Source organism: Zootoca vivipara, chromosome 14, assembly GCF_963506605.1.
Source record: "Zootoca vivipara chromosome 14, rZooViv1.1, whole genome shotgun sequence".
NCBI lineage: Eukaryota > Metazoa > Chordata > Lepidosauria > Squamata > Lacertidae > Zootoca > Zootoca vivipara.
The window spans coordinates 44,406,357-44,668,495 of record NC_083289.1 but is presented as its reverse complement, the minus strand read 5'-3'; the positions used below and the strand labels follow the sequence as shown (position 1 = coordinate 44,668,495).

Below are 262,139 nucleotides of genomic sequence, written 5' to 3'. Positions count from 1 at the left end.
CATTCGATTTAGCTTTAAAGATCTTGGCTCAGTACCCTGAAACAATCTTTGTAGTATCATCCCTCAACAAATATTGGATGACAGACTCTTTGTAAATTGATACTTTGAGCTGTAAGGGAGTCCCTAGGAGATCTCTGCGATGAGTGTCTAGAAGAGGGCAATCCCAAATTATGTGATATGTTGTATCTGGTGTTTTCCTATTACAGGAACAGAATCTGTTCTGGGAGGTTTTTTTGTTTTGTTTTGTTTTGTTTTTTTGAAACCTCAGGAAGCTACCTGTCTTGTTGCACCGAGTCAGAGTGTGCCTCTGGCTAGCCCAGCACTGTCTAAAAAAACCAGTGCCAGATGACCAAATAGGCAAGTAGGCCCTGGTTTAGGGTCCCGCGACAATAGACCAAAATAATATTGATTTTATCTCGAAGTTGGTTTATTAAAACTGCTGGTAAAATAAAAACATGTATTGGGGGATAATTTGCAATGTCCCCCCCCCCCAAGATTTTGAGTGTTTATGGGTTATGGACATAACCAAAGGGGAGCAGGGGGGCAGCTGCAACCCCCCAAAAAAACAAGTAAAACAATAGAAATACTAAACTCACCAATCACATCGGTTCTGCCCCCCCCCCACCAGAAGTCCCACCCCCCTAACAAAGTCCTGCTCGCCCATGGTAGGAGTCTCCACAGAATTGAATCCAACATAGCCCAAACCAGTGATTCTCAAACTTTTTTCTCTAGACCACACTACTTTCAGAATAACCCATGCTAAACTGGGGAAACACTGCTTTGAAATTTGGGTGTTAAGGCAGGCGTTCCCAAATTCTGGATGAGCTGAATTCAGTTGGTCCCCATCATGTCTGCAAAAATACAATCATAAACCATGCAGCATCTAGCACGGCACGTTATAATTGCTAAAGCTAGGGCTGGACTCAGACTTTTTAAGAGGCCCTAAGCACTGAGAAGATTATGGCGCCACCCCATATGTAACTCAAAATAAAAACGAAGCAAAACTGTAAAATTTCATTTTTTCAAAATGTCACAGAACTTAATATTTATGCTGAAATGTACATGCATGTATGTCTGAGACTCTTAATCTCAGGGTTGTGGGTTCGAGCCCCACGTTGGGCAAAAGATTCCTGCATTGCAGGGGTTGGACTAGATGGCCCCCGGGGTACCTTCCAACTCTACAACTCTATGTTTCTATGTCATGTGCAACACATGACAGGATCTGATTTCCTTGCAGTATTTCTATCTACATTAGTAGAACGCCTGCCCCCAGTTTAGGTGGTAAGTAATTTTAAAAAGTCTAATAAAGGTCTGGTTTTTCCCTTGGTTATGACTTTTTTTCCAAATTCTTTTAGAATTTCTTTTTAAAAATTTGATGCCCTAAACACGTTCTTAGTCTATGCATTTGGTAATCTAGCACTGGCTACAACCAGCAGGAAAAATCCATAATTTTCACGTGGTCCGTTGAGAGGGTGGGGTGGGGAAGTTTGGGAATCACTGTATTTATTTAGGGGAAATGTGTTACCTCCAGATGTAATATATTGGGGCACCATAAAGCAGACTGCTGCAGAACTCAGCCACATTACAACCATGTGTATATCCCATCCCATCCAGCTACAGCCGAATGATCCCACAGTGCATTAAAACAGCCCATTAAGAATTTCACCCAAATGTTCATACGGCGCATCGTGCAACATAGAAATGCTACATCGCCGTCCTCAGGAAGCTGCCCCATGTGGTGAACCAGGGAACTACAAGGGGCAGCATTACCAGCGGAGAACCATCCAAGCTTGGAATCTAGAACTTCCAGAGCAGGTTGAGCTATCAAAAGGGATACTTGTTCCAGCTTAACATTGTGTGGCGGGCAAGGATCACATCCACACCACACGTTCCTTAGCACTTTTATGCCTGTTTAGCAGTCACAGGGAATCCTGGGAACTGTAGTTTGTTCAGGGTGCTGGGAATTGTAGGTCTGTATTTTATTATATATTAAAATGGTGTCCTTGGGTCTCTGGGCAGTCCACAGAAAGGGGCACAATCAGGAGCCCTCGCGCAGGTGCTGGCTTCCATGGGGATCCCCGCTCCATTCTGGAAACGGCAGCCGAGCAACTCAGGTTGTGGGCCCCAGAATGAAGCAGGCGAGGGGCCCCAGCACGGCTCAGCCCAGTGCTCCTCTCCAAGGATGTTAGGGGGATTCCCCGCTTTGGCTGGTTGGGCTCTCCCCTTTGCAGGCTTCAGTGGAGGTGAGCTCAGCTGACGGTTGCAACTTGCCCGTCCTGGGTCCCAGCAACCCACGCTATGCTGCTGCGTCACCAGGGGCCACCCCTAGCTCCCATGTTTAGGCCCTGAAATCTCAAGGTTTGGCCTGCTCCTGAGCTGGCAACACCCTACACCAGGCATGGCCAAACTTGGCCCTCCAGCTGTTTTGGGACTACAACTCCCATCATACCTAGCTAACAGGACCAGTGGTCAGGAATGGTGGGAATTGTAGCCCCAAAACAGCTGGAGGGCCAAGTTTGGCCATGCCTGCCCTACACACACTGGGGGGGAAATAGGGATCTGAAATATACTTGGAGTCCTGCAGTGATTTCATGCTCTTTATTGCAGCTTGTAAAACTGAATGAAACTTTCCCCCAAACGTCTGCTATATATACATTATTTACACAATGGGCCCCGCATGATTGGCTAATTCCGGGCCGCTCCTGTAGGCCAATCAGGTTGTGGATTCACTTCATCCAGGAGCCTGATTGGCTGCTCCTGCAGGCCAATCAGGTTGCTGATTCACTTCCACCTGGACTGGACTGGGTGGCTCCTGCAGACCAATCAGACTGCTGCATTCTGGATCCTATTGTTCTAGGATTCAGCTCAGTACATAACAGGATCCAAATGCAATCTGGCCTCTCTGTTAGGGTTGCCAGACTCAATAGAGGACAGGAAATTAAACAAAGGGTCTGTTGGTGTCTCTGTAAGGTTTCCAGACTCAAAAGAGAGCAGGGCAATTAAAGGCACAGAAGTCCTGTCCTCTATTGAGTCTGGCAACCCTACCATAGCTGCCAAGTTTTCCCTTTTCTCGCGAGGAAGCCTATTCAGCATAAGGGAAAATCCCTTTAAAAAAGGGATAACTTGGCAGCTATGAACCCTACTCTCTCTGTGTGTGTCTTAACTCCCTCTTATCTCGAAGGGTGGAATTGGGTAAGAAGGTGGACAGGAAAAGAGAAGCCTTATGAGAAGAATGAAAGGGCGGGGAGACATTAGGACTGCATGCGTGGGTGGAGAAGTTATTCATTTCAGTAGGAAAGGAAGGTGTGGAAAGGAAGCTGTTACCGGTAGGCTGCTAATCTCTGCCATGGATTAAAGGAGTACCCCACCACCTAGGAGGAAACAATGAGAGACTGCAGGAGGCCACTCCCACCAATGTTAAATGCGTCTTTTGCACCTAACAGGCAAATACACTAATAATAATTATAATAAGCCTCTGCTGCAGGGAAGGTCTGACAGGTACGGTATCTAAACTGCAGCAGGTAAGTAGGTAGCAGGGGAGTTTAACCCTTTTGCACCCTGCTGTGGTCCCGAGGAAGGTCCCTTCTCTGAAACGGAGGTATCTGTACTGGGAGGAATCCAGCCCTTTGGTTCACTCCCGAGAGTCCCACCACAACTTCCTGCAGCGAAAGGGTAAGCATATAATCCAGGGTATAGATAACATGGTAATAGAGATGCCTCTTTTATTTACTTCATTGTTCATTTGTTGCATTCCCATCCATGGGTGTACCCAGCATGGGGCAGGAGGGGGCAGCTGCCCCTCCCTAGAGAAGCAAAAAGGGGGGGGAAGCTCCTGCGCAGCAAAAAAAAAAACCAGCCGGCAGCGGAGAGCGGAGTTGCAGTGTTCATCCTCAGTGTGGACCATTCCCTGGGACAGGGAAGGATTGCTGGGTCACCTCTGTTGGTTTTTGCATCGTAAAGGTTCCCTCTAAGTCCCTTTCTAGCCAGCAGCTAAATCACTCTAATCCTAGTTAAATTGTTTTGCATTTGTTATTGTTGCTTGATTATTTTACTCTCATAGCTGCTAGTTTATGCTCGCCTTGCATAAAGACTAAATAATGCTCTATAATAATCAGTAGTAGTAATAGTAGTAGTAAGAATGATGATGATGATGATGATAATAATAATAGTAATAAATATTTAATATAGAAAATAAATAAATAAAATTCTATCAATAATAAATTATATTCTTCTAATCTCCAGTAAATTGTCAAGATTACTAAATGACCTTTGGCCTAATTACTTAACCTAATCTTAGAGCTGTACCACAGTGAAGATAGCCTGCTTTGCATGCAGAAGGTCCCTGGCATCTCTAGGTAGGATTGGGAATCTTCTTTATGAAACTTGTAGGTTCAATCCCCATATGGGAGAGCCGCATATTATTGCATTACAGGGGGTTGGACTAGATGACCACTAGGACCCCCTCAATCTCTGAGGTACTTTTCTGGGCAGAATAGTAGTGCTATTAACGCCAGGGTTGCAGCTTCTATCCCCATATGAGAAAGCTGCATATTATTGCGTTACAGGGGGTTGGACTAGATGACCCCCAGGTTCCCATCAAAACTTTGAGGTACTATTCCTGGGTTGACAGGATAATAGTGCTGATAACCCCTATGATGCAGGTTCAATCCCCATTTGGGCAAGCTGCATATTATTGGTTGGCAGGATAGTAGTGCTGATAAAGCCAAATTTTTGCAGGCCCAATCCCCATATGGGATAGGTGCATGTTCTTGCATTACAGGGGGTGGGACTAGATGACCACCAGGAGCAGATGTAGCTTGGGGGTCGCTTAACACCATAATCTTCAACATTTTCTGAGGGAAAGAGGGACACCCTACCATACTCTCCTCCAGTGAGAGTACTCCTTAATTTTCCTACATCTTTAAAAGATGTAGTTATTGAATTCAGTTTTGTGAAGAGTTTGTGTAGCACAGTAGTCTGCTTTAACCAGTGTACATGGTGGCAGGACTGTATATGCATTACTATACCACACAACTGCCAGTTTGTTTAGTCCAGGTACGTAAAAAGGCCGCACCAAACAAACATCAACATTTTATTCAAACCCAAGAAAAATGATATTAGTATAAGACATGTAATTAGAATAGAAATTTTTAAAAATTCAAGCAAATAATTGTAATAACTACAGTACAACTACCGTAATAAAACACTGCTATAATTATATATAATAAAATTTTGGTTTCATTCGCCTTTTCCGTGCTGAAATGTCACAACCTGGATGACCATGGCTTGCCCCCCCCCCAGATTTGTTCCTGGGTACGCCCATATTCCCATCCCACCCTTTTCCTCCAAGAACCACTGTACATTTAAAGCAGGCTTCCTCAAACTACAGTTCCCAGGACTCGGGGTAGGGGGGGAAGCCATTACCATTTCAAGTGATCTAATATTCCTTTAAATCAGGCTTCCTCAAACTCGGTCCTCCAGATGTTTTTTTGGCCTACAACTCCCATCATCCCTGGCTAGCAGGACCAGTGGTCAGGGATGATGGGAATTGTAGTCCCAAAACATCTGAAGGGCCGAGTTTGAGGAAGCCTGATTTAAAGGCATATTAGATCACTTAAAATGGTAATGGCTCCCCCCCCCAAAGTCCAGGGAACTGTAGTTTTTTAAGGGTGGCTGAGCGTTGTTAGGTCATAGGGTTGCCATATCTTGAAGATATGTTGCGCCCGTGCATCTCTTTGGCTGGCAATGGCCGTGAACTGCAGAGCAGCCTGAGCCCTCCAAAACCTGGACATTTCCTTTAAAATGTAAAAATCCACCTGGATGGGCAGGTTGGCCCCCCAAAACAGGGTATGTCTAGGTTTTCCCAGACGTATGGCAACCCTAGGAGACCCCTATTCCCCTCCCAGAGCTCCAGTTCCCTGAGTTCCCTGGCAAGAGGGATTTATCATTAAACCATTCTGGGAAGGGGAGTTAGGGGGTCTCCTAATGGCTCTCAGCACCCCTTAACAAAACAGGGGCAGCCCACCAATTAGGCAAGGTGAGGGCGGCAGGATCCACAGGGGCAGAAAATCCAAGGAACACATCGCCTGCCGCCGCCGCCACTGCTATAGTAGCAGCTTTGCAACTGCCCCTCACTCCTTGGGGGCTGTTTAGCAGCCCGCCCGCCCGCCATTCTGCCTCTACAGCAGCGTCTTGGCTAATAGGTGCTGCTGCTGTACTCCCGCTATGGGGAGTAAATGGCAGGGGCTGCCCTCTGGGGGCTGCTGGCATGATTCCAAGCAGGCCCCTTCCTCACCACCCACAATGCTTTTGATTCCCACTTCAACCATCAGGTAAGACTGGTTTCATTCTCGCCCTTGTTCCCGGCGTAGATCTTCATTCATCCCCTTGTTCCCTGGTGGGGTGCTAAGAGGCAACTCTGTTTTGGGGCCAAAAAACGGTGCACATGTTGGCAATTGCGTACATGTCAAGTGTGCGCAAAGGGGGAGTTGCCTGTATTGTGGTTCACTTCAGGCGCCTAAATGCCCTGGGCCAGCCCTGTTAACAAACTACATCGCCCAGGATTATTTGAGGGAAGTCATGACTGTTTAAAGTGGAATGTTACTGTTTTGAAAGTATAGTTTGATGGAGTCTTCATTATGCTTTGGGCATGAGCCTGAGGGAAAGAATGTTCACCACCAATTCAAAGTGTTGGTGCTGACCTTTAAAGACCTAAACAGCCTCGGTCCAGTATACTGTACCTGAAGGAGCGTCTCCACCCCCATCGTTCTGCCCGGACACTGAGGTCCAGCCCCGAGGGCCATCTGGCAATTCCCTCGCTGCGAGAAGCCACGTTACAGGGAACCAGGCAGAGGGCCTTCTCAGTAGTGGCACCCACCCTGTAGAACGCCCTCCCACCAGATGTCAAAGAGAAAAACAACTACCAGACTTTTAGGGGACATCTGAAGGCAGCCCTGTTTAGGGAAGCTTTTACTGTTTAATAGATTATTGTATTTTAATGTTTGTTAGAAGCCGCCCAGAGTGGCTGGGGAAACCCAGCCAGATGGACAGGTATAAATAAATTGTTGTTTTTGTTTTTGTTGTTGTTGTTATCCTAAGCTTAACTCACCAGCGGCATAGAAGTCCTGGGTGTTGTACAGATAGTGTCGTTTGATGGTTTAATCACAAGGTGGCATGGGACTTGTTTGAGCTGTGAGTTTCAAGACAGCCAAGGTGCTTCCAGGTAAGGCAATAGGTCAGCCTTTCTCAAACTTGGGTTCCCAGGTGTTGTTGGACTACAACTCCCATCATTCCTACCCAGCATGTCCAGCGGTCAGGGATGATGGGAGTTGTGGTCCAAGAACATCTGCAAACCCAGACTCAGAGGCAGAAGAGGAGGGCTGGAGAGGGGACAAGAGGCAGTGATGGGGCAGGATTCTCCCTGAAGAATCCAGGGAGTTCCCCCCACCCCATGCTGCGACCAGCTCCCCCCCTCCCTGGCCTCCTAGAAGACAAAGAGAAATGAAATGAGCAGGCCCGTCCTAGCCATAGAGGCTAGTGGTGTAGAGAACCACGGCGCCGGGCACTGGAGGGCGCTGGAAGGGCGCCAAGTGAGTGCAGGGTTCCGGTGATCTGGCCAGGACTGCGCTCCTTCTCCGAGGGCTCCACGCTGCGCCTACCTCTCGTTTCCCCAGCACTGGGTTCCGCTCAGTCAAGCTTCACCACCAGCGCGTGCACAGCGCCCAAGCAGCTCTTGCTGGTCCCGTGGTGCGCGCGCTGGTGGCGAAGCTTGACTGAGCGGAACCCAGCGCTGGGGAAACGAGAAGGAGGCGCAGCACGGAGTCCTCGGAGGTGGCCTCCCGCTGCTGCCGCGGTCCGCTTAACACCTCTGGGCCCTTGGAGAGGCTCTGGAGGGGGGCGCTGGAGGGACCTAGCGCCAGGGCGCTGGATGGGCTTAAGACGGCCCTGGAAATGAGCAAAGCAGAGATTGGTTGTGTGCAGGCACAGTTTGAGACTGCTTGGGAAAGACCCTGGAGGGGAGGGGAGGAGTCTTGCAAAATGGGGGGAAAGGCAGAGACTTTCAGCCCTTGCAACTGATTCATTGAAGCAAGACCTACTGGGAAGAGTTGCTAGGATCACTAGGCCTGCTCTGTGAAGAGTGAAGAGCGCTGACACCATGTTTTTTCTTGCTGATCATGTGACTCTGGCTCCTGACACCCGGTCAGCTGCTCAAGGAGGGCAGGCGTTGGCACCAGCCCAGCTTGCATTTGGACTTCAACTTAGGAAGCTGCCTTATACCAACTGGTTCCTCTAAGCTCAGTGTTTTCTGCAATGGCTCTCCAGGGTTTCAAACTGGGAGTATTTCCCAGTCCTACGTGGAGATGCCAGGGACTAAACCATGGACCTTCTGCATGCAAAGCAGGTGTTCCATACTATGACCACCCCCAGAAATGCTTTGATATGAGGCTCAGGTTATAAATAAGCTCTACGTTCCTACACTGCCAGCCTTTGAGTGTTTGTGTGTGTGAAGACTCGGGAGAAGACGAAACTGCTCCTCCGTCTTCCCCCTTCCACCCTGAGCTTGAAAAACATGCCCACACGTCATTCATGCTTCCTTGAGATTCAGCCAACAGAACCTTCTCTTGTTTGCGATTTAACAGGAGCAGGAAGGTCAGGTGGCCTTGTAGGAAAATGAGCTGCATGAGTAAATAGCACGGCACATACTGGGTGGTTTTCAAATTCCCCACCCACTTCCATTCCAGAAATTCTTTGCTGTCAAGGGCCCTCTCCAAAGAATGCACAAAACAGATACACAATGAGAGGCAATAGGCTGGCCAAGTGCCTCTTTAGGAAAAGGAGACAGCAAGTGACTTGGCATGTGTACACATTAGCAGCTTAAAACACAGTGATGTCGTCTGTCCGCTGTCCCCACCACTGCATTTCAAGTTACATTTGCACTTGCTGTACCTAGGGTTGCCAGCCCTCCAGGTCTGACCTGAAGTCTTCAGGTTCACCTGGCCCCCTCCAGGTGGCAGGTGAAGGGCTTGAATCTCCAAGAGTGACTTTATTAAGAAAGCGGTGCATGCAGCTTGCAAACTTCAGCTGTACACGCTGGGGGATACGCCTTCCTCTGCTCCCCTCTCCCAATTAACCTCCGTCTCCAGGGCCCATCCCCATGACATCACCTTGAGCTGCCCTTAGGACTCAGGTTTGGGCCCTGAAATCTCAGAGTTCGGGATGCTCCTGACCTGGGTACATTACCTGATTTGTTTCCCTGTGCCCGAAACCCCTCTGAATCCTATTCTAGGAAGCTGTCATCCGCACATGTGCAACGGCGATCCAAACTGTACATGCTTCAGCTTATCTGTGGCTTGCATTTTCAACTTGTGTTTAAGCTGGTTTGTGGGAAATATCATCAAACCTGATCGTTTCTCGGGAAATACAGGGTGCATATGGATTGTGTGGCTCACAACATGCGTACTCAGCTTCAAACACCAGTTGTGGGAGCATGCTGGAGGTCAGAGTAAACAGTAATCTGCACATATCCTTGTATTACCATCCTAGAATAATGACGGTCCAACTTGTAACCAGTGGGCCAGATCCAGGCCCCAAAGCAATTAACACACCAACAATCATAGTTTGACACCAGTCAGTTAATTATGGAGATCAAATTCACACCCTACAGTTCAAACACTCCTACCACTTTAACCATAGCCGCCAAGTCTCCCGTTTTTCGCGGGAAATCCCCGGATTTTAATCTGTTTCCCGCTGTTATCCCGAATAGAAAAAAATAATCATGGAAACCCCCCGGATTTCCTACCTGCCAGGGAGGCTCCATTTCGGGTGCCGCTCTGCCCATGCCTGGGCACCGGAAATTGGGCGGCGCCAGCACCGGAAGTTGCTTCTACGCATGTCCAGACATGCGTAGAAGCGACTTCCGGTGCTGCGCCGCTGCTGATCCCGCATTTTTCAGCAGGAGACTTGGCAGCTATGACTTTAGCATGACCATGGCTTCCCCCAGAGAATCCTGGGAATCCTGGTTAATTAAGGGTGCTGAGAATGGTAGCTCTGAGGTCACTAATAAACTCTCGGCTTATTTGGGGAAAGCCATGACTGTGTTAAAGTGGTATTAGAGCATGGGTAGGCAAACTAAGGCCCAGGGGCCGGATCCAGCCCAATCGCCTTCTCAATCCGGCCTGCGGACGGTCCAGGAATCAGCATGTTTTTACATGAGTAGAATGTGTCCTTTTATTTAAAATGCATCTCTGGGTTATTTGTGGGGCATAGGAATTCATTCACTTTTAAAATTTATTTATTTATTTTTCAAAATATAGTCCGCCCCCCCCCACAAGGTCTGAGGGACAGTGGACCGGCCCCCTGCTGAAAAAGTTTGCTGACCCCTGTATTAGAGTGTTGTAAATGCATGACATGGATATGAGTGGACATCCTACCTTTCTGTCGAAAACAAATCAAAGCTGATTAAAAGAGCAGAGAACCAAAATGGAACCAGATTAGATCTTACGGCCATTTTCACTGTAAAGTCAGCAACACCTAAAGCTTCATGAAAGATCATACAAAGATTTTAAAAAATTCACTAGCAACACAATTTAAATAATATGAAATAGCTGTTTGTAAACTGTAAGTCAACGGGATGTTTGTTTTTAAAAAGTCCCCTACTATCTAAAAACAAAGAGAGGGGGAGACAAACTAAGGTGGCCGCTCGAGCATCACCCAAGAAGTAGACAAGAGACAACACCAATTTGCATTAAAAATACCTTTGTTAATTTGTGTACCACTTAATGGGAATCACAAGCAGGGAAAGTATTGTCACACTCAGATCCTGTTTGTGGACTTCCTAGTGTATCTGCATTCCCATCTTGTAGGCCCTTGAGAACTATGTTGGCCTGGGGTGGGGAATATTTTTTGGGCTCTACAGGCTGAACCTGGCCTACCTGCTCTCTCCAGTTAACCTAAGAGGCTGTTTTCTGAAAACACACCTGGCTGTCCCACATGCAACATCAGATGTGAGGTGGGTCGTCCTGCAGCTGCAGGAAACTGGAATGAATTCGAAGCAGATGCACGGGGAATTCCTGTGTTGTGTACACACTATACAGTTTTTTTTAAGCACATTCAAGGCATGTTTCTTTCCCTCAAAGGATTCTGGGAACCCTGGTTTGTTAAGTTAGGTTGCTGGGAGTTGTAAGTCTATGATGGGTAAACTACAGAGCCCAGAATTCTTTGAAGGAAAGAATGTGCTTTGCATTGTGATTTAAAGGTACTATAGTGTGTCCACAGCCGAGTTCAGGCGCACCAGCCAGTTCCCAGACTTTAAACTCAAATATAACTGTGGGAAGGATTTTAACCCATTCTCTAAAAAGAAAAATACATTTATATTTAACTTCAAAGGGGGACATTGCAAATAAGAGGCTTAATTAAAAAGTGAGAAGTAAATAAACTCAGTCAGGATTATTTCCTCCATTTCCCAGTTAGCTCTTATGACTCATGTCATTCAGCTTAATTCTAGGCAGAATCCACACAATGGGGCAAATTCAGAGGAAGTTTTCTGCCAGTTCCCTAAGCACTGAAATTTAATCTCTCTAATGGTAGCCTTCCCTGAATTGCTGCCAGCCATGTTTCCTGGGGGTTTTCTGTGGACCAATTCTTATCTGAACCCAACAAAAATGGAATTTTGCCCCCACACCACCCAACAGAAACACAATCCAACTGAGATCTGAATATCAAAATTCCACAAAGTAGAGCAGTATAAGCAGGTTGGTTATAGAAGACAACTTTATAGTATGAATATGAACAGCTTAAAACTGACATGACTTTTAAATGCTTGCTTAGAAAGAGAAAACCCAGATCAACCTAAATATAATTAAGCCGAATGCTTTCTTTGGTGGTCTTCTATAAAAACATAAAATAGGATTAGGCCAGGGATCAGCAACCTTTTCCAGCTGTGGGCTGGTCCACCATCTCTCAGACCATGTGGAGAAGGGGCTGACTATTTTTTTGGGGGGGGGGTTGAACAAATTTCTATGCCCCACAAATAACCCAGAGATGCATTTTAAATAAAAGGACACATTCTACTCATGTAACTAGCACTCATGTAAAAACACACTGATTCCTGGACCGTCCGCCGGCCAGATTGAGAAGGCGATTGGGCCGCATCCTTCCTTAGAAGTTTTCAGACAGAGGCTGGGCCACTTCCAGGGCCGGATTTAGGTTTGATGAGGCCCTAAGCTACTGAAGGTAATGGGGCCCTTTATATGTCCAGCTGTCCTTTGTCAACAACGAATTGTCGCTGCTTTTTTTGTGTTGAATATATGCTATATGGTGATTTAGGGACCTAATGGGTATCTAAAGCCATTTGCACATGCTGCCATGCAACCAGTCTATGCAGAATGTAGGTACCCTGTATGTAGAAATGAGCAAACCAGTGATATTTTAGGGAGCAGGCGGGCCCCATTCCTTATATCATAGGAGCCTACACAACACTGTTGCTGTACGTAGGTTTTATTTTATTAGTTTTTTATCTTATATTTTCAAAATGTGCATCCAGGTTTTTTTGCTTTTAAATTTTCTGGGGGACCCCCCCCCCAAGAGAGTGGAGCCCCAAGCTATAGCTTGTTGAGCTTATAAGCAAATCTGGCCCTGCTCCCTGCCAGGGGTTCTTTAGCAGCGGTTCCTGCCTTGCAGGAAGATAGCCCTTGGGGGATTTCTTTTCAACTGCACAATTATTTGACTTACACGACCGACACAACCCCCTATGGAAGCACAAAGAAGACATTAGGCAGCCCAAGTTGGAATTGGGTGAGTCAGGGGCCCTTCTCCCTCTTTTAAGATAACCTATAGTTGCACCCTACTTTGGCCACCTCATGAGAAGAGAAGACTCCCTGGAAAAGACCCTGATGTTGGGTAAGATTGAGGGCACAAGGAGAAGGAGACGACAGAGGACGAGATGGTTGGACAGTGTTCTGGAAGCTACCAACATGAGTTTGACCAAACTGTGGGACGCAGTGGAAGACAGGAGTGCCTGGCGTGCTCTGGTCCATGGGGTCACGACTAAACGGCTAAACAACAACAAATAGTTGCAACCAGGAAGAACTCATCCCCTTTCAACGTAAACACACACACACACAAACCCGGAGAAGATCTGGGGGCCGCGGTCCCTTTAAGAGCCGAATGGAATGTATCAAAACAAAAAAGGCCGAGCAGCCATTGGACGGCCAGCTGGCACGTGAGTCCACAGCTGATTTCCTGGCTTTTTTGTGTGGTTTTTATTTTATTTTTTTGTTGCTGCTGCTGCTGTGTGTCAGTTTCAGCAGGAGATTATGATGTCTCTCCCTGGTCACTGCCCTGCACTCTTTCTCCGCTGAAGTTGGCTTGGGGGAGGCGGTGAAGGGGGAGGAAGACGCAGAACAAGAAGTGGAGGGGGCGGCAGCAGCGCCTGCTAACTATTAATTGCTCCCCGCCGAACATTGCTCCCCTTTTCCTTTCTTTCTTTTGGACACATCTGGCTGGTTTGGCAGGAGCGCGCGGGGAGGAGGGGGGGCAGAGAAGGCAAGCGAGCAGCAGGAGCGGCCCTTTCGGAAGGCGCCCCCCGCGCGCTCACAAAAGAACCGAGCCCACGAAGAGCACGCCAAAGCGGGGCGCCGGAGGGAGGAGGCAGCCAGCCAGCCAGCCAACCAACCAGCCCGCGCCCGGGTCGGCCTGCTGCTGTGCCCGCGCCACCATGGCCCAGGCAGGGCAGCTCAACATCCTGGAGCCCGGCTGCCCGATCCAGGTGGAACACGACCGCAAGAGGAGGCAGTTCACCGTCAGGCTGAACGGTAAAGGCGAGACCAGGTGGAGGTGGCGGAAGAAGGGGCAGGCAAGGGGAGCTTGGGGGTTGGAGGTTGGCTCGTGCGTGTCTCCCCTCCCTCCTTTTATTTGGCCCTATCGGATTTGCTGTGTGTCCGTGTGTGTCCCCAAAAATACCCCCACCCCGCGCAATCTTTTGTTTGGAATGTAGGGAGGCGATGGATGCGCTTGCAAAAATAAAAAGCCTTCGCCGGAACGCTGGTGCTGTTCCCTTGGAGAATTCAAAGCAAATATCTGGTTTTTGTTCTTGGGAGGCTTAATTTTATATATAGCTATCGCCCCCCCCCCGCATTAGTTTCTCTCTCTTTCCTTTACCCCCTCTTTATTTTATTTTTTAATTAAAAAAACTCTTGCTGCAGTGGGAGGCTAGTTATGCAACAGATTAGTTATGGTGTCAACCTCTTAGCAACTGGATACAGGGAGATTGTGGGAAGGAGAAGGAGGTGGGGGAGAAGGGGCGACCAAGAAATTTTATTCCTGCTTTCTCTTTTCTTCTACCCCCCCCCCAACCGCCTGCCTTCTTCCCCTGTGTGAGCTGCGCTCTTATTTCCTCTGTGCCCGTCTCTGTTACTCTTCTCCCCCCCCCCCCCCCGCGCAAACTGCTGCTACTGCTGTCTTGGTTACTCTCTGGTTGGTAGGGGAACACCTGTCCTTGCAGGATCTATTTTTAAATAAGCTGTGGAGGTTGATACCAGAAGCCCCCACGTCCCTCCCCCTTCCGCCCCGCTCTGTGGTACAAACTTGCTTAATTTTTAGTTTGATTGCTGCCGCCTTCTCCCCCTCCCTTTTCTCCCAATCTGCTAATTTTGAGTAAATCATGTGATGATCAAGATTACTTTTATAAATCCGGTTCCCTACTTATTTTTTGCTGCAGGGAACAGTACTTAGATTTTAAGCCGCATCTGACCAGCATGTGGGGCCTGATCCTATGCATAACTTATATACCCTGCAGACTTTCCAAAGGGAGTTGCTTTCGAATGATTTCTTGTGGTTGTCAGAGATTGGCTACGGCTGCAGTCGTGTTTTCTGTGGTGTGGCTTGAGAGTCCTAAAGCACATGTAGTAAAAAAGCACCACTCATGACTACCGTATATGCAGAGGGCCTCCCCTTGTTTCCTAGCATCACGGCTGAGGCCCAGGGCTAGTTCAAGGCATGTTGCCGTCTGAAGCAAAGCAGAAAATAGTAACCCTAAACCTAACCCTTCCCAAATCTGGGGCTGCTCACACACTATTCATTTACAGCACATGACTTCCCTCAAAGAGTCCTGGAAACTAGTTTGTTAGTGGTGCCAGCCCGTAATGGCACCCACCTGAGAGGTGCTGGAACTGTGCTCCAGCTGAAAAAAAAAGCTCTGCCCTGGTCCATGACTGCAATATTACTAAGGGCAGGCCATGTGAAAAGAATGAAGCTTGTGTGTGTGTGTGAGAGAGAGACTTATAACATTATTATTTTTTGCAAGGTCCATGCTGGGATTCTCAAATGGCTTAAGCATGCTTCATAGCTTTCCTGCTTGACCACTGAAGGGATGGATTACAGGGTTCCTCAAATTTAGGTCTCCAGCTGTTTTTGGACTACAACTCACATCATCCCTACCGGTAGCTAGCAGGACCAGCAGTGAGGGATGATGGGAATTGTAGTCCAAAACCATCTGGAGACCCTGGATTGAGGGGTAGGCAAGGAGCAAGGCGAGGGTACCAGACTTGGGCTGGAAGAGACCCCTGCCACAAACCTTGGAAAGAAGCTTCCAGACAGAACAGAAAACACTGAGCTTAAATGAGCCAATATTCTGACTCTGCAGAAAGCAGTTTCCCATGTTTTCATGAGAATTGCTGTTGCATCCAGGGCGTCTTCATGAACAGGACACTGGACTAGAAATGCCTTTTGGTCTGATCCTGCAGGGCTGTTATGTAGGCTCCTGTCTACCCATTTAACGGATCAGCAACGTAAAGGAATGCATATTTGCTCCCAAAGCCAGTAGCACTGACCTGCATCTCCAACAATATGCTGGTGTTAGATATTATCAATGCTATTTTTAAATATTGTGTGGAAAGGTACAACACCATTGCCCATTCAGCAGACGGGTTGTGTGAGCAATGCAAAAAACGAGTTCATCAAATATTAAGGGGTGGGAGTCGAAAATGATGAAGTAACTCCTCAGAGTACCATTTGGTTTCAAGATGGTTCTGTGTCAGATTATAAGAGTGGATAAAAGTCCCTTGCAGATGAATACATAAAACGTAACACCCTGCCCAGTGAGAGATGTACTTCTAAACAAAATAAAAAAAATTCCTTCCAGTAGCACCTTAGAGACCAACTAAGTTTGTCATTGGTATGAGCTTTCGTGTGCATGCACACTTCTTCAGATGTACCTCTGTTAGTCATTTATGACCCACAATTGACCTGAAAGGAACGCGGAAAATCTCTTCTCCTGTTTGTATAGGAGAATCTCCTGCAACAGATTCTTGCTCGCTGCAGGCGACCGGGCAGGTGGCTATTTCTGTTAACCTCAGCTCGAATATATACTGTATTGCATGGATAACTTTCTCTCAATGAAAATGCTTGCCTTTTCTAAATATATCAAGATATGTTCCATTTTTCCTCTTCTGCTTTTATTTTTAAGCTAAGAACCACCATTTTTGGGTTAAGGAAAAAAGAATCTTAAGTGCTTGCTCCTTGTCAAATTGCAGGTTATATTAAAATGGGTAAACAATTTCAAAAATGATATACCCAGTAGGAGACATTGTTCATAAGCTACTAAGAATAGTAACACAGATATTTTGTTTTTCCCTAAGTACCACCACATGCAATTTTTTCAGGCCTAACAATGGGTGAAAGTAAACCATCAAATGAATATTGCTGGGACAACTGAAGGGCTACAAAGAAAACAGTGAAGCCAAACAGTTTCTTTAAATAGCACATGGTGAAAATAGTTTCATACTGATGGATTCCCGTAGGAAATCTGCCGAGCTGTAAATCAGTTCAGTTGCTCTTGTTGTTTTTAAAAAGTTATGTGAGTGAAAAGGTATTGTTGCAGTCGGCTTTAATTTTCTTTAGCTACGAAAAGAGATCTCGAAAGGGTGTGCGGAACATGATAGGGAAATATTTATACAAGGGTGGAGAGTTTGAGGGGAAAATGAACAGGGAACAGATGTTAGTGCTCACTCTTTACAATGAAGGCAGGGAGTATAGGGAAAACTGTTGAATAAGCTTGCAGCTGGTTTCAATAACATTTTCCATCAAGCACCTGAATGAAATGTGGAACTCTCTGCCACATGATGGCCAAAGGAACAGCTGCATCCCCAGAAGGGCTGTACAGGAGGCCATGGTGCATTTTAAATATTCAGGGTTTCATCGAACAAGTGGTTCCTTTTAGGGAATAGTATGTTCTATTGTTGGACTCTGTCACCTTTTAAAATAATTATATTTCCTTTCCTCCCAAGAGCTCAAAATAGTGGTGCAACCCTGTGAAGTGGGCTAGCCAGTAAGTGTGACTGGAAGAGGGTGCTACCTAGCTATAGAACCAGTTTACTGGCATTGCAGTGAGGGCAGATCTGCACCCTAGACTTGCTCTAATGATGAGATGTAACACTAAACCTTGGCTTGCCCACTTCTCCTCTGGCACAGCTACAAGAAAATCATCAGAAACTTTTCATTTCCACTTTAGATGAACTGCAGTTTAGCATGTCATTGATCCCTAAACTTGATTAATCTTGACTGTAGTTAGTTGAAACAAGCCACTTTCACAAACTATGGCTTAAACCGCCTCCTTTCAACAATCTACCGTTCAGGGTTTGTACGACACACTAAACCAGGGGTCGGCAACGTTTACTGGCCATGAGCCAGATCACTCCCACGGAGATTGTCCATGGGCCGGACTGGCGCAGCACGGCGCTGGAAATTGCGTCTGTGCATGTCCGCGGCACTGGAAATTGCTTCTGCGCATGCCCAGACGCCAAAAATCACGGCTGTGCAGAAGTGATTTTCGGCATCTGGGCATGTGCAGAAGTGATTTCCGGTATCTGCGCATGCGCAAATACAATTCCCGATGCCGCTTGGCGAGTCCCCGTGCCGCGCTGGTTTAGCACAGTGTGCGGGGGACTTGCTGAGTGGGCAGCTTGGTTCAGGGGCGGCTCGTGGGCCGGCAAAACTGTCTTCGTGGGTTGCATCTGGCCCGTGGGCCGCACGTTGCCGTCCCCTGCACTAAACTGGACTTAATCTGAATTGGAAGTGGAAGCTTAAGATCGCCTCCTTGCAGTTACATCAGAAGAGGAGAGGGAGGAAAGATAAACCCAGAGCTCACTGCAGATCGTCCATGGTTTAGCACTGCATCCAAACAAAGCCACTATTTGTCTCCATTGAAACCTGGGAACTGCTGGGATCAGCATGACGGCAATAACATATGCATAAGAGTAAAGTCCACTGGTCAGTGGCGACTGCACAGGTTTAGCTTGTAAGCACACTAAGCTTCATCAAATGATCTTCGCCGGCCAAAATGCAACCTTTAGTGTTTACTTGGAATTGCAAATGATCTTGGAAAGAAGTGCTACACTTTAAACCACTAGTATGAAGTAGGACTTTCATTCTCTGACTTCCTCCATTGCCAGCCTTCCCCAGCTTGGTGCCTTCCAAGTGTTTTGAGCTGCACCAGCCCCCAGCCAAAAATAGCTGGGAAGGCTGCTCTGTGCTAACCCATCACAAACTTGAAAGCCTCATTATCACTGCCTTCCCTTGCCAGAGCGCTGCAAGTGGTCATAATTGTTCCTGCCCTGAAAAAAAAAAGTCTTGGAGCTGCTCTCCCAGTGGGGAGAAGGTAGAAGAAGAAGAGTTTGGATTTGATATCCCGCTTTATCACTACCCAAAGGAGTCTCAAAGCGGCTAACAATCTCCTTTCCCCTCCTCCCCCACAACAGACACTCTGTGAGGTGGGTGGGGCTGAGAGACTTCAGAGAAGTGTGACTAGCCCAAGGTCACCCAGCAGCTGCATGTGGAGGAGTGGAGACACGAACCCGGTTCCCCAGATTACGAGTCTACCGCTCTTAACCACTACACCACACTGGCTCTCAAGGAATCTCTCAAGCTTAGCCTTGGTCCAGTATACCCGAAGGAGCATCTCCACCCCCATCGTTCTGCCCGGACACTGAGGTCCAGTACCAAGGGAAGCCAAGTTGCAGGGAACCAGGCAGAGGGCCTTCTCGGTGGTGGCACCCGCCCTGTGGAACGCCCTCCCATCAGATGTCAAAGAGGAAAACAGCTACCAAAGTTTTAGAGGACATCTGAAGGCAGCCCTGTTTAGGGAGGCTTTTAATGTTTAATAGATTTATTATTATTATTATTATTATTATTATTATTATTTATTCCTGATATGCAAGCTTTGTAGTTTTAGGAAAAAAAAATTCTGGGGATATATTCCATTGTGAGAGTTTCCTCCTTCCATCCAGATTCAGATCTACTGCCTTATCTATGTGAGACTTTGCCTGCACCAGCAGCAGAATCAGTTGGTGGGTGTTCTGAGAAGATAGAATGGGCTGTACTATGTCAAGTGAGCTTGTGTGTGTATGTACACTTCCCATCAGCCCCAGCAAGCATGTCAGTGGCGGGAGATAATAGAATCATAGAGTTGGAAAGGACCCCAAAGGTCTTCTCGTCCAACCCCTTGCAGGAATATGCAGGTGGCCCGGATGGGGATTGAACGCGCGACCTGACCTTGGCGTTATCAGCACTGTGTTCTAACCAACTGAGTGCTCCAGATGATGGGAGGAGTATCTGAGAGACCTCATTCCCTTCCGGAGCTACAATTCCTAGAGTGGTTTAACTCTCAATCCCTCTTCACAGGAAGCTCTGGGAGTTGTAGCTCCATGAAGGGAACAGGGGTCCGCTGACAACTTTCAGCACCCTTAACAAATTACAACTCCCAGAATTCTTCAGTGGGAAGCAATGGCCCTTTAAAGTGCTATTGCAGACCCTCCAAGTGTCTCTATTTTGCAGGCACAGTCCCAGATTTACAGAAGTTGTCCCGGTTTCTGTTGTGATCCCAGAATGTCCCGCTTTTCCTAAGGATGTCCCTATTTTCATTGGACAAATGTTGTGGGGTGTGGAGCTATGTGACCCCCGAGCCAAGGAGAAAAGTAACTATACAGTACAACCTTTAGAAGACATCTGAAGGCAGCCCTGTATAGGGAAGGTTTTTTTAAAAAATATTTAATGCTTTATAATGTTTTTATATATGTTGGAAGCTGCCCAGAGTGGCTGGGGAAACCCAGTCACATGGGTGCAGGGTATAAATAATAAATTATTATTATTTTTTTATTATTATGGAATAGGATGTCCCTATTTTCATCAGAGAAATGTTGAAGGGTATGGATAACATGCTGCTTGTATTTCAGGGGAGCTAGAGAGGACGTGCCCCATTTACCTTTTTTGCTGGTTTCCTTTGTGAGTGTGTTTTAGAAGGCTATTGGGTGTGTGTGAAATAAAACTAAGGAAAGTGATAGATAGGGGCTTGCAGATTTTAATAGGAATCCTGCAACGTTTCTCCCCCATGATCCTTTGTGTTTGCTTTGTCCTTGTGGCCTCTTCCAAACTTCCCCAGAAGATCGTTTAATTCTTGGCACCGAAAACCAAAGTAACGATTCTCACTTATGTGCAATAATTGTTGTTGTTGCTGCTGCTGTTTTAAATTGCCCTGCCCAGTTTGCCTTCTCCGATTTGAATTGAAGGTGAATCCCAAAGAGGAAGAAGCTTTGCAGTGTCAAACATGAGCTGGCCTGTTTGCCAAGAGAGTTCTCTGGCACTCCTGTGGCTTAAGTCCTCTCTCTGTGGTCTGTTTGTCGCTCTCTTTCTCTCCAGTAACATGCCAGTTGCTCAGGGTTGAGGGAAAACAACCGCCTTGTAAACAGAGTTTTGTCCTGAATCGCAAGAAAGCAACGGCGCTCTCGGAACAAACTGTTCCTTTTAATTCTGCAACCTGCCTGGCTCTCTCTCTCTCTCTTTCTCTCTTTCTTTCTTTCTTTCTTTCTTTCTTTCTTTCTTTCTTTCTTTCTTTCTTTCTTTCTGTGGGCGCTTGCTCAAACAGCATTCATAGCCGTTTCCTATTGCCTAGTCAGAAGGCTAAGAAGGAGTGTCCTTATCTGCATTACCTCATTTGCCTGTTTAAAAAGTGTGAGAGACAGGAAGGGGTATTAGTGCTCACATGGGTTGCACAGACCCAACTTTCCCCATGTGCATTTTTGTGCGTGTTCCTTTGCGCACGATCACATGCAATTGAACTCTTTCCTCCATGTTTCCCGTCCACACTAGGTTCTTTCAGAACCTGGCTATGGGGTGAGGGGACGGGCTGGATCAGGCCAGAGGAGAGGCTCCTCCACTTTGCTTATCATGTGCAGGCATTTGTACAAGGGCCCTTCTGCCTGAGATTCTAAGAACGAAGGAGGTGGGGGAGCATTTGCCCTGCACCAGAACTAGGGGCGACCCCCCCCCAAGCCAGCTTGCTGTAGTTTTTAGCACTTCCACAGGTGGCAAATGCTGCTGTTGCCAAACCAGCGTCTGTTCAGGGCTGCCCCGAGTCACCCGGCAGCTTACCGTTAACAACTTCATGGTGAGTTCTGAAACCTATTTTTCTTGGGAAAAAGCACTGGTCAGACCATTGGTCTGCACTGCCTGGCAGTGACTGCGGGATTTCAAACATGGAGACTTCTCCAGCTTCTCTACCTACCTAGAGATGCTGGGGATTGAAACTGGGACCTTGTGCGCTCTTTCATACAGATTCGCTGTGAGCGCAGATTCCTAAAGCACAGCAAAGCTTAGCTAACCCACGTAAGCGATATTTGGAAATGCCGTTTCCACAAAGAAACTCCCCTGTGTGGCAGCTCCTTCGCCATTGCAGTGGTTTCAGTCTGGCGACACTGAGCTGAATTGTGTGTCTGACACACTTGGCCTGTTGAGGTTGGAAAAGACCTAGCTGACTTCCGTCATCCCTTGTCTGGGGTCGTACCAGCCTCTTCCACCTCCCAGGGACCCCCCCCCCTCCTGCCCAGCATCTTCCCAAAACTCAAAGCTGTGCCTGGGTGCTATTCAGCGCATGTATGAATTGGGGGCTTTTTATTTTGCCTGGGGTGATTGACAGCTCTATGCGGGAGCACATGCAGTCTGCGCACAGAGCTCTGCAGTCCCTCCGCTCTGGCCTGACATGCTCCCATGCCTACAAGATTATGAGTCAATGCAAACCTTTCTTTCCTTTTTTAATTGGTGTTTAATCAGTCCTTGCCCTGCCTCATGCGTCCTGTGTGTGAAATTTAAACCGCACAATCTCTGCGGTCTTTTGCGCCAGCTGAAAGAAAGCTCGGCCCCATCCGCGCTATAAATTAGAAACTGTGTCCTACCACTTTGAACAGTCATAGCTCCCCCCCCCAAGCACCCTGGGAGCTGCAGCTTGCAAGGGGTGCTGAGAGTTGAAAGGAAACTCCTATTCCTCTCACAGAGCTACAGTTCCCAGAGGGGGTTGCAATCAATTCCTCTTCCCAAGAAGCTCTGAGAATTGTAGCTCTTGCAGACCCACAGCTGCTCAATTTAGACTGGGTGTGTGGAACCTTTTGGCCCTCCAGATGTTTGGCCCTCCAGATGCCTGGCCTCCAGATGGCCAGGGATGATGGGACTTGTGGTTTAGCAATACCCAGAGGGACAGGTGTTCCCTGCACCTGGTCTGGACATTAAAGGTAAAGGGACCCCCAACCATTAGGTCCAGTCGTGACCGACTCTGGGGTTGCGGCACTCATCTCGCGTCATTGGCCGAGGGAGCCGGCGTACAGCTTCCAGGTCATGTGGCCAGCATGACAAAGCTGCTTCTGGCGAACCAGAGCAGCGCACGGAAACACCATTTACCTTCCTGCTGGAGCGGTACCTATTTATCTACTTGCACATTGACGTGCTTTCCAACTGCTAGGTTGGCAGGAGCTGGGACCGAGCAACGGGAGCTCACCCCGTCGCAGGGATTCGAACCGCCAACCTTCTGATCGGCAAGCCCTAGGCTCTGTGGTTTAACCCACAGCGCTACCCGCGTCCCAGGTCTGGACATTACTGAGCTGGATAAGTGAATGGCCCGACTCAGTGGCTTCCTATCTGCAGATAGCAGGCTTAGGATGTAGAATCATAGCAGAGCTGGAAGGGACCCCCAGAGTCATCTAGCCCAACTTCCTGCAATGCAGGAATCTCTGGAGTCTGTTGTCTTTTTCTACAATAGTGTTAGAAGAGCACTCCGTTTTCACAGTGGCCAACCAGTTGCCTATGTGAAGTGTACAGTAAGACCTGAGTGCAAAAGCAGACCTACTTGTGGGAGCCTGCCCCAGTTAAGACAGAAAGCAGCTTTGTTCAGACATGCTTATAAGTTGCCTTCATGTTGGCCTTCTTATTTTTTTTAATATATATTTTTAAAGGAAATTTGCCTTGCCTTTCCTGCTCAATAGCTTAAGCTACACATGGTGGCTAATGCAGGAAGTGAAAAATGCCACCGTAACAAGTGTACCTAACAACTAAGCAGATGGATTGCAGATAAAGTTTTTAGCAGAAGACGAGAGACAGCAAAATGAATCCAGTGAGACTGAGAGGGGGTGGGGTCTCATTGTCTGAGCAGCCCAGGACTTCCATGTACACTACCCAGTCTTGCGCCCCAGAGAAGTGCTGCTAACCTCAGGGGCATAGCAGTGTTTGCTGGCACCCAGGGTGTGCGCAGCCCTGGAGGGTGAATGGAGCCCACTGCGCTGGCCCAGCCCTCGTCCCTGGAGCCAAGCAGGCCTGTGCTATGCCGCCTGTCCATCTGCATAGGGGGGAGCTGGGCTGACCGACATGGCCTTTGGTGGGTGAATCTTCCCAGTGCCCATGGAGAGAAATGCCAGACCGTGCTATGCTGGGGTGACCCCTTGCCCACCTCCGTCTGCACCCACTCACCGTCTGAGCGAGGAGTGCGTGAACGCTGGCTGGGCAGCCATTTAGCAAGGGGGCCAGGAATGCTGCAGCGGGGCCAGGCGGGGCTCCGGGCCCAGAGACCCCCGGCGGAAGGCAGGGCAAGACAGGGATCCCTGTGTAGGGATGCCTGGTTTGCACCCCTCCAAATTGTGTGCCTGGGGTCATGGCCCCCCCTGGCTCCTCACACTATGCCGCTGCACTCCATTGTCCCTCAAAACAGACAGATGCGAACAACAACAGTCCAACACTCGGACCAGAACACTACACTCCTCTCTCTCTCTCCAGATGTTCAGCTTCAACCGTCATCACCCTTTGCCAGCATGGCCAATAGTTAGTGCTGATGGGAGTTGTAGTTGAACAACATCTGGAGGGGTATAGGTTCCCCACCCTTGTTTTCCATAAATACTAATCCCCCCCCCCGGGACTGTTAAAATACTCAAGCTCCCCCCACCTGTAGTCTATTCTCTGTCCATTATGAAGACTGATTCTTTGCTAATGGGTAATACAATTCTCCTGCCTTGGAGAATTATTGAGAAGATATAGTGGTAGTAATGTAATATGAATGTACTGAAGTGCTGTATAAATAGCTTTTAGTACTCTATAAAACTGACCCTAAGATAATGGAAGAAGACAGGTGAGGGCCACCTGAAGATGCAATCATAGAACTGGAAAGGACCCTGAGGATCATCTTAGTCCAGAGCTTTCCCAACTTTTCATGTTGGCGACACACTTTTTAGACATGCATCATTTCACGACACAGTAATAAAATTTCACTAGCAAACCAGAGGTGAAACAAACTCCTTTCCAGCCCCAGGAGGAGCGCTTGCGTGACACACCTACACACTGCAGCCGAATACACTAACATGTCGTGACACACAGTTTGGAAAGCTCTGACCTCATCCAGCCCCCTGCAATGCAGGAAATACACGGCTGTTCCATACGGGGATCAAACCTGCAACCTTGGCATTATCAGCACCACGCTCTAACCAACTGAGCTATATAGGCATCCTATGGAAGTCCATCCTGTACAATGTAGCAATTCCGGGCCTTTAGTGTGGTGGCACTTGCCCTTTGGAATATTAGACAGGTGCTACCTCTGTTGTCCTATTGGGGCCTTCCGAAGACCTTCCTCTTGCAACAAGGCGTTGAAGTTGAGATATTTCCCAGCCTGCACCTGTGTTGGAATTGTTGTAAAGTTCTTTAAAATAGATTTCTACTGTTGTTCTATCCATTGCTCTTTACCACCCTGGGGTCCTTTGGGAGGGAGGGCGGGGTATAAATTTAAAATAATAATAAGAACCACAGAAAGTCTAGGAGGTTTTGGTTCTTGGTTTAGTTCCATATTTCTTGTAAGTGTGTGGATGCCATCTTTTCTCGCGCAGGTTGTCATGACAAAGCGGTCCTGTTGTACGAGTACGTGGGGAAAAGAATAGTGGACCTGCAACACACGGAAGTACCTGATGCCTACAGAGGAAGAGGAATAGCCAAACATCTGGCAAAGGTACGGGTCGCAAATGGTGCTTCTACTTGTAGATCCTCCCCAAAAGAGTACACATATTTGCATAAAACTTGCATCCCATTAAGTTATACTTAGAGAAGACCCATAGAAACAAGTGAACCTGTTATTATTATAATTATGATTATCATAAATAATAATAATAATAATAATAATAATAATAATATAATAAATTTATTATTTATACCCCACCCATCTGGCTGGGTTTCCCCAGCCACTCTGGGCGGCTCCCAATAGAATATTAAAAACACAATAAAACATCAAACATTAAAAACGTCCCTAAACAGGGCTGTCTTCAGATGTCTTCTAAAAGTCAGATAGTTGTATACAGTGGTGCCTCGCTTAACGAATGCCCTGCTTAACGAAATTTATGCTCAACGAAAGGATTTTTCGAGTGGAGGTTGCCTCGCTAGACGAATTCGTTTTATGAAAAATTTGTCTAGCGAATCGCGTTTTCCCATAGGAATGCATTGAAATTCAATTAATGCGTTCCTATGGGCAAAAAATAAAAATAAAAATTCAATGCATTCCTATGGGATTCGCTAGACAAATTTTTCGTTATAAGAAAAGACCCGTGGAACGAATTAAATTCGTCTAGCGAGGCACCACTGTATTTCCTTGACATCTGATGGGAGGGCGTTCCACCACTCACCTCACAGTGTTTGTTGTGGGGGAGGAAGGGAAAGGAGATTGTTAGCCGCTTTGAGACTCCTTCGGGTAGTGATAAAGCGGGATATCAAATCCAAACTACTCCTCCTCCTCCTCCTCCTCCTCCTCCTCCTCCTCCTCCTCCTCCTCCTCCTCCTCCTCTTCTTCTTCTTCTTCTTCTTCTTCTTCCTGGGGGTTGCCCACCCAAACCTGCATACTCACCTGATAGCACAGTCTTCCCCTAAAGCTTTCCCTAAATTATGACAATTTATTTCCAAACTTGCCTCTCTTACAGGGATGGCAAGCCTGTAGCCCTCCAGATGCTGTTGAACTACAGTTCCCATCATCCCCGACCACTGGTTATGCTAGCTGAGGCTGATGGGAGTTGGAGTCTAGCAATGTCTGGATGGCTGTAGGTCGACACAAACTCTGGATTGTACCCAATGCTAGTCCTACTCAGAGTTAGACCTATCAAAATTAATCAAATTCCTTCAGTAGCACCTTAAAGACCAACTAAGTTTATATTTTGGTATGAGCTTTCGTGTGCATGCACACTTCTTCAGATACACACGAAATTAATCAGTGAGCCCAGTATACCTGAAGGAACGTCTCCACCTGCATCGTTCAGCCCAGATGCTGAGGTCCAGCTCTGAGGGCCTTCTGGCAGTTCCCTCGTTGCGAGAAGCCAAGTTACAGGGAACCAGGCAGAGGGCCTTCTCGGTAGTGGCGCCCGCCCTGTGGAACGCCCTCCCACCAGATGTCAAAGAGAAAAACAACTACCAGACTTTTAGAGGACATCTGAAGGCAGCCCTGTTTAGGGAAGCTTTTAATGTTTAATAAATTATTGTATTTTAATACTTCTGTTGGAAGCCGCCCAGAGTGGCTGGGTAAACCCAGCCAGAAGGACGGGGTATAAATAATAAATTATTATTATTACGGTATTATTATTATTATTATTATTATTATTATTATTATTATTATTATTCTTAAGCTGAAGGACACATTCCAGCTAGGTAGAAATGCTCAATGAGGGTGTGGGGTGTGGTTGTGTGAAGGGGTGTGGCTTGAGGAGAGTCCTGAGGGCCAGGCAGAGAGGCTTAGAGGGGCCACGTTTGCCCCCCCCCAGGGGCCTGGGGTTCCCCTCACTCCTGCGCAACCAGGCAGCTTTGTGTGCTCAAGCCAGGTGGAAAATGTGCAAGGGCTTCGCTGTTATCTGGGGAGCTGGTTGGAGGGGAACCAAAGAAACAGCACAGGAAGGCTCAATTGAATGCAGAGCTTGGAGGGTTGCGGGGGGCGGGGGGGCAGGAGATAGACATATGCCCAATTACTGCCTGCTCTAATAAACCCTGACGAATGTCCGCATTATCCTTCTGCACTACTGCCTCCTCCTCTGTCCCCTCTTTAAGCCCTGCTTCTCTGGAAGCTTGCCTGCTATTTTTAGCCCTCCTGTTTTCCAGAAGCGGACCTGGTCTCTTTGGGAGTAGCACCAGGGTGGGCAAGGCGTGGAGATGGAGAAGGCTCGGTTGTTGTTGTTTTGCATATTTGATTGCCTGTGATTTGCCTCATTTCCATAAAGAAGGGTTGGCAGGAGGCAGATGTGACTGTGCTCTCTTTCCCTCGTGCCCTCTCTTGATCTTCAGCGTGAGAACAAGAGATGCCCTCCCATCGAGGGATGGATGGAAAAGAGGCTGCCCGCTTCTGTTGACTGGCTCCTCTCTGTTCAGTGGTAGCCTGATGTTGACAAATGTGCGGAGGTGAAAAAGCTGGTCGGAGAAGCTTTACCTGCCACATTTCTGCCTGTCAGATTGCTGTTTAAATGGTTTGTTGGTTTGTTTATTTTATTGCTTGCCCTTCTTGTCTGCAGCGCACTGGTAGGGAAAGGCATTTGCATGAATGCACCCTGCTGGCAGTGCATAGCCTACCACCTTTCTAGGGATAGGGGCGAAATTTTATTTAGTTTGCATTTAAAGGCGAACCTACCTAATTCACACTTTGCAAAACAATACAGGCACAAAACCCCAACCCTCAAAACCTCTGTTTCTTCCCATTTTGCAGTGCAATATTCCAGCCAATAAAGATGTGCAATTTTTTCATTTCATTTTATTTATTGTTTTGGATATTATAACTTAAACTTTCTCTGCCACACACACATGTGCACACACACACACGGTTAAAATGTCAATGAAAATGCCTATATCAATGAAACTAACATCCAGAAATGCATTGTATTGGGAAACTATTGGGAAACTTTCTTTTTGCAAAAATGTGTATATTTGGCAAAATTGCGCACAAAACTCTGCACGTTAGGGAAAAAAATTACCAAAAGGTTGGTGAATTTTCATAAGGAACTTTTGTTAGAAAGAGGGGAGGGGAATCGCAAAGTGATATGGAAATACAGTCATACTTTGGTTTTTGAACGGCTTAGTTCCTGAATGTTTTGGCTCCCGAATGTCACAAATCTTGAAGTGACTGTTCGGTTTGCAAACTCTTTTTGGAAGCCGAACATCTGATGGGGCTTCCGCGGCTTCTGATTGGCTGCAGGAGCTTCCTGCAGCCAATCAGAAGCCACGATTTGGTTTTCAAACATTTTGGAAGTCAAACGGACTTCCGGAACTAATTCCGTTCAACTTCCAAGGTACGACTGTATTGAGAGAAAATTGTTTCAATTCACATTTCAAGGTGAATCTAACTAATCCACCCTTTGGAATTCTTAATTTTGCAGTGCGGTTCTCCAGCCCAAGTAATGTGTACAAAAATACACATGGTAGAGTAGAACATGCACATATTGCTGAAAATAACATACCAAAATGCATTATGTAAGGAAAGGTGTTTTGCAAAAGAGAAATGTCTGCATTCGGTTGCGTTAGAACTAAAAGGCTGATGACGCTTTTTCTTCTTTAAAAAGAACCACAAACCATAACACTACCGGTCTTGAAAGACCTACATTGGCTCCCAGTACGTTTCCAAGCACAATTCAAAGTGTTGTTGCTGACCTTTAAAGCCCTAAATCAGGCACCCCCAAACTGCGGCCCTCCAGATGTTTTGGCCTAAAACTCCCATGATCCCTAGCTAACAGGATCAGTGGTCAGGGATGATGGGAATTGTAGTCCAAAACATCTGGAGGGCCGAAGTTTGGGGATGCCTGCCCTAAATGGCCTCGGCCCAATCGACCTGAAGGATCATCTCCACTCCCATCATTCAGCCTGGACACTGAGGTCCAGCTCCGAGGGCCTTCTGACGGTTCCCTCCCTGCGAGAAGTGAGGTTACAGGAACCAGGCAGAGGGTGTTCTCGGTAGTGGGGCCCGCCCTGTGGAACGCCCTCCCAGCAGATGTCAAGGAAATAATGTAAACAATTATTTGTCTTTTAGAAGACATCTGAAGGCAGCCCTGTTTAGGGAAGCTTTTAATGTTTGATGTTTTATCATGTTTTTAATATTTTACTGGGCGCCTACAAGGTGTCTGGGGCAAACCAGTCAGATTAGCGGCATATAAATAATAAATGTTGTTGTTGTTGTTGTTGTATAGTATGTAAGCCTTATGAGGAACGGCTTAGGGAGCTGGGCATGTTTAGCCTGGAGAAGAGAAGGTTAAGGGGTGATATGATAGCCATGTTCAAATATATAAAAGGATGTCATATAGAGGAGGGAGAAAGGTTGTTTTCTGCTGCTCCAGAGAGGCGGACACGGAGCAATGGATTCAAACTACAAGAAAGAAGATTCCACCTAAACATTAGGAAGAACTTCCTGACAGTAAGAGCTGTTCAGCAGTGGAACTTGCTGCCAAGGAGTGTGGTGGAGTCTCCTTCTTTGGAAGTCTTTAAGCAGAGGCTTGACAGCCATCTGTCAGGAATGCTTTGATGGTGTTTCCTGCTTGGCAGGGGGATGGACTGGATGGCCCTTGTGGTCTCTTCCAATTCTATTTATTGATTGATTGATTGATTGATTGATTGATTTGCCACATCCTAATAATGCCCCTGTCTTGTCTGGATCAAGCTTCATGCTTGCCAAACTACTGCAGCCAGGCATGGAGATCTAACCAGGCCACTAGTTGTTTCTCTGCGATCTGAAGCATCTATATACCGTATATATATGCAGCGGAATCCCAGAGCTCTGGATTCTCTCTTAGCTGCTCATTCCAGAGCTCTCCCTTCTCTTGGATCCGTTGCATTTGAGCCTCCTTCACTTCTCTCTCCCCCTGCTCCAGCATCTGGTTGTTAAATTAGCTAATGATCCAGGAGAACTGTGCAGCGATTATTACATCTGAGCGTTGAAATAAAAAGGGAAAGGAAAGCGACCTCTCCAACCTGCAATTTCTGGTAGAAGTGGCATCGTTTGCAATTTTGATCCATGAAGCTCCCAGTAGGGATTTTCTTATTTCTGCCCAGCCCTGACCGATTTGTGGGGGTTGGAGAGGGGAGTCCTGCTGTTCCTGCTTTTCTTCCTCTCCAGTGGTAATCCTGCTCCCTCCCTCCCCTCTGCAACAGACATAGGGGAGATGAGGACAATTTACAGCTTCCTTTGTCTGCATGAGGCTGTGATAAAGGGGGCCCAGTCTGCGCCAGGAGGAATTCCTGCCACATCTTAAAGAGATAGCGATTTCACTAACATCAAATCAGAGGTGGCACTCGGAGGCTTCCTTAAGCATCCAAACAATGGCTTGGTGTATCCCAGAGCAACTTTCTTAGCCAAGCTGCTTTTGTCTTTTTGTTTGTTTGTTCTTAAATTCCTATACACAAGCTTGATAATATCGTCACAGCATTTATTATCATTATTACTCGTTTTTTCTGCCCTTCACACCAAGGTCCCAGGGCAAGTTACAGCGCTAAAGCATAGCTACATAAAAAGGCTCTAAGCATCTTACAACGCTGAAAAAACACACAAAGCATAACATCAATGAAAAGGGGAGGAGGAGAACAATATCTTACAATAAAAACTCTTCTAAAATCCGCAGAGAAACCCAGTAAAACAGCAGCTGCTCTCTTTGTTGGGGCAATCCTAATTCCTTGAGGTCTAGTTGTTGTTGTTGTTGTTGTTTAGTCGTGTCCGACACTTCGTGACCCCATGGACCATAGCACGCCATACACTCCTGTCCTCCACCGCCTCCCGCAGTTTGGTCAGACTCATGTTCGTAGCTTTGAGAACACTGTCCAACCATCTCGTCCTCTGTCGTCCCCTTCTCCTTCTGCCCTCCATCTTTCCCAACATCAGGGTCTTTTCCAGGGCGTCTTCTCTTCTCATGAGGTGGCCAAAGTATTGGAGCCTCAGCTTCAGGATCTGTCCTTCCAGTGAGCACTCAGGGCTGATTTCCTTCAGAATGGATAGGTTTGATCTTCTTGCAGTCCATGAGACTCTCAAGAGTCTCCTCCAGCACCATAATTCAAAAGCATCAATTCTTCGGCGATTCTTGAGGTCTAGTAGCATTGTCTTTTCAAATATGTTTTTGAAAGTTCAGTGGTTTTTATGATTTTAATATACATTATGCATATGCCCTTGGCCAATAATGTGAGATGAGCGCCGCAACCCCAGAGTCAGTCACAACTGGACCTAATGGTCAGGGGTCCCTTTACCTTTTATGCATATTTGTTATATCTTTAAACCATCCTGGGACCATTTGCTTAAAGGTGGGCTGTCCATACAAAGGATTTTTGTATGCCTGCCCTATAGGAATAGAAGGATCTCTCTATTTTGGTTCTCTATTTCTCATTTTCCAATACTTAATTCAATTCTCCACATTCAATCTGCACTATATATCTATATCTATCTATCTAATCCTCATGAAAATTCACTAGCATTTTAGTGCAAATTTATCATAACACATTTTTGTATGCAGTTCTGACTAATGTACGCGTTTTTGCAGGCAATTTCCCCTAATATAATGCATTTTTTAAAAAAATTATGCATGAAAATGTTCTTATGAACACTTTCCCCTAATATATGCATTTTTAGAAATACTGTTTGGTTGGGGAACCACATCGCAAAATTCAAAGAAGTGCAGATTTCTAACGATGACTGTATTTCAGATTGCTTCAGAAAGTGTGAATAGGTTAGATATGGCTTTAAATGTAACCCGAATAACGCCCCCCCCATCCCTATATGCCCTCTTTGGCTGACCAGAATTTACATGTGTGTTGTTACAGGCATTGCTTTAGAAGACACCAGTGGTACAATTATATGATCTTAGTCCACATCATATGCTATGATACTAAGCAGTCATGTCTTCCCTCCAAGAATTTTGGGAGTTTTAGTTTCTTATGGCTGCTGTTAGACGACACTGGGAGGGAAATTGGAGTAGTGTAACAAACTACAGCTCCCAAAATTATTTGAGGGAAGACACGACTGTGCGTTTTTGAGTGTCGCGTGAGTTTGTGCCCCCCCCCAAATGCTTTATTCAGGGGGAAATTGTAGCGTGAAATCGTGTGAGATCAAACCCCAAATTTACCACTATTCTCTCGCAAGAGAAAATGAGATGCCCTGGATTTTCTGGGACACTTTCAGGGTATGAAATGGTGGTTTTTTTCGGCTGGGGGGGTGGGGAGATACCACTTTCAAGATGATGTTTTCCACCTGCAGTTTTAGGGTTGGTTTGGTGTTTTTTTTTTGGGGGGGTGTTATTTGTTTGTATGTTTTTGTTTTTATCATGTATTTTGTGTTTTTACATTGTATTTTTTTTAATGTTGCGAATCACCCTGAGATCTGCAGTATACAAATTCAATAAATAATACAGTGGTGCCCCGCAAGACGAATTTAATTCGTTCTGTGAGTCAATTCGTTTTGCGAAAATTTCGTCTTGCGAATCCCATAGGAATGCATTGAAATTCCCCCCCATAGGAACGCATTCATTGAATTTCAATGCATTCCTATGGGAAACCGCGATTCGCTAGATGAAATTTTCACAAAACGAATTCGTCTTGCGAGGCAACCTCCAATCGCAAAACACATTCGTCTAGCGAAAAATTCGTCTAGCAGGGCATTCGTCTAGCAAGATGCCACTGTAATCATAATCTGCTTTGCACGCAGAGGGTCCTAAGTTCAGCCCCTGGCATCTTTGGGGCTGAGTGGCAACCCTGCCGGAAATCTTGGAGAGCCTCTGCCAGTCAGTGAAGACAACAATGAGCTAGATGGATTAATGGCCCGACTCTGTATAAAGCATTTCCCTAGGTTCCTGACATTAACATGTTAAAATCTGCTGTCTGAATGAATCAACTAAAATGTGCTCCTGATTAACGGTTTTTAATAATAATAATAATAATAATAATAATAATAATAATAATAATAATAAATTTATTATTTATACCCCGCCCATCTGGCCGGGTTCCCCCAGCCACTCTGGGCGGCTTCCAACAAAATATTAAAATACAGAAACCCATCAAACATTCAAAGCTTCCCTAAACAGGGCTGCCTTGAGATGCCTTCCAAAGGTCTGGTAGTTGTTGTTCTCTTTGACCTCTGGTGGGAGGGCATTCCACAGGGTGGGTGCCACTACCGAGAAGGCCCTCTGCCTGGTTCCCTGTAACTTGGCTTCTCGCAGCGAGGGAACCGCCAGAAGGCCCTCAGTTATAAATCCATTTAACATTGCAGCCCTGATCGAGACAATCGAGGCCATGAATATCAACAAAAAAAAATTAAAAATAAGGATGGGACAAACCCGCTTGTAATTTATAATACTGAAAATCAGTATTCATGGTAGGTTGCCACCTGTACGGACCACATATTCAACATGCACCAGCAACCTCTATGTAGCTTACTTGTTGCACTTTTAAGGTCACATCCTTACCATACGTTGAAAGCGCAGGGCTTCTCCCAAAGAATCCTGGGAACTGTGGTTTAAGGGTGGTGGGAGATGCTGCTCGGTGTGTGTGTGTGTGTGTTAAACTATAGTACGTACCCAGGATTCTTTGGGATGGGAGCCATGTGTTTTAAATGTGTAGGGCAGGCGTAGGCAAACTCAGCCCTCCAGATGTTTTGGGACTACAACTCCCATCATCCCTAGCTAACAGGACCAGTGGTCAGGGATGATGGGAATTGTAGTCCCAAAACATCTGGAGGGCCGAGATTGCCTATGCCTGGTGTAGGGTATAGATGTGACCTCACTCTTTCTCCAAAAAGATGCTTGCTCGCGTGCTTGCTAAGCATTTGTAGTGGCACATCCGGACAGCCAAATCCTATTTAGCCAGAAATTAGTCAGAAATTTGGAACCTTACCCAGCAAACAGCCAGTGTCTTATTCAAAGCAGAAAACTCAGCTGCTACATTTGGGTCTTGATAGGGCTTATGAGAACTTGATGTTGCAAGATGTTGATGGTGGTTCTTTTGCTTTCCTCTGTTTCCAGGCAGCCTTGGATTTTGTGGTCGAAGAGGACTTGAAAGCCCACCTGACATGTTGGTACATTCAGAAATACGTCAAGGAGAACCCACTGCCTCAGTATCTGGAACGTTTACAGTCTTAACGCAGGAAGGCTGAAGGGCCTACACTACTTAAGACATGGGCATGAGCAAGCCTGGCTTCTCTAGGCGGCCCAGTGCAGCTTTTGTTTGTGGGCTGACTTGGGACCCCTACACTGCCCCCTGCACATGCTCAAGAGTTCTTATTTTTGTAAAGACAAACGTGCAACTCCTCAACAATGCTTCCACCTGGCTCTTGCGATAGCTGGTATCACCTGGATGTTTGTTGTTTACTTCGGCCTCCTATCTTAAGGAAACCACCAGGTGTAAAACTAGGCCTTTGTTAGCGTTGTGGCAATAGAGGGGTGGGCAAGCAGGCCAGGGGTCACCTCCTAATTTTGGTTCTTCCTCCCGAAATAATAAGCATCGAGCAGAATGATCGGAGACCAGGCACTGCTTTCCTTGCCAATGCAGGGTTGGGGAAAGCTTGAAATCTACAGCCCTGCAGAGGCGACAGTCTTTTTGAACATCCAGTTAGGCCCTTAAGCACTTTTTGCTACGTTGGGATGCCAACTAACAATGCAAAATAAACCATGGCTGTCTCAGGGGTTGGACTTGGAAAGGAAGCAGGTTTTCGGTGCTAACTGCAATAGACACGATGCTTTAGAGACGAGAAAACTGTGTCACTCCGATGTGCTTCTGCAGACGTGAGCAATATGGACTGAGTGAGACAGTTAGCAAGTGTACATGGCGAATTTTGTTCCCCACAACGAGGGAATGGCGTACCTGGGTGGCCACCCAGAGGCGAAAGGTGTAATTAAGCGATCCAGTTCGTTTGGGATGGAAGGCTGAAAAACGTGACTGCACATTGGAGAAGGAAAGGGCCTGTTGTTTTCTTTTCCTTTGGGGTTTTGGTGGGATTCTTCTTCCTCGCCCCCTTCCAGAGCTCTCCTCCTCAAGTGGCGGGCGTTTCCTCACACACAGGAGAAGCAATAACAAGACTGAGAGTTTAACGGGTAGCAGGAGGAAGGAAGGAAACGGCAGGGCAGAGGAAGCTGTGCGAGGCAAACGAATCCTGGGCATTTTAACAATAGGAAAGCCAGTCATGATCGGCAGCCGCTTTTTAGGGTCGCAAGTGGAGACGAGCCAAGGAAAAAGCTGCGGCAAGTAAACTTCAGCTGACTTCCTGACAGAAACGGACAGTGCAAAAAAACAGGATTTGCTTGGCTGCCTTGGACATAAGCATGTGAAAGCTGTCAGAAAGAAAAGACTTGGCTTGCTCTCTGGCTTGCTCTAAGCAGCGTTTGTGTGGATGGAGAAGTAATTAACACTTGAACCTCATCTCCGCATGCCTGTGGGTTACATGATCGAAAATGGCAATACCATTTCCCTCCTCTAGTTTTTCCAACTATGAATTTTGGCCTCCCCTTTCCGTCACGTTGCCCAAGCCCTGTCCCTCTGCTCCGAAGTCCTTGTGTGGGAGACATGTACTCGACTTGAGAGCTATTGTAGCTTTCTCAGCAAGGCGGGCTAGGTCAGGCTGCCATGGTGACGGCAGGCCACAGGGGCTTCTCTGTTTGTTCCAGACATTTATCGCTTTGAAATGCCCCCCTCTCTTGCCCGGCTTGGTTCTTCAACAATATAGCTGGTGGGTTTGGCAGAAATAAGACCACGGGTCCCCGTGGTAACATTGCTCCTTTCAACAGGAAGCTAGGTTGATTGGTGCTTATATGTATTGTATTTAAAACAGCAGAGAACCAGTTCTGGCATTTGTGGAGGGAAATCCGATGTCTTTCCACCCTCCTGACAACTCACTCACTCTCCCCCGCTCTTTGACGCACACCCCTGCCTGCTGACATTTTTGGGTTGGAAAATGGGTACACCTCTGCCCATTTAAGGGCCGAAGGGAGCTAAAGCAGACGGGCAGAGGAAGCCACCAGTTTCTTACCATTCTGTAACTACTGTCTCGTCCGCACCATATTTTTAAAGCACTTTTGTACCGCTTTCACAGTCGCGGAGAGTTCGGAAGATTCTCTAGGGGAAGCCGTGGCTGTTAAAAGTGGCATAAGAATGCTTGAAATGTCCGGTGTGGGTGTTGACCGTGTCGTGATTGCCAATCCCCTTTCCTGTTGTCTTGATAAGATCAACATTTCAATGCAGCCCTCGTGCTAGGTATGCTGTCGGGTGTCACGTGGAAAGAACCAAGCAGTGAATGCAATCCTAGTCCCACTTTTTGTACACTGTGTGTGTGTGTGTGTGTGTGTGTGTGTGTAGGCAGGCATTTATGGCTGTCAGAAACACTGACTTCCATCTCCTGCTCATGTATACCACTGTTCAACGCAGGTAGAGTTTCTGCCTAGGGTGAATGCAGTGAAGGGTCCTTCATTTTGATTTCTTAAGAGAGCTTGGTGAGATCAAGGCCAGCCAACCCTGCCTTAAAAACAAGCTCGGTATTTTGCTAGTGCTGGAGCTTCATCCTGAAGGTGCTACAACGATCATTTCAGTCTCTGGTCCACCCGAGATGTCTTTTGATAGTCTTTTATTACAACACCCAAGGGTTTACTGCTGGGTCCACCCCCTTCTCTGTTCTCTGTGTTTTGATATTATGTTGAATAGCAGTGCTTGCCAGTTCCAAGCTGGAGTTTCCAGTTACTCATCCCTTGCCACCAAGAGATTTGCAGAAGCAACTGTGGTGGGGAGGAAACGACCTCTCTCCCTGTGTCTAAATCAGGGATTGAGAATCCATGACACTCGGGATGTTGTTGGACTCCCAGCTCCCATCACCTCCAGCTGACATGGCCAATGATCAGGAGTGGTGGACTTAAGAGTCCGGCCACAGGTTCCCCAGTTCAAGACTAGCTTATTTCTGTGATGGGCCATCTTCCTTGCAGCTTGCTAAGACCATTGCTACGGCTTGCTGCTGGAGAACAGAACAGAACAGAACAGAACATGGAGACATCTCCCTTGCTCAAGTGTTGAAGGCACAAGCTATAAAGCTAATTGGGGAAAACACAGACAATTGAATAACTCCCCAAACCACCAAATGGAATATCTATTTATGACTTGTCCTCCAGTGTTTTCCACCCAGTGTGGATATATTTTCATTGCCCCCCCAACCCCTTACTATTCAATTAAAAGTGGTAAATAATGTGCCTTTCCTACTCAGGACCTCTTAAAATGATCTTTCTGTTGTGTTTGTGTCTAACATTATCCTTCCCCCATTTGTCATATTATTAAGGAAACCCGACCCTATTGCATGGTATACAAATAAAAATGTGTGGCTAAACCAATTGGCGTCGACTTGTCTTGCTGGTATTTGATGGGGAAGGACACGTAACTTAAGAGAAGAGGTAACTCGCGTGGATTAAATTGTGGGCATTAAACAATGTAAAGGCAGTGTCTCTGGAATGCAGTAAATTTCAAAACTCTAAAGTAGAGAGAGCCACCATGATGCTCTCCTGGTGGTTTGACTCCAGCTTTCAGCCCCAGGCAGCATGGCCAATGTTCTTGGAGGTTTAGACATATTCTTGGAAGATAAGGCTATGCACTATGTCCGGTATCAAAGATGTATGCTTCTGAATACCAGTAGGGAGAAGGCTGTTGTCCTCGGATCCTGCTGGTAGGCTTCCTATTGGCATCTGGTTTGGCACTGTTAGAACAAGATGCTGGACTCAATGTGCCTTGGGCCTGATCCTGCAGGGCTTTAATTATGGGCGCTTCCAGATTGACTCCTATTCCTGCCATAGAGCTGCAGTTCCCAGAGTGGCTTAACAGTGAATCCCTCTTCCCGGGGCGTTCTGGAAATTGTAGCTCTATGGGGGGAATAGGTCTCCTAACAAGTCTCGGCACCCTTAACCAACTACAATTCCCAGGATTCTTTCAGGAAGTTGTGATAAAGTAGCACGATACTGCTTTAAAAGTATAACGCAGATGGAGGCTTAGTCACTTGTGGTGAGTGAAGGTTATTTCTTGGCTTCACCTTGCCCTTAGATGACATACATGTTCTCAATATTGTGGAATGACTAGATACCAATATTTACCCTGGCAGATGTCCAGTTCTTGAGGGCCATTTCATATAAGCCTTGCACAAGAACCCAAAGCAATCCTGGCTCAGCGGCCATGGAATGCTGGCTGTTGAGGTGTGGAAAATGTTGGGAGAGGGAATGTAATGGAGTGTCCTGGAAGAAGACATGCCCCTCCAAGCAAGAGCATTCTGTGCTGCAACTTTTTGTTGCAGATTCCACTCGTACATTCCAAAAAAACAAACAAGGATCAGTGAGGCCAGAGGCCAGAGAAGGAACACACCGTTTATGACATTATCTTAATTTGCAAGAGATAACTTAGGTTGCTGATGGCTCATTCGTACACACAAGAATCACAAAAGATTCATCGTGTTGTATCATTTGATTGTCACCTCAACTTTGAGGAGAGTCCATTCACACATTATGCTCTGGTTATCAAGTGGATCAGCCCAAAGCACCCCTGAAATGACATGAACTTCTGTTCAGATATGAACATGTGTTCCTGCTATGTCACTGCTTGTTTGTATGAATTTTATTGAGACTGGGCCTAGCTATGCACCCGCTTTGGTCCAATTCTCACAGTTGTTGGGAAGAAGGGATACTGCTCAGAATTGTTCCACACACCAGTCATAGCACCTCATGGTGACCATAACACACAAGATCTCAGGCAATATCTAAAAGCCATTTTGCAAATGCAGCTATGTGAAGCTCTGATAATTCAGATGATCTAAAATGCCTTACGCAGCTGAATGGAAGAAGTAATGTTCAGCCTGGTGTGACCAGACTGGCCAGGCCACTTCCTGGTACTAATTTCTCCAAGTGTTTTTATTATTATTATTTAAATTAAAAATACAGGGTCTGCTGCATTGATGTGAAGCAGCAGCAGTTAACCTGGCTGCTCAAAATAAGATATGTTCTCAGTGGGGGAGCATCCATGAGTTCATTTATATGTAGGTTTTAGAGTAGGAAAAGGGAAATGCCAGGTGCTGATAAACTACAACTCCCATCATTCCTGACCATTGACCATGCTACCTGGAGCTGATGGGAGTCTCACAACATCTAGCGAGCCAAAGGTTCCTCATTTCTGTTTTAGAGCATTTGATATGGGTCAACATTGTCACCTTTCACTGTTGTGGGTGTATGTGGGTGACTGTTTTTTTAATGTTGTATGGATGTTAATACTTTATATGATTTTTTTCTCTTGGTATCACGCATTTACGTAAATGCTTTCACAGCAAGTCACTTGGAGATCTTTTTAGGTAACGAGCAACTAGCAAGTTTAATAAATAAAATAATGGTGCCTAATAATTACACAGCATAGACCCACTGAAATTAATGGGCATGGCTATTAGGCATAGGTCTATTCATTTCCATGGATCTATGCTGAGTAAAAGTTAGCTGGATGCAACCCAATATATAATTAAAACTAAAATACAACCTGAAACCAACAATAACAGCAGCATGAAAACACATAAAAGCAAATAAAACAGAAATTCAAAGGATCCAAACATATAAAACAGGGTCTAGTCCAATAGGTCAAAAAGATGAGCCATGTAGCAGCAAAGAACCCATTTTGCATGCAGAGGTTCCCTTCCTCTTCATTTAAGAAGCCTCACATGCCAGGTGAAGTGAAGGATCTTTGTATGAGACCCTGGACAGCTCCTGCCAGTCGAAGGTCAGAGCAGACAATACAGTACTATCTAACGATACCCAGATGGACAAATTAGAACATAAGAGCCCCACTGGATCAGGCCAAAGGCTGTCTAGTCCAGCACCCTGTTTTTGCAATGGCCAATTAGATAATGTATAATGACCACTATACGTTTATTTCTGCCTCAACTTTCCCCTGACAGGGACTCGACGCAGCTTCCAGCCAAAATAAAGAACTGCTGAAAACTGGTGTGTGTGTGTGGAATGACAATTATTTAAAAACAATTCACACACATATGAATGAGATCTATTCAAAATATACAACCACAACAAAATCAGTATTGCACCAGCACCCAATTAGATGCCCCAATGAGAAGCCCAAAAGCAGAACCTTGAGCCCAGCAGCACTATTATCCACACTGGTGATTCCCAGTAGCTGGCTTTCAGAAGCATTCTGCCCGCCAATTGTAAATCCTGTAGCTTTAAGTACATAATCTTAAGGAAGCTTCTAGCATGATGTGGGGTTGGAGTGTCAGACTAGGCCCTGAGAGACCAGGGTTCAAATCCCCCCGTCGGCCATGAAACTCACTGGGTGACCTTGGGCCAGTCTCAATCCACCTCACAGGGTTGTTGTGGATTTAAATAAGGAGGGGAGGGAACAATGCGTGCCGATTTTCTGCTGCTTGGAGGAAAAGGTGGAATATAACTGCAATAAACAAAATAAAAAAATTCCTGTATCTGAAGAAGTGTGCATGCACACGAAAGCTCATACCAAAATATAAACTTAGTTGGTCTTTAAGGTGCTACTGAAGGAATTTTTTTATTTTGCTTCGACTCAGACCAACACGGCTACCTACCTGTAACTGCAATAAACAAATAAATGTGTCCCTCTGTGTGACCCAAATGACCTTAGCTATGGGCCGCTGTAATCCCAGGATGTAAAACTCCTCTTAAAAATAATCAGAAATGGCTGCAGATTAAACGCAATTGGATCGGGGCGGCAAGGCCGTAAATTAGGCAGTTACTTGGAAGTAAATCCTATTACAATAAGTGGCAGCTGCTTTCAAATACGGTAAACTTGCAAAAAGCAGGCTTCTTGGCGCAGCTGCAGGACATGAGCATTCTGAAAGGCGCCGGCTGTGATTGGCCGTGTTCATAACAGGGGGCGGAGCACGCTCAGGGGCCTCCTTCCTCCCTGCTCTCCCGTGTTGGTAAACGTTCTCCCTCGGCCCCACGTGGCCTTGCGAGAGGCGACCGCATGGCTCTCGCGCCCCGCTGCTTCCTGGGAGCTGTAGTTCCTCTCCCCTCCCCCTTTCCTATAAGTATCCTCCCAGCTCGTTCGCATCGTGACTACATTTCCCATGCGCAGCCGCGAGGGATGGGGAGTCCGAGCGCTCCCGGTAAACGCCGCTGCGCGAAGCACTCTGGGGCTTGTGGTTCGAGCTCGGAGCGGGAACCTTTCCCGCTTTTCTTTTTTTAAATCCTCCCTTTCCCTTGCCCCGCCTCTCCTCTCCGAACGGGAGCAAACTCACCTCTCCACCCCGCCCCCACCCTAAAGATGACTACGTTTCCCGGCAGGCCTCGGGACCCTTTCCCTCCTCCCTCCCGCTCCCACCCTTTGCCTCACCGCGCGCGCCCTTCCCTCCCCCGCCCCCCCGCCCCCGCCTTCACTTTTGGCGGAGACATTTCCGAAGCGAGTCTCTCCAAGATGGCGGCATGGGGAAGGAGGCGCACTGGCCCCGGCAGCTCCAGCGGAGGCGGCGCCGCCGGAGCGAGGGAGAGGTGAGCGACTGCGGCCCGGCTGGCTGCTCGGCGACCTTCCACTCCCCCCCGGTCTCCCGGCCTTCACGCCCTGGGCCTAGGGGAGACGAGGGCTGCTTCTCCCCTCACGCCCCCCTTAGGCCCCTCAGCTTCTTTGAGGCCTCTTGGCCTTGCAGGGGACGAAGCCAGGCCTCGTAGGCCGCTTACGGGCGCCTCTGTGGAACGGGAGAGCCGGGAAGGGCGCGGGTTGGTGTTTGGGATAAGAGAGGGGAAGGACGGGGAAGCCCCGGAGCCGGCGCCAGCTGGGAATGAAGGGTGCTGCTGAAGGATTGCCCGAAGAAGCGGGGGTGCCGAGGTCATTGGGTTTAGGAGGCAGGAGGGGTCGCTCCAGGGTTGGGGGGGCGAGAGAGGTGGCAGAGGCGAGTTATGGGGAGGGAGGGAGGGAGGGAGGGAAGAGAAACGAGGCTTCGGCCTGTGCGGCACAAGGCCTTGGCATAGTAGGGGGAGGGGCCACCCCCGGGAGGGGCCCGGGGCAGGAGGAGTTGGGGGCTGCAAGAGTTCATTCTTGGGGAATGAAGGGGGAGGGGAAGGGGTGGGGCGCAGGGAGAGGGGTGGGCACGGGATGGGTTAGGGGTTGCAGAGCTCCTGGAAGAGGTGCTGCCGAAAGAGAGGTCACACGAATGTGTGTGTGTTTGTGCGCGAGAGAGAGATTGGGGGGGGGGCGCTGGAGGCATCAACGCGTGAAGCTTCTGTGAGTCCGAGGAGGAGTCCAGTTGCCTCACGAGGTCTGGGTTCGGGGTGGGGGAAAGGTCGTGGCTCCATCAGGCTCTGGGAAAAGCAGGTTATCCCCTCACCCCAGCTTGGAGAAGGAGGGGCAGCAGGCCTGTGGCAAGGGAAGGTCAGTCCACAGCGTCCCTTAACTCCGAGCGTGTTTCACCCATCCCAGATGTTGCACCCGGAGCTGACAAGAGTAGCTTCTGCTTAGACCAAGAATATTCTTGGATGCTCTTAAAATCTATTTTTGAAGGCCGCAAATGCTCCCCCAAAGTCCTCTGAGAGTGACCTCTTGGTGCACGCACAGCTGTTCCTGTTGGTTGAGTGATTTGTGTTTTTAGGTGTTGCATTGTTATGGATTTGGAAGGTTAGGGAGCTGGCGGGGTGGAATTAACCTGGTGGCTCCTGGCTGTGGCAATTTCACCCCCTTTGGCCACCAGCTCTCACTTTACTTCTATGCAGATACTGTAATGGTAGGAGGTGAAACAAATAATATCTACATACTGTAGTTTTCTTGGGGATTTCTCCCATTGCTCGAATTAACCCCAAAAGTTTTAACATACTGTATTTTTAGTTTTGAAGTTCAGTCTTTTGTTGTAAAGATTCTCAGTTTTACGGGTAAGCTTCTAAAAGATCAGTATTTTCAACTCTCATTTGAAACTATTGCTGTCTTAACTCCTAATTATAATTTTGCATCCCGGTTTCAGCAAACATTCCTAACTTCAGTTGTTGCTTGTTCCATTCTCTCCCATGAAGCCAGTATGAGGACTTTTGAGTAATGGTTGGGACATTTTAGACTAGACAGTGGAGAAAGGCATGATTCTTCTGAAGTATCAATGGAAAGATAAATACTCTCAGCTTTATGTTAAAATGGTTGAAGCCAATAAGGAATAGTTGAAATGAGATCTTCAGTTGAAAGAGAGTTTAAGACTTCCAAGTCAATGTATGGTAATAATAAAGTTATCCATATTGAGTGGAGTGTTTGTGAATATGCTAGAGCAGTTAGAACAGAGGTAGGCAACCTAAGGCCCATGGGCCAGATGCGGCCCAATCGCCTTCTCAATCTGGCACGCGGATGGTCATGTAAAAATCAGCTTGTTTTTACATGAGTAGAATGTGTCCTTTTATTTAAATGCATCTCTGGGTTATTTGTGGGGCATAGGAACACGTTTATCCCCCCCCCCAAAAAAAAATATAGTCTGGCCCACCACATGGTCTGAGGCACAGTCCACGGCTGAAAAAGGTTGCTGACCCCTGAGTTAGAACTTGGACCAATCATGTTTAAGGCAGTTAGAGGCAACTGGGATAAAGAAATGCTCTGTGTTGCATGTGAAGTCTGCAGAAGTGTTTTCTGAGAGTCTGTTGCTTAGGAAGCTGATGTAGTCTAAAACATCTGGAAGGAATCAAGTTGAGGAATGCTGACTTAAACAATGGTTATGGATTGGCTGCAACAAGTGTGTGAAACTATGGTTTGAATAGCTCTGCAAATCTTGGGATTGCGCTAACCAAGGTTAAGTTTTCATCTGCAGTGAGCAAACTGGTAAAAGCAGGTTCTTTGTGCCTTTGCTTGCAGGGTAAGAAGCTGGGCTTCTTGGCACCTATACCTGCTCTCCAGAGACTGGGTTTAGCCCAACCAGCTAAACTATAGCATCATTGTATGACTGAGTTCTCAATCAGAGTGAAGTCAACAAACCCCAGCAGAAACTAACCATAGCTAAGTGTTATGTCTGTCATAGGTAATTGGAAAAACAGTGTATGCTAGTTGGTAATGTGGCTCATAACAGGAGTTGAGTACAGTAATATTCCTGTTTTTGTAAACAAGGAGATCATACCCAGAGTAGAAGCATTTAAAAATGGTCATAACAGTATTACTTATTTTGATGCAACCCCCGGTAGGGATGATGGGTGTAGTTTTAACCACTGTTTACATGCAGCTGACTCAAGAAATGTTCCAGTTCTTTGTTTCTGGCTGAAATAATTGTTAACCCCCTTGTATTATGGCTTCTACCCTTCTCTCCATTGAGAAGTTGGAAATGTACATGTCTGTTTTCTGCCCATCTTTTTTCAGTGTCCCCTTCTGAGTAACATCTGTGTGACTTTGGCTGCCAGGAATGTGTTTTGGACGCAGAACAGATCTAGTGTTCATCAAATAACCACAGAATTCGTGCAGCTTTCATGGTAGATGTATTTCCCTTCATTTGTCAGTTGGTTATACCTGCTTCCTGCTTCTTGGATTTCCCATCAATGAGCTTTTTAAAAAATATGCTTTCAGGCTATTTTGATGCTAGGCGGTTAGCTTAAAAGGGAGTCTTATTGACATGAGAGGGTTAATGTTGGGCGAATAACTAATGAATAAAATATTGTCCGGCATGATGGAATATGGTCAAATTTAATAACATAGCAGATCCCTCAAACCAGTCAGAAGCATCTCTTTGAGTTAGAATTCCAGTAAATTGTGTGTTCAGATGCTGCTCTTTGACATGCTGCCTCTTATATTATGATGTTTGACTGTGGTTGAAATACTAAGGAAGGCATGGGGCCTATTTTTTAGCTACATCACACTGTCAGCTTATTCGGGCTTCTCCCCTTCCCAGCTTTACAGGGGTCTCTGCACAGGGTAGTAGGGCACTTACTGCGCATGCAGAAGGTCCCAGCATCTCCAGGTAAAAGTTGGGGAAGTCTCTTGTCTGTCTGTAATCCTGGAGAGATGCTGCCAGTTAGACAGTACTGAACTAGATTGATGAAGGGTCTGACTTTGTATAAAACAGATTGCTCATTAGGGGCAGGTAACCACTGACAACAACTTCAACTAGCTGCTGTTTCTCCATCTCATCCCTCACCCTCATCATTGTCTGGAGGTAATAGACTACATCAGTTAGAGTAGTAACGGTTTCTTTAGACCAGGCATTGGTCCACATTCCCTCAATGGGCACCTTTCCAGGGGTCACATGCCACAGGCAGAGGCAAAAGTCGGCTGAGGATGGATGGAACTTGAATAGCAGGCTTCATTCCAGTCAGGTTTCTACGTACACTTCCCTCTCCATTCAGGGAAGCAAGGGCATTAGCACAGTTCAAGGGCGCATTCCAATCAGGCAAGAGCATTCAAGAAAGTGCTGAGCAAGGAGGGGACGCAGCCTGGAAGAACCAATACAGGGGCCTAAGGTTCCCTACCTTTGGATTACATAGTGCCATTGGCATATCTGGTACGGTATTCAGCCAAAATACATAAGTGTATTTGGGACAGATATGTACAGTCAAGAGGAAGGAGGGAGGAATGTTGGCAAATGCAGCTGAATGTCTTAAACCTTTGTTATAGTTGGGAATGAGGATTAAGGGAGTAATCCAAATACTATGCAGAAGATACGGGTTTTGCAGAGGAGAGTGGAGGCACCACATGTGTTTGGGGTTCGAATTCCATGCCAAGGATGGAGTAAAGAAAAATGACCAGTCTTGTGAAGTACTTTGAATGTTTAAAAGTGCTTATGAACCATGTATTTTTAAGCTTGTGTACTAATAGTGAACTTAATTCTCTGAGCAATGATCCTTATGAAGCCAAAATGGCATCATTCACACACAAGATGGAGGTGTTGGCAGCCTTTTATTAGATTTATACTGTACAATGCAACTTCCTCCAAAGGAGCGCATGGCAGCAAACATATCAATACTAAATACAAATAAAACTTGTAGAAACAGTTTGGAACAACCTTCTAAAAACCAGTTTAAAATGCCTAAAAGCAACTGCCTGCTCTCAAACTAATAATTTCAAGATTGCCAGGGACATGACTTTCAGTCATCAAAGGCCTGACTAAATAATTGTATAAAATTTCTCTTAAAAGTTATTAGTGAGGGAGACAGATGTGCCTCAGTAGGAGGGCACCCCACAAACATGGGACATGCCACCGGCCAGGTACCTTCCAGTGGCTGCACCGCCAGCAGGTTCTCCCCGGGTGATTGTACAGACTGAGCACTGTTCAAAATTCACCAGGCACATTATGCGGGGTCCATTTGCGACCACGTGGATATCTTTGGCTGTTGGTGCCGAACATTTCTATCTGGCTGGTCCCTCCAGCTTTCTTAAGCAGGTAAGCAGAAGAGCTTGCTTATTGCATTTATCTCCCACTTTTTTCTGAAAGGAGAACATGGTTCACCCCCCTCTCCTCAGTTAATCCCTACAACAACCCCGTGAGGTAGGTTAGGAGGCTGTGACTGGCCCAAGGTCACTCAGGGAGCATCATGACCGAGTGGAGATTTGAACCCTGATCTCCTAGGTTCTAGGTCCGACACTCTAACAACCACTGCAGCACACTGGCTTTCTAAAGCTGCTATGAGGCAGCTCTACAAATTACGTAGGTAAATATGGGGAAAGCCAAATTCACTTAAGGATCTGGAATATTTTCATTGAAGCTTGAATTTGTTTTCTTCTGGATTGTTTTATTTGATGTTTTAATGTGTTGTAAATTGCTTTGACATTTTTTTCTTTAAAATATAAAGTGGTACAGTATAGAAATGAAATTAATAACAATAATTAATCTCATTGCAAAAAAGGGCACCTAGACACTCCATTGTGACACCATAACCTAGGTTTAAGGTGCTATTTGGTAATTAGCTTGTATATCCATGTGTTTCTAATGCTGGGCCCCAGGTGGTTGATACTGGTTTTAAAAAACCGTAAATAGTGGGGAGTCTGCAAGGTGGGTCCCATGACGAATGGACATGCGCAGTGGCCATAGAGCACTGGCTAATATTGGAGGGGTGGAGGTGAAAACTGGGTGGGAAGAATAGGATGGAGGAATACTCCACTGCAGCATTTTGTTGCAACCTCCACTTGTTCCATCTGTTTCAGATATTCAGGCAGTGAGAGTGCCGTCGCATATATAGCCAGAGCGGTACCATCCACAAGGCAGAGGGAGGTGTCAGCAGGCTCAGAGGAACCTTGAGGTTTGCAGAAGTACAATAAAGATTTTGAGAAACTAGCATTTACTGTGAATATATGATCCTGTGATTGTTTTCTTGTGTGAGCCACTAGGCGTACATTCAGCTGTGTGAGTCTTCAAGTTGACCAAACACAGTGGACAACCTACTTTTATTCAACTGTGAAGTTTTGGCTTTTCCATTCTGAGTGAAAATCTGCTAGGCCAGTTCACATGCGTTGCTGTCCTTTCGTTTCACGCGCCCCTCTTCAACACTCTCTTTTGAGCATGGCTTTGCACCTGGGGGCTGATATTAATGGTAATACCTACACTACACTACAGTGTGTGTGGTTAGGCGTTCTGGGGTGGGCATCCTCTCCATTTAGCTCTGGTCTCTAGTTACTGCCCTATTGTTTCAGCTCTGAGGTTTCCCCAGCAATCTTGTCGAACCATGTACAGCCTTGGTGATACTGAATTCTTTAACCATGGTTAGCATTGAAAGAGTTTGATACACATAACACATGCTTGTCTTCGGCTGTGCCAGACAGTGCAGACCCTAGCGATTAGACTTGAGACAAAGTGATCCAAGACCCCTATGGTGTGTGGCTCTTGGAATTTAATGGCCTTTGAAAGCTCATGCAATTACTCGGATGTACCCTTCTATACTTGATGCGCCATGCGACACAAACTTTGCCAGTCTGCTGTGCTGTCCTAGAAGCAAGAATTCCTCTTCTTCCAAGAACCACTTCTTTGTCCTAGTTTGTTCCTGATTTAAATAACATTTTATTTCATTTCTTAATAACTGACATAGAGAGAATCTATATATATATAAATGTAAACTGGGTATGTTCCTTCATCCCCAATGTTCAACAAAACCACTTGACCGATTGAGGTGAAATTTTGACACATCACATGCGAATGTCCGAAGGCTATAGGAAAGTTTGCTGAGACAGATGGCACACCTGTCCCATGTAAAACCCCGTGTTTCAAAACACACCACTCAGAAGAAAATGCATGCTGGGAAAAGAACCAGGTTGCAAACCAGCGTCCTCTAGCGACGGCTACACTGGATGTTTTTGTTGTTGTTTAGTTGTTCAGCCATGTCCGACTCTTCGTGACCCCATGGACCAGAGCACACCAGGCACTCCTGTCTTCCACTGCCTCCCGCAGTTTGGTCAAACTCATGTTGGTGGCTTCGAGAACACTATCTAACCATCTCGGCCTCTGTTGTCCCCTTCTCCTTGTGCCCTCCATCTTTCCCAACATCAGGGTCTTTTCCAGTGAGTCTTCTCTTATGAGGTGGCCAAAGTATTGGAGCCACAGCTTCAGGAGTGTCCTTCCAGTGAGCACTCAGGGCTGATTTCCTTCAGGATGGATAGGTTTGATCTTCTTGCAGTCCATGGGACTCTCAAGAGTCTCCTCCAGCACCATAATTCAAAACCATCAATTCTTCGGCGATCAGCCTTCTTTATGGTCCAGCTCTCACTTCCATACATCACTACTGGGAAAACCATAGCTTTAACTAGACGGACCTTTGTTGGCAAGGTGATGTCTCTGCTTTTTAAAACCTTCCCTCTCAACAGCATCTCTGCTCCTGTTTACATACTAGCCCAAAGTCTTTACAGACTAGGCCGAATGGAGGTACTGACTCGACTGGGTGGGGGTTGGGGGGAGGAGGGGATGGGATAGGTCAGGACACGGTGGGACCAGTCACAGGGATGAGCCGGGGTGGGGGGAAGAGGGGGCATGGTACGTCATGGGTTGGGACAGGGTGGGGGGGAATCACAGGGGTAAGCCGGGAGGTGGGGGGAGGAGAGGGTGGGATATGTCCTGGATCAGCACAGGGTGGGGGGAATCACACAGATGAGCCACAGCAACGTGTGGCAGGGCCAGCTAGTTTGATATAAAAATTTGTCCAGAAGGCATTCAGAAATGCTTGCACTCTACAATGTCTTTGGTAGTACTTTGGCATTCCCTTCCAAGGCATCTCTTGAACCTAGGCTTCTATCATTTAGGTGCTGGGTTAAGACTGTATTTTTACTTTGGCTTTTAATTAAATTATGACCTGCCTTTTTAAACAGGCTGCTAGCTTAAAATAACTTATTATTTTTATGACCTGTGTTTCAATTTTATATTGTAAGCTGCTTTGAGCACATTTGACAGAAAGGTGAGATAGACTGGATTGTCAACTGATTGTTTAGTTGGTCTACTGTGCAAATTGCCAGTTGATTGTTAAACATCATATAGGTGCCTTTTGTGACACAGAAGCTGTGAAAGTGTAAAGCTGCAAAGCAATAGTTTAAAAACTGCTGCTCATTGTTAGGACGGAAGGTCATCTTAGTATTTCCATTCATTGCCTATTACAGGAAGTCACCAAAATGACATCAGAGAACAAACAGGTGCCTTTAGCTTGCATTGTGGTGGATTAAAGTCCCCCCCCCCATTAACTAAAGGATTAGTTGAGTTATCAACCAATTATAGCTTGCAGCAGTACTGTGTGTGTGTGTGTGAATGTGAGGTTTTCAAATTCCTATACAGCTGAATGCAGGAATTTCTCCCGCTGTGGGTGTGTATACGCTAAAGCTTGCAGTCTTGAAGCATACATTTTTGCTATTGCTAGATCCTCTCTCCTGCCCCCACCCCCTGCTGGGCTATCTCAAATGTATGAAGAGGCAGTAAAAGTAACTCCCAGAGCCCGAAATCCTGTCCCAGCTGTAGGTTTATTTGTGCTGTACTTTATATGCAGGGTTCAGATTTAATCTTGGGGTTCTTGGGTGACAAGCGTACAGACTTTCATCTTCAATGTATTGAAGTCCATGGGTTGCCGCAACTGGTGAATGCAGTGTTGTTGTTTTAAAAGGAATTGCTAATGAGGCTGTCACGTGATGGATAGCCTCTATGGATTTCTCTACACTCTTCTCGAGATTCTAATCCTTGCTCTGATTTAGAGAGAGAATTGGGTGTGCTGAGCTTTTTTGCAACAGTGCTAAAATTTGCAACCCCTCCCAGTGTCATCGGTGGGAACGTTTTTCCAGGCAGACGCTAAACAAACTCCACACCACACAAAGCTTCCCTTTGTTTTGGATGAGAGGGTCTAGAAAAAGAATGTGTAGAGTACACAGCTGCTCCAAAGCTTTGTTCCATCCCATTTTGAACAAAGGTGTCCTTTGGCTATGTGGTCTGGAAAAAGCTTTCCCCTGCCGTGGTGGCTTTAAAATGGGCTAAGTTGATCTGTGTCTCAAGCACAATACTAGCAGGGTGCTTCAATCCCTGCTTGTTATAGAAAGAGGAGAGTAGGTTTTAAAGTCCCCTCTTCAAGAGATTGCTATTTTCTGGGTTTTTTTGTTCAGAATAAATCCTAAAGAGGATATTGGGGGGGGGTCGTCTCCCCCCCCCCCTCCAAGTCAAGTAAACAAGATTGCTCCTCGAGTCTTGTTTTGCATGGTGTACCTCACCGCAGCATCAAAAGTTTTAAAATTTCAAAGCAGCTTGAAATCTTTTGTCCAAATTGACTGATAGCCATTTTGCAGTGGGGTTTTCTTGGCTTCCCAGTAGGGAATGTGAAAACTACTTCAATAGCAATGTCGTACCACCACCACAAGCACTTTTTGATTTTGTGTGTGTGTTGATCTGCCCTGCTGATGTTCTCAGACATGCTTTCAGTAGCATCCAATATCTTAATCCTTGCTCATAGTCTGCTAATGAATACAGCAGTGTGTCCTGTTCTGGCCGATGACTTCTTAATGTTGCCTCTCGTGCTGCTTGTGTTTCTGGAGTTCTGCTTTTACATTTGCTTTGGACCTTGCATATTGTGATTGGGAACTGGTTTTGCAAATACACATTAGGAAGGCCATCAAGGTGTATCAATTGTGGCTCTTCCTTTGAAGCATGTGGGAGCAACAACAGGGAAATGACTGCATCTCCTTGCCATGTATCTTGAAGGGGGAGAAGCCATAGCCTTGTACATCTGGGGCAGAATAATTTAACCATAGGAGGCCAGTGTCATTTATGCAAGGGTAAATTATGCTGGTGTAACTGACCCCTATTGCAAACTGTCCAGGGGTGGGGCTGAGCCTACCGGTAGGAGAGGGAAAGGAAGAATTTAGAAATGGAGTTTGACTTAAACCACTGTTTTCATCAGTGTAATTTGTGCTGGGTTGCTAGGTAATGTGACCAAGCTGAACAGAGTCTGGACTAGAGGTAAATCTCTGCCCGAATGCTCCTTTTTTGAGACTGGTTCCAGCTGAGCTGGGTTGGAGGATGGACTGGTGCACCTCTGACTGAGCTGGAATGCGGGGCTTAACCTAGCTGAGCCCTGACTCAACTGGAGACCCACCTATTCCAAACTCCTGGCAGATCAGATATTGGGTTTGGATTGCTCCTGAATGCTCTCGATGTGGCGAAACACTTCCCTCGTGCAAAATAGGTGCATGTTCAAGTCATTACACTACAGTGGTACCTCGCAAGACGAATTTAATTCGTTCCATGAGTCAATTTGTTTTGCGAAAAATTCGTCTTGCGAATCGCGGTTTCCCATAGGGATGCATTGAAATCTCTTTTTTTGCCCATAGGAACGCATTAATTAAATTTCAATGCATTCCTATGGGAAACCGCGATTCACAAGACGAATTTTTCGCAAAATGAATTCGTCTTGCGAGTCACCATCGGATCGCAAAACGCATTCGCCTTGCAGGGCATTCGTCTTGCGAGGTACCACTGTAGTTCAATTCAACAGGACCTGCAGGAGAGCTGGCAGTACCCACCCACCCACAGTGAGACAGGTAGAATAAAACAGCAAAACATTCATAGTAGAAGACTGAAGGGAGCGGTGAATGTGGTGCAATATGCCATTTGTAGCACTGTTTGGGTGTTGGGAGTGAACCAAAGAGGATCTTCCCTTCATTTATTTATTTGTCTTCCTCTAGTCACAGACCTGTGAAGGATCCATAAGCAAAATTGCAAAGTACCGTGTTTCTCATATTATAAGACATGTCTTATATTTATTTTTTCCTCCAAAAAACACACTGTGGCTTATTTTCAAGGGATGTCTTATTTTTTCCTCCTCCTCCTGGCGCGGCCGGCATTGCTGCTGCGCCTATCACTATGTCTTATTTTCGGGGTATGGCTTATATTCCTTGAATGCTTAAAAATCCTGCTATGGCTTATTTTATGGGTATGTCTTAAAATATGAGAAACAGGGTACTGCTGGTTCAGAAAATGTTCTGAATTTCTAAACTTGAAAGAGGCAGAATCTGATTCCCCTCCCAGGCCCATTAATTGCTAGTGTGAGTGTGGATTGGTTAATTTCCAACCTCCATGTACCTAAATGGTCCCATTCTCCAGGTTGATGTTTTGGAAACATTCCTCAGGAAAGCTTTTTGCCTTCAGAAACTGGCCTCTGAAAAAGTAAGTACACCTTACTTGCAGGAACAATCCTGTGATGTTAATTCTTAATGTCAGCGGCCACCTTCAGACTTTGGCCAGGTATACTGATAACATGCACCGCTTAACGAAAGGTTTTTTCTAGTGGAGGTTGCCTCGCTAGACGAATTCGTTTTACGAAAAATTCGTCTAGCGAATCGCGGTTTCCCATAGGAATGCATTGAAATTCAATTAATGCGTTCCTATGGGCAAAAAAAGTTCAAAAAAATTCAATGCATTCCTATAGGATTCGCTAGACGAATTTTTCGTTATAAGAAAAGACCCGTGGAACGAATTAAATTCGTCTAGCGAGGCACCACTGTACTTGAGGGTCTGAAAGTGTTGCTTTGTGTAGATCACGGGTGTCAAACACAAGGCCCGGGGGCCAAATCCGGCCCGCCAGACCTCGTCATGTGGCCCGCCGAGCGCCCCAGCCAGCAGGACCCAGCAGTGGGACCTTGCTGCTGAAGCGCCGCGCCAACAAAGCGCTGACAAACAGCTGGGACCGGGGAAATGCTTTTTGCCCCTGGGTCCCTTCGCGCTCTTTTCTGGCGCTGAATCAAGGCGGCGACCCCCCCTTCCCTTTCTTCCTTCCTCTCTCTCGTTCTTATTCTTTCTTTCCCTCTCCTTCCTTCCTTCTTTATCTCTGTCTTCTCTCCCTCTTTCTTTTTCTTCCCTTCTTTATTCCTTCTTTCCTACTCTTCTTTCTCTCACCTCTTTCCTTCCTCTCTCCCTCCTGCTCCCTCTTTTCTTCCTTCCTTCCTTCCTTCCTTCCTTCCTTCCTTCCTTTCTTCCTTCCGTCCTTCCCAACTTTCTTCCTCTCCCTCATTCTTATTCTTTCTTTCCCTCTACTTCCTTCCTTCTTTCTCCCTTTCCGTCTTCTCTCCTTCTTTCTTTTTCTTTCCTTCTTTATTCCCTTCCTTATTTCCTACTCTTCTTTCTCTCCCCTCTTTCCTTCCTTCCTTCCTCTCTCCCTCCCACTCCCTCTTTTCTTTCTTTCCTTCCTTCCTTCCTTCCCCTCCCTCTCCCTCTCCCTCTCCCTCTCCTCAGAAACATAGGATGCTGCTTTATACTTCTGGCCCTTAAACCCTGGAACCAGGAGAGCAGCTCCAGTGAGTCAACCTCAGCCAGTCCCTTTGGTGAAGGGTGGTGGCTCACTGGCAGAACATCTGTCCTGCATGCAGAAGGACCCCAGCATCTCCAGGTACCAGTAGCTCTGCAAAGGTCCTGCATGAAACCCTAGCGAGCCTCCACCACCCAGTGCAGTTACCCAAAATCATTTTTCAATAAATTGTACAATAATTGTACATTTGAATATCTACTTGCCATTATTCTGACTATGTTTCTGCTTTCAGAGCTAGTTATTACTTACATTATTACAAAAAAACAGTAATAATTGAATGCAGTGACAATAATTTATGAGAATAAAGAGTGGACACATAGTCCTACAGATACAACCGGCCCTTTGAGGGTGACCAAACTGCTGATGCGGCCCCCGATGAATTTGAGTTTGACACCCCTGGTGTAGATAGTGTCCAGTAGCAATCCCTAGATTTTTATCATCACCAAAAGCAACACCAAACTTTTTTGTGTGAGAGATTTCTAAACTGCCCTTCATCAAGGGGATCCCAGGAACTCAATATGGAAAATTGTCTGGAAGGCAGCTCATATGTTGACCTGGCATCATTTTTGAAGCATTTGGTGCAGAAGTTCCTATCTAGCCCATGTGATTAAGGAAGGAAGTTTGAAAACATGTGGCTAGTGCCTGCTGTGAAGGCTTAGTTACCAAAGGGAGTTTTGGACAAGTCTTCCCATCGTAACAGGTTTCTGTACCATGTACTATGTCAAGTCTCCCAAATCAGTTGATAATTTTCATGTGCTCATGTTATCTTGCCCTCTAATGCCTAAGTTCATGTTGGAACAAGGCTAGGAATACTTTGACTCGAACAAATTTTGTATGGGTGTCCTTAAATGTGGAGCACAATCTGTTGATGTCCTTAGTGCACTATAATAGTAAAATAAGAAGTGCAGAACAATAGGTTTATGACCACGAAGTAAATAAGACCTGAACTGCTATTAGGTTAGTAAAAAAAAAGTGAGTGAGTGTGGTTTCCCCCTCTGCTGGACCACTGTGGGTCGTCGCCCCCCACCCCCCCGGTGCTGGTTGTAGAGTCTTTTCATCCTCTGCAGTTAGTACAGAAACTACGCAGAGGAGGATCAGTCACCCTTCTCTCTACTGCCAGGCTTGCTTGCCTGGAATTCTTAATTTGGCTACGGCCACAAGGCAAGTTTAGGTTGTACTGATGGTGGGGAGGCAGTGAGCAAGGCCAGTTCACAACCCTCAAGTAACTCATTTGCCTTTTCTTCCGACAGGGTCACCTTGTCTGCCACGGACTGTTACATTGTTCACGAAATCTACAACGGCGAGAATGCTCAGGACCAGTTTGAATACGAGCTGGAACAGGCCTTGGAGGCTCAGTACAAATACATTGTGATTGAGCCCACACGCATTGGGGACGAGACGGCCCGCTGGATCACTGTTGGGAACTGCCTGCACAAGACAGCCGTGCTAGCAGGCACAGCCTGCCTCTTCACACCCCTGGCTGTTCCCGTAGATTATTCCCATTACATCTCTTTGCCTGCCGGTGTCCTCAGCATAGCCTGCTGCACCCTCTATGGGATCTCTTGGCAATTCGACCCCTGCTGCAAGTACCAAGTGGAGTATAATGCCTATAAACTCTCTCGCCTGCCCCTGCATACACTCACCTCCTCCACTCCCGTGGTTCTGGTGAGGAAGGACGACCTGCACAGAAAGAGACTGCATAACACGATAGCACTCGCTGCCCTGGTGTACTGTGTAAAGAAGATTTATGAACTTTACGCCGTATGATTGCGGCAGAGGAAGGAGAAATCCGCAAAGACAAAAAAAAATGTATTAAGACTCCCACAGTAACATTCAACTTTTCTTCTTGAAGTGGTGCCTGGGAAGCAGTTTGGTTTATCCATATATATATATTTTGTTATTTTTAGAACAAAAATAACATGTCACTGGGTGCATCAAGGGAATTTTCAGTTTTCTTACACCTCAGACATGGATCTGCAGTGAAAAGGAACACTCTGGGAGCTGAAGTCAATAATGGAATGTCAATGAACGGAAAGATACCTAAGAGGGAGTGTGGGTTTTTTTGTTCCCCCCCCCCCAAGAAACCTTTAAGTATATTGTTTAATTGTATTCTACAGAACCAGCTCAAAGTTATCACTGACCATTCATTAAAGGATGAGAATTTCAAGTGGTTTGCTTTCTTTTGGTGCCAAAGTTGTTTCTAGAGGAATAACTCTTAAGGAAGGCTATAATCATACTAACTTGTAAGTTTGAAGTGCAGCTTTTGGTAATGAGTAGATGGCCTCCTTGAGGAGGGTTCACTGTTTACAGCAACAAGAGGAGGTGTGCTGGATGCTTCTTTCGTCAGAGCAAGCCCTTGATGTTAACTTGCCCAATATTTGTACTGCTGGAACATAGAAACATAAGCCATGCCCTTTTGTGTGGGGCTTACCTTCCCTTGCCCTCAAAGCTTAGTAAGCCTTGCGATGCAGGAAAGTCTCAGCAAAACTTGAACTGTTAAAATGTTAACTAAGACAAGGCTGAATTTGCTAATTCTGCTGGATTTTACCTGGTGTTAAAATTATGCTGTTAGCATGCAAAGAACAATTCTTCCCTTCGTGTAATTGTACAGAGATTAAATAACCTTTATAATGGACTCCAGCCCTGTAAAAAGTAGCACTTCAATGGCAAATTTAAATATCCTCCATAGCAGATTATAGTGTAACTGCCCTATTGTAAGCACTTCTCCAGAGTTTATTTTTTTATTCTGAATACTAAAGCCCAGTGAAGCATGTGCTGTTTGAATGTCTCCGTTCACTGTTAAAGAACAGGTCTGTTAAGTATCTCTTTCCCCCTTTTCTGTGTTTTATAACAGTAAAACTTGCTTCTGAATGCTTCACAAATTGCCAGCCCCTATCACACTCTCTCACACACTCATGCAATTTTTTTTCTTAAGTACAAGTGAAATTGCATGCACCCTCTTTAAGCTTTGCTGTTATCTGGCAGAAAAAATCCATGTTATGTTCTTCCCTCCCTAGCATCTAGTTCAACCTATCTTGGATCCTGCCACTGTATGCTGTTTTCCTGCCCCTGCTACCCAGTGATGGGGAACTCAGGGATGAATCCAGTGCCATCCACACTTAAGAGTGGACCCACTGAAATGAATGGGTCTCCTCTGAATAACCTTGGTGACATGAGTGTAATGATAGTTCGGCATGAGGTATACAGTGGTACCTCTACTTATGAATAACTCTACTTACGAATGGAGCTCCGTCCGCCATCTTGGATGCGGTTTAGATAGGATTTTTTCTACTTACAAATTTTTAGATAGGGTTGCTTCGACTTACAAATTTTTTCTCCCAATGCATTCCTATGGGATTCGACTTACAAATTTGTTCGACTTACGAATGTGCGTTCGGAACGCATTAGATTCGTAAGTAGAGGTACCACTGTATTGTACTTGACATTATGGATGGGGAAATTGAGGCAGAGCTGCCCTTGCAGTATTTAGTCAAGTCCCCTGCTCCTTTTAACTTTTCAGTGAACTGTGGATTGTGTATGTCTTCATTTCCTAGTTGGAAACAAGAAGTCTTGCCTCTGATCACATTTTAACTGATAAATCCTAAAAGGACCCCTGGGTATTTTCGCAAGGCTCTGGGAAAGAATAATACTATTGTGACTTCCAGTACAAGCTTTGAACTTGCGAATGGAAGAATGTGAGCATGCTCAGATCGCATACAGGTATATTCTCTTGCTTAGTGTGATAGCTGCAAACTGACCTTTGTGCAATGTAGAGTGACCTTGGAATGGCATCCCACAAGGGCAAAGCCAGAACTCAGTGCTATCTTTAGCCCTTGGAATCCAGTACAGCAAGCAGAGAGTTTGCTGTTGCTTCTGTTCAGTAGGTCAGTTTGGCCAAGGGTTGAAATCCTGCAGCCTTCTGGTCACAGGATCTGTTGAGTGAGCCAAGCAGATTCCTTTAGCTGTATTTGCTTGGTGGAGAGCAGGATTATAACAGGCATTCTGCAAGTAACTAATGCAGTAATTCCCTCAAATTATAAACCAGAAGGGTGAGTAAAAGCACAATTATGTAAAGTATTTTAGCTTATGTTGGTACAGTATAAGCAATCACCAATGTTCATTTATTTACTCTCAAGGTTAAGAATTCTGAGAACCATCTTGTTCTACGGAGTTGTGTGATTGCTGCAAGGATTGGATCTTTGTGTGACCTGCCTTATCAGAAGCATGGAAACTGCATCTGTCTATGAGCAATTCTGCTTTCAGGAACCAGGGTTTAGAATTTGGCATTAGAGAATCAGTAAGAATGAATGGGGATGGAGGCTGGTACTATTATCAGACAAGGATGTTGTTCTTTGCGCACTAGATACTACATTCAGATGAGCTGCAGAGCAAACAGTATATGTAGTTCCTCTTTCATGTCTGCTATTTTAATAGCAGTTAGCAACTCAAATCTGCCTAATGAAGGTAAGCTGCAGCATCCCCACCCCCACCCTATATAACTGGGGTGCGCGAGAGAGGACAACAGCTTTCTGATACTTGAATGTGCTAGTGGTTATCTGCAGTTCCTACCCAGGACCTACTCTGAGCTTAACAGGTGAATATATCAAGCTAGGCTACTAGGAATAAGGATAGTGGAGGTGGTGGCTTTTGAGTCCTGGCAAAAAGCCAGTAAGTGCAGTTTGGCAATGCATGTGCAGCACAAGCTTATTTAATTTCAGCTGTCTGCATCCCTTCTCCCCACCCTGGCAAAAAGAAGCAGCCTGCAACCACTTAGGTTTTTTAAGAGAATGATATTGGAGGCAATGGTAGTCTTTCGTCCCCCCCCCCCAAATAAGTATTTTACATTCAGCTGATGAGAGCCTAGGCCAGAGGAAAGTAAACATAGTAAGCTGCCAGTAGCCTGTTGTCTTGTGGACAAGCCCAAATAAGACGAATGGGAGCTGTGGAAGTGTGCAGTTCCTGCTCATTTCAACATGCAGGAGAATTTTCCCGTGGCCTAACTCCTTGCAGATGAAGCCCTTGTCCCAGGGAGCCGACAAAGCTGTAAGTGGTGAAAGCAGCTTTTCGGATGCCATCAGCGATGTGCAAGCAGCACAAGCCTGGATCCGACCCTTCACCACAAGCGAGAGATGCAACTTAAACAATCCTGAAGTTCATGCTTCCCACAGACCCTGGACACATCAGCTGGTACCTTCTGGTTTGAAACCAGTGGCTTAAAATGAACTCCAATTGGTTAAGAATCCTTGGCTTTCCTTTCTTTCCGGGCTCTAGATGCCATAAAGAAGAAGAAGAGCCTGGGACAGAGTGTTCGCAGGTACACAGCCAGAGAAGGCGTGAAGCCAGCAACCAGCACTTCCTTCTTCTTTTCCCCAACAGCACTCAGAACCACCTGAGCCACCTCTGCAGCTGTCTTGCCTTCAGAAGTTGCCTTGTCCATTGCTGAAAAGAACAAATAATTACTACCATCCTCTAGAGATAATTTTCTGTTGGTGGATCCAGGAGGCACAAGATTGCACATCTCTTGATCTATGGGCTTAATTTGTAGAACTGAGGCTCTGCAAACGAGTCTGTGACCACTGAACATGGGCCACTAAAGCATATTTTTTGAAGATGAGGAGTTGCTGACGAGAAAAGCCCCCCTCTAGCTGGACGGAAGGAGTGCCTGGACGCATTCGGAGGATTTATGAGTTGTGACGCACTTTGAATTGGAGCAGCGACCTGAAGCTAAGTTCAGCTATAGGGCAAGGAGATCCATTAATTTACCAAGAGTCAATGCATGGTGTGAGATCTGGCTCTTCTGCCCGGAAAAGCTGTAAATTTTATAAAGATCGTTTAATCTACATGGTTATGAGAGAAAACGAAAGTGATTTGAGTTTTTTTAAGATGGCGCTGCTTCGTGTTGAGAGTCGACGCAATGACCAAGAAGATTTATGGGGTGGCTGGACTGATTAACTCACACAGGAGAAAGAACATTTGTGAAACTTTGTTTGACATTTATCTCAGCAGCTGGGAAATAATCGGTTGAAAGAGGAAAACATCTATGTGACTGTAAAGGGAAAGATCTGGATTATTATGGATTTGGAGAGACGATTTGAACTTTAGAAAAAAGACGACAGTGGACGGTTGCGAGGAATCCCCAATTTCTTGAAGTATGGGAACCCTAAAAAATTCTTTTTAGATGATTTGGCATAATATTCGGTTTGATTGATATATATGTGTATAATTTGAAATAATGAATGTGATATAATTGGTTTTAATTGGAAAAATTAATAAAAATATATTTAAAAAAAAAAAAAAAGAACATGGGCCACTAAAGCCATTGGAGATTATCCAACTTTGTTAAATGTGCTAGTTTTTATATTGGGCCTTTTCAGTCAATGCCAAACTTTGCGAAACCAGGTTTCCCCCTCTTTCCCCTTTCCCTCCACTGGCACTCCCTGTACACCAACAGATACATATAATTTACACGAGCAAAGCTAGTCCTCACCTCCATACTGGGATCCATCTGCCGTTACAGCATTAAGTGAGAGATTTGTCTGAATGTAACCGGGGCTCACAACTGTGACGTCGACATCATACTGCTCCACTTCTGCTCGTAGGCAGTCAAAGAAGGCTTGGGTGGCATGCTTAGAGGCAGCATCTAAAAAACCCGAAGACACAATTTCAGTTGATTTCCGATCTGCAGCTTCCCAGTCAAAATGCATAGCTGCCTTTTGCACAAGGCATGTAACAGCATAAATAGCTATTAACTATCAGAACACGGGTGGCGCTGTGGATTAAACGACAAAGCCTAGGGCTTGCCGATCAGAAGGTTGGCGGTTCAAATCCCCACGATGGGGTGAGCTCCCGTTGCTCGGTCCCAGCTCCTGCCAACCTAGCAGTTCGAAAGCACGCCAAAGTGCAAGTAGATAAATAGGTACCGCTACAGCGGGAAGGTAAACAGCGTTTCTGTGTGCTGCTCTGGTTCGCCAGAAGCGGCTTTGTCATGCTGGCCACATGACCTGGAAGCTGTACGCTGGCTCCCTCGGCCAATAACGAGAGATGAGCGCCGCAACCCCAGAGTCGGTCACGACTGGACCTAATGGTCAAGGGTTCCTTTACCTTTACCTTACCAGAACTAAATGCAGCCTATTCCAAGGCAGTAGGCTTTTGCTGGGGCAAGCAACAAGGGTGATTATGTCTGATTCTGCTCACAAGCTTTCCAATGACATCTTGCCAGTGTTGGAGCACACAGGCCCTTGGCCCAGCCCAAGATTGGTAGACTTTGATTAATACTGGTACGTGTTTCCCCTTTTTTAAGACACCGTCTTATAACTTTTTTCCCTCAAAAAAACACACAGTGGCTTATTTTCAGGGGGTGTCTTTTTTTAAAAAAAAAAAGTGCTGGTACAACTGGGACCCACTGGCTCAGGATGCTCGGTGCTCTCTTCTGCACATTGCTGGGCGCGTTGTTGGCGCTGCCAGTTCCGAGCGCCTGCAGGGTGGGGTGGGGGTGGCAGTGCTTTAAACCCCCAACCCTGTAGAAAGCAATGGAAGTTATGGACCGTAACAATCCTTAAGAGGCGCAGGTCTTAAAAAACCCCTCGTATCACCCTTGAAGCACAGCCTTCCAAAGTCAGGGGGGAAGAGGTCTGTTTAGACAAAGGAAAGGATCGGGGGTGATTCTGCGCCCTGGGACCCACAGAACTACTTTAAAAATCCCAACCTGGGGGGGGGTCAAATAGTGAAGCCCCATAGCCCTGTAGCAACAGAAGGCACATTCTGAAGCACCCGAGCTGTTCGTTTCCATAAAAAATCCAGGAATTGTAAAATTAACAACAATAATGGGGGGGGGGGCACTCTATCCAAAGAGTTAAGAAGGAATGGTAAAGTGTTGAGTTATATATGGAAAAATATGGAAAGGAAAGTTAGTTAAAGATAAAAAATAAATAATTATCGCAAGGGAAAAAATAACATCATAAAGGGTAATAATATTAAATATAAAATAGACAACACAACAGAAAAAGCAAGTATATGACTAAATGAGATCGCACAGGAGTGAGGGAGGTGGGGAGAGAGGGAGGGGGGTAAGGAATGGAAGGAGGCAATGGTTGGAGGAGGGTATAGGGGGATGAATTAAAGGAAAATTAAGACTGAGAAGTGCATGGATTTTGTTTTTTAAAGATGCAAAGGCTTGCAATCAGCCAAAGTATAGAGCCCAACTTCCAGGAGACTGCGATCTACTTGCGGATTTATAAACTGGAGGTGATCTACCCCCGTTTTATTGGTGTTCAGGTCAGAGTTGTTTTTAGAGAGAGGAAATATCCCATTTTTGAGGTTAAAGTAAAAGTTCCTGACCTTTTTTTTATAATGAGGAAATGCTGCTAAAACTCCGTTCTTCATTCCACGAAGGGGAGAGGGGGCGGGGCCGGGTGCTCAAAGACAAAAGAAATGGAAAAGGAGATAGCGATCAACTCCAGCCTCGCATTCATGCAGCCGTCGGGAGAGGCAGGGGCTGCAGCCGAGTGCTGCTTCACAAACAAACGGGGGAAAGTGCTTAGAACCCAGAGAATCCAGCTGAAAATCACGAAGCAGCAACAGCAATTGCACACACACCATCCCAAGCCAGCACAGTAACCAAGTCCCAAAAGCAAGAAAGGACTCAGCAAACACTGCTGCGGCCGGCGTTGCTGCTGCTGACTCGGGGAGCTCAGTGATCTCTTCCGCACAACGCCTATCACTATGGCTTATTTTCGGGGTACGGTTTATATTTCTCAAATGCTTAGAAATGCTGCTATGGCTTATTTTATGACTACGCCTTAAAAAGGGGGAAACACGGTAGTATGCCAGCTGCTGAACAGCTTCTCATTAAAGAAAAATTTGGATCTTAAAGGGACTTTAAGAATTCAAAACCAAGTTGTAAACTGACATAGGTCTCTGCAAGGATCTTCATTATCATGTGAAATAAATTTCTCTTTTAGAGAGGGAAAACGGAGTGATTTGCCCAGCTCAGCTCCAATATGCTCTTTGCTGAATCTCACAGGTTTATGCCAGACAAATGAAGCAAGAGCTTTTGAGCATGGTGTCTTTTTACAGGCAATGAACAATGGCACTACCCTGTTCCTTTTCCAATTTCTTATTTTAGGGTTGGAGGGCTTAGATTTCAATATATGTGGAGAAGTTCCAAGTCTTTTAGGTTAGCATGAATGCTATAATCAGATTCAGCACAACTACTTAGGCAGATTTTGATGGGAAAGTTTGCATTCTTATTGTAAATGTGATGTAGGGGGAGGAATACCTGGGTAAGGGCAGTAATTATCCAGAATGAAGTTGTCCAGGGCTGCGCTGGGCATTTTGGACCACACAGTGCAAGATGTATGCTACCTTCCGGTGATGCAGAAGATACCAAAGCACCCCTCTAAAATGAGACCCTGCATTGCTGGCACCCATAGAAATTCAGTTCTTTGTGCAGTAGGACTGGCCCTGTGGAAGTCACACCCAGCTCTCTGAAGACAAGCAAAGATGAAGATAGAGCAGAAACTATTATTCCCAATGTTTGAGGTTCACCTAAGCCAGTGTTTCTCAAACTTGGGTCTCCTGCTTTTGCTGGACTACAACTCCCATCATCCCTGACCACTGGTCCTGCTAGCTAGGGATAATGGGAGTTGTAGTCCAACAAAAGCAGGAGACCCAAGTTTGAGAAACACTGGCCTGAGGCTCCCCTCCCTTGAGCTCTATATGTGCTGTATCTACCATAACGTGCTGGCTGCCCCTTTCCAGTGAGCTGCTGGTTCCAGAGCAGCCAACTTCTCCCAAGCCTTGTGAAGAAAGTACTTACAAGCCGAGCGGTAAGGAATGCCAATTTTGCCTTGAACGCTGCTGATGGCGACGATGTGGCCTTTTCTCCTCTTGATCATGGAAGGCAGAATTGCTAGAGAGAGGAGGGAGGGAGGGAGGGAGAATGAGAATGTAACTCCACAGTCTTGTCATGAGAAATCATGTGTATTTGGATCCTGGGAGATCAGGGTTTCTTCCTTATGCTGCTATCTAGAATTGTGTGTGTGTGTTTATTTCCATTCTTTGCCCCCCCTCCCCAAATCCTGAAAACTCAAGCTTGTGGAAACTGTCTTATGCAAATGTATTTCAACTGCCTAATTTATCCTATTCACAATTTCTTGGGGATTCCTTGAAGTTGCAATTTTTGTTGAAATGCTTCCTGAAGAGAGAGGCAAAATAATCACACTGGGATCCAAAAGATGACCTTGCAGTTACTCCTTATCCAAGGCAGGAATTGTTCCTACCCTGATGATGAAAAACTATTTGGAACAAAGTTCCACTGATTTCAGTGAAAGAAACAAGTCCTTTTTTCTTAAGAAATCTACTTGAACTAAAAATAGGATGCACACTGGAGGGAGGGCCAGCTGGCACAGGTGGGTCCCATTTTTACTTCCCCAGAAGCTCAGTAAGGAAGGTGCAAATAAAATTATTGTATCCCTGTGTATTATATAGACAAGCCTTTCTCAACCTTTGGTTCCCAGATGCTCTCAAACTACAACTCCCATCATTCCTGCCCACTGGCCATGGTGGCTAAGTGATGAGAGTTGTAGTCCAAAAACATCTAGGGACCCAGGCCTGAGAAAGGCAGACACATACTATAAGCAAGGAATGTAAGACTCAATGGAGCTTAGTGGGCTAATGTTTCCACCAAGCAACTGCTGAGGGGCTGCATCTACATTTTTCCCACCAAGTGATACAAAATTCCAGCATAATGTGTAATAGCCAGTTCCCCAGACCTCTTCAGTTTCCTACTGCCCTCTGGGATTTTCTCCATGTAGAGAAATGCTACAAGGGCGGGGGGAGTTGCCTTTGAATCAGCCAAAAGTTGACTGCCTAATGCCTGCCCGCTTCACTTTTCTACAAGCTCTCCTCCAGCTCAGGAAGATATTAAAATGGCAAGCAAGAACCATTTTAGCTTGAAAGTAAGCCTATGGTTTGTGTCATTTTCAAGACTGTTGCATGAAGCGCGTCCCACAGGCCATATGAAGAACTCCAGGGTGGAGGGAGAGCCAGACAAATGTAACTCCTTGTGCCCTTAGCAGCCTAGCTGTAAGCCCTCTGAACAGCACTTAAGTGGTCTGCATAGAACCATAGCATTGTAGAGTTGGAAGGGATCCCGAAGGTCAACTAGTCCAACCCCCTACAATGCAGGAAGCAAATGTAGAATACTGCAGAGGTGCAACTGCTAAAGAAGTGGGGCACAGTAACCACCGCAGGAAATGTTAGGATGTGTGCAGAAAGACACAGGAGGAGGCTGTCACAGTGTACCTTTTGTCAAAGCAATTGGGCCAAAGTAATTGGTTTCCATCACTTTCCTGTCCACTTCCACCAGGGTGTCCACAACTGTGCCGCGGTAACTGATTCCAGCATTGTTAATCAAGATGTCCACATGGCCTGCACACTTCAAAATCTCCGCAGCAGCGTTAATGACTGCTTTGATGTCAGCGAGGTCAAAGACCACAGTGTGGTGTTTATGGGGCTGTTGAAAAAGAAAAAAAGCAGTTAATCGTATCTGAACCTATTCAGCGACAAGGTTCATTGGGTAGCCTTGGTGAAACCACTCTCTTAGCCCATCCTCTCTCGCAGTGTGATACTGGGAAGATAAAATGGCATTATATACATGCCACAGGGATCTAGGGGAATGTTTATAAATCAATGCATGCTCTAGACATTTTGGGGCAGCCCCCTCGCCAAAAAATATTGGGGGGGGGGGGGCAAAAGGGCTTGGCAACCTCTGCTACCAGCACGTTTGGAAGAAGCAACTGGCTTATATGGGTTAATACAGGGCTGCTTCCAGGTTTTTGTTTTGGGTGGGGAGGGGATGGACCTAGGGCAAGGTGCTTTCTGTGGACCCCTCTCCTCGAGGCCACCTCCCTGCTGCCCATTCCCTTGCTTCTCCCTCAGGCCTAGTTAGCTTGTCTCATTAACATACAATAGAGAGATATCAAGGACCAGGCCTGCAGAGGTTGCTGCTCCTCTTGCTGCTTGCTTGCTTGCTCAAAGAACAGATCAGGCAGCAGCAGCAGCAAGGATGGGAGGCACCAGGGATTGGCAGTGGGACACAGGCTTCAGCGAGCATTCAATGATGCTGAGCCCTGACACCGACCCTGGATTTAAAAGGGGGCTAATTTGACCCAGCAGCACACAGAAACAAAACACATTGGAACCAACCATGCCCTGCACCCTCTGGACTCTTGCACTGCCAGCAAAATAAAATCCCTGTGTACGCGATGCTGACACAAAAGCTCTGCAAATGTACTATGTAGAAGAATGAAATTTTACTGTCTTCCCCTTTCCACCTCTCTCTCTCTCCACCTCTCCTCTTCCCACAACCCCATAAACCTGTGACCTGCATGGAAAGCATCACTGACCTACAGTCTCTCCTCCTCCTCCCTTACCCCCTTGCTTACGTTCTTTGGGTGGCCAGCAGCAGTGGAGAGCTCCTGCAGAAGGTCTTGAAGTCTCTCTCTGCTCCTACCACACAGCACCAGTTCTGATCCAGCAGCATGGAAAGCTTTGGCACATTCTTGGCGGAAAAAAAGAGAGAGAGGGACAGGGGGGGAAATGCCATCAGCTTCTAAAATTGCAATGCCTTTACACAGCTCTTGTATGACCACACTTGGAATGCTCTTTTGGGTGAATGCACTTCGGAAAGGATACTGGTAGATCTAGAATCAGTGGAGAAAATGGCCAAATGATCAGGATTAAGTTAGAGACTACTTTGGTTAGGAAAAGAACAACTCAAGTGGGCGGGCGGACACGATTGCGATTTACAATTGTGGGGAAATTGATTAAAGCCCCCCTTCCCAATCATTCTAAAAGCCAGGCTCAGCCAATGAAGCTGACTTTGGATCAGTAGCTCAACAACATCTGAATAGCCACAGATCCCATAATCATTTTCTTTATAGACACATGTTTTGGTACACTTTGTTTGGCCTCAGCCCAATTTTATACTTAATTTCTTCATTCAAATGTTCTGCTGGTAAATGAAAGGGGGAGGTGGTGAATTAAATAAAGCAGAACACTGAGGGAAGCATACATGGAGCTAGGATCAGAGTTTAGATTCAGCATTTCAGTGAGAGAATTGCCGTGAGAAAAAGTGGTTTGTCAAAGGGCGCCCAGTAAAATTTATGGCCGAGCAGGGATTTGAACACTGATCTCCTCGGCAGAAGACCTTTATCCAGAGTACTGCACTGCATCGCTGCTACTGCAGAACATAATTCCCCTTTATGTGCATGGGAAGGGGGGGGGGAGCCTTCTTCCTACAACTCCCATCTTCCCTGACCACTGGATAGGCTGCCTAGAGCTGACTGAGAATTGCAATCCAAAACACTGAGTGGAGGGACCAAGTTGGAGAAGGCTCTTTGAACCTGTGGGACCATTGAACGGCCTCAAAAACAGTCAGTGCTCCAACACTCTTGAAACACCTTGGGCATGAGCAACACAAGACTGGTCGGGTGTCCACGGCAGGCTCAGAGGGCTGCACCACGAGAATGGCCTTTTCTGCAGTGGCTCCCTGCTTGTGGGGGTGTTCTCCCCAGGGAGACTCACCTGGCACCCTCATCACATCTCTTTAAGCACCAGGTGAAAACACTCCTCTTCTCCCAGGCCTTTGGCTAATTAAACCATCTATGGCAGGCATCCCCAAACTGCGGCCCTCCAGATGTTTTGGCCTACAATTCCCATGATCCCTAGCTAACAGGACCAGTGGTCAGGGATGATGGGAATTGTAGTCCAAAACATCTGGAGGGCCGAAGTTTGGGGATGCCTGATCTATGGCCTTCTAAACGGGGTGTGTGTGTGTATGTGTTGAGGAGGTTTATTGTTTTCGTTTGTTATCAGGGTATGGCTTTTTGTGTTTTCATATTGCAAACTGCTCTGTGTCCTTCAGATGAAGGGCAGTGCAAAGATTTAATAAATGGCAATAATGATGATACTGTATTCACCATTTCCTAAAAAGGAAGAGAGAAATATTGCAATGAATAAATCAGCTAGAACTGTTTTGGGTAGGAACCACAGGTTCACGATTGAGAACATGTTTTACATGCAGAAGGTGCCAGGGTCAATCGCCAGTGAGCTGGGTTGGGAAAGATCCCATTCCGTGCCCTGAGACTTTACAGAGAACCGACAACACTGAAGCCAATGGTGTAAGGCAGTTTCCTAGGTTCATTCCAACTGTGAGCCCTTTTCAGTTCTCATTGGGATCCTGTACGAATCTGTCAAACATATTTTGGGGAGGGGGGGGGGCGACACAGCTCAGTGGCACGGAACTCATTTTCAACAAAGCAGGGCTCAATCCCTTTTGTTTCTAATTAAAAGTATCTCAAGCAACAGTAACCCTCCTCGATGGCTGCTCCCAGACTTTGGAACTACCCTCATAGAAAAATCAGACTGGCTCCCTCCTTGTTGTCCTTCTGCCAGCAGGTGAATACTTTTTCGTTCCAACGGGCTTTTGGGAACTGGTTTTAAGGGATGGGCTGTTTCCCTTTCCCCACCCATTTTAAGGACGTTCTCAGCTCATGGGAGAAGCGACTGGAGTGGGGTGCCTGAGTCTGAATCACCGGCTGGGACCTGCCGGCAACCTGGGGGGGGGGAAACAGGTTAGGGCAGGTGTTACCCAACTATGGGGGGCAGGTTCCCTGTTTTTGTGTGGGAGTGACTGAAAATACCATGGATTGAGAAACTCCTCCCCACCAAGGAAGGTTTGGCATTGCTAGGCACTTTTCACAGGCCACATGACTCATAGAACCAATAGCAGGCATAGGGAACTTTTGGTCCTCCGGATGCTGCTAAACTACCACTCCCATAATCCCTGCCAATTGGCCATGCTCGCTGAGATTGATGGAAGTTGAAGTATGTATAGAGTGACTTGGGGCAAATCAAGCTGGCAGGTGGCTGGGATTTCACCAGCACTGCACTTTGCAGGGCATCTAGTCTTCCAGCCACCAAATTAAAGCAGGGTTTCCGGCTGTTTTGGGACTACAACTCCCATCATCCCTGACCACTGGTCCTGCTAGCTAGGGATGATGGGAGTTGTAATCCAACAACAGACGGAGACCCAAGTTGGGGAAACCTTGAATTAAAGTTTTACCCAAAAAATGGGTTGGGGCGGAGAAGGACAGGGGATCTGAGGCCCAGCAAAGAAGACCTGGAGTTTAGGGGTCCTGATTCACCTCATGCCCTTGCCAATGCATGCTCTTGTGCTTGCAATAAATTAACAAGGCAATGGAGATGGGGAACAAAGTAGCAGGCAATGTCGGGATAGAAACATTAAGGACCAGCCAGAAGGGCTAAATGATGAGGTGTTTCTGTATCTTGTGGAAATCTCTATTGTTTTACTTAAGCCATGTGTTCTTTGTGAAGCAGCTATTGTTCTGGTGTTCTGCTTTCTCTGTGTGCGTATATGTAATTTAAATGATATTGGGGTGTTTGGTGCTGCTTTGGGATTCACACTGCCACCAAAAAGCAAAGGTTGCCATGTTGACCCAAGCGAAAAATCCCCAAACCCAGAAGAGGGCCACATCTTTATTAGGCCAATCAAAATGGCACAAGAGATTGAGGAAGCTCCTGAGTTTTTCAAGCCTTGGGCAGGTTAAGCAAAGTGGGGAAGGATAGAGAAAAAAAGCAGCGTGGTGTTACAGCCCTAAAATCTGAATTGGTACATATTTAAATTGAGTGTGAGTAAACTAGCAAATTTAACAGATTAGATGCAACGCGAGTTTTGGGTTTCATCTAGGGGCGAGGATACGCACAATGGCCGAGTCCCCATTTTTTGAACATTTGTAAAATCCAGAAGTTCTGTTTTGACTTGCCTCCCACCTGCTCAACCTGTATACTTGCTAAGTGATGCTGCTGAAAAATAAAATAAAAAACCCGACTCCTCCAGTTCCCTTCTCCTTCATAAGGAATCTGATCCTGTAAAACTAAGCTTGACCTTCGTGGTGTGAGATGAGAGTTTAATAACACCCTATTTCCCGAGGAAACATGTTGAGTAATGTACAAGCTGTCCTGTACAAGCTGTTCTCCTCCTCCTCCTCCTCCTCCTCCTCCTCCTCCTCCTCCTCCTCCTCCATCATGCCAAATGCCTCTGAAACCTACCTTTCCCTAGTCCAGAAGTTGCTCCTGTGATCACCACCACTGCATCCTTCAGGTAGACTCTCACACGCATTCTCTGAAGCAGCCGGAAGAGCCCAAAAACCCCCAGGCTCCCAAAAAGCAGTGGAAGAATGATCACAGAGGTGAGATCCATCACTTTTCTTCTAGGGTTCGCCCTAGGAAAGAGAACAAGAGCACATTACACAAACTGATCACGAACCACCTTCCTTTCTCCTGTTTTCACACACAACAGAATCAATCCAACATAGCAGCTCCCCATGTAAAAATCAGTAAACAAGGGAGCAATTGGGCTGGGCTCAGCTGGCCAACTTGCCTTCTGGCCTCTTTTGCATTGGGACATTGCCTTCCACCTCTCTCTCAAATCATAGGCATGGAAAGGAACAGAGTATGCTTTGTATCAGGGAGTCAAGGCAATTCCCCCACTTATGCTCGACAGACTTGCGCACAACCGTGCATATGCGCGACACCAGGAAATTATTAAACAATTCAACTCAAAACCCAAAATCACGGGAGAGAGCTGGACAGTTCTTGTGGTTTGCGAGGAGACCCTCCCCAGAGCCCGAAGAGGACGGCAGTGAGGGCAGAGGGAGCCCCCGAAAGGCTGGAGGCTTTGTTTATGCTGCTCGGCCTCACCTCCTAACAGCTGGTGTGTGGGGCTGCGCAGCGACAACAGCCGCTTTCCTGCACAACCTCTAGTCTCCTGTCAACCACAGAGTTTCCATTCTAGTTGTGGATATTTTTAAATACAGTATTTTTTTTGGTATGGATTGAAGAGAGAGCGGCAGAGAAGGCGTTTAATGGGTGGCTCCCCACTTTACGCGATTTCCTTTATGCGCGTGGGGGCCCAGAACATAACCCTCACGTAAGCTGGGGGACACCAGTATACGAGCTTTGTACCAAGGAGTCAATATTCAAATGCAAACATGCCAATTGAGTCAAGCTTGTAAATATACCCACTTGCCTGGTTGCCTGTGGCAAGTAAGAATTACCTCTGGGCAACCAGGCAGAAAGGAAGGAAGCTGGTTTCTGGGGGGGGGAGGGGGAGAGGGAGAGAGAGAGAGAGAGAGAGAGAGAGAGAGAGAGAGAGAGAGAGAGAGAGAGAGAGAGAAGTCTGTCATATTCATCAGAACATTGTGATCTGGAAGAACAGACACCAGACAAAGAACAACCGCACTTTAAAAAACAGGACAGCAACCCACAGACCACAGGCATTGCCAAACAGAAGTAAACAGACTTCCGGGGGGGGGGGGGGCGAGGCTAACCAGATGCCATGCCACATACAATATAGGTATGTAGTGGCGTTCCAATGCTAGGTGTAATGGTGTTTCTTAAAGCAGTTTCAGAGAAAGGTAGATTCATGACATTTACACAGGACCTGCAAGAAAACATTATAATGCACCCTCACCATCTAGCAGAAGTGTTTCTGCCTGCCGGCTTTGCCCTACTCCATGCTAGTGAAAGCTGTAAGGAGCTGGAGCAAGGCATGCATGCTGAGCCGCCGAAGTGGTGTTGGAGACCAGGATTCAAACCCCCACTCGGGGAGGAAGCTCACTGGGTGATCTTGGACCAGTGACCCAACTGACCTCACAGGGTTGATGTGAGGATAGAATGGGAAGCAGCAGAACTATGTGTGCCACCTCGGGCTCCTTGCAGGAAAGGTGGACTACAAATGTAAAGATGAATTAATGAATGAATTCCACTGCCCACCCCTTTTCTTTTTCAACATATACTCAACATTTTGTGGCTACTCAGCAAGCTCAATCTCACTGAGCTGGGTTTTTTTAAAATTAAAAAAAACAACACATTTATTTGTGTTTCTGCAAATGTTTGGGTTCTCCAAGCATGCTGATACCTTCTTCATGTTTTGGCTCTGGTCCTGTGGGTACTTGCTACCAGAGTTTGCAATTAGAGGGGTTACATTACCAATACATACTAGTCCAAAAATAAAATACCGTGAATCAGATGATTCTCAGTCTTACCATAAGATCAACGATCTACACATTTAGGGGAATGCCAAAAAAATATGAAACGAACTCCATTGAAAGCAGAAGAGCAGCAACATACACAAAACAGGCAAGAGGGAGGGAAATAGCAAACCACCTTCTAGACAGTCGTGCCCAGGAGATAAAAGCCTCCGGATCCATAGCCAGATAAATTTCCTTACCACACTCAGGGTCTCTCGTTTCTGGAGAAAGGTTTGCCCCAAATAAACATGGTGCCAGATTAAGGAGTTCCATTTCGCCGCATTAGAAACTAATTTTCTACAGGGAGTATTCAATCAACATTATTGTAAAAAAGAAGAAAAGGGAAGCATTCTGTTTAAAGTTATGTACAAGGACACCCTGGGAACTAGCTTAAAAACCCACAAAGCAGTCTGGGATTGCCACTCATAAAACAAAGCTACTTCCATTTCACACTGTGTTGCAAATCTGATCTCCCTGATGCATCGCCAAGTGAGCAGTGCTGTGTTTTCTAAATTTTAGGATGATGTGAGGAAACAAATAAGCTGGTTAATGACAGCAGAAACCAGCAAGGAAGATAGGAGTTGGTTTATTAGTACAAGATGTCAAGCAAAGTTCCCCAGCAAAGGTCAACTGTTTCAAAAGGCCACCTATTTTGAGCACGTGCTGAACTCTCCCTCCTGAAATCACTGGGTCTCAGTAGCACTTAATGCTGATGGAATAGTGCTCATATCTATTATGTAGGTATGCTGTGGTCTAAACCAATGAGCCTCTTGGGCTTGCCGATCAGAAGGTCGGCAGTTCGAATCCCCGCAATGGGGCGAGCTCCCGTTGCTCTGTCCCAGCTCCTGCCAACCTAGCAGTTCGAAAGCACGCCAGTGCAAGTAGATAAATAGGTACTGCTGCAGTGGGAAGGTAAATGGCATTTCCGTGTGCTCTGGCACTTGTCACAGTGTCCCGTTGCGCCAGAAATGGTCAAGTCATGCTGGCCATATGACCTGGAAAGCTGTGGACAAATGCCAGCTCCTTCGGCCTGAAAATGAGATGAGCACCACAACCCCATAGTCACTTTTGACTGGACTTAACTGTCTAGGGGTCCTTGACCTTTTACCTTTACCTACCTACAGAATAGGTATCAGCACCTATTCCCCCAGGGGTGGGGGAACCGGATGTTGGACTCTTTTTCCAGAAGATATCTTCAGGCTCCCGGGGGCAGGGGGTTCCTCACCAGCCAGACGTTTGTTGAAGCTGCTTTGGTGAGGCGAGGGGAGCCTTCTGAGCCTCAGCTAAACATTTTAAAAAACTCCTTACACAGGGCTGCCTTCAGTTATTTAAGGAAATTTGGCATTGGATGGGAGGGCGTTCCACAGGGCAGGGGCCGCTACTGAGAATACCCTCTGCCTGGTTCCCTGTAACTTCTCACAATGAGGGAACTGCTAGAAGGCCGTTGGAGCTGGAACTCAGTGTCCAGGCTGAGCAATGGGGGTGGAACGCTCATTCATGCATACAGGGCCGAGGCTGTTTAGGGCTTTCAAGCTCAGCAGCAGTTGTGCTCAGAAACATACTGGGAGCCAATGTAGATCCTTTAGTTCCAGTGTTACATGGTCCCAGCGGCCACTCCAGTCTCTAGCCTAGCTGCCACATTCTGGATTAGTTGTACTGTAGTTTCTGAACAAAATAAAAAAATTCATTCCATTAGCACCTTAGAGACCATCTAAGTTTGTCATTGGTATGTTTGTAGTTTCTGAGTCACCTTCAAAGGTAGTCCCACGTAGCACATGACAGCTATGGACTCATCCTGCTAGCATCAACCAACTACAGCATGCTTTAAAACGTCCTTAAAGGGAGTCTTTGCAGGTGAAATTTACAGTGGCTTGCTACAATTAGGTTTGCAAAGCAGAGCCCGCCCTTATAGGCATTAGAAACCTACATGTAGAAACACAATTGCCTCTCTGTTCTGCTTTGCAGAGAATGAGACACTTATAACAAACACCAAGAGAGGTTCAAAGAGGATTTGATTTGAGCTCATGTGTGTGAGAAGGGAGGGGAATGCCCTTAAGTAAAGGAAATGGTAGTGGACAGGTAGTTTTCAGAGAGCTAAAATGGTGCCGTTATAAAAATAAATGTAAGCAGCACAGCCTTGGGCCTTATTCTATTTGTGTAAAACACCACAAGGCCTTGTCGGGTCACCCCCCGCAGTGTGAAAAACACAGTGTGACCCCGCACACCCGCACACACCAGATCCTACCTTTCCGCACAGAGCTGCCTTCCCTGAAGTGTGCCCTATATCTGTCTCAAACGTTTCGACAAGAGGGTAGACAGATTTATAAAAGGAAATGGCTGGCTGCCAAGCTTACACTTTTAGTCCAGCATTGGCACAAGTGATCAAGGACGGCCTCCAAGAACAAGGCTCAGAAACACTCCACTGCATTTGAGATGGAAGAGGTCATTTAAGTTTAGAGGTAAGAATTGGAAAGATGAGCTCAGAGGCGCTTATTCCTCTCCTCCCCAGAAGCCTTTCTTTGATTTGCTATACAGAGCCATTCTGGGATGGAGCAGATGCTACACTAGTGGCCAAAATTGTGGAAACCTTTTGGAGAAAGTGTATTTCGGAAGTTTGATGGCTTATAACACCACATTCTTTTGGAGTAATACCATAAAATTATACATCAATGGAAATATAATTTAATGAAGAATGGAGTGCAATATCTTTTATGAAGGATTATTTATTACAACAGCAGTCATAAAGAAGAAACGTGACTGGCTTTCTAAACACTCCTGTTTCTGGTTATTTGGATAACCAAAAAGCAAGGTGGTTTTTAGGTGAAAACATTCACCAACCATTCCCCTTCTACCTGCCATCTTTCCACGCAGTTGGGAATATATGAAATTACCTCACGCCATGTAAGGAAAACCAAACCTAGAGAATATATTCCCTTCCAATCAATAGATATAAAACATATTTTAAAAGCATCATGTAGTTCTAGAACACAGATCTGGAATTTTTTTTAAAAAAAATGTACAGATTTAGTCTATGTGGCCTATCAAATATGCAATAACAACCTCCTCAAGCCAATGCCAAAATGGTTCTGCCTCCTTCCACTTCCTTGCTCCCAGAAAACTTTGATTTAAAAAAGAGACATCTTTGACATCACAGCCCCCATCGCCTTGACAACTCCCCAAAATCTCCTGTCTCTGTCCACTCCTTGGAGCGGACAGAGAGAGATTTTTACATTGCCAGTTGGCCTTCATAGCCTAGTACCTGGCTCCCCATGATTTCTCAATGGCTCTACTGTTAACTTTTTAAAAATAGGGTGGGTTTTTTTTTCCGGCTGGAGCTCACAAGAGCTCAGCTCCAGCACCTCTCAGGTGGGCACAATTGCCATCCTAAGAGAACAAGGGAGAAGTTCATGGTAAGCTCCAACACCTCTATTTCTAGAAAAATAGAACCTACTTGTTAAATAACAAAATAGACAGTATTTTAAAATTACCAATTTTTTACCAAACTAGCTCATCCTTATTTTTTGATTCTTCAGTGTCATAGTTGTCTAACCCCTATCCTGTTAAAACAATACCTACCAACACAGCACATCCTACCAGAACCACAATATACCGTACATCAGGATTTAACTGTCTACCACAGAATCAATAGATTTGTGCAGAAAATCACACTAGAATCTACAAAATTTCCAACAAACATACAGAGGATCAAGCAAGAAATAATTAAAAAGGGTTCTAGAGAAGTTAATCCTAATGAATTTAGTAGGACTTGCTTCCAATGAAACATGATTAGGATCAGGCTGCCAAAAAGTGCTACAATATAACTCTTCTTTCTAACAGCAGTTCAAGTCCTCCTGTGTTCATGATCATCTACTCAAAACCACACCACCCACACAGAAGATGGAGGTATCAGCCAACTTGAGTCAACCTCAAGATTTGTAAATGTTTAAAGAACCTTTAGGGGGAACTGTCAAAGAGGCAACCCCAAAAAGCAGCCCCCTAAGAACACAATGGCACAGAATGCTGAGTGGAAGGGAAAACCCTGAAAATCAGGGAGGAAAAATGGAGTGGCTGGAAAAAGAAGGCAAGGATAGGAGGAGTCTTTCCCACCTAACATTGATTAAAACATCCCGAGTGTTGACAACAGATATCAAGCGGGGGCGGGGAAATCGAAGAATTTTAATATATTGCAGACTGAGCACAAGTTTACACACTTAAATTCCCCAAAGAGAGAAAACACTCAATAAGGGCAATGGAAATTAAGCTTGCTGAATGGGCACATATCACAGAACGGTGTGTGTGTGTGTGTTGGGTGGGGAAAACCAAGAACAAATGGAATGGAACAACTGGAACCCTGAACAGAAGCACTCCACATGGCTGCATTTTGTCGCAGAGTCCCACTCATCAATAACTATGTTTAAAATGAGGATTGTTATAACAACTAAGCTTACACTTTCCTGGGAGTACGCCCCACTGGATTGACTTCCACAAGATGTATAGGATTGCACTGCCAAGGTTACAAAAAAAAAGCTTGAAAACATACGGGCCGCCCCAAGTAGTACCGTAGTTCAAACCACATGTGCAAGGTTGTAAAGCTGCAAAGAGTTCAGAAACACTTTGGCACACTTGCTTGTGGGTATTTCTTCCCACTTCTCCTTTATTTTTATTTATTGCATTTCTATACTGCCCTGCATCTGAGGATCAGAAGGCGGTTTATGGTATAGAAACACAGAAATACACAACACAGCAACAAACAAAAAAACTAGCACCACCCAGTTCAAGAGGCCATCGGTTATTTAATTAGCCAAAGGCCTGAGAGATTACCGGCATAGCTCAGTCGCTAGAGCATGAGACTGTTAATCTGTTAATGTCAATGAAGGTCTGAACCCCCAAGTTGGGCAAAGATTTCCTGCATTGCAGGGGGTTGGGCTAATGACCCCCATGGTCCCTTCCAACTCTACAGTTCTATATGGGTACAATGTGTGTCCCCCAACATCCCGAGTCCCCCCCCCTTTCCCATATTCTGCGCAACTCCACGGTGCCTTGTGGAAAGGGCCAGCAACCTTCCAGCACCCAAGGTGGGTGGCCACTCTCACTGCTGCTTCGACATACAAATAGGCAGTGCCAGATTTATGTATAAGCTAAACAAGCTATAGCTTAGGGCCCCAAGAGCTTGGGCCCCCCAAGATTTTTCACTATTAATATACCGGTACTTCTTAATTAGGGGACCCAGGTGGCGCTGTGGGCTAAACCACTGAGCCTAGGGCTTGCTGATCAGAAGGTTGGCGGTTCGAATCCCTGTGACAGGGTGAGCTCCCATTGCTTGGTCCCAGCTCCTGCCAACCTAGCAGTTCGAAAGCACATCAAAATGCAAGTAGATAAATAGGAACCGCTATAGCGGGAAGGTAAATGGCGGTTCCATGTGCTGTTCTGGTTTGCCAGAAGCGGCTTTGTCATGCTGGCCACATGACCTGGAAGCTATACGCCAGCTCCCTCGGCCAATAATGCGAGATGAGCGCTGCAACCCCAGAGTCGGTCACGACTGGACCTAATGGTCAGGGGTCCCTTTACCTTACTTCTTAATTATATTTCAGCTCAACAATTTCTTTGATAAAATACATATTTTGTTATGTGCAAATGGCTTTAGATACCTATTAGGTTCATAAATTACCATATAGCATATATTCAACATAAAAAAACAGTGACAATTTGTTGTTGACAAAGGGCAGCTGGACATATAAAGGGCCCCATTACCTTAGGGCCTCATCAAACCTAAATCCGGCCCTGTGACTAGGGGAGTCTCAGTGGCCCCTTATCCCTTGCTCTGTTTATCCCACCCTTCCTCCACAAAGCAGCATGCAGGGCCCTCCGCTTCTCTCCTCTCCCAACAACCCCGTGAGGTAGGCCGGGCTGAGAGGCAGTGGCGGTGAGCTGCAGGCCTCTTTGGGACTTTGAACCCGGACGCCCTCGGACCTAGACATGACACCCCACCCCAACGGGATCGACGCCTATGGGGACCCCCATCCACCCGTATTGACCGAACGGGCCGCAGGAAGCGAAGCTCCCGGCCCCCCCCCTCGCTTCCCCCCGCCTCGCTTCCCCCTTCAGCTCACTACCTGGCAACCACAGTCACCATGACTACGCACCCGGAAGCAGCTCCGCCAGCTTTGCTCCGCCCGCCCAATCCAAACGCAGCTTCCCTTCTCAGGCGGAAGGCGGGGACTGGCAAGGGAAAGAGACCAATAGGAAGCAAGCGCGCGGAGGGGCGAGGTCAAGAAATTATACCGGTAATACTGTATACAAAAAAAACACACACACACAAACGGGAGAAGCCTGGGAAGGTCCGCACGTGTTTAGCTTCCCTCCCGGAAACAGAGCCTCCGCGTATAGAGTTCTGCCTCGAAGACAGGGGAAAGCATCTACTAAAAGGGAGATTTTGGGGGGGGGGGAGAGTTTTTTTTGGGGGGGTGGGATACACAGCTGAGCTTGTTAGATGCTGATTGGCATCACTCCTTAGATGGGGCAGATCCCGACTGAGTGGTTCTTCATGGCCACCCAATAGCGCTCCGTAGGATCCAGACCTAAATTAGTACAGTACAGTATAGTAATCCTTTTGTGCGTCTGTGCAGATGCAGTTGCTTAAAAACAAACAAACATAAAACAATAATAAAGTTCAAGTAACTGTAACTGGAGGCAGCCAATATGTCCCCACCGAATTTTATCCTCACAACAACCCTGTGAGGTAGGTTAGGCAGAGAGATTGTGAGTGGACCAAGATCACCCAGCAAATTTCATGGCTGAGTGAGGATTTGAGCCCAGCATCTCCCAAGGTCCCAGTCCAGCACTCCAACCACTGCAATCCACTGGCTCTGTGTGTGGGGTGTGAAGGTTGATCAGTTTTGTCTAGGGTTGTTGTGTAGTTGAATGATGCTGATGGTAGTATTTTGTGTTTTCGTAATATTAATGACGTTTTTATGATGTAATCCGGACACATTTTGATGCCTCTTGCTATATTCTGTTTCAAAGACCTTACAGTACTTACTGCGAATGACACAAATGTTGCCATTTTCTTTGTTGTTGTTGGCATCTGTCTGTCTCAAGAGGCAATGGAGTGTGCCTTTGGAGGTGAAGTCAAACTGCTGCATTAGCAAAACAAAATAAAAAAATCCTTCCAGTAGCACCTTAGAGACCAACTAAGTTTGTCATAGGTATGAGCTTTTGTGTGCATGCACACATTCTGAAGAAGTGTGCATGCACACGAAAACTCATACCGATGACAAACTTAGTTGGTCTCTAAGGTGCTACTGGAAGGATTTTTAAAATTTTGTTTTGACTGCGTCAGACCAACACGGCTACCTACCTATAACTGCTGCATTAGCAGCACTGATATGACTTCCCCAAGGTGCAAGCCTGGGGTGGGTGTATGGAGGTCCTGGGCTGCCCAGAAGAGAAGACCCCACTCCCCAGCCTCACTGATGTCGTCCAAAGGAAAGCAGAGCAATTTGTTTGACACCAGGTTGACTGCAGAAGTTTCTGGAAGGAGGCATACAAGGCTCCATCCAACTATCTTAGGGACTACTGCGGTAATTGACTAAACAATTCATATGACCTTTTAAACTGTGGAGGTTTATTGTCTTTGTTTATTACTATGGTATTTATTTTTGTGATTTTATATTGTAAACCACCCTGTGGTCCTCAGATGAAAGGCGGCACAGAAATTAAATTAATAATTATAATAATAATAATCTAATTTTTATGTTTGTTTTTTAGAGATACTTAATCACATGGTTTAAAATGCGAAATTCCTATGAAATTATTAGTAGTAAAGTTTGGTTCCAAATGTGGAATTTGTATTGTATACCTTATATTGATTCCTTTTTGTTTGTAAATGGTAGGGATTTCTGTTGAAATATGAAGTGGGGTGTAAATGAAATGAAATAAAATAAAATAAACAAGCCATTTTCCCTGACTTTCCCCCAAATTTTATCCACATCATGACTCTTTGCAACCTTCTAAGGACAACAGCTCAGGCAGGGAGCATTATAGACTCATAGCATTTGAAGGGACCACAATGCAGCAATCTTTTGCCCAACATGGGGCTCAAACGCATGCCTGTCAGATTAAGAGTCTCATGCTCTACTGACTGAGCTATTCCAACTTCTAGGCAGGGAGCATTATAAAAGGGGCCCATGACCCAGTGAAAGCTAGCCAATCAGGACAAATGATGTTGCCCCACTAACCTCAGTCTGCACTGCCTGCCTTCCTACTTAACAGTTCAGTGGGTGGCAGTGCCTGTCAGTTTCCTTTTCCTTAATCTTGGAGAATAAAATGCAGAAGTGGAACCATAACTCCTTAAACTCCTTGGATGAAAGGTCGGATACAAATCTGTTTACACCCTTCATATCACTTCATCCACTCAATTCTCACTACAATAAAATACTCTGCACATAGGACTAATTATTTGAATCACCAATAATTGTCCACAGGAACATTAAGAGCCCCCCCACACACACACACTTGAGCACTTGCACAGGATTGAGCAGAATCTTAACTACAGGATTGTATTCTCCATCCTGCAGTTCTGTCAGATCACTGCAAGACCTGATATCCCACCTCTCGTGGTCACCAGCGTCACATCTGCTGCTCAGCCTTGCTTAGCATCAAATACCGGTAGCTGCTGTCAGCCCAGTACCGCCACCTGCCTGTCTGTAAAGTTGAAACTGCAGCTCCCCCAGGGCATTCCTCCCACCCCCAGCTGGATGCTCCATATGGCAGCTACCGGTAGCCTTGCGCTCACAGCTGCCTTGGGACTTGCACTGACTCAGGAGGAAACCTCTAGTTTCAACAATGCTCACAATTAGAACTGGAAACTCTGCTAAAGCAATGCAAAATATGCAGGGCATAAATTGTCCAGTACCCAAAATTGCTCAAGTGGGTTGACTGCTCTCAAGCAGTATGATGGTGTAGTGTTTAGAGCTGTTGGACTAAGACTGGGTAGACTCAGGATCAAATTCCTGCACAGCCATGATGCTCACTTGGTGACCTTGGACCAATCATGCTCTCTGCCTAAACCACTGAGCATCTTGGGCTTGCTGATCGGAAGGTTGGCAGTTCGAATCCGCACAACGGGGTGAGTTCCCATTGTTTTGTCTCAGCTTCTGCCAACCTAGCAGTTCAAAAGCACACTAGTGCAAGTAGATAAATAGATACTGCTGCGGCGGGAAGGTAAATGGCATTTCCGTGTGCTCTACTCGTCACGGTGTCCCGTTGAGCCAAAGCAGTTTAGTCATGCTGACCACATGACCCGGAAAGCTGTCTGTGACAAACGTAGGCTCTCTTGGCCTGAAGCAAGATGCGTGCCACAACCCCATAGTCGCCTTTGACTGGACTTAGCCGTCCAGGGGTCCTTTACCTTTACCTATCACAAAACCTAAACACTCACTTAAAAACGAAAATAACAAGGTAGCAGAAAGCATATGTTTTATGCAACAACTCAATCTCCAAGCGGTAAGAGACACCAGCACTTGCTTCACCAGGGTTCAGTCACAACTGTGGGAGATGAAAACTAAACATGGCAAGATCAGCCATGCACTGGAAAACTGCGATTGACTATGCCTTATGCGGTTTGACCTTTAAAGCCTTATGCGGCTTAGGACCTTCGTACCTACGGGACCGCCTCTCCCGGTATGACCCACAGAGGACATTAAGGTCCACAAATAATAACATATTGGAGATCCCGAGTCACAAGGTGGTTAGGCTGGCCTCGACCAGGGCCAGGGCCTTCTCAGTACTGGCTCCGACCTGGTGGAACGCTGTCCCAGGAGACTAGGGCCCTGCGGGATTTGTCATCTTTCGTGGGGCCTGCAAGACAGAGCTGTTCCGTTTGGCCTTCGGACTGACGCAGTCTGACCCCTTGGTTACCCTCCCCTAAGGTTTTATTTCATAATGGTTTTATCTTATTTGTAGATTTTTTATTTTAAAAATTGAATTTTAATGTTGTATTAATCTGCGTTTTAACTGAATTGTTTCTTTTATACTTGTGTTGATATTATTTGTTGTTAGCCGCCCTGAGCCCGGTCTTGACTGGGAAGGGCGGGGTATAAATAAAAATTATTATTATTATTATTATTATTATTATTATTATTATTATTATTATTATTATTATTATTATAATACTGCATCGTTGGTTGTGCAGACAGTGAAACAGACACATTCATAAGCATCCCATTGATTATGTCTGTATGGTCTGGCGGCAGTTGTTGTGGCCTCTCCCGTTTTCTCCACTGCATCATCATCATCACTTCAAACGGAGCTCCGTTGACCGAGCTTGGAGGTTCCCCTTCATTTCGTACAACACCGCAGCGTTCCCCTGATAATTGCCGGCGGACTTCCTGAGCCTTGCTGAGCATTTTCGCAAGGATCCCGCCCTTCCGCAACCTTCCTTTGCAGAGAGTGCAGGCATCATCCAAGCGAGGAAGCACTTTGCCCAGGAGATGGCGCTTTGGATCCGTGGTTCAACTGCAGCTATTCCTTCCCAGTAAGCCTTTAAAAATAAATAGATCTGGCTCTCTCCCCCTTCCGCCTCCCTCCACCATCCCTGTGGGGGGATACTTATTGATGCTGGAGAGAGGGCAGGTATAATTGGATGCTACGGTGAGCTAGCAACCCACCCACACTTGCCCCCACCCGCCAGCCTGCTTTTTAAAGCTCTGGTTTTCAAAGCATGTATCGATGCTGTTTTGCTGCGGTACGGGATTGAATTCTTTCCATGTTTTTTCTGTTCCCACAAGGAAACCGCTTCAAAGACGACGGTGGAGGGGGAGAAAAACCTCTCCCCCCCCCGCAACTTCTGATGGTGGCAGGCCTTTAAGGGAAGTTTAAAAATGCAGGAAGGCAACCATTGCCTCTTTCTTTGTGAAAGATTAAAGAAATTTAAACTAGCAGCTAGAGTTTTTCGTATCTGCTTTTAAATTCAAGAGAGGAGTGCCTCGTCAAGGTCAATGCGCCTTCCTGTTTTGCAGCCTCCCTCCCCTTTGCATGACTGTGCATTGATTTTCATGAATGCTTCCAGCAGGTAAAGGAGTTCGAATGGATTGCTGTCAACCATCCACGGATTTCAAGTCTTTTCCCTCCGCAAAGGAGGCCATTAAAGTGTTTTCTCCTCTCTCCAGGATCATTGTGGCAAGGAAATAAAAGTGGATTTTTTTAAAGAATATTTTTTTAACTAGCATATCAGCACCAAGAAGGAAGAAAGGTGTCACTTTAGGAGATTATCTGAGACATAATCAGGCAAACATTGTTATACAAGGATGATGTTTCACAAATGATGGAGCATGCGCCGCTTAAAGCACATGGGGGGGGGGGCCTCCCAAAGCACACCCGTTTCTTCTCAGCAAGGTTGTGAATTCACCAGACACTTAAAGCACATTACTTCCTCCAAACAATGCTAGGAAATGCCGTTTCTTAAAGGTGCTGGGAATTGTAGTTCTGTGAAGAGTAAACTACAGTTCCCCAGATTGTGTGGGTGTGTGCTTTATATATGTATGTTGCATATGCAGCCTGTCCCTTTACTCTGAAAGTGTGTTTGTTTGTTTGTTTGTTTGCATACTAAAGTGCACCTTGTACCTTCAGCACAACCATTAGGATGCTGCCCACAATCACAAGCCTCAGCTGGTCCTCACCTGCCTGCCTGCTTTCTTATTTATTTGTTTCATAAAACCTGTATGGTTGCAGGGTGTTACAGAAATTACCGGGGTGGGGGGGTGGGCACATCTTTGAAGTTGTTAAATATTACAAATATTATGCATAAATGTATCATTTTGACCTGACAGTTCAGGGAAGTTACCTAGCTTTAAAAATCTTATAAAATCAACTCATTAGGCAGCAGCTCACACATACCGGTAGGAAGGTGCCCAGCAGATAATCCTCCAACAGTTTAAGATATCAAGGGGTGAATTTCCCCCTCCAGACTCCCCAGGTGATAGACTATGCAGACTTGGACCTCATTGTCTTCCCTTTGCAAATACTCAAAAGATTTCCTCCTGGTGCTTATCACACATTCTTCTTCCTCCCAAAGTCATTTACCTTATGCTAATCCTGTCCACCCAAATGTTAATGCCATGTAGACCTTCCCCTTTTCTGATGTGTTGCCTATGGTATGTAACAATGATGTACGTAGTGATGATGCTTTCGTAATGCATTCTGGGATTTAGGTGGGAAGTTTTTAAAGTTCTTGTAACCCTGTGCCCGGTGTTCAGTCTTAGCTTGAACCTGTTGTGCAATAAACCTTGCTATTTTGCTCCGGTTGGTGGCTGGACTCCTTCCTTTATTCCGCAGTGGACCTGCCTCTTGCCTGACGAGCTGGGTGGCTGAGCAGCCTTGCACCCAGAATTTTCCGTAACAAGGGAAAAAGTCAAAGCGGTTTGCAACAAGAATAAAACAGTAAAAACATCGGCAAAACCAGTTTAAAACAACTACGGTATTTCAAACCTTTGTAAATAAAAAATAAAAACCAGCAATAATCTAAAAATGGAAAGATTCTACATATCTGGGTAGGCTTGTCTATACAAAAAATGTTTTAAGCAGTTGTTGTAAAGAGTATAGCAAAGGTGCCTGCCTGATGTCAATAGGCAGGGAGTTCCAATGTGTAGGTGCTGCTGTACTAAAAAAAGAGAGATTTATTACAAATGCAGAACAGGTATTATCTGGCACAGTGTCAGTTCAGGAGATTGAAGGGGTCAAATGGGTTTATATGGGGTAAGGCAAACTCGCAGGTAAACTGATTCAGATTTGTTAAGGGCTTTTTGTTTAGTCAATTAGTCGTGTCTGACTCTTCATGACCCCATGGACCAGAGCACGCCAGGCACTCCTTTCTTTCACTGCCTCCCGGAGTTCATGTTGGTAGCTTCTATAACACTGTCCACCCATCTCGTCCTCTGTCGTCCCCTTCTCCTTGTGCCCTCAATCTTACCCAACATTAGAGGTTTTTTTCCAGAGAGTCTTCTCTTCTCACGAGGTGGCCAAAGTATTGGAGCCTGAGCACTCGGGGCTGATTTCCTTCAGAATGGATAGGTTTGATCTTCTTGCAGTCCATGGGACTCTCAAGAGTCTCCTCCAGCACCATAATTCAAAAGCATCAATTCTCCAGTGATCTGTCTTCTTTGTGGTCCAGCTCTCACTTCCATACATCACTACTGTACTGGGAAAACCATAGCTTTAACCAGGGGGAGGCAACCTAAGGCCCAGGGGCCGGATGCGGCTCAATTGCCTTCACAATCCGGCCCGTGAATGGTCCGGGAATCAGCGTGTTTTAACATGAGTAGAATGTGTCCTTTTGTTTAAAATGCATCTCTGGGTTATTTGTGGGGCATAGGAATTTGTTCACCCCCCAAAAAAAAAATATAGTCCGGCCCACCACATGGTCTGAGGGATGGTGGACTGGCCCATGGCTGAAAAAGGTTGCTGACCCCTGGCTTTAACTATACGGATCTTTGTCGACAAGGTAATGTCTCTGCTTTTTGAGATGCTGTCTAGGTTTATCATCACTTTTCTCCCAAGATGCAGAAGAAGGGCTCTATATACTAATATATACTTTATATAGTTATGACCAATCAGCAGGTGGGCTCTGCCTGCCAGTAGCTGCAGCGCCATCTACTGTTGGCCTCCCTGGCTTCTGCCCTATCAGTCCCAATGGGCACCAGAGTGAGAAGCAGATGCTGGGGTGTGCATTCAACTTTATAGTGAGGCCCTATGCCACACCCCCGAAAGGGTCCCGATTTGGGCAGGATATCCCACACAGACCGTTATAAAATTTGTGCATTTGTGTGCATTGAATGGCAAATAAAACAGCAATGAAATCACAGCACACATGATCATAGCAAAGCTACCACAACAGCTTCAAAGAATGGTGGGGAACCTGTGGTCCTCTCGAAGGTGCTGGACTACAATTCCCACCATCCCTCACCACTGGCCATGGCTGGGATTGATGGAGTCAAATAACAACATCTGGAGGGCTCCTCATTCTTAGTGCACACACCCCACTTATTTTTAAGCGGCCATAAAGTGCGTAAGTTATACAAAATCAAATCCCTCTAATATCGTATAGAAACACACCGCACTGTAGATACATAAAAATCTACAGAATTAACTAAGTGCTTTATAAAGCTTCAGAAACAATGGACAGAAATGCTTGCAGATCTTAAAGGCGTTCAGCAACATTTGTTATCTGGTTAAAAAAAATGCAGAAAGGAAGTCAATGGAAATGGATGCATGCTAATAATGGGGTTTTTAAAAAATAAAAATAAAAAAAGACCTGATAGGGACATCAGTTCAGAGATTGGCACCACGTAATCAGGGACAGTTGGAGCGTTTAAGAGATTGAATTGAATTTACTTTCTGAATTAAAACACACACACACACACACAGAGAGAGAGAGAGAGAGAGAGAGAGAGAGAGAGAGAGAGAGAGAGAGAGACCTGGATGTCTGGAGATTCCTCTTGAGCCCGGCATGAATTGCCGTGGTCCCCAAAGGACTGTGGAACCATGTGCTCAATTGCAGGCAGTGAAATCAAACCATGCATTAGCAAGTCCTTAATGGGTTTGCTCAGTGAAACCCAGCTCCCTTCATTAATCAGGAAAATCCTGAAAGCTAATGATTTAAATGCTGGGAATTAAGACTTACTGATTACTGGAGCTGGGGGGGGGGGTTGTTTGCCTCCCTGTGGAGATGGGGAGGGGGGAATAATTTTTGTGCAGGTGTGCAACATGATAGCGTGAGATTGCTCAGTGCAGGGACCCCTGATCCTCAGGTCGCTGTTTTAACCAGATGTTTTCTATGCTCTCTTTTCTGTGTGGCTTTAAATAAAAAAAAGGAAGGGGGGGGGGAACCCTGATCTTTACTCACATACTAGCATTTCACAGGTCTTTGACACATTTCCACAGGCAGTTTGAGACCCTGAACATTTATCCGATGAAACTAGGGATGTCCCATCCCATAATGATAATTTTACTATTTATACCCCACACATCTTACTGGGTTGCCCCAGCACTCAGGGCAGCTTCCAACATATATAAAAACATAATAAAACATTAAACATTTACAAAAACTTCCCTATACAGGATTGCCTTCAGACAACTCAGGGGTTGAATAACTCCATACCCTCCAACATTCCCCCAATTAAAATAGGGACATCCTAAGGAAAAGTGTAACATTCCGGGATCAAATCAGAAACCGGAACGGCTTCTCTAAGTTAGGGATGTCCCTGGAAAATAGGGACACTTGGGGGGTCCTGTGCCTCTTTCAATAGCAATGTGAATCTTCTTTCGAACTTATTTCAAAATGTGGTAAGCCGGCGCTGCTGTGCTTGGTGGTCTTACTGCTTGCTCCAGTGAATGGGGCCTGGTTTCTTGCCCCCAAATCCTGTTCCGATTACACAACTGGGAAATTCCAGGCTGCGTTAATGCTCCATGGCCTCAGATCCACACCACACATTTAAAGCCCATTCAGTACACATTGCTTTCCCCCAAAGAACCCTGGGAATTGTAGTTTGCTAAAGGTGCTGGGAATTGTAGCTGTGTGAGAGGGAAGCTCCAGTTCCCAGGATTCTTTTGGAGGAGTCATGTGCTTGTGATTCTTATTCTTATTATGGAATAGGACATCCCTATTTTCATTGGAGAAATGTTGGAGGGTATGGATGCTGCCCCATCTTCTTTCTCAGAAGCCCTTCTCTGTGTGGCCCATTTGTGGCTACACAAAAATAGGCCTTTCCTGTGATACTCTCCTCAGGGAAACGTGGCTGGCACCATCATAATTTTTCAAGCGCCAGGCTAAGACCTTTATATTTTCTCTGGCCTTTGGTAATTAAGTGGGTCCTTATGATGGTGCTCATTTTTTTAATGGGGTTGCAAAGACTTTTCCTTATTAATATGGTGTTATCACGTGAGCAGTTTATGTGTTTTTGCATTAATTGTTTTAACTTCTCTGGTTTAAATCGTTTCACCTGTGGTATTTTATCTTGTTGAGCAGCTTTGAGACTTTTCCTTTTGTATAAAGTGATTAATTAACACAATTAAATAACCACAATATACTATTTTTAATGCGCTGTGGGACAGGGTTTGGAATGTCCTCCTCAGGTGACGAAGTGTTTTGCTTCGGATAGGCTGCCATCAGTATTGAGTTAAGAAGATCTAGCTCTGTAGCCAGAATCTGGCGTCTTGCACCGCTTGATGCTGCGTTCGACATAGCTGCCAAGTTTTCCCTTTTCTCGCGAGGAAGCCTATTCAGCATAAGGGAAAATCCCTTTAAAAAAGGGATAACTTGGCAGCTATGGCGTTCGATTCATGGGAGAAAAGGTGGAGTGTTAAGTCCTGCTCCCTGCCTCCAATGTTAGACAAATCACCAAGGCTTACGAAGAAGCCTCCAAAACTGTTTGTTCCTTTGAATAAAGAGTTCACTAAGGTCTTATGAGCTTTTACTGACCTGCTTCCTCACAAAAAGGTCTTTTTGTAGCCAAACAGCACATTGAACAAGTTGCATTTGCATGGAAGAATTAGCTGGTGGTTGATGCTGTCATTTCCATCTTACAACATCCTTGCACAGGTTGTTTCGCCCCTGTAGCACCGCCATGACAAGCTTTTCGGGAACGCGTGTCCAGGGCTCTACTCAGCAGAATGAACACAAGGTCCCCTAAATGCAGCGAGGCCATGTGACCATCTAAAGAGCTCTTCCCCCAAGTAAAAGCGCTGAGTCCAGAGTCTAAGATTAAGTGTACTGTACCTCTTCCTCTCTCCACTCCAGCCAGCCTTACACCTGATCTGGGAGCCTAGCAGGAGTGTTGGGAATGAACAGTCAACTGTAGAAGGGGTGCAAGAGGGAGGCAGAATTAATAAAAGCCGCTTCCATCTGCCTTGTTGTCTCCTAATGCACAGCTAATTTTTCAGTAGTTTCAGGATTTATTCAGTAGGTTCCCCAGGGCGTAGTGGTGTTGATTTGCTGCCTCCCCAGATTCCCTCCACCACCCCAACATTAGGCCTGCCTCAGGAAGGTAGAAACTTTTTCTGAGCCCAGGTGTAACTTCAACAAGCACAAACCTGCAGACTCCAGAATAAACAGGAAGGAGGCTGCGACTTGACAATTAACTGCGTGACAAAAACATGCCACTGTTTCCCCCTCATTTTTTGTTTTGACGGCTGTTCAGCAGTATTACGCTTGCCTTGATTGTGCAGGTTCGAATGACAAGCAGGTATTTGCCTGTGTATGGAAAGATTGTGGGTGAGGACCTGGAGCAATTCTGAAAGTAGAAGCCGCATGGAGCGCTTCTACCTCTGCAGCGCTCACAAGAAAGTGCAAGCTTATACTTGCCTGCTCAGAAATACATCCTGGTGAGACGTACTTCCCAGAGATGTGTATTGAGTTTACAACCTCAGCCACAACAAATATGGAACAGGGCAGCTACTGCCATGCAAAATAGGGAGTGGCTCTATCCTGGTAGGTACTCTTCTACGCTGTAAAAAAATATAATTGAGCACACTTGCTCTTTACTAAATGCATGGTGGCAATCTATTCAGGTCAGGGCAATCATTCTGTATTTTCCAGGAATGGTTGCTGCTGACATTTTTTTATTATCCTGCTCTCCTGCATTCAATAGCCAGCCGCTATACAGGTATTTAAGGGACGTGGGTGGCGCTGTGTTAAACCACAGAGCCTAGGGTTTGCCGATCAGAAGGTTAGCGGTTTGAATCCCTGCGACGGGGTGAGCTCCCGTTGCTTGGTCCCTGCTCCTGCCAACCTAGCAGTTCGAAAGCACCTCAAAGTGCAAATAGATAAATAGGTACCACTACAGCGGGAAGGTAAACGGCGTTTCCGTGCGCTGCTCTGGTTTGCCAGAAGCGGCTTTGTCATGCTGGCAACATGACCTGGAAGCTGTACGCCGGCTCCCTCGGCCAATAATGCGAGATGAGCGCCACAACCCCAGAGTCGGTCATGACTGGACCTAATGGTCAGGGGTCCCCTTTACCCTTTATACTGTACAGGTATTTAGCAGGTGAGGGACTTGATTGGTGATCTCAGCGTACCCAAGGACAGCTGAAATGGATTGTTTATATTTATTTAAAGAATGTGCAAACCATGCTGCATTAAAACATTGTGGTAGTGTACAAAAAGGAAATAAAAATAAAACCCAAAGCATACACTGTTGCACGCCACCCTAATCTCTGAGCAGTGCAAGATTCCAGGGGTTCCAGGCACTTATCCCGGGTTCGTGTTTCCTTTTGGCAATGAGGCACAGAGAAGACTGTGGTGTCTTTATACTATATGGTTTATTTACACGTATAGACAACCTGAGTCTGTGATGGAGGGTTTCATAGCATCAACACCCCAAAGGTTCCCGTTTCTGCCATAGCTACAGCTTTGGATTCAAACAGAAATCAAATATTGTTCTTTGACCCTCTCTCAAACTTTCTGCTTTACTTCTAGGTCACATCACTGCTACCTCTGCAATCTCTGGCTTTATCTCCACCCAATTGTTGTCTCCCACAGAGCCCCTTAATGGTTCATCACCCAGGCTATCACCTCACCAGGAAACTAGCTTGGCTTGATTAGATGTTAGCACTTGCTGGATCCAGGGATTAGAGGGGTTTAGCACTGACAAACTCATAGGAATACAGTACATTAAATCCATCTGTACAGACAACAAGAACAATGTACAACAATGCTTCTCCGAAAATGTCTGGCTGAATTAAAAAAACAAAAATCGAATTGTTGGTGCTATCCTAAATTCCAGAGTGAGCCTATCCCAAAGTAGTTTGTTAAAGTTTGCTGGGAACTGTAACTCTGTGAAGGGTCAACTACAGATCCCAGAATCATGAGTGCTTTGGAAGTGTTTTAAAAGTATTGCTTGCACTCAGTTTCTCATCCCAGCCCACAATGTTGTTATTAAAATAAAACAGACCTATTTACACCACCTGTGGCATATGCCATTATTGGAGGGTAGCTGGCACACTAATACGGTAAGTTGTACATGGAATGTGTGGAGGGGCCAAAGCACATCATTTTGTATGCTGAACGTCCAAGGATAAATATGATCTCGTTAAGGCAAGGGTGGGATCCTCAGCCCCTACCCAGGTGCCTCTTTCCAGACCTTGGGACTTTCCCCAAGCCACATCCTTCACTGGCCCTTCTCTGCACACTCCTTGAGGATTTTTGCAAGGCTGAAATATGTCCTTGAACTGTGCCAGGAAGAAGAGATACGGTGTGCTTCCATCCGAAGTTTGGAACCGCTGACTTTTGTATGGCTGTCATCTAGTCTACTACACAAATTTAAGAGACTTGTCTGTTGCTCTGCTCACTTTTGCTTCTTACCTCACCCACCACTGGAATGTGGCCCTCAATTCAGCAAAAGTGAGCTTCATATGTTTTTATCATAGGGCTCCAAACACAAGTGACATCTTATTGATCACACCCCCAAACCCTCAACCCACTGGAGGCCCCAGGCAGGTACTACTAACTTTGTGCTAGTCCATGAAGGCATGCCATCATAAAATTGTGTTAAAAGTCTTTGAGATGCCTAAAATACTCTTTGCTGTTTGCTGCAATGCACTAAACACTCCTACCCCTGCGGAACAAGAACCCTGCTGTCTTCTTTATTAACTCCGAATGCTGTCCTGTATTTTATAGGCAAACACACACATATACACACACAGTATACAGAAACTATTGTATGGGAGGCATGGTTCAGGAGGGCGGAGTAACGGCTCTTCCCGCTACTGTCTATGTTCACACCACCCGAAGGAAATCGTTTAGATTTAACAAATGCAAGGCACAGCGCCAAGGGCAGGGAGGAAAGCTTCTACTCTTCCATTGCTCGTGTGAAGGAAGAGTTGCCCAGGAGAACGCAAAAACAGCACGTGGAGGGCCACTAGGGAGGCGGCAGCAAGGTCAGCTGGGTGGAGGAAACCCAATTGCCCAGCAGGGCTTGCTCCGGTGGGGCAGTGGCTGCACTGGTGTGTCGGCAAGCAGGGCTGAGGTTTGAATCTACAGAACCGGGGCCGGGCAAGAAGAAAACGGGGCATTTGACAAGGGCTAATTAAGCATCAGCCTCATCATCCAGCTCAGCTCCTCCCTCCTTGCAAGGAATCACTGGGGTAACAGAGAAGCTGCAAAGTTAAGCGGATATGACAGCAGCGGCGCTCTGCCTCCCCCCTCCCTCCCGCACATCCTGCCTGCAGCCTGGGGTGAAGGCGGCCCCTTTGCCCTGACACCGCTTCCCCAACCAATCCGCAACCCTGTGGTGTGAGAGCGGCGGGCAGCCCCGCCAATCCACAACCCCGCACCGCAGCATGTGCTCCTTCCCCCCCTTGCCCTCACCCCTCCTTTTCGGTTTCCCAACTTCCTTTGTCAATCAACGGGGCCCGAGGGTGGGACGGGCCCAGCCGAACCCGCCTTTTCTTTCCCTCGCCTCCTCCCGCTGTAAGGGAAGGCGGCGGCGGCCAATGGGAAACGGTATAGAGGAGGGACATAAGCTGACGGCTTCCAATAAGGCCGCACCCGCCGGGCCTCCTTGCGGTTCATGGGCGAAGCGCTGTTCTCTCTCTCTCTCCCTCTCTCTCGTTTTTCTCTCTCTCTCCCTCTCCCCCCCCCCGGCACCCCTGCTCCTTTCCCAGTTGGTTTGTCCCGCTACGGGCCTGGCGGGGCTTCGATTGAGTTCGCCGCGCTGATCTTTTGAGGAGAGGACCATTACACATAGCAGAAAAGGGGTGGGGGGCGAGAAAGGGAATGAGATGAGAGAGAGAGATTTAAAGAGACACGAACCCCGGCGAGCTCGCGAGGCTGACTGACTTGAGGGGGAACCGGAGGCGAAGAACACACCCCTCCGAGCCGGCCGCCCAGCAGCGGCACCCGCGCCCCTCGCTGCCGCCGCCGCCGCCAGGGCTTCCCTCTCTCTCTCCCTCTCCCTCGTCCCCCGCTCCTCCTTCTCCCGTGAGGCCTCCATGAGGTAGCGCGCGGCGGCGGCGGCAGGCAGCGAAGATTCTCCTCAGCCCGCCTCTCTCTCTCTGCCCTCATCTTTGTGGCGCTCTGCCTCCTCAGTGGCGTCGTCGGCGTCGGCGCTTTGTTCGGAGCAGCCGGGGGCGGGGCGGGGTTGAGGCGAAAGCGGCGGCGGCGGCGAGGAGGAGGCGGCGAAGGAGAAGAAGAGGCGCAGGAGGAGAGTGAAGAGGGAGGAAGAAGAGGTGGAATCCGGGGAGGAAGAGGAGCCGCTCCCCTCCCCCCTCCGCCTCACACCGCCCGCTCCCCTCCCCCTCCGCGCACCGCCACCACTGCAGTCGGCGGGGGCGGCGGAGGCCGCGCAGCAGCCCTGAGGGGGGTGGCGGCCCGCAGTCGCCCCCCTCAGCGACGAAGGAGCCAGCGAGCGGCGGACTGAGGAGATCCTTCCTTCCCCTCCCTATCGTCCCCACCACCCCAACAATATCCCTCCCGTCCCGGCTCCCCTTCCCGGTCTTCGCTCCCACCCAGCTCCGATTTGGGATTCCCCCGCCTCAACCTCCCCCCGCCCCCCCTCGTCTGCTGCTGCTGCTTCTTCCTGCTCCTCCCGCAGCCTAGCAGAAGCCGTGCCGGCGGGGCGGGCGGATTGATGTGGGGGGGTCTGACATGAGTCCGCCGGCCGCCGGGTGCTGCCATGTGACCGGCTTCAAGGTGGAGAACTGGAAGCAGAACCTGAGGGTGATCTACCAGTGCTTCGTGTGGAGCGGGTCGGCCGAGACCAGGAAGCGAAAGGTAAGGGGGAATAAGCGGGTTTGGGGTAGGTGGGGGTGGGTGGAAAGAGCGGCGGGCGCGCAAATGGCCATGCGAACCCCCAGCAGCAAAAGCGGGGCAGGCTCGGGACGGAGCGGTCCAGGCAGATTCTCCCTTTAATTCTCGGTTGCTGCGATTCCCCACTGGGGGGCAGGATTCCTCCCTCAACCCCCCTTCCCATTTCCAAAATATGCCTTTAGCTCTTCCCCCACGGGATCAGGGAGCTAGTCCCGCATCGCTTGTCAAAAAATTCTGCTCTTGCCTCCCGTGCCCCTAAACCCGCCTTTATTCAACCGTGGGGAGAGCAGGAGAAGGAAGGCTGATGGGGCTCCCGGCCCCCATACTTTGAGGCTTTGAAATACGGGGTTAGCCGAAGCAGCCGCCGCCTCCTTTCCTGTTGTGGGTGTCGGAGGGCGTGAGGGTTTCCCGGAATCGGACAACTGCAGAGCACGCCTGGGAAGGGGAGGGATAGAGCAGGAGGGAGGGAGAACCGAGAGCTTCCCAGACAGGGCAAAACAGCATGTCCGGCCTGCTTTTGTGCACATGTGGGCTCCCCCCCCCCCCGTGTGTGTGTGTGTGTGCGGGGTCGGGGAAGGCATTGCTGAAGTATTTTCTTCAGGCTGCCTCTCTCAACCGTGGGCTGTGTTTGACACGGAAATAGCTGCCTTTTAAAAAAGTTAAGTGGAGGAACACCGAAAAAGGGGGAAGTGGCTTTCTGTAATCCTTGCCCCCAGCGGGGGGCTCTATCGAGCTGAGTTATTGTAATGACGGATGGTTTGGAGGGGGTAGGAAAGGTGGGTGGGTGTAGGCTGCAGAAGGGAAGAGGAAGGGGTGGGGTTGGGGAGTGGGATGGGCGCCCTGAGGTTTGAGCAAGTTATTGGGGTAGAAGCTGTGACTGGACTTGGAGTTTCTAGGCAGGCAGAGGAAGGATATCCTGTTTCCAAGGACAGAGTAGGTGGAAACGATTCTGCACACCATTGATACATGTGATTATTATTATTTTTAAATATATCTTAAAAATCATATGGGACAGCATCTGAGTGTGTTAGAGGACCAAAGGTATATGTGAGGGAAAATGGAATTTATACACAGAGATAGGAAGTGCTTCGGTCACATTTAATTTCACTGCATAGTTAGTCTAGTGGGAATTCTAACTAAATATACACTGCGAAGAAAAACTATCTCTGTTGCTTTCCCGATAATTCAGTTCTGTAAACATTTCTATTCTTTCTTACATATGCTCCCCCTTCCTTCTTTCCTTTTCCACTAGTCTCCAACAGCTTTCTGAGTGGGCCTTACTCTTAGTACCTCATGTAGAGGTTGATGAAATCAAGTTTTGCAAACTGAGAAACAACACAATCAGTAAATCAATGGTACAAAACATATACAACTGGAAAATACATTTTTATAAATTCTAGATGTCAAGTCAGTGCCAAACATCTATGTGTCAGGAATGAGCAAATTTCAGATTCTGATGTGCTTGGATTAAATTTATTATGTCAGCTGAATATAGTGATTTATACCAGTGTTTATACAGTATGAGAGTGACTTGTGTTAGATTTGTGTAGTGTTATGTGGAGGACTATTTGAAGGGATATATGGGAAGGTTAGGTGGTTCCTGTTGCTGATTTGGTGTCAGTGATGCAGGCATTTCTCTTGGTTTGTTGATGCAAGAAGTATCTGTGGACCTGTTTTTTCGTGAAAATAACAGCTACTACAAGTGTGTGTTTCATACCTAATGATTACTTAGCTGTTTGTAGATTTTGCATTTTGGGAGTTTGTTGTTTTTATGCACCATTAGGCCCTAAAACCTGCCTGCAAATTACTGTACATATGCAGCAGAATGGGATAATAGTGTGGACAGTACCACTTCAGACTGCAGGTTTGTGTGGCAAGGGGGTAGTTTTGCATGCTCCCCAACACTTTCCTGCTGATAGAAAACTAGCATCACAGGGGAAAATATATTAGCCCACACCTTTTTGCTAGTACTTTTAAATAGGTAAAATTCATAATTTATATAGGTAAAATATGAATACAGTATTTGCTTGCATTCCAAAGGGCTACAGTTCTTCTATCAGTTTTTCTACCACTCATTGTGGTAGATTCAAATAATTGCATTTAGGATTGGGCCAGGCAATACTTCGTACCTTTTGGGATGGTTCAAAAGAATGAGTTTCTAAATCTTACTAAGTTTCTTGACACTAATAATTTTTAAAGTACTTTGACACTGTTGGAAGTAATACAATAATGGTTCTTGTATTACTTGTATTACATTAACAATCTTAATGGCTCTTTTAGATATCTTGCACAGTATTTAATTTGAGCCTTTTTCCTTTTAAAACTGTCATAATTTAATAATTTTCTTCATTTGTAAGCCTAGACACTAAAGCCAAACTTTTGGAATTTTGAGGAAGGTTGCCTTTTGTTGATTACACCCATAATTTCATCATGTGTGGTGGAGGGATACAATATGTACGCATTTGATGAAGAGGAAGCATTTTCTGCTCAAGTAGCCTGATAGCTAACCTGTTCTCTAGAAGGATGCTGCAGTGTTGGAGTCAGTAGATGTTTATTTTGGAGACCATTCTTCTTTGGAGAGACTTCTGCTGCTTTATTCTACTTGGTATGCAAAAATGGAAAGGAAAAATAGTGTAAATGGGTGTTGAGATGGTTGAACTCAGGCACTGAAGATTCAGTAATTAAAAACAGTCCTTGTCAAAGGAACACAAGCTTGCAAAATTGCATTTTACACTATGGTCTATCCAATAAATAACTGAAAGATTGTATCATTTGATTTTTCGATATCTGCTTCCCTGTTTTATTTCTGTTTTATTTATTTCTAGGCTTTGCATCTTAAAAATCCAGATATCAATATAAACTGCAGGGGGCAGAAATTGTCAATTTTTGCTTCCCTACTTGACTGCCAACATTGCTTATTGCCTTGGATTTTGAAAGGCTGTTCCTGTACTATGTTGCTACTTTTCCTTTCCATTATTCTCCCCTGCTGCCACCAGTTAATGCAGCTTTTGTCTTAAATTCTTAACTCATTTTTTTATTACCGAGAAAGAAGGCTGTTTTCCGCATTAATTTTTGTACTGCTGCAAGCTACTATGTCATAAAAACTACAATGTGTAGAATTTTTAACAATCTTCTTTGCAACACAAGAGTTGAGTGCAGGTGACACTCAACTTACACAGGGGTTACGTTCCAAGGATATTGTGTAAAGTCAAAATCGCATTTAGTCAAAACACATTAGGTGCTATAGTGGGTGGGATTGCCATAGTATTTTGTCTCTGACATCCACCCCCTTTTTAATTTTTAAAATTATTTTTGCCAAGCGCGTAAAACTGAATATTCACAAGTTAAAAGCACGTAAAGTGTTTGTAGCCTGAGTATCTGGAAACTGCTCAGTTCTCAATCAAGACAGTACGTTTCCGAGCACAGTTCAAAGTGTTGGTGCTGACCTTTAAAGCCCAAAATGGCCTCGGTCCAGTATACCTGAAGGAGCGTCTCCACCCCCATCTTTCTGCCCTGACACTGAGATCCAGTACCAAGGGCCTTCTGGCGGTTCCCTCGTTGCGAGAAGCTAAGTTGCAGGGAACCAGGCAGAGGACCTTCTCGGTGGTGGCGCCCGCCCTGTGGAACGCCCTCCCATCAGATGTCAAAGAGAAAAACAGCTACCAGATTTTTAGAAGACACCTGAAGGCAGCCCTGTTTAGGGAGGCTTTTAATGTTTAATAGATTGTTGTGTTTCATTTTTCTGTTGGAAGCCGCCCAGAGTGGCTGGGGAAACCCAGCCAGATGGGCGGGGTATAAATAATAAATTAGTATTATTATTTTATTTCATATGTGTTTGGGGCCAGTAATATTTAATTAGAAATTAACAAGAATTGCTAAGTGGACATTTGGTGTATGTAACATAGTAAGATTGGTATGATTTTACAAGTTTTAGAAGTGAAAGGATTGCCCAACTAAAAGCACACCACAGCTACTGTAGTTCAGTGGCCTGAATGTTAGATGAGCTATCATTAGAAAACCTGCAAGGCTTGCTTAGAAGCTGGGCCTGTTTCTTTTAACAACCCCTTTCTCAGACCTGTTGTGGCACTGCATCACCTTGGCTCTATGCAGAATTTAGATTTTTATTGACATTAGTATTGCACAGTTTAACTGCATATTATGAATATTATTTTGGATTATTTATGGTTATATCCTTATGAGACAAGAGTAGTAGTTCTGCTGCAGAGGTTGACTTGCATAAGCCAGAATAAATCATGGCTGTCGCTGGTATTTACTATAGGGCAATGTGCATAGCTAAACTGCTCTATAAAATGACATGAATATCAGCAGCTTTGTATATGTAGGCTAGGATTTTGATTTTACAACAGTAAAATACAGTTTTATATTAAATTATGCCAAACCTGAAATGGTTTCAAATGAAACTAATTGGTATGTGTACTGTTGTGCACATGGTTTATTCAGTAATTACTTAAAAATGACAAAAACTGGTTGAGTGCAGACCACAATTCTGAACGATTCTAAAGCGTTCATTTAAAATGGAAATAAGCCTTGCCTACCTTCAACAGAATTTGATTCTGCAGAAGCTATTATAACAATGGCTGTGTTCTTTTACCTACCCCTGTCCAAGAACACTCCTTTGCCACCATTGCTACTTCTTTATCATGTACATAATACACATGCATATACCGTGTTTCTCCTAAAATAAGACGGGCCTTAAAAATAAGCCATGGCAGGCTTTTCACGAGTAGAATAAATATAAGACATACCCCGAAAATAAGCCATACCGGGTAGTGTTGGGAGCAGGTCTGGATGGCACTTCCGTTATGGTAGAAAGAGGGAAAGGACGATGCCTGTCGGTGCAGCGCGAAGCCCTGACCCAGCAGGACCCAGAGAGAGGTGAAGCCCTGGGACCCGGCACGAGCCTCAATGCGCACCACGCGAAGCCCCAGCAGGAGCTTTGGCGCGCGCTGTGCGAAGCCGCAGGACCCGGGAGGACCTGGCAGCAGGCTCAGCGGGTGGCGCGCAGAGCCGCAGGACCTGGCAGGAGCCGGCAGCAGCTTCAGCCCCAGGACCCGGCAGCGGGCGGCGCACGAAGCCGCAGGACCCGGCAGCAGCCTCAGCCGGCTGCGTGAAGCCCGGGACCCGGCAGCAGCTGGCAGCAGCCTCAGCCGGCTGCGTGAAGCCTGGGACCCGGCGGCGGGCGAAGCTGGCAGGAGCTTCAGCCGTGCCGCATCGCGCGAAGCCGCAGGACCCGGCAGCAGCCTCAGCCGGCTGCGTGAAGCCCGGGACCTGGCGGCAGGCGGCGCGCGAAGCCGCAGCAGCCAGCAGCAGCCTCAGCCGCGCCGCGTGAAGCCCTGGGACCCGCGCGAAGCCGGCAGCAGCCTCAGCCACGCCACGTGAAGCCCTGGGACCTGGCAGCAGGCTCAGCGGGTGGCGCAAGAAAGCCCTGTACCATACTTAATAATGCTGTACCCTACTTAGGTCATAAAAAAATAAGACATCCCCTGAAAATAAGCCGTGGTGTGTTTTTTTGGAGGAAAAATTAATATAAGACGTGTCTTATTTTAGGAGAAACACGGTACTTGCTTCTTCTCTCACAATGCTCCACCTTCTTGCCTGAGTTCCAGCTATTTCCATGTTGCCTTTCTTTGTCTTTACTTGACAAGTGATTTTCACTGTAGCTGTATAGTCATGCTTAGCTGGTTGGTGGTGTGGGTATGATGGTATTCTATGCTTTTTAGGATTTCAGTCCTTTTTCCTCACGAGTGCAAGGGGTGGACCCACTTCCTCTCATGTGATTCCATCTTGAAATGTGTGAGGCAGCTGTATTATACATGCTTTCTTGTTAGATCTCACACACATACACACACCCGGGGGGGGGGGGAGAAACATACGTATGCAGGCAACTCCACATTTGCACGCGTTTGGCATTCGTGCAACTGCTGACGTGTGTACCATTTTTCACACCAGAAGGGGGTGGGATGGGCTTATGTATGTCCCATGAACGTGCATGGTGCCTCGGAATGCAAGTCCTGCATAAAAGGGGAGTTGCCTGTATATAATTGTTTTATTGTTGAATTTGGCTAGGCTTTACAGTTCACAATAATGTTAAAAATCTGACTAGTTGTAGTCAAGAACAGGAAACTAACAGGTTCAGTTTTGTTGTAAGCGCAGTAGGAATGTAATTTTGGGGGGTGAGGGAAATATTTGGTCAAGTGGTAGGTATCTGATGGTTTGCGAGTTTACTGGAAAGGAAGTGAATTGGCATCAAAGTTTAATAAGATGGTTAATATATTCTGAATCCTCAAATCTCGCATTGGAAATTTATTTTCTACCAGTGCAGATTTTTGAGGCTCACGTTGCTGTTGGTACATCTTCATATCTTAAGGATTCTGAAGACTTGTTTCTGAATCGCTTTGTTATCAGAAGAGTGAGGTAAATAGAACTGACTGGGAATGAGCAAGTTGAGTTGTCAAATCTGCCTATAACTTGCAGGACATGTCTGTTTTAATTCTGGAATGGGTGGTGAGTTTTGGTAATCTGCTTATGACAGATGTGACACTCACCCTGATAGTGTAAAGAACTAATTCCTGGGGAGGCTTATTGTGTGCTTTATACTTTCAGCACTGCAGGATGTTTTGGTTTCTTGTATTTCTGTAGCTGATGAAAAATAAGGTTAAAATGCCAGTTGATTGTTTACCTATTATTTGATTGAGCATCTGACAACTGTCAAATACAGTGGTACCTCGGGTTACAGACTTAATTGGTTCCGGAGGTCCGTTCTTAACCTGAGATACCACTTTAGCTAATGGGGCCTCCCACTGCTGCCATGCCGCCGGTGCGCGATTTCGGTTCTCATCCTGGGGCAAAGTTTGTAACCCAAGGTTTTTGTAACCCGAGGTACCACTGTACCTGTATGGAGGTAGCAGCCTACCTTTTTTTAGTTGCATCATACTCTTGTCTGATAGTAAAGGCATAAACAAGTGCTCTTTTTTCCTTTGTGAAAGTTTTATTCAGGAACAGGTATCGTTTTTTAAAAGCTCTTAACTTCTACCTCAAATGTTCTGTCTCTCTGTGGTTAGCTTTCATTTTAAACAACATTTTTGATTGTCCACGGATTGCAATCCTTTTTAGACCCACTTGGATTTTAAGAGTGCCCTGGATACTCCTGGGTCTGGTTGTTTCTCGCGCCCTTTCCCAACAGGGAAAAAGAGAATGCACACACCCTATTTGCTTTTCCATGAGTATGGGTAAAAAACTTGTTCCAGTAGAATTTTCCTCTTTCCTCTTGAATTTGCATGGTTTTAAACAGAATCTCCAAACACTACCATCAAATTAAAGCTTACATGTTTGCACTGCATAGTAAAAAATAAAAACACAGAAGATCTGAATGGATTTTCATGAATTTTACATAGGATGACAACAGAACCTCCAACAAATTACAGATCACATCTGTGCCCACAGAGGTGACATGATTTGGTGATGGTATTAAAGAGAGCCCTTGTAAAAATTGTGAGGATTCATAAGGATCTGTTTCTCTAATCTATGTTTTTGCACCATGGCAGTGCTGGAAAGCATAATATCCATGATTTTCAATGGAGATAGACGTGACCTGTGATTGGATACAGGGGGAGGGGTGGGAACTTGTGGAAAATTATGCATTTTCAATAGGATCAGTTTTATTAGATTTGATGTGTACTCTCTCACTCACCATCTTTCTCTGTTCTTTGATACTTCACTCTCTTGACTTCTACTCCAATCCACTTTTGGCCTTCTTGCTTCATTTTTTTCCCTTCCTCCACTCCTACTTCTTTCACTTTCCCCCATTTACTCAGGTACTGATCTGAGCCTTGAAATGAACTGAAGAAGTGAGAAAGAGAATCATTGTTCTGCACCTTCATCTCCATGTGCTTTTCAGGGATGGAAATGGGGAAGTAACCACGCTTTGTACCTCAATATGGAGGTAAAAGTAATGGAGAGAGAATTAGAGGCTTAATGGGCACTAGGGGAAGTCCTCAAGGGTCCATGGTGTACAAACTTTGGCAACTCCATGTTTAGACTAACACACGACTTCTGAATGAAAGCCAAGAAGAACTATTTGATTCTTGAATATTGTTGGCATTCAACTGTACAGTGGTACCTCGGGTTACAAATGCTTTGGGTTACAAACTCCGCTAACCCAGTAGTAGTACCTCAGGTTGAGAACTTTGCCCCAGGATGAGAACGGAAATTGCACGCCGGTGGCATGGCGGCAGCGGGAGGCCCCATTAGCGAAAGTGTGCCTTCAGATTTCTCCTGGGGGAAAATGTGGCTTCATAAATCATGTAAGCCAGGGGTCAGCTAACGTTTTCAGCAGGGGGCCGGTCCACTGTCCCTCAGACCTTGTGGGGGGCCGGGCTATAATTTGGGGGGGAAATTAAAATGAAAGAATTCCTATGCCCCAGAAATAACCCAGAGATGCATTTTAAATAAAAGGACACATTCTACTCATGTAAAAAACCACTGATTCCCGTACCATCCGCTGGCTGGATTTAGAAGGCGATTGGGCCGGATCTGGCCCCCGGGCCTTAGTTTGCCTACCCATGATGTAGGCTATACTATGCTTTGTTTCTGGATCCCTAGTCTTACAATCTATATACAGTGGTACCTCGGAAGTCAAAAGGAATCTGTTCTGGAAGTCCGCTCGACTCACTTCCGGGTTTGCGGCATTCAAGAGCCGAAACGTTCGACTTGCAAGGCATTCATCAACCAAGGTACAACTGTATTGGTATTCTCACTGCACATACCTACCTTGAGGATAATAATAATTTATTATTTTTCCCCAGCCACTCTGGGCGGCTTCCAACAAAATATTAAAATACAGAAATCCATCAAACATTAAAAGCTTCCCTAAGCCTTGAGATGCCTTCTAAAGGTCTGGTAATTGTTATTCTCTTTGACCTCTGGTGGGAGGGTATTCCACAGGGTGGGTGCCACTACCGAGAAGGCCCTCTGCCTGGTTCCCTGTAACTTGGCTTCTTGTAGCGAGGGAACCGCCAGAAGGCCCTCGGTGCTGGACCTCAGTGTCCAGGCAGAACAATGGGGGAGGAGACGCTCCTTCAGGTATACCGGACCGAGGCCGTTTAAGGCTTTAAAGGTCAGCACCAACACTTTGAATTGTGCTCGGAAACATACTGGGAGCCAATGTAGGTCTTTCAGGACCGGTGTTATGTGGTCTCGGCGGCTGCTCCCAGTCACCAGTCTAGCTGCCGCATTCTGGGTTAGTTGTAGTTTCCAGGTCACCTTCAAAGGTAGCCCCACGTAGAACGCATTGCAGTAGTCCAAGCGGGAGATAACTAGAGCATGCACCACTCTGGCGAGACAGTCTGCGGGCAGGTAGGGTCTCAGCCTGCATACCAGATGGAGCTGATAAACAGCTGCCCTGGACACAGAATTGACCTGCGCCTCCATGGACAGCTGTGAGTCCAAAATGACTCCCAGGCTGCGCACCTGGTCCTTCAGGGGCACAGTTACCCCATTCAGGACCAGGAAGTCCTCCAAACCTGCCCGCCTCCTGTCCCCCACAAACAGTACTTCTGTCTTGTCGGGATTCAACCTCAATGTATCACCCACTCTTATTCTTTGCTGTCTACTTAAAAAATAATCTGTGAAATCTTAGCACATTAAATTTAGGGTGAAATCCAATGCTACTCTCACTCAGAGTAGGCTCCTTGAAATTAATGCAGGCGTCGGCAAGGTTATCCAGCCAAGGGCTGGATTGTTCCCATGGACGTCATCCATGGGCTGGACGGGCGCAGCACGAAACCGGAAATGGTGTCTGCGCATGTCCGCAGTGCCGGAAATTGCGCCTGTTCAGAAGCGATTTTCGCCATCTGGGCATGTGCAGATGCGATTTCTGGCGCCGCTCAGCAAGTCCCCATGCTGCGGCGGTTTAGCGCAGCGTGCGGGGGACCCGCTGAGCAGGCGGCTCGGTAAACGGGCGGCCCGTGGGCTGGATAAATGGCCTTCGTGGGCCGCATCCGGCCCATGGGCCGGAGGTTGCTGACCCTGAATTAATGGATATGGCTTACTTAGGTCCATTGATTTCAATGAATCTGTTCTGAGTAGAGCTAAGCTACTACCCTTAATGTTTAACTTATAAATGTTGTTTGGACATCTAGTCATAATAAATTCAGATCCATGATATATTCGGCTGTTACTTCTTCCAATAGTGAAGTTTGTAGAAGTACAACCCCCCCCCCTTTTAAAATTTAGGAGCGCTCTCTAAATTAATTTAGGATTAATTTGCCTTTCTTTTAATCTCCTTTTGCTTGTAAGAGCAGGGCCACCCAAAATGAATTAGTAGAAGGAAAAATTACATAAGTAAATATGAGTGATAGGTACATAATTTAATTCCTTTGTTTTATTTTATTAAATAGGGAAATATACTTGGATTGCATTTTTATACTCTTTTAAAAGGAAAAGAATTTTCTTGAATTTAGTCTGATAGGAATAGTTCTAGTTGAAGTTCTCCCGCAGTTACTTGAGGATTTTCTTTATATTTGATATTGTTATTTGAACAAATAAAGAGAAATTAGAATTTTGATGGCTAAAGTGGAAGGTTTAGCTCTGCATAGATGTGGCTTGAAATGTACTTTTTGTCTTGTTAGTATTTGTGTGTGACATGCTGTAGGGCTACCGGTAAACAATATATATTTCATTTGGAAAGAGAAAAAGATTAGGAACAAACAGGGACTGCTTCTTTCCTATTCCACTAATGTTTCTGTTAGATCCTTTCATTTGTGACAATGGGGTACAGTCCTGCTAGCTGCCACTTATTCCTCTTTAAGCAACAAAGGAGAACACTCCAGAGGTATGAGAAATAGTCTGTCAATTGTTATGAGAGGCCTGGAGAGGAACACTTAAAATGCTAAAATGTGTTCCATAATTAACCACATTAAAGTCTAGAATCATTGTGATGCTATTGCTGTGAACATTTCCTGGATACTGGTTTCCTTCCAGGGTGTCTCACTTTAAAATAAAATAAATAAGAGAATGAATGTCAAAAGAAACAAAATTAAGCTATGTTTGTACACTAACATAGGCAGTACAAATTACTTTGGAAGACACCCTTCTAATTTTAGCCCTGATTGTCTGCTTCATTTCCTATTTAAAAGTATGTTTTAAAATGTCGGTATATAAATGATAGCTTCCTTGTTCAATGACTTGTATATGCAAATGTACCAATTATATGACTGCCGGATATGTAAGTATTTTCATACTAAAATTTATTGATGAGATTTTGTCCAGGGTCATGAGTCAGTGACTATAATGAGAGAACTGATTGTCCAGCAGTCATGGTAGTTGTAGAGTGCAAGTGTGTCTGTACAACATGCGTTCCTTAGGTACCATTGGAAGGATGGAGACCCTAGTGGAAGGGGTCAAGAGATGAGAGAAGCAAAATCAATGGTTACTAAGAAGAATAAATGATAAGAAATATGTAGTCAGGATCCAAAGAACCATGTAGCTAGTTTTATGTGGCCAAGTGGCTCTTTGACTTGTACAGCAGCTCCTATGCTATATAGTGAATCTGAAGCAGCTTCAAAAGCAGTTTGTGTTGTCACAGGAATGACGAGATCTGGTAGCTTATAGGCCAGATATATCATACAAAGTGACTTTATTTGACACACACCCCACTGGAAGCCTTTCACATTCTTAGCAATATGTGGTAAATAATGAATTTAACTTTCAAAAGGGTTGTGTGTGTTTGGTTCCACACATTAATGTTGGCATCCCTCTTTAGCATGCATGAGGCTTTGTCACAGCTAATGTCCATGTGCTCCGTTATAGCTGCTGTTGTATCACTGTCTTCGCTGTGGCATGCATCAAGGTGGGGAAAAGAAGTCAGGTTGTATGGCAACATATATTTCTTGGTTACTGGGTTGCAATCTGGAAAGTAGAGTGGTTCTTGTTAATTGTAAATGTTGGCTGTACATTTAGCATAATGTTTCACGGTTCAAAGAAATGAGAAAATCCTGCTATGTGTGCATGAACCATTGGGCATGCCTGAAGTAGTTTTAACTTTATAACTAAGAGTTTTATCCCAGTTTCCTCCAAGGAGCTCAGGATGGTGTACACCTGATCACCACCTTTGGCAGGGGGTTGCTGGCTAGTGTGAAGTATCTCAGAAGCTGGACAAAGTAAGACAACGGATCAGAAAATGGCTAGTTGCTGAACCTGTTCAGCATTGATCCCCATCTCCAATATGAAGAAGCAAAAGGAAAGACATTCATGGCAGTGCACTTCTTTTTAAAGTTTCATGTCTGAGAGCATGTTACAGTGATCACAAGCTTATGGGGAACTGCATTCCTTGACATGGAGGTTCTGAATATGCATTCCTTGACATGGAGGTTCTGAACAACTGATTCATAGAATAAGCATGGCAATTAGTAAATGTCGGGATTAGTGATCTGTATTTCACCCCCGTTGGTCAGTGATATTACTGAGTTACAATCACTTCAATGTATACATCTGCAGCAATTGTAAAGTAGTAAAAGGGGATAAGAGAATTGGAATATGTATATCACATAACACAGGCATGTCCAACAGGTAGATTGTGATCTACTGGTAGATCACTGGACGTCTGTGGTAGATCACCGGTAGATCAGTGGCTCCCCCCCCCCAAAGAAGCTAAAAAACTTTGGCTTCCCTAAAAAAAGCTCAACATCTTTGCCCTGCACCCCTAAAATGACCTGAACCACCCAAAACAAAGCTTTCCATCCTAAAAAAAGCTCAATGTCGCTTTTCTCTTCCCCAAAGAAGTTCAACAACTTTTACGTGAACCCCCCAAAACAGGATTCCTTCCTAAAAAAACTCAACAACTTTGACCTGAACCCACAAAAAGGGGGTAGATCACTGCCAGTTTTTTAAACTCTGTGAGTAGATCACAGTCACTTGGAAGTTGGCCACCCCTGACATAACACATCTGCATTGGTCCTGAGCCAGTCAGATCTACACCTAAAAAAAATTAAAGCTGTATGATTCATTAATTCAAATAGCACATTCATGGCTCAGTCTAGGCATATTTTTATCTGTTTCCATGTACAAGTAAATGTGCTGTAATTCTGATGAATTGATTTGCTTCTGGCAATTTGAAAGGTGACTTGAGTAATGTGTAACTACTGCTCGCAGTGCAGTTCCCCTTAGCTATGTCCTGTACCAATAATTAAATATTTGCTCCCATTAAAGGACAGACATTAGTCCACAACCAAGCTTTGCTTTGAGTTCACATAGAATATTTTGTTGATAAATGTGAACTTGTGAATTTTATTAATCAACATTAATCAACATTCTATTTCAGTTTGGTTGCCTTGCCTGTGGTTTAATGGTGTTTGAAATTAACATGCCTCTGTCTAGGAATCTTGAGAATCATCAGTGATGTCAGTTCAGTTTTCAGAAACATTTCCCAGAAGTTACAGTAATATGTGAAGATTTTGAGATGTGGCATATCAAAGGTATCAGTCTCAAGAGTAGTTGGTACTCTTATTCAGGCCAGAATAAAGTAGATACTATGTACTTTCTAGTATAAAAAGTTGAGAATTAAAGACTATCCTTACGACCTTGAGGAAACTCAAGGTCTCCCTAATTCAGTCCTTGGCATTGCAACATTTCTGTTTCATCCCCATTGTTTACCTAGTTGCTACTTAAAATATATCTTCAGTGGATGAGATTGCTAGGCAACCTGTTACATTGGCCAGTTCTGAAAGCGGTTACTAATAATTTATATTAAATCTACTTTTCTGTATACTCACTGGGGCCACTGATAGTACCAGCAAACATTGATCTTCATGGCAGCCTTTTAAATAATTGAAGATCAGATTTCTCATCTCCCCCTGCCATCTCAAACTGCTTCTTTTGTGTGCCAAACCTACTTGGTTGCATCTACTTAGGTATATCATTTGTCCAGCATTCTATAGACTCTTTAATCAACCTCTTTGCTCCTCTGAATCTTCCCAATCTCTTTCTTGATGTGGTATCAAAAAAAAGCATGTACAGTATATAGCCTGTATATCAGGAATATTGTGAATTCTTTTCATTTTCAGAGTACTGCTTCCTTTGTTGCGAGCTACACTGTTTAGTCCAGTCACTGTAGCACAACCTTGCATCTAGAATACCTGATTCATTGTTTGTGGACTGTAGTACCATTATGAAAATGACTAGTAAGCTAAATTGCTGGCTTGCCATGCAGTACTCATAAATTCCTTCTTGGGCCTTTTGTAGCGTTTTCCTCAGGTGTTTATATTTTGAAGGAAAAAACCCAAAAAACAAAGACTATAACAAAGAACATGCAAAGCTACATAGATGTGCTTTATGTATATTGTATAGAAAAGGAGAATGTCAAAACTTAGGAATATTCTTTTAGTAGAAATATGCACTCTGGAAGCAGATGCTGTACAAGTAAGCAGTGTTTGAAATTAGCCAGGTACCAGTTGCGTTTTGTGACTGGCATGGTTCCAATTGTGATTTTTTTTGTGATGGTTCCAATTGTGATTTTTATTTTTGCTGTGGGGCTGCCCGGTCTGGTAGCAGGGCAGGGGGAAAAAGGTGCTTGGACATTTTGTTTTGGCACCCACAACCCAGGTCCCAGGAGCCACATGGCTCCTAGCATTCCTGTCCCACTTTCTAACATTGCTTTTTGGTTCTTTCAGTGTTATGATAGCAATATGTGAAGATGAGACATAATTAAACGACATTCACAGTAGCTACTACAGTATTGATCTTTAGAGGAATATATGTATGTGTATATGAATATATATACATGTACATATAGACACACATGAGTGTGTGCGTGTGTGGAGAGAGAGAGAGAGAGAAAGAGAAACAGAGAAAGAATGCCTCCTTTGTGTTTGTTATTTTTATGCTTCAGGGCAACTGGAAAAGGCGGGGGAAGAGACCTAGTGAAGTCTGTTGCTCTCAGATATTTATTATCTAGGGGAACCTGTAAACCTTTGCTTGATACCAATTTGTCTGTTCCAGTCTTACCCTGAAAGTGAAATTATATTAGACAAGCTAGAAAAAAATATTTCAAATCCTAGGTGCCTGCATGTTCATTCCTGCCATGGTGTTCCTTCGTTACAAATACTTACTGCTTGCATGCTTAGGACTGCATTCACCATTAGTTAGAATTTGAGTAGACCTATTGGAATTAATGGATACGACCAACTTAAGTACACTAATTTCAGTGGGTCTACTTTGAGTAGAAATTAGTTTGGCTACAACCCTTAGTGTAGATCTGCAAATTGGAAAATTACTGCATTTGTTATACAGTACTTCACAATTACTGCCAAGGGCTAAGATAATGGATGTCAAGGAAGAAAATTGCAGGAGGCAGGAGTGACTAAGGGTTGTTTGGAGGAGGCTACAGGCTACAGAAACTACACTTGGTGATTTGATGTTGAACCTTCAGTGCTCATTGCTTATGCATTTGACAACTTTTCCCTCATATTGCTGCAGAGAAACTCTTTTTGAACAAGGATAGTCCCTCTTAAGCATGGTTTAGGTTCTCTAGCTTCTAGAATACATTAGGACCTTGTTGTTGCTCTTCAGATTTAACAGGGAAAATGGTAAGTGTACTTTACTGTCTTGCTTAGTTCTCACCCCAATTCTGGATATAAATAATTACTATTCATGATACAGTGGTACCTCGCTAGACGAACGCCTCGTGCAATGAAAAAATTGCAAGACAAAAACGTTTTTGCGATTTTTTGGCAGACTCGCTAGACGAAGTTTTTTATGGCCATGCCATAGAAAACTTCGCAAGACGAACCAGGGCGTCTCGAGGAGGAGAAAGTCAGACTGAGCCTCCTCTGGGGAGCCTGCCTGCCTCGCGCTTCCGCCACCGCCATCACCCAGCTTCCGCAGGGAATGGTGTTTGGCGATTGGCGCCGCTGCACCGAAATGGCCGCTGGCAGCCGAGCAGCAGCCGGATCCCCCCTCACTCACCTTAAGTCGCTGTGCACGGGAGAGCTGCGCGCAAACAGGAGAGGCCAACCAGACAGCCTGTCTGCCTGTGCGCGAATGGGCTGTCTGTCTGGTTGGGTGTGAGGGTCCGGCTGCTGGGGAAGGAGGGAGGGAGCCTCTCCCTGGCCCTCCTCCTGCTTCCCCCCTCCCCAGAGCCTTTAAAACTTCCGGCTGTTGCAGGTGAGTTGGCGACTTTTTTGCGCTCCCCCCCCCCCATAGGAACGCATTAATTAAATTTCGCAAGACGAAATTTTCACAATACGAAATGACTCTTGGAACAAATTTATTTTGTCTTGCGAGGTACCACTGTACTAGTGGAACCTCTTTTGTCTTCTTTTTAAACTATGCTAGTATGTATTTACTTCCTAGTTTTGAAGCACCCACTTCTGATATTTGCTTTGCCAAAGCAGTGTTGCTGTTGTAGAAAGGAACAGCCGGAAGGCTGCTGGACATTCTGTAAGCTGGCAATGACTCCAAGTAGACTGTCTGCCAGGCAAGGAAAGCCTGGTGCACAGCCATGCTCTGGCAGTAACCAACACTTTAATCCCCTGCCTTGTTCAGGGCAGTGAGGTTAGACCAGCCAGCAGAGTTGGTTCTATGCCACATGGCAGAGTCATTCTGTAACTGTTCATGCTGCTGGTCTTGTCGCTTTGTGCTTCCACAGCCATACAAGCGTGCCAAATTGAACTCTTCTGTCTAGTAGTCCTTTCTACAACATGATGTTTTAAACATTATTGCCTAACATAGAAAGGTGAATCTGTATGTGTAAGCATGGATTAATAACACACACAACTGATGGCATGAATAGGACCTGTTTAAGACTTGGCAAAGATTAACTGTTTCAGCTATGCTCCCAAAAGCAAAGGGGATCTCTTTTCACTTAAAGGCGATCAATCCCTCTGTTGGTACTCCTTGATGGGATGGTTTATTTCCTGACTGTTTTAGAATTGGCTTCCTTAGATGGTCTAAATCGGGCACCCCCAAACTTTGGCCCTCCAGATGTTTTGGACTACAATTCCCATCTTCCCCCGACCACTGGTCCTGTTAGCTAGGATATCATGGGAGTTGTAGGCCAAAACATCTGGAGGGCCGCAGTTTGGGGATGCCTGGTCTAAATACTAGTTCTAGACTCCAGAATGCTTCCCTTTTCAAACCTTAAGCATGCTGGTGGTTTTATTACCTACCCTTCTCCTACAGTTACAAAAAATACAATCACAAAAATAAGATTATGCTTCGGCTGAAACCTTGTCATTTGAGGTACAGATGGGTGGAATATAAATAATTATTATTATTTATTATAAATGTATTTTGTATACCATTTCTCAAGGTGGCCTGACCATTTGAACAACTATTCCACCATACCTCTTTTCTTCTAGCATAGAAATTTCTTCTTTTGCCTTGGAACTGTTGGATTGTAGCTCCTGCACCCAAATATATTCTCCTGCACCCCAGTCATGACCAGATTAGAAATCACACACCCCTGCTCAAATACAATAGGTTTACTTCTAAAGAATATATGAGGGATAGTCGTACTACCGTGTTTTCCCCAAAATAAGACACCGTCTTATATTTATTTTTCCTAAAAAAAAACAAAAACACAGTGGCTTATTTTCAGGGGATGTCTTATTTTTTTTATTAAGTATGCTACAAGGTTAAACTGCCTATCACTATGGCTTATTTTCGGGGTATGGCTTATTTTCGGAGAAACACGGTAGATTTATAGTGAACATAGCTCATTGTAACAATGTATTCCTGCCTCTTTCTGAGCACCTTAAATGTTGACTTGCAGCCACAGCAAAATGGTTTATCTGTGGTAACAAGCTATTGAGGCAAAGTAACAATGGTATTTCCAGAATAAATATGGCACATATGTTAAATGAGTTAGTGCTCCTCTGTGAGTATCTTGACTGACCTTTTTTTTTTGGAGGGGGACATATATATAGATGAATGTCCAGTGAATAGTAGAAGGGGAGACCTGCACCACCACAATCACATACACATATTGGGGCACATGCAGTTCTTTCCCACCTTCCTTTTTTTGAGGATGGTTTGTTCAAATGAGCCACATGTTAATTTGTATGCAGGACGGGCATGCTGCTCTACTACACACATAAAGTCACTGCTCAGGCTCTGCTGTCATTCTTCCTTGCTGGCTATGGACTGCCTTCATCTTATTCGCCCAATGACTTGGCCTTGTTCTACCCTAGTTGAACAAGAACTGGCTCTGACAGCTGCTTTGTTGGGTCCCATCCCCCTGCCCCCCTTTAAAGACTAGTAGCTTCATTTTCTAGAAACATGCCACCCTTCCCAGTCCATCCCTGAAAAGCATTTTTCAAGGGAAAATGTCAGACAGCAATGCAGATTTCTCACTTTCTTTGTGGACTAAATAGCAGGTGCCTTTACAGAAGGACTGCAGGCAGCTATTTTCTGCAGAATGTTGTTTTGAAAAGGAGTGGAGGAACCTTCTATTTTAAAAGTTTATTCTATTGTATAGAATAATTTATGACAGTATACTACTATTTGTACTCTTATGTATCCCAGGATTTATTTATTGGCCAGCTGTTTTGGGTTTGGTTTTTTAAAGACTTTATTATGAAGTTTAAATAACAATCCAGTAAGGAATATAGTAAAACAAAAAACAAAAAACATTAACTGCAGAACTTGCCCATAAAAAGCATGTGGTTGTCAAGGATTTCTGTTGAGATAGTTGCAAAAGTCAACTGGCTTGGATTCCAGTTAGGAATCAACATTAAGGTTTTAATTTCAGCTGCCAAGATAAAGTGTTTTTTTTTAAGCAAACACCTTGAAAAAATTCTGCTTATTTAGTGAGTGGTGCCTTTCCTATGTCAGGTAGCCATGATGAAGGTGAGAGTTTAGGTTTTGGGACTTCAGGGTGTAGCGTTAAATCAGCTTCCCCTTTTCACTCCTAGGTGAGTGAATATTACCGTATTTTAGGGATCTATTAACAACTTATTCAGATGATAAATTGCATCCAAGAAGCAAGCGAAATAATATTGGATGCCTATATTGACACGACACACTTAGGAACAGTAACTATCCCATTTCTGATAGTAATACACTTGGCTCAGTTGCCTTGCCATGGTCCTCATCTTCGTCCCCTCCACATGTCTCATAGGCAGATTAGGGTGATTGCATTAATGTAGCCAAATCTGGCCTTCAGGTGCTGATTCCTAGGGGGAAAGTGTACTTTGTGTACAGTAGTTGGAATACAGAATCTACTAACCCATAAAGCTTACTGGGTAAGCTCAAGGCAGTTGTCATGTCTGAGTTTTAACTGCTACATAGGGTGGCTTTGAGAATAAAATGAAATAACCCATAGGTAATCTGCCCTGAGCTCCTTAGAGAACAGGTGAGATATAATACTATCTGAATCAGTGGGCCCAAGCATATATGCAAAGTATTAGAAACAGCAAAAGTGTTTCTAAATAGCCTCTTTATAAGTTAGCTTCAAGTGAGAAATCTCCAGCTGAGGCAGTCAGACCCTTTCACTTCTCGGAGAAAATAGTGCATGAATTAAAGTTTCTGGACATGGCCTCTCTTTCTTTGATCACCTTCTCAAAATTCACAATTCTTTCAGGGGAAATATCACATGTTTCTGATGCAGAAGGGTGAGGGTCTGAGGGTTAGATTGAAATAGCAGTATGTGTTTAGGGCTTCCAGGAATATCTTCTCCAAGAAGACTTATCAGGTCAACATCTGCTTAGCTTCAGCACTTCTGCAAAATCAGATGACCTTGGACCATTCACTAGGTCCTGCTGGATTTAAATATATTATGAAAAAGAAACTTGAAGAATCTTACTATTTCATTTGCATAGGGTCAAAACATGATGCATTCCATAATGAGACACACACACGACTTTCTGATGTAAAAAAAAGTGCTATTGCTTTCATCGACCACTTTGACTGAAATGCGGCTTGTTTTGACACAGAGAATTAACAGTCGTGCTCCCTGAAACTGCTTCAAAAGAGTCCTTAACTACTGTTCAAATGGTGGAAAACGTTAAGTGTGCCCTCTGCATTTTCTTGCTCTCTCTCCTTCTACCCTTTTGCATCTAATAAGCTGTATGTTCATTTCTGAAGATGACTTGGCTTTTGCTTCCATCAGTGCAGTGTAGTGTTGAACTGCATTTTCCTAGTGTGAGTAGCATTAATCCTACTGTTCACCAATGAAAAGCAGTGTTTTGTAAGTAGACTGCATAATGTTTGAAATTAGATGCTGGCTTTTGTGGTCTTGGATGCTGAACAGATTTTAGAAGATCTGTGCATTGTATTAAATGTTCATGTGGTGGTAGTGGTTGCTTTTTAAATGTACTGTCTTTGAAATAGTTCAGTATATTAGGAATGTGGGCAAGCATCTTTGTACATATGTATGTGTATAGTATTTTTTTAAAAAGTCAAATCTTAATTGCTGTAGAAACACATTTGCTGGGAATTTTTCTTAGCCATTAATCCCAGCAGGCAGTTTGTGAGTTTGTATATTTGTTTTCAGTTAACTAAGCAATGCTTTGGCATTTAATGCAAAGTGTCCATAAATGAAAACACTATAATTTACTAATTTCTGGGGGTGGCATTATGTAATTACTGTCTAGTAGATAGGAAAATGTGGAGATAATACCAGCAGGGTATGAAGTGATGCTAAACATAAAATATTTAACCTTTTGTTGTTTTGGCTAGTTTTTGCCAGAGTTTTAATTTTTCTCATGGAAACTCCATAAGAACCCCACTTAGTGCAGAACTTCTAACAATAAATGCATTAAATGAAGCTGCTGATAGTGTCTTTAGTCTCCCAAACTCATTTGTCTCATATATTTAAATATTTCACATCTTGCAGGCTTTCCTAAAAAATATTTTTAAAGGATTACGTATTCGTATTGCATTGTCCAGGGTACCAATGAGTGAGTGGCATGTATCTTATATGACTGTAGGTCCATCCTGGAAACACTCATTCTCTAATGTACTGATCAGCTGATGAATGGAGGGTTCAGTCCTGTTTTTTGGAGTCTGCTTTGCCAGGGCATTCCCCACAGGAAACATGCTGGCAAAGCAGCATGTAGCAGAATTGGATCCTTCTCATCAACTGATGTCAACTGATTGACGTGTGGGTGTGATTTGGCGGAAATAGTATTGTAGGTCCAATTAGTCCCTTGGTGAGCCAAGATTGGCTAGAGATTCCAAACCCCTGTGCTAAGCTAAACTAGGTCTTAGCTCAGTGCAGAACAGCAGCAGAATTACTAGGAGGAGCAAAGTGGCTACAGTCTCTCCTGGAGTACACAAAATGTTTTGATTTAGCATGACATAAGAACCAGACCACTGGTAAGAATTGTGCATAATTTGATAACTTTAAGGACTGGAAAATTGGGAGATGATTAACTCCTAGACCAGTCTACTAAACTATATGCTGCATAAATAAATAATGTGGAGGATCTGTATTGCAGTGATCTTTCCTGCTAGCAGAATTGCAGTGACTCTGATGTGGTCTTATACTTGAGTTTAACCTAAATCACACAGGGCATTTTTTTAGAAAAAAGAAACTGACTCTGAGGGAGTTAACATTTCCCCCTTTTTTCTGACTTTCCCTCATGTTGCATAAATAAATCATATTGTAGAGGATCTATATTGTAGCTATCTTCGCTGCTAGCAGAAATGAAGTGACTTTGATGTGGACTAATTAAGTTCACATTTTCTGTGGACAGCTTGCAGTGCTAAAAACAAAACAGAAGGGAACTGAGGTCTACAGTTGCCTACATAAGAACCATTGAGTTGCTAAAGCTTTGATCTACATTTCCATTAAGTTTCTTTTTCTGAAAAGATTGTGCTTAAGAGTATTTTCAGCTTCATTAACTACAAAGCCTGTAATTTGGGACCCCCTCCAAACCATTGGCAAAATTTTGCAATAGTTTTTCAGCCCCCCCCCCCGATACTCAGAGAGTCATAGGCAGGCACCCCCAACCTTCAGCCCTCCAGATGTTTTGGACTACAATTCCCATCATCCTTACCACTGGTCCTGTTAGCTAGGAATCATGGAAGTGGTAGGCCAAAACATCTGGAGGGCCGCAAGCTGGGGATGCCTGGTCATAGGTATCACTGAAAAACCTGAGTTACTCCAAACTGGTGCCAAAGTTTTTCAATCATTTTGCATTTTGAACCCCTTGTTTTGCAGCACCCCACAAAAAGTCCAGTAATGCATCAAACTGGGGGTTCTAGTTAATGCCACTGTAGTTAACAACACTCAGATTCTCACACTGTCTGATTCACTGAAAACGGGTACCAAAGTTTTGCAATCATTTTGCAGCACCCCGAAAACTGAACCACTCTCTGTGTGGCCTTTCTGGTCTTTTCAAATCCAATGTTGTCCAATTGTCTCCAAAACTTTTGTGTTTTTTAGGCATCCTTGCACACTCCCATCATCTCCTTTTAAAATAATGTCTTGAAATGTGTTATCATGTGTGATAAGATGTTGGATTCAACTTGGAAAGGCAAGAAAAACCCCTGTGTGAATGCAGCTGTAGCAAATTCAAATTCCTGGCCATTCAGTCAGAGATCTTAAAATAATAAAACCTCAGAAATACAAGATCTTAAATTCAGAACAATCTCAGGATGGCACAGGACTCCAGTTAGCCTAAGAAGAATATCACCAAAATGACTGTTTATAGTTGTTTGTTGTAAAATCTGTTAATATTTAAAACTCAATACATATGCGTATATATGTATACACATACAAAAAAGTAGGCTCTGGCCAACAAAACTTTTATGTCATAATAAAAACAGTTTTTACAGTCCCACAGCCTCTTTGTTGTTGTTTATTCATGGAGATTCTACAGTGGAACAGGAAGGGAGGTGCAATCTCCCCACCTCCGCCGCACATCCATGCCCCCCTCCTGGTGCCAGTTCCACTGGGTGTCCTCCTCAGCCCTTGGCCTCTGTGGCCAGCCACCATCACCGCTGCACACACTGGCTCCCAGAAGGCAGGGAGTCGAGACAGGCCATGCAGCAGTCCTGAGCAATTTCCAGGGTGAGTGTCCCTTTCATTCTTCCCCACGTTCCCTCCCTATTAAAGTGCGGTATTCCCCACTTTACACAATTTCACTTATGTGTTTGGGGGCCCAGAATGCAATCTCCACATACGGCGGCAGCGTGGGGGGGGGATGCCTGTATCTCTTCCTCTGCATATTGGGGAGCACTGCAACACATGGTGCTTTCACTGGAAACAATGCAAAACTTTGGGACTGGTTTGGAGTGAATCGGACAATGTCAGGTTTTTGGGTGATACCCAAACCACGGGGGTCATAGTTATCAATTCCTAAGTTTGCGGGACACTGGAAAATGGGGGGGGGGGTTTTCACACTGCAAAACAATTGGAAAACTTTGGCACCAGTTTGGGGGGTTCCAAATTTTGGGGTTTATAGTTAATGAAGCTAGTGTTTTTCATCAGAGTATCAGGGCAGGTTACCCCAGACATACATTCCTTTCTCTCTCCACCCCCCTCAAATCCCTGGGAAGAATTTCATTCACTGTGTGTTCCTACCGTGCAAATAACATCTTAGCTTCATGGGCAGCATTGAATAAGACAACCCCGCACAATGTCAGGTAGGCAGGGCTGCTGAGCTGGGCTGCTGAGCTTGCCTGCTGCATTACTTCTCAAGTCACGTGTCCCTGAAGATTAGATCAATGCATTACCTAATAGAATGTTTAAAAACATTTTCACGATTTGCTGACACAGGGGAATGAATGTGGTAAAGTAATAGATTTTTATACTCTATCTTAGAACACACTACTGCGGTATTGGCAATCATCTTGTTCTCATGTGAAATTGGCTACTGCAGTGGTGCATTGCAGAAAACGGGGAAATCAGCATTCTGAAATATAAGTAGGGGTGTGTGTGTATGTATGATTGTATACCGGTATATGTATTCCTGAAAAGAGAGAGATTTCCAATTTCTCATCTTCTCTTAGCTTTTAAAGAAAGAAGTTTCCTCATACAGAGATGCAGCTGTTCAGCCATTATTTAGACATATGCTCACACATTGCCAAGGGTTCTTTATCCTAGAGGAGTTGGTTTATTCTTTTTCTCATAGTTTTTATTAGTAAATAAAATAAAGCCAAAAACTCTTAAGAAACGCTCATAATTTTAAAGCTGGTTAAAAACAGCATAAGGTTGAACATTATTATAAAACATTACAGTACGAAAAATCTCCCCCCTCATAATCAGACTGGTTTATATTACGAATTGGTTTATTGAGCCATTACACTAGATAACTTTTTTGTGGAAATTTGAGCCTTTGAAGATGACTGATTGCTCTTCTAAAGTAAACTTGCTATATTTGTGTTGATGAAACCCAATGTAAGGAAATTTATTTATGAAAAATTATAATGTTTAATATAATGAAATATTTAAAAACTGTAAGCGTACAACAATAATAGGCAGCAATTTCCTAAAAACTAAAATAAAACAAAAGTATAACAAACAAAACTAAGCAATGTACAAAACATAATTAAAAATTAAATGGTAGAGTCCAAGAAAGCTTTGGTAAACATAAGTTTCCATTTCTTTATTTTACCCCATTCTGTGCCTTTGTGCTAGAAGTTTGGTTACATTTAGTGTTGAGAACCTAGATATGAAATGTATTTTCTTCATATGTCTTCTGTATTTTGGTACTTTTTTTTTAGTATAGCTTATTGCTGTAGAACTGAAATTCAACATGAAATGGGAGAGCTAATCATTGCAACTGTAGAAAACCTTCAGTCTACTTTCACTATCTTCTCCATGCAGCAAAGACTTTGTCAGCTTTGTTCCTGTCAAGGAAAGTGTCGATTTCTTCTAGTGGGATACACTGGAATCTTATATCTGGCTGTTCACTGTAGGATAATACCCTTAGGTTTATGTGAATATTTTTTATTATTATTTAAGAGCCCTGGATTTTCTAACCCTTTAATTCACATTAGTGATACTTCCTGTATTCTGCACTCTAAAAAATCAATCAAAATTTCTACACTAAATTCTAGTATAAATTATGCAATCAAATTGAACCCATATTGCTGGAAATCTGAGAACCTTTCATGATATAAAGCCGTGAAAAACAAACTTGGTTCCTTGCCCTCCCATTAGGTGGTATTCTCAGGAAGGCTGGTGAATTCTTCATTCAGATTCTGTAAATTTTCCTATACATTCACAGAATTGCAGAATCTGGGTAGACCTGAGTATGGCAAAGTGTATTGCCCAGTATTGTCTTTCTGTTATTTCTCCCCATTATTTCCCTGATATTCTTGTGTTTATATTTATGTAAGAGTCCTACATGTGGAGATTATATACTGTAGTAGCATCACATATAACCTAAATCCCAGCAGAAAAAATAAGACATAATGACAGAGCTATCAGAAGCCCTCATGACTTTCTTATTAGGTGTTTTATCTACTAACCATTTACTTTCCCATCCTCCTTTCAATTAATACGTTGTATTTGGAAAGTAGCTTTAAGTTTAGTAAGGTACGTTAAGTATTGTTGGAATTTTAAAAATTGATTTTTAATTATTGTGAATTTGCTTTGAGATGCTTCATAGGATGTATTCATAAATGAAATAAATAATAATCATTCAAAATTTCAGGCTGCTATCCTAAGTACACTTATGAGTAAGTCCCATTCAGTCACTGGGCTTATTTCCAAAAAGATATGCATAGGATTGCTTTGCATGTCATTTTGTTGTGGGTTAGATTACAGTTCAGTTGTACCCCTTCATAACATGGGCCAGAAGAATTCGGTTATATGGTGAAAGTTTATTCCTTTGCCTGAGATCATCTTCCAAGGCCTTCCTTCATGGGCACCCCTCCTCAAGAGGTTCAGACGGTGGTAACACGAGAATGGGTCTTCTCTGCAGTGGCTCCCCGTTTATGGAATGCTCTCCCCAGTGAAGTTTGCCTGGCACCTTCATTATACACCTTTAGGTGCCATGCAAAAACGTTCCTTTTTAACCAGACCTTTTATTAGGTATTTTGTGGTTTTATATATTGATTTTATTCTTTGAACCACCCTGAGACCCCCCCGGGTATAGGGAGGTATATAAATTCAAACAACAACAACAACTTTCTTCTACCCAATTTCCTTAAAGGAGCTTTGGTTAACCAAGGAAATTCACATGACACTTAAAGTGAGGTCTGACAAGCACTGGCTGCAATGTTGTACCAGGGCATCTAGTTGGCATATTTAAATTTCCCAGACAATGTTATTGATCATACGCTATCCTCTTAGATCAGGGTGGGGGAACTTCAGGCCCAGTGGCCAGATGCAGCCCTCCTAACTTCTGTTCAGCTCCTGAAACACTTCCCCAGGCTACACCCTCTTCCAAGGCTACACTACCTCCTTCTGCTCTGCACTTTCCTCCATTGCTTTTGCCAGGCTGAGATGCTGCTGCTTCCTTGCCTGGATGGAGGGTGAAGAGATGTGGGTTGGTGTGTATAGAAACCTCTCATTTCCACAAGTCTGAAATGATCTCTGTTGTACAAAGGTAAGAAACATGTTTGTTGCTATGCCCACTTTTGTATCTCACCCACTCACTTTGCATCTGACCCTGCCCATCCCTGGCATGTGGCCCTTGGAAAGTTGCCCATGTGGTAATGTGGCCCTCTTTTTGGAAAAGGTCCCCCACCCCTACTCTTGATGGTTAAACCAGTAAACAACATTGCTATTTGTCAACAGCTAGAAAAATTAATACACTGGTACCTCTACTTACGAATATTTCTACTTACGAACGGAGCTCCGTCCACCATCTTGGATGCGGTTTAGATAGGATTTTTTTCTACTTACAAATTTTTAGATAGGGTTGCTTTGACTTACGAATTTTTTTCTCCCAATGCATTTCTATGGGATTCGACTTGCAATTTTTTTTCGACTTACAAATGTGCGTTCGGAACGCATTAAATTTGTAAGTAGAGGTACCACTGTATCTCAGTTCCAAGTGCTATATTACAGGCTTGCATAATTTCTTTAAACTTTTAGTTTTGTGAGTTGCAATGCTGAATGTCATAAATAGCAGCCGTCTATATTTTTAACACTCCCGGCTAATGATTCATAAACCACCTTGATGTTGCCCTGTTCTGTCTTTTCCCAAACTTTCTTGAGCTTTTGAAAAAGTCATGATTTGAAAAAGAATTGCATCATTAGAACTACACCTAGTTGTTAAGCCTGTTTACCCAGGAACTATTATCAGTAGGACTCCTAGCTTAAACTTGTTTAGGATTACAGAATACAACTGAGTTCAGTGTCTCTCTAGTAATAAATCATTGTAAGTCTTGCAGTATTTAGTATCAGAAGAGCTTTTTCTTTGATTAGTGCCCTTTTGGGTGTTCGGTAACAAAACACACATGAAAGGGCTTCTGAGAATATGCTGCCTACTTGCCTCTTAGCTGCAGTCAGTGGTTGACTGGAGAACTACCTCCATGGGGATGCAATCTCTGCATCTGTGTCTTCTTGAAAGGATGCTGAGTAGCTGAGTCAGGGACAAAGTCAACACATATATTGACATGGGGGGGGGGCTAGCATTCAAGTGATATCCATAAGTGCCAAGTGACTGAAGAGGAGTTCTTGCTTCACTAGGTGTTATTCCTTCCCTCTCTTCCCCCCGGAATAATTTTGGCAGTTAAATATTTGTTACAATATTTTTGTGTTTTTATTTTGCATATATATTGTGATCCTTGGATGAAGGGCAGTATAGAAATTTGAATGAAAACAACAGCAACATTTGTTTAGTACTTGCTTGCAAGCTTGAGAGTTTGCTTTTTTATATATGTGAGGTCAGAATGGCTATTGTCTCTCTACCAGTATGTTGGCCTCTTACTTGCCATTGACTAGTCTGCTGTGATGTCATAGAATGTTCTCAAACATTCTAATGTGAGTGGGCATTCTAATTCTTGGGCATTCTCAATATGGAAATGGTTTATTGTCCACTGAGAAATCTCAGCTTAGTAACATTTCTTTAGAATAAGCCCAACTTCTTCCTTCTTCCTGCCTATACCTACCTAGCCCACCCTCCTTGGGAGTACCTTTTCCTGTCCTTATGCTTCTCACATGGTTTTTTTTTTTACTTTTGAAGTCTGCCAGGAACAAAATGATGTCACTTTCTGCTAGTCATTTCGAGTGCCTGTAAGAAAGTACTGTAGCTTCTTTTCTGTTACCTCATTGTGTTGTGTACAAACAAATTAGAAACCAAATTGTCAAGAGTTGTTGACATAGTGCCTTTCATCAGAGAGATTGCTCATATTTTAGCCCTTTGAACCCAAGAATTACAACTTTGTATTGATGCATTATGAAATTTGCAACTTTTTGTTGTAAGTGGATTTGTTTTCACCTTTCAGCTTGGATGTGATGCTTAAGTCAAAGTTGGACTTAAAGTGTTTTATCCAGCTAAGTTCTTCTCTGGGTAGACTCATTGGAATTAACAAGACATTACTAACTTAGGTCCGTTAGTTGAAATGAGCCTGCATTGAATAGTACTTGGTTGGCTACAACCCAGAGTGCTTAAATGGTTAGCCTCCTACCTGAATTTAATACCTAACCATTTTCTAAAGTCTGTGTGTCTAGACCAGCATGCAATTTTAAATTGGTACCTTCTGACTTCTGTACAAATCTTGGTAAATGGAATGAGGACAAAAGGGTTTTTGGTAGACTTAGAATAATAAGTACAAACAAAACAAAACCCAGTTCCCAATATTTTAAAGTATCCAGCAGGTAAAACTCAGAGGAAAGAGATGCAGATTGGAACTCTCACACTTCTCTGGGGCAAAGTAAACAGACTGACACAGCTGAGGAGATTAATCCTGAATCGAGTGCTGGGATCAGAAGAAACAGAAAGCATATCTAACCTCCACTGCAGTGATTTTTTATATATGTACAGTGGTGCCTCGCTAGACGAATTTAATTCATTCCACGGGTCTTTTCTTATAACGAAAAATTCGTCTAGCGAATCCCATAGGAATGCATTGAATTTTTTTGTAATTTTTTTGCCCATAGGAACGCATTAATTGAATTTCAATGCATTCCTACGGGAAACCGCGATTCGCTAGACGAATTTTTCATAAAACGAATTCATCTAGCGAGGCAACCTCCGCTCGAAAAATCCTTTCGTTAAGCGGAAATTTCGTTAAGCAGGGCATTCGTTAAGCGAGGCAGCACTGTACCCCTTTCTTTTCTCAGTAGGAATGAATGGTCATCATTCATGAATGGACTAAAATAAAAATGATAGTTGGGGATGGAGTTGCAGTGGGGGTTAAAACAATTCAACATCCCTGACAGCAGGTGGCCAGGCCTTCAGTGGCAAACTGTGTGTGTAATATATGTTTGTTATGCATGTGAATACATCCTTCATCCCCATCATACATATAAGAGACATTTTGCTAGTCTAAAATGTGTTGTGGTACTGCACAGTGGTGGGAACTCTCTCCTTATATTATCAAAAAAAGTCTTTCCTGTCTTTTCTTACATCTTTATAATAAGAGTTCAGTGCATCAAAGAGTATTTCTCCAGCAACTTAGCTGCATAAATAAACAAATAAGCAAGTTATTCCTCTGATGAGTTTTATCTGCTTAGCTATCCATTTTAGCAGTTTGCAAATCTTAATTGACTAAAGACATCTGACTGGCTAGCAGAAGGTTAACAGGATGTTGTACCACTTTCTAGTAATCTCTAGCTGTTCTGATATAAGGGACGCAGGTGGTGTTGTGGTCTAAACCACAAGGCCTAGGGCTTGCTGATCAGAAGGTCGGCGGTTCGAATCCCGCGATAGGGTGAGTTCCTGTTGTTTTGTTCCTGCTCCTTCCAACCTAGCAGTTCGAAAGCATGTCAAAGTGCAAGTAGATAAATAGGTACCGCTCCGGTGGGAAGGTAAACGACGTTTATGTGCGCTGCTCTGCTTTGCCAGAAGTGGCTTAGTCATGCTGACCACGTGACCAAGAAATTGTCTGTGGACAAACGCCGGCTCCCTCGGCCTATAGAGCAAGATGAGCGCGCAACCCTTTTTACCTTTACCTTTTTAGCTGTTCTGATAGGTACCGTTTTGGATTGTATCTGTGCCATAATAAATAGGGATGGACCAACAGATGTATGGGTTTGTCAATGAGTTTCATTAGTGGGAAAACATGCATAATAGCTGCCTGCATATCCCTTTTGGATGGAGAATTCAGTTCTAGCTATCAGTCTGGCTCATTTTAATACTGGAGAGTAGAAACATATGTTAGTACTTACAAACCTAATCAGAGAGTGGATGAACTTACACAATAAAGTATTTGCTATTTGTAATGAATATCATCTTTGTATTTCAGGCAAAGTCGTGCATCTGTCATATGTGTGGTGCCCATCTGAACAGACTTCATTCTTGCCTGTACTGTGTTTTCTTTGGCTGTTTTACAAAGAAACACATCCACGAGCACGCAAAGGCAAAGCGACACAACTTAGGTAAGCAATCTTTTTAGACTCCTGCAATAGCATTGCTTGTTTACTAATGTTTGTTTACTAATGATTTTTACAGTGTGGAAAATACTACATTTAGCTCAGAACCCAGACAACTTGACTCTTCTGGTTATAGAGGATATTTCATATAGAGGTTTTTCTGGCTGATATGACTAGTGCCTCTTTCGAAGCCCTGACCAACCTCTGGAACACCCGAATGGCTCGGGCTATTTACACAATCACTCCTAAGCACCCTCTCCCACTTCATGGAGCCCATTTGGCCCCCTGGTATGCTCCAGAGCTTAGGGCGAGGAAACAAGCTGGGAGACAGCTTGAATGCAAGTGGAGGAAAGATCCGAATGAATGCAACTGAACTCTGTTAAGTGCTCATTATCGAGCCTACCTAGTGGCAGTGAAGGCAGGAAAAAGGCATACTTTGCTGCCTCCATTGCATCCTCATTATGTTGTCTGGCAGAGCTTTTCTGGGTTGTATGGAGCCTTTTACAGGCTGGCCCAAAGGAGGTGGAAGAACCAGCTGTATCTCTCTGTGACTTGTTTGCAATGCATTTTGAGGATAAAATTGCTTGCATCCACCAAGAACTTTACTGTGCTGTTATAGCAGATGAATCTCATGGGGTGCCCAGAGTACAGTCTAGTCCTGTTGTGTTGGATGAGTTTCAGTTGATAAGGCTCGAGGATGTGGACAAGGTGCTTGGATCGGTCAGGGCGACCACTTGTGCTGTAGATCCTTGCCCCACTTGGCTGATAAAAACCACCAGGGAGGGAACAGCTAGCTGGACCAGGGAGGTGATCAATGCCTCTTTACAAGAGGGGGCGACCCCTGCCTGTTTAAAAGAGGCAGTGGTAAAACCACTCCTTGATAAACCTTCCCTGGATTTGGAAAACCTAACTAACTACCAGTAACTAGCCAGTTGCTAATCTCGCTTTCTTGAGCAAAGTTCTGCAGCGAGTGGTTGCAGACCAGATCCAGGTGCTTTTGGAAGAAACCGAGTTTCTGGAACCATTTCAATTGGGGTTTAGGCCCAGTTTTGGCACAGAAACTGCTTTGGTCGCCCTGTATGATGACCTCTGCCTAGAGAGAGACAAGGGAAACGTGTCCCTGTTAATTCTTCTCAACCTCTCAGCAGCTTTTATACCCTCGACCATGGTATCCTGCTGGAGCGACTGTCAGAACTAGGGGTGGGTAGCACCACTTTGCAGTGGTTCCAATCCTACTTGGATGGTCATTTCCAGAGGGTGTTGCTTAGGGAATGCTCAACAACAACAACAACAACAACCCACTCCTTTTTTCTGGTAACTTACAGTCTGAAGTTACCCTATAATTATGGCCTTGATTAATTGAGAGTAGGTAGCTAAAAATAAATAAGTCACAAACACACACACAGTGCATAACTAACTGCTTTCTAGTTAGTGGAAAGGAGAGTGGTATTTATGTTTTCCATTTTATTATGATGCAAAGCTCATTTGTAATCATGAAAGATGTTGGTGTACCTGAGTGTTACAGTTACAAAGCTGATCTCTTGATTTTAACAGAAAATGTCAAACACTTAATTCCATTGGATCTTGATATCTTTTAAATTTTATAATTTCCTGCCTAAAATCAAATGGTCTTTGGTGGTTTATCCTGGAAAACCTTCATTTTTTAAAATGCTTAAATCCCTTTTATTTATAAATAAGGAAACATGTTCTCAGTTCACCTAGCAGGACTTCTAGTTAGGCCTGCATTAATGTATGAGCTCTATAATTGTGACTTGGATAGACAACCTCCTTGAAGGTGTTTTTGAGTGTTTTTAAAAATGAATTTTGATTGTCATGTATTTACTTCGTTAGTTAAAAACTTTCCATCTACTGCCTCACCTTCCCAGACTTGTCAGATGCTCAGCCTGGTAGGATTCAGCAAACAGTATGTCATATTATCTTATCCATGTCTATGCAAATGCCCTATTATTTAAATAACTATTATATATAGTACTTCTTACTCTTACTATACATCTTGAAAAGGCTTAACTGAAACCATGAAGATTGAATTACCTGTTCACTTAATTATCAATGCATAAAGTAAGACATTTTGCCCACATTTTGTGCATGTTTGCATGCATGCCGTATCCTTTCTAAAGTACATTAGTTTTCAAACTTTTGATACTGAAGGAACTCCTAGTGATCCAGGCACCAACTGGGATATTCTCAAGGACAAATTACAGTATCCAAATTAGCTGGGACCAGTTGCTTGGTTGCAGTCCTCTGTCTTGAGACCCCCTAAAAGCTACTGCCAGGTAGAGAATACAGGAAAATATTGGGAAAGGACCATAGCTCAGCAATAGAGCATTTGCTTTGCATGCAGAAGGCCCTAGGTCAGGGGTGAGCAAACGTTTTCAGCAGGGGGCCGGTCCACTGTCCCTCAGACCTTGTGGGGGGCCGGACTATATTTTGAAAAAAATATATGAACAAATTCCTATGCCCCACAAATAACCCAGAGATGCATTTTAAATAAAAGGACACATTCTGCTCATGTAAAAACACCAGGCAGGCCCCACAAATAACCCAGAGATGCATTTTAAATAAAAGGACACATTCTACTCATGTAAAAACATGCTGATTCCTGGACTGTCCGGGGGCCGGATTTAGAAGGCAATTGGGCCGCATCCGGCCCCCGGGCCTTAAGTTTGTGGTCCCCTACCCTAGGTTCAGTCCCTGGCATCTCCAGGGAGGATTGGGAGAGGCCCTGTCAGAAACCCTGAAGAGCTGCTACCAGCCAGTACTGAACTAGATGGACTTAAGGCTTTGCCTTTGTATAAGGCAACTTCTTATGTTCTACATACTGGCCTAGAAAGAGCATGATCGGATCCAGTATACGGGAACTTCATATACTGTGTTTCAGATGCAGTCAACTTGTAGTGGCTTGGAAAATAGCATGGGAGTTGTCACAATGAAACCATAATAGGAGGGCCAGAATTCTTAAAAGTTATGTGTGTGTTTCTTTTCACCAGCTAAGGCGTTTTTTTTTTCAGTTGCAGGAATTAGGAGCAGGCAGACCAGAGTGCACCTACCTGTTTTGTGAATGCTTGGGGAAGGGGTTCCCACTGTTGCTTCATGATTATTTTATTATTATTATTTTTACAGCGCTGCTGTTACCATAAATAGGATCTTGCCAGGCCCATTGGCTAGTGGCTCACTACCTTGACCTATACTCTGAGGGTAACGTGGGTTTCAGTATGAGAAAACTGAGGCTATTGTATGATCAGAGGAATCTTACTTGATTAAGTTTAAGTTCATTTTAAATTAGCATAGTTTTACATATCATTAACAAAAGTTTTGAAGAAAGGAAGTATACTTTTTAAAAAGATACTGTCTGTCACAGCAGGCATACATCTTGGAAAAGGCTCCCTGTGTGAGAGTGAGGGGCGAGTGCCTCTTAAGATGGTCCTTGCCACCTACAGGTTTTTTTGAAGAAATACTTTAAAAAAAAATATTAATGATTATTATTTAGTTGCTTGACAAATTGGTGGTGCCAACATACAGCAGCAAAGTGTGGGGATGCTTAGATCTGCAACCAAGTGGAATAAGAGTGACATACCTGTAACATTTTTTGGTGGGGAGGGGAGAGGATTGTTAGAGGTAAATGAAGCTATCCAATGGGAACTGGCCGTTAGCTTTAAGAAAACCTTTTGAAAAATGGGAGAGAGTGAGAGTGTGTGGTCTAATTAATTGCTACAATTATTTGCCTGGGATCTATATGGTGGTAATATGGTTTAAATCTTTTATGCTTAAATTTAGAGTGCATATAAGTCTTAATACTTATTCTAAAAATTCCTGCTGGCCAAGGTTACGACTGGGGAAACTCCCTTTTGATGTGTGCTAGCCCTGAAATGTCAGATGAAAATATTCTTAACAGCAGTGTCTGAAACAGCACCGTTGGAATGCCATTTGATCACCCACCAAAAAATACGTTACATGCATACACATCTCAAAATGAACTGAAATTATTTTTGAAGCACTTAGTGACTTTGCTGAGCTTACATCAGTCTCCATGGAGACAAGCAGAACCTGAAGCTCCAGATAACAAATTGTGATGCTTTAGCAGAAGCAGCTACATATATGCTACAGAATGATGTATTTGCATGTACTAGGGGTGAAATCCACCCCCAGTGTGTAACCCCTGAGCTTGAGGACAAGTTCCCCTTCTCATTCAGTATTATGCATCTCACAACTTTTCTCCAAAACGGAGATATAGTTAGAACTCTCTAACACCTTGATTTCTATGGCCTTTAAAAGCAACCTAAATTTGTCCTGTGTGTATAAGTCAGAATGGAGGTGCATAAAGGAAGAACTGTGCCAAAGCATCTGTTACTGTTCCTCCTGGGCAGAAAGAACTTGGAGCCGTTTGCTGGTGCAGATGCTTTGTAGGAGGTGGGTTGGTGGGTCGAGCTAGTCCACCTCCAAGCCCTTGATCATTCAAAATACGACTCTTGGTTGAAAAAAGAAAGCAAGTTGCTGGCAAGGTAATTATAGGCTTATGTATTGTACAGTGAGACCCCAGCCTGTGGCAGTCATCTTCTTTGTGAGTCTCATTTTGTAGCCCTTCGCCTGCAGGACCACACTGCAATATTAATTCCTTAGCAGGAAGGAATGTATGTTTGATAGGACTGAAAATATGGTCTCCACTCCAGCCACCTGCTACTTCTTCAGTGGTGGTGGACAACTGGAGTGCTCCTTGAGCTGAATTTACTGTGTACCAAATTTACTATGCAGAAAATATCATAAATTAGGATCAAAATGGGAGTATGGAATCCTCATGCTTTGCATGCAGAAGATCTCTAATTCAGTCCCTGCTATCTCCAGAATAGCAAGTGGTGTGAAAGGTTCTCTCCTAAGACCCTGGAGAACTGCTGGGCTAGGTTGAGAAACAGTCTGACCTAGAATAGCTTTCAACTCAAGAGTTAGAAACAATAGAACTGGCTCCTGCTAGCTTCAGCTTCATAGTAATTGTCCTATGAACTGCCTATAATGGCTAAATGGGATAAGAAACAACAAAAACTAATAACAGGGTATTTTACTTTGAATGTAGTCAGGGTGAATTAGTCATTAAAAATAATCAACTGGGATGAAATTATGCAGGAGGTTCATGTTTTCTTTCTCTTCCCCTTTCTCTACATAGACTGCAAAGTGCCATATAAGAGCTGCTGCCAAGATGCATGTAGTTTTTGTAAATACAGTGATTTGTGCATCTGTGCTTAATTTCTGAACCATAGTTAGATCAATTTTATTGTATGGGAAGATGAAAGTGGATACAGTATTCCAGTGTGGTTAACACACACATTTGTAAATAAGCAAATAATGAGTTTCTGGGTGCATCTGGATCCTATGGCTGAGAAAAGCAGAAATCGTAAATTTATTCAACTTTTTTGGGGTGATGGTATTATGTTACATTTTCCAGAGGAACTGAAAGTCTGCAGCAATCAGTATTATGGACAAGGCAGTATTGTGATCTTTAAACACCTCCAGTTTCTTTTTGTGGAGATTGACACTGCAGACATCTTCTTTTTCAAATACCTTTTAATCAGGTTTGTATTGCTCACTTGGAAAGAGTTGGTTCTGATGTAGGTGACCCTCCCCCCAAAGAAGTGCACTGACTTCAAGGAATTTGAAGGACTTTAGGCATCAATTTGTTAACCTGTGGACTCTTGATCACAAAGGAATGCCTTTCTCCAGGTCCCTTGGTATACCTGTCTGACTCCAGAAGACCAGTCACATATACGTTTCTTATGTACCTCTTTGCCTCTGCGTGCCTGGTAGGACTTACTCACTTGCCATCTTTCACAGGATGGCTTTAAATCTTTCTGTTCAGACTGATGAATTGTTGCTGCTGTTTCTGATTCATTCTTAGTGGAGCGACTGCTGGGGTGATTATAAATGGTTAGGTACATTTTTCTGGGGGAGGAACCATGGCAGACGGAAGGTTTTTTGTTGGTTCCTTACCGATGGGAGATAGCAGCATGGTGTTTGATGATAGCCAGATACAAGTTTTGCTGTCAGCTTTCACTTCCAGAAAGAAGTTGAAACAAAAGGATTGCCCCTCTTGTTTCTTTGATAATTTGCTCTTTGCAGTTTAGAGAGACTGTTGGAGGGTTGTTTTTCTGCCCTGTGGGTTCAGTGCCTGGAAGCCACCATCTTACCCAAACCACCCTGCAGCCTTATTATGGGCACTGCGACTGCAAATGCCTCACTTTCTTAATCATCTTTGGTACAGGATAACTTACAACCTAAAAGAGTTTCTGCATCTGTTAGTGAAAATCGCCACCTGGTGAGTTAACTGCTTTCTGTAATGAAAGAAAAGGAAAGAAAGCTACTGCTTATGGCATTGATAAAAGCAAAAAAAAAGCTGGATTTATGGTGTGAAATGAGAAAGTTTTAAATGGACAAGGGGAATTTCTGTGAAGCTTTAAGTGGATTATTTTTCTTTTTCATTTTTTATTTGATGAAAGTGTGTTTAAGAAATTGAAAGTTAGTTTGCCAACTGACACTATATCCGTGGGAATGGAATTAAGCTTGTGATACTGCAGAAGTGATGGAAGCCGTTAAGGGACAGGAGTCCTAATAACTTCAGTGAAGCAGGAAAGTAGCTTCCCCATTCAGAATAAGAAAAAATAAATAAAAGAAAAAAAGGCAGAAGGGGGGGGAAGAGGTAGAAGATAGGAGATTTTCAGGGTCCTTGCTTACTGTGGATGTTCTTAAGCAAATGATGACAGAGCAAACAATGCCTCTAATGAAACAATATAGGCTTCAGAGGGGGAGAAATAGATTAAAAATTGATAAGACTAGAAGTAAAAGAATGAAATTAAACCAGAGTTGAATGAAATGGAAAATGGACTCAGATATGACAAAGAGGCTTTAGATGACAAGGGACTGGTAGGACTGAGAGCTGAAACTATGGCAAAACTAGAAGGGACAACTGATGGAATTGAAGAACCCACTATGCATGTGTGTGGGGAAATGCAGCAGCTAACTGATAAAGCTGAGATACTGGAAAACAAAAATAAAGTTATGGATGAAGAAAGATCTGGATAATCTGACATTGATGGAATTGAGAGAAAGAGTTCCACGTACAACTTGGAGTAATCCCAGAGGACGAAGCTATTAAAAATTCGGAAAAAGAATGGAAGGAACACAAATGGAACCACAAATGGAACAATCATTAATAGAAAGCATGGGGAAAGCATGGCAGATATAACAGGAAATGGGAATTTAAGATACAGAACTGGGTGCAAACCAATGGATACAAAAGAATTATGGAATATTATCTCAACATTTGATCACAGTGGGGAGACTCTTATATGTGCCAAGAGGGAAACATTTACCATTTAATATGGAGGCATGGTTTCTGAAATTGTTGGCGGCAAAGTTGATACTTTTAATTAGAGAAAAAACGATTGCTGACATTGAATTGGGAACCCCTTTTGGACTTTTTGTGCGAAAAGGAAAATGGACACGAATATGAACTAACCCGGACCCTGTGGTCACCTGAGGCCCTTCCTTGGTTGCCTTCCCCGCAAAAGGTCTGGAGGGTGGCAATATGGGAACGGGCCTTACGTGCAGTGACTCATAATTTGTGGAATGCTTTCCTTGAGGAGGCTTGCATGGCACCTTCATTACATATCTTTAGTCACCAGACTAAAATGTTACTCTTCAACCAGGCATGTGGCAAGATTCTAGGGCTCTTTAAATGTGTGTGTGAGAGAGGGGAGTTAATGGTTCATTTTGTTTTTGTTTTATTATGCATTTTGTGTTTTCATTTTGTGTTTTTATGTTGTGAAGGACAGTATACAGTTTTTAGATAGATAGAAGAACTCGTCTGCCAGAATGCAAGACAGTTAAGGCAGTTTTCAACAGCAGAATCCTGAATCCTGAGGAAACTTCCATTACTATTTCAGATATGTACTATCATCTTCTGTGACTGTGTTTGGCACCAAATGGTTAGATGTCCTACCACAGTAGCTCTGTTGGAAAGCCAATGTGGTTCAGTGACTGGATGTGCCAAACCCAGGTCCAAATCCCTTTCCAACTATGAAACATCCTAGCAAGGGCATAGCCAGGATTTTTGCTTGGGGGGGTGGAGCCAAAGTTTTTGAACTTTTTTTAGTAAAAACACTCCATATATAGAACATTGCAGGGGCCATCCTATAATTGAGTACTTACAATAAGGGAGAAACAAAACTCAGTTCCTAGGGGGAAGGAGGAAGTTCAAATGCTTGCCCTTTTTGTAAAAGAGTAGAACAAAATATACAGAAGAACATAAAGTAGAAAAGAACTAGTATGTGCTTGTTTGGGGATCACACCCATAATGTGCAGGGTCTTTTCTGCTGTGTCCTTGGCTTCTATATATCTCACCACAGGAGCTTATATTACATTGTCTAGAGAATGTTCACACCTAAGCCTTGCAGAAATCTGTCTTGCAGGAGGCACTATATTCATTTTGAAAATCTGGACCCCTACCCCTTATTTGGAAAAAAAGTTGGACATTACATTGCACATTGTTATAGAAGTGGGGCAGCCAACCAAAATATTGGCTGTTATTTCTGAGAGAGGAGCTGAGGCATGAGGAAATTCATGTTGCTAGTCTTGGCTAATAAATGGCTGGGATAATAGCTGCAGGTACAGCTATGTTTGAGAGCAGATGAGAGGGAATGTGTAGGTCCAGTTTGTTAGTGATTGATTTGGCAATGTGTATCATGAGCCTCAACGTTTGACGGGAAAGGGTATTTTGAGATGCCATCTCACCGATTGCTTCCAGGGAATCTGTTAGCAAAGCTGTCTTGTCACATGTACAGTACTGCTAATGAAAAAGGTTTCTAAGGATTGATGAAGGCTTTGGCCCCATAATCCCTAAACGTACTTGGGTAAAATCTTGAAAAGTTTGTGTCAATTCAGAGAGATTGAGTATTAAATAGCTCTTAGTGGAAGAAGTTAAAGTAATTGCAAGCTAAAAAAATAGCCTTTGTTCCACCTTTCCATCTTGTTTTGTTCCAACTTGTTTTGAAAATTCTTCATGAGGCAGGATTATAATAAAATGAGTCTCATAAATATCCAATTTCTCTTCAAATCTCCACATACCTGTACTGCATATCACATACTGGAGGACTTTGTAATAATTGACTTCTGTTTTTAAATTTAAACTAATTGCAGAGGTTTCCTTGATTTATGATAAAGTTGTAGTATATAATATATATAAAGGGCTATGATAATTCACTTGAAAATATCTGACTATTTTAAAATATAACATTCAAATATCACTTTATGAGGCTCCTAACATCCACCCACCCTATTGCTATAGCAACAGTTAATTTGTATGTAACTGTTATATAAGCAAGTACCATATTCTATGCAACAGTTAAAATTGGCATTTTATTTTTTAAATCTACACTGATAATAAGCAAGAATGGTAGGAATAGGAACCTTAGTTTGTAGAGTTAGTTACTGTAGTCATCTTTTAAGATTTAAGATACATAATATCCCTAACTTATTTTGTTCAGGCTTATAATGATTATAATGTTTAGAAGCAACAGCAATGCACACTTGGAATGCATGTAGTGGTACTTCTTTCAATGGTCTATTTTAAAGATAAAGTTTATGAAAGGTATCTGGCCACCGTTTGAAACACAGTGTATTGGCTTTGTTGGAAGAACAGCTTCTCTCAAAACATGCTTTGGGAAATCTAATTTAAGATATTTTCAGATACTGCTCTAAACTTTCACATACATTAAGTCCTTCAGAATTCAGGGCTTCTATACCTGAAGATTTGAAATTGGATATTTATGGTTCACATTCTATTTCAAAACAAGATGAGAAGAAAGGAGGTTATAATAGCTTGGACTTATATCTTGAGGTTCATTTAGCTCTTGTTACATGCAGGCATTGCATTCAAGTCAACCTAGTTTCTTCTGATGGAGGAGGCATGTGTGAATTAGATACAGTGGTACCTGTTTATGAACTTCTGTGCCGTAAGTCTGTTCTTAAATCAAAGCCGTTCTTAAACCGAGGCGTGCTTTCCCTAATGAGGCCTCCCGCCTCCAGTGCCCTTCCACCATTCGGCTTCTGTTTGTAGACCGAGGGAAAGTTCGCTAACCAGAACACCTACTTCTGGTTTTGCAGATTTCGTATACCGAATAGTTTGTTAACAGGGCTGTTTGTAGACCGAGGTACCACTGTATAGTATCTGTTTTTAGCCATGTCAACTGAATTATCAGCTGAGAAATATGGCATTTATCTGTAAAATGAGACAGAACACACTGGCAGCCACCTGAACCCATGGGAGGTTTGAAATCCTGGTTCTCATCTTTTATGGGTCAGTGTGGCACCAATCTAAGCCAAATTAGGATGTGAAACTGATGCAAGAATTTTTTTATGTGTCTTATATCAGTCTGAACTGAAATTTCTTAATGAATTTGTGTATATAATATCTGTAAAAAATGTAAATAGCTTGCGTTGTCTTTTATTGGGAGGAGACTGATTTGACTCTGTTTTTGGAGTTCAATGCATCTTTAGAGGGCAATTTTGGAACCTCCATTTTCAGCAAGAAGTAAGTATTAGCAGATAAAAACCAGCTGATTAATTAGATTGAATCTGTTTTGTGTAAGAATGCCCTGTAGGTTTTGAAGTTCATATAAGAACAGTAAAGAAGTGTATGTCTTCAAGAGCTGTTTGAAGATTGGGATAGCAAAATATTGTTGAGAATGATATGATTCACAGAGGAAGTTGCCCCCAGTACCATTCACCACAAGGAAGCAGCTTAAGGTCCAAATAGTTTTCTGTTACAGAAGATCAGCAAAATAGTTCTGGACATAGTTTTTAGGCTTTTGCAGATAGATACATACAAGTACAAAAAAATCTCCCTTGCTCCAAATAAACTCAGCAATTCAAGACGTAACACCAAGCAAGGAACACCAACAGATTGATGAGTCACAGACTAAGTCTGCTGAACTGATATGCATTAGTCACTCCTTCTCGTGTCCAGGTACTCTAACTGGGGGCACTAAGATGGTGTGGCAGGGGGTGCTGGAGGTGTAAATGACTACCAGACTTGGAGAAGCTGGTATCGCTGTATCAAGTTCATTAATTTTGTTGATTTAATTAAATTAAAGATTTTAAATTAGACTTTGAACAAATGTGCAGTGGTTACTGTTTTGAATTTAATTGTGTTGTTAATCTTCCTTAGTAGGTCATGCAAACCACTATTTTGAATAAAGCTTTTTATAGGGTGGGGTAGGAAGCACTGGGGATGAGTTTATTGGAACCAAGGGGAGCAGTGGCCGAAAAAGTTTGGGAACCATTTTCTAGGTGGTGGACTATTCATCCTGCATCCTTCCAGAAATGTACACCTACATTGTTAGCTGTAAATATTTTATTTATATCTGGGGACATGTGGGCACATTTAGAATATTTAGTACATTTAGAACAGAGTACAGTGGGCAACAACTCCTCTGGTTGCTACACCCCTCCCCAGACTGAGAGAGAGAGAGAGAGAGCACATTTGCACAAATTATTTGCTTTTCCATAGTGTCTGGATGAAAATCGTATCCAGTAGAATTAAAATGGATCTTCTTGCATTTGCTTGATTTTACATGAGTTTCCCACCCCAAACCACCAGCCCTAACAGTGATGGACTGTACAGTGAAAATCACAGATGTAGTGCTTGTCAGCACCATAAAAACATTGATCTAAGGTACGGGTGCTCATGGATTCTCTTAAATTTTACATAGGATAACAGCAAAACCACCAGCAAATTGCGGAATACATCTGTTGACACAAGTGACATAAGATTTAATGGATAAGTGGCTTGGATCCATGTTTTTGCACCATGGCAACTCTGGAAAATAATGAATCAGTGATTTTTACACTTCAGTCAATGGAGATAGATGTGATTTGTGATTTATTTACTAAATTGAGAACCCTTAAAATATTGAGAGGAATGTGCTGATGTTCATCTTAGAAAAAAATGCTTTGGTTATATGTATTTGGGATATAGATTTTTGCCCACTTTGATCTCTCAGGCAGAAGAAGTACAGTAATTCTGTCACTAGCCTAGCTTTGATGCAGCTTTCTATAATTGAACATCTTATTTCATCTTTTATAACACTAGTGGACTGCCTTTTTTTTATTTGCAAGCTGTTTGTTTTCTGTATCTTAGTCCTTATTAGAGATTTGCCTGTATTTATATTTGAAGAGAAGGAATTTTTATCATGTTGTCCATGTTGAGTTCAAATCTGAGTCCATGGCAAGGAATAATTTTAACTACCAGGAGAATCTGAGAAATATATTTTAAATGTTCATTCCTTATTTGTCTGAGAATACTTGTTTGTAGAAAAGGTTGTTGGCGTTAAAAGTGTCATGTGTCATAGTAACACTTGGTATTTTTGTTCTTCCTTCCCCCTTTCAAGGTCAGGGGATATGTGTGTAGATGCTATTATGGAAGCCAATGCCTACATTTTTAATTTTTTAATTTTTTGTGTTTCTCTCTCCAACCCCCTTCCCAACCCCCTTATGTTTCTGCAGCCATAGACCTTTTGTATGGGGGTATATACTGCTTTATGTGTCAAGATTACATATACGACAAAGATATGGAACAAATTGCCAAAGAAGAACAACGGAAGGCTTGGAAGCTACAAGGTTTGATTTTATTTAAGTATCTGCTGAAAGAACGCTCACTTTCATTCTTAGTTACACCTGGCCCTCCCACCCATCGAAAGGTAGAAATCAATAATAGGGAAACGGGGTACCAATGCAAGTTGTAGGAGCAACAAATGTAGAGATAAATTTATCTTCAGAGGCTAGACTGCTTAACATGCACACCTCATAAAATTTCAGCCAACCTACGCTTTTAAAATTTACTTTCAATGAAATAACCCCTTCTCTTGTGATTGTGCAAAGTTAATAGAATAAATCTACTTTTAAGTATAGCACAAAAGAAATATGTTCCCTTCCTACAAAGTGTCACCTCTATCCCTGTGTGATTATCTCATAGAATGTGCCAGGTTTATAAGCACACACTCTGTTTATACATATAGTATGTATATCTGTAACTATTTACACACAAGTATATGTACACACATTTGTTTTGTTATTCAGTTTGCTTTCCCTAATTTTTTCTTTTTTAGCCTTCACCCCAACAATGGTTTCTCACTACCAGTGTACAATGACAGGTAAGAAGTGTGACCTGGCGACGCATTTCACTAACAAGCGTCCCTTTGCCGATTATCTGCCATTTTAAGACAAGAATCATGGTTTACAATGCCGCTTTTTCATTTATAGATTGCTTTCTTGTTATAGAGAATGTGTATCAGGAGGTAAAGGGTGGTAAACCTTTGCATGAACTTTCTATGGTTGACCTACTCCAAAATATGCCCTTCATTTTTTTGAGAGGAAAGCAAAACTAAACATTGTTCTGGCCAAATTGAAGCATTTTTAAAAGAACCTCTTTGTCAATCTCCATTTAATTGGTTCAAGAAAATGGCTCTTAAAATAAAGCCATATCACCTACTCTTGTGTGATAAATATTGCTGTAGGCCGGATAGTGTTCTTCATCTCTCAAAATAATGACTACTAATATTTTGAAGTAGTTCAGGCAGAGAAAGGGGGGAAGAGTGATGGATTTGAGAACAAGAAAATCATAGCATACAATGTTTCATGCAAAATTCATTTTAAGGTAACAGTGCAGAAGAATACCCAACAATAAATACTTGTGAAGGTATTTCTAAACCTTGTGTGCTGTGTATGGTAATCAAGTAACCCGTTAAATGTGTTAATATGTGCTTGTCTTTGGCCCAAGAAGTAATTAAATTGAAAGAGCAAAACAGCAGCACTGGACAAAAAATATAAATTGGTGACTTGTAGTCTGGCATTGATAGCCCAATACTAAACATGCAGCCAAGTCTCATTAATGGTTGTGTGGCATACTTATAGTTGTAAATATTACTTAGAGTGCAGCTGATATCCTTCATGAGTCCCCAGGGTTTTGTGTGTGTGTTTAAAAACATACTGCAAAGGAAAGAGAAAATGTTGAGGTATATTGTTGGTTATCCTAGTATGGGAAGAGCAGGCCAGTGTACCATATTTATGTGAATCTAATGCGCCATCAAATCTAATGCATACCTCAGTTTTCAAAACCTTGAAGCCAAAAAAGTATTTGTTGGTGCCATCAAATCTAGTGCCCACCCTAAATTTTGCAACATAATCTGGCCAAAAAAGTTAGCTTTCATTCAAGTAAATACTGTATTTTTATATTAGTGGCTGCAAGATGGTAATAGTATTTTAAGAATTAGAATTGAAGGACTTGAGAATGTAGAATGCTAGTGTAGTGGTAAAGAGTGTGATCTAATCACCTCAGCGTAAGACTAGGGCTTCCATTAAACTGCTGTCTCTCATCTTCAACACCTACCTGCAGTGTGAGGATAATACTCATCTAATTTAAGGGTTGTAATGATAAATTATAGAGGAAGCTTTTTATAGCCTATAAGACTATTTGCCTAACTAACTCAGTATTGTTCCCCTGATTGGCAGCAGCTCTTGAGTGGTCTTGGGATGAGGTCTTTCAACTTTTTAACTTGATACTTTTCACTGGGGATACCAAGAATAGGATTGAGCCAGAGACATTCTACATGCAAAGGATGTGTTCTACTGAGCTATGATTCCTTTTTTAAAAAGCCCAACAACTTATTATGAAAGAGGGGAAACACATCATTACCCTCAAATCCCACCCTTTCTCCCCAAACCTTAGAATGGGACACATTTTATCCTCAAAGAGCCTTCTGAAGTAGGCTAGGCTGTGGGTTGTATCCATCAAAGACATTCAGTTAGTGCAAAGACTTCTGCCTGTGTGATGAGCCATCTTCTCCCTCTCCTTTCCCTGTCCACCCCCATGCTGCCCCCCCAGTCTCTTCTGGGACCCACACCCATCCATTTGCAGATTTGGGGATGACATGTGAGGGGAGAGGAAATACTGTTGCACAGGAGTGCTTGCCCTAATGAGACAACTTTTGTTAGATACAGCCTTGTGAGAGCACAATTGGCATAAGATGACCCAGTGGGCATCATTGCTTAGGTGGGATTTGAACCTAGGTCTCTCCAATCCAAGTCTTGCCCTTTATATGCTATACTGAACTGGCTTTCTTAATATATTGGAACTGTTTGGAATGCTCATAGAGAGCTCTGTGAATGCTTTGTTACTACCGTGTTTCCCCTTTTTTAAGACACCGTCTTATAACTTTTTTTCCTCAAAAAAACACACGGTGTCTTATTTTCAGGGGGTGTCTTTTTTTTTTTTTTAAAGCGGTGCTACAAGACTGGTTTTGTGAAGCAAGAACTGTCTATGGATAGATCTGCTCTGGGCGCCGGTGCTGGAGCCCTATCGGTTGCAAAAGCTGACGCAGATTGCAACGTAAAAGAGGAGATACTCAAGCCGTTGCATTGGGACACCTTGCTGAAATTTTTTTGAATATCTCCCCGTTCGCGACGCTTTTAAAGCCTTCCCTTTGTCCCCTTCCTGAGCTGACTCTCCAAGCATTAATGAACTCCCTCCCCCTTGCCCTTCTCCCCTCTAAAGTGGCTGCCTGCCTGCAGGGACGATGAGGTGGGAAACCTCTTTGCCAAGTTACCATACAGCAGTTACGAGAGGGATGCGGGCAGACGGACAGGTTGCCCTCCTCGCCACCCCTCCAGGCTCCCTGCGCTCCACCGGCAGCTCCTCTTAAGCAGTGGGGGCGGGAAGTGATCCTGCCGAGGGATCTGGCTCCGGAGACTATGCAGGGGGTGGGGTGGGGCTGCTTCATCCAGCGGCAGGCTCGCAACTCCCCCCTCGCCGTCGCTAGGGCTGCCGAGGCTGGATCGCGCCCCTTGTCCCGCGCCTGCGCTGCGCGCCAGGTTTTGCCCGATCTGGTTCCGCGAGTTCCTAAAGAACTGCGAGATCCAGATCTGCGAGTTCCTCAAGAACTGCCAATGCCGCCGCCGCCGCCGCGGCTTGGAGGGGCTCGGTGAAATTGCAGCCTGACGGCCCAGAGAAACAGCGGGCCGTCACCTACGCTGCAGAAAAACCTCCAGAATCGTGTGGAAGGGCTAGTGGGCCTCCGGCCGCCGCTCTGCCTCAGGCCATGCCGCCCACAATGTTCCGGCGGCGCAGCTCCCGCCGCCGTCAGTCGCCCCGCTGCCGCTCTGCCTCGGGCCATGCGGCCCACAATGTTCCAGCAGCAGGGCTTCTGCCGCCGCTCTGCCTCCCGCCGCCGCTCTGCTTCGGGCCATGCAGCCCATAACGTTCCGGCGGCACAGCTCCCGCCGCCGTAGTCGCCCCACTGCCGCTCTGCCTCAGGCCATGTGGCCCACAATGTTCCGGCAGCGCAGCTCCCGCCGCCGTCAGTCGCCCCGCTGCCGTTCTGCCTCGGCCATGCGGCCCACAATGTTCTGGCAGCAGGGCTTCCGCTGCCGCTCTGCCTCGCGCCGCCGCTCTGCTTCAGGCCATGCTGCCCACAACGTTCCGGCAGTGCGGCTCCCGCCGCCACCACCAGTCGCCCCGCTACCGCTCTGCCTCGGCCCCCCCCCCATCTGGTCTCAAGCCTCTCTGAGGCTCCAAAGGGAAGCAACAAGGTACGTCTTATTTTCGGGGTATGTCTTACATTTCGCGAATGCATAAAAACCCTGCCATGGCTTATATTATGACTACGCCTTAAAAAAGGGGAAACACGGTATTAAGCAGTAAGAGCTGTTCAACAGTGAAACAGACTGCCTTGAGGATGACGGCTGTCCTTCAGTGGATAGGCATTTGCCATGGATGCTAGAGACTCATCCTGCATTGCAGACCCTGCACTGAGCAGGGGTTTGGATTGGGTCCCTTCCAACTCTGATTTTACGGTGTAAAATGACAGTTTTATGTTCAAAGTGTGGTGTTTTTATCATTTAGAAGAAAAACCTTAGCTACACACAGTTATCTGTGTATTCCTTTTAAATTCTGTAAATTTGTAGAACCAATCCCTGAATGCTTCAGTGGTTAACACTACTAAAAGTCTCTTGTCTAAAGCAGCCACTGGCAATTGGAGAGTACTGAGCTTACAGTATTCTCTGATCATTTTCAGCCTGTCAGTTTCTGTGATTCTGATTTTAGGTTAGTCACTACTGTTGTCATTATGATAATGTACCTAATTTTATGTCACAACAGACCATGTGCTGAAAAAGCAGTTGTATATCTGCTAAAATATTGGCATCAGCATTCTTACATATTTGAGTGGTACCTTGCTTTGTTTTAAGTGTTTCCTGAGAAAAACAGGAGACCACCTAAGGTGCTATGACAGTTGGCTTGCACTCTAAAACTGAACAAAACTCATTTTCTAAAGAGAACCTAGAAACCCAAGCTGTTTTGCTCTAAATATTTGTCCATGTATATAACTGTGTGGTTACTTTTCTGTTACTGAGCTGGCCAATTTTTTCTGTTAAGTAGCTGGGCACTAATCCACACAAACGTGTATGTCTATTTCTGTTTGATTTGCCCTAAAACATGCTTTCCTTACATACTGAATATTTGTTTATCATTTTTGTTCTGAAGCCTCTTTAACAGGCTGTACCAGGTTAACTCCTTCATGCTAACTGTAGCATAACTTAATATTAGATTTATAATGTTTTCAATTAGTTAAAGCAGCATTGGGTTGTGGGAGCAGATGAGCTTCTGTAATATATGTGCTGATGGACAATTTTAAATGCTGTAGTGAAGATGCCAGCAAGAAGCATCTGGCTAAGTAGTTGTGTTGTAGGTACGTATTTGTAATGGTACCTCATTCATCATTGCAAATGCAGACTATATAATGTACTGAAACACTGTAGCCACTTAGCCCAATATTTCATGGAAATTAGTTTTCCCTTTATTTTTGTGGGTCGTATTTATTTTTCTTACTCGCTTCAATCACTAGGAGAAAAAGATGTTGATGGGATGTATGCTTTGTTGAATTTCACATGAGGAACATTCCATTTATTGAAAGATCACTTATGTGGAGTTCTTTTTGGCCATATTCTCTGCCATAAAAATGGCACCCAATGTGGTGCACAAGTTAAATAAATAAATTAAAAACCACCATGAAAAAAATATTGGAATATCAAATAACTATTACACCTCACAGCACACTATACACCAGGCCTCCTCAAACTTCCCTCCAGATGTTTTGAGACTACATTTCCCACATCCCTGACCATTGGTCCTGCTAGCTAGGGATCATGGGAGTTGTAGGCCAAAAACATCTGGGGGGCTGAGTTTGAGGAAGCCTGCTATACATGCTTACCACCTGTTTTACCCTGGTCTTGCACAATGCATTTGCTTGATTGCTTTCTGTACTACCACTATGAGCAATATGTATTCCACACAGAACAAGATGAACTTTAATTGGCTTTAAACCTCATTTTTACAATAGTGCATTTCATAATAGTACCAAAATGCTTTTATGATTAACAGTAGCCAGTCTTGCACATTTCTCCGTTGGGTTGCTTCTTAGATCATTATTGGTCCCTTAGTATCTCAAACTACCGTGTTTCTCATATTATAAGACACGTCTTATATTTATTTTTTCCTCAAAAAAACACACTATGGCTTATTTTCAAGGGATGTCTTATTTTTTTCCTCCTCCTCCTGCCGCGGCCAGCATTGCTGCTGCGCCTATCACTATGTTTTATTTTCGGGGTATGGCTTATATTCCTTGAATGCTTAAAAATCCTGCTATGGCTTATTTTATGGGTATGTCCTAAAATATGAGAAACAGGGTAAAAATCTAGATGCATTTGTGCATGTGGTTCCTGCATCTAGTCCATTTTGCTAACATCCTTTCTGAAGAACAATCTCTTCAAACTGTGGCTCCCACAAGAAGCATTGTTGCTTTGTTAGAATGACACATTTTCAGCTATAGCTCTTTGAGATAAGGGTGGTATTTATTCATTTTTTTGTTCCTGTTGAGAGATGATAACTGCCCTAAGACATTAAAATCAGTGCATCTAAATATTTTTCAGGAACATGTAGTTTAACTGAAGCCTGGAACCCAAAGAGCTGCTTAGACTCACCCAAGGGGTTCATGCTAGCCAGATTAAATTTTTTGACTTCTCTTTGAATACTGATCACCAGAATGGCCTTTGAAACGTCTCTGTTTCAAAGCTGCTTTACCGTCCATAGGGGACTATTATTTGAGAAGGATGAGTCTAAAGCTGCCTTCAGGTCATATAACTTAATTATGGTTCTTTGGGTCCTGGCATATATATTTCTGGAGATCCAGTCTGCAGTGACAGTTTCGAGGAAATACAAGGTGTTCCTTGATATTCTGTATACGGTACATCCCAAAATGTGTTTTCTTTCTTTCTTTCTTTCTTTCTTTCTTTCTTTCTTTCTTTCTTTCTTTCTTTCTTTCTTTCTTTCCTTCCTTCCTTCCTTCCTTCCTTCCTTCCTTCCTTCCTTCCTTCCTTCCTTCCTTCCTTCTTTCTTTCTTTGGAAATAAACTATTTGATATCCCTTCTTACATATCTGATTCTATGTTATGTCTCTTAAACATAGGTGTGTAGCTTGTCAAAGAAGTTGGGTTGGGTTGCTTTTTTGCCATATTTTATTGAACAGAGCTGGACACAGTGGGGCTGTTTCTGAACCCATTTGTATTTAGCTTCAATGAGTAGTTGTGCTGGCAGGATGACCTCTGTGAACCCAAAGAGAATGGTGGGTGCTTGAAACAAATTCCCATATGAAGGGCAATCTGTTGTTGTGATTTTAATTGAAGGTTTTTTCACCCATTGTTGCGGGTGGAGAGTAGAGAGAGAACTGTTACTTGGAAACGGGTAGGAATTCTACACAAGTAGCTGCCTTTGTGTGCTTTTAGTACATGTTTATGGGAACATATTGTGAAGGTCAATTGCTGCCTTTCTGAACTATAGAGAAAAGCAAGCCTACTGTTGGGGTAATATGTATGGGGAATCCAGCTTAATGGATGGTACAGTTTACGTTACAATGTACCATTGTAGCTCTTTTTCAAGCAACCCTCCAAAGTACATATATATTTCTCTTTGTTACTCAGGTATTGGAGAGAAGTATTCAACGTGGGAGCCAACCAAACGAGAGTTAGAGCTGCTTCGACACAACCCCAAGCGGAGAAAAATAACTACAAACTGCACCATAGGTAAGCAAGAGTCTTCTATTTCCATGCCCATTCTACAGTACTGTGGTCAGTATCCATGTTTCAGGATAATATTTTTCCTTTTCAAGGTTTAAATGCAAATCCATTTTCTATTGTTTTCTGACCTGCCCCATTAGTTTGACTGCACTTTGACTTCAGTTCTCTCCCCTGTCACTTAAAATACTTAAGAATCGTCATTCGTAGTCTTCAAAGCAGGAGACTTGATTTCTATTTACACAAATACTAAGGAGCAAATGTGTGAAAATATAATGACCTAATAGGAGAAAATCTAAAAAGCTTCTGGAGTTTTGCTTATCCTGTTTCAACTCTTGCAGTTTCCATTACAAATGAATTGTGCGGGTACAAATTAACTTTACTTTAACTTTACTTTAACTTACTGCTTAACTTTACAACTGCAGACCATTAGCAAAGTGTAACATGTGGCTCTTTTTTCTGCTTCAGCTTGTGGCAGACTTCAAATGGAATTCTTCAGATTTCTGCATTTCTTCACTGATTATATAATTTGGTTATTTCATATTTCTATCCTTTAAACATTTGTATGCTCACTTTAGACCTAAAGAAGGGCTAATTTGAAAGGCAGGTATGACTAGAAGTTTCCAGGAAAAGAGGATTTGCATAAAACAATTTTACTTCTGGACCCTTTTTAAATAATGGATGATCTGCCTGTCAGTCATTTGTGCCCTATGTAGAAGTGACTGTAACTATCTAAAGGTTTTGTGTGGTTGGGGAAGGGATTGCAATTGCATGCCCCACCTAATAAGGCACACCTGACATTTTTTCAGGAACCCAATTAATACAAAAATATCCCCAGTTTTCAGAAGGTAACAAAACTCATGCATTTGGGACTATTTGAGTTTAGAGTGGAAACAGCTGGATGATCTAAGAGCAGGATAGGTGAGCAAAACCCAGCTTCTTCAGTGCATGTATCAGGGGTCAGCAAACTTTTTCTGCGGGGGGCTGGTTCACTGTCGCTCAGAACCTGTGGGCTGGTGTACGTCCGCACGCGCACATGCCTTCCCTCCCTCCTTCCATCGGAGACAGAGTGGCTGAGATACCTCCACTCACTGTGTTCAGGAGTGGGCTGGTCTGAGGAGGGGGCACCCCACCAGACACTGAATCAGCTTGTGCGGAGGGGCCTCAGCCACCCCACCAGTAAGGCCCCTACTCTGGGGTGTCCATGACCATGCTGCTAATGTGCCACCGCCAAGCAGCACAGAGTCCTCCTCCTCCCTCCTCCCTCCTTGCAGGCTCTCTCCTCCCGCTTCTTCCCACCCCTTCATTTTTCCTCCTCCTTTCTTGGAGCTAGACGTCAACAAAGTGCCCTGCGCCTCGCCCCGATGGAGCAGCAAACCACTAAACCATGATTTGGCTAAGTGTTATGTGCAAACAGGACCAACTGTTGTAGTTGTCTTTTTCTATCCTCAACTACTTCTATCTTTGCTCTTCTGTTTCTCACTTTTAGTCACGTTCTTCTCTCTCTTCTAGCTTCCTTTTCTTCAGCCTTTCTCCTCTTACTCTACTTTTTTTAACAGTATATCACCTTTGTTTATTTTTCATTACTTCAACTTTTTCTGACACCTACACATCTGCTTCATTCTGGTGGTTCATTGATGAAGATACAGTCTAAGGTTTATTCATCTATTTCCCAATAAATAAGGGGCAAAGATAAGCATTTTCAGATAGCCATGTCACTTTCTTTGTTGTTAAGCTCCTTTTCTTCAGGCCTACCCAACAGGGTGAATAAAATTTAATGGTTTTTAAAAATAGTTTTTATATTTTAAATCAGATTTCCCCCCAAAGCTTTTTTCAAATACAAAGCTTCTCAAATTAAACACTTAGGTTAATATTAAATCTTGATCAAAACCCAAAGGTTAATTTCAAAACTGAATCAATGCCTCTTCCAGATAGTTTCTCAAATATGAATATTTACAAACCATAGGTATTTAATTTTGATCTGATGAAAATTAGCTACTCTACTTTGCCCCTATCTTACTTTTACCTGTCAGTCAAGTATATATTTCGTTCTTGTTTTGCTGTTTTGGTTTTTGAGGGTGGGGGTGTGGACCAAGGCAGAGTGGAAAATAAAGGAACAACACTAGAAAGAAGAAAAGATGGAATTTCCCAGTGTACAGGTTCCTGTATTCCTATAAGATTGTGAGAAACAGTGTAAATTAACATGATTTATTGGTCAGATTTCCACCATTGTACAATATATGAAAAGACAGGAAGCATTGGTGGAAATGTGATTTAAATCAAACATCTTGTCATTTTAAATCAACCCTCCCTACTAACCCGGTATCTCTTTTGACTCCTTTCTGATGTCACAATTCTTGTTCTTATTTGTCTGTATAATTGTGGGAAGGGCCTGCCTCTCTTTGTATAGTCCTTAGTTGCTGGCTCTTTATAAATAATACTCTGCTTCATAATTGTTTTTGCCATACTGTGTTAATGTTTTGAAATTTGTGTTTCTAGAAGCCAATTGCATAAATAATGAAAAAAATTCACATGGGTAACATTGGCGTTGTGTGGCTAGAATGTGTTTCATTTCATTTCACTTTAAATTTGTATACCGCCTTTCCATATTGCTATACACAAGGTGGTTTACAGCAACAAAATATACACCAAAGGTCACATAACAATCCGATCCAATTAAAAAACAAACATAATAAAACATAGCTTTAAAATAAACAACTTATATCAAATAAAGCAATATAATAATGATGATTATTATTAATTTGTATTCAACAATCCATTAGAATATAATAGTACACAATAAAATTGACTCTCATAATATCAGTAAATAATAATTAAATAGAAATTTAGAAAGTACAATACAGTAAATAATTACCAAACTATAATCAACAGAAATACAAGCAAGTCACAATGCATAAAATACACGATGTAGGTTCAAACAAATAGTTAATATATAATAGAAAACAGAAGGTCCATCAATACTGAATAGCAGGGATGGTGTGTGAAGCCATGCCTATACCTCAAGAATGGTCAAGTTGTTTGGAGATGGTTTAACTGATTGCTGATAGTTTTATTTTGAGATTTGCAGTTTACCACACTGTATTTTGCTGCCCCTTAAAAATATTTAGGGAGAGATTTACCTAACCAGCCCTGCCAGTGGATGTCCTGCACATGGACTTTCCCTTCTCTTCTACTCCTGTGCCTTCCCAAATTGCCTCAGGTGTGTGTGTCAAGAGAATCCCCAGAACAGTGCATGGAGGGAAATGAGGATTGCTCCATCTGGCAACCTGCAATGTACGCATAGATGGAAAAGCACAACATTAAATTTTACCCTCAGTGCCTCTTAAAAGTCTTTTGACTCCGTGAAAGCTTCTGTGCCATAGTAAGGGGGGTGGGGGGACCTTCTGAAATTCAAAGCATAAGGGGAAATGACTGATCTTTATTTCTGAAGGCATGTTTTTTAATAATGTCTTCTACCAAGCCTTCAAATTTTTGTCTGTGTCAAGATTTAAAAGTATCTAAAACTATGTGCCCAGAAAGTTGGGGATTTAGGGCTACATTTGACAGGAAAAAATGATTTCTTCCACTAAAGTACTTTTACTGTGGGAAGTGGGGATACATACCTGCTTCCAACCATTTCTCTGTGTGTTATCTTACATACTGATTCATCAGCATTACATACAGATACAAATTGCTATTATTTGGGCAGCCCCTCCACATGTGTTCGTTTGTATTTATTGTTGGATATTCAGACGACATGACTTGCCTGCAGTAGGCGTTAGTGAATCTGTTTTAATCCTTTTTGGTAAGAAATAATTGAGAAGAAATGCTTTCCTCCCCTTTGTCTCATTATTTCTTTATCTGTCGCATTCTAGGCATGTATATTTCTTTGTATAGACGCTATTATATGTTTCCCAAAAGCACATGAAATTTCACAGGTGGCGTGGTGGGGGCAGATGGTAGGTTGAAGCAGAGAGTTTCATCCTCCTTTAAATAGACCTTCTTCACCCATCCTCCTTTCTCTCCTGTGCTGCTGTACATTCTGCTGTTTGCTCTTTCCCTTACTGATGGGGGTGGGGAGAGTATTCAAGATGGCCCTTTTCCCTAGAGCCAGCTGTGTTCTGCAGAAGGGCTGTTGAAGTGAGACTGGGAAGTCAATGGTGGCAGAGGGTGTTCTCTCAGTCTTCCCCCCCACCCAAACCCCTGGCAAGCTATAGACATTTTGTTTAAATCTGTCATGCTTGGTCCATCAGCTTCTTAAAAACATGCCCTATTGTTCAATTTGGAAGAAGGTTTGCCATTTCAAAATGTCTAGTAAATCATTGATTACCTTAAAATTTTGATTGATTACACTACCTGTGAATTATATTAGTCAAAGTGATTAAGAATACTGTGCACTTATGATTTTATTTTATGCACTCTTGTATCTGAAGAGAAGCCTAGGATTCTTATCTTCATACCTAATCTTAGGGTATCATCTCTCTTCCCTTCACTTCCCCATTATTATTTACCGTATATTCCAGCGTACGCCCGCCCCCCCCCCCTGTCGCCTTTTCCTCACCTGCCCTCCGTGTCTTCGCTCTGGAGGGCAGCGGGTGGGCTCGCCTGCAGGGACGGGGAAGCATGGCTCTGCCAAGCGGCTGGGCTCGGGCTTGGAGCGAGTTGGCACCTCCCGTATGCTCGTCCACCTCCTCCTTTCCCATGGCTGCAGAAATCAGCACCGCGCCTCCTTCTCCTTTCCCCTGCGCTGGGCACCGCTCAGTTGAGCTTCGCCATCAGCACGCACACAGCTGTCTCCATTTAAAAAGCCGCCCCTCCCAACTCCTTCCCCCTGCGAAGAATAAGCGCGGCGTGGGGACTCGCTGAGCGGCACCAGAATTCGCATCTGCGCAGCCGCAGAAGCGATTTCTGGCGCTGCAGACATTTTGGACATGGGCAGTGCAGCTCCAGAAATCGCTTCTGTGCATGTCCAGACGTGATTTTCGGCTTCCAGACAGGCACAGAAGCGATTTCTGGTGCTGCGGACATATAATTAATTGTATAATTAATTACTTATTCCTCTGTATATGTTCTTTGCATGCATTCTGTTTTTATATATTTTCCTATCCCCCTATCTTCTTTATCTCCACTTTTTATCTTTTATCAAACTTCATACCTTTTTATTCTAAGCATGAGAGCATATCCTCTCTTACATAATATTTTTTAATGTATTCATCAAAACATTCCCACTCGCTTCTTACTTTTTGTTTCGACTGATTTCTCAAAGCTGCTGTCAATTTGGCCATTAATAAGTAGTCGCTGAATTTACTAATCCACTCCTCCTTTGTAGGTATTTTAGATGTCTTCCAATATGTAGCGATTAAAATCCTGGCTGCTGTACACGCATATAAGCACACTTTCTTGTTCTTTTTGGGAATCTCTTCATTTAATAATCCTAATAGGTACATCTCTGGTTTTTTCTTTATTGATTTTTTCATGATTTTCTTTAATTCTTCATGTATCATTGACCAAAACTTTTTTATTTCTTGGCACGTCCACCACATATGTATAAATGTGCCAGGTTCCTCACTGCATCTCCAGCACAAATTGTTTTTTAATTTATAAATTTTGGCCGTCTTAACTGGTGTTAGGTACCACCTGTGGTACATTTTAATAAAATTTTCTTTTATGTTATAGGATGCCGTGAATTTAATATCCTGACTCCACAATCTCTCCCATTGATTAATTTGAATTGTTTGGCCGATATCTTTAGACCATTTAATCATTGATTCAGTTGTTTCTTCTTCAATTTAATCCCACCCCAATAGGAGATTATATGTTCTAGAAAGTAATTTTTTATTGTTTTGAATCACTTCCTTTTCAAAATTAGAATTTTCTTTTGCAAACCCTATTTTTTTATCTGCTCTAAAAATGCTAATCAATTGTATATACTGCCAATTACTAATGCCGAAACATTTTAATTCTTCATATGTCTTTAATTTATAATCCTCTTCATGCTCTTCTACTAATTGTTTATATGTGGGCCATTTTCTCTCAGAATTTAATTTTTGAATTGCATGAGCCTCAATAGGTGAGATCCACCATGGCGTTTTCAATTTGATATACCTTTTATATTTAATCCATACCTTATATAACGCCCCTCTTAATATATGGTTAGCAAATTCTTTATTTATTTTAGCTTTTTCATAATTTAGATATGCGTGCCAACCAAAACTGCAGTTATAGCTCTCAAGATCTAAAATTTTTGTATTCTCCAATTTCATCTACATGATCAACTTTTTATTACTTGAAACTGTTAACAAAGCCCACTTTGTATAACAGGTTTTCCCTATTCTTTATCCGAGAGCTGAATTCCTATGCTCTGTGCATAAGTGTTTCTTAAATCTGAATTTTTGAATATCCCAGTATTGCAAGTCTGACCCCCCCCCCCAATCACCTGAAAGTATAGTAATTGTTACAGACTGAAGAGCCAGTGAAAGAAATGGTCACAATCCTTTTATTTTGGAAAAGGGAGGTTTGAAGTGTAATTGTTCATATATTGCAGGTAATCCAGTTATTGTCCACAAGAGCAACAGAACTCCAGAGGAAATTGCGTTTCTCAATATTTTGTTGCAGTGAAAATGCAAAGTATCTTACCAGAGATTGTTATCACAGCAAACCAAGAAAATTTAAATATTGGGAAATGCTTAAAAGAAATCAGGCAATTCTAAAGATTAAATGTCATAAGGAATGAGGTTGCATAAATGTACTCTGGGTGGTTTGTTGTTTAGTGCTTGTGACATTGACAGTAAACCTCATCATCAAGTTTTATGCATGTACTGGTTGGTGTGGGTAGAATAGCTCAGGAGCACTCATCTGGCAATCTACCTGCCCTATTCCACGCACACTCCTCCCTCTTCAGAGCATTCTGCTATTGTTACAGCATTTCTATACTGCCTGTTAGTCAAAATGGCTCACAAAGGTTCACACCTTTGAAATAGAAAATTCATAATACTGGACTTCTTTTAACCTTTCTTTAAAACTCTGTATGCCTGTTTCCTGCAGATTGATGCTTATTTACATGAGTAAAGGTAAGAGCTTCTCAGTAACCTTTCTTTGAAAGTGTCAACAAGCATGTGGATAGGAGTGATGCAGGGCAAAGACTGTACAGTCCTTGAACTTTCAGAAAGCTTTTGGCAAAGTCCTTCATGCAAAGGCTTCTGAATAAACTTAGCAGTTATGGATAAGAGGATGGGGTCCTCTTATGGTTTAGTAACTGTTAAAGAATTGAAAGCAGAGAGTAGGGAGTAGGAAAAATGGACAAGTCTCACAATGTGTAGTAAGAAGTGAGGTTTCCCAAACCTCTGTATTGGGGCCATTGCCTTTTAATTTGTTTTAAATGATCTGGGGTTCAGGGAGTACAGGAAGATGGCCAAACTTGCTGATAGCACAATTTTTCACGAGTTAACTGGAAAGATATATTGATTGTGGTGAATGGCATGAAAATGAGAACTGATATGTGGCAAGTGGTGTGGGGTGGTAAATTTTATGCTTAGGAAAGTTAGAAAAAACGTTCAGAAATAAAATTCTAATTTATGGCTTTATACAGATGTGACCATGGTTGGCATACAGTTCTGGTTATCACATTGTAAGATGTTAAAATCTTAGCCTTCTCTGAATATTCTCTAGTTCTACAAATTCTAACACACTGTTCACACATCTGAAGTACCTCTCCTGTGATTTGGAGGTTGTTGTTCAGTTTAGAAAGAAAGGCTAGTAAGGGGACATTATCAAGAATTATAGCTCTAGTTACAGGTAGGTAGCCGTGTTGGTCTGAGTCGAAGCAAAATAAGAAAAGGTGCTACTGAAGGAAGAATTATAGCATTATGCATGATGTGAAAAGTGAGTAAGGAGAAGGTTTCCCCCCTTTTAACATTAGAACTTGGGGTCCTCCAATGAAATTAAAGGGCAGGGGAGGAGTTTCAGTAGATACAAAAATATGTATTTCATTTTATCTACGCTGCGTTGCACAAGCGTAGTATTGGCAAGGCGGCTACAGCAACAGCTTGTCTCTCCAAAAGGGTATGGGAGAATGGGATGCTAATGATCAATACCCAGATGAATGTCTACCAGGCTTGTGTGTTGAGCACATTGCTTTATGGTACTGAGATGTGGGCAGCTTACACCTGCCAGGAGTGACGCCTATAAACCTTCCAATGCGCTGTGTCAGGAAGATTTGGGGCATCACATGACAGGACACAGTCTCAAACGAAGATGTGCTCTCCCAAGCCCCCAATCCTAGCATGTTTGCACTCCTGTCTCAGTGATGTCTACGCTGGCTTGGTCATTTACACAGAATGGAAGACGTGCTCTATGGGTTGCTGGCTTCAGGCACCAGGCCTGTTGGCAGACCAACTCTGTGTTACAAAGATGTCTGCAAATGTGACATGAAGTCTGGCAACGTTAACTTCACCATGTGGGAATCCCCTTGAAGATGATGGCAGTGTCTGCAGATGATCAGTCAGGTTCTGTATCCGCAACAGTAACCAGAGGAGGAAGGACCACTGGGAGGAATGCAGAAGGAAGAGACACCTTGGTACACCTGCACCAGCATAACTGGATACCATCATTTGCCCTAGCTGCAACAAAACATGCCTCTCCTGTATCAGTCTCTACAGCCACAGCAGACCCTGTAACTCTCCAACGGTTTGACTTCACTCCCAAAGGTGCACTCTTCCATTGTCTCCTGAGATGGATGAATGCCAACCGTAGTTACCTTACAGAATTTGATGTGGTGGCTACAACTAGCTTAGATTATTTTAAAAGTGCTTTGAACATTCATGAAGGATAATGCTGTGGTCACAACGGTTTATTGTTTTCTGGTTCAGATGCCTCTGTACCAGTTCCTAGGGAGTTGTGAGAGAGGGCTGTGGCCTGCATGTCTTGCCTCTAGGCTTACTAGAGGCCTCTAGATAATTCTTCTGGGGCAGAGGCAGGGCAGTTTCGAGCAGGTCGCGTGCCCTGGCGCTGAGGGGCGGAGATCTGCTCCGGCGCCCTGCCTACCAGCCCGGCGCCCTGGCACCCCGCACCACCGGGACTCTACCTAGAGCCGGCCCTGGGCAGAGGTTTCCAACCTTTTTGAGTACACAGCTCCCTTGGCCAACTACATTCTTTCTGCGGCACCCCTGTGGGACTCAGGAGCCCAGTTATGTCATCCCTTGCCTGCAGAGCTGGCAGCCCCTCACCCTTTTTTGAACACCCTTCCTCGTTGATTGTTCCCTCAGTCTCCTCTCCTCTCCCTCCCCTTGGGAGTCCTCTGGGCAGCCGCTGCCACCACTCCTGGTCTCTGAGCTGCCCCACCCACCCCAAAGAGAGGTGCCTTCTCACACTGCCCCCCCCAGGGGCCTGGGAGGAGGATACCCCCAGCTTTAGCGACCTGTCAGATACTGGAGAAACGTGAATGCGAGGCCAGCACCTTACCTTGGGAAGCAGCAATGGCAGCAGTGGGCACTCAGCTCCCAGGCAGGCATTGCACACAGCAAGCACAGGAAAGGTGAGAACAGCGCATGCCTGCCTGGCCTCCCATTAGCTCCCTCACCCACTTACTTGCTTACTCCGAGGCTGCCTCAGCTGCTGGCAACCAGCACCCCCTGGCCAGCCCCAAAGGCACTACTTGCCTGGGGAGCTTGTAGCCAGGGCTGCTGCAACAAACAGCTGTGCAAGTCTTTGGGAGGCAGTGATGCAAAAGGGCATAAGAGGAGAGAGGGAAGAAAAGAGGGACAGAGGCTAGTGTTGCCCATGGCACCCCGACCATCATTCAAGACACCTCAGGGTGCCACAGCACACTGGTTGAAAACACCTGTTGTAGGGAAAGGAAGCTGGACTAGATAAGCCTCTAAACAAGCAGGGACCACCTTACAAGTATGGGGAGGAAAGGAAAATGTACATGATTGTGAAGTACTAGCAAGGTATCTTTCCCCTACATGTTAATGATTGGAAGCCATAGTATTCTGTGGTTTCTATAAACATTTGGTGACAGTATAGACAGGTTGTTTCCATACATGGTGTACTTTTATCTTTGCTTGTGTAGAGGAAATACACCCCCCCTTTACGCAGGGTTTATGTTCCGGGTCCCTGCACACATAAGCAAAAATCGCGCAAGTGAGGAGCACACCATAAAGCAACAAAACATAGCTGGTTAGCTTATATAAAACAAGCTTTATAGACATCGCTCTGAATGAACCCTGGCTTCCAGTCTAAGGCTCAATTGTTCTGTTGTGGCATACCAGACAGCCTCTGCATACTCTGAATCGGAAGACTGATAATGTTTTGACTGGATCATTCTTGAATTTTTTCTAAAGTTGATTGAAACAGAATTATTATTTTTCTTCCTGTTTTCTTTTAATGTTCAAACTAATTTTCAGCAGTAGTGATAGAAGCAGCAGAAGGAGGAAGGAAAATTCAGTTTCTTGTTGGTCTCCTTGCACAACTTATATTTTTGTATCGTCTCCCCCCCCTCCCTCCCTCCCCTCTTCTCCATAAGATCAGTACTCCTCAACAGACTGAGGTATTAGCTAGGGATCAGCCTGCCTCTGATTAGCATATGAAGTGTCTTTGTGGCTGAAGACTCTACTGCATTAACAATAGGTGGTATTAGGTTCCCAAAGCACATGGGTAATTAGCTAGAGCCACCTGGGATTCCCATTTGCATTGTTGCAAAAAAAAAAAATTAAAGGCAGCGAGAAGAAACTTTTTGTTGTTGTTGTTTTACATAGCCAAGGGGGGGGGGGGGGACCGAAAAGGGAAGAAGTTCAAATCCTTTTCAGGAAGAATGATGAGAGCTGGGGGAGGTGCCACAGACAATGCCAACACAACAGTGGCAGGTGGCTTTTGCAGCTGTGTGACACTCTGGCCGCATGACCTGAGAGTGAAGCATGAGTGGAATAAATATTGCAATAGTTCTTCAGCATAAAGGTGGCACAGGCAGGGAGTGTGTGCAGAACAGTGGCCTGGAAATTACTTCTGGTTCTCTAGGCAGCAACCAGAAACACTGCTTCATCTTTCAGTATTGTATAAACTATGCATGAGCTTCTGTACACAAGGGCCTAAGTAGAGATGTTGGGAAGATGTGGACTGCCTACTTTTAAAAGTAGAAAATGTGCTACTTTTTTGCCTGTTTATTTTGCTTTCCAATATCTAGTTCAGATGGTGAACTAGAGTAAGAAACCGTAAACTTTGGTTACAAATTTTAACAGGGGTGGGCTAAGTGTTGGTATTTTTTTTTTTACTGAAGTGGCAGTCTTAACAAGCATAGTTGAAAGTAGATTTTGCTATCTCCAGTTTTGACTTGGAATGTACATGTTGAGTCAAGAGTGGCATAAAATACTGCCTAAATATTTTTAAATTTTGTAGTAGGCTATATAGCTTAAATTTACTGGGAAATGAATAATGAGAGCGGTCCCTTAATTAACTGATTTGCTTTCAGATTGCTGAAATTTATATTTTATATCTACATAAATGATGTAAGGATATTTAAGACCGATTTTTTCCCCGGACCAAACTGCAGGCTCATCCATATTTCTGAAAACAGTTTAAGTTCCTTGCATAAACTGTTTTGCAGCAGTACTAGCAAAATCACCCTCTCACAGGGGACTTTTGGTTGTAAAATAAATGTAAAATTTACATTTTAAGCCCTGTACTGGTAAGTTCTTCAAGTTTTTCTGGTAGAATCAACTGACAGGAAAAAATAAACCTTTCTTTTATTCACCGAGAATGTGTTTTAAAATAGACCAGTGTTGTTTTTTTACAGCAGATACAAAGATCTAAACATTGCTCTTTTTGAAGTTGACAGCACCGTAATATTTTACTTTTAAAAAATGCAGAAAGGTAGTTTTGTGCTTTCAGTTACCACTATCTCTTCAGTCTTTCTAATACTTGGGCCTTTGCTTGTCATCTTTGACTAATACAGTAATAATGAGAGAATTTAAATCCTTGATGTGTATTTTTTTCCTCCAAAAAAGAGAAGGAAAAGGCATGTGTATAAATGGCCAGAAAGCTTTTCTGAAAGCAGACTGCTCCAGGAGGCTCAATTGTACCAGCCATCTGTGAAAGAAGAATCACGCAGCTGCTTCAGAGTTCTAAGAGGTTTGTTGCTTCTAGAAATCTGTGGTTGATGTTAAATTTTAGTCAAATCAAAGCTCCCAGATTTGCTGCCTAACGGGATGTGTCTAATCTGGTGATTTGGATGCAGTTCGCTTAGGTTTTCAATACCTAATGATGTTCATATGTCTGGTGTGATCATGCGCCTTAGTGACGCTACTTACAGATTTCCATTTAGGGGATTGGATGATAAATCACAAGTTCAAAAATTAACAAGTTCAAAAATTAAAAGTTTGTGGCATAGATGCTAGCTAAGTTATATAGGATCTGTTGCTGTTCTGAATGTTCGCTTCCTCTCCCTCTGACCCGTTTTATGAAGAACTTCCGACATTCCTTATATTATGGCATTTAGAACTGTGTAAGGTAAAAAGAGACAGAATGTTTGCTTGTTGGTTTACAGTTTTACTGGTTTTGTTTTTTTGCTCTTGGCTACCTGTTTTCCTATATCTGATTTAGCCTCCAATGCATGCTTGTTATCAAGATTTTACTGTTTAGGAATGCAAAACACACACAACATTTGTTTGTATTTCAGTCAAGAGAGTTATGCTTACGTAACCGTTGGCTTTTGTGGAAGTTTTGAATTATTTTTTTATTTGAGCACATACTGGATTGGTTTGATTTTGAAACTTTGTTTTTCCTTTATACAGAATGTGAGCAGCAGTGGCTTTGTTTCTCACTTCCAGTTTTGGATTTGGGCATTTTTGGAAGCTGAGTTCTTGAGAGCATAGAAAGGGGGCATACATAAATGATGTGATATCCAGGTCTTGAGAATATCTGTAGTTCTTTTACATAAATGAACTTATAAATTCTGTTGCTGCAATTTTTTTTGTTCATCACATTCATAATGTGACCCTCCCCCAAAGCTTGGAACACAAGTAACAATCATTTTTATTTCAAACCGCACAAAATATATCTGTGATTCAGTTTGAAATCTAGTTAAATAAATAAAGATATTCTGGTGTGCCTTCTAATGGATGAACATTGGATGCAAAATCCAGTCCAAAAGTACATATTTCAAAATGCTTTTTGGAATACGTTTGCTAATCAAAATACGTACCTTAATTCTGTAGTTGCAATGTACTCAGAATGAAAACTGCTCTCCTTTTTGTTGCATCTTGTTTTCCTTACTCCTGGGAAGTAAGCTGCTCCCTAGGAAAAGAAATAGTGTAGCACCCACTTTCTTATACAATGTAATTTAGTTCTGGATTGTGCTACAGATTTTTATTTTGTGATGACTCATGTATGAACCATTTTTAGAAACGTAGGAAGCAGCCTATGACGTCCCATTCTTTCTCCATCTAACCCGATACTGTCTGCTTTGACTGGCAGCAACTCTACAGGGCGTAAGGCAGGGATCTTTCCCATCACTTGATACTAGGCCCTATTAATTGAAGTTACTGGAGATTCAATGTGCAACCACCTGCACAGAAAGCATGTGCTCTGTCACTGAGCTATGGTCCCATCCAACGGGGCGGACTTTGGTAATATGGTGCCCTGAGCAAAGACAAAATTAAGTGCCCTCCCCATGTATTTATTATTTTCACAATAATTCATTTTTTATTATTTCGCACCCTTTTGGCTTGGCGCCATGTGCTATTGTATAGTGGAGGGTCACAGGTCTCCTGCCGTACCAAGAAGTAGGAATGCCACAGCCTCTCTATAACCACCAAAAAGGCCCCATCTCTTGTGCTTGCATACCTGTTCTCACAAGTACATGGGACAGAGCTAGACCTCCAAGACAGGTCAGAGTGTTCCTATGGGACTAAGCAGTTTCTGATATAATTTGTTCTAAGCCATTCCAGGTTTTAAAGGTCAGCACCAGCAAACCCACAAACCAATGGCAAACATTATTGAACGTTGACAGTTTGCTAACAGTGGAATGTGGGAGATATTAATGTTTCAAACCGTCCAGAATAGCCTTGTAGTGTTGAAAAAGAGTGTTAATGCCACCATCCACCTCTACAGCTGAGAGCAATTGCTGTCTGGCAGAAATACTACACAGTAAGTGGTCTGCTTGAAGGGTTCAGTTGATGATCCTTTTTAAAAGGATTTTGGTTTACAAAATACACCTCGGCAACCCATGGGCCATGTGTGACCCACAGAAATCTCCAGTTCAACCTGTGGAAGTACCCATGCTGCACTCTTTGCCAATTTCTCCTGATGAATTTGCTTCCTCCCTGTTAAGGTTGACGTTCCTCAAAGTCCACTGGCATATACCAGCTGCAGCTTTCTTCCCACAACACCTGGCCCATGGGGGCAAGAAGGTTTTCCCTCTCTGTATAATATGGTTGGTTGTCTCAATTTATTCCAATCTTAATCCTTTAAAAATACACTAAATTCTCTTCAGGAGTGCATGTCTCATATTGTTGGAATCAAGTGGTTGATGAAATCTCTTTAGCTTCTTTCACTTTTGGATGTCTAATCTGAGTAAAAGAAATCCTACTCAGGAAGGACCAGCAAACTTGATTTACTCATACACATTTTGCAGAGCATGAAATTGAAGATTACAAGCATCAGATTCACTGAAGTAAAAAATGTCCTGTTGAAGGGGATTTTGCTTTGTCTGACTCCTGAAGACAGAGTGAGATTTAAACTTCATGAAATTTGTTTGTGAGAAAGTCTGATTAATTCAGCCTGTGACGAGCGACTGCTTTGCCTCTTTTCTTTTGGCTAATGTTTTGTGCCACTGGGGAGGTGGTAATTCTGTATTGATTTGTTATGGATGTTTTTATGTGATGCCAATAAAAGGTTTGATGATGATGATGATTAATTCAGCCATAGCAGCATTTACCCTTTATCAGAAAACTTATATACATACTTCACACAGAAAACCACTTAATCATATAGCCACTACCAGCTAGCTTGGGGATTTGAAAACTGAAGGAGGAGTGTCTTTGTATGTTACAATGGGGTATAATTTAATCTGCAGTCTTTTCCAATTATTTTCTTCCTAGGGGCATATGCTTGAAGCCTTTAGCTGTACTTACTTTCTTTTAAAACAAATGAAATATTGATACATGACTGTTAACCTAACTAAAATATTCCTAAAAGGGATGGATCTTACTAGATATTATGTGGGATTTTGGAAGCCTCACATGTGGTGGCGGTGGTGGTGGTGGTGGTAGTACTCATGCATTCTGGAAACTGCTGGAAAGCTTTCTGAAGATCTCCTCCCTCCGCCAGAGCTAAGGCATCACTGTAAGACTCTTGGCAGTTATATATGGCCAACAGATATAAAGCCAACTTTTTTGACGCAGATATTTTCACTTAACTGGTGAAACAACTGTGTGATAAATCAATGAGTCACAGAACTCTCTGTGTGTGTCTTCAATTATCTGTGCACCCAGGACAATGTTAACTGTACCACACCTGCCTTTTATTATGCTTTTTAATGAGTCACTTGTTCAATGTGGGTGGGAGGAAAGGTATATCTCAAGTAAAGGATTACTCTGTACCTCAGAATCTGGTTGAAGCCTCTCATCTCCTGGGCAGTTCATATTATTCGGTAGTCGTCGTCGTCCCCCCCCCCCCACTTCTCATATGTTTAGATCAGAATTAAAAGACTTAGGGTGTGCTCTGTACCCTCACTCCTCTGAAACCGCTGCTTCTCCTCCCAGCCAGTACTTAGCTGAGTCAGTAGCAGGTATTTCTACTCATCAGTTATGTGCAGATATGCCCAAACTGTGGTTAATGTGTATGAACAAGTGATGATATGCAGATTGTTGTAAGTTGCTTTTTAGAAAGGTCCTACATGCACATCCTAAGGGACGCGGGTGGCGCTGTGGTCTAAACCACTGAGCCTAGGGCTTGCCAATCGGAAGGTCAGCGGTTTGAATCCCCGCGAAGGGGTGAGCTCCCATTGCTCAGTCCCAGCTCCTGCCAACCTAGCAGTTCGAAAGCATGCCAGTGCAAGTAGATAAATAGGTACCGCTCCAAGCAGGAAGGTAAACAGCGTTTCCATGCACTGCTCTGGTTTCGCCAGAAGCGGCTTAGTCATACTGGCCACATGGCCCGGAAAAACTGTCTGTGGACAAACGTTGGCTCCCTCGGCCAGTAAAGCAAGATGAGCGCTGCAACCCCAGAATCGTTTGCGACTGGACTTAACTGTCAGGTGTCCTTTACCTTTACCTTTTTACATGCAGTCAGCCATTTGGGCCACTGTGAACTGCCAAATGGAAGGTTTGTGGTGGTGTTTTTTGGGTGGGGGAAAAGTATGCTCTGTGTGGCAAGTGGGGACATGCAGGCCACTAGCCTTAAATGGCAGCCTCCATACAGAGTGATTTGATGCAGCTGCCAAGTTCCATGCATCAGCTTTTCCATGGCTGACTTTCAAGAACCTTTGCGTGGTCTCTTCTCACTAGAGTAGGCCTGGGCAATATATCGGCGAGGTGCGATACAACTTGTTCCTCCCTCTGCCTCTTTAAACTGCTTGTCTGAGGAGTGCGCAGTGCTCTTGCCTCAGCCAAGCAGTTTTACAGAGCCCCTGACTCTCCGTTAAAGTGCTCCCCCGCCCCAGCTGACAGAGCCCGGATCCAGCTCCTACTTGCTTGTGAGCAGGAGCAGGATTGTGGCTGCTCAGCTGGGGAGCTGCCGGCTCTGTTAGACCTCTCCCCCTGCCCTGCCAAGGCTAGCACATGCTTCCCTCATCTGGGGTCAGGTGGGCTCAGCCAGGCGGTGCAAGGGCTCTCTGGTGGTGCTGCCAGGCCCAGTGCTTGCCAGCACATCATCTTGCAGACTTCACCTGGAAGGGTGGGCTGTGTCTTTCCTCCCTGGATAAATGACCACCCCAGGAGAAAAGAGGCAGCGCCCCCACACGGGCAAAGGCAGTCAAACACATGGAGCTTGGTGGGCTCTGTGCACTTAGCTACCACTGCCTGGTCCATCTTTGGGGAGTGGGGGGCAAGCGAGCCTCAGAAAGGAGCCCCGTGGCCCCTGTTGCTCGCACATGAGTGGGAGGGACATTGGGGGTTGCTCAGCTGAGGGCAGGAGCCTTTCCACTCCTCACCCCCAGCTGAGCAGCAGGCTGGGGCCGGCGGCCTTGGCCTCAGCCTGCAAGGCACTGGGATGAAAGCACCTCAGCTCCTGCAGTGAAAGCTGAGGCAGTTTCACCCTGTGCCTCGCTGGCTGAGGCCAGTGCAGCTTGCTTCAACATTGTGGTTTATCGCCAAAGCACGATGTTTGGCTGGTGATACATTGCAATGTTGAAAATCTTAACATCAACCAGCCCTACAGCGGAGTGTTCATGTTGCAATGTCAACTCCTGTATGATAACTTGCCCACAGTTCCTGCAGCTGGGCCCTTACATAGGCTTATGAGCTATAAGGTGTTACTAGCTAGGCCAGCCTTACCACATTTGGTCAAAAGGCTCAGAAGTGCTGCCTGATCAGTTACATAGATAATAGTTTATAGTAGCAGTTACCATTACGGTCTTTATGCAGTTGTGTAGCTGTCTTTGACACTGGAATTTTTTGTTACGCAGGGTGCAGACCTCCAAGGCATGCAGTGTTTGATTCATGTCCCTCTTTGAGCAACGCTCAAACCATTCCTAAGCTGAGCTATGGTGTGCTTTGTAGCATTTACACATGGACACGAAGTTAAGTGACAGCTACGCTGATACCTTGAGGCCTTTCCATGCAGCTTGTGAGTTGCTCCAGCATGGAGTAAAGAAGCTGGGGGCCGGGATGTTAAAGAAGAGGATAAACCGTTTACATACTACTTGTAGGCTTCCTCTATGTAGCCACACACATAGGACAATATGCACTGTGCCAGGAATTTTGATAACCTAGTGATTTTTGGCAGTACGGTACACAAGGAATTTCTACCAAAGCTTCTTTATCTGCTTCTTGTGCTTTACATGTTTGAGGTTAGAGCGGATGTGGGGAATCTTTGGCCCTCCATATGTTGCTGAACTACAACTTCCATCAGCCCCAGCAAGCATGGCCAATGGTCAGTGGTGATGGGTGTTGCAGTCCAGCAACATAAGGAGGGCCAAAGATTCCCCATGCCTGGGTTATAGTGCAGCGTCATCCAGGTTTGGTGGTTTAGGATTTAGTTTTAGGTTGCTTTCCAGGTTTGCATAGTTCAGCAAGTTCATCTTAGTCTTGTTCAGCCCTGAACAGATGGGGAAATTCTTGTTTGCTACTGCAACGGGGCTGCTTAATGTTTGGACACCTGCTCATAACCTGCACAGCTGAATAAGCTACCCATCTTGAGATACCAAGGGTCAGGTCTGAGAGTGGATGACTCCAGGTTCTACTTCAAATATGCTTTTCCCTGGATATGAATTCCGTAGATGAATTCCCTACCTCCTTTTCCAGTTGAATAGGTGAGAAAATAGAAAGCAGCCACCACACCCAGGGAGCTTCAGAGAAAAAGAAGAGCTCTGTACTGCACCAGGAAGAATTTTGAATCATGTAATATTCTCTATACTAGCAGGTTGGAGCATATAGGTAGCATTGTTGAAACAAGCAAAATGGTTCCATGGAAGTATCAGATAGAGCTTGTTAGTAAAAGAAGCAAGCTAGTACATAGTCTGAATGCAGCAATAATTAGGAACTAGTTCATCAGTCCTGTTCAGTTGGCAGCATAGAAAAACACACTCTTTCTGGAGTCAAGGAGGAGGAGTTGGGATTTTCCTGCAGCCCACCCCCTTTCCCATTGTTGTTAAGTGTAGTGGGGACCCTTTCCTCTCCCCAACTTTGCACCACACTTCTCAATGCATATTGGCCTCACTTGACTGCAGTAGCTGAGGTATAGCATGAGGCCATATATGGGAGGGAGTGATTAAGTTGCTCTTTGTATGATATGGCCCTAAATGGAGGTGGGTGAAAGAGATAGTTGTAAATTATGTTTAATGCTGCTAGGGATTTTTGTCGACCAGACATACGCTTTGCAAAAAATGGTTGGCTGGGGATTAGCTGTGTTATCTGTATGGTTGAGAATGAGGTTTGTATGTGGGAAATTGTTAAGGATGTATTTGGGAGAGGTTACTCAGGTGAAGGAAGCATGGGTGCAGTTCTTATTTGAGTTATTTTGTCGCTAATAATGCTGTTTTGTGTAGTTTCACTGTATTTTTGTCTTTGATTTTTGTCTGTGACATTTCTAAGTTTTCCTGCTAATCATACTGCTTTAAATGTGTATTTTGTATTTGATCTTTATGTGTAATACTTTAGTTTGATAATTCGTAACGTTCTATTTTATGTTTTAAACTGGATTGTAAACCACTTTGAGATTTTTATTATTTAAATATAAAGCAGTGTAGAAATGGATTAAATAAAATAAAGCTAGATATCCAGAAGGCCAACTGGATCTTCTTATCTCTCTCTTACCTTGAGTAACACAGGCTCCTCATTCTTTTCCTAAAACTGGGGACTCAAGGCAATATGTTTCCCAGTCCCCATTAGCTGGTAGTTCCTGGAGTGTTTTGCTCTGACTTTTTGTTCTAAATCTTGAATACTTCCCCATGGCATCACTGCACACTTACTATGTGAGACAGCCGCAACAGCAGCACTTTACACCAGTTCCCCCGTGAAGGACACCCGTAAAGTGGCCACTTAGACAAGAAGGTGGACAGATACACCATTTGCAAGTGGTTTAGCCAGGGTTCCTCTTCCTGCCCATTTTTCTGGGGATACCGTTTCTGAACATCCCTCTCTTGTATTCTCCACTCCACTAACTGATAATTAAAATGGAGCATACAACCCTGTTCTGTGAGTCAAACATGGCTTGAGGATGGGAGGAGAACTGTCTTCTGTGCTCTCCTCTACAAGACTCCTCTCCCTTTATTTACTTAGGAATTCATGACCATTACTCCTGTTTGGTACCTCTAAGTTTTCTTCTTTTACTGATCTTATTTTCTCTTTTTAAAGTTGATTATCAGGGTCGTTGTTTTGGGGAGGTTTCTCTTCAAAGCTATGGCCAACTTGGGTCTAGAGGAGAGGTTCCTCTTCCCAGGGCCAAAGAGGGGGGAAAGTCCTTGTGTTGACTCTGCCTTCTAGAAGAGAAGTTAACCCTTTCTCCCAGTTCCAGTAAATTTTGGCATAGATCATGCTAATTTTGTGTCACAGTTGTGTTCATCTGTCTGCAACCACTTATGTATTATTTGCACATGTACGTATCCTTGTAGGTGAGGCCACCTGCCAACTCAAGACTGGTTTGGAAGTGCCTGATTTCTAGCAACAGGCACTTTTTCAGACCTTTGTATATTTTGACATGCCTTTTTGGCTTTTGGGGTGGTTACTTCTGGCACTGTTGTGGAATGCTTTGTCTCCATCTAGCTTTCTTGGTAACAAAATGTGCTAGCACTTTAGTTGTGATTCTGAACTAACCATTTGCCTTGAAGAGTGACTCCAGTGCTCAGATTTCCTTGAGCATCTTGTGGGTTCTTAGTGAAGCACTTTACAGTGATCAGTGTTTTCAGTGGCACTTGAAGTTCTTAATAATCACCTAAGTATTCCCTCCCTAAATAAGTGCCTTGTTGTCAAAGAAAGGACTGGATTACCTTAATTACCTCTGCATTGACCTTGCCATTATTCCTAACCTTGTTACTGCCAACTGCACACTATCAGGATAAAGGAATTAGCCATGAATTTCTCTTTGCTCTGGATTCACTCTCCAGTGTGTTTCATTACTATTAATTTCATTTCTATACTGCGAAACAAAATTTTAAAAAAAATTACTTCCAGTAGCACCTTAGAGACCAGCTAAGTTTGTCATTGGTATGAGCTTTCGTGTGCATGCACACTTCTTCAGATACACACTGCTTTCTATACTGCTTTCTATTTTAAAGGGAAAAAAATCTCAAAAGCAGTTTAGAACAAATTAAAACATCAAATAAAACAATCCCAAATAAAACAAATTTAAGCCTCCTGGAAATTATTTCACATCCTTCTCTAAGTGACATTTTGCTTTCCATTTACTTATTTACCTGCTTCATTTATAGAGCTGCCCCATGGCAGAAGTATTCTAGGACTAGGACCTGGGAGATCAGGGTTCAAATCCCCACTCAGTCATGATGCCCCCTGAGTGACCTTGGGCCAGTCACAGCCTCCTAACCTACCTCACAGGGTCGATGTAGGGATTAACTGAGGAAGGGGGTGAACCATGTACTTCTTGAAGAAAAAGGTGGGATATAAATGCAATAAATAAGCTGTTCTGTTTACCTGCTTACCTGCTTAAGAAAGCTGGAGGGAGCAGCCAGAGAGAGATGCCAGTTGCCAACCTGGCACCCAGAGATTGCCATATGGTCACGATTAGAACTGCAATACTACATGGATTTTGGGGGCACCTTTGATTTGCAAAGGCCAGCATGGTTCTGGAGTGGCAGCACTGCAAGGGATCCTGGGTCCTGTCTCTCGAATTGCATGCTGCATCCTCATCTCCTGGCTATCCAAGACAAAAATGCAAATCCTGTGCCCTTGGTGGCCATCAGGAATGCTTCTGAAGCATGGAGGCATGGAATGGAGCCTTAAATACTTGGGGTATACTTTTTATTTCTCAGATTTACTGAGGAAGGTGAAGAAGCTTATTCTTTTACACATTTTTTGTTGCGAACAGCCTAAGCAATGTTATGAAACCATGTTGTCTAGCTGACTGCTTTTGCAAGCTCACCCTGCTGTGCCTTTAGTCCAGTGCTGTTAAACTGCCTTGGGATTGATTTTAAATGAAGGCGCACAGTTAGATGCAAGGTCACTGCAGAGCTCCTCCAGTATTGATTTACAATGCTGCTGAGGGCTGCAAAGTTTAACTGTCTCCACTGTTTCTAGCAGAAGGCTTTGTATGGGCTGGAATATGGAAACTTAATGCTTGCTGTATCTCCAAGCCATTGTTCTACAGCAGATTTGAGGACCTTTAATATTTTATCAGCCAAAGTGTGACCATCCTTTTAGCCTTGTTGCGAAGAATGGTGGAGTTGTTCATTACTTCATTCAACTGTGTTCTTTATTGGTAAAGGTTGATTAAGGCCAGTGGTGGTTGTAGTGATTAAGAAAAACCTGTGACCCCACAGCTCACTTCCAGTTGCTTTAATCATGGTTAAGTCATCATGAACATCAGGTCTGCACTGTAACCAAGGAAGAAGAAGAAGGTGAAAATGTCTGACCACAAGAGAGAAATATGGAGGCAATGCATTGGTGGATGTCTTGTGTGATTGTAGATATCAGTGAACAAAGAACTGTCCAAAATGCTTTATACCTACCAGTCTAAATATAGCTGTTCTTGCTCTCCTCTGATTCATGTTGCCATGTAATGTCTATGTGTTTGGATATCGTGCCAATTCTGAGTGTTATTTAAGCAGAATAATGCAGAGGAGGAAGAATAAAACTGAACACAAAGGGATTTAATAATGTAATATTATATTTTGTCAGGGCCTTATGCACCAAAGTCAGCTGTGGAATTATTTTTTACGATAGGCCTTTTTGTCCATGATGGAGTCCTAAATTGTATAAACCTATGAGAAGCTTATGTGCTAATTACTATTCTAACATTGACTGCAGTTTTTTGGGAACATTTTAAAATCTAAATTGTTTACTAGGGATGCACAAAGTTTGGCTGACCTTGGTATCCAAGCCAGAATTCAGGTTGCCATGACCCCGAAGCCAAAGTTTTGTCTTTGGCATAATGATCTTTGACGGTGCTCTAAAGCACAGTGTGAGCTCACCAGCATGACAAGTGAATTTGTGGACCCACAAGTTCAACATAAATCTTTATGAACAAAAAATGGGTGTTGAGAAATAGCATCATTTGCATGAGGAATTTTTATAAAACAACATACCCTTCTTTTGTTAAACTTATTTCAGTTAAAACCCAGTTCCCCTCCCCTTGCTATGTTGTACTCGGGACTGAGCCAGGGAGATGTCGTGTTTTGCACTTACTGCCCTGCTTATCTCAGCCCTGGGAAATTTATGAAACGGGGCATACTTGCACAAGTGGAGCAAAAAGGTGCTGTTAATAAGGTAAACAGACCTATAATTACAGCCTTTAGTACATCACTAAATACACCTTGCATTCCCTGGAGGAAATAGCTTGAGCTTTTTAAGTCTCTGAATTGATGGTCCTGTGTGAAACTAAACAAATAATGAATTTGTAGTGGTCTCAGTGATAATCATAGGGGTAGCCATAATTCAATGGCTAGATTATCTCCATTGTATACAAAATGTCCTAGATCCAGTCCCCAGCTGGCAGAGCTTGGAAATGCCACTGCCTGACACCCTGGAGAACCACTGTGAGTCAGAGTAGGCAGTAATGACTTGGATAGACCAGTGGTCTGATTTGGTGTATGGAAGCTTCATGTGTGTCATATGGTCGAAACGTTTGAATCCTTTACAGAAACACAGAATTGCATCTTGCCAATAAGTGAAGGATGTATGCAAGTGACTAAAAATGATGCTCTTCCAGCTTATTGCATGAATAACTCCATAAATCAAAACATTTACAGATACATGGTAATTAATTTACAACTGCAGAGATGCACACAAGCACCAGCAAGCATTTTGTAGAGACCAGCCCTGATAGTGTATAAAGAAATGGAAATGGTAAGCAGTCGTTACTCTGTTGTGGAATCATATCTGATGGACTACAAGTGATGATGATGATTGGACTTGAACCAGACTTCCATAAAACATGTACCTGTCTTCAGTGTGTTGGGTGTTACCTTCCTGAAGTGACCTAATGCAAGCTAAAATAAGGTAGCAAAGGTGAACGAGCAGGCAGATGTGACTTTATTATAGTCAACTATAGCCCAGATTGTAGAACCTGATTTTCCTGAACTAGCTTTGAAAACTGAGAACAGAAGTCCTTCAGTTTTAAGGTGCACTGAATACTCTTCCCAGGCTTATGTATTGTGAAAAAGTGTTTTCTAACTTCCTCTTTTTGCATACTTGGGGGACAACCTAGGAACACAGAAATGTATTAGTTTGTGAACTAATTGGGTGGAATTCAGCATCACACTATTTAAATTGTTTTGCCAATGCAAGCATTTCTGCTTGCCAGACAGAATTATCTCCCCTCTCTTCCCCCTGTAGAAGAAAAGTTTGGATTTGATATCCCGCTTTATCACTACCCGAAGGAGTCTCAAAGCGGCTAACATTCTCCTTTCCCTTCCTCCCCCACAACAAACACTCTGTGAGGTGAGTGGGGCTGAGAGACTTCAGAGAAGTGTGACTAGCCCAAGGTCACCCAGCAGCTGCATGTGGAGGAGTGGAGACGCGAACCCAGTTCCCCAGATTACGAGTCTGCCGCACTTAACCACTACACCACACTGTACACTGTTCGGGGGGGGGGTCTGATTCCCACCAGCCAATTCGGGATGAAGCCCCAGTTGTGACAGCATGACTGGTTTTTCTGGCTCCCATTTAGCACAGCTGTTCAGTTGAATCCAGCCCATAGAAATTGTTTAAGCCAGGCATCCCCAAACTTCAGCCCTCCAGATGTTTTGGACTACAATTCCCATCATCCCTGACCACTGGTCCTCTTAGCTAGGGATCATGGGAGTTGTAGGCCAAAACATCTGGAGGGCCGTAGTTTGGGGATGCCTGGTTTAAGCGCTGAGCATAGCCCACTCAGTGCCTTCCACTATCTGCACAGAATGTTTCCAGCCCTCTTGGCATCACTAGAGATACCTGTGACTGAGAACTATGGCAGCAAACAAAGATGGACTTCCTCATAACTTGCATCTGGAATTCCAGTTTCCAGTTATGGCACTCTCATGGATGGTGTACAGCAAGCATATTTACATGGTCTTGTCTACTCAGGCTGCAGGCGACATCAAACATCATCTTTAAATTCTCTGACGGTTACTGTGATAGGCTGCACAGTGTGGTTAGTTTAATGGTGTAAGTATATTGCACAGACCAACGCTGCACCAACACACACTTGCATTTTGTTTAATCACCAAGTTTTGCTCTGGCTTCTTTTCTTTCTGCTTAAGGAGTTCTATGTAAGGATAGTTTCTGCCATTCCCACTACTGACTGCCAGCATGAATTTTGACTGTATTTCTTCCCCAAGGTAAGGATGGTAGTCATTTTAAGTAGACAGTTGTTCTGTTGTGTAATATTAAACTTAACTGAATATATGTTTTCCCCCTAGGTGAGGTCTCAAAGTGTGTGCTGTAACTCCTCCACTTACTGATACCCTATTGTAATCCAGGTTTGAACTCCTTCCCAAGTAAGTTCAAGATTTAGGGTAGTATCCAACATTAGTCATGCTCTGAACAGACTCATTGAAATGAATGGAAATTGTTAACTTAGTTCCATTACTTTCAGTGGGTTTACTTAGAACAGCTTAGTTGGATGCAACCTTTAATTCTAGATTTTTCGTTAAATATGGACTGATGAGATAAGATGGTGTCTAAAGCTTCTACTGTTTTTGTGTGTGTTACAGGCTACATTGTGACCAGTCTATCAGCCTGCCAGGTGACCACAAGAACCTCCATCAGAACCCTAGGTTCCTCCCTGCCATCCCACAAACAAAAATGAACACCAGAAGAACTTCTGAAAGCAGATCAACTGTTGCCGTGGCTACCAGATTGTAACTGTGGACCACAGCTTGTTTGAAGCAATGCATTTCAGTGGACAGCAGCAGAGCCTAGATCTAGGTGGCCTTCACTGAAACAGCAGCTAAGCCATGGATTCATTGGGTGGCATCTTGGGCACATCTGTATTGCTTAGGGTTAACTTATGCTGTAACTAAATATTAATGCAGGCGGCGAACATTTTGTGCAGGGGTTCCGTTCCTAGCCCCGTGAGCATTGGCGGAGCGCAAATAAGCCTGCCCCTCCCTGTTAATCTCCCTGTTCCGCCCTCTTCTGGGTCCGAAAGGACCTGCACATCGGCAGTCGCTTGTCAGTTGGGGGCGGGGTGGTGGTGGTAGTGTTGCCACCTTTTGTGCCTTCCCTCGCAAAGTTTTTGGGAGAATTAAAAAAATTGAATATTATGAACTTAACATTAGATATGGGGCAAACTAAACATGTAAATTTTAATGAAATAATACCGAGGAGATCAACCAATACTAAAGCAGATGTAGCCACAAGCATGTATAATAAAACAATGTTCAATAAATATGTGCGAAAAACTATCTGTACTAGCTTTAATTAAGAGCGCTTTACAACACTTCAACATACATAAGAAGTACATTTTATACCGTATTAAGGCTGTACTCCAATATTCTTCTGTACTGTGTTTGTTTGTGTAATAATGGGAAATGACTTGTCAAGGGAGATTTATAAATCTTGGTGGTGATAAATGAAAGTGGGCTTGTGGTTTCTTGAAACTCAACTTTAGTCTTGTCTTATTTTTAAGCACATATGGAGAAAACATGTAAATGTGTGCTGTTTCCTGAGTACCTAAAATATGATGATTTCATGGACTTTCAGACATGCATAAAACATGCTGTTTCTCTCACCTCAAGGTTGGCCTTATTTGACTTTTAACCTACAGTCTTCTTGCACATCATGCCATCACTTCCTGTTTCTTGAAGCTGCTGCTTCTAATTTGCCCTTTTCTCCTTTGGAAGAACAAGATTAGGGCAGAAGATGCTATAAAAACAGGAAGTGATTATGCCATCTAATACAGTATGGCAAAGAGGGAAAAGGACAGGCTCTGAAGCCTCACTGTCTTTGTAGGTGGGTCATAGGAGCCTGGGTTGTTGTACTGTTATACTACATATGCAGCAAAGGCTGGGAGAATGTGGATAGGGTTTACACTGACTTTCTCATTTTGCATCAATCATTTGGTTTGTACTGTATGTCCTTTTTACTACTCCTGCAAATGCGCCGGATTTGGATAAATAATTTTTAATTGGCTTGTTTATTTTCTGGTTGAAGAATTTGGATTTGTTACAGAAATAGAATTCTGCAATATTGCCCCCCCAGCTCTTTTTATTAGATAACACTTGTGCTAGACAGTTCTCTGCTTCACATAAATATATTTGTTTGTGCATGCATGCATGCATGCAGAGATTTTTCTTTGCAATATACTATACCTTGGACCTTCCTTGTTTCAAAGGCACACAACACACGTGAACTAAAATATACCTGCATTTGCAGTGTTTGTACTATAAACCACAGTGGTTAATGTGGCATATACTAGTGCTGGGAGAGGGAGGTGGGGAGAAGTGGTAATGGCTGATGATAATGGCTGGTCTTTGGGGATAAACTAGTGACTGGTCAGTTAGGTTAGAGAGGCTGGCAATATTCTGCTAATGGCAATGATTTGAGAAAGATTTGAGCATCCATCATCTGATGCTCTGTATACAATCCAGCACAGTGATTTGCTATCTTCAGTCTTCAGTAACCTAGCAACAAGCTACACACCCTCCTTGTGAAGAAAGCTAAAGGGCTCTTCAAACACATTATTGTGTATTGCAAGAGCCTTTAGTATTTTGAACAATCTCAGTAGTGCTATCACATTGTACAGTATCCTCATGGGCTGGTAGACATTTGTGAATTGCAGCATCATAATCTGTACTCTAGAAGCAAAAACTAAGCTCACCAGAGCTGTTGCATTGTGTAAGCAATGATTGTCAATTCAGGGTAGAGGCATTAGCCAGAGTTCTTGCAGTACTTTGATCAATTGTTTAAAATACATAGAATTGACACAGATATAATACATAAAGTTGCATGAGAGAGAAATTGTCATTCTTTCTTTCTTAAAGAGCGAGTTGTAGATATAGATGAAATCCAAACACACAATTCCCTTCATTACTGTATATGGGTACCAGCTTCCCTTTCTTGAAACTTTTTGGGTATCATAGGACAGAGGCAGTAGGAGGGTGAAGTTCTGGATTTGAATTTATCTCTCTTTGATACCCTAACTCTTAACCCAGCTGCAAGGTAGAGGAATGCACTTCCACACTAGAGAAGATAGCAAGTTCCATTTCTTAACCACAAATGTTCACAACTGAATATTGCCATGGTCCTTTTCAACGTCACTAATCTTAAGCAATTCTTATTCCAGTGTTTGGCTCTCAGAAACCTTTTTTAAAAAGCAGAACAAGTGAATATATGTTTGATATTTGACATCCACTTGGTGATCTGCATTTCTATAAGCATGGCTGGATTTACAAGATATGACTGCAGTTCCAAGATACTATTGGGTGTAATCCACTGCCCACATCACCTACTCCACAATAAGCCAGTGGATACCTAGGGATGCAGTTCAATAACATAATACAGTGGTACCTCGGTTTATGAACACAATTGGTTCCGGAAGTCTGTTCATAAACTGAAGCGTTCATAAACTGAAGCGAACTTTCTCATTGAAAGTCATGGAAAGCGGATTAATCCGTTCCAGACGAGTCCGCGAAGTACTCAACCTGAAGCGTACTTAACCCGAAGCATGGGTGTAATTGGTTTCGGAAGTCTGTTCATAAACTGAAGCGTTCATAAACTGAAGCGAACTTTCCCATTGAAAGTAATGGAAAGTGAATTAATCCATTCCAGATGGGTCTGCGGCGTTCGTAAACCGAAAATTCGTAAACCGAGGTGTTCATAAACTGAGGTTCCACTGTATACTGCAGCCACTGAATGTTTTTGGTGATCCTCTCACTGCAGCAAACTGATATATATTCTTCTAGCAATTCAAGCAGCTTTACTATTTTTGTTTCTTTTGAGTGTTAATGGTGGGAGGGGGCACAACTGCTTCCTGGTGTGTGTGTAAGAAAGAAAGGGGACAGGGTTCTTGAGCCAGGAGGCAGAGCGTTGACAAAATTTCAAAAAGCAAATAAACCCATCACTACAATATAAGATGCAATTTGTTCTGCATCAAGTTCATGGTGCTGGTGCCAGTGGGGGTTAAGGATGGGAGCACAGCAGTAAACCTGCTGTAGAACCATGTAGCCTTGTTGCCCCTTTGTAGACTGTTTCCAGCTATTTGTAGAGGGACCAAATCTTCACTTGGCATTATTGTTCACAATGGGTAGCACCTGCTCTTTTGCACAACAGTGAGGGGCAAAGCAAACATGTACCTGCTTTTTATCAGCCCATTTTTAGCAGGAGAGGCTGTTTCTAGATTAATTAGCCCAGTGTTAGATATAGCTGCAATAATATTTTTCAGCTTTATAATATAATATGAAGGTATTTTAATGTGCATAACTCTGTGCATGTAGCTGTGGTATATGAGGCATACACATTTTTTGAAATGTTTGTTTTATATAGATGTATTGCTTGCTGTATCTCAAAGGCTTGATTATAAAAGCATTGAAAGTCCCTTTCAAAGAGGAAGAAATGAGTTCTCCCTTGTGGAATGGACCACATCACTGGATACATCATCAGTCTTGATTTTTAAAAATAATAATAATCATGATTTGCAGCTGTGTGTTGAATGTGGCGATTTTAAAAATCAATTAATTTAAGCAGACTACAAATTTGTAACCCAAAACAATTTACAAAATCTCCCTTTTTTGCTTGTTTTAATAGGTCTAAGAGGGCTAATCAATCTTGGGAACACATGTTTTATGAACTGTATTGTCCAAGCACTTACCCACACTCCACTACTGCGAGATTTCTTCCTCTCCGACAGACACAAATGTGAAATGCAAAGCCCCAGCTCATGTCTGGTCTGTGAAATGTCCACACTTTTTCAGGAGGTGAGTCATCCTTTTCACTTATAATGGCAACATTACTTTTTAAATCTTGGGTTCAGATTAGGTTCTTTGACAAACTGTGGTTTGCTTTAGTTATAGTTGAGAACCTAAACTGGTTTAAGCTTTTAATGTACAGTGGTGCCTCGACTTATGAATTTAATCCATTCCGAAGGCACCTTCGTAAGTCGAAAAATTCGAAAGTCGAAAAACGCCATTGGAAACGCGATTTCCCATAGGAATGCATTGAAAACGGAAAAAAAATTAAGTCGAAGCAACCCTATCTAAAAATCCGTAAGTCAAAAAATCCCTATCTAAAACCGCCACGGTTTTTTTGGGGGGGGGATGTTGATACATTCATAAGCCATTACCCCCATTCGTAAGTCGAAAAATTCGGTTGTCAAGTCGTTTATAAGTCGAGGTACCACTGTATAACAGGCAAACTGAGGTTTAGCGCTTCATTTTTTGTCCCCTCCACACTTAGCTTTGTAAGTTCACTCTCCTCTCTATGGTGCGGGAACCTCTTGAGGCAGTGCAGTCAGTGGCCATCACTATAGTTTGTCTACTCATTTAACAAACTGGTTAGCACAAATCGTAATTCTTTTTAAATATTTTTTTATTGAAAGATAAAAAGTACATAATTACAAGTGCACAGAGTAAGGTAAGATGCAAAAAGGAAGAAAAAGAAATACGGTAGCACCCATGTGGACAACAAATAGCACAAATCATAATTCAAAAATGCATTTGAAAACATGCTTCGTAATTTGTTTCACTAGCTGATCACACAGCAGAGTTTGTCAGTTCAGAAATCATGCTAAACCATATTTTACCATTATTTATTTAAAGCATTTCTACTTCTCTCTTCAGCTGAAAAGACTTCCAGAGCAGCTTACACACAATTAACAAAAGCACTTGCAGGCTGGCAATCTAAAAGACATGACATAAAAAGTAAAGGGAATGGGGAGGGAAAAGGAAAAAAGAAATCTTAGGCAAGGCAATAGTTCTTAAAGAGTAGTTCTTACAAATGATAAGATGGAATGAAAGCTTTTCAAGGAGCTGAAGAGCCAAATATAGCTGGTCTCTCAGCAGAGCCTAAGAAGTAACCCTCCTTCTCATCTCTTGCTGTGCCTGCAGCATGAGAGAATGGCTGCTGCCAGGTGACAATCAAGGGAGTGAATGCCAAATGGAGCTGTTCTGTTGTGTTGTCTGTCTATTGTGGTAGAGAGTTAATATAGTTAGAATTGCATAAAAACCGAATAGGGTTTACACCAGGGGTAGGCAACCTAAGGCCCATGGGCCACAAACAGCTCACAGGGGTCGTTTAACCGGCCCCTGAACCGAGCCGCCCACTCGGTGAGTCCCCATGCACTGCGTTAAACTGGCACAGCGTGGGGACTCGCTTCCGAGGCGCCGGAAATCATGCACATGCGCAATCCGGCCCACAGAGGGATCTCTGCTGGAGTGAACTGGCCCAGGCGAGGTAAACCTTGCCAACCCCTAGTTTACACTGCGATGAAGGTCTAAGGTTGTTTCATTAGCTTCATCACATCTAAGGTTGTTTCATTAGCTTCCTGCCATAGGAGAGAAATATGAATATATTTATGAGAGAGAAATATGAATATATTCATGAGTGTGCATGTATGTAGATGATGGGTGGTTTAGTCTTCTAATACAAGAATGTGGTTCTGGAAATGTGTTTCTTTTCATAGGAGATCTTGGTGTACAGTAGAAATGGACTTTTTGCACCTTAGATTGCAGCCCATCCTTAAACATGTCGTCCATATTCAGACATACTACTTAACCGTGGCTGCTTTTTGTGGCCTCAGTGTGCAGGTGCACACATGGTTTTCTGTGACCGCACAAGGCCTCATTCAGAAACTTTTAAAGAAGGCTATCTGTAACATAGGGCAGCCTAAAAAAAATAACAATGTAGAATTTGTTCATCAAATCAAATGAAACAGGAATCATGTAGCGCCCTTTTCCTGCAGCCTCTTGTCACCAAATAAATTAATTTAGTGGCTTGTTCCCAAGGGAGCTTTAGTTAGTCCGAAATGTTCTTTTTTTTTTAACAGTTCATCTCTGAAATAAAGATGTATGAGGAACTAGAATAAATACAAGCATTTGATGGCAGTGTGGAAGCCTTTTCGGCTTATTTTCCATCCATATTTGTGTGGTTATGCCAATAAACTTTGGGGGTACCGGGCAAGATTGTAGGACATTCTTACTCGTAATTAAAAGAATTAATTGGCACTGGTGTTAACCACAGTTAAGGTTGATCAAGCTCCCTGTTTCACCATGTTTCTTAGTCAGATATATCCCTTAATCGTGGCCAAGGTGAGAAGGTGAAACCCACTCTCCTTATTGCAGGGCATTTTCACAGCCCTCCACTGCAGTTAATACAGCCATGCTTACAAGCAACACACGAGAGAGATAAATGTCCTCTTTCGGCAGCTGCCATTCTGAAAATGGAGACTGGATAAAGATGTTGGATTCAAACAGTGATTCCTAAAAGGAAGCTTTGAGAAATTAAGCCTAAGATTGGAGTATAGGGTCTCCCAAGGTCTTAATCCTGCTGGGCACACTGTACTCTGTAGTTTATATGGTGAGACAGGGTTGGGCTCTTGCTACATACAAGCTTACCAGGTTATTATTTGATTACATTGGGATAAAAATCTTGGTGTGCTGTGTATGTGTGTGTAACAGTTCTTTGGCATCCATCCCCGCTCTCTTTTCACCTTTAATTTGGCTCTCTTTTCTAGTATTGAACTGCTTTTCCACATCAAAGGGTAGAATCTATTTTTGCCTCTTTGTCTGCTTACTGTTATCCATTGAAAATATTGTACATCAAGAACCACATCCAAGCTAAAGTTCTTTGGTCGGGGGTGGGTGGGTGGGGGGCTAAAGGAATGTAGAGGCACTATTGCTGCACCTACAGCATTGCTTGTGCTCAGATACAGGTTAGGTGCATTTTCATCCTCCGCATGGTAATAGCCAGTGGTTAGCCCAGGCTGCTTCTTAAGATTCCTTTTCATCCTAATGAAGCACTAAATAATATAAAATGGGTAGCTGCAGTGAAGTAATTATGGAAAGTGCTACTGGGTAGAGTGACCGGATAGTGCCAAGGCTAATTGTAAGAAGTGACAAATTTTATTGCTGCATTTCCCTGAATTATGTTGTCACAGCAGCAGTGTCAGCAGATTTCAGTTACCACACCCGGACTCTAGTCCCTTGGTGACATTCTTGTTGGCATCTCAGAGTTGCCTATCGATCCTCTTATGCATAAAAAGTGCTTGTGCATTGTTGCATTACTGCAGTGTAGTTTCATGCCAAAAATACGGGTAGCTGTGCAAGAAAACACACTTTGCTTCTTAATTGAATTGCATATAAGGTTATATACAAGCTGTTACTTCCCCATCTATCCCTCTCTAAAGATGGCTGAGCAAGATGTCTACTGTCCGCTATTATTATTAGTAGTAGTAGTAAAAGTAATTCAATTTATATGCTACCCCTGATCCAAAGATCCCAGGGCGGTGCACAACAATAAGAACATAATTTACAGTCCCAGTAATGAACAGAACCACATTCACCACAAGAAAACTTGAATAATGTAGAAAGGTGTGCATGCTGTGTGTCAATTGTATCAGTTGTATCAATTTTATGGCTTGAAGGCTGTAAAATGGATGGGGAACCTTTTTGACTGCATAGGCCAGACCCTTATCAGGATTGGCCCTGCAGGCTAAATTTGATAGGTGGGCAGGATTGCCCACATGTCAGTCACCTGATGTGATGCCAGGTGATTTGACATCTTGAAAGCCTGAAGGCAGCATGGCACATCCAAAGCAGAGTTATTGTTTTTTTAAACAACAACAACTTCATCTTTGTAGATGTTTGCATTGAAACCCCTGCTTAAAATGAAGGGGTTGTGCTCCATTTTAGCAGTGTTACTGTGCAAGACCCTTCCTGGTTAAAAAACAACAACCAAAAACTGACTTGTACAGCCAAACTGAGCAGGGTTTAACCCCAACTCATCAGCTGATGATTAGGGTGGGGGTAGTTTGATGCTTCTGCATTGGCTGTGCACAGCATTCTGTCATGGGGCATTGGTGCACACAGTCAACATAGATTTGAACCCCACACCCCCAAACCATCAGCAGATATCACCCACCCATTGGAGTGATGTCTGCAGTTTTAAAAAAATTGCCTTCCCAACTGCCTTTCCCCATGAAGATGGAACTCTCTTGCAGAACTCTTCGTTGCTTATTTGATTAGGTACTTCCTTCAACCTTTTCCCGCATCTGTCTCCAAAGATAATGGAGTGTACCTCCGGGGGTGAAGTCAAACTGCTGCATTAGCAGCACTGAAGTGACCTCCCCAGTGCACAAAGCCTGGGCAGTGTGTATGGAGGGCCTTGGCTGCAGGAGTTGCCAGAAGGAGGCATCCACAGCACCACCCAACTGTCTTAGGGACTCTACTCTGGGTTTGTGTAGGGTTTACTCCTTAGCCTTTTCTTCTCCCAATAATACCCCGCAAGGCAGCAGAGGTTTAAGATCAGAAACCACCTTCTTGACCATTAGACCCACTTTTGGTCTTGTCTGCTCAATCTACCATATCTTGTCTGTGTGGATTGCACAGGCCTGTTCAACATTACCACACAAACTCATGTATTCCTGGCCCATAGTAGAGGATTTCATTTATTTTTTGCTCTGCAACCACAGCCTAGCACACCCTGAATGTGTGGACAAGACCAGCAGGACAAGACCAGCTGATGAACTGGACTGAAAGTCCAAGTTCTGGGGCAGCCATGAATTCTGTACCAGAATAAAAAATGCAGAGTAAAGGCCAGCTCTGACTTGACATTGCATATCCATGTGATAAACAAACCCAAGATTGTATTTGTTACAGGGATGAAATATTCCAAGATACTATATCAGAAATGGTTTAGGTAACCTAAAACATTTCTGATATGGTGGTAAATTGCTTGGGATGGTGGGTTGGATATGGACACAGAGGTTGAAATTCTGAACTCGCTTACTAGGGAGTAAGCACCATTGAATACAATAGTTAATGGAAGATGAAAGTGAAAGCTTCTGAACTTGCCTTTTCAGCTGCAAAAAGGCTTGGACAGATGCTAGGCACATTCGCACACCACTGAACAATGGTTTATTATTGCATTCAAACTATCCCAATGAAAAATATTTTGACCATTTGTTACGTTCTTTTTCCGAGCAGTTCTACTCTGGGCACCGATCTCCTCACATTCCATATAGGTTATTGCACCTGGTATGGACGCATGCACGGCATTTAGCAGGGTACGAGCAACAGGATGCACACGAGTTCCTCATTGCTGCGTTAGATGTGCTACATCGACACTGCAAAGGTGAGGCTTTTTCCTGGCAGTTTTTCCCATTATGGCCTCTTGTTTAAGAGCAATTAAGAGCAATTCGAGCACTAACCAGGTTTCCTTCTCCATCTAGTATATGAGAAGCATTTTCCTTTTTACACTTTAATTACAGGTGTAATAATACAATCTTCAGTTGGATCCATCTAGCCACATCATGTGGGGCACATAGAGCTTTTAAAACCGGTCTACCTCACATAGTTGAACCCCTTCAGTTTTTACCTTTGATATATTAGGGCATATGGAGCAGCATTTTCCTTTAAGTGATAATTTTCTTTCAGTTGAATAATACGCCTTTTTGCTGTTGCTGCTGCTTTACATATTGACAGGTGCAAGTAGGTGGTAATTTCATTTTTCCTCCTTTCTTGCCAGATGCCATGGGAAGCCCAGTGAGTGGGTAATACCTTTCTGTGTTGCTGTGAACAAGCTTATAAAATAGTCTTTTGAGACCCCCTCCTCGCTGAACCTAATTGACTTGGGTAATTGAAAAGGGAGCAATCTTATCCTCCTGTGGGCAGAAATGGCTGTCTATTAAGCATATCCAGCAGGGATGTTGCCTGATGGACAGTGAAAATGTGAAGAGGCCATTTGTTGGCTTCTGTCTGAGTACCAGAAAGCCTAAAGAGAAGGAAATGCTTTTCAGATGCAAGGATTAAGTCTTGTTTCTTTGCACTGAAGCAGAATCAGAGTGATCCTCTTAGATAATTAATAGAAGCAATAATAAATTTTAAAATTATATAAAATTGTCACAAAACAAGAGAAATCAAAGCATCCCACTCCACAACTGAGTCAGCAATGCAACTTTGCATGACTTCTTTTAAAAAAGGAACAGAGAACCTATTGTGTGTTAATAAGAATTTAGTGTACTGTGTCTCCTGGCTGAAAGTTAAATCCCTTTTGATTGACAGCTGTTCCATAGTAAAATAGTTCACTTGTTAAATGCTGTGCAAATTTAGTTAAAGGTAAAGGGACCCCTGACCATTAGGTCCAGTCGTGACCGACTCTGGGGTTGCGCACTCATCTCGCATTATTGGCCGAGGGAGCCGGCGTACAGCTTCCAGGTCATGTGGCCAGCATGACAAAGCTGCTTCTGGCGAACCAGAGCAGCACATGGAAACGCCGTTTACCTTCCCGCTGTAGCGGTTCCTATTTATCTACTTGCATTTTGACGTGCTTTCGAACTGCTAGGCTGGCAGGAGCTGGGACCAAGCAACGGGAGCTCACCCCGTCACAGGGATTTGAACCGCCGACCTTCTGATCAGCAAGCCCTAGGCTCAGTGGTTTAACCACAGCGCCACCTGGGTCCACCTGGAATTTAGTAATTCACCGCTAAAAATAATGTATTCCAAGCTGGTCTTGGCCCTTCTTACAAATCAGTGGGATTAGCTTCCCCAATTCCAATGATATGGGGACAGGTAACAATACTTTTTTAAAAAAATGTTTAAAGCAAAATACAGTAATACCTCGGGTTACGAACGCGATCCGTTCCGGATCGCAGTTCGTAACCCGAATAGTTCGTAAACTGAACGCGATGGGCGCTGCCATTTTGCGCATGCGCAAAGCGTGATTTTCGCGCTTTGCGCATGCGCAGATCGCGCGATCGCGCGCGCGCCGCTTCTGCGCATGCGCGCGCGGCGAAGACACTTCCGGGTTTGCGCAGTTCGTAACCCGAACTGTTCGCAAACCGAGGTGGTCGTAACCCGAGGTACGACTGTATAACCCATTGTCAAGCAGAGGGTTTTAACTCTATCCATCCCAAATCAGCCCAATGCAAAAAATATATTCTTACGAAACTTGATTTTGTCATCCTGCTATTATGTCTTATGTAGATGCATTTTTAATGTTGCCTAATGGAATATTCACTGTGCTTGACTTTGGTGGCAGTGGATTACTCTGATAGAATTTGAAGATGAGTCTATTTTTTAAAAATCTGTTTACCTGCTTAGTGCTTTCAACTGGTTATTTCTGGTTTAATATATTCCAACCCACCTGCAAGCCAGAGGAGAGATATACTTTTTAAAACTATATAAGAGATTGGAAGTGGGTCATGGGATTGTGTGTTCTCCCTCTGTCTCGTTTCCCTCCCTCCAATAAAGCAGATTTCCCCCACCTACCTTAATGCCAGTTTATAGATACTGTGTCACAGGTAATAGTTATGTCTAGGTGGGTTCCCTGATGATCTAGGATTGTTAACAAAGTTCATCTCTTGGTCAAGCATTGCACCTGACTAGGCTTACCTGCACTTTAAGTCAGTTTAAACTTATCCCTTACCCCTCCTGGCTTTAACAGTGATTAGATGATGATACTTTGCTCTTAACTGTGGTTGAGAGAATTCCACTCGACTAGAACATTAAATAGGAAACTTAGCCTTGGCTCTTACATTAGAACTTGCCGTTAGCTTATTGAACATGTTAGGGTAACCAGATTATTCTACAGAATTTATACTATGTTTAAACTTGCTGATGCCTTATTTTCTTGCTTAACCGCCCTTTGGCAATTTCACTTAGGTAGTGCATATAAGATTGCATGTGTGATTTTATTAAGTGGAAATAACCATTTTGCCAGGAAATGCTTGTTGTTTCTAGAAGTACATTTGTCGCTCACTGGTCCTCTTAAGTGGGGTTAAGTAGACATTTTCACTAACCACCTTGGCAGTGAGGCCTATTCTGAAATCAGTGCTTGAATTAGGCCAAGCCAAGCCATTCTTCTGGTTAATAATAATAGATTATCCTCCCACACTACTATGGGCTCTGTCAGAGTACATTTTGGATTAACTGACTTTCCATTCTGCATTGATTGAACTCAGTGCAACACAAACAATAATATAGAGGTAACTTTCACACTTGGTGGGTTCCCCCCCCCCAATATTCTGCATGCACCCATTTCCTTTTACCTTGGCTTTCTATAATAGCAAAGAGGCTAAGAACTTGACATACGTGCTATTGCTACTATGTGGAGCCCTTTATGCACATCTGCCTATATACATTACGTAGGGATTTGTTTCAAAGTCTGTTCTATTTTATTTTATTTTATTTTATTCAGGTGACGATAATGGGAAGAAAGCCAACAACCCCAACCACTGTAACTGCATCATAGACCAAATTTTCACAGGTGGACTACAGTCCGATGTCACTTGTCAAGTCTGCCAGTAAGTATAATGAGTTAATTTCATTTTAAAATACAGAATAACTCACTTGACGTTGAAATGATGAACATGGAATACACAAGATGACATAGCCAACTCTCTTTTATGAAATAATGTATGCTTCACACTCCCCTGGTTTAAAGAAAGAAGATCTCTTCTCCCCCACCCCCCTACTGCCCTGGGGTCCAGACTGGAAGTGCCAGAATTCTGTACCACTAAACCCCATGGACTACATTCTAAGTGATCGTATTCCCACTGCCAGTATATCTCATGGAGTGAGTGGCTATTGCTGTAAATTCCATGCCCTTTAATATGTTCTTAAAGGTCCATTTAAAGAAAGTTGACAATAAAAGAAGCTGTTTTGACCGAGGTGCTTTCTGTAGTTTGAGCACCCTCTAGAGGTGAAGTACTACCTCTCACCCCCCTACCAAGTAAATACAGCCTTGAAGTAAGGGCTGTTCCACACATTCAATTTTGAGATAAGAGTCGCCATAAAAGGAGCTTTCCTCCTAATTTTTACATGGTTTAATTGTCTTCTGAACACATTTTTGTATGTCAATTTCAAATAATACATACTTTTAAAAAGGAACAATTTTTCAGAATCCATTAACGTACAGGATTGTTAATATTTTTTATCATATGTGTGCTCATTCACATTCACTTTTGTCATGTGAATCATTCAAAGTACTTCACTGCTTAAAGAATGGATGTGCCAATCATGCCTATGTATCACTTTTGCCCAAACTATTGCTTAGTTTATCCATTTGATTGCAATCTCTCCTCTTCCTCCCTAGTGGTGTTTCCACGACGATAGACCCATTCTGGGACATCAGTTTGGACTTGCCAGGTTCTTCTACCCCGTTTTGGCCTCTGAGCCCAGGCAGCGATGGCAGTGTGGTGAATGGGGAGAGCCACGTGTCAGGAACCACGACCCTCACGGACTGCTTGCGAAGGTACAAACTGTGGCAGATGGCCTTTAGCAAGGAGCAATCTTAACTCCCCCTCCTGCTGTCTGCAGACCAGCAGTTTTCGGGCAAATGGCCAAGGAGCAAAACAGCACTTCAGCTGCAGTTATTAACTGCTGAATCATCTTGCAGAGCAGTTCGGTTCACTTGCAGAAAAAGAAACCAGGACAAATCTAAGCATGTAGCATAAACTGACAAAACTGGTAGGTAACCAAGACTCAAGTGGTCCCACCTGATGACCACTGGTTAGTTTCCCCATGGATAGGCTTCAGCACTGCTTATCTCACATTGTTGTAAGTATAAACTGCGGGAAATATGGCTTCATTTGGCACAAAATATGCTCCTCTCGGAATAATCGGCAGAGCTACAAGTGGCTAAAGGAGTCTTAGAGCTTGATCTCTCCTCTTCCAGACATTTTTAATGTAGATTCTGTTGAACTATGGACTTCACTGTATCTGAGAATCAGGGGCACACCTTGACATAGGAGTATTGCTCCTGCTCCCCATAAGACTTCCAACCACTCCTTTACGTTCTTGTTGTCGGGACAGAAAGAGTCTCTCAAAGGACAGGGAGGGGTTTATGATACTGGGGAGGAGGAAAAGGTGGACAAAACAGCCAGTTTTCCCAGGACCCTTTGGGCAAAGAATCTAGTACTGTCTCCTTCCTTTTCTCTTCTGTACCTCTTCTTCAGTTCTTGTAGTGTGGAACAGCTAGATGTGAGAGAAGTTTCCAGGCAGCTAATTCACCACTGAAGAGCAGAGGTCCAAATGACAGAGTTCATTGTGATACTGTACGCAGTGGGGAAAACTGAGTTTTAAGATTAACATGGCAAAAGAGAGCAAAATTATTTATGTTATATTGCCTTACATTTGATAATCAGCCAGGCTGAAGGAACTTGATGCTCACAGAGATACTATGTGAGGAAATACACAGAATCTCCTCCTCCCCACCAAAAAAGCACGTTTCTATAAATGGAACAGGATTTTTAATTTTGTCAGCTAGAGAAAGCAGGGTGTGTGTGGTGGGTGATGAAATAGCATGTCCAGTTAGTACTAAGGAAGGGAATACAGGGTTCCCTTCCCACCTCAAATTACAAAGATTTAATGGAAGTGGGTTTTCAAATTCCTAGGTAGGAATGAACCCTAAGGAGTGGGGGGCAAAGTCAGCCAGATATAGGGTGTATATTTCTGCCATCTTGCCCTTAAAGCTGGGCTAGGAAACCTTTTTCCATCCATGAACATCTTTCTTTTCTTTTTTTTTAAAAAATAATTTTTATTAATTTTACACAATAAAAAAGAACATACATAACATATCTACTCCCTTCTTCCACCCACCCCCACGAACCCCCTCCTGCCACGAGGGAGATCCATGCAAGTGGATAGTCGAAGGCAGTCCATTTTATAATTGGATTTGTCCCCTCCCCCCTCTCCCCCCCGAGCCCCCTTCTGCCACCAGAGAGCTCTAAGGCAACTAGGGAAGATAAAGGAGGGTGTCCACATGGACATCTTTCAACCATGGGCCACCCTTGGGTGGGGGGCACCTGTCGTGCTGAGAGTGGCCACCCACATGTTTGCACATGGACATACCAACAACCCCCCCCCAGCTGATCCATGCAGATCAGCTGTGAAGTAGTGTTTTAATTACCTTTTTTACCTTTACCTTATTTACCTCCCTCTCTTATGATGAGGAAGGAGGAGGACATTTTCATTCCATAGCAGCTCTGGACTGAGCAGAAAATTTATACCCCTCTACCCAACACTACAGAGGGATGAAACATGGGTTGTGCCTGCTTAATTCTGCATCTCATTATGACACAGGCACCACCAGAAAGCTGGGGAAGCCTTGGTAAACTCTATGAGGCCCATTGGCTAGAGGTTTCCTGCCACTATTCTAGATGAACTTAAGCAATAACAGGCAACACATGGCTAAAAAATGTGATAACAACATATTTATCAACTTATAAAATAGATCAATATTCTGTGAACAAAATTAGAGAAGGTAGTCAATCAATATCACCAAGGCAAACAACCCTTTCAATAGTCCAAATTCTGCAGTCATGTGATAATAGAAGCTCAAAGTATAGATGATCACGAGAGAGAAAAGATGAGCTCTTTCATAGGGGCCCATATTCCATAGCCATCTTTGGAACAACCAGAAGCCTGTCTAAATAAGTCCATATTGTTTGCAAGCAATGTTTCTATCATTCTGATAGCCTTCAGTCTAGCAGTAATGATCAACTGCAGTTATTGGGAAAAGCTAGAAATGTACTAAAGAAGGAAGCAGCAAAATCTCTACCAAGACAGTCTTTAGATTTTAGCTCAACAATGCAGCCCAGCGTTGCAGCTGACAGCTTCCAGAACAGTTAAAAGAGGAAGAAGCATCCTAGCTTATTCCTTGCTTTAGGATTGCCAAGCCTTTCATAAAGAACTATGAAATGTATGAAGAGGAAAAAGCCAGCAGGACCCATAATTTCACCTACCTTTTTGGATGCTGCCCATTGATTGCTTTGTTATGGAAAAAGAAAACATTGCTTTCCCTTGCCTAACATAAGCTGCTTCTCTGTACATATAAATGTAACCAAGACCAGCATATGAGCAGAGTCCAACAAGAAGCAAGTTTTGTTCTGGTTTCAGAGTAGGCTCGCTATTCTTCCAGCCATCCTGATGATCGTACCATTGATCAATGGAGCTGAGAAATTGATCCAGCCTAGGCTATAGAATTTGTTAATCAGCTGTATCTCCAAATCTTTTTGAGAAGCCACCTACTGCTCAAGGAGATTCAAAAGGTACTTGCCAAAGAATTTGTCCAGCAACATACATGAATTGGTAGGCAATACTGCATGGAGTTTCTTGACCTCCAAATAAGGTGGTGGACCAGCTTGACTTAAGGCAGAGGAGCCTTACATGTCTTAGCAAGTTCTGCACAGTTACAATCCAGGAAATTCTCCCCACTCTGTTCCACAGCTTTCCATTTCAAGAATGAGAGTGAGGAGGTGTTTCCATATATCTCCTTGGCTTAGTCCTGACATCGTATTATTATTATTCATAGCTTTGGTTGAATGCTGCAGAAGTCCTTCTGTTCAGGCTTTCTAAGTGTTCTCTGCTGTAGCTACAGGAAAGTCACTCCAAAGAGATGCTCCACTACTGTATAATGGTGATTTTCTGCTTTATTCACTACTTGTATTAGCAAACAAATATCCACACTTTCCCCTTCTCCAGGTCCCTGCTCACTTGTCAGGATTCTCAAGAGCACATTCCAAAACAAGCCATCAGATTAGTCTATTCTATGAAATACGTGGTCCTCAGTTCTCCTCCTTTATAGTAGCAAAGAATATAAGAACAGGTCTTCTGCATAAGATTTAGGCTCCATCTATTCCAGTACCCGATGCCCAACAATGGCTGTTGGGATGCCTCTGGAAAGCAGGCTTGAAGGCAACAGCTTTCCCCATTGTATGCCCCTGGCACCTGCTATTCAGAGGTACACTGCATCTGAGCATGTGAGATTCTATTTAGTTGTCATGACTTAAAACCATATCTTTACCACGTCCTATGGAAGTGGACATCAGAACTTTGTTATATAGAGGAGCGCTTCCTTGTGGTTTTTTTTATAAATAATTGCACACATTCTATTATGCCCCTATCGTAATAATTTTTCCCAAACTTGCAGTTTGGGAAAATGCTTTAGTCATTACTTAGAAGGAAGTCCTCAAACTCCTAGTCATTTTAGTTACTTCCCCCACCCCTTTTCCAGTGCTACAGTATCCTTTTGAGAATGGGCAGCCAATGTTGTGCACAGTATTCCAAATGCACCCACACCAAATACTTCTATAACAGCATTATGATGCTGGCCACATCATCATTAGGCTTCACATGAAGCCACTTCAGCATTGACTAGAGCAGTGGTTTTCAACCAGGGTGCCGTGGCACCTTGAATGATGGTCAGGGGTGCTGTGGGCAACACTTGCCTCTGTCCCTCTTTCCTTCCCTCTCTAATGCCCACTCACATCTCTGCCTCTCAAAGGCTTGCACAGCTGTTCGTTGCAGCAGCCCTGCTGCTGCAACTGCTGCCTCCCAAGGTAAGGTCCTGGCCTCACGTTCGGCCAGTTTCTGTTGGGCCGCTAAGGCTAGGGGCATCCTCTGCCCAGGCCCCTGAGGTGGCGTCTCTCTATTGGGAGGGGGGCAGCAGCAGCTGCCCAGAGGACTCCCAGGTAGAGAGAAGAGAGGAGGCTGAGGGTGTTCGAAAAACTGAGAGGCTGCCCACTGTGCAGGCAAGGGGTGACATAAGTGGGCTCCTGAGCCCAGAGGGGGGCCGCAGAAAGAAGGCAGTCAAGTGAACCATGGACTCAAGAAGGTTGAAAACCTCTGGGCTAAAGAATGCAAGGAATACCACATTCTAGCTGGGCAGAGCTAAAAACCTTGGCATTCTGTACCTGCCTACCTTCAAAGTATAGTGTTTCTTAACATTCAGCTGAGTATACCTGGTAACTTTTGGACAGAGCAAGTTCCATAAGACTGGTTCATGCATAACAATAAACCACAGCTTAGCTCTATGTAGACATGCCTTAATAAGTCCAAGGGAAGTGCCAGACCTGCACATGGAAACCTTGCTGCCACCTCCTCCTGCACAGCCAGGACGACTCCTGAGATCACTTTCCATTTCAAAGATCTCATTGTTACCCATGAACCAGGAATCATGAGTTAAAACAGACAGAGGTTAGATGCTAACTTTATGGTTATCATACTGACTTGTTTGTTATTAACCAGGAGGCTTGAATCACAGGGAACACTAAGCCAACATCTTTGAAAGCTCATCAGAAGTTGTCCTCTAAGCTGTGCAGGAAGAGGAGAAATGAGGGAGGAGCATGCAAGCCCAATGCTTTGCTCAGGCTTTTCGATACTCCTTCACATAGCACTAAATCATGGTCTGTTATGTGTTACCTCAAAGCTGCACTGGCACGTTGCCTAAAAATAGTAATTTTATTATATCAATCAAGTTGTTTTCTGCAGGTTCATGGGTTAACCTCATTCTCAAGTTCCATGGTGGACTGGGCCAACACATTTCATTATTTGGGACAGTTACTTCAGAATAGAAGTACAAGTGATCTGTTTAGAGAAGGTGCTTCGGACATTTATGTGCACCTTGTCACAGCTGCAAAATCAGAAGAGTTTTAAAAAATCCCTCCATATAGAAAGGGGCTCTAGTCTGGTCATCTTGATATAAAGGAAAGGAGGAACATTCAGTGTGAGAGGCCCCATCTCTAGTCTGAAATGATACATCTTAGATGCAGGCTATTTACTAAAGTTGTATACTGCCTTTCATCCATAGATCTCAGGGTGGTTCACAACATAAAAATACAAGATAAAGAACACAAAATATATAATAAAAACAAAAAAACAAGTCTCATTGAGAGACTGGACAGCATCTGAGTGATGTCTTACAGTTTGGACCTTATAAAGGCTTGTGCTTTCAACCATTTATCTTCTGTGCATCTTTAAAGATTGAGTCAGGAAAAGTAACAACCAAAGTAGCCTGATTATGAAGTTGGGAATTAAAATTTCAGCAGAAGTAAATTCCAGACAAGGTAGATAAAGTTTGGTAATACTAAGCATATTTTTTAAAAGAAAGGTAATTGTTGCATCTCTTTAGGAAAAGAGTTTGTGTACATATGAGATACAGATGGCTTCTTTTTGGATAAGGAAGAAGGCTTTGTGAACGTAATTTTATCATGTATGTCACAGGGTGATTTAAACATCACAGAAACCAGATGAAGGAAATTAAGTAGTGGAGACTTTATAGATGTGAGAAGGCAAAGACTGTTTTAAGAAGAAGGCCGTTGAGTGGAAAGTCTAATGTAATCAACACCCATGTAGGAATTGTCAAGATTGTGTTTTAGTAACTACAGACTCCTTGAGCAACTGTATTTGTAAACAGATTGGTTTGGTTCTCTGTTTATTGCAGTGTGAGTAAGTGGAAAAAATTGCAAGCATGTTGTCTTGGGTTTGTAGATTAGACCATGAAAAAGAAGCTCGAGATGAAATTTTGAAACAAATTTCCATGCTTATATGCATTATCTGTTCTTCCAGAGCACCCCTTCTCAAACACTTGTCTCTTTTGCAGGGCTGGGACTTGGGATAGAATTCCATAGTTTTGCCATGTAACAGAACGCAAGCTCGCCCATCATTAGCTTTGTATCACAGTTATTGCAGTAATGGGCAAGGAGAAAGAGTTGACCAAGCCGTGTAAGAAGCATCATAGCCAGTTTTTGTGGATGACCAACGGCTCGTCTCCCCTTCCTCATGGTAGCCACATGGTGATAAACATCCAAATTGGAGACTGAACCAAAATTGAATCCATGTGGTTTTAAAATTGTGGTTTCATGAGTGTTAGCAGTGTGGGTAAATGTCTCCATAAAGAAACTTTAGTTTTTCATAAGGTTGTACAAAGATTTTTGGTATCACTAATTTCCCCCAATGCTTTCTTAAACACTAATCTTAGTAGTAGGTCATATGCCAAGAGCCAGTTACTTATTGGGGAACAGAGGATTTGAGGGTTTTTTGGAAAATGGCTGAGAAACCAAGAGCTGAAAGCGCTACCTATTCTTTTTTATGGATGACCAAGTGCTAGCCTTTCTTTGATCACGGGGCCCCCTTTGCTGAAGCATCATATTGACAATCCTTTGCATGCTTACTTGTGAGTAAGCAGATTAATCTGGTAGGACCTACTTCTGAATAAACGTCCAGATTGTGCTGGAGATGTAAGTGGAAACTCAAGGTGCAGTTGAAATGATTTACTGATGCTGGTCGTTCACTCTTTTCTTAAAATATTTGTTTAGGTTTACAAGGCCAGAACATCTAGGAAGCAGTGCCAAAATCAAATGTAGTGGTTGCCATAGCTACCAGGAATCTACCAAACAACTCACTATGAAGAAATTACCCATTGTGGCCTGTTTTCATCTCAAAGTAAGTTACCAAATCCTGATTTCAGATAGAGAATCCTGCCCTTATAGGCTTGATAGATTTTTTGGGGGGAGGGTGCCAAAAACACCTGGGTCTACATTAAGAACCTCAAGATCTAAGACAGTAGTTCTCAGTGGATGTGGCAGGAGAGGGTGGCAAGCGTGGGAAGATTCAAGGGCAATCAAACATTTAAGCATTTCAGTGTAGTGTAGTATATAATATCCAAATATTATTATTATTTTGTGGAATATGGATAGATATATTTTCAAAATGAGAGCAGCCGTAACTGAGGACAATCCTAGTTGTGTTTTCCAATGTATCTCTTATCAATAAAACATTCCATGTGGCCCAAGCAAATCTTTATTCTAAAAGTGTGGCCCTATAGAAAAAAAAAGTTTGAGAACCACTGCTCTAATATGAAAGTAGTGTATCCAAGACTCTGCATGCTCAGGTCTCAGAGCCCTCTCCAAGAACAGGTGGAAAATTGGATGTGCAGCATTGTTCCCTTTGCTGTCGGGCAGCATGATGCCTCTGCATTGGCTAGGGCCATTCACAGACCTAAAATAAATACTTGGAATTTGGCTGTCTGTTGTTGCTGGGTCAAAAGAGCTGCATCTTTTGACTGCTGTAATCAAAAGTTTCAGTTTCATTCTCCAGCTTCAGCAGCTGGGAGTAAAAACCCTGGATTGGAGTAACCACTTCTGGCCCAGTCTAGAATCCAAAGGACCCTCCTGGGCAGGGGTCTTTGCTACTGGAACTATGCACTCTGCCTTTCATTGTGTGATTTATGGAAATTACAAGCAAACGTTCATGCACAATTGGGTGTTCACAACGATGTTGGTCTATTTAGCATATAATGTACATCTCCCAAGGTATATGCTTTTAAAACATTCTTAACGTACTTGTGATTGGGCCTCAAGTAGCTCCCAGCACTTGCCAGCATTTCCCAATACAGTCATACCTCTGGTTGCGTTCGCTTCATGTTGCAGATTTTCGGGTTACGAACGCGGCAAACCCGGAAGTGTATACTTCCGGGTTTTGCCGCACGCGCAGAAGCAATCTGCGCGCTTCACACATGTGCAGAAGTGCTCTATCGCGCTTCACACATGCGCAGTAGCGGCGCCCTACTTACGGACTTTCCGGGGTGTGAATGGCACCCCATAATGGGTCGTGTTCATAGGTAGAGATACCCACTGTACTGTAATCAGAATGTCCTAATTTTGTCATAGGATTAAGAGGAAATGCTTGTGATAGTTAGCAGATTCCACAGTAGGGAACCTGCCTTTGTATTTTTATTTTTTGCACTTTCAGGTGTATTCATAGTTGTGCAGACACCTAGTTCCCACTTATATTTATTTATTTATTCATTCATTCATTCATTCATTCATTTATACCCCGCCCATCTAAAGTACAGAGAAGTATGGTTTTAAACTGAAACAGTATTTGTAGATCTGTGCTGAATAGCAGAGGAGGATCTCTTGCCACAAGCTATTGTGTCATCCTTTCCAAAATTAAGATTTAATATTTCATGCATCAAAACAGCATTCAGACACTGGTGAAACTAATTTTACTAAATTCCACCAGCTGTTTAATTATGAAACTGTAAGTTATTTGTAGCTTAACTAATGATAACAAAGTCATTATGAGAGGCATATGTTCTGACAGTGTTAATAATGCTGTGAAAAAAGATGAGGAGAACTGCAAAGGGATATCTAGTTCATGTGATTCTTCTTCTTTTTCAAACAGCCCGATCTGTTGCTAGGGAATTGTAATGGTGCTGTAAGCTGAGAATAATTAACAAAGAGTGTAAATAGGACAGGAGTTCCGAGAAATGGAGAGAGGTGCCACCTTCTTAAAGAACAGTTCATTCATCTTTTTGCTCCCTGCTCTCATTCTTCTGTGGCATTCTGCTTAAATGATGGTGAAAGTGTGGCGCTTATCACACTTCCCATTGTCTCAGAAATTAATCTCTTCTTGTCTCTTTCTTTCCACCTTCCCTTTCTGTTTATTTCTTGTCAGGATGTGGCACTTCAATACGGAGTATTCTTTGTTTTTCCTTTCCCTTTTTTGGCTGTTGGGTTTTTTAAAAACTTGATACTGGATTAAGCCTTTAATTAGAAGTCGATAGAGACATACTGGGTAGCACCTGGGCTATTGTCTATTCAAATTCAACCTCTGTCAAAAATCAAATGGTACCATTTATTTATTTATTTAGAACTATATACAGTGGTGCCTCGCTAGACGAAATTAATTCATTCCACGGGTCTTTTCTTATAGCGAAAAACTCGTCTAGCGAATCCCATAGGAATGCATTGAATTTTTTTTTTGCCCATAGGAACGCATTAATTGAATTTCAATGCATTCCTATGGGAAACCGCGATTCGCTAGACGAATTTTTCATAAAACGCATTCGTCTAGCGAGGTAACCTCCGCTCGAAAAATCCTTTCGTTAAGCGGAAATTTCGTTAAGCAGGGCATTTGTTAAGCGAGGCACCACTGTACTCTGCTTTCCCATTGCTGTCCCAGTACTCCAGGTGGATTGCAGCAGCATCCACAGGAACACTATTTATTTATTTAACCCCCGCCCATCTACACTCTGAGCAGCTTACAGCACATATAAAAACATAGTAAAACATCAAGCATTAAAAACTTCCCGGTAGCAATTAAACTTTAAAAGCCAGAGGTGGGAGCAATTGATGAAAACCTAGAGAACCAGATCAGCTTATTAAAACTATTCAACCTAAGAGGTTGAATGCCTTTCAGAATAAAATGACCTTGAGCAGACAGCAGAAGGTCGAGAGAGGGAGCCAACAGAACTTTTCAGGGAAGAGAATCCCGTAATTTGGGCACAGTCACAAAGAACCCCCCCCCCCGTGTGTTCCAACCAAATATGCCTTTGCTATTGTTGGGATGTGGAGAAGAGCCTCCCCTGCAGATTTTAGAGTGAGCAGAGTCATAAGATAGTAGAGGATCCTTTAAGTTATCCTGTGTCCAGTTTAAGGCTTTAAAATCTAGGATTTTGAATTGTACCCAGAAACAAATTGGAAGCCAATGCAGCTGCAAGTCAGTTGAGCATTGCTTATGCCCAAGGGCTGATACTCAACAAAACTCCTGCTGCCTCACTCTGGACCAGCTGATATTTCTGTAGTATTTTCAAAAGCAAAGATCATTGCAGTAATCCAACCTGCTCATTAATATTCATAATGGGAAATAATAATAATAATAATAATAATAATAATAATAATAATAATAATTTATATACCCCACCCATCTGGCTGGGTTTCCCCAGCTACTCTGGGTGGCTTCCAACAGAAAAATAAAATACAGTAATCTATTAAACATTAAAAGCCTCCCTAAACAGGGCTGCCTTCAGATGTCTTCTAAAAGTCTGGTGACGGGGAGCCAATGTAGATCTTTCAAGACCGGTAGTGTTATGTGGTCTTGGCCGCTCCCAGTCACCAGTCTAGCTGCCGCATTCTGGATTAGTTGTAGTTTCTGGGTCACGTTCAAAGGTAGCCCCACGTAGAGCGCATTGCAGTAGTCCAAGCTGGACATAACCAGAGCATGCACCACTCTGACGAGACAGTCTGCAGGCAGGTAGGGTCTCAGCCTGCGTACCAGATGGAGCTGATAGACAGCTGCCCTGGATACAGAATTGACCTGCGCCTCCGTGGACAGCTGTGAGTCCAAAATGACTCCCAGGCTGCGCACCTGGTCCCTCAGGGGCACAGTTACCCCATTCAGGACCAGGGAGTCCTCCACACCTGCCCGCCTCCTGTCCCCCACAAACAGTACCTCTGTCTTGTCAGGATTCAACCTCAATCTGTTAGCTGCCACCTATCCTCCAACTGCCTCCAGGCACTCTTGTGTAGAAAATCATCTACACAAACGTGTGAATGGCAGACCGACCGTCTATTCTAGTCCCAAGACTCGTATTATGAAGCCGGTGCTGCTTTCGTCACGGGCGGGGGGAGCGCATCACTCCCGGCATCATCGGGGAGGGGGATACCATCACGCTCGCCCCCATCCCCAGACACGCGTTATGCACCCCCACCCCACTGCCGGGTGCCACACACCCCGGAACGCCTGTCTCCCCCCCCCCCGGGACGCGCGCCATCCACACCCCTGCCTGCTCTCCACCCCCGGTGCCAGAGCATGCAGGTTGGCTCTCGTCTCCTTGACCTGTGTATCTGAGATGAAGCAGATGCTTGCTTACAGTGAATGACTTCTTACCAGCTTGTTGAATGGGTGAAACTTGGATTGCTGGCCCTGGTACTTGATAAATGATAAATTCAAATTATTGTCATTATTGACCTAATGATTGAGATCTTAAAGATGCATCATCTTTCCTGCATGCTAAAGGTTGTGTATTGCAAGTCTGTACACTTTGTTGTACAGACTTGAATTGTACATAGGATGTTGCGTTTTGTTATGGTCCGTCACAAATCCTGCTGGAAAGAGAGATGCTACAGAAACATTGTGCAAATAGAATGCGGCTTGCTCATTATTTGTTCTCACTTTTTCAGTAGTTTACTCCTACTGTCTGCTGGTTTGACTTGGGTAGAATGAAATGATACTATCCAGTGAGATGTGCTTACATAAAGGAAGTCACGCTTAATTTCTTTATTCTAGCGGTTTGAACACTCAGCCAAACTGAGACGAAAGATCACTACATATGTCTCCTTTCCGCTGGAGCTGGACATGACGCCTTTCATGGCCTCCAGGTATGTTCTAGGGCCTGCTCTTGTGAGAAACCATTCTTGTGCGGGGAGACTGCTTAAAAAGAGTTTTGGAGCCCCTTCCGTGGAACAGCATGCAGAAAGAAATGAGTAATGTCAGTTTCCGGTTGGAAACTAGTTGCAGCATGATTTGGTTACTGGTGTTTTTATGGTGGTGAAATTTAAACTTATTTCAAAACTTGATTAAGTGAAAGTACTCCTGAACTGAAAGGAATATGATTCAGTTCCCCTCCTCCCGCCCTGCCTTAAGGCATAGATGTCATTCAATAATTTAAATAAAATATCAGTACCTAAACTTCCACTTGTGAAAGACCTGGTTTAGCTTTAATCCTAATTTACCAAGATATATTCTCTCTTCCTTGATGCTTCTGTTCGCTGGAATACTTTAGGGAGAGGCATGTTCACAAATAACTCCTGCATACAAGCTCAGGCTAATGAGTTGTTAGACACGTCAAAATATACTTGCCCATAGGAAGTGAAAGTTAAACTCTTTTTAGTGGCAGCTGACACTTGTTGTCAAAGCCATTTCCTGCAGAAGTGGGTAGAAATCTTGCATTTTAAAACTAGTGTTTAGAAACTTAAGTTCACACCAATCTTTGGATTCCTATTCCTATTGTTATTTTACTAAAATAACATTTCAGATGTTAGCTAACATATTTATCATAAGTTCAAAATTATTGGTTTCTCCACCCCTTTTAGTAATCATTTTCACTGGTGAAATAGAGTACCAGTAATCCAATTGCCATAGTCGAAAACATAAAATATGCTAATGAACAAGAGCAAGTGTGGTTCAGCAGTGTAAAGAGAACTAATGCAATTAAGATTTTCTTTTCAGTGAAGAATTGGATTAATTTTCTCTTCCTTTCAGTTTTGGGATTTACACAGAAGTATCCTTAGTCTTAGATTGTCATGAAATCTGTCATGGATGATCTCAACACAAAAGGCTTCCCAGGGCTCCTTTCTTTAGCAAAGCATCAAATATAGGACATCATTGTGATTGGATAATGAGAGAGGCATGTTTGGAGTGGATACAGCCATCCATTGGCCATCCTGCTACACTGCTTTTACCTATCATAAAAGAAGAAATCTAAATGAGTCTAAATTGGTCAAAACTATATTTTCCACCCTTAAAGCATCTGTCGTTTCCAGACAGTACAAACAACGTCCAACTCTGTGATTCTATAATCATAAGAGAGCAGCACCCTGGGAACCTGTTGAGGCCTATATTGACCACAAGGGTTGCTAGTGTGTGGACCTCCAGATGCAGCTTGACCAGCTCCCATGACCATTGGCCATGCTGTCTTGGCCTGATGGGAATTGTAGTCCAACATCTACAGATCTTCCCAAATGCTTTTTAGAATTTAACTTCAGGATGCTTCCATTTCACTCCAGTCCAGATTCTGTTTGTTCTGTCAGGTGCATTTCACTTACTTGTGCTTGCTTTAAATAAATAAAAAAATCATTACGTTGGTTAGTTTTTACAGAGGCAGCCTGAAATCTGGTATTATCCCCTTGAAAACTACCATGGGGCAGTGGCATGAATTTCTATCCCCTGTCTATAAAACTTTTCTTTCTTTTTTGAAGCAGTGTTAGCCTTTTTACTGTGTCCCATCTTCTCCATCAGCAAGTGTTTTATAAGTTAACGTACTGGCTGGGGCGGATGGGAACTATAATCTAGAGGTTGCCAGATAGGCGAAGGCTGTTCTGCGTCTTAGCCTTGCTATCCATCTCAGTTTTGTAAGGCAAAAGCTTTGGTGCGCAGAGCAAGCGTTGGAAGCATATGGGCACATGATGATTTCTCCCCCTGCCCTTCCCTGCCGATTAAGAGGTGGCTTTATTCTGATTGGTTGAGATCACTGTGGGCCAGGAGTAGACTTGATTCCCACCCTGGTAGTGCTCCTTTGTTTCCTCTGTATAGGCAGTCCCCCTGTTTATGCACGTTCAATACACACAACCGTGTATATACGCACATTGCAGTGAACCTGGAAGTGACCCAGAAACGTCATAAAGATGTCTGTGAAACGTCACTAAAAGGGCAGAACAGCGGCGGGGGCGTAGCTGAGTGTTTGCAGGCTTTTTCAATGGGTTTCAATTTAATGTGATTTCACCAACATGTGCAGGGCCTTGGAACAGAACCCCCACATAAACAGGGGGCGGCCTGTATAGGAAAATGATTTCTCATTCATTCGGGTGGGGTGGGGGAGTAAAGTATTGCCCATATGTAGCACAGTGCTACAGGGAGACCCAAACCTGCCTTCCACCCTCGACCCTAAGTTGTGCAACCCTCAGTGGCAGAGATCTTACAGAAAGGTGTAATACACACACCGGGGGGGGGGGGGGTTTACAGGTCCTTGCAGTACTGAGTACACAAACCCTCCCACACACCCCACCAGCCACAATAGGTGTTTTTATTAGTACTGCAAACACCAAGTTCTGTTGATGCATGGGTAGGTGATGCCAGTTCCAGATGGCTGTTTATATTAAGCCCCCTGCCTCCTCCTTTTGAGAAGCATCTTCACAAGCATGAACGAAAAAAAATTTAACCCTCTTATATGATGTACACCTTATAAATACAAATCAACGTTTGGAATATACTCTGTGGAGAGAAACCAAATAACTATTTACAACCCTTTGTCTTTTTAAATGATTCTGAATATTTGTGTGTGTTTTTGTTTTTTGCTGTAGTAAAGAGAGCAGAATGAATGGGCAGTACCAGCAGCCGGCAGATAGTCTAAACAATGATAATAAGTAAGTAGTATTGAATTCTGTGGCTCTCCCTCTTGGATGAGACGGACTAAATTGGTTGAAGTGGAATAGAAATCTGTCCTGTGTCCTGCAGATGTGTAGAAAGGCGTGGGTGTGTTGAGCGTGTAGCATTATATATCAGCCCCGATAATAAAAAATCCAAGAGCTAGGTTTTGTGCTTGTTCAGTTTGCTGCTGTTCCTCTTCCGTTTGCCTCCTCTGCCATTGCCAGCTACCAAATCCTACAGTCTGCTCCAAATCCTACTATCAGCTATCCAATTTTAGCACCTGTATCTGCCTCTACCACCATTGCCTACACACTAGCCCAATGACTGACCTACTCCTTTAAATACTGTAAAAGGTTTTTTTTAAAAATTGTCCAGTAGCACCTTCTAGACCAACTAAGTTTGTTCTGGTATAAGCTTTCGTGTGCATGCACACTGCTTAAGAAGAAGTATCTGAAGAAGTGTGCATGCACACGAAAGCTTATACCAGAACAAACTTAGTTGGACTCTATATAAGGTGCTACTGGACAATTTCTTATTTATTATTTATTTCAACTGTGTCAGACCAACACGGCTACCTACCTGAATCTACTCCTTTAAAGCAAGGGTTTGCGCTGTTAGCTACCAGAGCAATGCAACTACAGCTGCTATTCCCAGATTTAAAAGGTGAATATAGGATGTCAGGAAAGCAGTGTAAATGGGTAGATAGCAGCAGGAGAGACTGGCATCTGCAAGTGACAGGCTAAGTTGGGTGCATCGTTATACTTCTCCTTTTGTGTAAAAGGAATCTTGGCCTTTGTGCTTACCTAGCTGTGGATTGTAGCCAATGTTAGTCCCACCCACTTGAAATCCACTCATTTTAGCCCATTATCAACAATGCAAAGAGGTGGATGCTTTTGATACAGGATGTGAGGTTGTGCCCCTTGGAGAACCTTATTACAAATAATCATTATCTGTAATGCTTAGAATTGTTGCAGTAATTATAATTCACCTCACAGGTTGCCTCTCATAGCGCCGGGGGTGGGGCCTGTGAAAAATAATTAACTTAAAATGTGTGCCGCATCAGTTTTTCGATGTTTGTTAGAAGCCATAGCACCTCATTCTTTAAGGGCAATATTCCTCTTAACTGCTATATGTTGGGAGCAATCCAGGCATCGATGTTGGTGGGTCTAGTGCAGTAAGGTGAGCAAAAAGCTGATTTCCAGCCAGGTCGGAAGTCTGGGGTATGAAACCAGACAAGGACATGGGTTAGTCTGACAACAGCTTGGCCTTCTCTCTAGAGATGATTTGGTAAATTATTGTGAAATTCTAGGCCCAAGTAAAACTCCTTGCGTCATCAGAGAATCTCTGCAGCAGCTCCCATTTCTGGTAACTGCAATGACAGTGCAGAGGGTGAGATGCTTGAGTCCATTTACTTCAGCCCATAGCCGAAGACTCAGAAACCCCTTACACAATGGAGACCTTGTGCCACCATGTCCTGTTTTATGAGTTTCCCAGAGTCATTCAGTTGGCCACTGTAGGAGAGTGAGTGCTGTGCTGACCTAATTTTGCATGGATTAACAAGTCAGTGCTGAAGTCTTCTAATGTTTACTACTTACAAGGAGACTTTTGAGAGTTACATTCCATATCATGTCCCTTATTAATAGTTGGTTTTAAACACTCTTGGCATTTCCCAAAGTTGTGGGTGCAGAGCCCAGGAAGCACCCTTGTGGATGTGCCCCGCTTTTGCAAGTATTTTATAAAGACTCAAGTAACATTGATTGGAATAGCTGCTGCATTTCCTCTTGACCTAATTGCTTTCTCCCAACTTGTTTTGCCACCAGGTATTCCTTGTTTGCAGTAGTTAATCACCAAGGAACCCTGGAGAGCGGGCACTATACCAGCTTCATCCGGCAACACAAGGACCAGTGGTTCAAATGTGACGACGCCATCATCACCAAGGCTAGCATTAAGGATGTACTAGACAGCGAAGGGTATGTCTTGAGCAAAGCACAGAGGAGGGCAACCTCCTGTTTAAGCCATAAAATGCCAGTTTCGATCAGTTCCTTTTCAGTACGTTCATGAAGTGTAAAGTGCAGCAGACTCCAGATGAGGAGACATGGAGAGGAACATGTGCAGTCAGATTTCAGGCTGACCTTTTGGATACACTCACAAGGGACAGGCAGTGGGGATTCTAGCGCCTTTCCCTTACATATGTTGTCTTGGGTTAAGCAAGCTTGTTTTGTCCAGCAGAATTCAAACTGCATACTCAACAGAACTTAAAAGGTTGTGCTCAGGGAACCTAATAAAGGTCCCTATATATAAACTCTGCAATTTGTCAAGAATGCAGAAGCCACACTCCCAGCTGCCAAAAGTCATACATCTTGTTTATAAGATTCTGATGCGCATTGATCGCATGTGTTTGCAAGCTTGTCTGCAGCTGATGTCAATAGAAATTGTATTTTTGTGTGTGTTTGGCTTTTAAAAAAATTAAAGCTGAAAGCTGCACTTTCCAGACCTGTGACATACAAGACACCCAGTGGTTGCCACATCCAGGGCCTATAACTGGTTTGGCAACTGATTCTTGCCACTATCCATAGCTAGGTGTTGTTAAGGCTGCAATATGTTGTGATGTTCTTTATCACTGTAGAGCTGCATTCTATTTTTGGTGTGGAATTGGGGGGGGGCGTGGAGAAGCATGACAGTTTGAAATCTGGAGTTGCCTCCGCTTCTGGCATTCCACGCTCTTGGCTATGATAAGATTGATGCCATCATCCTGTTCTTGTTTTCTTAATTACACCTGACATTTTCTCCCCACTGCTTGCTTAAAGGGTAGGTGTGTGAGCTTGGAAATTTTAAAAGAGAACTCATTTGAAATCTTGGGAAGGGAACGGTCTCTTCCAAAGGCAGGCAATTTTTACTCTCTCGGTATTGCTCAAAGTGACTCCTTGAGCTGGTTTTTAATTCAGAAATGTTGCACCACGGCTCTTAGAGGTTTGAGAAATGCTGATTATTTATCCAGAGTGAAACTTAACTGTAGAGACCAGAAGCCTGATTGCCACAGTGTGTTAACCCTCTGGGTGCCCCCTACTGGCTTAGCATCATCATCATTTGTGTAGCTCTGACCTCGTCCTTTAGGCCTCCTTCCTGGGTACCAAACTAGACCAGTCTCTGCATTAAGCAATTTAGTACATATCCAGAATAGAATGGGCACATACCGTGATGAGTCATTGGCTTTAAATTATTTAGAGATTCACAGTATGACCACGAAAGAGAGCTAGCGTTGCTGCCTCCCTGGAATAATTCCTGCCTTGTGAGAAGCAGTCCTGCTTTTAACATGGCTGAGAGAGAGAGCTGTTTGGGAATGTCAGTCAGCTGCTGCAGCCAGCATTAAAATGGTGCCCCGTCCTTCCTCTTTTTGTCATCTTCCTGCAGATATTTGCTGTTCTATCACAAACAGTTCCTGGAGTACGAGTAGCCTTCTTCAGCAGCTCAAGAGAGAAATGAAAGGAAGTGAAATGAATGGCAGCCTTCTGAAAAGACACACAAACCTACCTGAAATGAAAAGACACCCATTCGACATCTAGCACTGAGCTGCGACAGGACCTGCTTGCCGCTGGCTCGTGGCCTAGAGGAGTAAGAAATGAACAATGTCCATCGTGTATGCAGTCCTGCAGGGACAGAAGGGGGGGGGATGTAAAAGAGGCTACAGTCAGTGACTTTGAAAGAAGAAATATAATAACGCAAAGATTGCTCTGGGTGGGGAAAATAGGAGCAGAGGAATCCAGGCGCTGGCACATCTCCCTCCATTCCTCCAAAATGTGTGTGGGAAGGCCGGGGGGTGTACTCTCATCTCCATAAAGCATCTTCTCCATTGGTGCTTCAGCTCCAACTGACCAATCATACAACAGTTATAATTATTATAAAAAAAAAGTCCAAGCCCATTTTTTTTATGCCTATGGGTCTGAAAGCAGTAAAATGGAGGAGAATTGGGACGACGCAATGAAATGGACTTTGCAAGTACCTTTTTATTTGTGAATTTTAGTTATTAAATAAATACAGTATGAAATTATCGGGCTCTTTGTTTTTCGGGAAGCATTAAAAGGAAGTCCGGATATGCGGAACAGAAGTCGCGATGCTAATTGAGGCTTCCCAGCATGCCCTCCTCCTCCTCCTGCTGCTGCTACTGCACAGGTAACCTTCTGACACCTTGGGACTGTTCATCAAAAGTGTCAGCACTGATTCTTTTTCTGTCTGAACCCCACCTTTTTGTTTTCTATAAATAGCTATTTTCTTAATTTCCACACCTTTCTGTTCACCCTCCCCATGAGAATGAAATTCATATTTGCAACCATCAGTAAAATGAATGAATTGGCGTGTTTATACTGTAAAAGTGGTCTTGATTATTTATTTTTTTGTGGGGCGGGGGGGGGGGAGAAACCTGTGAATTAAGTTGGAATTCTCTGGACGGTGTTGTTGTTGGGTGTTTTTCCACCCTCTCAAAGAAATACTGCACTCGGGAGACACTTGGAATCGAAAAACCTGCCATCTGCTAACTCTGTTAACTGAGTGCCACTGTTGCAATTAATTTTCAACTATTGGACACCTCTGCCTTAACACCAGACACTTTAAGTAAACAAAGGATTTCCCCACTTGCTCTGCTTTTATTGGTCCCTTATCTCTCAGATATATTAATTTTCTCATACATCACTCCCGTTCTGTATACAAAGCCTCCTGGCTTTGTCATTACCTCCCAAAAGCCCAGGAGCTTGCTTGCTTCTGCCTTGTCACAAATGTGTTTATGTTCTCCCCCCCCCTCTGCTTCTTTCTCCCCCCCCCCTACTGTCTAGACACTGGCTGGGAGTCCACATGGGCTGTATATTTTATAACCCAGAGGTGGGGCTGTGTCTGATTTGCTGCTTATGGAGAAAGGGGCTTTCTTGCCTAGTTTAAAAAAAACCTGCTTTGGGTGTGGTTTTGTTTTGTTTTGTTCTGTTTTTTAAAGATCTGTACACAATAGCAAGAGTGCCTGATTTTGTAACCTCATTTCCATTTACAACCACTTTAGCATTTCTTTGAGTAAAGAAAGGGCCCACTGATAGTGCTGGGGTTCCAGCTAAATTAATGTAAAAATCTCCCTAACCTTCTATTTTGAAGGCTGCTTCCTACTTTTAAAACAACATGCCCATCATTTATACAAAGCCTTTGGGAAAAAAAATCCAACCATTCAGCATTCAGAGATTGTTACCAAATTCAGCAGTCTTCTAGCACATGTAGAATAAGTGTTCTGTGTATTAAGACCAACTTCCCCAACCTGGTGCCCTCCAACTGTTTTTAGACTGCAAAGCTCCTGCCAGCACAAATGCTGACTGGGGCTGATGGGTGTTGTAGTGCAAAAACCAGATGAAGAATGTGGAAGCTTGGTCGAGATGGATCCTGGATCCTATAACATTTGGTGGGAGAGAAAGGGTAGTAAATTCATTGATCCAGCTTTTGCATGTTCCATCCAAATTGGGATCCTGTGGCACACGGAGAAGCAGAGCAGTCCTGCGCGATGAGAGCAGATCTTTGGCGTGAGCTGGAAGTACACAAGGATTTCTCTAGGAAGAGGTGAGTACAACTCAGCTGTCTCAGACCAATGTGCAAAGACGCTTGCTTCCATTCTCATGAGCATCTGGCCTGTGCTTGTCTCGTGGGGTTTTTAGATGTCAACGTGCTCTTGAAAGATGAATTAAAAAAAGAGAACAAGGGGATTTATTGTGCTGCTTTTCTTAAAAAAAACAAAACACTTTTATTTCCGGTTCTGAAGATAAAGTAAGATCGGTACTTCCATTCAAAGTTAGATCATGTCCTTGTGCAGTTTTTTAAGCTCTGTTCTGAGGAGCTCTATTCTATTTAGGAAAGATTACTAGGAGCCCCTCGTGTGAAGTTCTGGGGCTATTTCCAAGTGCATATCACCATTTGATATGTACAGATTACGTGGAAATCCCAAAAGATGCCCTGATTTAGAGAGCTGACTGATTATTGTAATGTTGCCCTCCTTATTCCTTTTCAATAATGCAGCAAGCTTGCAGTGGAAGAGGAGTTTGCCTACTGCTTCCTGCCCAACACTGGAGCTCAAGCTGCATTAAAGTGAAAATAAATAAATAGAGGTATGGCACCCCCTTGTGGTTGAATGATACATAGGCTCACTCTCCACTTCCAAGCTCTCTATACCGTGTTTCCCCTTTTTTAATACGTAGTCATAAAGTAAGCCAGGGCAGCAATTTTAAGCAGTTGAGAAATATAAGACATACCCCGAAAATAAGACATACCCCCATGCCTGCCAGCTTGGGGCTTGGAACTGACTGCTGCAGTGGCGAGCGCTCAGAGTGCCCAGACGCTGGCTAAGCAAGGAAGCAGAGAGCAGAGCTGCAGATCAGCTGTAGCGCGCGCCTAGGAGGAACGCAGCTAAGTCAGCCCTGAGGAGGGAAAATGGCGTTTAAAAATGCCATTTGGCGTTTAAAAACGCCATTTGAAGTGATTTCAGCCTGCCGCCCCGCCCTCCGTGGCAGGTACGGTAGAGAAGGAGCCCCTTTCTCCAAGTGCCCACCACACGAGGGAAAAGCGCCCCGCGCCCCGCGCCAGCCACCGTCCTGCCCAAACCTGGGCTCTCTCCCCTCAGTCACCCCCAGCCGCCCCGCCTCCTCTCTCCCTCCCTTAAAGGACAACTTTGTGAGCGAACCGCTGGGTGCCTTGGCCCCGGGGAGGCGCAAGGAGCCGCGGAGGAGGAACAGGCGGCTGGGGGGTGGGTGGGTCGCTTTCTCCGCATCCTCGGAGTTTGGGCTCCGTATCCAGGAAAGAGCGAGTCCGGAATTGCCCCCCATCTGGCAGCCCCTGAGGAGCCGCCGCCGCCCTCGAACTTCGCCTTCTTTTCCCTCAGGCGGCACCTTCCCGCAGAGCGCCCAGGCCAGGAGTGCTCAGCAGCGCCGCGTGGAACGCCCGAGCCAGCTCGGGGTCTGCTGCTGCAGCTGTGAGCGTGCAAAGCGCCTAGCAGCGCCGCACGGAGCGGAGTGCCTGAGCCAGGAGAAGGAGGCCTGCCGCCCCGCCACCCAGAACCGGCTGCTGCTGCGCGGAGCACACGGCAGCGCTGGGCGGAGCGCCCGAGGCAGCGGCCTCGCCTCTTCCTGGAATGCCGCCCCGCCGCCCGGAACCGGCTGCTGCAGCGCCGAGCGCTCAGGAGCGCCCAGCAGCACCGGGCAGAGTATACTGTATACTGTTATTGTTGGCTGTTGTGAGGGCAATGGGAGACTGCAAAATGACAAGGCTTGGGGAATAAACATCATAAACTCAAGGCCCTTCAACAGTCACCATCAATGCTTTGTTACCAGCAGATCCTGCTAGCCATCCACAATACATTTCCTGGAAATCATTCGTTAGGCAAATGTTTGCAAACAAACCCACAATTTCCATTGATGCCTTTGGGAATCGGTTATCTCTGTCCCCTCCTGCCATGGTTTCTGTCCAAAAATGGCTGCCACTGACCAGCCAAGCACAACAAGTAAAGAAGTGGACAATCTTCGGCTCTTTGGATATCTGAATCTGTGGAGTGTGTAGCCAGGTTTTCATGATTATTTCTGTTTGGATAAGTGAACAGGTAGATAGTGAGCAGGTGGACAGCAGGACCTGCATGTACTTTATGCTGCTTGTGTTTATGCTGGCTTTTAGGTTGCTTTTTTGTGCTGATTGATAAGTCCATTTTAATATTCTTTCGCTTTAATTTGTCATGTTAATAGCTTGATTAACCACCTGCAAAGGTGGTATAGAACTGAAACAAGCAAGCTTGGAAATTTTAAATATGTAAATAAAAGTGCTATATAAATAACAGGAAAGTGCGATCCTCTAGGAATTCTTGCGAGCAGAGCAGGATATACTGTAATGTTTGCCTTCCTCCAGTAGGCTATCGGTAATAAAAAAATAAGACATCCCCTGAAAATAAGACACCGTGTGGTTTTTTTTCCAGAAAAAAAGTTATAAGACGGTGTCTTAAAAAAGGGGAAACACGGTATTTACTGTCAGATGTCAAAACAATTGATTTTTTAAAATCATTGTTTAGGCAGAAATTGATGTGATCATTAACCCCTGCATGCATCCTTGATGCTTGCAGTGTAATATCCAGGAATAACCAGCTGCAAATACTTTCCCGCCGCAGCAGTACCTATTTATCTACTTGCACTGGCATGCTTTCAAACTGCTAGGTTGGCAGGAGCTGGGACAGACCAACGGGAGCTCACCCTGTTCGAACCACCAACCTTCCGATTGGCAAGCCCACGAGGCTCAGTGGTTTAGACCACAGCGCCACTTGCATCCCATAAGACTGCTTGCCAGCAGTACACATGACGAGGATCTAGGAGTCTTCGTTGGCTACAAGCATAACTGAGTCAACAGTGTGATGAAAAAGCTAATGCTATTCTAGACTGCATCAACAGAAGTATACCGTATTTATGCAAATCTTAATGCGCACCTCAATTTTCAAAACCTTGAAACCAAAAAAGTGTTTGTTTGCATCATCAAATCTAATGTGCACCCTAATTTTTGTGACGTAATTTGGCCAAAAAAGGTGCACATTATTCGAGTAAATACGGTAGTTTCCTGATCAAGGGAAGTAATAATGCCACTCTATTCTGCCTTGGTTAGACCACACCTGAAGTACTGAATCCAGTTCTGGGCACCACAGTTTACTAAGGTTATGTACAAACTGGAATGTGTGCAGAGGAGGGCAAGCAAGATGATCAAGGGTCTGGAAACCAAACCTTATGAGGAACGATTGAGGGAGCTGGATATGTTTAGCCTGGAGAAGATGAGACTGAGAGGAGATAGGGTAGCCATCTTCAAATAACTAAAGGGCTGTCACATGGAAGATGGAGCAAGCTTGTTTTCTCCTCTGGAGGATAGGTCCTGATCCAATGGATAAAAGTTGCAAGAAAGGAGATTCTGACTAAACATCAGGAAGAACTTTCTGACAGTACGAGCTGTTTGACAGTGGAATGAACTTCCTTTGGAGGTTGTGGACTCTCCTTCACTGGAGGTTTTTAAGCAGAGGTTGGATGGCCACCTGTCATGTATGCTTCAGCTGAGATTCCTGCATTGCAGGGGGTTGGACTAGATGACCCTCGGGACCCCTTCAAACTCAACCATTCCATGATTCTAGGATGCCATATTCCACTTCCCAGGGCTACAATTTATAGAATTCCCTGCAAAGAAGGATTGATTGTCAAACTACTCTGGAAATCATAGTTCTAGGAGGGGAATGGCGGTGTCTCCCTAACAACTTTGCAGTCTTACCTCCTGGAATCCTTTGGGGGAAGCCATAGCTCTTTAAAGTGGTTTGATGCTGCTTTAAATGTATGGTGCGAATGTGACCCAATGTCAAACATAACATCTTCCAATGGGTCACTTAAGCGAGATCACCAAAAAAACCCCACCCTTATAGTATATTGTGCAATCCCCTTTTTTATAAGCGTGTTTTAGTTAATTTGGCATTACCGTTTGCCCTTTTACATTCCAACTCTTCTGTTTCAGTTGCGCTTTTCAAATGCAGGTGGTGGGGAAGAGATGTGGCTTAGCTCAGCCTCTTCCAACCCCCCATCCCCACCCAGTTTATCATTATTTTGAAAGCACTCCTCGACAACAAACAATGCCCATTTGAAATTCGGACAATACAGGCTGCATTGTATCTCCTAGTATCGGGGACTTCTTCCAGCCCGCCGCACAGGAGCTCTGGAAGAAAGAGTTGCCATCCTAACATCCGCTCACATGCATGGGCCGTGCTCTTGCTCCCGTTGCCTGGTAACCAGAGGGAGGCCTGCCCGAGGGCGAGCGGATGCTGAATTAAATAGCATCTCGGGTCGGTCGGTCTCAACGCTACTTTCTGCTTGCTGTCGGGGGCAGGCTGGGAATGGGCTTTATTTACAACTGATGGATCAACTTGTCTTTGTTCTGCTGGGGAGCATTTCAGCCCAAAGAAGCCGTACGTCGTTGGTGATGTGCTGATGGGGACTGGGGCGTGGCCCGCTTTCGACCATGAAAACCATTCCCATTTACTGTCATGAACTTTCAAGTACTGGAAGCAATTTACATGTGTTGACACGTAGTTCAGTCTCAATATATGTTGAGGGATTCGTGTTTGATGGGGCTCCTACCCCAGTCAAGAAAGGAAGCCATAGAAGACTGGATCGATAAGGGGGGGGAGCATTTAACCCTTTGCTTTCCAGCTGTGTGTTCATTCTAAATCTCCCTGGGGTGGGGGGTTTGGGACAGAGTGATAAAGGGATCCGCATCTTTCCTTGCCCTGGCTGGAACCAGCTCTCCACAAACACCCCAGACCTCAGTCTCCTAGAACTTGCAGAGAAATGAAGAAGGCACAGGTGCAGCCTGAGACTGTGTGGGAAAGACCCTGGAGAAGAGGAGGCCTAGTTGATACTGAGAAAGCAAGAGGCCTTTGGTCCTCTCAGCTGCTGTGTGAGAGCAAGACCTACTGGGAAGAGTTGGTGAGATTGCTAGGCCTACGCTGTTTTCGGTTTCTTGAATAAAGAGTTGACTTCACTGAGACCATATTTTTCTTTGACTGCTGACTTTGGCTCCTGACAATTAAAATAATAATCTTCCCATCAGCCCCAGCCAATATGGACAGGGAGGGTGGGAACAGTTGTGTTAAAACACCTGAAAAATTATGAGTTTTCTGGGAGAAAACTGCTCCTCCAGTGTGGTGTAGTGGTTAAGAGTGGTGGACTCTGGTGAACCGGGTTCGCTTCCTTGCTCCTCCACATGCAGCTGCTGGGTGACCTTGGGCTAGTCACACTTCTTTGAAGTCTCTCAGCCCCACTCATCCCACAGAGTGTTTGTTGTGGGGGAGGAAGGGAAAGGAGAATGGTAGCCGCTTGGAGACTCCTTTGGGTAGTGATAAAGTGGGATATCAAATCCAAACTTTTCTCCTTCCCCAGTGGCTGGGAATACCAGATGCTGGGAACCATAAAGTGTGGTTGCACTCATGACCTGCTTGCAGGCTTTCAATTGAGGCACCAGGCTGGCTACTGTGAGAACAGACTGCCGGACTAGATAGGCCTTTGGCCTGATTCAGCAGGAATCTTTTCTATGTTTCTACATCTCTTTACTTCATAAGCTGCTTATTGGAGGGCAAGGAAAGGCGTTTGCTTCTTAAGCTGTACTCATCTGCCTCTGACATTACATTTTTGCTCTAACTCTGCAGCTGCTTTCCACCGCCTCTCGAAAATGCTTTTGAGATCGAGCCTTTGCAGTGATTGTAGCTCTACACTCACAAAACATTTCAAATAGGCATGCCTAATGGGGCCCAGTGCAAAGTGTTGTGCAACCATTTCCCTGGGAATCAACCTATCCAGTAGGTTTCTTAGGCTTTTGCACGAAATCTAGGGAGATGTAGACCAAGGGATGCCCAAGTACAGTAAAGCCTTCTATGGCAAAATTACTCAAACCTGATGTACGGTACTTTTTAGGATGGTGAAAAGCGTGCCATGTAGCTGTGATGGGATTTGCTAGCAGTCATATTGAAGCTGGTTCATTTCATGCCACTCTTTAGGGAAGGTAAACAAAAAATATGCCTTTCAGCTGCAGGGCTAAGCATGCAGAATTTGCAAGTGAGTGCCATCGAAATCATAGAATTGTGTCATCAACTGGTTGGACACCAAGGAACCAACTGGGTAACCCCCAAGGATAGAAGGCTCACAGACTGGGGATTGGTGGTAGGATGTTAATGAGCAGTCAGAGGGAGAAGATGGGGAGGAGGTGGTGTCAGAAGCTGAAGAGCTAACAGGGCTTAGTGAGATGGGAGAGTCTGTGGCAGAGAGAAGCCCAGATGCAGAAATGGAAGCGGAAGCAGGAAAGGAGGGAGACCAAGAGGCAGAGATGAGTCTGGCTGGTGAGGAAGCCAGGTTGCCTCCCCTGACCCCCTCCTGCTGTGACAAGCTCCTCTTCCCTGGTCTCCCGGAACCAAGAGAGGCATGAAGCGGGAGGAGCAAAGGCAGGCATGCCTGCAAAGTCTCAGATTTATTGGGGAAATGATTAAATGAGGAGGGGAACCATGTACACTACTCCTTTGAGGAAAAAGTGGGGTATACATGCAGTAAAATAAACACTGTAGGCATATCTATTTGGTATACCTGTGAATGATTGCTGTGGCACGTATTGCAGAAAGTAAGGCATGTTTATTTGAAATTGGGGTCAGTAGAAAGGTGATCTTTCATTCAAGCGCTCTCAACACTTTTCCTATTCCTGTGATCAGACAAAGAATTGGGCTTTCTTCACTAGCTGCTGGTTTTGGTTTTGGTTTTGAAAGAAAGGCAATGAAGGGCTTTCCCCCTGGGATGTCTTGCCCACTGCTGATCTAGAACATGTGCAGAGAGGAGAGCAGGGAAAGATTTCCTACCGTGTTTCTCATATTATAAGACATGTCTTATATTTATTTTTTCCTCAAAAAAACACACTATGGCTTATTTTCAAGGGATGTCTTATTTTTTTCCTCCTCCTCCTGCTGCGGCCAGCATTGCTGCTGCGCCTATCACTATGTCTTATTTTCAGGGTATGGCTTATATTCCTTGAATGCTTAAAAATCCTGCTATGTCTTATTTTATGGGTATGTCTTAAAATATGAGAAACAGGGTAACTGTTAATGTAAGTAGCAGGTATGTCAAGAGAGACTAGGCTGTAAAACACTTATTCCTGGAGCCCTGGCTTTCTATATGTGGGGAGGTCTTTCCGGGGTGTGTGTGTAGAATTCAGACCTGCAAATCGCTGCCACCTGCAGTCCTAAAGTGGCTGAGTCCAGGAATTGTTTTACCTGCCGGATTCTGCAGATTGTGTAAGGAGGCATTCCCAGGGGAATTGTGTGGAGGAAGAACCTGGGAGATTCAAGCAGCTTTGCTCTAGTGTGGAGGGGCGGCTGTGGTCCTGTAGTCTCTCATCGCCCGGAATCTCAAGTCACCTGCATCTTTTCTTGCGATGGAGAGCAAATAATTTGGAAGTGGCCATCTTCAGGGGTAGCAATGGTTCCCATACGCCCTGTGCCAGCAGTCCCTGCCACGGCAGGATCCCCTTCCATCCCGGCTTGGTAGGTTTTGTGACACGCCCTGGTTTCTTGAATGGCGGGGCTTGCTTCAGGGAAGCAGAAGCCGCAGGTTTCAATGGGCTCTGGTGTCTGGCTTCCGCTAGATCCACTCCCCATGCTCCCTGCTTCCATTAGACAATCTGAAAAATAAGCCCATGTGCATTAAAGTGGGAGTCATCCCATAAGGTGCCAGTGTGGTGTAGCAGGCAGTGTCAGGTAAGGAACATGGAGTAAAGGTAAAGAGACCCCCGACAGTTAAGTCCACTTGCAAATGACAGGGAGTAGTGTTTTTCCGCTTCCGCAGACAGTTTTTCCGGGTCATGTGGTCAGCATGACTAACCTGCTTCTGGCGAAGCCAGAGCACCGCACGGAAACGCCGTTTACCTTCCCGCCAGAGCCATACCTATTTATCTACTTGCACTGTGTGCTTTCGAACTGCTAGGTTGGCAGGAGCTGGGACCGAACAACGGGACCTCGCCCCATCTTGGGGCCCTGAACCACCGATCTTCTGATCGGCAAGTCCAAGCAGCACAGTGGTTTAAACCACAGCACCAGACACAAGTTCAAATCTCAACTCAGCCATGAAAATCATTGTATGAGGTTTGGGCCTTTATTTATACAGGCCAAGTGTTCCTACTTTCCAGGGACAGTTCTAGATTTACAGAAGCCGTCCCGGTTTCTGGTTTTATCCCGGAATGTGCCGCTTGTCCTAAGGACGTCCCAATTTTGCATCAGAGAAACATTGGAGGTAATGGCGGGGTGGTCCCTATTTTCATTGGAGAAATGTCGGAGGGTATGCAGTTATGCCAAGGAGATAAGTAACTATACAACCTTTAGCAGCTCTTTCCAGCCTAGGATAGGACAGCCCTTGCCCCTTCACAGAACTATTCCACAGGGAAGCAAGAATTAATGTCAAAGCCTAACCCTGTAGAGTACATACTAGTGTAATTTCTTTTTTAGCTGCACAACTGGTACTTTTAATAAAATGTAGTGTGAAGGCTCTTTTTTGGGGTTCCTTCCCTTTCTTGCGCTGCTGCAAACCAAAGGGTTCCACCACTCCCCAAACTCCCTCTTGTGCACGAGCAATGCTGTTTTGACTACATAAACAAAGCACCCCCAGCCTGAACATTAGAAATAGGTGGAATGGTACTTTCCTCTGTTTTTCTCCTTTCTCTCCCCATCACTGTAATTTTAAAAAGTAAGAAAATAAAAGTGGAGGGGAGATAAAAGGGTGGTTGTGGCGTAGCCTACTTGTGGAATCTTTCCTTCCAAGTGAAGACCAGTGTGGTATAGCACTTGAGAGTGTCAGACTGGAATCTGGGAGACCAGGGTTCAAATCCCCACTCAGCCATGAAGCTCACGGGCTGACCTTGGGCCAGTCATTATCTCTCGAGACTAACCTACCCCACAATCTTGCGGGACTATGATTGGAAACGGACAGGGAAGAGAGAACCATGAACGCTCCCTTTAGCTCCTTGGAGGAAAAGCAGGCTGTGAATGCAGTAAATAGCAATGCCATATTTAAAAGACAAATGTATTAGGGGGGAAAGGCCTCTATGAGGCTGAAAATGTAAACGAGAAGATGCAATGGCATGGTATCTGAAGAAGTGTGCATGCACACGAAAGCTCATACCAATGACAAACTTAGTTGGTCTCTAAGGTGCTACCAGAAGGAATTTTTTTATTTTGTTTCGACTATGGCAGACCAACATGCCCGGCTACCTACCTGTAACTAGAACAATGGCATGGTGCTGGGTTGCCAAGCCTCCAGGCCTCACTCAAAGTCTAAAGGTTTGCCTGGCTCCTTCCAGGTAGCATGTGGAGGGCTGGCATCAGAGTGTGTTTAATACTTAGTATTAAGAAGACTGTGTATGCATATTGCAAGCTTCTGCCCAGCGGGAACCGACTGCAAATTATAGCACAGACAGTCTGGGGATGTGTTGACTGCCGTCTTCCATTTCCCCCTCCCAATTAGCCTCCATCTCCAAGGTTCTCTGATGTGACCACCAGATGCTGCTTCTGGAGCTCATGTATGTGCTCTGAAACCTCGGGGTCTGGGGTGCTCCTGGCCCGGCAACCCTACACAAGGCAAGCCACAGTGGGGTGAGGAATCCAACAACCTACGAAGCCTGAATTTTGCTTTGGGAAAGTTTCCAAGTCCTGGTGGCAAAGACACACTTGGAAATTGTAGATCAGGGAGGTCTGAGGAGATGGGGTGTGGGCTAGGGAAGATTTTTGGTGGTGAGAGTGTGCTTTGGAGATGGGAGTGTGGGGCTTCCATTATCTTCGTAGTTTCCTGCAAAGTCCCCGTGGCCTAGCAGAAGCAGGAAACAAGCAAGCATGTTTTTAAGTGGGTTAAATAATTTATACAGTTTTTCTTGGCACAGGAGGAGGAGAGAGTGTGTGTTTTTAAGGCTGTCCTCTATTGAAAGAGATTTGTTTGATTTCTCATAGGCACTTGATCACTTAATCTAGTGAAATACAGAAATTCACATATGGGCAAACAATTATAAAAGAGGTGGGTGGGGAAGAACCAAATATTTGGGGTGGGGGTGGGGGGAGGGTGTTAGTGCCTGCCAGAACAGATGAAAGCATTCTCTCTTGCGTATGTCACTTTTTTTTTTGCAAATATTTAACGTTTCAAAAAATTAAATTAATGCCAGCTTTATCTAATGGATTAATTTACTGTGGGCTACATCCTTAGAACAAGGGACGCAGGTGGCACTGTGGGTTAAACCACAGAGCCTAGGGCTTGCTGATCAGAAGGTCGGCAGTTCGAATCCCTGTGACGGGGCGAGCTCCCGTTGCTCGGTCCCAGCTCCTGTCAACCTAGCAGTTCGAAAGCACATGGAAAAGTGCAAGTAGATAAATAGGTACCGCTACAGCGGGAAGGTAAACGGCATTTCCGTGTGCTGCTCTGGTTCGCCAGAAGCGGCTTTGTCATGCTGGCCACATGACCTGAAAGCTGTACGCCGGCTCCCTTGGCCCATAATGCGAGATGAGCGCGCAACCCCAGAGTCGGTCACGACTGGACCTAATGGTCAGGGGTCCCTTTACCTTTACCTTTACATCCTTAGAACAGGACAGTTTAGTGTGGCATAAACACAACTCTGGGACCTTTGATAAAGCAGAATGCTGAGGTGGGAAAGTAGACTGCGCTCCTTTAGACTTCAGCGGGGTATCGTACTTTTTAACATTCTTCAGACAAACCTCGCTGCAGTTAGAGTTCTAGCTCAGCCAACTTTACGCTCTGCTTTTCCTTTTGCGGGGAAAGCTTTTTAAAAAATAAAATAGAAGAAGCCCCCACCAATGTGATTGCCACACCTACTTATCTAAAGTATACAGTCCTCCCCACCACCTGATTCATTTTATTTTATTTTAATTAAGAACAAAAATGTGCACCCCACCACCGAGACCATTCCATTGTAACTACCCAACCTCCCAAAACTTCAACACTCTTGTGATGGTTTGACTCCTATGGTTACCAGATGTCCCCAGATTTACAAATCTGTCCTCGGACAAAATACGTCCCCAGATTTCATTTAATGTCCCCGGATTTATATTTTTAATTGTTATAGATTTATTAGTAGGGAATGAATGTTGTGTGCTTGGTTCAATGGCACAAGACACCATTTGGGGACTTCCAGCGAGGCAAAATGGCGGGCACCACGGCAGCAAGCAGCTCCTGAAGCCAGGCAGAGCCAACTGCACTACCAGGCTGGCTCCAGGCTGCTGAGACTGCCGCTGCCAGTGCCGAGGGGGAACCGGGGATGCCCGGCGCATCAGCTGGGGGAACCGCTGACTCCCCCCCTCCACGACCCAAATCGAGCTGGGAGTGAGAGCGCCGGGTCACCCAGCCGACTGCCCAGCGGCGCTCTGGGGCCAGGAAAACCCCAGAACCAGCACAGGGAGAAGGAGGAGAGAAGGAGAAGGAAGAGAGTGAAAGAGGAAGGAGAGAGAAAAGAGGGGAGCCCCAACCTTGCCGTGCCACTGCCGCCGCTGAGGAACACAGGTAGGAGAGCACCGGGAGGGCAAGGAAACGTGGCTGATCCCAGGCCCGGCACGAGCCTACTGCACGGCATCTAGCACTCCAAGAGAGCAGGCTGGGGCCCAGAGGAAGGCCATGCGGCAGCGGAGACCGCAGAAGAGAAGATATTACTTCTTAATAACTTTTTCTCTCTTTTTTTTTTTAAAAAGTGTCCCCAGATTCTTTGAAAAAAATCTTGTAACCTTACCCTTTCCGTTTTAACAGTACAAATTCAACAAACTCCATATCTCCTCAAAATCATTCCTCCTGCATATTCCCCGTCTTCCTTAATGACACGTTAATTTATCATTAACAGCAATATCCCACACCTCTTTATACCATTCTTCTGTTTTATATTCTGCTTGCCCCTTCTACTTCCTAGCTACAATAATTCGTGCGGCTGTCAATAAATTTGTGAGCGAGTCCTTCGTCGCCTCCCACCATCTGATTCTGATACACCTGTAGATCTGGTCCGATTCTACGCTGGACAATGCAGATTCGGCATTTGGAGAAATCTGAACTCTGCAAACCTTATATCAAATGATAGAAAGCATTTATTACCTTTGGGGCTGTCATTTTCTTTGCGGCAAGCGATGGTACCGGCTTGGCAGATCACCGCATCGCCCCATTTCCTAAAGTAAACCCAAGTCAACAGCAAGGAGAAGAGCAGAGTACACAGGCAGATGCCCAAGACCATGTAGATGACCGCCTGCTGGTCACACGCACTGTCCATCTTGCACTGGACACCCTGGAGAGCAGCCACTGCTGGTAAGGTGGGTGCAGCATCCTCTGGAAGTCAATGGAGGGGCAACAAGGTCAACAGCTGCTTATCTAGCAGGCATCCTCCATGGAGCGTTGGTGAACATCCTGTGTACAGTGCCTAACGCAGGGACCGGGAACCTTTCCCAGACCCAAGGGCCACATTCCGTGCTGGGAAAACCTTCCGAGGGCCATGTGCCAGGGCCAGAGGTAAAAGCTAAATCTTACTCTGGTCAGACCTCACCTGGAGTACTGTGCCCAGTTCTGGGCACCACAGTTCAAGAAGGATACTGACAAGCTGGAACGTGTCCAGAAGAGGGCAACGAAAATGGTCAAAGGCCTGGAAACGATGCCTTATGAGGAACGGCTTAGGGAGCTGGGTATGTTTAGCCTGGAGAAGAGAAGGTTAAGGGGTGATATGATAGCCATGTTCAAATATATAAAAGGATGTCATATAGAGGAGGGTGAAAGGTTGTTTTCTGCTGCTCCGGAGAAGTGGACACGGAGCAATGGATTCAAACTACAAGAAAGAAGATTCCACCTAAACGTTAGAAAGAACTTCCTGACAGTAAGAGCTGTTCGGCAGTGGAATTTGCTGCCAAGGAGTGTGGTGGAGTCTCCTTCTTTGGAGGTCTTTAAGCAGAGGCTTGACAGGCATATGTCAAGAATGCTTTGATGGTGTTTCCTGCTTGGCAGGGGGTTGGACTGGATGGCCCTTGTGGTCTCTTCCAACTCTACGATTCTATGATTCTATGATTCTACGTTGTACGCACACGTTACACTATTCTCTCCCCACCCCACCACACCCTGCCTGGTGAGTTGGCACATCCACCGTTCATGCTATACCTTTAAAGCCTTCCCTCAGAGAATTCTGGGCACTGTAGTTTCCCCCTCACAAAGTTACGATTCCCAGCAACCCTTAACAAACTACAGTGCCCAGAATTCTTTGAGGGGAAGGATGTGCCTCAAATGTGCTTTGAAGGCATAGCCATAGCGTATACTGGATCTTAGCAGCAGCATAGAATTATCCCCCAACGTTTTGGTTTTTACAGGCATCCTCCAACACAGAAGCTCTGTAAACTAATTCTGGAGTGTTGCGTTGGGGCGGGAGGGAGTTGAGCTGTATTCACACTCTGAGAGGGAACACTCTCTCTATATTATCATCTGGGGCTGAGAATCCAGTGAGGGAAACCCTGCTTTCCAGCTCTAGTGTGGCCCATTCACCCCAGACCCTTACTTTTGCAGAAAGGGTTGCATTCCCTGGGGTGCTGCCCACAGATACCAACACAACTGAAGCACTGCCTCAGGAGCCAATCGTAGTAGAAGCCCTCACGCTTGCTGCAGTCCATGGAACCTGAGGAGAAGGAGACAAAACAGGGTTTGCATCCATTGTATTCAATAAATAACGAGCGAGCAAGATGCTCCAGTCGCGAGTCAGCATTTTCTCCAGTCCTGCCTGCAGTTCATTGGCTACCAGCTCATGTTGCCATGGGAACAGCAGCATCCTTGAGGTTGGAGTAAGCTGGGAGAGGGATTGCTCTCCTCTCGCCACTGAACTGCTGGAGCATCTGGCTTACCAGCCGGTTCACTTTATTCAGTGAAGCTTTTTGCACCTATTGCCAGCTGTTAAATCTGCCTGCATCCACCAAGCATGGCTGACGCGCCCTTCAGGTGTTGCAAAGCGCTTGTTGTGAGAAATAAGTGGTGGTAAATAGTGGTCGTGGTTATTTTTATGGGCTTCATAAATTAGCTCATTATAATGCTTTGTTGTGACGGGGATGGAGGGGTTTGTGGCACTCCCAATGTGGTTGGATTCCAGCTGCTGTCCACCCTAACCTTCGTGGTCAGGGATGATAACAGCTGTAGTTTAAAATACATGGCTAGTCACAGATTCAACACCCCTCTTTGTAAATGAGCTCCGTAACCCATGCCACTTCCAATTAGGGTTGCAGCTATATTCAATTAGCCATTAGACCAATTGATTAAAACCTTTTCAAACAAAGAAAATATGCTTTTTGCTCCGGAAATTATTATTGCATTGCATTTATAGCCCACCTTTCCTCCAAGGGGCTCAAGGGGGTGTGCGTGGTTCTTCGCCGCCTCCTTGAATCTTACAACAACCCTGTGAGGCTAGTTAGGCTGAGAGGTTAGGCTGGTTAGTGACTGACCCAAGGTCGATGTCATGGACTGGCTGGGCACTGAGGAGTAGTGGAAGCAACCAGCTGGGGGAACCAAGGGACGAAGGCTCAGAGCCCGGAGATTAGTGGTGGGACGAGTCGTCACAGGGAGAAGAGGGAGAAGACTTGAGAGGAGGAGGTATTGGAAACTGAAGAGGTAACAGGGCTTAGTGAGCGGGAAGAGCCTGTGGCAGAGAGCAGTCCAGAAGCAGAAGCTGACGCAGGAGAGGAGGCCAAGAGTCAGAGATGAATCAGGCTATTGAAGAGTTATGGGTGTCTCCCCTTCCTGCTGCGACAAGCTCCCCTTAGGCAGTATGTTGTCCAAGGACGAGCACCAGTGGGAACACCTGGTGGACTCTGGAAGAGGATGTTGATGAAAACACTCCCCCTCCGACCCTAGAGCTTCTTTCCTACTTGGGGGAGCCCCCGATTTGAAGGGCTGTCCAGTCCAAGTTTGGCCAAAAGATAAATACTAGAGTTGTCAGATCAGGAGCATCCCAAACCCTGAGGTTTCACATCCCAAACCTCTGAGCTAGGGTGGCCCGCTGGTGATGTCACAGGATGGGCCCTGGAGATGGAAGTTAATTGGGAGGGAGGGGCAGTTCCCCACCTCCGAGTAAGGTACAATTTGTAGCTGGCTCCTACTGGGCTTTGTAAGCTTGCAAGCTGCATGTAAGTATTCTTAATAATACGTATTATTATTATTAAAGGGACTTTTGTCCACCTGGAGATTCACCTCCACCTGACATCTACAGGGGACCAGGCACACCTGGAGACTTCAGGTTAGACTGGAAGTCTGGCAACACCAATAAATACCCTTTAGAAAGGAGGGCAAGAGGGCCCTTGCAACTTCCCATCAAAGGTTAGTAGCACCTAAACAGCAGGCTGTGCAAAACACACAGCTCACCTGACCATCCATTTCCCCAGGACAGAGAAATCATAATCATTAAATCATAGTCATTAATTTTGCATTTAAGCTTACAAATTAACATATTAGATTTTTGTGCAAATTTTATGCAAATGAACATCCTATTTTGTCTCTCTCTCTTTTTTACACTGTATCCCCATTTCCTACCACCATTTTTCCAGGAATGGGACCCAGGAGCCGGGAGAGATGATCTTTCTCTGGGACCATCAAGAGCTGTTTCAGAGCAGCAGTTGATGTCAGCTGATCTGATTCCAGGATCTGGGAGCAGCATGGTTGAAAAGAAGCATGCAAATACTGCAACTTTAAAAAATAAATAAAGCAGCACATGTTCCCAGGACACTCACTGCAGGCACTGGCACATCCTTTAAATGGGCGCGGGTGACATGTGACAGTGCACGATACACACGCTTGCAAGAGCTTGTCCCAGAACTCGTCCTTTGCACACAACATGGCAACTCAGGAAGACTCTGGAAATAGAGAAGGGTAGAGTGAAAATCCCACTGTTATGCGGCAATGGCGCCAGGCTCACTCTCTGCAAAAGGGGAACTAGCGGGACCACAAAGAAGGGTACCAGGGGTGGGTTTCTCTTAGCCCACATTTAAAGCAGTATCATACCACTTCAAACAGCCGTAGCTTCCCCCCAAGGAATCCTGGGAGCAGTAGTTCATTAAGGGTGCCAAGAGTGGTTAGGAAACTCCTCTTCCCCTCCTCAGAGCTACAATTCCCAAAGTGGATGAAGAATCAACCCCTCATCACAGGGAACTCTGAGAATTGTAGCTCTGGTGAGGGGAACAGGGGCCTCCTAAAATGTCTCAGCACTCTTAATGAACTACTGCTCCCAGAATTCCTTGGGGGAAGCCATGGCTGTTTATAAAGTGGCGTGATACTGCTATAAAGACATGTCATGAACGTGGCCTTAGTTCTCAATCTTAAATTTCAATCTTGAGCATCCTGTTCTCACAGTGGCCAACATAGGAGCTAACTCCTGGGGGCTAAGGTCCTTTTGCTCCCCTGCCCATAAACTACTGAGGGGGCCTTGGACCCCCAAAGTGATGGGCACTGGCATTCAAATGCTGTGTGTGCATGTGTGTGTGCGTATCTTATGGTTGATCATGTGGTGCGGGGCTTAACTGGGCCCCCCAACATTTTGTTCAAGTTGGCACCTCTGCCCGCCAGCCAGCCACATGCCCATGGTTAGCCTAAAAGCAGGACCTGAACCTCTCTTTCCCCCCTCCCAGCTGTTTCCAGTAACTGGCATTCATAAACATACTCCCAAGCATTAGGAAGAACTTCCTGGCAGGGAGAGCTGTTCGACAGTGGAACTTGCTGCCAAGGAGTGTGGTGGAGTCTCCTCTTTTGGAGGTCTTTAAGCGGAGGCTTGACAGCCATCTGTCACGAATGCTTTGATGGTGTTTCCTGCTTGGCAGGGGGTTGGACTGGATGGCCCTTGTGGTCTCTTCCAACTCTATGATTCTTGATACTATTCATGGATTTGCTTAATCGTCTTTCAAAGCCATCCAAGTTGGTGACCCATCACTGCTTCTTGTGGGAGCAAATTCCGTAGCTTAACTCTGTGGTTTGTGAAGAAGGAATCATTGAAGAGTTGGAAGGGAGCCCAAGGGTCAACTAGCCCAATGCTCTGCAATGCAGGAATTTCTGTTGTCTGTCCTGAGTCTTCCAACATTCTGCTTCTTTGGGTCCCCAAAGTTCTAGCATTTCGAAGGAGAATAACTACTTCTCTGTGCTATGTATAATTTTATGTGCTTCTATCATGCCCAAAATGCTATAATCTGTCCTCACAGGGGAGTCGCTTCATGCCCCTTGATAATTTGGGTTGTCCTTCTCTGAACCTTTGGGGGAACAAGGCTCCAAACCGGAGGTGGAGCCCAGAGCCTATGACGGGCAGGACCAACGAATTCCCCATCATCATCCTTGCTTATTTCTACAAGTTTATACTGTATTGAAGAATGGAAACCCTTTTTGGAATACTTGAGAAAGAACTGTAGTCAATTGAAATCGCAGGCAGGATTTGAATTATGAGCAGCGGATCGAGAATGGCAATAAGTGTAACAGAGGAAATATGTATTAGATATAAGGTAAAGGTAAAGGGACCCCTGACCATTAGGTCCAGTCGTGACCGACTCTGGGGTTGCGCCGCTCATCTCGCATTATTGGCCGAGGGAGCTAGTGTACAGCTTCCAAGTCATGTGGCCAGCATGACAAAGCCACTTCTGGCAAACCAGAGCAGCACCTTCCCACTGTAGCTGTACCTATTTATCTACTTGCACTTTGACGTGCTTTTGAACTGCTAAGTTGGCAGGAGCTGGGACCGAGCAACGGGAGCTCACCCCGTCGCAGGGATTCGAACCGCCGACCTTCTGATCAGCAAGCCCTAGGCTCTGTGGTTTAACCCACAGCGCACAAAATGCAGCAGGTTATGGGTGGGAATAAAAACACCACGGTAAGGTAAGGGTGGGAAGCCACCCTGTTTATTTTGAAATAGAAACATATACTGAATTTGAAGTTAATGTGTTTAAGTTTTCAAAATGGAATAAAATGTATTAGAAATGGGGGGGGGGAGACTTAGCTACGATCCCCTGGAGTGGTTGCAAGTAAGAAGGTTGAGTGAGGCTGGTGGGGCAGTGCCTCCCCCCCATCTGCCCTAATGGTCAAACCACCCCTGAATGCTGGACAACACATTGAGGCCAGTGAAAAAGGAATGTGGCAAATGAAAGTGATATCTTTTTTTTAACCTAATTTCCCAAGGAGAGTCTTTGGACCCCATTCTAGTTGTTTGCCCTACATGTACCTTTGGAAGACCAAACATTTATACAAGACGCAACAATAGTTATATTTTCTCTCTTTTGAACAGAGCCTGCATCAGATGGCCTCTCCAACCTCATTCTCCTGTGATGCTTTCATTGGAAAACACTCTCTGCACTGTGACAATTTCAGCTTCAATACGCCCTCTTGTGGTCAGATTTGGTTGTTGCCATGGCAGGGCAGCGCTTTCTTCTGTGGCAAATACCAGAATGTGTGGCTTTGGCTATTTCCATTCTGTGCCCCCCCCCCCCGGGCACGATATACATTTAAAGCAGCAGCATATCACCTTAAAGCAGGGTTGCCATATTTCAAAAAGAGGCTAATTTGTTGTTTAGTCGTTTAGTCGTGTCCGACTCTTCGTGACCCCATGGACCATAGCATGCCAGGCACTCCTGTCTTGCCATATTTCAAAAAGAGGCTAATATCCATCTGATATTATCAGATGGAGACGCCATACGATGCAGGCTCTGAGAACCACGAAAGTTGTTGAGCTTTATTTAGGAACACCCCAAAATTGTTGAGCTTTTTTTTTTTTTTTAGACTAACCCCAAAGTTGTTGAGCTCTTTTAAACAAAACCTGCAATTTTTCGATTGACTTGCCTAAGATCCAAGACAATGTGGTGCTACCTTCCCCCGGACGTCAATTCCACCTTTGAAAGCCTGAATGTATGGCAGTCCTATTTAAAGAGTCAGGAAATATCCGGCATTCCTTTTCGCAGAAACGACCCTACAGGTAGAAAACAAACACAGAAGCAGGGTGGGATCCAGCCTCCTTCAGGAAGGGCAACTTGCAAGGAGCTGTGACTTTTCAGAAGTTTGAACCGTCTGTGCGCCAATCTCTCAAAGAGGTCTGGTGTGCCTGTCAGTGATTTTTCAGCACCAAAGCCTTTTTTTTTTTTTGGTCTTCCCAGACCTTTTAGCATCTCTAATATCTTTTAACACAATTGATGTAATTTTCCCGCCAGGAATTACAGAATTACGACAATTCTACCGGTTTTAGGTTTTAGCATATGTTTTGTTATGCTATATCTATCTATCTATCCATCTGATTGGCTGCCAAGGTTTGATTTGTGCCTGCCTATATATGTTGGCTTTTATGAGTGAATTTTATTATTTGCTATAGCTGGGTTGGTTTCTGAACTATATGGCATGCTATTTAAATTTGTCTATTTCACTCGGTATGCTGTCTAGAGAATTATTATTATTATTATTTAGGGTTTTAGGCAACTCAAGAAGGAATAAACATGGAGAGGCTTTCATAAACAACATTTCCCAACAGCAATGGTTGTTAGTGTCTTTTGGAACTGATGGGGCAGAAGGCAGGGAGGTCAACAGGAGGGGCAGCCACAGCCAATGGCAGGCAGGGCCAAATAATTCTAGATTTGGCCCCCCTCTGCCTCTCAGCTGAGTTCTGCAAGGGCAACGCTGAGGCTGAGGAGGAGGAGCAAACTGATAGACAGCACGTGCGTGCACACACACACACACACACACACACACACTCCAACATTTCTCCAATGAAAATAGGGACTTCCTATTCCATTATTATTATTATTATTATTATTATTATTATTATTATTATTATTATTATTTATATCCCGCCCATCTGACTGGGCTGCCCCACACACTCTGGGCGACTTCCAACATATATAAAAACATAATAAAACATGAAACATTGGAAAAACTTCCCTATATAGGGCTGTCTTCAGATGACTTGGGGGTCGGATAACTCCATACTCTCCAACATTGCTCTGATGAAAATAGGGACATCCTAAGGAAAAGCGGGATGTCATGGATAAAATCAGAAACCAGGACAGCTTCTGTAAATCCAGGACTGCTCCTGGAAAATAGGGACCCTTGGAGGGTCTGGGGGAGGTGGCTACCGGCTGAGGCCAGACTGAGGTTGCCCAGCCTCCACAGCAGCCTAAAGTGAGCCAATCTACCTCAGGATTCAATCTCCTCACCCTCTCTTGCAGGTGTGGCCCTCCAGAGATTGCTGGACTACAATTCCCACCAGCCCCTGCAAGCATGGCCGATGGCCAGGGATGATGGGAGTTGTAGTTCAAGCAACATCTTGAAGGGCCAATGGTTCCCCACTAACGGTTCTCTTGCCTGTTTTTCACCAGGCTTTATAGATGCTGACTCTTTTTGCTTCTAAGTTTTGTGCTGACAGAGCTCATACAGTTAAGCAGGCCGAGGTGACGGACAGGGTGGTGCACAAGTTGAATTTTCCACCTTGGGTCCTGACACCTGGGCTGTCTCTGGGTTTTGGTACTGACTTTCACAATGGTGTGGCTGTTTTCAAGCTGCGTTCCGGTGAACCTTCCTCAACGAAAGCCGTAGTAACAGTGCTTCCCTGAAAGCCAAGCAGCCTGCCATTGCCCATCTCCACATGCAATGCAGCCCCACGGAGCAGTAGGCCCTATGGACTCTCCTTCGTGGCCACACTCCAACTAGACCAAAAGGCCTAGTCAGGGAATGGAGAGTGAACCCCTAAAATATGCTCTTCCCACCCACCACCGCAATCCTTTGTACAGTGGTACCTCGGTTTAAGTACACAATTGGTTCCGGAAGTCTGTACTTACAGGGGCGTAGCCAGGATCAAAATTAGGGGGGGCAATGGGCGGGGCCAAGGCGCGGGGGAGGGGCCACAGTGGGGCAAGGAAATCCATGGTCGTTCAGGGGCGAGGGGGCGCCAGGATCAGCCCGAAATCGGGCTGCTCCGACCCCCTCCTCCCCCTCCGCGATTGGCAGGGGCGAGGGGGCATCAGGATCAGCCCAAAATCGGGCTGTTCCGATCCCCTCCTCCCCCTCCGCGATCGCCGGGGCGGGTGGAGGGAAAGCTGGCTTTCCCTCCATCCGCCCCACAGCCAGCAAGGGAGAAGGGAGCCCCAGAGCCAGCCGGCTAGAAGGGACGTCTCCCTTCTCCCTGGCTGGCTGTGGGGCGGGCGGAGGGAAAGCCAGCCAAACGCTTTGCGCGGCTCTGGGGCTTTCTCTCCACCCGCCCCACAGCCAGCCAGGGAGAAGGGAGATGGCACCGGGCGGCGGCGGGCAGTGGGGCAGGCTGGCCAGCGGCTCTGCTTCTAGGGGGGCAGCTGCCCCCTCCTGCCCCCCTGCCTACGCCCATGTGTACTTAACCTGAAGCGTACTTAACCTGAAGCGAACTTTCCCGTTGAAAGTAATGGAAAGTGGATTAATCCGTTCCAGACGGGTCCGCGGAGTACTTAACCTGAAAGTACTCAAATCAAGGCGTACTTAAACCGAGGTACTGTACTGCACAAGGGGTTCCTTAGATTCCCCAGCAAACAAGCCGGAAAGTTCCCATGAGGTGGCAGTTTTGAAAGTCACTGGCTTAGTGACTCAGGCCATATCCCCACGGTACATTTAAAGCACTCTCATGCCATTTCAACAGTCAAAGCTTTCCCCCAAAGAATCCTGGGAACTGTAGTTAAGGCTGCTGAGACTTGCTAGGAGACCCCTCTTCCCCTCGCAGATTTCCAGAGTTCCCTGGGAAGCAGGATGGACTGCTAAACCACTCTGAGAACTTGTAGCTCTGTGAGGAGAATAGGAGTCTCCTAACAACTCTCTCTCAACCCTAAATAAACTACAGTTCCCATAATTATTTCAGTGTGGGAAGCCATGGCGTGCATGTTATCTTAGCATGCTTCCACACAGCAGCTGTTGCAGGCTTGGTACGGTTCATGCATGCAGGGTTTTTTGAAATGTCCACACCCTGTTGGTGTCATTCCACACTTCTTCCTCCATGTAAACTGGGTTTGCTGTTTCCATGTTGTTTGGCTTATTACTTATTATTACAGGGGGGAACGGCTTTGCAAGGGTGTTGTGCATCCATGAACAACACTGAGTCCATATTGCAGAAGTGTCCTAGCGAGCATGGGCAATGGCGAAGGATGATGGGAGCTGTAGTTCAGAACATCTGGAGAGCCAAACACACAGCTGCTCCATTACGTGGATTTATTGTTAACGGTCAGCGACGTCACGCCTTGGAAGAGATGGCCTATGCATTTTAGGCTCCATCTGCACATGCATTTAAAGCAGTATCAGACCACATCATGGCTTCCCCTGAAGAATTCTGGGAACTGTATTTTGTTAAGAGTGCTAACAGTTCTCATAATCCCCTTGGAAGAGGGGGTTGATGTTTAAATCCCTCTGGGAATTGTAGGGAAATTGGGGTCTGCTAACATCTCTCAGCACCCTTAACAAGCCAGGGTTCCCTAGATTATTGGGGTGAAGCCATGACTGTTGAAAGCGGTATGATACCACTTTAAATGCATACTGTAGATGTGGCCTTTAAAACTTAATAAACCTAAACATTGTCTGGGCAATACTGATACTTTATTCACAAGGCATATTGAATAAGAATAATCTTATTATTTATACTCTGCCCATCTGGCTGGGTTTCCCCAGCCACTCCGGGTGGCTTCCAGCACATGTAAAAACATAATAAAACGTCAACCATTTAAAACTTCCAATGATAATACTTTTACATAACTGCACCGCTTGAAGCAGGGATGGGATGTTGCTGGACTCCCAACTCCCATCATCCCCCTGGCCATGACCATGGTGGCTGTGGCTGATGGGAACTGGAGTCCAACACTCTCAGGAGGAACCCTGGCTCAATGCCATTTCACAACCAGGCCTTGTCATACGTGCGGAAATAATACAGCTCTGCTTGTCTGTTTGCTAAGACTGCATAACTATTGCATGTGCGGAATCCCAGGTTTGTAAGATTTGTAAAGTGGGGAAGGGAATTAAATTGTCACAAGAGAGCAACTCTTTGAGGTTTGCACGAGACTCCTGTCATCTTGAATACAACATGGTTGGCTGCCTGAACATGGCTTTGTGCTGTTTTTTTCTATTTCTTTTGGGGGACAGAAAGCTCTCAACAAGTCACTCTCAGAATTAGTTCTGACTGAAACCAAAGCTGCGTAGCTGGGTTCTTTCTGACTTGCCAGACCTGTTTGTATGTCCGTATGTTAAGGCACACTAACTATCCTGACTCTCTGCGTCTGCTGAGAAAGTGAGGTTATTAAGGGCTTGGAATTTCCACAGCTCATGTGAATTTTAGAGTCGGGAGACCCAAAAGGATTTCCCCTGCCACTTTTCATTTCCTTACGTCACAGCTTGCGGTATCTATGCCTGCAGTGTGCTCTGGGTTTTCTCAACCAATATGGATTGGGTCCAGAGTAGGGATGGATGGATGGACCCATCCGTTCCAGTTTTATCATTTTCTTCCAGTTTTAAATTGAGTTTTCCCCATTTCTACACCAATTCATGATTCCCCCAAAAAGCTCATGAAAACTCAACAGCATTGTAGTGTGAATTTCGTATAATATACACATGTCTGTATGCAATTATGCAGATTTTTGGAAAATACTTTTCTCTAATAGAATGCATGTTTCTTTGCTGTTTTCAGTAATATATGCATTTTCAAATGCACAATTTACCCTATCAAATGCATTTTTGTACAAGTTATTTGGCTGGAGAACTACGCTGCAAAAATTGGAGAAGAGCAGGTTTCGAAGGGTGGTTGCATATTGTTTTGGTAGGTGTGAATTAAGTAGCTTTGCCTATAAATGTGATATAATAAAGCATGCAACACGTGGGCGACACACAATAGTCTTCAAATAAATTTATACATTAAAATACAAAACTTAATGCAAAAGCCACTGAGACTTACAAACTACCAAAACTGCAAAAAAATGTTGGTATCTGATTCTGATGACCTTTTCAAGTTTTTTCAAAATTTTGACTTAGTGTTGCATGCTTTATTATATCACTACGTGTACTAGCAGCATAGTTACATTCTTTGCCTATAAATGTGAACTGAATAAAATATCTCCCCCTGTGCAGGAGGAGAGGATAAGCAAATGGGCCACATTCACCTAAGGCCCAGGAAGCTGCCTTATACTCTCTCAGGGCATTGATAACTCTAGCTCAGTGTTTCCCAAACTTGGGTCTCCTGCTGTTTTTGGACTACAACTCCCATCATCCCTACTCAGCAGGACCAGTGGTCAGGGATGATGGGAATTGTAGTCCAAAAACAGCTGGAGACCCAAGTTTGGGAAACACTGCTCTAGCTCAACACTGTCTACAATGACTGGCAAAAGTTCTCCAGAGTTTCTTGCAGGGAGTCTCTCCCAGCCCTACCAGGAGTTGCCTCTTTCCTGGAGATACCCGCCAAGTGCCCTGGAAAAAATGGGACATCTGGGGGTTTTTTTCCCTGGGATAATGGGCGCCATTTTGGGTGCTGTGCCCTCACACACTCTTCTTGTGCTTCGCTCTTGCTCCCCAAAAGTGATTTGGGGGGGGGGGCAAGGTCATGTGACACATCCAGGAGTGCATCCTGGAAGACATGTGTCTCTGTTTTGGGTCCCCAAAATTGGGACGATATGCATTGGGGATTGAACCCAGGACCTTCAGCTGCTCTACCACTGAGCTATGCCTGTTTCCCTGCTGATCCTGAACGGAATTTGTGAAAAAGGCCTCAGCACTAGTTTCAGATATTCTAAGACCCTCTGCGGGACCCCCTCCTCCTTTCTTACTGCTCCAACAACCTGCTTTCTAGCAAGGCAGATGGCCTCTACATAAGTTGTCATCGCTCTTCTTTCTCACCTCTGCTTTTTCCTGGGCCAGAGTGAGAGGCCGGTGAACAAGCCAGCAGGTTTTGGCATATACCGGGGGGAGAAGGTCCAGGGTTCTCTTGGCAGTGGGCCCCGTAACTGTGGTAGGGCACCTCAGCAGATGCCCAACCTCGCAAAACTTTGACGCCAGCCCTGATATGGAAAAAGCCATGCTTGGTGAAATTCTCATTCCTAGATAACTCTCGGGGGTCTCAGAGTTGCACTAGCAACTAGGGCAAGCTGGTCCCTGAGGACGAATGAGTCACTGACCCTCCAATTTCAGCCAGCCCCACTTGCCTGCCTTCCTACTCCTATTCATCATCTAGTCTTGGCCATGCCTCCCTCCCAGACGCTCGCGACCACGTAGGAAAAGAAAGGGACTTGCATTTACTTACGCTTCCTCTCCTTCCTGGCCTGCTCAGAAGTTCTCCTAGCTGTAGGTCATCTCCCCTTTGAGCCCTGAGCCCAGTCACTTTGGTCCTTGCCAGAGAGCTTTATTATTAGTGCTCGATTTGATTAGCCTCTCTGCTCTGTGTTTCCTGGGGGGTTTCCCTCGCATTCTTTTGATGCAAATGAACCACACAATGAACCTCTTGAAATGGTAGGAGGCCCTTTTTCTCACCTGTCCCAAGGGGATAGAGAAACTCCTTGCTACACCTTTTTTTTCTGGAGAGAGGGGATACAGCTTAGTTTGTAAATACCCAGTGATGTGAGTTGCCAGTTCGAACCCTGCCATGGGTCGTGGACCTATAAGAAGGGGCCGATTCTTCCAAATATGGCTTCCCTCCCCCCCCATTGCTATACCCATAAAGGTAAAGGTAAAGGGACCCCTGACCATTAGGTCCAGTCGTGACCGACTCTGGGGTTGCGCGCTCATCTCGCATTATTGGCCAAGGGAGCCGGCGTATAGCTTCCAGGTCATGTGGCCAGCATGACAAAGCCGCTTCTGGCAAACCAGAGCAGCACATGGAAATGCCGTTTACCTTCCCGCTGTAGCGGTTCCTATTTATCTACTTGCATTTTGATGTGCTTTCGAACTGCTAGGTTGACAGGAGCTGGGACCGAGCAACGGGAGCTCACCCCGTCACAGGGATTCGAACCACCGACCTTCTGATCAGCAAGCCCTAGGCTCAGTGGTTTAACCACAGCGCCACTATACTCATACTATTCCCAATTTACTTGGTTGCTGTTGTTGTTTTTAATCCGAGAGATTGATCACTGTTTTCCAATATTAACGGTTGATTCAAGTTTTTTTCACCGTCACATTGGCTCTAAAGCTGGGGAGATGGACTAAGGGTGGGAGAGAAATTAATTTTTGTTTGTATTTTAATGAGAAACTACATAATTCATACTTCATGAATTTGCACTAGACAACCTGAAACACAGTTCACACTCCTCCGAATTGTGCAATGCCATTCTCCAACTCAACAAAGTTTACAAAAAAGCATAGAATGGGGAAAATGTACATAAAAGGTATATATGGGGGGGGGGCATACACAAATTCATTATTGGGGGAAATTGCTTGCAGAAGTGTGTGTATTAGTCAAAACTGATGGGTTTTTTTTAAAAAAAAATTTCTCATGCAAATTCATCAACATTTTAGCAAAATTTTCTCCTAGAAAAATACTTCCCCCCTAATAGACACATTTTTGCAAAACATTTTTTTTCGTCTTCTCTAATGCAATGCATTTTTGCATCATTACTAATATATGCATTTTTATGCACAATTTATTTCAGTCCATGTATTTTTGTACACCACCTCATGAGAAGAGAAGACTCCCTGGAAAAGACCCTGATGTTGGGAGAGATGGAGGGCACAAAGAGAAGGGGATGACAGAGGACAAGATGGCTGGACAGTGTTCTTGAAGCTACAAACATGAGTCTGACCAAACTGCGGGAGGCAGTGCACGAAGAGTTGGACACGAGTAAACAACAACAACTTTTTGTACATGCTACTTGACCAGAGAACTGCACTACAAAATTCAGAGAAGTTCAAATGTCAAAGGATGGCTGAACCTTGGTTCTCTTTGGTTGCTTTGGAAAGTGCAAATACCAGTAAGTTTGCCTTTGTACCAAAATTCTCTTTGGTCTCTTATTCCCCACCAACTTTCTTCAGAAGCATGCTTCCTCCGAGCACAGAAGTGGCAGCTTATAGCCATCATGACTAGCAGCCATTCTTAGTCTTTTGTTGGCGGCCCATCTCCACAAGCCATGGAAGCGGATTCTACAGCTTTATAACTATGGTTCAAACAGGCATACAAAGAGCCTTCAGCAGTGTGTATCAGTGGAAGGGGTGAAACTTGCGAAGTTGTATTTCCCAGTGCTTTTATTCCTTAAAAAAAATGTTTAGGGGTACTCTAATTTTCCTACTCATATTGAAATACTCCCCCTCAATGAGGCAAACTTAGATTCACAAAATGTTTAGGGGTATGAGCATTCTCCCAGAAAAAAGCATTGGTCTTTCCTATGAGCACAGGGGTGCTGCAGCAAGGACGCCCCTGTTTTTCACTTCTGGGAGGGGGCTTCTTCCTTGCCCCTTCTCTTTTTCTGCTTCAGCTGCTTCTGAGATTTAGGTCACCTTAATGACCCGCATCGGGCGGCCAAGCGTCCAGACGACATGAAACCAAACACCCATCTTTCTGTTACGCCTTGTACTTCTGCTTGTTGTGACATGAATAATTAAGGCCTTCTCCCGCCCGCCCTGCCCCGAAAGGTGTTTCATGGGAAATATCCCTCGGCATCTTTGATTTCCTGCGAGAAGCATCAGCAAGCGAGAGGGGGAACTTCGGTGCAAAGCAGCAGCCTCGCTCTACGATTCAGCTGGGCAGCTGTTAACTACGCACTGTGTTTTTTGGCAAGGGTGGGAAGGGAGAAGCTGCGAAACTGTCATCTGTGGGGGTGCCCCAGATTTCTTTTCTCTATTTTAGCTTTGCACGTAGCCGCTCTAAGCCTAGTTTACCTGCATACCACAACGGCGGGGCAGAGGGCCAAAATGCAGAATGGACTGTACCACTTCAGACAGTTGTTAGGGAATGGCTTTTTTGAAAGTTCTCCTTTGTCGGAAACTCCTTGCAAACAGAAAACCATCACAGCAGGGAAAGAGCTGGGGCGAGAGCCTTTTTCCTTGATGTGCTAGCTTTCTGCTCGTGGGGATTTATTAACCTCATTTTACCCAGGAGCATGTACAACTGAAGTCCACCACAGTCATTCTAACACGTCATTCCTATCTCATTCTTTCACCTGTGTAGACCAGGTCTTACCCCTAAGCAGGGAGGAAGAGGAGGGAGTTTCCTGCCCTGGAAAATCCTTTTTCTTTCCAGTCTTAGTGCATCCACCACCCCCACCACCCACAGTCAACCTGCAACTTCCCATTTTCTAATCCCATGCAAAGATAAGATATAAGGCTTCCTGCCTCTTCAATTATCCATTAATTTGTTTAACTGGGGGGGAGAGCAGGTTACACAACTTCACATAGTTTATGTTCAATCTATAACATTTTTAGCCAAATCTAAATACTTGGTTTTTGTTTGTTTATGAAATGTTTTCGAGTCACTTTGGATTATGTGGTTGCTATGGTGTGTCACCCAGTTAAAGAATCTTAGCCAACTAATTGTGTGACGTTCACTTCATTTTAATTAAATTTATTTGCATATGAATAAAGATAACAGTTATGAGGAAAGTTGTGCTTTTTGCTCTGTGTTTAGATCATGGGTAGAGAACCTTTCCAGGGTAGAGATGGGCAAATCTGGTTCCAGATTTCCTCTCAGGTTCCGAGCTCTAGCCGTGGAACCGGGTTCTGGTGCCTAACCTCCATCCGGTGTGACACCTCAGCTTGCAAATAAGCCCTGTTCACTCAGCACTTTTGGCAGTCACCAAGGAGGAAGAAAACCACGACGCAACACTGCATCATGGGAATCGGTTCGCAGGCGCCAAAGAGCTTCTGTCACAGCCATGAAGGCCTGAGGCCTCCGCAGCAGAGAGAAGACCTAGCAGTTTTCTGACTCAACCGAGGAAGGCAACCAACCGTGTCAGGGAAGCCAGCGCTCTATAAATTGCCAACTGAAACCCCCAGAGCATTGAGGCAGCCCCCCCCCCAGAGGGGATGGAAACTCCTGCGGCTGAAATTCACCCAGTCAAGCAGACAGCAAAGAAAAAAGCCAGTCAGAAATATTATGTGATTCCGGCTTCCAAAGTCACTTACAAGAAGCGGGCTCGTTCCTGCTTGCAGGGCAGAGCGGGGAAACCTAGAGAAAAAGCCGTGTTGCGAAAAACTGCTTGTTTGTTATCATATGTGCCGACTGCGTGGGGCAGCCCGTTTCCTGTCTCTGGGAAACAAGGGGGACAAATTAGCTGCGATGTTCGTCATGTTGTTTGTGTCGCTATTTCCCCCCCTTGCTTTTTTAAATTTCGTTTTACAAAAAGATGCTGCACTGTAGAGGATCCCAAGCAGGGCCATGTTGGTGAGGAGGAGAGGGTTAAGCCACCTCTCCATGACATGTCCCAGTCTGGCTTGACCCTCTCCCTACACACCAGCAGTGCAATATGCCATATTTAGTTTTGCTCTCATATTGCCCTTACTGTCTTCTCTGGACGGGGGAATTTCAGACCTGAGGGCCAAATGTGAACCTCCTGGCCTTTCTATTTGGTCCTATGGATTTTCCCCAGCTGTGCCTTTTTACTAGGCCTGCTTCCCACATCCACTGAGCGGTTTTTGTTGTAGTAGTAGTTCTGGTGGGAGTGTGTCCTTGCACTCTGATCATGCCTCTTGCTTGTGCAGATGCAGGACGGAGAAGGGTGTGTGAAGTGTCTACAGCAGGCATCCTCAAACTGCGGCCCTCCAGATGTTTTGGCCTACAACTCCCATGATCCCTAGCTAACAGGACCAGTGGTCAGGGATGATGGGAATTGTAGTCCTAAACATCTGGAGGGCCAAAGTTTAGGGATGCCTGGTCTACAGAAACTGGCCAGAGGTGAGATTTGCACTCACCGCTCCATCCATTTTGGCCCAACTGGTTTGTTAATTTGTTCCAACTACACACACACAAGAATACGTGTTTGAGGAGTGAATTGCATTTGGCTGCAATCTTCATTGGAACTGGTGGGATTTACTTCTGAGTAGACATGTTTTGGTATCGCACGGTAAGTCTCAAACACACGCAGAGGATAGTTCCATTGTGACACTTTAAAAACTAGCAGGTGTCAGGACCGGAGTCAGACGGAGATCAGCAGGAAATAAGCTGAGCTCCCTTGTCAGTGAAGTTAACTCTTTATTCAAATAAATGGCATACAACTCAGCAACCCTTCCCAGCAGCTCCTGCCCCTATGGACTGAAGTTCTCTGCCTCCCACCCTCCCTAATTGAAATATACTCGGAGTCCTGTAGTGGCTTCATGCTCTTTATTGTGGCTTGTAAAACAGTGAATGAATTGCCCCCCAAACCTCAGGTTTTTATATACATTCTTTACACAATGAGTCCCGTCTGATTGGCTGATTAACTTCTTCCTGGAGCCTGATTGGTCTTCTCCTGCAAGCCAATCAGCTGTTGCATTCTAGGATCCTACTTGCCTATTGTTCTAGGAGCCAAGCTTAGCACATAACACTAATGCTCCTCTCCTAGATGTTTCCCAAGCAGTCTCATGTTGCATCTGCACACCTCTGGTCTGCTTTCATTACTCTGCACTTTCTTGGAGACTGGGGATAGAGCAGGGGTCACCAAACTTTTTCAGCAGAGGGCCGGTCCACTGTCCCTCAGACCTTGTGGGGGGCCGGACTATATTTTGAAAAAAATATGAACGAAATCCTATGCCCCACAAATAACCCAGAGATGCATTTTAAATAAAAAGACACATTCCACTCATGTAAAAACATGTGGATTCCTGGACCATCCGCGGGACGGATTGAAAAGGTGATTGGGCCACATCCGGCCCCCGGGCCTTAGTTTGGGGTCCCTTGGGATAGAGCTTGTCGCAGCAGTAGAGGGAGACTCCCTGGATTCCCCAGCTGCCGTTTGACCCCCCTCCCCCTCTGCTTCAACCTCAGAGTTTGAACTGCTCTCTGTCACAGGCTCTTCCTGCTCACTAAACCCGGTGGCCCCTTCAGCATCCAGCCCCTCCTTCCAATCTTCTTCCCCTAACATCTCCTTAGTGTCCCACCACCAATCCTGGGGCTCTGAGTCTTCCTCCTCTAGGGTTTCCCTTGGGGGTTCCCTGGCTGCCTCCCACTGCTCCTCTTTGTCCAGCCAGTCCCTGACAACAGGTGTATTGAGAAATTTATGCTGTCATATGCCTGCTCTAATAACTGTGATCTCATCCCCCCCCCCACGCTTTTCAATGCTACCGATTATCTGCAGGGCCAAACTACAAATGGTTGACCAGTGCAATCCTATACATTTTCTGCTCAGGATTCCCAATGGATACAATGGATCCTACACAGAGTAGACCCGTTGAAGGCCATGAACATGCCTAAGTTAGGTGCATCAACGCATCTGAGAAATAAATTAGTTGGATACAACCCATTTAGAGTGCATGTCTCCACCCCACAGGAATCTTGAGAACCATAGGGTGCTGGAGATTCCCAGGATTCTTTGAGGGGGAAACATGTGCTTTAAGGGCAGGTCCTTATTAGACATTTGAAGCACATTAAATGTGCATAACTCTCCCCAAAGAATCCTGGGACCCCTAGCTTGCACAGGCTGCTGGGAACTGTGGTTCTGCACAGGGAAAACCTGCAATTCCCAGTACGGTTTGGTGGGGAAGTCATGTGATTTAAATGTACAGAGCGGATCTGCCCTCAATCTACAGCCGGTGTGGGAGACCCATCAGCCCCTCTGAGCAGGGCAGCACGGCCTGTTCTGCCGTGAACTGAGCAGAATGGAAGGCAAGAGGTGTGGAGGGTGGGTGGGTGTGCCCAATTTGAAAGACCAGGTGTTGCTGAGCTACAACTCCCACCTGCTGCAGTAATAATAATAATAATAATAATAATAATAATAATAATAATAATAATATATTTATATCCCGCCCATCATTTCCCCAGCCACTCTGGGCAGCTTACAACAGAAAAATGAAATAAAATAATCTATTAAACATTAAATGCCTCCCTAAACAGGGCTGCCTTCAGATGTCTTCTAAAAATCTGGTAGCTGTTTTTTTCTTTGACATCTGATGGGAGGGCGTTCCACAGGGCGGGCGCCACCACCGAGAAGGCCCTCTGCCTGGTTCCCTGCAACTTGGCTTCTCGCAACGAGGGAACCGCCAGAAGGCCCTCAGTACTGGACCTCAGTGTCCGGGCAGAACGATGGGGGTGGAGACACTCCTTCATGTATACTGGACCGAGGCCATTTAGGGCTTTAAAGGTCAGCAACAACACTTTGAACTGTGCTCAGAAACGTACTGGGAGCCAATGTAGATCTTTCAAGACCGGTGTTATGTGGTCTCGGTGGCCGCTCCCAGTCACCAGTCTAGCTGCCCCATTCTGGATTAGTTGTAGTTTCCGGGTCACCTTCAAAGGTACCCCCACGTAGAGCGCATTGCGGTAGTCCAGTAAGCAAGAGATGGTGGGAGTTGTAGTTCAGCAACATCTGGCGGGCCAATGCTTCCCCACTCCTGGTGTGTGTGTGTGTGTGTGTGTGCCACCCCGATAAACAACGAGGAAAAACAACTACCAGACTTTTAGGAGACACCTGAAGGAAGCCCTGTTTAGGGAAGCTTTTAATGTTCAATACAGGGGGTCCCCAAACTAAGACCCGGGGGCCGAATGCGGCCCAATCGCCTTCTAAATCCGGCCCACGGACGGTCCAGGAATCAGCATGTTTTTACATGAGTAGAATGTGTCCTTTTATTTAAAATGCATCTCTGGGTTATTTGTGGGGCATAGGAATTCGTTCATTCTCCCCCCCCCCCCCGAAATATAGTCCGGCCCCCCACAAGATCTGAAGGACAGTAGACCGGCCCCCTGCTGAAAAAGTTTGCTGGTTTAATAGATCATCGTATTTTAAGGCCTAAATGGCCTCGGTCCGGTATACCTGAAGGAGCGTCTCCACCCCCATCGTTCTGCCCGGACACTGAGGTCCAGCTCCGAGGGCCTTCTGGCGGTTCCCTCACTACGAGAAGCCAAGTTACAGGGAACCAGGCAGAGGGCCTTCTCGGTAGTGGCACCCACCCTGTGGAATGCCCTCCCACTAGAGGTCAAAGAGAACAACAATTACCAGACCTTTAGAAGGCATCTCAAGGCAGCCCTGTTTAGGGAAGCTTTTAATGTTTGATGGATTTCTGTATTTTAATGTTTGATGGATCTCTGTATTTTAGAATTTCTGTTTTGTTGGAAGCCGCCCAGAGTGGCTGGGGGAACCCGGCCAGATGGGCGGGGTATAAATAATAAATTATTATTATTATTATTATTATTATTATTATTATTATTATTATTATTATTATTAATGTCTTGTTGGAAGCCGCCCAAAGTGGCTGGGGAGAAACCCAGCCAGATGGGCGGGGTATAAATAATAAATAAATACATTATTATTATTATTATTATCATCATCATCATCATCATCGCACGGGGCCGTCGGACAGCGCCACCCTCACCTGGAGATAACAGAACTCTCCTGTGCGTGCGCTGCCCCTTTAATATTTACGGTTCTCCTCCCCACCTCCCCGCTCGAAGTACATGCCGCCAAGACCAAGCCGGGCTCCTCCGCAGTGGCTTTTCTTCCTTTTAGGATGGATGATTTGAAGACGTAAGCCTGCCCGACTGAGGACTATGCCTAGCTGGGGGTGTCTCCTGGTCAACCGTGAGGGAGAGGAAAAGGGGCCACCTCCTGCCGTTTGCGGGGAAAGAGCCAGGATTTGCCCCACCCCACCCCCCAGGAAATCCCTTCTGCCGAGGACCCCCTTCCCAGGGTAATAATACTATTGCAGGAGACCTTCTTATGGTTACACTAGCGCTAGATCTTCCCAACTAAGTCCATACTCGGGAGGAGACCCACTGAAGTCAATGGACGGAAGCTGGACGTGAGTTGCCAGGGCTTTCAATGGGTCTACTCTTGAGTAGAAGCTTAGTCGGAGGCACAAGCCACGGACCTCCCTTTCTCGCCCATTGCATCGCTCAGGAAGCGAGCGGTGGGGGAGCAAAGAGTACCGAATCTCACCCAAAGGTGTACATCTTCAAGCCTTCTAAAACTGAGAGGTTTGGTTGAGTGAAAAGTTTGGTTGAGAGGTCTGGTTCCTTGCAAAAGGAAATAAAACGTGTACGGAGGGACTATCCTGCTTGGGATCTCTATAATAATTGTGTGGATGGTTTATTATCCCAGCAAACCCCTATCCTGTCTTCCGAACACCTCCCTGTGATTATTCATTATTTCTTACTATTCTTGCACAGAAATAAGTATAATTGGTGTCACCACTTGCTGTCATTCCCTCACTTCCAAAATTTAAATGCACAGTTTACCTGGGAGCAAATGTCATTGAACTGGGTGAGACTTACACCTGAGTAACTGTGCCTAGGACTGCGCTCTTAGAAGGTTATTATTATTTTTTTGAAGTGGCGTTTTGGCAAAGCTATGGGTTAGCGTACAACAGGTAATAAAACAATATTAAAAGTATCTCGCACATATCTGCCTATCTAGATATGATTATATCTGGGGTTTGTGCAAGGAAACCACAGGTATTTTCTTTATTTGAATGGGGGAAATCCTGTGGACCTCTTTCACTTGCTGTGACAAAGATCTTTGCTTTTTATAACAGAATGGTGAAATGGTTCTGTCTACAACATGGTTAATCCAAACACAGCGGGGGGGGGGGAGCCTGGAAGGCAGCAATGATGTTTTTCCTACAAGTAAATAATTGGTTTATAACAGGGATGCAGCAAAAGTTAGCAGTCCAGGTGGCTCTCCCCCAACAACATCTTCAGATATTTTAAATAGCATATAGCTCAGTTGGTGGACCATGAGACGCGTAATGTCAGGGTCATGGGTTTGAGCCCCACGTTGGGCAGAAGATTCCTGTGTTGCAGGGGGTTGGACTAGATGACCCTCTTGGTCCCTCCCAACCCTACAATTCTATGATTCTATGATTCTCCATGTCTTATGTCATGAGTGCAGAAACATGCAGCAAGGTTTGAAAAAAGTGAGAACTAACGTGTGCTTGTAATGCAATAATAAATGCAAATGGAAGTCTGTGCCCTTTTTATCTGAAATATTAAGATTAAGATTAAGAAATATTAAGCCAAACTTCAAAGATGAATTCCCCAAATACTGGAACTCAAACAATCCCTGTGTGCCAATGAGCAGCTCTGCATTTTTATTATTTGCACTCAAAGCCAAGACATGGTCACTCCAAAGTAAGTCCCACGGATTTCAGTGGAATTTACTTCCATGTAAGCACAACTGGGCATTGCTGTATTATCCCCACAAGAGGCTTGGGATTGAATTCTATTTAACTGCACCAACTGCCAACAGGAAGTCTCCTTTTAAACTGAAACATTCTGAAGCAATCAGTGATGCAAGCATTTCCCTGTTGCAGCAGCCTATGGTGAGAAGAGACATATTTGCATATGTAATACGATTGGCTACCTTTTACACCAGATTCTTCATGGGGCAATGCTCATCATTTACTCATAACAAAATTTATATACAGTATCGCTTGATTGTAAGAGAACCTCTGAGTGGTTTGCAAAAAAAACCAACCACGTTGTGGGTTAGTAATAACTACCGTTCACCAACCCACCCTCTTCCCATTAAGTAAAATGAAAGCAAAATACAGCCCCAAAGCTGATATATTTTGTTTATTTCATACAATGATTTCCACCCAAGACCTCAAGGGGTATACAGGTGAAACTCAGAAAATTAGAATATCGTCGAAAAGTGCATTTATTTCAGTAATGCAACTTATTATTTTTTATTTTTATTTTTACAAATGCTTTCTTTTGGAAATCCCACAGTAATAAAACAAATAGTTACAATAACACAAAAATAAACATTGCTATTACATTTCATTAATTACGTTCCATTTATAGTTGAACTGCCTAACGACAAATAATTACAATTACAACAAATAAAGGCTTGACATATCTTGCTTTGCATGTCATGCATCTATCTCATATGTTGGGTTCACCTTTTAAGTTGCATTACTGAAATAAATGCACTTTTCGACGATATTCTAATTTTCCAAGTTTCACCTGTATATGCTTACTTCCTTTCTCATTTTATCCTTGCGAGGTTGGAGAGGCTGAGAGATCATTGTTGCTCCTTGACTCCCTTCCAGGTTGGCAATGGGAGGTGTGATTGACAAGCAGCTACATAACGAATGAACTACTAGGCCAGGCATCCCCAAACTGCGGCCCTCCAGATGTTTTGGCCTACAACTCCCATGATCCCTAGCTAACAGGACCAGTGGTCGGGGGAGATGGGAATTGTAGTCCAAAACATCTGGAGGGCCGAAGTTTGGGGATGCCTGTACTAGGCTATGGGTTCCTTCTATGGCCTTTCAGGCATCCTTTTTAGTCTCATTCATGATTCTTTGGGTTTCTAATGCTTTTGGGGTGGTCACGTACATAGCTGCCAAGTCTCCCGTATTCCCCGGGAAACCCCCGTTTTCCCAGCTGTTCCCAGCCGAAAAAACGGATTTTTTTTGTTTCCCCCCGGTTTATTCTGGTGCGGCGGCCATTTTGGAACTGGGCACAGCAGCATCAAAAGTCACTTCTGAGCATGCTCCGCCCAGTTCCAACATGGCGGCCGCGCTACTTCCGGTCTGCTACTTCCGGTCCGGTCCCTTATTTCTTGGGCTGGAATTTGGCAGGTATGGTCACGTATGACCCCACCCATACAGTGATAACATACTAGAATTGCGGAAGTGTCGCAGAGCGAATGTAAACAGAGTAATTCCACCACCAGTGCTTCATTACTGTGTGAAGAACGTGTTGCAGAAAACACCAAAAGTTTACTGCTTGATTTTATCTAGATCTTGCCAGATTGAACACAATCTAAAAAAAGAGACCTGTCCCATGTAGGAACTCATTTCAAGCACCTACCAGTAACTGGACGGCACAGTGTTTACACAATTAGCAATTGAGATAATGACATTTTGAAGTAAATTGCAGGGAAGTAAATCTGCATTGGGAACCTGTTGCTGGGGGGCAGAGGGGCTTTAAACCTTTGCTTCTTGCAAACATTCAAACCCTTAAACTTTTGTCTCTGGTTGGAAATGAAGCAGTATGGCCACCCCAAACTTTTTGCAAGTGTGGATTGTATGAAAAACAGAAGTGTGTATGACTTCCGTTAATAGCACTGTGAACACAAATGTATACAAATGTGTGATAAAAAGGCTGGGGCGAGACCAGACTGAGAAACATGGAAATCTTAGAATCAAAGAATTGTAGAGTTGCAAGGGACCACAAAGATTCTAGACCAACCCCCTGCAGTGCAGGAATCTTAAACCCATGGTGCTGAGATTAAGACTCTTATGCTCTACCAATGGAGCTGTTATTCCTGTAGCAACAGCAGCAACAAAATTGGTCTTTGTGCTCTTTAAACAGGTCATGAGGAGATACTCTTGCCCCTACCTCGGTGGAGTTTTTTAATACCAGATCCGGTGGATCGCTGAGCACCCCCTTAGTGCGCAATGGAGAAATCTCAGCAGAAAGACCGGAAAAACCCCAAATCCTCTAAACAAGATGCCCAGCCTGTTGAACAGAAACTTGACACCAGTAACCGAGGGCTGAAGAAAGTGAGCAACAAGACAGTGATAACAGGAGGTGCTGGCTATTTTGGCTTTACCCTTGGCCGTGCCCTTGCCAAATCAGGAACTAGTGTAATTCTCTATGACATTAAGCAACCTATCTGGGAAATTCCAAAAGGAGTAGTACTCGTACAGGTATTTATAATTTATTATTATGATCTTAACACCCCACTTTTCCTTTCCATAAGCAAAACATCATTTAGAGAGAGATTATTATCTTTTTGTAGCCCTACCTCAGCATTGGGGTACCTCTGGCCAGCAAACCTTAACAAGACTTTTCAGGCCTCCCCAATTGGTCTGCAAGGCCATTTCCCCAACCCAGACCCACCTGCTGTCGGGTGTAGGGCAGGTAAAGTGTGCTTGTGGGGGAAGGGTTTGCAAGCAACAGTGATCATTGACACTTGCCCCAGTCGGGGGTGGGGTAGGTGACTATGATATCTGCAAGATCGGGGAGGGGGGTGTCAAATCCTGGCTGTTTTGAACTTTCCAAGGATCAGGAAAACCCTCATTTAAAGGGGAGGAAAGGTCCAGGACAACACTATGGGGTGGGCAGGACAACCTGTGGCTATGCCTAGATGAGGCATCCCCAAACTGCGGCCCTCCAGATGTTTTGGCCTGCAACTCCCATGATCCCTAGCTAACAGGACCAGTGGTCAGGGAAGATGGGAATTGTGGTCCAAAACATCTGGAGGGCCGAAGTTTGGGGATGCCTGGCCTAGATTAATGAGACAGGCAAGTGCAAATCCAGAGTTTTCTGGTATGGACAAACGCTCTCTCTTTCTACACAGACATCTGTTGGATTTGCTTTGCATTCCTTCCATCAGAGGGATGGATGGCGTGTGAGGCCTCCTCCAACTCTTATGATGGCGTGATTTGCAGAGTATTGTCTCATGACCCTTTGCAATGATAGAGAATATCTGCACGATCCTTGCCCTCTCTTCCCTGTTGCTAGTGACCTTAGAGTGTGTATCTTGGCTTCTCAGCATCCTTTGTTGTCTGTTGCTTGGGGGGGAACGTTGCTGGACACCCCCCCCCCCAGCGCCCCACTCAGGAGTATGTGATCTCTGTGTTCTAGGCAGACGTGAGGCACTATGACCAGCTTTATGCAGCCTGCGAAGGGGCAGACTGTGTCGTTCACGCAGCCGCGTACGGAATGTCAGGAATAGAACAAGTGAGTCGGCTTCTCTTCATCTTGAGTTTCTGCAAGGAATCAACCCCTTTCATGTGGCTTTTCCAGATTGTGTTGAACAGATTTTCAGAAAAAAATCCCCGCTGTCCTAAATCAAATGGAGATCTGTTGGTAGTTTTTTCCAGGGTCCGCCCCTTTCAGAAAGGAAAATAAAACACACTAGACTCCCAGGCAAAGAAGCCCTGAGTGGATACAGACAGTGGATAGAAGTCTGAGGTAGCTCAGTCTGTAGAGCATGAGACTCTTAATCTCAGGGTCGTGGGTCCAATCCCAACATTTGGCAAAAGAATCCTGCATTGCAGGGGTTTGGACTAGATGGCCCTCTGTCAAGGAGCTGTCAGGTGAGCACAGGTCATCCACAAGTCAGGAAAGAACTTGAGACACAGAATGCAATTAGCGTTTAATTCACAGAAAGGACCCTCCCCCCCCCCCGATCACTCAGCCCTCTTGCATCGAGCATCTCCCTGATGGACACTTCTGCACACTGGCTCCCTGTGTCCCACCACCACTGTCCTGGGTCTAAGTTGTCATCTTCTGTGTCCTCCCTGGGGGTCTCTCGGACGGGCGGGTCCCAACATTCTTCCTCGTCCAGCCACACCCTGACACCCTCGTGGTCCCTTCCAATTCTATGATTCTTTGAAAAAAGATGCCTGAGTGCTGCTAAATTAGATCACAGACATTCCCATAAGCAAACGCAACAGTAAGAATATGTACATTTTTAAAGAAGAGAAATGTTTTACATTGTACCGAGATGGGTGCGTAAGTAAATTATCATTTGTTGTTCCACATACACATACACTTTTGGCCCCACCCAGAAACATGTGACCTCTGGAGGACTATAAAAGGTTCCCTATGCTTGATTTCACCCAAGACTAACTAGCAGTTCTCCAGGGTCTTGGGCAAAGACTCTTTCCCATCACTTGTGGTCGGAACCTTCTAACTGAAGATGCCAGGGATCGGACCTGGGACCTTCGGCAGGTACACAGCCTCCGAGCAATAGCCCTTCTTGACCGCTTTTTTCAGATAATTTTTGTGTGTGTGCAAAAGTCAACTTTTACAAGCTGGCCTTCTTGCCGCCTAGGGAGCAAGCCAGGCCAATTCTGCAGAGACTGAAACAAGCTAAAGCAATTCATTTTGCTTTGATTGCAGCAGCTGGTGCGACATTAAACCTCTTCCTGCTTTTCCTAGTTGCACAGGAGACATATTCGGTCTGTCAACGTCGGAGGAACCGGGGTCGTCATTGAAGGTGCGTACTGCCTCAGTGCTTTGTTTCGGATGAGCCCGGGCTGAGGATCATCGATGGTCAGCGTTGTTTACATACCACATCTCCCACAAATAAATCTGTGCTCAAAAGCAGTTTGCACAAAAGCCAGTCTAAATACAATGATAAAGAATAATAATACAGTGGAACCTCGGGTTGTGGACGTAATCCGTGATGGAGGCACGTCTACAACCTGCAGCGTTCGCATCCCGCATCTGCGCATGCGCGTGACGCAATTTGGCATTTCTGTGCATGCGCAAACGGCGAAACCTGGAAGTAACCCTTTCCGGTACTTCCGGGTTTCCCACAGTACGCAACCTGAAAACGTGCAACCCAGATCGTCTCTAACCCGAGGTACCACTGTACTGTAGTAGTAATTTGTGATTTATATGCTGTCCATCTGACTGGGTTGCCCCAGCCGCTCTGGGCAGCTTCCAACACATTAAAACATAGTAAGACCTAAGACATTCAAAACTTTCCTATACAGAGCTGCCTTCAGATGTCTTCTGACAGTCAGATGGTTGTTTATAATAATAATAATAATAATTTATTATTTATACCCCGCCCATCTGGCCGGGTTCCCCCAGCCACTCTGGGCGGCTTCCAAAAAAACAGAAATTCTAAAATACAGAAATCCATCAAACATTAAAAGCTTCCCTAAAAAGGGCTGCCTTGAGATGCCTTCTAAAGGTCTGGTAATTGTTCTCTTTGACCTCTAGTGGGAGGGCATTCCACAGGGTGGGTGCCACTACCGAGAAGGCCCTCTGCCTGGTTCCCTGTAACTTGGCTTCTCGTAATGAGGGAACCGCCAGAAGGCCCTCGGAGCTGGACCTCAGTGTCCGGGCAGAACGATGGGGGTGGAGACGCTCCTTCAGGTATACCGGACCGAGGCCGTTTAGGGCTTTAAAGGTCAACACCAACACTTTGAATTGTGCTCGGAAACGTACTGGGAGCCAATGTATGTCTTTTAGGACCGGTGTTATGTGATCTCGGCGGCCGCTCCCAGTCACCAGTCTAGCTGCCGCATTCTGGATTAGTTGTAGTTTCCGGGTCACCTTCAAAGGTAGCCCCACGTAGAGCGCATTGCAGTAGTCCAAGCGAGAGATAACTAGAGCATGCACCACTCTGGAGAGACAGTCACTGGGCAGGTAGGGACTCAGCCTGCGTACCAGATGGAGCTGATAAACAGCTGCCCTGGACACGGAGTTGACCTGTGCCTCCATGGACAGCTGTGAGTCTAAAATGACTCCCAGGCTGCGCACCTGGTCTTTCAGGGGCACAGTTACCCCATTCAGGACCAGGGAGTCCTCCACACCCGCCCGCCTCCTGTCCCCCACAAACAGTACTTCTGTCTTGTCAGGATTCAATCTCAATCTGTTAGCCGCCATCCATCCTCCAACCGCCTCCAAGCACTCACACAGGACCTTCACCGCCTTCACTGGTTCTGATTTAAAAGAGAGGTAGAGCTGGGTATCATCAGCATACTGATGGACACCCAGCCCAAACCCCCTGATGATCTCTCCCAGCGGCTGCATATAGATGTTTAAAAGCATGGGGGAGAGGACAGAACCCTGAGGCACCCCACAAGTGAGCGCCCAGGGGTCTGAACACTCATCCCCCACCACCACTTTCTGAACACGGCCCAGGAGGAAGGAGCGGAACCACTGCATGACAGTGCCCCCAGCTCCCAAGCCCTCTAGACGGTCCAGAAGGATGTTATGGTCGATGGTGTCAAAAGCCGCTGAGAGATCCAGCAGAACAAGGAAACAGCTCTTACCTTTGTCCCTAGCCCGCCGGAGATCATCGACCAGTGCGACCAAGGCAGTTTCAGTCCCATGATGAGGCCTGAATCCTGACTGGAAGGGATCCAAATGGTCCGCTTCTTCCAGGCGTGCCTGGAGTTGTTCCGCAACCACTCGCTCAATCACCTTGCCCAAGAATGGAAGATTTGAGACTGGGCGATAGTTGGCCATATTGGCCGGATCTAAAGATGGTTTTTTAAGAAGCGGTTTAATAACCGCCTCTTTCAGCGGGTCTGGGAAGGCTCCCTCATGGAGAGAGGCATTTACCAACCCGCGAAGCCCATCGCCCAGCCCTTCCTGGCTAGCTTTTATAAGCCAGGATGGGCAAGGATCAAGGAGACAGGTGGTTGGTTTCATTCGTCTAAGCAGCCTGTCCACATCCTCGGAGGTAACAGATTGAAATTGATCCCACAAAACTTGACTAGACAGGACTCTAGCACTCCCCCGCCCCGGCCCTGCTCCCATGGTGGAGTCTACCTCTTCCCGAATCTGAGCGACTTTATCTGCAAAAAACTTTGCAAAATCATTGCAGGAGATCATGTGGCCCGTACTGGGCCCGGATGGAGCAGGTGGTTCCGCTAAATTGCGAACCACCTGGAAGAGTCTCCTGCTGCTGTTTTCTGCAGATGCGATGGAGACGGTGAAGAAGGTCCTCTTCGCCGTCGCCATTGCCACTTGGTAGGCTCGAAGTTGAGCTCTAGCCCGTGTCCGGTCTGATTCAAAATGAGTTTTCCGCCACCGGCGCTCTAGCCGTCTCAACGACTGTTTCATTGCCCTCAGCGCCGGGGAAAACCACGGGGCTGTCCGGGCTCCATGCAATCTGAGAGGGCGCTTCGGAGCCAGACAGTCAATAGCGCTGGTTAACTCCGCATTCCAGCGGGCCACCAGGGAATCAGCTGAAAGGCCATCGACATGGGATAAAACATCCCCTACCACTCTTTGGAAGCCAATTGGATCCATTAAGTAGCGGGGGCGGACCATCCGAATCGGTCCCACCTCCCTGCAGAGGGGAAGGGTTGCGGAGAAGTCCAGTTGCACCAGAAAGTGATCTGACCATGGCACTTCTTTTGTTTCGCTTTTACTTAATGTCAGATCACCAACATCCATAGAGGTAAACACCAAGTCCAAGGCATGTCCGCGGCTATGAGTTGGGCCAGACTTATTCAGGGACAGCCCCATGGTGGCCATGCTTTCCACGAAGTCCCGAGCGGCTCCTTGTAAGGTCGTGTCGGCATGGATGTTAAAATCCCCTAAGACAACCAAGCTAGGTGTCTCCAGGAGCACATCCGACACGACCTGAAGCAGCTCGGGCAGGGAATCCTTGGTGCAGCGGGGAGGTCGGTACACCAAAAGGAATCCTGTACTGCCTCTATTGCCCAACTTCCAGAACATGCACTCAGAGAACTGGGTCTTCCCAATAGGACGCCTGGTGCAAACTAATGACTTCCTAAAAATCACTGCAACCCCCCCTCCCCGCCCAGATGGCCTGGGTTGCTGTGCATAAGAGAAACCTGGTGGGCAAGCAGCGCCAAGAACGGGCCCATCGGCTTCCTCCAACCAGGTCTCTGTCACACATGCCAGGTCAAATCCTCCATCCACAATCAGGTCGTGAATGGCGGTGGTCTTATTCATCATCGACCTGGCATTGCACAGCAGCACCTTCAGGTCATGTGGGTATCCCTTGCCTATTCCAATATCCGTCCGGTCAGGACCAGACCTGGAGGCAGGGATAGTCCTCAGACAACGACTAAGTCTGCCTCCTCGGTAATGACATGGTCTGGTCTTAGCGTAACTCCTCCTCCTACCCGTGACCACTGAGATCGGTTGTTCCAGTGCACACCCCCCTGTGGAATCTGCCCCAGCCATTTTGCTTGCTGGGACCCCCTCCCGGGCAGCCCTGACCCCTCCCCTTAAAAACAAAATAAAACCTCTGTAAAAAACAGCAAAGAACTCAACAAAAGAAGAACACAAAAAAGACAATAAAACAAAACCAAAAACAATAAAAATTACAAATACACTAAAATTTAACAGATTCCCACACCCAACTAAAAATCCCTCCCACCTACCACCCCAAACACAATAAAACAATGAAACCAAAAACAATAAAAATTACAAATACACTAAAATTTAACAGATTCCCACACCCAACTAAAAATCCCTCCCACCTACCACCCCAAAGATGATAAAAACATAAAAAATTCTTTAAAAAGCATTTTAAAAAGAACTCTGTGCTGTTTCAAGTTCCCCTGGGCAGCACAAGCAGCAGAGCGGCGGCAGCAGTCCTTTATGAGGCCTTCCAGGCCCCGCCCTAGACCAGGTGGAAGGAGGCAGGGACAGGGCCTGTGGGCACTCACAGCAGGAGAGAGTCCTGGGCAGCACCAGCACGTTATTTCCTTAACGTCTTGTGGGAGGGCATTCCACAGGACAGGCGCCACTACCCAGAAGGCCCTCTGCCTGGTTCCCTGTAGCCTCACTTCTCACTATGAGGGAACTGCCAGAAGGCCCTCGGAGCTGGACCTCAGCGTCCGGGTTGAACAATGGTGGTGGAGACGCTCCTTCAGGTATACAGGGCCAAAGCGGTCTAAGGTTTTAAAGGTCAGCACAGACACTTTGAATTGTGCTCGGAAAAGTACTGGGAACTAATGTAGATCCTTCAGGACTGGTGTTATAGGGTCCTGGTGGCTACTCCCAGTCATCAGTCTGGGAGCTGCATTTTGTCTTAGTTGTGGTTTCTGAGTCACCTTCAAAGGTAGCCCCACGTAGAACATATTGCAGTAGTCCAAGCGGGAGCTAACTAGAGCATGCACTACCATGGCAAGACAGTGTGTAGGGAGGTAGGGTCTCAGCCTGCGTACCAGATGGAGCTGGTAAGTGTGCATGCACACGAAAGCTCATACCAATAACAAACTTAGCTGGTCTCTAAGGTGCTACTAGAAAGAATTTTTTTATTTTGCCCTGGACAAAGAACACAATAAGACAAATAATATAACTGCAACTTGATGCAAAAAAACCAAGAATCAACAATTAATAATTAATTTAGCAAGGATAAACATTTAAGAAGTAAGTATACGGCTTACTAATAGTTCAAGCTAAAGTATTCATTGAGCAATTCCCTTCTGGAGGCTCCTCGGGCTGGAGGGTGGAGCGAAACCAATCACCTCCTGATAGCAACCCCAGAGTCCCACCCCCCACGGTTCTTTCTCTTGAAAGAGATCCCTTTTGAAGGCTCCTAGGGCAGGAGGATGCTGTAATGTGAGCTGGGCAGAATCATTTGTTGGCTGCTGTTGCTCGCAAGCATCCTGAGCCCTTTCCCTCCATTTGCCCCCTTCCCTCAATGAAGTACTTTGTGATTCCTATGTCTCTGCAGTCTGCAAGCGACGAAGCGTCTCCAGGCTGGTCTACACAAGCAGCATCAACGTGGTGTTTGGCGGGAAAAACCTTTTTGACGTCGACGAGCAGAGTGCGCCTTATTTTCCTTTAGCAGAGGTATTGGGGCTGCTCCCCTTCTTAGCATTTGGCTGCAACCGATGGTGTGGGTGGCAAGAGAGAGGAGGGCCGAGTGTTTTTAAATGACCTCCCCGCAACACAAGGGAAATTATGTGGGTTTTTCCCCAGCCTGTTGCTTTGGATCCAAAGCGTAGGGGTGGCTCCAAAGAACTGGCGGAGGCTGGTCTATTAGCCCTCGGTCTGCCCTCACCCCCACCTCCACCTCCCTGCCTTCTTGCTTAGAAGCTCAAAGGTAAAGTATGGTACTTTAGGGGCAGTGATGGCCACTAACTTGGGTGGTTTTAAAAGAGGATTAGACAAATGCCCAGAGGATCAGGCTATCAAGGGCTATTAGCCATAACGGCTCGGCTCTGCCTCCACGGTCAGAGGTAGCAATGCTTCTGAATACCATTTTCTGGAAACCAGAGGAAGGGAGAGGGTTCTTGTGCTTGGGTCCTGCTTGTAGGTTTCCCACAAGCACCTGCTTGGCCACCGTGAGAACAGGATGCTGGTCTAGATGGGCCATTGGCCTGATCCAGAAGGGCTCTTCTTAGTGTTAGCATATTCAATTCTGTCCACTGCCCAGCTGCATGTGAGACAGGCTGATTGTTTGGATGTGTGATTGCTGTACTTTCCCACACAGGAAAGCTGCGCGGCCCTGCTTCTAGGGGGGGGGGCAACTGCCCCACTGCCCCGCACTGGGTACGCCCATGCAGGGGTTGGTTGGATGAGAGGAAAATGGATGCTTGCGCATTCGGCTGCCTAACAGCGTCCGCAATCACCCAAGAGATTGCAGCAGCAGAGAGAAGGAAAAAGAGCTCTTCCATTGTCTGGAGAGGTTGCTTCCCAGTTTGCATGGAGAAGCCGTTTTCAACGGAGCCCAGTGATAGAAGCGTGCAGTTGGATTGAGGCAGCGCTGGGTGTTGAAAGTGTCCAGGGAACCAATACTGCCACCAACTCTTGCTCCTGCTACTTCATCTCTAGACTTAGGTAACCACTAGAGACCCTGGGGCACGCTGGGATTCAGAAGAGCCCCATTTTTCTCTCTGTATGATCCCTGTAGGGTTACACCCCATGCTTTGGGGGAATTGAATCACATCTTCTCGCAGGTCTGTTAGGAGTAAGACACGTGGAATTCTTTTCACACCACATCACTTTCCCTACTGCTGTCCCATACTCCTTCCTGTAGGACAGACTGACCCCCTCCCCGCATTATTTTCACTCTTAAAAAATAATAATGTTATTACAGTACAGTCTTGGGTACAGTATATCCTAAGGGAGCAAGTGTTCCCCAGATTCAGGGCAGCCAGAAATAAACCCCTCCCATCCATCTTTCTAAGTTGGCACATAGAGGTGTTCTGTGTGGTCCTCCTGCAATTGTGGAAGACCCTCTGCTGGGGATTTACCCATAACCCCGTGGTAAGACTTGGAGCTGTGATTAAAATCTCATGATATGGGCTGTTCTTTGGCACCTGGGATGTAGATGGTGACTGACTGAGTGGGAGAAAAACGTATTACTTGTTCAAGTACGTCTGTTGGCTTACACGCTTTGATATTTGCTAAATAATCCAAAACTAATTAATTTGATTTCTTTTTTTAGCAACTGAATGAGTATTCCAGAACCAAATCAGTTGCAGAACAGATGGTTCTAGGAGCAAACGGAGTGTCCTTAGCAGGTACTTTTCTGTGATCTTAGCCTGTGATTTTATTGTATCTTTCGTGACCCCCAGAGTCAAGCATTTAGGTTCAGACCCAAGAGGCTCCAGCTATGAAGTTATTCCAGGTTCAAAGCTCTGGCCCTGCTCTTGGAGACTGAGAGACCGCAGAGGGTTGGCAGGCAGGAGTCCGCAGAGGACACTCCCATACCACCAGGGCCTATAGGCTCAGAGCCAGGACCTCCATGGACACCTGCCCTTGAACCTGAAGAAGCCAGTGCCTTCCATTGCACCTCACTGGTCCAGCTGTATAGAGAGGGATGCTCATCTTCAGGATAGAAGGATGCCCCTTTAAAACTCCAAAGCTATCCATCAGAGGAGCCTAGAAGTGCGGGGGGGAGGGGGGAGAGATGCTGAAACCCCTGGCCTCCATAGCTGCCAAGTTTTCACTTTTCTCACGAGGAAGCCTATTCAGCATAAGGGAAAATCCCTGTAAAAAAGGGATAACTTGGCAGCTATGCTGGCCTCTCTTGTCCCATGTGGTACAGCATCAGCCCTAAACATGGCAGTTTCTTCGATCGACATGTTCGGAATCAGCCAGCGGATTCTTGTCCTGTTTCCTAGGAGGTGGCAAGCTGCACACCTGTGCTCTTCGACCGCCTGGCATCTATGGGCCGGAAGAACAAAGGCATCTGCCCCGGCTAGCCGTACGTATTGTGACTTGCTCAGAACACTTTCCTGTGAATGAGGGAGAAAACACTACCATATGAACCTACCTAGACCCCGATATCATCTTCTGAGGCCCTCCTTTGTGTGCCTCCTCCTCAAGAGGTTCGGAGGGTGGCAACACGAGAACGGGCCTTCTGTGCAGTGGCTCCCCATCTGTGGAATGCTCTCCCTAGGGAAGTTCACCTGGCGCCTTCATTATACACCTTTAGGCGCCAGGCAAAATACGTTCCTTTTTTACCAGGCCTTTGGTTGATCAGATTTACATCCTATGCCATTTTAAAATGTAGGGTTTTTATGGGGGAGGGGCTATTGGGTTGTTGTTTTTATTTTTATTAGGTATTTTGTGGTTTTATATCTTGATTTTATTCTGTGAACTCCCCTGAGGCCCCTGGGTATAGGGCCTGGGTATACATTCAAATAATAATAATAATAATAATACCACCATGGGATGAGACCAGTCATCCACACAATGGAAAGCCATGCAAGGAAAGGTTGAAACAGCTAGATATGTTTGGCATGGAGGTGAGAAGACCGAGGGTGGGGTGGGGGAAATGATAGATAGGGCTCCTCAAACGCAAGAAGGGTTGGCGCATTGAGAAGAGCAAATACATGCCCTGGGTTTACTCTACTTGTAACTGGCAATGTTATGCTTCAATCACACCTTCCAACAGTTGAATATTCAAAGAGGGATGTATATCTGCACATTTGGGGGACCAGAGACCCGGATGAACTGGGTTCATGTCAAGAATCTCGTGCAAGCTCACATCCTCGCCATGGACGCTCTCACTCCTGAGAAGAACTATATAGCTGTGAGTATATCGTTACATGTGCTCCAGTTTTTCAGGCGCCGAACCTTCTGGGGATGTGCAGAGCATTTCCTTGGCATCAGGCATCTGGAAGGCTGTGGCATTTTTGGGATAATTGATTTACTAAGCAGCTTTTCGGCAGACGTTGCTCGGTAATGCTAAGAAACCCACAAAAACACCAGTGTGGTTTGAAATCAGTGCAGCATCAAAAGTCCACCATGTTGATTCAAAATGGCTTCCAGGTGTATCCAAACATAGATGAAAACCTGCTCTTTGCTCTCATGCAAAATTTGGCTATATCTTGGGAGGTGTCCAATTCCCTAGAAAGCAGATGTTCCAATATATATATATTAAATTTATTATATGGCTCACTGCTACAACTAATTTCTCCCATGAACTTTCCCTGACCCTGAGGTAATAATCTGAGATTCTTCTCTGTACCCCACCTCCAAGGAAGGTCTGAAGCGGGGGGATAAGAGAGCAGGACCTTTCTATAGCATCCCGCTATTTATGGAATGCTCTCCCAAGGGAGGCCCACCTGGATCCACCAATTTGGCGCCAGGCAAAGCACAGGCATTTGGATAAAGGTAAAGGTAAAGGGACCCCTGACCATTAGGTCCAGTCGTGACTGACTCTGGGGTTGCGGCGCTCATCTCGCTAAGGGAGGCGCCCGGCGTACAGCTTCCAGGTCATGTGGCCAGCATGACTAAGCCGCTAGGCTCAGTGGCTTAACCCACAGCGCCACTCGTGTCCCCACATTTGGATAGCACCAGCGAAATGACGTTGCACTGTTAAATCTGTTTTTGATAAGTTTTGCCTGAGTTTATTGCTTTTTTATTGGGTTTTTCCCCGAGCACAATTCAGAGTGTTGGTGCTGACCTTTAAAGCCCTAAACGGCCTCGGTCCAGTATACCTGAAGGAGTGTCTCCACCCCCATCGTTCTGCCCGGACACTGAGGTCCAGCGCCGAGGGCCTTCTGGCGGTTCCCTCACTGCGAGAAGCAAAGCTACAGGGAACCAGGCAGAGGGCCTTCTCGGTAGTGGCACCCTCCCTGTGGAACACCCTCCCATCAGAGGTCAGAGAGATAAACAACTACATGACATTTAGAAAATACCTAAAGGCAGCCTTGTTTAGGGAAGTTTTTAATCTGTGATATTTGATGTATTTTGATGGAAGCCGCCCAGAGTGGCAGGGGAAGCCCAGCCAGATGGGCGGGGTATAAATAATAAATTGTTGTTGTTGTTGTTTTGTTTTGTTTTGGTGGGCAATAAATTTAATGCACCTAAACCTTCGGAGCTCCCAGGAAATCATACAGTTCTCAGTTGAGCACAAAAGGTGTCCAGGTAGGTTATTTTCCTTCCTAAGGCTGCAGGCAAACTGTACATGTAAAGTTTGTGGTTTCCCCCCAGCAAACATGGGTGAATGAATGAAGTGGGGCTCCAGCAACAGGTGGGTGGCTGTGTTGACAATGTGTGCCTTGCATGATCGTTGGCCATGCTGGCTGGGTCTGAGGAGAGTCTAATGTCCAACAATGTCTGTATGGCCACAAGTTCCCCATGTCTGATCTCTTTCCCCTGTGTTCTTTGTAGGATGGCCAGGCATATTTCGTCCACGATGGCGAGAAGGTCAACATTATAGAGTGGTTAACCCCACTGGTGAGTGCAAGAGCTGTTTGTTATAGACACAATTGTGCTCTAAAACCTCTTAAGCTTATTGGCTGTGGTGGTTGTGTGACGGATGGGAGCGCGAGTCCAGTATCATGTGGCCGGCTTCAGTTTCTCCATTTCTTTTGTAATGTGCCTTGAGTCTCATATGGCCTGATGTGATGCAATAATTAATAAAGGCAGCTGTATAGTGTTTTTTGGGGGGATCAGGTGAATATAGGGGGGACCCCTTTACAAACCATATATTATTATGTATAATGCAGCACACCTTTGCTGAGTATTTTACCAGTGAAAATTTCCAGACACAGAAGTTTTTGGTAAGAAATTCAATAACAGGAGTTTTAATTTGTTTTGGTCTTATTTGACTGCGATTTTAACCTTCTCTGTATTTTAAATTATGGTTGTAATCTATGAGCGTTTCATTGTTTCATCTTTTTCGTAAACCGCTTTGAGGTTTTCCTACAATCAAACGGTACAGAAATGTTATGGAATGGATCGAATAGATCGATAAATGAAGAGCTGCATCCAAAACTGTCTGGATTCAGTATTTCAATGTTTCTTTCAGTTTAAAGCATTGGGTCACAAGAAGCCATGGATACGTGTTCCTATTCTTTTTGCTTATTATTCAGGTAAAATATTTCCAGTTGTTTGCTCAACAGTTGTTTGGGGTTTGCTTGTTTTTACAGTAGTTTAGACAAAACCTTGGGTTTGCACTCGGTGTGAACCAGGAATTTTATCTTGCAACAAACCATGGCTTGAGAAGCTGGCTTGTTGAACCGGCCATTGTGGTAAACCATAATGCTTAAACTGAGATGTTTAGAAGCAGAAGCTAAACTCTGCAGAAATCCTTCTCCCAATCACAAAAGATATGAGTTTCTGAAGCTTGTCAGCCATTGTTTAGCGTTATTTGCAGATGAGCCCATTGCACTATATCAGCGCCCATCTCAACTGAGACCTGAGGGGGCAGAGGTTAATGTTTTCCAACCCTGATGTTGTTCCATAAAAAATAGCATTCTCCGTACACACATACCCCTGGCCACAACTGCATTGCCTTGTGGGAAGGATGGGGAAAAGTTTCTGTGGGGAAGTTCACTCCTATGCAGGTGTTGAGGAGGGGAGGATTTTTGATCAGGACAACAGCACGTGAAGAGAAGGATCAGCCTTGCACAGCACGGCCTCAGCCCAAAGTGACAACTGTTCTGAAACCCAAATGTTACATATTTAATTTAATGTATAATTTAACCCAAACTTTTTGGAGCTGCGGTCACAGGGAATCTTATTAAGGAGACAAATAACAATCCTGATGCCAGAGAAGAGTTAAATTGCAGCTCTTTTTAGCAATACAGTGGTCCCTCGACTTACGAAGTACTCGACTTACGCAATTTCGAGTTACGAATGAAAAAAAATGGCCGCACACTTACGTTTTTTTCCGACATCCAAAAGGAAAACTGTTGCGGTTTAGATGGGGTTTTCTCGACTTACGAATTTTAGATGTGATTTACTCGACTTGCGATTTTTTCTGTTTCCAATGCATTCCTCTGGGAAACCGCTTTTTTCGACCTACAAATTTTTCGACCTATGAATGTGCATTCGGAACGGATTAAATTCGTAAGTCGAGGGACCACTGTATAAACAAATAAGTTGCTAAGGTTCGACTTGAGAAATGCAGTCTGGGCTCAGCGGCAGAGTGTGTATTTGCGTGCGGAAGGTCCCTGGGTTCAATCCCTGGTATCTGCAGGCAGGTATTGGAAATACGTCTGTCTGAATGGAGCATTGCTGCCTGTCTGTACTGAGCTAGACAGACCCAAGCATTTGACTCACAGCTTTGTGCATGCGCTGCTATTTCAAGTGACCATTGTATTTATCAAGTGCTTTTTTTTTCTTTGTACAGCTGTGGCAATGGAACACATGCACCACGTGCTCGTGCCCATTGTTGAAATCACACCTTTGGTCACCAGAAATGAGGTAACGCATGTCTACGTTATTACGTACTGGGTTTGTTTCATAGAACCAGGAGTGTAGAGTTGGAAGGGACTGTGAGGGTCATCTACTCCAACCCCCTGCAATGCAGGAATCTTTTGCCCAACATGGGGCTCAAACCCACAATACTGAGATTAAGAGTCTCATGCTCTACTAACTGAGCCATTTGTTGTAGTAATTTATACCCTACCCTTCAAGCAAATTACCAGGGCGGATTACAAAATAGAAAAGTACAAGAAAACAAACTTAAAAACATACCAAAAGCCCTTGTAGTGCAGAGGGAGCTTTGCAATCTGGCTGGCTGGCTTTTGTCCTGCACAAAGAGCCCATTTTACAGGTGGAGAAATCTCCCAGGTCACACCCCAACATTCTAACCATTGCGCCACACTTCTTCCCCTTCTAATTTTTCTTTCGTCTTTTCTCTGTTGTTATTCTTGGCTTGCATGACATACATCTGATGTTCTTGATGAATTGGCATGCTGCCATATATATATATTGTTGTTGTTCATGTTGGCTATGATACCGCCCTTGAATCTCTGAGGCAAAGGCTCTGGGACATATCACATAGTGATCTCCAATCTCAATCTCATGTGGCCCATTAGCAGAAGGAATCCACTATGGGTTCGGTTTCCAGACACCTGCATATCTTAGAAATTTGTCTGTACCAACATACCGGCGTCTTTTCACCAAAGCCAGATTAAATGTATTTCCATCAGAAGTGTTAAACGGCAGACTGAGAGGTATCCCTTATCAAAACAGGATCTGTGTGTGCTCTCAGGATGTCAACTGCATGAGGCATATTTTATTGCATTGCAGACAATATGATCAAGCGAGGGAACTATTGATTAAACCACTATTGGCAAATCGGCCGGGTCAACCTGAAGCCTACTTTATTAAATGTTTTCTGGATGACAAGTCCAATGATATCACCGTGGCCGTGGCAAAGTTTCTATTAGTAGTCATACAAATCAAAGATCAACATACCCATGACTAAACAAAAAACCATTTGGTCTCTCTTCCCTGGGGGGTTGTCTATATGAGTCTGTATTTTATTCTGTATCTATGTTATGGGTCGTTGGACCGCAATAAAGATTATTATTATTAAAATAAACTATTGTGCTTTTAAAAAAGAGGGTTCAGCAGAGTCGTGGGTGAGAAAGCTATCACTGGCTACATACCACAATAGCTATGTCCTGCCTCCATTGGACGCCTCTTAATATCACCTGCTGGGTGTCGCAAGTGGGGAGAGGGCTGTTCTTCTCAGCTCCTGCTTCTGGGCTTGCCAAGGGCATCTGGTTGGCCACGACGAGAACAGGATGCCAATACTAGGTTGGCCTTTGACCCTTACCTTCCAAGACTGCAGAATCCGGGACCGGCAGCCGCGTGACACCGGAAGTTGCGTCGACGCAACTTCCGGTGTCGCTTTGCCCTTCTATGGGCACAAAAAATGGCCACCACCAGCTTTGAAAGTTGCATCTACGCATGTCCGGAAGTGCGTAGACGCAACTTCCGGTGTCGCTCTGCCCATCTATGGGCACAAAAAATGGCCGCCGCCGACACTGGAAGTCACATCTACGCACTTCCGGACATGCGTAGACGCAACTTTCGAAGCTGCCGGCGGCCATTTTGGGTGCCCATGGAAGGGCAAATCAGAAAAAAAAGAAAATAACGGTGAAATAACGTGAGACGAAGTGATACGGGGGACCGCCGGAAAACGGTAAGTAAAAACGGGGTACTTGGCAGCTATGCTTTTGACCTGATGCAGCCGGTGCCTTATTAGGTTCTTACGAAAAGCATCATTGTAAACGTGTGATGGAAACGATGATGGGATGAAGGGAATTGTGCTGCAGCGACATCTGGAGGGCATTGAATCTGGGAAGCCCACCCCAGAACAGGCACTCTCCGTTGTCATTTGCTTTCATGCTGTTTTAAAACCATTTTTAAAAGAAATCCAACTCCTTTGCTTTCGCTTCGCAGGTGTGCAACATTGCTTACACGAACACATTCAAAATAGATAAAGCCCGGCAACAGCTTGGCTACACTCCAAAAAAGTACTCGTTTGCCGACTGCGTGGATCATTTTTTGAAAACCAGGCCCCGCAAGAAGAGTTATTTCATGTTCAAATGCTTCGTGGTGATAGCCCTGTTCATTGCCCTGATCGTCCTGGCAGTTTACCGCCAAGAGGTTTTCGAGTTTGTTCACGAGAGCTGGGAAAAATATCGGCATCTCGTCGTGCGATAAACCAGCCGTTCTCAGGCACAGGGTTGGCCGGGGGAACATTGCCCTTGGATTGCATGGTCTGTTTTTCTTAGCTCTAAAGTAGTAGGCAGGTACATTAAGAGGAATAAGAAACATACAAGAAAATCGTCCAGTGGCGGCTAACGAACAGAAAGCCAAAATGGTCACCAAAAATCACACTCAGGAGACTTGCACAAGGGGAGAGGGTGTTGTTTTTATACCAGCGGCGTCTGCCTTCAGTTGGTTCCTCGTTTTTTTGTCAAACTGAAGAAGTGGGGGGGGGGGGCTTTCAAAGGCTGCGTACAAATAATCTTCCACAGACACGTCAGGATGGCCTCTTGCCTCTCCAGGTGATGCTGAGAAACGGGGCCGATGAAAGTGAGGAGATCCGGGAGAACAGTGCCAAGAGCGAACCATTTTGCACAGCACCGGATGTCTCTCGCCAACTTTGTGGCACGAGCTGAAAATAAAAGCACACCTGAAAACCTGTGTGTGTTTCTCCAAGAGCCAAAGCGGACAAAACTGGCTTGTGGAAAAGCAGGTCCACTGGTCTCGCCATCTATATACAGTGGTACCTCTACTTACGAAGAACTCTACATACGAATGTTTCTACTTACGAACGGAGCTCCGTCCGCCATCTTGGATGCGGTTTAGATAGGATTTTTTCTACTTACGAATTTTTAGATAGGGTTGCTTCGACTTACGATTTTTTTTCTCCCAATGCATTCCTATGGGATTCGACTTACAATTTTTTTTTTACTTACGAATGTGTGTTCGGAACGCATTAAATTCGTAAGTAGAGGTACCACTGTATATAAAAATGTAGAACGTGCGTGTTTGTTATTCCACACCTTTCTCCACAACCGCTTGCCCGATCGCCCTCAACTTTGCCCACAACATCAGAGTGACATGTGGGGGTGTAACCATCCACTTACATTGACCAGATGACACACCTAGCACAGGTAGAAACCTGGATTTCTGTACAAAAAAGTGCTCCCTCCAGTGGACATCCGGGGAAGCTGGGAAATAGAAGGCAGAAGAAGTTGCAACACAGCGCCCTCTAGTGGCGGCTACACTGGTACTACAGCTAGAAAACCTTGGCCCTCTATCGGAGGCTACACTGGTACTGCAGCTACTAGGCCAAATGGAGGCTCACCTTTACGGACTAGGCCGAATGGAAGCTCACCTTTACAGACTAGGCCAAATGGAGGTGGGGGCTCACCTGGGTGTGGGTTGGGGGCAGGAGGGGACGGGATAGGTCATGGATTGGGACAGGGTGGGAGGAATCACAGGGATGAGCCACAGTAACGCGTGGCCTGGCCAGCTAGTGTTTACATATAATATGTGGTTGGAGAAGGCATGAGAATAAGCACACTTGAGGGCAGGGGAAGGTTTCTCTGTGTTGTTTGAAAAGGGATGGGGGGGAACCTGTGGCCTTCGAAATTTCATTGGACTCCAACTTCCATTGGCCCTGTGATGTCGTGAATTGAGCATAATGGAAGGCGAGAGGTGGGGGGTGGGGGCAGGCCGAATTTTGGGCTTTCCCAAGGTGAAATTTGAAAGACCAAAGACAATACATGGAGGTTGTTGTTCCAACACCACCTGGAAGGCATTACAGTGCCCTCTGGTGTAAAGAGGGGAGCGCATCTGCCTCAACCATCTATTCTTGTTTCTTTTTATGTGTTGGCTCCTCCAGTTGCTCAGTTTTGATAGCGGGTTAATTTATAAGCCCCGCCTTTCAAGAATCCAGGTCCTCCCCAGCATTAAATGCAACATTTAATAATGCTTCACTACCGCACTTGGTCTAATCATCAAAAATACAGCATGAACTGAGACCAGGCCACACCATCTCATCCCTTAGCCATAGTCTGTTTCCATTAAGTCAAGGTAAAATATTAGGGTTTCAAAATATATTGGGATGGGGCCTGCCTAATGCTGTGTGTGTTAGCATTGCCCAATTGTGGGGCCACTGCCAAAAAGGCTCTGGCCGATGTGTATGTCAGCTGAACTCCCTTTGCTGGTGGGCATCTGAACAAGGCTTTGGACCTGAACAACTCCAGGTCTGGAGTTACGGACAGGCTTCTATGGATGTAGGTGAGCCTTTAATTTCAAGGTCACTGCCAGTATTTTAAAATGGGCCTGGAAGTGCACTGGTAAACAATGCAACTGGTACAATATTAGTGTAATATGCCTTGCCTGCCTGGTTCAGGGTATTAACTTGGTACTGCAGTACCTTCAATTTAATGTTGGAGGGGCTATTCTTGGTTTTAAAACACCGTATTTACCATATTTTTCCGTGTATAAGACTAGGTTTTCCCCCTAAAAAATAATGTCAAAAAATAGGGGGGCGTCTTATACTCTGGGCCATTTCCCTTCATTTTCTTAAATCTGAGTCCCCAAAAATAGGGGGCGTCTTATATATGGGGGCATCTTATAGACGGAAAAATACGATACTTGAATGTAATGCGCTTTTTTTCTTTTTCTTTTTCTTGCCAAATTACGTTGCAAAAATTAGGGTACACATTAGATTTGATGGCACCAGTCAGCAAATACTTATTTGGTTTCAAGGTTTTTGAAAATTTGATGGCACATTCAATTTGCGTAAATACAGTAGGTGTGATTGGGTAGGATGTGGCAAATCCATAAATTGGATTGTGTTCCATTGAACTAACAATCTTATGGTATACTAGCTGGCCAGGCCACGCATTGCTGTGGCTCATCCCTGTGATTCCCCCCACCCTCTCCCGATCCATGACCTTTCTCGTTCCCTCCTGCCCCCAACCCACAGGCAGGCGAGTCCCCACCTCCATTCGGCCAATAAAGGCGAGCCTCCATTCGGCCTAGTAGCTGCAGCACCAGTGTAGCCTCCAATAGAGGGCCAAGGTTTTCTAGCTGTGTTCCTTCGACGTCCACTGGAAGGTGCTATTTTTTCCATAAAATGTTGTTTTTACCTGTGATAGGTATCACATTTCTTTAATGTAAGTTCATAGGAACCTCCACACAGTGGAATGGAACGTTGTCTCCAAATTTGAACGGAATCGTTCAAGCGATTTCTGAGAAAGGTGCTGTGTCACCTACATGCACCCTTTACATTTACTGTGTATATATATACAGTATAGATAATTGTAGAGTTTGAAGGGACCCTGAGGGCCATCCAGTCCAACCCCCCTGCAATACAGAAACCCTGCCTCCTGCTGTCCTTAGGTGAGCTCGAATTCAAGTAAGGATTACTCCCTTACTCCCAAGTAGGGATGGGTGGGGAAATTCGTTTCAGTTTTCATTCAAAGATGGATTTATCAAAATCACCCTTTCCGAAACAATACAAAATTCATGGATTGTATTCAGGGAAACTGATTGCAAAAATGTGTGCATTAGTCAAACCCTCATATGAACAAAAAGCGGTATTTTTAGGAGAAATTTGCACCAAAATCCTTAAGTTTTTTTTTAAAAAAATTAAATAAGAAATTGCTGTAGAAATAAGGAGAACTGAAGACTGGGGAAATGAGCAACGGAGAGAGTCGAAAGTGACAACCGAAATGGGCATGTCGTTCCATTCCTACATGGTTTTGCAGTTCGTATATATTTAGTTCACCGTCTTTCCTTCTTCTCCCCATTGAAAACGCGTGGTTTTTGTCTAGGACGGTAATGAATGGGCTGATAACAGAAAGCTTTACCTGCACGTCAGGCCTGTTTTAGAGAACAGCTAGAGCTGCGAGACAGAACGGTATTTTCAGTCCCCAGGGGGAAACAACGAAATAAAAAGCTAAGTATAAAAGAGAATTTCACCCGGCAGTCTTGCGAGTGTGTGTCTCCCAACTGCATTTCTTAAGAAGAATGCAGGTATCTGAAGAAGTGTGCATGCACGCGAAAGCTCATACCAATGACAAACTTAGTTGGTCTCTAAGGTGCTACTGGAAGGATTTTTT

At 44.6% G+C, this 262,139-nt stretch overlaps 6 protein-coding genes across 14 annotated transcripts; 4 read left to right on the top strand and 2 right to left on the bottom strand.

Moving 5' to 3' along the window:
- The first annotated feature begins 12,965 nt into the window (after positions 1 to 12,965).
- On the top strand, positions 12,966 to 37,262 carry NATD1 (N-acetyltransferase domain containing 1). Of its 2 annotated transcripts, XR_004693584.2 has the most exons (4): positions 12,966 to 13,811; positions 25,182 to 25,300; positions 27,604 to 27,782; positions 34,293 to 34,429. XR_004693584.2 is itself a non-coding variant. In XM_035131746.2 (3 exons), the coding sequence occupies exons 1-3, from the start codon at positions 13,715 to 13,717 to the stop codon at positions 34,407 to 34,409; spliced, it is 333 nt and encodes a 110-aa protein (XP_034987637.1). In that variant the 5' UTR covers positions 13,240 to 13,714; the 3' UTR covers positions 34,410 to 37,262. The 2 variants fall into 2 exon arrangements, 1 of the variants encoding a protein (XP_034987637.1); XM_035131746.2 differs by lacking the exon at positions 27,604 to 27,782 and having other exon boundaries at positions 13,240 to 13,811; positions 34,293 to 37,262.
- A 4,405-nt stretch (positions 37,263 to 41,667) lies between these two features.
- TMEM11 (transmembrane protein 11) lies at positions 41,668 to 56,172 on the top strand. Of its 5 annotated transcripts, none has more exons than XM_035131852.2 (3): positions 41,688 to 41,798; positions 44,620 to 44,729; positions 55,256 to 56,172. In XM_035131852.2, the coding sequence occupies exons 1-3, from the start codon at positions 41,733 to 41,735 to the stop codon at positions 55,770 to 55,772; spliced, it is 693 nt and encodes a 230-aa protein (XP_034987743.2). In that variant the 5' UTR covers positions 41,688 to 41,732; the 3' UTR covers positions 55,773 to 56,172. The 5 variants fall into 5 exon arrangements, 2 of the variants coding, with proteins under 2 accessions (XP_034987745.1, XP_034987743.2); XR_004693593.2 differs by lacking the exon at positions 44,620 to 44,729 and adding an exon at positions 47,395 to 47,489 and having other exon boundaries at positions 41,719 to 41,798; positions 55,256 to 55,393; XR_004693592.2 differs by lacking the exon at positions 41,688 to 41,798 and adding an exon at positions 47,395 to 47,489 and having other exon boundaries at positions 42,392 to 44,729; positions 55,256 to 55,393.
- DHRS7B (dehydrogenase/reductase 7B) lies at positions 56,077 to 78,308 on the bottom strand. Of its 2 annotated transcripts, none has more exons than XM_035131805.2 (7): positions 78,265 to 78,308; positions 70,140 to 70,312; positions 66,452 to 66,567; positions 65,310 to 65,520; positions 63,823 to 63,915; positions 60,493 to 60,645; positions 56,077 to 59,444 (listed from the first exon to the last, which is right to left on the bottom strand). In XM_035131805.2, exons 2-7 carry the CDS (start codon positions 70,288 to 70,290, stop codon positions 59,239 to 59,241), a joined length of 930 nt encoding a protein of 309 aa, XP_034987696.2. In that variant the 5' UTR covers positions 70,291 to 70,312; positions 78,265 to 78,308; the 3' UTR covers positions 56,077 to 59,238. The 2 variants fall into 2 exon arrangements, with proteins under 2 accessions (XP_034987696.2, XP_034987695.2); XM_035131804.2 differs by having other exon boundaries at positions 78,235 to 78,280.
- Positions 78,309 to 93,584: 15,276 nt separating this feature from the next.
- USP22 (ubiquitin specific peptidase 22) lies at positions 93,585 to 201,841 on the top strand. 3 transcript variants are annotated; one of them, XM_035132101.2, is made up of 14 exons: positions 93,585 to 93,884; positions 124,248 to 124,380; positions 136,942 to 137,055; positions 137,544 to 137,588; positions 144,465 to 144,566; positions 174,107 to 174,276; positions 179,500 to 179,647; positions 182,711 to 182,816; positions 183,608 to 183,766; positions 190,611 to 190,737; positions 195,367 to 195,458; positions 198,159 to 198,221; positions 200,046 to 200,195; positions 201,637 to 201,841. In XM_035132101.2, the coding sequence occupies exons 1-14, from the start codon at positions 93,759 to 93,761 to the stop codon at positions 201,677 to 201,679; spliced, it is 1,578 nt and encodes a 525-aa protein (XP_034987992.1). In that variant the 5' UTR covers positions 93,585 to 93,758; the 3' UTR covers positions 201,680 to 201,841. The 3 variants fall into 3 exon arrangements, with proteins under 3 accessions (XP_034987992.1, XP_034987993.1, XP_034987994.1); XM_035132103.2 differs by lacking the exon at positions 93,585 to 93,884 and adding an exon at positions 126,226 to 126,298 and having other exon boundaries at positions 124,325 to 124,380; XM_035132102.2 differs by lacking the exon at positions 137,544 to 137,588.
- A 9,042-nt stretch (positions 201,842 to 210,883) lies between these two features.
- Positions 210,884 to 219,680, bottom strand: TNFRSF13B (TNF receptor superfamily member 13B). Its single transcript, XM_035132105.2, has 4 exons — positions 219,557 to 219,680; positions 217,345 to 217,461; positions 215,910 to 216,137; positions 210,884 to 211,461 (listed from the first exon to the last, which is right to left on the bottom strand). Exons 1-4 carry the CDS (start codon positions 219,660 to 219,662, stop codon positions 211,190 to 211,192), a joined length of 723 nt encoding a protein of 240 aa, XP_034987996.1. The 5' UTR covers positions 219,663 to 219,680; the 3' UTR covers positions 210,884 to 211,189.
- A 21,606-nt stretch (positions 219,681 to 241,286) lies between these two features.
- On the top strand, positions 241,287 to 258,216 carry SDR42E2 (short chain dehydrogenase/reductase family 42E, member 2). The gene is made up of 11 exons (XM_035131624.1): positions 241,287 to 241,538; positions 242,479 to 242,574; positions 243,781 to 243,838; positions 249,023 to 249,141; positions 250,742 to 250,817; positions 251,421 to 251,503; positions 252,197 to 252,334; positions 253,921 to 253,986; positions 254,561 to 254,624; positions 255,887 to 255,960; positions 257,953 to 258,216. The coding sequence occupies exons 1-11, from the start codon at positions 241,287 to 241,289 to the stop codon at positions 258,214 to 258,216; spliced, it is 1,290 nt and encodes a 429-aa protein (XP_034987515.1).
- Positions 258,217 to 262,139: the final 3,923 nt, after the last annotated feature.

What these genes read in the sequence shown, in the direction of transcription:
- SDR42E2 (XM_035131624.1), top strand. Translation starts at nt 241,287, where the DNA reads ATGGAGAAATCTCAGCAGAAAGACCGGAAAAACCCCAAATCCTCTAAA. An exon ending in TCTTTTTGCTTATTATTCAG is followed by an intron (nt 254,625 to 255,886) that starts GTAAAATATTTC and finishes TTCTTTGTACAG; the next exon opens with CTGTGGCAATGGAACACATG. An exon ending in CTTTGGTCACCAGAAATGAG is followed by an intron (nt 255,961 to 257,952) that starts GTAACGCATGTC and finishes TTCGCTTCGCAG; the next exon opens with GTGTGCAACATTGCTTACAC.
- DHRS7B (XM_035131804.2), bottom strand. Translation starts at nt 78,254, where the DNA reads ATGGTGACTGTGGTTGCCAG. An exon ending in AACTTCTGGACTAGGGAAAG is followed by an intron (nt 66,568 to 70,139) that starts GTAGGTTTCAGA and finishes TTTTCCGCCAAG; the next exon opens with AATGTGCCAAAGCTTTCCAT. An exon ending in CATTCCTTACCGCTCGGCTT is followed by an intron (nt 60,646 to 63,822) that starts GTAAGTACTTTC and finishes CGGGTTTTTTAG; the next exon opens with ATGCTGCCTCTAAGCATGCC.
- TNFRSF13B (XM_035132105.2), bottom strand. Translation starts at nt 219,662, where the DNA reads ATGTTGTGTGCAAAGGACGAGTTCTGGGACAAGCTCTTGCAAGCGTGT. An exon ending in AGGATGTGCCAGTGCCTGCA is followed by an intron (nt 217,462 to 219,556) that starts GTGAGTGTCCTG and finishes CCTTCTCCTCAG; the next exon opens with GTTCCATGGACTGCAGCAAG. An exon ending in AGAAAATGACAGCCCCAAAG is followed by an intron (nt 211,462 to 215,909) that starts GTAATAAATGCT and finishes CTTATTTTTCAG; the next exon opens with ATTGTCTAATGGAAGCAGGG.
- USP22 (XM_035132101.2), top strand. Translation starts at nt 93,759, where the DNA reads ATGAGTCCGCCGGCCGCCGGGTGCTGCCATGTGACCGGCTTCAAGGTG. An exon ending in TGTCCACACTTTTTCAGGAG is followed by an intron (nt 174,277 to 179,499) that starts GTGAGTCATCCT and finishes TTTTCCGAGCAG; the next exon opens with TTCTACTCTGGGCACCGATC. An exon ending in GTCACTTGTCAAGTCTGCCA is followed by an intron (nt 182,817 to 183,607) that starts GTAAGTATAATG and finishes CTTCCTCCCTAG; the next exon opens with TGGTGTTTCCACGACGATAG.
- TMEM11 (XM_035131852.2), top strand. Translation starts at nt 41,733, where the DNA reads ATGGGGAAGGAGGCGCACTGGCCCCGGCAGCTCCAGCGGAGGCGGCGC. An exon ending in GCCGCCGGAGCGAGGGAGAG is followed by an intron (nt 41,799 to 44,619) that starts GTGAGCGACTGC and finishes ATCTTTTTTCAG; the next exon opens with TGTCCCCTTCTGAGTAACAT. An exon ending in GAATTCGTGCAGCTTTCATG is followed by an intron (nt 44,730 to 55,255) that starts GTAGATGTATTT and finishes TTCTTCCGACAG; the next exon opens with GGTCACCTTGTCTGCCACGG.
- NATD1 (XM_035131746.2), top strand. Translation starts at nt 13,715, where the DNA reads ATGGCCCAGGCAGGGCAGCTCAACATCCTGGAGCCCGGCTGCCCGATC. An exon ending in GTTCACCGTCAGGCTGAACG is followed by an intron (nt 13,812 to 25,181) that starts GTAAAGGCGAGA and finishes TTTCTCGCGCAG; the next exon opens with GTTGTCATGACAAAGCGGTC. An exon ending in TAGCCAAACATCTGGCAAAG is followed by an intron (nt 25,301 to 34,292) that starts GTACGGGTCGCA and finishes CTCTGTTTCCAG; the next exon opens with GCAGCCTTGGATTTTGTGGT.